General features: G+C 38.6%; 1 protein-coding gene across 1 annotated transcript; it reads right to left on the reverse strand.

Annotated features, from left to right (window-relative positions):
* Positions 1 to 157150: 157150 nt before the first annotated feature.
* On the reverse strand, positions 157151 to 159498 carry KIF2B (kinesin family member 2B). The gene has a single exon (XM_032871766.1). The coding sequence runs from the start codon at positions 159496 to 159498 to the stop codon at positions 157309 to 157311; it is 2190 nt and encodes a 729-aa protein (XP_032727657.1). The 3' UTR covers positions 157151 to 157308.
* Positions 159499 to 288358: the final 128860 nt, after the last annotated feature.

Here is a 288358-nt window from a genome sequence, read left to right on the forward strand (position 1 = left end):
TGGACGATACTAGAGGCCTTTTTCTTTCTTCCATGTCTTTGTCAATCTCTAGACATTGTGACTGGTCTCTAGGTCATGAGAAACTGTGGCAGATCCTCTGTGGAGTGCTCCAGAAAGCTGAGGAGGTTGGTCACTCACCCCATTCTCCTTTTCCCACTGAGAGGAATTTCCGTCTGGGCATTAACATGCCTGCCTGGGAGATGAGATGATGCAGGCAAAAGGAACTCTTCTTATGAATTTTTCTGCCATTATTTACAAGGTTTTTGCTCTACTATGTTGCAGAAGCTTCTTAAGTGGACTCCTGTGCTGTCCCAGAGCTACTTTTGTTTGTGGATAGCTAGTTGTTCTTTGCAGGGGAACAGTGGCTGGGATCTCCTTCACTGTCTTGAATCGCTCTTTATGTTGCATTTTAAGTAAAAGAGAGGCTAGGAGACAATGGAGATAAAGCTTTTAAAGTTATGTGAAAAATAATTGTACCTAGAATTATATGTTATACCCAAAGTTATATTATACCCCATTATACCCAACTGTGTTATATCCAACCAAACTAGATCTCAAGTGGACAAGAAAAAGAAAATCTTAGACATAAGGACACAGAAAGTTGACCTTTATAGACCAAATGGAAAGAATGACTGCAAAGAAGATTTGTTTAAAAAAAAAAAAAGTCTTTTTGGGGGTGCTTGGGTGGCTCAGTTGGCTGAGCATCCAACTTGATTTCTTTTTAAGTGTTTAAATATTCTTTATTACACTGTATAAAGAGAAAACATATATAGCTAAGATTATCAGATTCCTGAATGACCATCAGCTTGGTCATTATATAACTAAGTTTCTAAATGAACAGGAACGATTACTTCCTAATGCTAGTAGAAATTAGTTTCTCCTCAAAAGAATGTTGTAAAGGACACCACAAGAAATATCCTTCTCAGATCGGGTTCTTGTTAATTTTCCCCTCAAAACTGTACTTTCTTCAATACAGTTTAAAAGCTTTCATCTTTTTAAAAATGTTCTTTCTTAAATTGCGAGAATAATTTTCTTTTAGTAAACACGTTACTGCAACTAGTTTGTGCACTAAAACAAAGGTGTACCCTACAGGCATCAGTGACTGTAGAGTCAGCTAATATGCCATTAAGAGAGAGTGCTCTAGTTTACTCTCATCTTCGTTCTCTCTCTCATCCCATGGCTTCAGATCATTTGCTTTGTCTGTTCTAAGATTCACTCTAAGAGGCTATTAAATTGTATCCCCCTGCTTACCTTTCCTAGCAGTTTCTTTAACACTTTTCTTTATTAACATACAATGTATTACTTGCCCCAGGAGTACAGGTCGATGAATCCTCAAACACTCACCATAGCACTCACCATAGCACATATCCTACCCAATGTCCACAACCCAACACCCTCTCCATACCCTCCTCCCCCCTGGCAACCCTCAGTTTGTTTTGTGAACTTAAGAGTCTATTATGGTCTGTCTCCCTCCCGATCCGACCTTGTTTCATTTTTTCCTTCCCAACCCCCCAAACCCCCCACTTTGCCTCTCAAATTCTTCATATCAGGGAGATCATACGATTATTGTCTTTCTCTGATTGACTTATTTGGCTTAGCATAATACCCTCTAGTTCCATTCACGTTGTTGCAAATGGCAAGATTCATTCTTATGATGGCTTCATAGTATTCCATTGTATGTATGTATGTGTGTGTGTGTGTGTATATACATATATATATGTATATACACATACATATAGATAGATAGATAGATATACCACATCTGCTTTATCCATTTATCTATTGATGAACATCCAGGATATATCCATAGTTTGGTTATTGTGGACATTGCTGCTATAAACATTCGGGTGCATGTGCCCCTTTGGAGCACTACATTTGTATGTTTGTGGTAAGTGTCCAGTAGTGCGATTGCAGGGTCATAGGGTAGCTCTATTTTCAACTTTTTGAGGAACCTCCATGCTGTTTTCCAGAGATGCTACATCAGCTTGCATTCCCACCAATAGTGTAGGAGGGATCCCCTTTCTCTGCATCCTCACCAACACCTGTCCTTGCCTGACGTGTTAATTTTACCATTCTGACTGGTGTGAGGTGGTATCTCATTGTGGTTTTGATTTGTTATTTCCCTGATGCCAAGGGATGTGGAACACTTTTTCATGTGTCTGTTGGCCATCTGGATGTCTTCTTTGCAGAAATGTCTGTTCATGTCCTCTGCCCATTTCTTGATTGGATTATTTGTTCTTTGAGTGTTGAGTTTGATAAGTTCTTTATAGATTTTGGATACTAGCCCTTTATCTGATATGTCGTTTGCAAATATCTTCTCCCATTCTGTCAGTTGTCTTTTGGTTTTGTTGACTGTTTCCTTTGCTGTGCAAAAGCTTTTGATCTTGATGAAGTCCAAATAGTTTATTTTTGCCCTTTCTCCCCTTGCCTTTGGCAATGTTTCTAGGAAGAAGTTGCTGTGGCTGAGGTCGAAGGTGTTGCTGCCTGTGTCCTCCTCAAGGATTTTGTTGGATTCCTTTCTCACATTGAGGTCTTTCCTCCATTTTGAGTCTATTTTTGTGTGTGGTGTAAGGAAAATAGTCTAGTTTCATTTTTCTGACTCTAGCTGTCCAATTTTCCCAACACCATTTGTTGAAGAGACTGTCTTTTTTTTCATTGAACATTCTTTCCTGCTTTGTCGAAGATTAGTTGATCATAGAGTTGAGTGTCCATTTCTGGGCTCTCTATTCTGTTCTATTGATCTACGTGTCTGTTTTTGTGCCAGTACCATGCTGTCTTGATGATGACAGCTTTGTAATAGAGCTTGAAGTCTGTAATTGGGATGCCACCAACTTTGGCTTTCTTTTTCAACATTCCTCTGGCTATTTGGGGTCTTTTCTGGTTCCATATAAATTTTAGGATTATTTGTTCTATTTCTTAAAAAAAAAGTGATGGTATTTTGATAGGGATTGCATTAAATGTGTAGATTGCTTTAGTTAGCAAGACGTTTTCACAATATTGTTCTTCCAATCCATGAGCATGGAACATTTTTCCATTTCTTTGTGTCTTCCTCAGTTTCATTCATGAGTACTTTATAGTTTTTACAGTTTTCTGAGTACAGATTTTTTGTCTCTTTGGTTAGGTTTATTCCTAGGTATATTATGGTTTTGGGTGCAATTGTAAATGGGATCGACTCCTTAATTCCCCTTTTTTTTTTGTCTTGTTGTTGGTATATAGAAATGCAGCTGATTTCTGTGCATTGATTTTATATCCTGACACTTTACTGAATTCCTATACAAGTTCTAGCATATTTGGAGTGGAGTCTTTGTCTATGATACATAAGGTATTATATCATCTGCAAAGAGTGAGGGTTTGACTTCTTTGATGATTTGGATGCCCTTAATTTCGTTTTGTTGTCTGATTGCTGAGGCTAGGACTTCTAGTACTATGTTGAGTAGCAGTGGTGATAATGGACATCCCTGCCATGTTCCTGACCTTAGCGGAAAAGCTCTCAGTTTTTCCTCTATTGATAATGGTACTCTCTGTGGGTTTTTCATAGATGACTTTGATGATATGGAGGTATGTACCCTCTATCCCCACACTTTGAGGATTTTGGTCAATAAAGGATTTGTACTTTGTCAAATGCTTTTTCAGCATCTATTGAGAGTATCATATGGTTCTTGTTCTTTCTTTTATTAATGTATTGTATCACATTGATTGATTTGCAGATTTTGAACCAACCTTGCAGCCCAAGAATAAATCCCACTTGGTCATGGTGAATAATCCTTTTATTTGTACTGTTGGATCCTATTGGCTACTATTTTGGTGAGAATTTTCACATCTGTGTTCATCAAGGATATTGGTCTGTAATTCTCTTTTTTGATGGGGTCTTTGTCTGGTTTTGGGATCAAGGTGATGCTGGCCTCATAAATGAGTTTGGAAGTTTTCCTTCCATTTCTATTTTTTGGAACAGTTTCAGAACAATAGGTATTAATTCTTCTTTAAATGTTTGGCAGAATTCCCCTGGGAAGCTGTCTGGCCCTGGGTTCTTGTATGTTGGGAGATTTTTGATGACTGCTTCAATCTCATTACTGGCTATGGGTCTGTTCAGGTTTTCTATTTCTTCCTGGTTCAGTTTTGGTAATTTGTATATCTCTAGGAATGCATCCATTTCTTCCAGATTGTCCAATTTGCTGGTGTATAGTTGCTTATAATATGATCTTATAATTCTTTGTATTTCTTTGCTGTTAGTTGTGGTCTCTCCTCTTCCATTCATGATTTTATTTATTTGGGTCCTTTCTCTTTTCTTTTTGAGAAGTCTGGCCAGGGCTTTATCAATTTTGTTGATCCTTTCAAAGAACCAGCTCCTAGTTTCGTTGATTTGTTCTACTGTGTTTTTTTGTTTGTTTGTTTGTTTCTATTTCATTGAATTCTGCTTTGATCTTTATGATTTCTCTTCTCCTGCTGTGTTTAGGCTTTCTTTGCTGTTCTTTCTCCAGCTCCTTTAGGTGTAGGGTTAGGTTGTGTACTTGAGACCTTTCTTGTTTCTTGAGAAAGCCTTGTATCACTATGTACTTTGCTCTCAGGACTGCCTTTGCTGTGTCCCACAGATTTTGAACAGTTGTGTTTTCATTTTCATTTGTTTCCATGAATCTTTTCAATTCTTTTTTACTTTCCTGGTTGACCCATTCATTCTTTAGAGGATGCTCTTTAGCCTCCATGTATTTGTGTTCTTTCCAACTTTCCTCTTGTAACTGAGTTCTAGCTTCAGACTGTTGTAGTCTGAAAATATGCAGGGGATGATCCCAATCTTTTGGTACTGGTTGAGTCCTGATTTGTGATCCAGGATGTGATCTATTCTGGAGAATGTTCCATGTGCACTAGAGAAGAATGTGTATTCTGTTGCTTTGGGATGGAATGTTCTGAATATATCTGTGATGTCCATCTGGTCCAGTGTGTAATTTAAGGCCTTTATTTCCTTGTTGATCTTTTGCTTGGATGATCTGTCCATTTCAGTGATGTGGGGTGTTAAAGTCAGTCCCCTACTATTATTGTATTATTGTCGATGTGTTTCTTTGGTTTTGTTATTAACTGTTTTTTATAGTTAGCTGCCTCCATGTTAGGGACATGGGTTATAGATATTTAAAATTGTTAGATCTTCTTGTTGACAGACCCTTTGAGTATCATATAGTATTTTCCCTCATCTCTTATTTTAGTCTTTGGCTTAAAATCTAATTTATCTGATATAAGGAGTGCCACCCCAGCTTTCTTTTGATGTCCATTAGCATGGTAAATGGTTCTCAACCCCCTCACTCTAAATCTGGAGATGTCTTTGGGTCTAAAATGAGTTTCTTGCAGACAGCATATTGATGCCTTTTGTCTTTTTATCCATTCTGATACCCTGTGTCTTTTGATTGGGGCATTTAGCCCATTTACATTCAGATAACTATTGAAAGATATGAATTTAGTGTCATTGTATTGCCTGTAAGGTGACTGCTATTGTATATTGTCTCTGTTCCTTTCTGGTCTACTACTTTTAGGCTCTCTCTTTGCTTAGAGGACCCCTATCAATATTTCCTGAATGGCTGGTTTAGTGTTTGCAAATTCTTTTGATTTTTGTTTGTCCTGGAAGCTTTTTATCTCTCCTATCTTCTTTCTTTTTTCTTTTTCTTTTTCTTTCTTTTTTTTTTTTCAGTTTTTCTTTATTTGAGAGAGATAACAAGAGAGAGCATGAGCGGGAAGAAGGTGAGAGGGAGAGGCAGACTCCCCATGGAGGGGAGCCCGATGAGGGCCTCAATTCTGTGACTCTAGGATCATGACCTCAGCTGAGGGCAGTCACTTAACCAACTGAGCCACCCATGCGCCCTCTCCTTCTATTTTCAATGATAACCTAGCTGGATATAATATTCTTGACTGCATGTTTTTCTCATTTAGTGCTCTGAATATATCATGCCACTTTTTTCTGGCCTTCCAGGTCTCTGTGGATAAGTCTGCTGCCAGTCTAATATTTTTACCATTGTATGTTACAGACTTCTTATTCTGAGCTTTCAGGATTTTCTCTTTGTCATTAAGACTTGTGAGTTTTACTATTAGATGATGGGGTGTGGACCCATTTTTATTGATTTTGAGGGGGGTTCTCTGTGCCTCCTGCATTTTGATGCTTGTTCTTTTTGCCATATTAGGGAAATTCTCTACTATAATTAGCTCCAGTATACCTTCTGCCTCTCTTTCTCTTTCTTCTTTTTCTGGAATCCCAATTATTCTAATATTGTTTTTTCTTATGGTATCAATCATCTCTCGAATTCTTCCCTCGTGGTCCAGTAGTTGTTTGTCTCTCTTTTGTTCAGCTTCTTTATTCTGTGTCATTTGGTCTTGTATATCACTAATTTTCTCCTCTGCCTCATTTATCCTAGCAGTAAGAGCATCCATTTTTATTGCCCCTCATTAATAGCTTTTTTGAATTCAACTTGGTTAGATTTTAGTTCTTTTATTTCTCCCAAAAGGTTTTTTATTTCTCCAGATAGGGTTTCTCTGCTATCTAACATTCCTTTTTCAAGTCCAGCTAGTACTTTGAGAATTGTCTTTCTGAACTCTAGATCTGACATATTACCAATGTCTGTATTGATTAGGTCCCTAGCCTTTGGTATTTCCTCTTGTTCTTTTTTTTTGTGGTGAGTTTTTCCACTTTGTCATTTTATCCAGATAAAAATATATGAACGAAAGAATAAAATACTAAAATGTTGGCAAATACCCCAGGTAAAAGTACACTAACCAAATCAGAAGAGACCCCAAATCAGAACAACCCCAAATCTTTTTTTTTTAAAAGAAGAAGAAGAAACTACTCCCAAAATGTTAACGAAAGAAAAACTGAAATTTATACAAAAATAAGGGTAAACACGATGAAGAGATAGAATATGACTGCAAAGATGAAAATTAAAAGAAAAATTCTAAAAAAGGAATTGATAAGATAAGTTGGTGGGAAAAAGAAAGAAAAAAAAAAGTGGAGAGAATTTGCTCAGGCTGGAAACTAGAACAAAGCCCTGTGCTTTTAGGATATATATATATCTATATCTATATATATAGATATAGATATAGATATCGATATCTATATCTATATCTATATCTATATATAAAGATTTTATTAATTTATTTGACAGGCAGAGATCATAAATAGGCAGAGAGGCATGCAGAGAGAGAGAGGAGGAAGCAGGCTCCCTGCCAAGCTGAGAGCCTGATGTGCGACTCTATCCCAGGACCAGGACCCTGGGATCATGACCTGAGCTGAAGGCAGAGGCTTTAACCCACTGAGCCACCCAGGCATTCCTAGGGTATATTTTGATCTATTAGAAGAAATTGTATCCCAAAATTGTTTAGGGGAAAAAAAAACACCTATATGTATACAAAAAATAAATTTATATACAATGAAGGATAAAATATGAGTATAATAATTAAGGCTTAAAAAGATTTTTTTAGAAGGGTATTATTTAGATAAACTAGGTAAAAAACTTTAAAAGAGGAAAGAGGAAAAGTTAAAAAAATTAGAATAAGAAAAAAATAAAATTAAAAATTTTTTTATTTTTTTAATTTTTTTTTAAGATTTTATTTATTTATTTGACAGAGATCACAAGTAGGCAGAGAGGCAGGCAGAGAGAGAGAGAGGGAGAGGAGGAGGAAGCAGGCTCCCTGCTGAGCAGAGAGCCCGATGTGGGGCTCGATCCCAGGACTCTGGGATCATGACCTGAGCTGAAGGCAGAGGCTTTAACCCACTGAGCCACCCAGGCGCCCCTAAAATTAAAAAAATTTAATTAACATTGCAAGACTAAAGAATCATGGGAAGAAAGCCATGAATTCCATGCTTTGCTTTTCCCTAGCTATGCAATTCTTTCCTCCTTAATCAGTGAGCTTGGTCTTGGCTGGATGTTCTTGCTGATCTTCTGGGGGAGAGTTCTGTTGTAGTGATTCTCAAATGTTTTTGCCCCAAGCGGAATTGTGCCGCCCTTGCCAAGGCCAGGCTAAGTAATCTGCTCAGGTTCACTCTCTTGAGCTTTTGTTCCCTGACTGCTTTCTGTAGAGTTCTGGAGGATGGGAATGAAAATGGCGGCCTCCTGATCTCTGTCCTGGAGGAGCCGAGAGCTTGGGGCCCCAATCCTTAGTGTGTCTTCAGAGAAAAGTGGTCAATCACTCCTGTCTCCTGGTTTCTGGCCACATTCTGAGCTTACCCAGCCTGTGACTGAGCATTTCTGTCTCTGGTACACAGCTCCGTTCAGAGTGTCCAGACCCAGCAGATTCCTGCCATGCTGCTCTTCCAGCGGAGGAAGTTGAGTCTCCCCAGATCTGCCAACTGTAATCCCTGCACAAAACTGTGCCAAGGATTACAGTTTAAGGTAACCCCAAACTGAGAGCTCATTCCTTGGCTCTGTCTCTGTAGTTGGCTTCCCTGCTCTGATACCTGCAAGCTCTGCCACACTCAGACATCCCCAATCTTTCTGTGAGCCCGCAGGACCTGAGACGACACTGTCCCTGTAAGAGCTCCACCCCCACTTAGCCTCTGGAGTGACTTCTAAAAGTTCAGATTTTGTGCTCTGTTGCTCCACTGCTTGCTGGGAGCCAGACCCTCCCGCTGTGGTCTTTCTTCCTGTCGCTTCGGATTTACTTCTCCGCACATCCTACCTTTCAGAAAGTGGTCAATTTTCTGTTTCTAGAGTTGTTGCTCTTCTTCTCTTCAATCTCCTGTTGGGTTTGTAGGTATTTGGAATGGTTTGATAACTATCTAGCTGAACTCCTGTGACCTGATGTCATCTCAGTCTGCTACTTCTCCGCCATCTTGACTCTTCTCCCAACTTGATTTTTGACTCATGTCATGATCTCAGGGTCCTGAGATGAAGCCCCACATAGGACTCCCCACTGTGGGGAGTCTACTTGTGATTCTTTCCCTCCCTACTCCCCCTACTCACAGTCTCTCTCTCTGAACATAAAATAAATAAACCTTTTTAAGTGTTTTTATTTGCAAAATTATGACACTGAAACTTCTTATTTTTTCTTTGTCCCTATCTTGTGCTTTTCTTCTGGAAACCATTAGGTTTTGTTTTGTTTTGTTTGTTTGTTTTTATTCTTTGAATTCAGGAATTTTACCAAAATATGTGTACAGGTAGGTTTTGTCCCTTCATCAAAACTTCCTAGAATTTAGTATATCCCTTAAAACTGTAGATGCATATCATTCTTCAACCTGGAGAAATTTCTTTCTTATATTTGTTAAATAATGCTCTTTGTCCATCTTTTCCTTTTTCTTCTTCTGTAATACTTTTTTTTTTTTTTAAAGATTTTTTATTTACTTATTTGACAGAGAGAAAGATCACAAGTAGGCAGAAAGGCAGGCAGAGGGAGAGGGGGAAGCAGGCTCCCTGCTGAGCAGAGAGCCCGATGCGGGGCTCGATCCCAGGACCCTGAGATGGTGACCTGAGCTGAAGGCAGAGGCTTAACGCACTGAGTCACCCAGGCGCCCAGTAACACTTTTTTTGTTCTGTTTTTGGCCAATGATTCTTCCTTCAAATGCAACCAAATATCTTACTCTTTTTCCTTATTACTTCCACGATCTTGTATTTATGCTATCTTCCTTGAGGTATTTCTTCTACTTTGCCTGCTAGGCCACCAACTCAGCTTTTAATAGTGAGCATTCTCTTCTTTGTATCATCAACTGTATTTTAAATTATAAACATATAATTATATGTTTCCAGAAATCTATTTTATGCTCTGCCCTAGTCTCTGTAAGTGGTTTCATATTTTCTTTTGTTTCTTTGTTTGTGTGTATGTGTATATATATATATATATATATATATATATATATATATATGCATATATATATATGCTTGTGTTTATTTGTTCTAGTTGCTGTCTGGTTTTTTTCTAGGAGATCTATCTTTCTAGATATTGATTCTATTTGTATTTGCTCTCTCTGGCTGGACCCATTCCTAAGTGCTGGCTCACTGGGGTCTACTCCAAAGAAAACCTGCAATTCATGAACAATATAGAACTCCCTTTTTCCTTGTTTTGGTAGTGAAATAATGTTCAGTAAGACTCCCTGCTCCTTTGGCCTTCCTACATTCTCTGTGGCAGGTTACATTCCTGTTGCCAGTTCCTTCTCTTTTCCTGTATTAGAATTATACATTGCTATCCTTTGTTTTCTGCCTTTGCATTATCTGCCAAATATTTAATAGTGGAGAACATTAAAAAGAAAAGGAAATTTTAATATGATCTCTCAATTATAAAAGAGGGAATGGGGAAATAACTTGGGATGGCCTCCCTCCCCAGCCCTGAAATACGTATCCTAGTCCACTGGATTGGGATAGTGTTGTAAATGTTGGGGCTAGAAGATCTTAAATGATAGCAGGATGCTGACAACTTTTCCTGTCTCTGCCCTGCATTGTTTGGTGAGTCAATATGGCTATTCCGGATTCTGCCTCCTGGGCTGGGAAATTTGCATGCTGTTTCCCAGTGTCTTCACGCATCAGGATAGTTGGCCCCTTATTTCCTACGGCAGTCCTGTCCAACAGATAAGAATGTTGGAATGGTTTCTTTGGCACTAACCAAAGTGTTAGCCACTTGCCACATGGACACTTGAAATGAGACTGGTGTGACTGAGAAGCAAAATCTTTACTATTTTTCACTTTAATAAATTTAAATGTAATAGCTGCAGTGTTTAGCAGCTGCCATATTCTACTACAGCTCCAGAGCGTGCTTTCTGGATTCATCAGCCCAGTTCCTTTGATGAGCATGGAAAAGTCTGGGGATTGCCTTGGGCTAGTGGAGATGAGTTTTATGCACATTTTGGCGTGGTTGGGGTTTTCTGGCAATCCAACCTTCTCAAACCCAACTTAAATATGAGCTGCTTTCATTGTGTGAGTTTTAGCTGGCAGATGACAAATTATAAAATATTGCTTAGCTATACCTTTTATCGTGATTCTCTTTACTTCACTCACTCTTTGAAATAACAGGCTCTGGGAACTTGCTGTGTCCCTATGGGCTTGGCTTAAGAGACTTTCTCTTTGCCTCAGCCTCTGCTTCTGCCTTGATGGGGATACTGACACAGAACTAATCTGCTCTCTGCCCCTAGGCTGTGGCCAATTCTATCAGTGCAGTTTGCAGGGAAGCCTTATTACCTCTGCCCGACAGCAGATGCTTGGTAGATGTCTGCTGAAATCAGCTTTGCCAATTCCTCTGGCTCTCTTGGTATCTACATTTCTGAGCAGCACATCCATTCCGAATGTAGAAGAGAATATGGCTCATGCAATTTAACAGTCACATGATTCTCTGACATTAGTTGGTCTGGGATCATGGGCTGTAGTCTGAAAAGTGAACAAAAAGGTTCTCCTGCTCTTCTCTGTCTGCATTTATAGTGCTAACTTGTCTCCCCCATCATGAAGGACATGAAGAAGGGTCCAACAGACTCCAACATCTGACTTTTTTTTTTTTTACCAAATCCTCTAATGCTTCAGCCACAATGCACCCATTATCTGAGTCCTTGAAGTGATAGGTAATAGTCTTAAGAATGATTTTATTATTGCATATCATAGATTCCTCAGGATGGATATATCACTTGCAATATGTCTTTTTTGCAGGTAGCCATTTTTAATACTAGCCAATACTTTTTGATGTTGAAATGAAGAGACAATTTCTGTAGTTGGTCACTTCATCTTTTTGGAAACATTTCTTTTCATTTGACTCCTGGGACACCAAGTTTATCTGGTGTTTCTCTTACCCCACTGTCTACTTATTTTAAGTCTCTTTCACCATTTCTAACTCTACTTTGTCTTCAAGAATTTAGAGTATGGAGGACTCACTTTTCGTCTTGGTTTTTATTCTCTTCCTTAGGTGATCTCATTTATTCCCCTGGTTTAAATGAATGAGCAAAAACATATCTACATATTGACGACTTCAAAATGTATATTTTCTGTATCCAGATATTTTATATCCCCTCCAAAAGGCATACCAGGTTAACATACCCAAAACCAAATGTCCTCACATGCTTTTCTCTAATCTTCCCTGTTTCACTAAATAGTATCACCATATACTCAATTGTTCATACCAAAAATCTAGGAAACATTTAATGCCATTTGTCTCTTCATGCCCACATCTAATCCATCAGGACATTGTTAGATCATTTCCCTAATCTGACAAGTTTTTACCCATTTTCTAACTAGCATACTGAATTAAGCTTTTTCATCTTTTACCTGGCTAATATACTAGCCACCTAACCATCTCTTTGCTTGTATTTCCAACCCTCTAAACAGTCTTATCCCCAAAATCATGCTGATATTTTAAAACTTTAAATAAGATCCTATTATTCCCTTGCTTAAAACACTGTAATGGTTTTATATGATATATAAATGAACTTCAGATATCTTACTATCATGTCTAAGATCTGAGTGATCTGACTCCTGACCACCTCTCTGATTTCACCTTCTAACCTCTGTCAAACTTGCCATTGCTCACACCTCTCCAGCCCCATAGTCCTTACTTTTTCTCTGACTTGCCCAAGTTATTCCTTCTTAGGAATGATTTCCTTTTTGATTGCTCTTTCTTTCTTTAGAACAGTCACCACTCCCTCCCCCCAAATATTTCAGGACTTGCTTAGTTCATCTAGGTCTTTATTTAAATGTTATATTCCCAGATGTTTCACCTGAGTACTAACTTCCATTTTTTTGCCCTTTCCTTAGGATTTTCCAGTCTGGATTCCATGCATTGTGATAGTTTCCAAATATTGAGCCCATTACCTTTTGGGATGGGTAGGCAATGCCTTTATCTTCCTGTCCCCAAGCTACCACAAGTTCCCTTGGACTAGAAACAGCCCTAAACCACTTAACCCAATGTGCTGCTTAAATACTAAGTTTTACTATTTATTATTTGTCATTACATGAGTGAATTTGTGAAGCCTACTGTTTTAGCCTGCCCTATTTTTCTTATTGCATTCATTAGTATAAATGACTCAGCCAAATGGAATTGTATCAATCAGCCAAATGAAATCATGTTATGTATTTATGTGTTTACTTTCTATTGTCTGCCTTCTCCAGTACTATTTGTACTCTAAAATAGCAGGGATCTTGTTCTGCTTTGTAGATCTCTCTAGCTCAAATGAGAAATTTCTTTATGTTTTTACTTGGCATTATTGAAATATAATTTATATACTGTAGAATTCACCTTCCTTGGTGTATACTCCTATGAGTTTTGATAAATGTGTAGAATTGGGTAACAAACACCACAATAAACCTAAAGAAGAGGCCACATCTACTTTTCACCTCAAGATTCTGGCAACAACTAATCTCTTCCTCGATTCTGCCTTTTTCAAAATGTCATATAAATGGAATGAACATCAGATATGTGACTTGCAAATATTTCCTTCCCATTTGGTGACCTGTCTTTTCATTCTTCTAATCACTTTTGAAGAGACCATTTCAATTTTGTTGAAGTTCAGTTGCTAATTTATTTATTTTGTGAATTATGCTTTTGGTTTCATATCTAAGGAATCTAACCCAAGGTCATAAGGATTTTCACCTAGCAGTCTTATAAGCTTAATTTACCCAAGTTATTCATTTCATTTTGAGTGAACTTCGGCAAATTGTATCTTTCAAGGAATTTGCCCATTTTATCTATATTGTTGGACTTCTTTGACATGAAGATGTTCATAACATTCCCGAACTTTTCTTGTAATATCTATAGTATCTATCATGGTGTTTCCTCTTTCTTATGTGGTGTTGTAATATTTGTCTGGTTTTTGTTTTTGTTTTTGTTTTTCCTTAATCACACTGATTCAAAGGTTTTTTTTGTTTTTGATTTATTTTTAAATTTTACTGATTTTTTTTAAAGGATAGATTTTGATTTAATTAATTTTCTCTGTTTTCTGCAAATCTGAGTTTTGTCCCTTGCATCAGGTGTCTTACTTTTATTGGCTACCTTTAACTGGGTTCTGTTTGGGGAATTTTGGGGGATTGAGTCAGTCTAGTCAGGAGTTGAGCTGGGTTTGGGTTTTATTGTTGTTATTGGTTATATCCAGTGTACATTTCAGATTCCTCTATCCTTAGCCAGTGAGTAAGGTGTTGGAATGGTTGGCCAGAAGACTTTTTTTAATGTTTTTGCTCTACCCTCAGCTTTCAGCCTTCCCTGTATTCCTATGCCTCTGAAATATCTCTCTCTGCTTTCCTCTCTCCCATAGCATTACAGTTCTGTTACTAGTTTCTTGATAACCAGTTACTTGGTAACTAGTATCAGAGCTGTATTGGAGGGCAGTGTTGGAGATGTGTTATAGTTGCACTGGCCAAGCCTTACCTTAGATGGCCCATACATCCCTGTTTCTCAGTGATCCTTCCCCTTCATCTACTGGTAAGAGACTTTTTATTTTTTTAAGTTTTTATTTAAATTAAATTTTAAGTGTTTATTAAAATTCCTACAGTATAATATTAGTTTCAGGTGTACAACAGAGTGATTCAACACTTTTGTACATCACTGGAGCTCATTTTACAACAAATGCAGCCCTTAATCCCCCTCACCTATTTCATCCATTCCCCCCACTCTCTGCCCCTTTGGTAACCATCAGTTTCTTCTCTGTAGTTAAGAGTCTGTTTCTTTGGCTGCCTGAGTGGCTCAGTTGGTTAAGTGTCTGACTTTGGCTCAGGTCATGACCTTAGGGTCTTGGGATCAAGCCCCAAGTTGGTCTCCAGAGTATGCTTCTCCCTTTCCTTCTGTGCTTGCTGTCTCCCTCTGTGCTCTCTCTCTTGGTCTCACACTCTCTCTCAAGTAAATAAATCAAATCTGAAAAAAAAAAAAAAAGGAAAGTCTGTTTCTTAGTTTGCTTCTTTCTCCCTTTTTTCCCTTTGCTTATTTGTTTCGTTTCTTGAATTCCACATATGAATGAAATTATATGGTATTTGTCTTTCTCTGTATGACTTATTTCACATAGCATAATACTGGCTCCATGGAATATTACTCAGCCATAAAAAAGAATGAAATCTTGCCATTTGCAGTGATGTGAATGGAGGTAAGAGACTCCTAATGGTCTGTAATTAGGGATTACAGGAATAATTACCTGTTCTTCCTCAAAAGGGAAAGGTGATTTCTTCCTATCTCCGTTTCTGCCTCTCCCTCTTCTCTCCCCTCTTTTTTTCTCTCTTTTTCTCTCTTTTCTTGACTTTTCCATAGCTGCAATGGCCTGTGCCTTCAGTATGGCAGAGTCTGATATCTTTCCCCATTCACTCAAGATTTTTTGTTTGTTTTTCCTTAGAGGAGAAAAGTTCATTTGGGGTTTTCATGCCTTTTCTGCAATGTGTGTCTCTCACATACTCCAGACTTGAACCATAAAATGTGTATTTCTCTGGTTTTCTGCCTGTCCCTGATCTTTTTCATGACTATGATATGAAAATCCATGGAGGAGAATCTGCTAGTAGGTGAGGACTCCCCTTATGTCTGAATCTCCCAGGCATTATATTACCATGCCAGTCTCTACTTGACTTTTATAGCACTTCATTTATAATTTTAACTGAATTGTTCTTACCAGCTGTATGTCAGCATCATCTTCCTCCCGTGCTCTTCCAGAGGTGAGCCAGTAGTTCTGTCCTTGTCTCCTTGGAGGTGCTTTTATTTCCATAAGTTGCAGCCAAGTTTTTTGTCCTGCAAACTTATCTCTTGCATGGATTCAAGAAGTTACTATTTTATAGATTATCTTGACTTTTTAATTTGTTGACAGCGAACAACTTTTCAGCTTTCTACATTCTGGTTAGAATCCTTCAATCAGGATTTTTGTTTAACAAATGAAGTAAGTGTCATTTAGTTCTTGTCCTTTTTTTTTTTTTTTTTCCTGATCAAATGCCAATAGCTCAGACCCCTTCCTCCTATTTGAGATACTGTTATGGTTATATCATACCAGGTTCTCAGGATTTGGGGTTGGGGAGAAGAACACTTTAAAAAATCTGTAGGGAGGGTCGCCTGGGTGGCTCGGTGGTTAAAGCCTCTGCCTTCGGCTCAGGTCATGGTCTCGGGGTCCTGGGATCAAGCCCCACGTCGGGCTCTCTGCTTGGCGGGGAGCCTGCTTCCTCCTCTCTGTCTCTCTGCCTACTTGTGATCTCGCTATCTCTGTCAAATAAATAAATAAAATCTTAAAAAAAAAATCTGTAGGGAGAGGGGTGCCTGGGTGGCTCAGTTGTTAAGTGTCTGCCTTTGGCTCAGGTCATGATCCCAGGGTCCTGGGATCGAGCCTCACATCAGACTCCCTGCTCAGCGGGAAGCCTGCTTCTCCCTCTCCACTACCCCTGCTTGTGTTCCCTCTCTGGCTCTCTCTCTCTCTGACAAATAAATAAATAAATAAATAAATAATCTTTTTAAAAAAATCTGTAGGCAGGGATTTCTATATCCTGTAGTAATGGAGATTATTATTAGACCACCCCCCGCTATTAGTTTTCTGTTGCTTCTGTAAAAAAAAAAAAAAAAATGCCACGCTTAGTAATTTAAAACAACACAAATGTATTATTTTACATTTCAGAAATCTCAAATGGCTTAACAAGTCTGCATTTCTTCTGGAGGCTCTAAAAGAGAGTCTGTTCTCTTGACTTTTTCAACTTCTAGCACCAGCCCACATTCCTTGGGTCATGGTCCTGTATCATTCTGACTGCTTCTTCTGTTGTCACATCTCTGTCTATCTGACTCTGGCCTTCTTTCATCTCTCATAAAGACCCCAAGATTACATTGAGCCTGTCAGATATCTCAGGATAATCTCCTCGTTCCATGATCCTTAATTTATCCACATCTGCTAATTCTCTTTTGCCACATAAGATAACATATTCAAAGTTTCCAGGGATTAGGACACAGATATCTTTGGGGAGCCATTATTTAACCTACTATGCCTTTTGGTAGAAATAGCTATAAAATTTATGTGAAGCATATGATGCATCTCTACATAGGTCTTAGGCACGAGGTAATACAGGACTGAGACCTCTGAGAAGGAAATTATATATGGCCAACGCTATTATTGCCCTAGGTTTCTGCCTAGATGTACTTCCTGGCCAGTGGCATGGGGAAAGAGAATCCAAGCAAAGCTGAAGTGAGAATAAAGAGAATGGAATTTAGGGAGGTTGAGGTCTGTCTTTTCCTTATGTTACTTGTCCATCTTCTTTCTTTATCTGTTAAGATCCCTTTGTGTAATTATATGTGTTTCCATCTCAATCCATGTCCAGTTCCTTAACATTCTTTCTTATTACAGGCTTTATATTAAACCAAAATATATATTTTGGGACTTGTTGCATTTATAGTGTAAAAGATTGTGTTGCATGTTCTAAATGTTCAAAGTGAGCACATGAGCACTTTTTATTTCTGTAAGTTTAAAAATCAGCCTTAATGAATCTACTTTTTAAACTTGTGGTAGCCCGCAGTTGATATTCTTCTCCTTAGGTCCACGGTCATTGATAGGAGGGAAAAAAATGAAATCTACCTGATTATAAAAAAAGTTTCAAATATACACATGAGACCAATCTGGTTTCAACAAGTGGTTAATTTTTGCCAGATTTAATAAAATCAATTTCATCAGGTCAGGCTGTTTAATGTGCTGTATGCAGAATCACGTATAAATACAGACTAGGATTAATATCAAATGTAAATTTAAGAATATAAAACCCATTAACTAAATTTATTCTGCCAGCAATTAAAATATAAAAACAATTCTTTCAGAATTTCCCGATTACTTAAATTATACTGCTTCTTTGTAATGTGCCTGTAGAGATTTTGACTTTTGTAGCACTATTTCTGGGTTCCCATAAAAAGGAGTGACTTTGAATTATCCTTCCCTTAGCAAATTTTCCTACCTAAGCAAAAATTGCCAGTTAGAAATCATTCACAGATCCAATGGCTGTCATTTGCTTTTTGCCAGTGGAGGGTTCATTAACATAGTAAATTTCCTGTGGGTCTTCCTCTCCCTACCCCCATCGCCATAAAAATAGTTACCATTTCCTTAACACCTACAATCATGGTTAGCTTACAGCCTCTGGAGCCAGACTCCCTGGGTTTTAATCCTCACTTCAAACCTGTCTATCTTTGTGATCTTGAGCAAGTGATTTAAACTCATTCTGTCTCAATTTCCTTACAAAGTCTATGTGTTTGTGAGGTGGCTGTGAGGGTCACATGAACAATGACCAAAACTTATAAAGCATTTGGAATCTATCTCATGTGTAACGAGCAGTCCATCCATGTAGGATTTCACTACTGGTACCTGTACAGCTACTCCCCTGACCACCACAACTCTTCCTGGCATTGTCAGTTCTAATCCGCACTATACTCTGGCCAAGTATTGTTTATCTCTACTTGAAGAGGAGGCAACTAAGGATGACATATATTCAATAACTTTATTGAACTGTAGATATAAATTGTTGAGTTGTGATTTGAATACATTTCTATCCACTTTTTTCTACCAAGACTTTTGTCTCCTCAATGTTAATGAAAGGATAGGTGTCATACTTGAATGATTAAATATCTCCTGCATTCCCAGAAAGTTGAAAGAAAGATTGGAATGGGGTCTTATAGGATTCTAAGTGCATATGGGGTGGTTTCTAAACCAGGAACCACCTGACGGCAGGTTCTTCTCTAAGCTTGGACACTCTTGGCAGAGCTTTGCAACCGCAGGTGGGGAAAGTGCACAGCAGCTGTTTTGACAGCCTGGTGAGAGAATTTGGTGCCATATGCCAAGACTTGGGGTACAAGCACAGCCTCTTTGGTTGCCTGTATTCATATCCATCTGTTGTAAGTGGCATTTCGCCGAATTGTAATGAAGGAACCAACTAAAGAGGATTTTCTGAAAAAGAAGCTTTTCTTTTTCTTTCGCTTTCTTCCTCTTTCTTTTTTTTTCTTTCACCCAGAATGTGACCATCTGCTTGGGGTCCAGTGATACTCTGGCTCTATACAGACTATATACAAAGTCACACTGAATTCTTATTCACAGAAATGTCTGATTGATTGAATAATTCTGGAACATACATAGCTTCAATTAATTTTCAGATCTTTCAAAATATTTGCCTAAAAAGTAGAAATGCAAGGGATTAACATATTTAAAGTCTGGTATATAGTAAGCTATTTGCATATATTATCTTATTTAATCTCCACAATGATTTTGCATCAAGAATGGATATCTTCTTTTATAATTAGGGAATCTCAGACTCAGAGAGGTTTGTAAACTGGGCCAATGTCATCACCCAGCTAGCATATAGTAAAATTGGTACTGGAATGTAGGTTTTTAAGGTTCTTAGGAGTGCACTGATTCCCGTAGCCTTGACTTCTTTCCTCAGCTAACATCCATGATAAACATAATATATATATATATATTTTTAAAAACTTGTTTCTTTTTTTTTTCCTGTAGCTTTCCACACCAGCTCAATTTCTCATATGATTTGCTAATATTTATAGCTATTTTGGAAGATAAGGTTACTGAATAAAAGTTGCTCCTGGCTATAACAGTTTTGATCAAAATAAATAGGAGTGAATGCCCTAGCTGCTAGATACCATAAGGCATCCTCCGAAGTTTATGGATTGTTTTTCAGGGTTGAACACTGTGTTTTGTTCTTGTTGTTTGTTTGTGTTAAGCTTATTTATTTAAGCAAACCCTACAGCCAACATGGGGCTTGAACTTACAACCCTGAGATCAAGAGCCACATGCTCTGCTGACTGAGCCAACCAGGTACCCTGAGACTGTTTTTACATAAGCAAGTTGGGAAGTATATGGAAGGGTGTGTGTGTGTGTGTGTGTGTGTATGTGAGTGTGTGTGTGTGTGTGAGAGAGAGAGAGAGCACATGTATAAGGTAGGTAATCTCAAGTGAAAATCAAAAGTGAAATAAATCCATATGATATGATATCCTGGTTGGGTCCGTAAACTTGCACAGTGACAAAGAACTTGCCTGAATGGGCCGGAGATATACTTTGTCCATCGTGAATAATTCAGAAGTCTCTGGAAAGAGGTAAGGCAGACGATGCTAAAACTATAGCAGTGTCCCAATCCAATATGCCCAATACAAGTGGATATTTAAATTTAAATTAAGTGAAATTAAACACAATTTAAAACTCATTTCCTCAGCTGCCCTAGCCATATTTCAAGAGCTTAATAGCCATATATTGGAGAATTCACATGTAGACTACTTCCCACATTGCAGAAAGTTCTATTGGATAATGTTGCTGTAGATAGGTTATTTAGACTTTATGCAGTAGGAACATCAGCGTCTTGGTTGTTGAGGGGGGTCACTAAAGCAGTGAATTTGTCTCAGTACAAAAGTGGAGATGTCACTTAAAAATCATCTGTCTTAGCAGTTTTCAAGGACAATGCTGTTTCATCCTTACTGTTCCAAGTTTAAAAAAAAAAAGGCTAAAGGGATATTAAAAATTGCTTTTCTCTTCCCCATCAGCTTGATACAGGTCTTCTTAACTTACGGTGGGGTGGCATCCAAACAGACCCATCACAAACTGAAAATATCGCAACTCAAAAATGCTTTGAATACACAGAACCCACTGAACATCATAACTCAGCCCAGCCTACCTCAGCATGCTCAGAACACTTCCATTAGCCTATGGTTAGGTGAGATCATCTAACACAAAACTTATTTTATAGAGTGTTGAATAGCTCGAGTAATGAATTGAATAGTGTACTGAAAGTGAAAAACAGAATGGCTGTGTGGGCAGTTGTAAGTGGATCAGTTGTTTGTCCTGGTGTTTCCATGGCTAACTGGGACCTGCCGCTTGCTGCCCCTGCTCTGCATCATAAGAGAATAATGGGCTGCATAGAGCTAGCCCTGTAAAAGGCCAAAATTAAAAATTTGACGTATGTTTTCTACGGAATGCATACCTCTCTGCAACACTGGGAAGGTGAAAATCCTAAGCTGAACCATTATAAGTCAGGGAGCATCTATAAAATAACAATGAGTAAAATACAGGACAACATAGACGAATCTGTTTCCTAAAGATGTATGTATGTATGTTTGTGTGTATATGTGTGTGTGTGTGTGTGTGTGTGTGTGTGTGTGTGTGTGTGTGTGTTTAAATCATGTCCTTTAAGTGAGACCAACAAACCGATGGAATCCCATGGCATCTTAGTTTGGGCTGCTCTAACAAATTATAATCAACAGGATGGCTTAAAGAGCAGTCATTTATTTCTCCCAGTTCTAAAAGCTGGGAAGTCTAAGATCAGGGTACTGTGGCCAGCAGATCCAGTGTCTGGCAAGCAGCTGCATCCTGTCTGCAGATGGCTGTTTTCTCCTTGTATCTTCACATGGTGAAGAACAGAAAGAGGAAACATACTCTGTTGTGTCTCTTCATATAAGGGGAAAAATACCGTAATGAGAGCTTTACCCTCATGATCGAATTACCTCCCCAAGGGCCCATTTCTTTTAAAATCTATCACACTAAGAATTAGGGTTCTAAAATAAGAAGAGGGGTACAGACACTAAGTCCATGGCAAATGGGTTACTGCATGAAAGACCTTTGGAAATGTCTGGCATACTGTGGAATTGTTTCAGATGACTTTCCATTTGCCCTCTCTGTACCCCCCTCGCCCCTAAGCTTTCCTAACTTCTGGATCCCATACATCAGTTTCTATAATCTGCCCAGGTCCTTTGCCCTGGCAGGGGAATCTATGTTTTACAAGTTGAATTCTGATGATTTTAATGCAACTTGGCCCTCAACTGACACTTCCTAATGAAGAGGAGATGTACTCCCTCAAACCTACTGGACCCACTGTGTGATGTGCTTCAGCCTTGTCCACTTTTCTTTTTTTTTTTTCCTTTTTTTAAGATTTTATTTATTTGACAGAGACAGAGATCACAACTAGGCAGAGAGGCGGGCAGAGAGAGGAAGGAAGCAGGCTCCCCACTGATCAGAGAGCCCGATGCTGGGCTTGATCCCAGGACCCTGAGATCATGACCTGGGCCGAAGGCAGAGGCTTAACTCACTGAGCCACCCAGGTGCCCCTTGTCCACCTTTTCTAAAGACCCCACTTGGCATGGAAGATGAATGGGACACATAATTCAATCTCTGTTACTATGTGGTGGGGGGAATGGAATGTCAGCAATGGAAGAAAACTTAGAGAATTATGGATTTGACCTATAATAGTTGATGAATCTGACTGCAGTGATTCTGAGTGAAAAGACATGATGTCAGCAGAGTCATCAAATGGAGCTAAATATTTCTTTGTAGTCCCTTGCCTGTGGTTTACAAAGATAGCTCTTTTTTCTTTCACCTGTCTAGTGATGCCACTTTTAAATGAGACAATTAGCCACCAAGCCTCTTTAGACATTAAGTGAAGGAAGGAGATGCTAAAGACATTTCATTTGACTAGAAATGATGCATTCGCATCTTGGCTGCATGAAACCAAGCAGGAAAGGGTGTTCGTTCCAATGTGCAGTCAGTTTTAAGGTTGATATTTCCAAGGATGATTTCCCTCAACTTTATTTCAGAGACGGGTTGAGCACTTGAAATATAAATTTTCTTGAGAGCACTGAATCTAATAAAGAAGCTAGAGTTCAAAATAGACTTGGTCTAGAAATGAGAGCAATGAGGGCTTCAAATTGAAATGACTTCTTTATCTATTACCATCGGGTAAATTTTCCCACATCTGAATAAGCATCATGGAAGCTCAAGGAAGTCTTGGGGTCCTGCTAGACTGTTGAAATCCACTGTTCAGTAGACCTTTTGAATCTCTCCCATGAGCTCTACACTTTTCTTGGGGAATGTGCACTCACAAAGCTTTTGGTGTGTTCTGAAAGCCCTGAAAGACTTTCAGTAACTAAAAACAACAAAGCAGTGGTTGAGACATTATAAATTAAAAATGAATTTTTTCTAAAAATATTGTCTTCTGGGGAATAGGCAATAAAAGAACCAAGGGAAATTAGTCTTCCTGATAAATCTCCTGATGATATTAACTTAGTGACTATCATTTGTTTTGACGTAGGAAAATACCATTGTGAAACACAGTCAATATGGTAGCAGAGACTTACAAACAAATAATTGAATGGCTTTGTTACCAGAAAGAACTGCACAGATGAGACTTGATATATGATGGCTCTGAATACAAACCCTTCTTAAGAGAGATGGTAGTCAGTGTCCATCACCCTAAGGAAAATCTGGGACAAGGAGTTGCTTGACATTTTGTACGTCTTGCAGACTTTATACTTCTTTGAATAAAAGCTCGGTATGGCCTTGAGCCTACTCTAACTTCAGCAGGAATAACTAGCAATCAATGAAACAATATCTGTTTATGAAGGCAATGTTGAAGAGCTACGTGAATTAACTCACAGGCTAGGCAGCTCTAGAGGAGCAATCAGTTGCAAGGGTGATTTACTATTTCTGCAAAATGCTCTAACTGCATTAATCTTTGCTTGGAACTGAGTCACTGCAGAAAGTGACACAAGAGATAAGTAGCTTCAGTCAGACACCGGAATAGAGTCAGACAACTTCCAGGGGCTACGATGACTCATCCTGCTACTTATTTTGAGCAGCCCCACAAATACAACAGGAAGGTAAGAAGCAATTCAGTGCCGTGGTGGCAGGTCTTGGACTCATTTAGAGTTTTTGTTCTGTTTTGCTTGTGCCAATACAACTGTCATCCCTAAAATAGGAAAGGTCAAGGGAGAGATGGAGATATGAGTGACTAGTGTCATTTAAGGACTCCGCTGGGGCTACTGCATTGAGCAGCTCCAAAGGGGAACAGCCCTACGGGCTTGGGCAACATGGAGTTTTAGAACAGCGTGTCCCTACTTTTGCATCAACATGATGGGACTGGAGGAGGTAATGCTGAGTGAAATAAGTCAAGCAGAGAAAGTCAGTCATATGGTTTCACTTACTTGTAGAACATAAGGAATAGCATGGGTGACATTAGGAGAAGGAAGGGAAAAATGAACAGGGACATTAGAGGGGGAGACGAACCATGAGAGACTCTGGACTCTGAGAAACAAACTGAGGGTTTTAGGCGGGGTGGGGGAATGGGTGAGCCTGGTGGTGGGTATTAAGGAGGGCACATATTGCATGGAGCACTGGGTGTTATAAGCAAACAATAATCATGGAACACTACATCAAAAACTAATGATGTTCTGTATGGTGACTAACATAACATAATAAACAGTAATAACAACAGGGTGGCCCTGTATATGTGACATTCTGACACATGTCCTTGAACTTACCTTTTTACCTCATCCTGCAGATCCCTTTGTATTTTCCTAACCTGTTCTATCTCTTCATCTCCTCTTCCACTGATGTCTTTCTGTCTCTGATATGGGTGCGTGCAAACGCATAGCAGGTGGTGAAGGGATACTTAACTCTCTCCTCACATTTTCCCTCTCATGGGGGAAAATAGAGAAGAAACACTTCTGACATAACTTCTGTCTCTCACTCCTCTCTCTCTTGCGGAGGGTGAGGGGGTATCATACAAGTGGTTGGAATGGATTCCATAACCTGAATTAAGGGATAGATTGCTAGGGGGAAGGATTTCTCTTAAGCCAGAGATAACAAGATAGAGATGCATGGGATTCTCAGTCTCTCCATTATCCCTAGGAGACGCATGCCAGTTTAGGCATCTGCAGAACCCAGAATGGGAACTGCTCCAGTGGAGGGACCCCCCTCCCCACCAACCCCAGCCTCACCCGTGGGTGCCACTTTTTATAATAGAAGCATGAGAAAATTACCTTGTCTATGGGAAGCTCAGGTTACTTGGTACTGCACAGTTTGGATTTGTAGAGCTTCTTATTTACAATATTTTCTGGAAACACCAGTTACTCTGCACCTGAAACTTGGGGTCTGTGAGATGATGCAGTCCCACAGATCATAAAAACAAAGTGGTTCCAGTCCCAAGGGAATTGAGACTTGAAGGTTTCCACTTTTGCTAGAGGAAGTGAGCCCTCAGATTCTAACTAGCTTGTTATCTAAGCAACATAGGTTCACGTTTGGACAAATTCTGCTCTTTGAATAACACTTCCTGGGGGAAGAGGGAATGGTTATCTAATTGGTGAATTTGGAAAATAGAGGCAGGGATGTGTAGCTTAATATGTTTTTGTTTTTGTTTTTATTTTTGTTTTTTGTCTTCTTAAAGGCTTCTTCCTTCCTTGGTAATAAGGATTCTTTCCTCATGCATGGACTTTATTTGCCCATTGAGACGGTGTTCTCTGGAAGTTTGTTAGTTACCTATTCCTGACTAACAGATTACCTCAAAACTTGGTGACTCTCACAATTATTATCTCATAGTTCATGGATCAGCAATCTGGGTTTGGCTTATCCTCCACTTTATAGTCTCTTATGAGTTAAAATTAAGGTATTGGCCAAGCTACAGTCTTCTCAACACTGATAGGGAAAGGATTCACTTCACTTCCTAGTTGACTCATTGTTAGTCATTAGCCAGAAACCACTCTTGGGTCCTTTCTTTTTCTTTCTTTCTCTTTCTCTGCCCCCCTCCCTTTTAAAAAAATATTCTTTATTTGAGAGAGAGCAAGAGAGAGCACACACAAGCAGGGGAGAAGGGCAGATGAGGAGGGAGAGAAAGAATCTCCAGCAGACTCTGTGCTGACCACAGAGCCTTATGTCTGGCTTGATCTCATGACCCTGAGATCATGGCCCAAATGGAAATCAAGAGTCTGACACTCAACTGATTGAGCCCCCAAGGTACCCCCACTCTCAGGTCCTTTTTATGTGCTCTTCTCCATAAGACAGCTCTCAACAAGGCCATTTGTTTCACTAAAACAAGGAAGCTGAGAAGAGCCAGAAGGAGAAGGAAAGAATCAACACAAGATGGAAGTCAGAGCTTCTTTATAACTCAGCCTCAGAAGTGACATCCTATACTTGCATTCTCTTTATTAGAGGCAAGTCTGTAGGTGAGCCCACACTTGGGAAGAAGGGATTACACAGAGGTATGTATATCAGGGGTAACCAGATGCATAGATGCATACTGGCATCACTGGGAGCTGTCCCAGAACTTTCCTACCACACAAGAGTCTCAGAAAATACTTCATGGCCTCACCTCTACATCACTTCAGCCGGGTAGAGCCTTTAGCAGGAGTAAAGCTGGTATTTTTATCTCCATCAGTCTATCTCCAAGTCTGTCTCTGAATTTGAATTCAGAGTGAGTGACAGCATCCTTGTTCATACTTTTTTCTCTTCCTAGATTTGTTTCTTCCTCATCCACATTGATAAAACTTACTGGCTTTTCAAGATTCAGATTTAATATCTTTGTCTTTAAGAATTTTTTATGAAGGCGGGGGCACCTGGGTGGCTCAGTGGGTTAAGCCTCTGCCTTTGGCTCGGATCATGATCCCAGGGTCCTGGGATCAAGCCCCGAATCGGGCTCTCTGCTCAGCGGGGAGCCTGCTTCCTCCTCTCTCTCTCTGCCTGCCTCTCTGCCTACTGTGATCTCTCTCTGTCTGTCAAATAAATAAATAAAATCTTTAAAAAAAAAAAAGAATTTTTTATGAAGGGGCACCTGGGTGGCTCAGTGGGTTAAAGCCTCTGCCTTCAGCTCAGGTCGTGGTCTCAGGGTCCTGGGATCGAGCCCTGCATTGGGCTCTCTGTGCAGCGGGGAGCTTGTTTCCTCCTCTCTCTCTGCCTACTTGTGATGTCTCTCTCTGTCAAATAAATAAATAAAATCTTATAAAAAAATAGAAAGAATTTTTTATGAAGCCCCAAGGAGCCAATACAAACACACATCAGTTTCTGGAGGTATTATCTAAGTGTGAAAGAAAAGACAGCTGGAGTTATTTCCCTTGAACTCAGTAGAGAAGCACTTAGAGACAGGGGATGGGTATCCTTTCAGTCAATGCTACTCCTAACGCAGCCTCTGAAGGTGAAACCCAAGGCACTCTCTTGTTTACATCTATTTTTTTTAGCTTGTCTTTTTTTTTTTTTTTACAGCTTTATTGAAATATAATGGCATGTATCCTTGTACCAGTTTAAGGTGTACAACATGATGATTTGATGCATACACAGATAGTGAAATGATTATCACAGTAAAGTTAATAGATCCATTGCCATACATTTTGACTCTGGGTGTGTATTGAGAACTTTTAAGATCTTACTTTCAAAGCAATATTCAAGTGTACAATATAGTACTGTTAACTATGGTTACCATGCTATACAGTGAATTCCCAGACCTTATTTATCTTGTAAACTGAAGTTTATGCCCTTTGACCAACATCTCCCATTTCCTCTACTCTCCCCCCAGCCACTAGCAGTCACCATTCTACTTTCTGTTTATACGACCTCAGGTTTTTGTTTGTTTGTTTTTTGGATTTTTGGTGTTTTGTTTTGTTTTTGTTTTTTAGATTCCACATATAAGTGAGACCATATAGTTTTGTCTTTCTCATCTGACTCATTTCATAACCAAATTACAGGTTCCTCCAGTGGTATAACCTTTCTCCTTTAAGATGAAGTGACTGTTTACAATGGCCCTCTTCCTTACCTCCACATGGTGGGGTCTTAAGGTGCTCCACCTTTTGTGGGGTGAGCAGTGATACTCGTCACCCCTACTGCATCCATTCTGTAGGTGGATGGAGATAAGGATAGGCTCTAATTAATGCCTGGTATTGCTTTTTAGGTAACATATATTTTATACCCATACTGAGGGAATAATATCTTGTTTATTACACGAAACCTACTCAGCTCTTAAAAGTCAGCAGCTTATTATTGAGGTGTCTTTGATTTCTTATTTGCTCAAATTGGACCCTTTTGGAATAATAAAGCACCTCATTAGCTTTTTAATATCTGTTCTTGCTATTTCCATGAATATGTGTCAGTCCTGATTTAGCGTTTAACTTCAGCAGTCCCATTCGGATGGATGAAATGTGTATGTGTGTGTGTGTGTGTGTGTGTGTATGAAAAGGATTGCCAATTTTTCCTACCATATTAGCAAGCAAACAAAAATTAAACTGTATTCAATGAAGTAAAATAAGGAGAGAACATGAAAGAGAATAGAAGGAAGAGTTTCACAAAGGGGAATAACATACTGCAGGCAAGAAAATGGAAATAAACTTGAGTGATCAAGTGCTTGTCTGACAGTGAGACTATAAGGTAATACTTATATCAATTACACTAATAAATTTAGGCTCCTAGATTAAATGGTCAATTTAAGGAAACCATAATTGAACAAAATTTCTTAAGGCATTTGATTAAAACTATAATCAGGAGACAAAATTGAAAAGTTATAATTCTAGATTTCACCCTACACACAATTTTATTTGTGCATTTCCATCAAGTCTACAAGGAACTGTTAATTTTTATGCTGAAACAATTCCAGAGCCTAGGAAAAGTTCCCAAGGTTATTGACTATAGGTTATATTGCATGCAGACCAAAAGCAGACACAGATACAATACTAGGGAAGAAGATCAGAGGGCAAGGTTTCTAAATTGGCATAAGCACAGGTTATGAAAAGCAGCTCATTACAATGATGCAGATGCCTAACAGCTGGTGGCTAGGAGGGAATGAGAAGACTTTGCACTTTGGCTAAGGAGATGAGCTTTATTCAAATTTTGATTGTGATACTGAAAAAGGAAGCACTATGTAATTATATGGACAAATACATTCCTTTGGTCATTAATTTATTTTATAAAAGGAACTATGTACACTTGATTCAATCCCATTAATTCCCCCACATGAAAAAGAAAGCTGTTACTAACCAGCAGTGCATCTTACAACACAGGGCATTTTAGAGTCTGAGAAAATGGCAGCAAAAGTGGTGAAGTCAGAGAGAAAGTTCAAAAGCATCAGCCTTGGAGAACTAATTAAAATCTTACAAATGTAAGTGAAGTAAAACTTCCAAGTAGGAAGGTTTGCTTGAAGGAAGGCTTGAAGGATTAATTAAAATCTTACAAACTGGGTTAAGCATAACTTCAGTTAGGGACGAATGGCATAGATTACTAGGGTGTAGAAGGATAGGGCTTTAGCCTAAGGGGCATCAAGAGAAAAGAACCAGGAGGGGCATTCACAGAAGAAACAAAGACCAATTTGAGGAAGGGTAATTATTTTACATAAAAGGATTGGGTTTTAGCCTTTCCTATTAGTTAAATGAAGAAAGGCTTGGCCGGATTTGTTCTTAGCACAGAATATGCATGGAAAGATGGAAGACTGAGGGGGTGGGTCATGGTGACTATGATTAAGTGTAGAGTAATGATTAGATAAGAGGTCATGACTGTATTCCAAAAGAAATGTCAAAAGAAATATGTTTTGGCCATGACACCTTTCTCCTAAACACAGGAAGGGTATTGTTCAGACTTAACATGAAACTAAGTAAACAGATTCAGAGAAGTATAATGGTCAATTTACATGTTCAAGGTGGCTTGGACAAAACATTATTGAGGGTATTTTAGATAAGATTAGCATTTAAATGTGATAGACTTTGAATAAAGCAGTTAGCCTGCAGTATGTGGGTGGGCCTCATCCAATCAGTAGAAAGCCTGCATAGAACCAAAAGATTGGCCTCCCCTGAGGAAGAGAGAATTCTCCAGCAGACGGTCTTCACAGATTTTCTGGGTCTTCAGCCTGCTGGACCACCTTGTAGCTTTTGGGTTTGCCAGTCTCCATAATCACATGAGCCAGTTCTTTATAATAAGCCAATCCCCCTCTCTCTGTCTCACTTTCAGCATAGATATATACAGATAAATATTAGTTACAGATACACACTCACATTCTATTAGCTCTGTTTTTCTAGAGAACCCTAATACATGAAATAAGTAAATGATTATTTCTGATGTCAGATGCTTAGATATAACCAGTAACCAGTAAAATTATAGCAGTGAGATCTTTCTTTCTTTCTTTCTTTCTTTCTTTCTTTCTTTCTCTCTCTCTTCTTTCCTTTCTTTCTTTTCTTCCCTCCCCTCCTCTCCCTCCCCTCCCCTCCACTCTCTTTTCCTCTTCTTTCCTCTCCTTTCCTTTTCCACACATGCTAAAAATGCAAATCTAAAAATGGTTGGTGAGGGTAAAAATTATATTTTTCTATTCAATGTAGCTTATGAGATTTTTTTTTTAAACACCCAACACAGCAGTATATATTGTTTATAGATTCCTATGTTTACTTTAAAAGTCAAAAAGCTTGTGTAGGATTAATACACACAAACTTCAGGGCATTAGTTAGCCCTGGAAAGGGAGGAGAGGGGAATAAAGGAGTGAGGGAGAATGAGGTTTTGTTGTTTTTTATAATATTTCATTTATTTTAAAATCGGGGGCTATGAAAAGCAAATAGTATAAACTATTAATATCTCTTTAATCTCAGATGTAGATGCATGAATGATTGCAGCATTGTTTTCTGTACTTCGGTGGGTGATTAAAATATTTTGTAATTCAAATGAAAATAGTATATGAAAAAGAATGCAACCAGCATGGAAAGTAGATGTGAATCTTTTTTTATTCTTATTCTGAGGAACAGCTACCAAGGGAGGCATTCACTGACCAGCTCTGGTGTACTATTAGTTGTGCCAAGAGTTAGAGATACAATCAGCAGGAAAGACCAGACTTCCACATCTCAGAAGCTCACTCCAGAGAGGTAGACAGAGATACATAGTCAAAGAAAACTTTGTAAACCATAGGCATCAGACCATTGAGGAGATGCTTTTACCTGAGACTGAGAACAGGGAAGGCTTTATAGGAGAAGTGAGTTTTATTTTTTTTAAGTTTTTATTTATTTATTTGAGAGATAGCTAGAGAGAAAGATGCAGACAGAGCACAAGCAGAGAGGGGGGTGGAGGGAGAAGAAGACTCCCCACTGAGTAGAGAGCCTGATGTGGGACTGGATCTCAGGACCTTGGGATCATGACCTGATACAACTGCAGACACTTCATGGACTGAGCCACCCAGGCGCCCTGAGCATGAGTTTAAAAAAAAATAAATAATAATTTTCTGTAGTCAAGTCTTAGAAGGGCTTTCTTGAACACCAGTGAGGTAAGGGCAAGAAATTACATTTTCACCAGCAGCATAAAATAGATGTTACACTATGGTAACAATCAAAATTAATCTCTCAAAAACTCAAAATTGGGCAGAGGTAAAACTAGTGCAAATTGTTATTAATACAGGGTGGGGAGGGGAACCAAGTGGCTGTCTCATAGGAAAGAAGGGTGAGTTTTCTGCTAGATGCCTCATGAGGCTGTCAACATATGACATGAAGAGAAGCTTAAGTATATAGAGTAAAGCCAAAGACTAAAACTGAATAATAGTTGCAAAAATGATAAACAACAGTCATTAAAGGAGGAACAAAAATTATAAAAGAAAATAAAACAGAAGTAGAAAAAAAATCAAAAGGGAGGAAAAAATAATGTTCAAGGCAAAATCAAATTAATGAAGAGAAAATGAGAGGGTCAAACAAATGCATTTGCTACCCAATACAGTGTTGAGTATAGTGGGGATTATGACACAGACTGTGGTACATCTACTCCCTATATTATTATGAAGCAGTTATAAAAATGTGTGAAATCACTGCATCCTGGGCATGGTGCATGGTATAGCAGGAGATGCGGTTATTGGTGCACTGGCATTATACTTTGTGACTAATATAAACAAGGGTGACCTTGTGCAGATCCTTGGCAAATATTTCTGGTGGCTCTTTGTCTGTATAAACAATTTTATTAAAAAATGTAATGCTAAATTTATTGGCCCGTGTGATGTACAGTGACTCACTGATGATGATTTAGAATGCTGGGTAGAGAAAATGTTGTTAAATATTAGAAATTTTTTCATCACTGCATGTGAAGATTCTTCATAGCATCCAGGCGCTTCATCTTGTCCTGCTTAGGTCCAGAAACTCTTGTTCCCTTCATTCCCTTCATGTGCCCTTCAGGATACTTTTCTGTTTCCTATCATGAGGAAAAGATAGCTATGCCATGATCGCCGGCAATGTTCAGTGGTGGTGGTGGACCTTCAGTGGCCTGAGCCCTGATCTCATTCTGTGGTAGCATATGAAAGTATAAAGCTCATTATTAAAGGCAAACATATAGACAAATACAGAATGCTGTGTTAATGGAATGGCTGTGGGTAAATAACTTCTATTTCTAACATAAATGTTAAAAGACAAAGGTATTACAAATAACTATAATTACTTTAATGGATACACAAAATAATTAGAAGTAAATTTGACATCAATAACAATGTTGGGAGAAAAGTAAAGATGTCCATTTTTTTGTGCAAATGAAATTAAATTATCAGCTTAAAATAGACTGTTGTAACTATAAGATATTTTATGTAAGCCCTGTGGTAATCATTGCCCTTTACAGTATTCTTTAATTTCTCTTTTTGTGAGGCTTTGACATTTTATGCCATACAGTACTGACACACGTGACTATTGGAAGTTTTTTTCAAAACCTACAAACGAAGAGCATTTTTTTTTGGATTGCTCTTACAATTAGGCTTACCAAATGATTAATAATAAAATTACATGGATCCTATATGCTGTATAGGGGGAAAGATTCATTCATTTGGTTTATAGTCATTGTTTTAGAAATGATGGTTACATCAAGGAGAAATATTAGAAAAAATTCCTGAGCTTATGGAACATATAGTCTATGGGAAGAAATGGGCCATAAACCTAAACTATTTCAGCACACAGACTGTGCTCTGAGGGGCATGCTGGCAAACACATGTATTTTTTAATTAATTATTTTTATTAACACATAGTGTGTTATTTGTCCCAGGGGTACAGGTCTGTGAATCATCAGGCTTGCACGTTTCACAGCACTCACCGTATCACATACCCTCCCCGATGTCCATAACCCAATCACCCTCTCCATAACCTCCTATCCCCCAGCAACCCTCAGTTTGTTTTGTGAGATTAAAGTCTCTTGGGATGCCTGGGTGGCTCAGTGGGTTCAGTCTCTGCCTTCGGCTCAGGTCATGATCCCAGGGTCCTAGGATCGAGCCCCACATTGGGCTCTCTGCTCAGCGGGGAGCCTGCTTCCCCCTCTATCTCTGCCTGCCTTTCTGCCTACTTGTGATCTCTCTCTCTGTCAAATAAATAAATTAAAAAAAAAAAGAAAAGATGCCATACGTTGTCAAGTGCTTTTTTGGTATCTATTGAGAAGATCATATAGTTCTTGTTCTTTCTTTTATTAATGCATTGTATCACATTGATTGATTTGCAGTTGTTTAACCAAACTTGCAGCCCAGAAATAAATCCCACTTGGTCATGGTGGATAATCCTCTTAATATACTGTTGGATCCTATTGGCTAGTATTCTGGTTAGAATTTTCACATCTGTGTTCATCAAGGATATTGGTCTGTAATTCTCCTTTTTGCTGGGGTCTTTGTCTGGTTTTGGGATCATGTCTGGTTTGCTGGCCTCATAAAATGAGTTTGGAAGTTTTCCTTCCATTTGTATTTTTTGGAACAGTTTCAGGAGAATAGGTATTAATTCTTCTTTGAATGTTTGGTAGAATTCCTCTTGGAAGGTATCTGGCCCTGGACTCTTGTTTATTGGAAGATTTTTGATGACTGCTTCAATCTCCTTACTGGTTATGGGTCTGTTCAGCTTTTCTATTTCTTCCTGGTTCAGTTTTGGTAGTTTATATTTCTCTAGGAATTCATCCATTTCTTCCAGATTGTCAAATTATCTGGCATATAGTGGCTCATAATATGTTCTTATAATTGTTTGTATTCCTTTGATGTTGGCTGTGATTTGTCCTCTTTCATTCATGATTTACTAATTTGAGTCTTTTCTTTTTTTAAAAGATTTTATTTATTTATTTATTTGACAGAGATCACAAGTAGGCAGAGAGGCAGGCAGAGATAGAGGAGGAAGCAGGCTCCCCGCTGAGCAGAGAGCCCAATGCGGGGCTCGATCCCAGGACCCCAGGATCATGACCTGAGCCAAAGGCAGAGGCTTTAACTCACTGAGCCACCCAGGCACCCCTAATTTGAATCCTTTCACTTTTCTTCTTGATAAGTCTGGCCAGGGGTTTAACAATCATTAATTCTTTCAGTGAACCAGCTCCCAGTTTTGTTGATCTGTTCTACTGTTGTTTTGGTTCCTATTGCATTGATTTCTGCTCCAATCTTTATGATTTCTCTTCTCCTTTGGGGTTTGGCTTTCTTTGTTGTTCTTTCTCCAGCTCCTCTAGGTGTAGGTTAGGTTGTGTACTTGAGACCTTTCCTGTTTCTTGAGAAAGGCCTGGATCACTATATATTTTCCTCTCAGGACTGCCTTTGCTGTGTCCCACAGATTTTGGACAGTTGTGTTTTCATTTTCATTTGTTTCCATGAATTTTTTCAGTTCTTTTTTACTTTCTTGGCTGACCCATTCATTCTTTAGTAGGATGTTTTTTAGCCTCCATGTATTTGAGTTCTTTCCAAGTTTCCTCTTGTGATTTAGTTCTAGCTTCAGAGCATTGTGGTCTGAAAATATGCAGGGAATGATCACAGTCTTTTGGTACCGGTTGAGTCCTGATTTGTGACCGAGGATGTGATCTATTCTGGAGAATGTTCCATGTGCACTAGAGAAGAATGTATATTCTGTTGCTTTGGGATGGAACATTCTGAATATATCTGTGATGTCCATCTGGACCAGTATGTCAGTTAAAGCCTTTATTTTCTTGTTGATCTTTTGCTTGGATGATCTGTCCATTTCAGTGAAGGGGGAGTTAAAATCCCTGACTATTATTGTATAACTGTCAGTGTGTTTCTTTGATTTTGTTATTAATTGGTTTATATAGTTGACTGCTCCCATGTTAGGGGCATAGATATTTAAAATTGTTAGATCTTTCTTTTTGAACAGACTAAGTATATATAGTGTCCTTCCTCATCTCTTATTGTAGTCTTTGGCTTAAAATCTAATTTATCTGATATAAGGATTGTCACCTCAGCTTTCTTTTGATGTCCATTAGCATGGTAAATTGTTCTCCACCCCCTCATTTAAATCTGGAGGTGTCTTTGGGTCTAAAATAAGTGTCTTGTAGACAGTATATTGATGGTTTTTTGTTTGTTTGTTTGTTTATCCATTCTGATACTCTGTGTCCTTTGTTTGGGGCATTTAGCCCATTTACATTCAGGTAACTACTGAAAGATATGAATTTAGTGCCATTGTATTGCCTCTAAGGTGACTGTTATTGTATATATTGTATATATTGTATTGCCTCTAAGGTGACTGTTATTGTTCCTTTCTGGTCTACTACTTTTAGGCTCTCTTTGCTTAGAGGACCGCTTTCAATATTTCTTGTAGGGCTGGTTTGGTGTTTGCAAATTCTTTTAATTTTTGTTTGTCCCAGAAGCTTTTTATCTTTCCTTCTATTTTGAATGACAGCTTAGCTGGATATAGTATTCTTGGCTGCATATCTTTCTCAGTTAGTGCTCTGAATATATCATGTTAATTCTTTCTGGCCTGCCAGGTCTCTGTGGATAGGTCTGTTGCCAGTCTAATATTTCTAGTATTGTATGTTACAGACTTCTTGTCCTGAGCTGCTTTCAGGATTTTCTCTTTGCCACTAAGACTTGTAAGTTTTAGTATTTGATGACAGGGTGTGGACCTATTTTTGTTGATTTTGAGGGGGGGGGTTCTCTGTGCCTCCTGAATTTTGATGTTTGTTCCCTTTGCCATATTAGGGAAATTCTCTACTATAATTTGCCCCAATATACGTACTGCCCCCCTCTCTCTTTCTTCTTCTTCTCAAATCCCAGTTATTCTAATATTGTTTCATTTTATGGTATCACTTACCTCTCAAATTCTCCCCTCATGGTCCAGTAGTTGTTTATCTCTCTTTTTTCCTGCTTTTTTATTCTCTGTCATTTGGTCTTGTATATCACTAATTCTCTCTTCTGCCTCATTTATCCTAGCAGTAAGAGCCTCCATTTTTATTGCACCTCATTAATCGCTTTCTTGGATTCAACTTGGTTAGATTTTAGTTATTTTATTTCTCCAGAAAGGGATTCTTTCATATCTTCCATGCCTTTTCTGAGTCCAGCTAGGAACTTGATAATTGTCATTCTGAACTCGAATTCTGACATATTACCAATGTCCATATTAGGTCCCTAGCTGTTGGTACTGCCTCTTGTTATTTTTTTGTGTGGAGGTTTCTTCTGCTTTGTCATTTTATCCAGATAAGAATATATGAATGAAAGAATAAAATACTAAATGATGACTGTGACCCCAGCTAAATGTATGCTAACCGAACCTGAAGAGACCTCAGAACTGTGGGGAGAAGAAAATGGGTGGGGAATGTGTGTGTGTGTGTATATGATATTTATATAAAATATTATATATAAAACATATATAATATATTTTATATAATATAATATATATTTATATTATTATTTATATATAAAAATAATATGACTATATAATATTTATATATAAATAAACAATATATTTTATATTTTATATTCATGTACTTATATAAATATATATTTATATTTATATTATATATATATTAATTAGACTGTTGAATACAACAGAGTCACCCACTTTATTTTATTTATTATTCTGGTCTCTTAGAAGAAACTACATCCCAAAATTTGAAAGAAAGTAAAACATATATATACAAAAATAAGGGTAAACATGATGAAGGGATGAAATATGACTGTAAAGGTGAAAATGTAAAAAAGATTCTGAAAAAGGAGTTGATAAGGTAAGCTGGTTGGAAAAAGGAAAAAGAAAAAAGAGGAGAATGTGATCAGGCTGGAGACTAGAACAAAGCTATATGCTTGATTTAGGGTATATTTTCATCTATTAGAAGAAATTGTATACCAAAATTTTAAAGAAAAAAAAAAAGCCTCTATGTATTCAAAAAAGAAGGTTAAATACAATGAAGGGATAAAATATACTATAACAATGAAAATTGAAAAAGATTTTTTAAAAAGATTTTGTTAAGATAAACTAGTTTAAAAATGTTAAAAGAGGAAAGAGGGAAAGTTAAAAAAATATACAATAAGAAAACAATAAAATTAAAAAAATTTAACTTTGCAAGACTAAAGGATCATGGGGAAAAAGCCATGAATTCTATGCATTGCTTTCTCCTAGCTCTGGAGTTCTGTAGTTCTCATGCATCTGTGAAGTTGGTCTTGGCTGGTTGTTCTTGCTGATCTTCTGGGGAGAGGGGTCTGTTGTAGTGATTCTCATATGTCTTTGCCTGAGGTGGAACTGCACCTCCTTTGCTGGGGCCAGGCTAAGTAATCTGCTCGGGTTTGCTCTCGGTAGCTTTTGTTCCCTGAACACTTTCTGTACAGCTCTGGAGTATGGGAATGAAAATGGCAGCCTCCCAATCTCCGGTCCAGAGGAGTCAAGTGCTTGGGGCCCCACTCCTCACTGTGCTCTCAGAGAAAAACAGTCAGTCCCTCCCATCTCCCTGGTCTCCAGCCGCACTTAGAGCTCACTCAGCTTGTGACCAATTATTTCTGTCTCTGGCCCACAGCTCCATTTGGAGTCTCCAAACCCAGTGTATTCCCACCACATGCTCCCTCGCCACTTCTCCCAGAGGAGAAAGGAGGGGGTCTTCCTGGATTTGCCACTTGTGTGGTCCCTGGTCAAAGAGCAATGGCCCGACTCTGTCTTGGATCATGGTCTAAGGTAACCGAAGCTGAGAGCTCACTCCTTGGCTCCTTCTCTGTAGCTGGCTTCTGTGCTCTGATACCTGGCAGCTCTGCCACACTCAGACACCCCTAATCTTTCTGTGACCCTGCAGGACCTGAGACCACATTGTCTCCATGAGGGCTCCCCCCCCCCCCCCCCACTGCCTGCTTAGGCTCTGGAGTGACATCCCTCAGTGGAGCAGACTTCTAAAAGTTCAGATTTTGTGCTCCACTGCTCCACTGCTTGCCGGGAGCCGGCCCCTCCCCACCGTGGTCTAGCTTCCTGTCACTTCAGATTCACTTCTCCATACTTCCTACCTTCCAGAAAGTGGTCAATTTTCTGTTCCTAGAATTGCTATTCTTCTTCTCTTCTATCTCCTGTTGAGTTTGTAGGTGTTCGAAATGGTTTGATAACTTTATAGCTGAACTCTTGGGACCTGATGTCCTTTCATTCTGCTACTCCTCCACCATCTTCTTCCTCCTCTCTCATGTCTGGTTTTGGCTGGAGGTTCAGAATGAGGGAAGGTTGAACTAACACAAGAGAAGGGTAGAGGTGGTAGATGACATCTCCTCTAACTCCAGGTAACTGGGTCTTTAGGCCATCAAAAAGAACTTAAGGAGTTTGTATAGCTCCATAAAAAGGAACACTGGTCTGCTCAGGAAGTCACCAGGCCAAGAAAGGGGATCCCCTATCTGAAGGACTGTGACTGGGTGAGAGACATGTTGGTGATCCATCACCAATGGGCCAAAGATAGAAGGAGCTCTTTTCAAATCATATTAACAGAAACTTTCTGAAACCTGTCTCAGTGTTTGCAATAGTACCATAAGGCATAGAGACATAAATTCTTGCCCTGATTTTAAGTAAGTCGATGGTAAAAGTATAAAAATATTTCATTTCCCAAGCTTACCCTTATATAGCAAAAGAAACTGGTGTTGGCCTTCTTTGCAAGTTCTGAACCCTGGACACAAAGGGAAATTTAAAAGCAAGCAAAAAGCAAAAACAATAGCAGCAACAAAAGTTTCCACTCCCTCCCACCTTTGAAAAACTTATCAGAAAGGAAACAAAGCATTATCTAAATTTAAGTTTTATTTATTACTAGCTGTTCATGGTATTATTTGGATATGATTTGGATATATGTATGATGCCTTATGTTCTATAATACATGAGTGAAGGAATGGAGCTCATATCAATATATATATATATATATATGTATATACGTATATATATATATAAAATGAAACTTACGTGATTTACTGAGTGTTTTCCCAACCAAAGAGTGTTTAGCAAGTGTTGTTTGTGAAACATAGGGTAATTTAGAAATTGCATTTTGGAAGTCCCTCCAGAGTCCGAAGTAAATGTTTTGAGAAATAAATTCATGGCAAATTTTTTTAACCTTGGAGGATAAACTTGACTTTGAGAAGCAGTTGAAAGTGATTTTTGAGTCATATGGTTAATGATGAAGATGAATACACCATCTTTGAATGTTGCTTCCTTGGGAAGCATAACAATGGTAAAATGATGACAACAACCTTAGCAACTGCTCTTCACTTCTGTTAAATGCTTCCCTGAAGCAGGCTCTGGGCTACACTCTATATGTTTTATCTCATTTAATACTTGTGATAAAACCTAAGTTAGATACTATTATCCTCCCTAGGAGGCCAGTGTGGCTGGAGTGAGTGAATGAGCAACAAACTAGTGGAGGACAAATGCATAAAGATAACTGAAGCAGCTTTTATAAGGCATCAGAGCTCATAGTAAGAATTTTGGGTGTTGGTCTCTTCCTCTGAGTAGAAACACAGCTATGAGTAGAAACACTATGATTTTTAAGGAGATAAACCTGGTAGTTGTTTTGAGAATTTTGAGAATTGTCTTCAAGGACAGCAATGACAGAAGCAGAGAGATCGGTAAGACCCTATTGCAGTAGTCATAGTCATAGATGATAGTGGCTTAGAGCAGAGCCAATAGGGAAGATGAGAAGTGGTCAAATTATAAATTATAAATATTTTGAAAGTAGAGAGGATGAAATTTGCTGATGAGCCAGTTTTAAAGTCTGGGATAGAATGAAGAATTAAAGGGAACATCATATATTTGGCATAAGCAGTTGGAAGAATGGAGTTGACATTAATGAATGAGTGAGGAACAGTCCATAAAAGCTTTTAAAAAAACATTTATTTATTTACTTACTTACTTATTTGATAGAAAGAGAGAGAGAGAGTGGGGGGAGGGGCAGAGGGAAAGAATCTCCAGCAGACTCCACGCTGAGCCCTGAGCCAGATGCTAGTCGTGATCCTGCAACCCATGAGATCACAACCTGAGCCGAAACCAAGAGTCAGATGCTTAACTGACTGAGCTTCCCAGGCATCCCACAAAAGACTGTCTTAAGCTGTGGGATAGAACTCATCTAGAACTTAGTTTTAGACATGTTGGGTCTGCCCAGTCTACTAGATGTCCAAATGGAGATGTCAGGCAGGCCATTGGACATGAGAATGGTAGTTGAGAGAAGTACTTTGGGCTAAAAGTATAAAAGTGGGAGTCATCAGCCTGTAGATGAAAAAATTTTTCAATTTAGATGTTAAATATCTTCTTGGAGGCCCAAATGGTAGAGTTCTCTGATTCTGAAGCTGTGATCTTTCCATGAAACAATGCTGCTGCTGTAATATTAATTTTTTTTCTTTGTAAATATACCTATACTATTCAGTCATTCATTCAACAAATATTTAGTCACCCTGCTGTATGTTGGATACTCTGCAAGTTGCTGAGGATAGAGGATTAAAGCAAGGGATGGGTGAGGTCTCATCTCAAAAACTGTACAGTCCATTTGAGGGAGCAGTCTCAGACAATCTGAGAGCTTTGATTACCTGGCTCTAGGTAGTATTTGTTACCTCTCTTCACTGTAAAGTTGCTCTTTTTTCTTTTCCCTTCTATACAGTGTTCTTTGGAAGAAAGCCTCTATGCTCAGCTCACATTTAGGAATTGGCCGTTATGTTCCTTAAAAGCAAAGTATCTATAACTATTATTGGGATCTTTTGCATGAGAAATTTGTCTATTCTCCCCACTTATTTACTATTTTTTTTGTTAAGTCATATACTTGCATCAGTATGAACTGATAAATATTTATTTTATTCTTTGGGTTATAATCAAATACCATTTTATTTTATTGCTCAGTTTATTCCAGTGTTGGCTATTAGGAGCTCTTGCAGGTGGTCCCAATATTTCTCTGACTTATCCCCATCATAGGGATTTTTTTTTTTTAGCAATTTCTTTTTTTCTGGCATCATAGGATGCTTCAGACTCACATTATGTATTTTCTGCTCCAGTCCTAGAACCAGCCATTTCTCCAAGGAGTTCTGGATCCTTTTATTGGAGAATGAGAATAAAAATCAAGATCTGGATACGAGGTGTCTTAATTGCTAGTGGGGTGTTTTTGCTTTTCGGCCCTTGCTGCTGATTGGGCCAGAAGATATTTGTGTGCATACTAGCCAATGTATATAGACATATCTCCAAATATTTCTGTATGTAGCCAACTGTATCTATATTAAGTTAAACATGAGTTTATAGTGCTGTCTCCAGTGATCCAGCTTGTTCTCACTTTATCCCAGCTCTCCCTCACTTTATATTCATCTTTCTTTCCCAACTGCCTGTCCTGTGCATTTCAAGATCCAGCATCAGGTGAGCAGATAATAGCATTACAGAGATGGTTAAACTGGTTTCCACAATTGTGCAAGATCAAATCCCTATAGCAGAAACAATTCCATACATATATATATATAGAGAGAGAGAGAGTGTCATAACGCCATATACATATACATATGTGTGTGTGTGTGTGTGTGTGTGTATGTATATATACATATTTGTTTATTCATTCATTCTCTCATTCATTCTTGTAGGTCTGAAAGCCTTGGTTTTGAGATACCTCCTGTATATATATACACACACAAATAAATGGGGTCTGTGCAGTTCGAGCAAAGACCATAGGTATATCTGCAGTAGAAGAAGCTTTACTTTTATTCATTATAGTGAGCAAGAATATACACACTGGAGAAATGTGGGGTGTCTCAGTAAAAGGGTGTAAGAAAGATCTATTAAAGAATTTGGACTTCAATTGAATAATTTAGGGGAGGGTATAAGGAAGCAAAGGTTTGATCTAAATTGGGAGTTACTGGAAAGCAGAAACAATTCTGTGATTGGATATTTCAAATCTTATCTATAGGGAGGGCACACAACAGCAGGGATAAAGCTGTCACTAGTAAGGAAGTAGCAGTCACTCATTTAGTGAGAGGGGGATGTTTGATATTTTGTGTTGCGCAATGTCCTTTTTTGAGGTAGATGTTCTGTGAGATTGTTTGTGTCCAACTAAAGAACAATATGATTTAATTGTATCAGTTTGCCTCATATCAGTTTGTAAGAACATTAAGAATACTGAGGCTTAGTTAGGAAAGTCAGATCAGTTCCAAGATAGCCAGTTGCTAAAAAACAAAACAAAACAAAACACCCCACAAAACTACTGTCTGTCTGTCTGTCTGTCTATCTATCTGTATTCCAATAGTTCTGCTTCTTTAATTGACTCTTGACTGATAGAATATGAAAAGTAAATTCCCTGAACCTCCAGGCATTATCCTCTTCAGGTTTGCTGACCTCCTTGTGCTCACTGATGAAGGGCAAAACCAATCACAGAATTCCAAGGAGGAGAATCTCAAGGGGGCAACAACTTACAACAGGGAGTTTCATGCAACTGAGCTCCAAAGTGTATCAGCCAGTGGCCAGGGCTGGAAAGGGGACCCAGAAATCTCTCCTTGGAAGGCACAGTGCAATAGTGCATTAACATGGTATGTTGTGCAACAGAGCATATATTGAAAACATTTGTTCTGTTGTTTATTAGGGTGGAGGGACAACTGAAAGCATTCACTCTTGCCACTCTGAAAGCTTTGGTCTTGAGATACCTGCTGGGTACCATCTGAAAGGTTTTGCCTATGCAGAGGAAATGTGGATGTTTTTAATTAGTATAGGACTATGCAGAAAAATCAAGTTTTCTTGGGGACATAATGTCATTTAGCAGAAAGTGGGCTGGGAAGGGAATTTAGAGAGGTACAGATTAGCCTTTACTCTCCCCAGCAAACTCTGTGAGCCTGGACAAATTACTTAACCTCTCTGCCCTCTTATTTTCCTCATCTCCAAAATGAAGAGCCTTGACTTATTTATCTCTCTTGGCCTTTCTGACTCTAATTTTCTTTGTGCTTTTTATATTGCAGCAACTTATCAACTATAAAAAGCAAGTAAATAACTGTGTAGGTAGATTTCATTGTATCTGTGGAGGTAGAGGCAGAATTTTAAGGTTAAAAACAAAAACATTAAAATCAAGGTCCAAATGAGTTTTTTGGTTGGAAACTCCAAAATTCCCATATTCCTAAAACACAAACACACACACAAAAATGAAAACAAAATCCATTTGGGATTTCTAGGTACATCTCTAGCTCATAAAATATTTTCAAGATGCTTTTTGTTCTTATAGGGAAGAAAAGGAAGAAAATGGGGTAGGAAGCAGGAGAAGATTGTTTATCCTTGTTTTGGGTTACAACTAATGCATGTGTTTGCTGAAAAAGTAAAATATACTCATAAATTAAAAATACATTTTTATCTGTCTGTAGCACTACTACCTGTTTATATTCTTATACATAAACACACACAAATACACACAGATATATTTACATATGTAACTTTTTTAAAATAAATATATGCTATGTAAGAGAATATTATTGCTTGGTTTCAAAATTTATTATGGCTCTCTCTCTCCACATCAGTAATATAGAATTGCATCATATTTTTAATATTTGTGCAGCATTCAATCACACAGATGTGTGTGGGGACCTAATTCACAACCAATCTTCATTTGTTGCCATTTGTGGTATCTTGGACACATATATTAATCCTTCTGACTTTCAGTTACTTCATCTGCTAAAATAGGGATAACTTTTTTTAATAAAGAACCACTGTGAAAATTAAACGAGTTCTTGTCAAATATGTGTAGTTCCCAAACTGGTGTTTTGGGAAAACGGCAGCAGAAACTGTTCAAGATATAGTAAGTATTGGTGCATTTAATAAGGCGAAATAAACACAGAAGTCTCTCTATGTGTAAATAAGTGTAACTGTAATTGCCTATATTTCACTTTGGGATTGATCGGAACATTTGTTATGCCAATGTATTTTAGTAATGAGTGCTCCCAAGCTTACTTACCAGAAAAATCTGTTTTTTTTTTTTTTCTTTCAAACACCATTGTTGAGATATAATTCACACACCGTGGAGTTAACCAATTTAAATTCACTGCCTTTTAGTATATTCATAAATGTGCAGCCATACCACAATTGATACTGGAACATTTTTATCATCCCAAAAAGAAACCTCACAACTCTCAGCCATCACCCCCTCCCCAGTATTCTGATCTCACCTGGGAGTCACTCATTTACTTTCTGTCTCCATCAATTTGCTTCTTCTGGACATCATTATAAATAGAACTGTACAATATGTGGACCGTGGAATCTTTTGGACACTGAGCACAAGTTGAAGACTATCAAAATAGTGATGGGTAGAACACAAACACTGATGTAGGATACCTACTATCTTTGATATCATCAACATTCAATAAATACTTTCCAGTACGTGCTAGAGGCTCAGATTGTTAGGTAATGGCCAGGTGGAGATTCCAAATTATTTCTGCCTCTCCAAAATATAAAATGAGGACTATTTGTTGATGGGGAGAAGTGAGAGGAGGGAACGATCCAAATTAAACTTTGCTAAGGACTTACCAAGCACACAGCAGGAAGATGGAGCTAGAAGCTCAGTAATGGTGGCTTACATGCCACTTTTTAAGATTTTACTTATTTGAGATAGAGCAAGAGAGAGCATGAGAGGGTAGGAGGAGCAGAGGGAGAGGGAGAAGCAGGCTGCCTGCTGATGAGCAGGGAGCTTGATATGGGACTCGATCCCAGGACCCTGGGATCATGACCTGAGCTGAAGGCAGGTCAAGACACTTAGCCAATGGAGCCACACAGCTGCCCTGGAAGGACTCTTTCAAAAGAGAAGCGTTAATGTTCCTTATTACTTGGCCATGCTGGCATATTTAAAGTTTGGTTATGCATAAGGATGTACAATATAGGAATGGATGAATCGTTATGTATAGTACATAAATTTGGACTAGCAAGCCCATTACCCAGAAATGGACAAACAGTATACAATCATTCTATTGACTGTTCAGAGCTGTCTTCCCAAGTGACAGCACCACTGTAAGAATTAATGGCAGTTTGTGTGATCCTTTATTTGTCTCTGCTTCCCTGGTGTTTGGATACATCACTAGACTGAGAATGCAAAAGGGAGAGACTGGATAATTTGCTAATAAAGATAGATGTATAATCAATCAGTTAGAAGAATAAAAGATTAATTTTGATTGTGACATAATTTGGTCACTGTGCTAAGTTCTATGTGCACATGATCTCATTTTGGAATTAATTTACTCAACAAAATATTACCAAATACCAATGACATAATGGCAGGCACTCTTGTAATATATCTGTGCACGAAAGAGACACAGATCTCCACCTTCAAGGTTACATCCCAGGAAAGTCATCTTGGATTTCCTCTTTCCTCATTCCACAAACTTTAACATACATCATGTAAACATTATCAAGTGGTTCAAGACAAATCAAGGCTTCTTCACCCTGGTTATGCTTGATAATCATCTCTGAGGCTTCAATACATGCACATGTCAGGTGCTCTCTGGTGATTCTGACTGAGTAGGTGTGGCCTGGGTAGATTTAAACATCTTCATGGTTTTAAAGTTCTTTCAGGAATTCCCTAGTAGTGCGACCACTGTAATAAATATTTACCCATGACTCACCAATGAAATCAGAAAGGAACAAGGCTGTTATATTCTGGTTCTGTTCTTCCTCAATAACATTGACATGGTCTTTCAAGCCCAGCTGAGCTCTTCTGTGTCCCCATGTAAAAACAAAAGTTGATCAAGTACATACGAAGTGTTATATATTCTGTTGGTGATTACATGCTGCTTTAAGTATTGTGTGAGAATATTTTTTTTTGCTTTTTCTTATTAAGTATTTCTGTTAACATATAATGTATTATTTGCCCCAGAGGTGCAGGTCTGTGAATCATCAGGCTTACACACTTCACAGCACTCACCATAGCACATACCCTCCCCAATGTCCATAACCCAACCACTGCTGTCTTACACCCCTCCCCCTGGCAACACTCAGTTTGTTTTGTGAGATTAAGAGTCTCTCATGGTTTGTCTCCCTCCCAATCCCATCTTGTTTCATATTTTCCTTCCCTACCACCCAACCCCCCACCCTGCCTCTCAAATTCCTCATATCAGGGAGATCATATGATAATTGTCCTCCCCTGATTGACTTTTTTGCTTAGCATAATACCCTCTAGTTCCGTCCACGGCATCGCAAATGGCAAGATTTCATTTTTTGATGCCTGCGTAGTATTCCATTGTGTATATATACCACATCTTCTTTATTCATTCATCTGTTGATGGACATCCAGGTTCTATCCATAGTTTGGCTATTGTGGACATTACTGCTATAAACATCCGTGTGCATGTGCCCCTTTGGATAACTACATTTGTATCTTTAGGGTAAATACCCAGTAGTGTGATTGCTGGGTCGAAGGGTAGCTCTATTTTCAACTTTTTGAGGAACCTCCATGCTGTTTTCCAGAGTGGCTGCACCAGCTTGCATTCCCACCAACAGGTGTAGGAGGGTTCGCCTTTCTCTGCATCCTCGCCAGCATCTGTCATTTCCTGACTTGCCAATTTTAGCCATTCTGACATCTCATTGTGGTTTTGATTTGTTATTTCCCTGATGCTGAGTGATGTGGAGCACTTTTTCATGTGTCTGTTGGCCATCTGGATGTCTTCTTTGCAGAAATGTCTGTTCATGTCCTCTGCCCATTTCTTGATTGGATTATTTGTTCTTTGGGTGTTGAGTTTGATAAGTTCTTTTTAGATTTTGGATACTAGCCCTTTATCTGATATGTCGTTTGCAAATATCTTCTCCCATTCTGTCAGTTGTCCTTTGGTTTTGTTGACTGTTTCCTTTGCTGTGCAAAAGCTTTTGATCTTGATGAAGTCCTAGTAGTTCATATTGCCCTGGCTTCCCTTGCCTTTGCTGATGTTTCTAGGAAGAAGTTGCTGTGGCTTAGGTCGAAGAGGTTGCTGCGTGTGTTCTTCTCAAGGATTTTTATGGCTTCCTGCCTCACACTGAGGTCTTTCATCCATTTGGAATCTATATTTGTGTGTGGTGTAAGGAAATGGCCCAGTTTCATTTTTATGCATGTGGCTGTCCAATTTTCCCAATACCATTTGTTGAAGAGACTGTCTTTTTTTCTATTGGGCATCCTTTCCTGCTTTGTCGAAGATTAGTTGACCATAGAGTTGAGGGTCTATTTCTGGACTCTCTATTCTGTTCCATTGATCTATGTGTCTGTTTTTGTGCCAGGACCATACTGTCTTGATGATGACAGCTTTGTAATAGAGCTTAAAGTATGGAATTGTGATACCACCAACTTTGGTTTTCTTTTTCAACATTCCTCTGGCTATTTGAGGTCTTTTCTGGTTCCATATAAATTTTAGGACTATGTGTTCCATTTCTTTGAAGAAAAAAAAATGATGGTATTTTGATAGGGATTGCATTAATTGTGTAGATTGCTTTATGTAGCATAGACATTTCCACAATATTTGTTCTTCCAATCTATAAGGATGGGACATTTTTCCATTTCTTTGTGTCTTCCTCAATTTCTTTCATGAGTACTTAATTGTTTTCTGAGCCCAGATTCTTTGTCTCTTTGGTTAGGTTTATTCCTAGGTATCTTATGGTTTTGGGTGCAATTGTAAATGGGGTCAACTCCTTAATTTTTCTTTCTTCTGTCTTGCTGTTGGTGTATGGAAATGCAACTGATTCCTGTGCATTGATTTTACATCCTGACACTTTACTGAATTCCTGTATGAGTTCTAGCAGTTTTGGAGTGTAGTCTTTTGGGTTTTCCATATAAAGTATCATATCATCTGCAAAGAGTGAGAGTTTGACTTCTTTGCTGATTCAGATGCCTTTTATTTATTTTCGTTGTCTGATTGCTGAGGCTAGGACTTCTATTACTCTATTGAATAGCAGTGGTAATAGTGGACATCCCTTCTGTGTTCCTGACCTTAGTGAAAAAGCTCTCAGTTTTTCCCAATTGAGAATGATATTCACTGTGGGTTTTTCATAGATGGCTTTGATGCTATTGAGGAATGTACCATCTATCCCTACACTTGCAAGAGTTTTGATCAATAAAGGATGCTTTACTTTCTCAAATGCTTTTTCAGCATCTATTGAGAGTGTCATATGGTTCTTGTTCTTACTTTTATTAATGTATTGTATCACATTGATTGATTGGCAGATGTTGAACCAACCTTGTAGCCCAGGAATAAATCCCATTTGGTCATGGTGAATAATCCTTTTAATGTACTGTTGGATCCACTGGCTAGTATTTTGGTGAGAATTTTTGCATCAGTTATTCATCAAGGATATTGGTCTGTAATTCTCCTTTCTCCTGGGGTCTTTGTCTGGTTTCAGGATCAAGGTAATGGTGGCCTCATTAAATGAGTTTGGAACTTTTCCTTCCATTTCTATTTTTTAGAAGAGTTTCAGGAGAATAGGCATTAATTCTACTTTAAATGTTTGGTAGAATTCTCCTGTGAAGCCATCAAGCCCTGGGCTCTTGTTTGTTGGGAGATTTTTGGTGACTGCTTCAATCTCCTTTCTGGTTATGGGTCTGTTCAGCTTTTCTATTTCTTCCTGGTTCAGTTTTGGTAATTTGTATGTCTCTAGGAGTGCATCCATTTCTTCCAGATTGTCCAATTTGCTGGCATATAGTTGCTCATAATATGTTCTTATACTTGTTTGTATTTCTTTGGTATTGGTTGTCATCTCTCCTTTTTCATTCATGATTTTACTTATTTGGGTCCTTTCTCTTTTTGATAAGTATGGCCAGGGGTTTATCAATCTTATGAATTTTTTTAAAGAACCATCTCCTAGTTTCATTGATTTGTTCTGCTGTTGTTTTGGTTTCTATTTCATTGACTTCTGCTCTGATCTTTATGATTTCTCTTCTCCTTCTGGGTTTAGGCTTTCTTTGCTGTTCTTTCTCCAGTTCCCTTAGGTGTAGGGTCAGGTTGTGTACTTGACACCACTCTTGTTTCTTGAGAAAGGCCTGGATCACTATATATTTTCCTCTCAGGACTGCCTTCGTTGTGTCCCACAGATTTTGAACAGTTGTGTTTTCATTATCATTTGTTTCCATGAATTTTTTCAATTCTTCTTTAATTTCCTGGTTGGCCCATTCATTCTTTAGTAGGATGTTCTTTAGCCTCCATGTATTCGAGTTCTTTCCAAGTTTCCTCTCGTGATTGAGTTCCAACTTCAGAGCATTGTGGTCTGAAAATATGCAGGGAATGATCACAGTCTTTTGGTATTGGTTGAGTCCTAATTTGTGACCCAGGATGTGATCTATTCTGGAAAATGTTCCATGGGCACTAGAGAAGAATGTCGATTCTGGTGCTTTGGGATGGAATGTTCTGAATAAATCTGTGATGTCCATCTAAACCAGTGTGTCATTTAAAGCCTTTATTTCCTTGTTAATCTTTTGCTTGGATGATCTGTCATTTTCAGTGAGGGGGTGTTAAAGTCCCCGACTATTATTGTATCATTGTCAGTGTGTTTCTTTGATTTTGTTATTAATTGGTTTATATAATTGGCTGCTCCCATGTTAGGGGCATAGATATTTAAAATTGTTAGATCTATTTTTTTGGATAGACTAAGTATATATAGTGTCCTTCCTCATCTCTTATTGTAGTCTTTGGCTTAAAATCTAATTTATCTGATATAAGGATTGCCACCTCAGCTTTCTTTTGATGTCCATTAGCATGGTAAATTATTCTCCACCCCCTCACTTTAAATCTGGAGGTGTCTTTGGGTCTAAAATGAGTGTCTTGTAGACAGCATATTGATAGGTTTTGTTTTTTTATCCATTCTGATACCCCGTGTCTTTTGATTGGGGGCATTTAGCCCATTTACATTCAGGGTAACTATTCAAAGATATTAATTTAGTGCCATTGTACTGCCTGTAAGATGACTGTTACTGTATATTGTCTCTGTCCCTTTCTGGTCTACTACTTTTAGGCTCTCTCTTTGCTTGGAGGACCCCTTTCAGTATTTCTTGTAGGGCTGGTTTGGTGTTTGCAAATTCTTTTAATTTTTGTTTGTTCTGGAAGCTTTTTATCTCTCCTATTTTCAGTGACCTCCTAGGTGGATAGAGTATTCATGGATGCATGTTTTTCTCATTTTGTGGTCTGAATATATTATGCCAGATCTTTCTGGCTTGCCAGGTCTCTGCTGATAGGTCTGCTGCCAATGTAATATTTCTAGTATTGTATGTTGCAGACTTCTTGTCCTGAGAAGCTCTCTGTATTTTCTCTTTGTCACTAAGACTTCTACATTTTACTATTAGATGACACAGTGTGGACCTATTTTTATTGATTTTGGGGGGGGGGTTCTCTGCTCTGTGCCTCCTGGGTTTTGATGGTCTTCCCTTTGCCATATTAGGGAAATTCTCTACTATACTTTGCTCCAGTATACCTTCTGCCCCTCTCTCTCTTTCTTCTTCCTCTGGGATCCCAATTTTTCTAATATTGTTTCATTTTATGGTATCACTTATCTCTCGAATTCTCCCCTTGTGGTCCAGTAGTTGTTTCTCTCTCTTTTGCTCAGGTTCCTTGTTCTGCATCATTTGGTCTTCTATATCACATAATTCTCTCTTTTGCCTCTTTTATCCTAGCAGTAAGAGCCTCCATTTTTTATTGCACCTCATTAATAGCTTTTTTGAATTCAACTTGGTTAGATTTTAGTTCTTTTATTTCTCCAGTAAGGGATTTTATTTCTCCAGACAGGGTTTCTCTAATATCTGCCATGCCTTTTTTGAGCTAGCACCTTGAGTATCATTGTTTTGAACTCGCTTTCTGACATATTGCCAATGTTTGTATTGATTCGGTCCCTAGGCATCGGTACTGACTCTTTTTTTTTTTTTTTTGTGGTGAGTTCTTCCTCCTTGTCATTTTATCCAGAGTAGAATATATGAACAAGAGTAAAAAAATACTAAAAGGGTGGCAAAGTCCGCAGAAAAATGTACACTAACCAAATCAGAAGTGATCCCAATCTGGGGGGGGAGGGGAAAAAGGAAATAAAAACTAAAATATTAAAAATAATATATAGTAGACTGGCGAATAAAACAGAGCCACCCACTTGATTTTTGGTGTATTTTGTTCTTTTGGAAGAAACTACCTCCCACAATTTTAAAGAAGAAAAAATTTGTATATGTATACAAAAATAAAGGTAAGCATGATGAAGGGATGGAATATGACTGTAACGATGAAAATTTTAAAAATTCTAAAAGAAAAATTGGGAAGATAAGTTGGTTGGAAAAAGCAAATGAAGAAAAAGAGGAGAGAATATGCTCAGTCTGGAGACTAGAACAAAGCCATTTGCTAGATTAGGTTGTATTTTGATTATTATAAGAAGTTGTATCCCAAAATTTTTTAGAAAAAACAAACCTATATGTATACAAATGTATACAATAAATAAGGTTAAATACAATAAAGGGATAAAATATGACTATAACAATGGAGGTTTAAAAAGATTATTTTTAGAAAGGTATTGTTTAGATAAACTTGTTAAAAAAAAGCTAAAAGAGGAAAGATGAAAACTTAAAAAGATAGAATAAGAAAAAAATGAAATAAAAAAAAACACATTAACTTTGCAAGACTAAAGGGTCATTGGGAAAAAGCCATGAATTCTGTGTATTGCTTTCCACAGCTCTGAAGTTCCACTGTTCTCCTTGATCAGTGAGCTTGGTCTTGGCTGGGTGTTCTTGCTGATCTTCTGCGGGAGGGGCCTGTTGCAGTGATTCTCAAATGTCTTTGTCCGAGGCAGAATTGCACTACCCTTGCCAGGGGCCGGGCTGAGTAATCTGCCTGTGTTTGCTCTAGGAGCTTTTGTTCCCTGAATGCTTTCTGTGCCATTTTGGAGGACAGGAATGAAAATGTTGGCTTCCTAATCTCCTGCTTGGAGGAGCTGAGAGCTCAGGGCCCCACTCCTCAGTGCGCCCTCAGAGAAAAGCTGTCAATCACTCCTATCTCCCTGGTCTCTGGCCGTACTCCGTGCTCACCGTGCCTGTGACCAAGCATTTCTGTCTCTGGCACATGTCCCTATTTGGAGTCTCCAAACCCAGAAGATTTCTGCCATACTGCTTCTCCTAGAGGAGGAAGGTAGGTCTCCCCAGATCTGCCACTTGTGGGGTCCCTGCTCGAAGAGCAGTGGTCCAACTGTGCCTTAGATCAAGTTTAAGGTAACCCCAATCTGAAAGCTCACTTCTCTGCTTTGTCTCTGTAGTTTGCTTCCCCCTCTCTGTTACCTGTGAGCTCTGCTACACTCAGACACCCCTGATCTTTCTGTGACCCCACGTGACACTATCCCCACGAGGGCTCCATCCCGGCTTAGCCTCTGGAGCGATGTCCCTCAGTGGAGCAGACTTCTAAATTTCCGATTTTGTGCTCCATTGCTCTGCTACTCACTGGGCGCCAGCCCCTACCCCCATGGTCTATCTTCTCATCACTTTGGATTCACTTCTCTGCATGTCCTACCTTTCATAAAATGGTCGATTTTCTGTTCCTAGAATTGCTGTTCTTCTTCTCTTCTATCTCCTGTTGAGTTCGTAGGTGTTTGGAATGGTTTGATACCTATCTAGCTGTACTCCTCAGATCTGATGTCATTTCAGTCCACTTCTTCTCCCCCATCCTGCCTCTACTGAGAAAATGTTCTTAAACTGTTGCAGATTTTGATTTAGTGGCTATAACAAATTCTTTAAAACTTTATATCTGCATTACCAATGTAATAAGTAATGCCATCTTTTTTAATGAAAGATCAATACCATTTTTTATTCTTCGTCAGGTTCCTAAATTTCTGATAAGAATAGGGTCATTATGTCAAAATAATATTCCCTATCTTCCCTACGTATAGATAGACAATTGTGTCATGTATCATCTTTGTCTTGTCCAAATCCAGCATTTCTTTCCTGCTCTGAGCTCTGAGAGCCTGACTTCTGTGGACTCTTATCAATGGGTGACCTTGGTTTCTGGCATCTGATTGGATTTCAGCAGCTGAGAACTAAGGAAATAAAGGAATAGCATTTGAGATAGCTCCAGCTACTCTCTGTGGACTCAATTACATTAGCCATGTCCCTTAAATACAGGGGCTCCTATCAAGCTATTCTGAATCTGGGTTCCTATAACTGCTCATTACCTTTGCTCTTTGGGCTTAGGGTTAGTGACACTTCCTTTGGATTTTATGAACTCATGGAACGTCATTAACTTTTTGTAAATAGTCATTTTATTAACCTTTTTTAAAATTACCGATTTAAGTATGCCATCTATTTTATGGCAGTGCTGTGACTGATATGGCAATTTATATGGCTCTAGACTCCACTAACTTTCATGGAGCACACAGAAGCAGACCAGAGAAAAGACTCTGGAATAGACAGAACTGTCTTTGAACTGTGGGTCTGGCATTTACTAAGTGTGACCTCTGCCATCGTATTTAATTATTTTTGAGGCATCCATTGCTTTGTGAGAGTGAGATAATGATGGACTCTAATACATGAGTTTGATGTGGCTATTTAAAGAGATAGCAGGGTGGAGGGAGTTAGAGAGAAACAAGGTCATCTCTATGCTGTTTGTTGTTTATGCTGGGTTATAGGTACGTAAGGGTTCGTTATTACTATTCTCTCTACTAATGTATATTTTTTAAATCATTCATATATTAAGAAGGAGGCAATATCTTCTTCTTTTTATAAGGCATAGTACTGAGTATACACTCTAAGAGCTGAGATTGACCAGGTATAGAAAAGTAGTCATTACAGAGCCATGTCTTGGTCTTTGTGTAACCAGAAGATGTCCATCAAAAGAGAGATGAATTTCTGCTGGAACATATATACTAGAGAGCATGATACCCTACTAGGCTTCTGGATACTATTTGGCATCAATAAGATGACTGACTCCATGGTGAGTTTTGTTCCCTGTATTGTGTGGCTCCTTTTAAATAGCATGAATAGTGCTATTCACACAGTTGACAGAGACTCTCTGGAAGTTATGTGGTACTTAGGGAACTATTTTTCCTTCACTATGCACAAATGTCAGGAACTCTGTTAATGTTACAGCTCTTACAAGTTTTGCTCATATAAATCATCATCCTTGAGCAACTCCGAGACTTTGGCAAGATTGAGTCTGAGTCTGGTCAGCTGAGTACATGACTTTGGAAAAGATGAGCTCATTGGTTCATGTGGCCAGTCAGTCTTCCCTCACTAATTTCTTTTGGTCTTAAACTCAGCTATTCTTTTTCCATTAGGAACTTCCCATGTTACAGATCATTCAAGGAAGCTTCAGAGAACTTAAGTGCCACTTCAAAAGCCCTTCAGCTGGTAAGTGGGGAAGCAAAGAATGCAGCTTCTACCTTAGATTTTAGTGGAGAATATCCTTAGAAATAAAACTAGTCACTTGACTTGTTTGACTGAGAAGTACAAGATCAGGGGCTTCACAGTTTAGATTCTCTTCAATTTTGGAGTCACTACATCTGTTGCCATCAAGGGATCTCGTTAATAGTAAAAATGATAATGATGATGATAGTAAAATAGTTGGAGATGGCAATATTAAAAGACAACACTAATTTATTTAAAGTATGTCCAAGTGTAGAATACTTTCTACACTTCTCACTGTATTATCAAAATGCTGGGAGAATGAGAAATTCAGATTGCCTGGAATGGATACTTTCAGTGATGGATAATAAAGAAAGTGCTAGCTTTCTTCTTCTCAAGTAAAGTATGGGTCTCCATGTTGTCATTTTTACTGCAAATTACAGCATGAAAAATTAAGCAGAGAATTGCTCATGAGCTACAAATGATGGCTTTTTATTTACACTCAACTTGTTCAACCATGTAGTGATATTTTAGAATGAAGTCCCTTGTATTGTCATTAATGTCACTATAATTATGCCATTATTGATAATATTACCATAACATAATTTTATTAGGTGTTTTTCCTTCAGATTCAGTGATGGCCTAGTGTAACAGAGAATAATAGCTTAGTGTAATGACTTCGGAACATAATTTTTGTTAATACGCTTCATTAAGACGTCAAGAATGTGCTGAATACAATGACCTCATTTATTTCATAAGATTTAAAAATCCAAAAAGAAAAAAAAAGATGTAAAAATCCACACCTGTATGTTAACTTAGGTTTGTGTGCTTTTGAAATGAGTTGATATTACTTTTAAAAATGGAAAGTCTAAATTCTATCAAGCTCAGGGACGGACCATACATGTCACTGTATCTGCTGCAACCCCCACCACTCTCCATTGACAGCATAATCCTCAGAAAGGGTACTGCTGTACTACTGTAATGGAAAGAGTGCTGAATGATGAGGATGGAGACTCTACTATATATGGTGTTACAGTATTGCTTGGTTGTATGATGGCAGGTAGTTCCCTTTGCCTTATCGAAGGCAACTGGCCTTCAGGAGTCCCCATCTGGTGGCCTGAAGGCTGAATTCAGGAGGCATATGCACATTACTCATTTTCTAAATTTGATTCTGAGTGCCTGCATGTTATGTGGACTCTCTTCACTTAATTACATTTCCTACCACTGCCTTTTTTTTTTCTCTGACCCTTGAAAGCATTTAAGATTTGTGAGCTCTGGATAGCTCTGGCTCTGAGTCTTTTGCAGCCATGGGAATGCAAGAATTTCAGTTTCTGCTGGAGCAACTTACATTTCCCACCATTTCTGTGTCTCAACGTTAAAGATCTGAGACCTCTATGTTTTCCTCTGTCGGCTTTATTGTGGATTTTTTTTTTTTTTAAGATTTTACTTATTTGACAGAGACAGAGACAGCGAGAGAGGGAACATAAGCAGGGGGAGTGGGAGAGGGAGAAGCAGGCTTCCTGCTGAGCAGGGAGCTTGACGCCTGGCTCGATCCCAGGACTCAGAGATCATGACCTGAGCCAAAGGCAGATGCTTAATGACTGAGCCACCCAGGTGTCCCTTTATTGTGGATTTTTGCTCAAAGAAGGCCCATACTCTCTGTGTCTTGATACTTTTCTAATTTAGTCTCATGATGCTGCCTACCCACCTTTGCTTTCATGTGACAAATACCAGCATAACATGTTTTTAAATCATTAATACATTTTGTGGCTCGTGGTCTTCAGAAGGGCTCATGTCCATCACATCTTACACTGCTGTCTCTATTATGTAGGTATTATGTCATCACAGACACATTTTTAGATACTCCTACAACGGGCAGATATTTTTACAAAAACATTGGATTTTGTTGATTTTAGTCTTCGGCTTCCGCTGACCCACAGTTATCTCCAGGAACTGTTCTTCACAACAGCTCCTGTTCATGCATGTGCTTCCTCTCCGCTGAGCCCCCCAGGACACTCATGTAATTATTTAGGGGCTTCATTTTCACAACGATTATGATTACTCATCCCATATAGCATCACGATCACACGCTAGGTAAGCAGTAGTAGGTCGTGCTGCACCTTTGTCTCTGATACCCTTTCTGCCCTTCTCCATAATCCCAAAGCCCTCCTTCCTTGTGATCACATAAAGAACATTTCCATCACAGCCTTTCGTAGTCCAGTCTTGAAAACTGTGTTTTTTAAAATGCTTTGCGTATAAAATGATACTTGTAACATGCAGAGTGTTTAAAAGGTCATTGTAAAGTGTGAAGACTGACTGGAGCCCACTCATGGTGTCCACCGCCTGTGTTAAGAGATAAGATGTCATTCACTACATGTAAACTCTCTTCGCATATCATCCTGCCTCTGGAATAGAGACCATCAACAGCCTGACCCCTTCTCGGGAAACATTCTCCTGCTATTATTTATAGTTTCACCATGTATGCATACATCCTGAAAAATAACTTCATTTTGCCTCTTTTAAAATTTTTTGTAGCTGGAATCATTCTGTATATATTATTTTGTGGTCTGCTTGTTTGGTTCTGAATTTTTTTTTTTTTTTTTTTTTTTTTTTTTTGTGAGATGCCCTGATGTTAAAGCATATGGTTACAGTACATTCGTTTTAATTACTATATGGTACCCTATAGGTGGGATACATCCCTTTTTTTGTTTTGTTTTGTATTTATCAGGTCATGATGGACATTTAGGTTGTCCAGTTTTAGTTTATTACAAACAATTCTGTGAACATACTTGCATGTCTCTCCTGGTGTAGTTTTGCAAGAGTACTTCTTAGCGATACCCTGAGAGAGGTACCGTGGCATTCTAGGATGTTTGTGCGCCTTACATTTTCCCAGATTATGAACAATTGATTCTATAAAACTCTTTTTGCTCTACATCTTCAACACGTTAGTGCAGACATTAACATTTTTGCTGATCTAAGATTGCCAGGATATTTAATTGTCCTTTCAGTTTGCGTTTTTCTAAATATTAATGAGGCTGTACATCTAAGAGCCCTTCCCAGTCATCCAGCTGGGGCATTGCCTCGACCTTGGAAATTCAGCAACACGTATTTCACATGTCGCCGTTACAGTGTTTCCTTCTATTTCGTATTGTACTTATCTGTATTCAAAAATGTGTGATTCTTGAGGACTGAATGCAGTTTGGATTCCTGTTGGTATCCTGTGTGGTTTGTAACACGGGGTCTGCCGATGGCAGCCATTTTTACCTCTTGACGAACCGATGAATGTCTGAAGGTGTGGATTGCAGAGCAGACATAGAATGGGTTTCACAAAACACGTTTAAAAGTCAGAGATTCTGGGGATGAATACTGATTCTTTCACTTACTAGCGGTCTGATCTGGGGAAATATATTCACTCTGAATAAATACAGTTTTTTTCTCTGTACATTGGAGATAGTGTTAATGACAGCTTCATAATAGTCCTGCAAAATTAATTGAGGTAGTTTATGTAAGTCACATGTAAGTCATAACTTGCCTGCTCAATCTCTGGTAGCTCTTGTTGCTTCTGATGATGATTATGATATTAATATTCAGATCTTGTTCTGAAGACATTGCCTAGAAGAGGGATGAGTTTGTGTGTTGCCATTCTTTTACTGTAGGTGATCGATTAAAAGATCCTCCTTCTCTGATGCTCTGATGAGACAGTCTTCAGTGGAAATGGGAACAAATAATAGAATGTGTGTAGAAATGGAATGGAGGGAAAATTTGGATCATTCTTCTTTTAAGTATTCAAAAGTATGGGGGAAAGAGGCTGGCAGGGATGAGTAAGAAGAGGAAAAGGGGCTGGAGGAGGAAGCAGTAGTCTAGATTTTCGTCATGCTCTTCTCAGCAGCACGGTTGAGAGGATACTGAGGACACCACCAACCAATGCAGCCTATAAATGCCCAGGATCAAAATCCCCAAATGGGATTAAGGAGCCTACTTGTCCTGACAAACACTGGGTGATGTGTGGAATTGCTGACTCATTATATCCTACTCCTGAAAACTAACATAACACTGTATGTTAACCACACTGGAATTAAAATTTAAAGAATTTCTTTTTTTTTTAACTGCTAGACCATCTCCTAAAAGGTAGCTAGTTGCCACATTTTAGAATCCAGTGGGGGAGAAATATCACAAATGTGTGAGGGGACCCAAAAACACTTTGAAGTCAGAGAACATGTGGAAGAAAATGAATCAAAACACTCAAATGAATATGCAAAAAATAATTAGGTAGAGCAACGGCAGCATCAGAAACAGCTCTGCATAATTCTAACAACATTTTAGGGAGAAATGTAAACTAAAGCCTCCAGTGCCTTGTTAAGCCAGTGTCAGTAAAATGTAAGCCTCTGTAAATGAGCTATGTGCTTGCCAGTGATAAAATAATTTCCAACACTCAGAAAGAGGTTAACATTTAAGGAATCTGGATTTCAGTGCAAACGTACACGCTTTAAAATATTCCACCGCAGTATTTGCAAAATGTTTTCAGAGTCGTTGCATTTATATCCCTGCTCTCATATAATTTACATGTACTTTTCCATAAAAAAAAAAAAACCTCTTGATGTGCAAATGTAAATAGCATATTAGAAGCAGTGGTTTACCCAAACAAACCATTTCAAGACATATATGTAAAAATAAGAATTTGTAGAGGTAGATCACTTTTTGGCTTAAATTGCTTGAGGGTTCTCTCATGACTTGCAGAATGAAGTCCAAATGCATTAACATTAGCATAAACTCCTTCTAAGACAGTCTCATTCTTCAGCTAAGTTTCTAGTCATTCTGGATAGAATTCACGCATCATGCTTTTGCAGTAACACTGACTGTACTTTTGTCTGATTTGTGGTTGATGCTGTTCCCTCAATGGGGAACATCTATTCCAAATTTCTTTTTTTTTTTTTGAAAGATTTTATTTATTTATTTGACAGTGAGATCACCAGTAGGCAGAGGCAGGCAGAGAGAGAGAGAGAGAGAGAGAGAGAGAGAGAGAAGCAGGCTCCCTGCTGAGCAAAGAGCCCGATGTGGGGCTCGATCCCAGGACCCTGAGATCATGACCTGAGCCGAAGGCAGAGGCTTGACCCACTGAGCCACCCAGGCGCCCCTCCAAATTTCTTTGTTTGGATAAATACATGTGTTTTCATGAGTAAATACATGTGTTTCCCTGAAACCTACCTCAAGCATCCAAAGTTAGCTAAGGATGCCCTGAGTCTTCACAAATCATTCCTAATTCATACTTGTGGAATTTTTTTTTTTTCACCATTACCAGTTCAGAATGGCTAGATTCAAAATTGCGCATTTTCACAGTGAGCACCTTTGGGGTGAGGCATTATGGGTATGTTATTGGGGCTCAGGAAAGGGGTGAGTTCAGCAGGACCTGAAGAGTGCCCATTGCTAAGACGAAACTGCTCATTTGGCTGTATTGTTCAAGGAGGTGCTGACTTTTGCGCAGAGGTTAGGATGTCTAATGTGGGTACTCAGAAATCTTCCCTGAGCATCGTATTCCCAGCACAGGCTTGTGGTTATTTTCTCATCCCTGCCAGTCGGAATACAGGAGGAGGCAGGATTACTATAACTATATATTCTACCTCTCCTGAAATTGGTTGAGACCAACATATGATTGGGATCAAAGAGTCTGGTGAAAGGGTGTGTTCAGGAAACTGGGTTCTTTTATGAGCCATATAAGGGTACAAGGGCAAGAGAAATCAAGCTGAGACAGACCAAAAAAAAAAAAAAAAAAAAAAAAAAGGAGGTTAGTCCACTTTGCAAGCTGAGAAAATTTAAGTCCATGCTATAATACTTCCAGAGCCACTCAGGTTGATAGCTTTGCATTTTACAAAACGCACTAACAACCATTATCTAATTTGAGCCCAACAATTCTGTGAATTAGATTTAGAGACTTTTGAACTAGCTCTGACCTCCAAGTTCACCTGGTTCAGTGCTTTCAAATATATTTGGCTGTGAAAGAATCTCACACAAAAATCTAGTATGCAGACATAAGATGCTGTGGCCAAAGCAGGGAAAGAGGGAGGGAACACTTGTTGACTGCACTCTTCCCCACCACATCCCCTGAGCCAGTGGAGGGCTGTGATGCTGCCCAGAGACTGAGAACCATGGGTCCAGTAGCAAATCCTCTGAAGATACTGAGGACCCAGAAGTGAAGTGATCCATTCACTGTCCCCACAGATAATATACAGCTGAGCCAGCAGTCCTTTAGGTTGAAATGACTCTGAGAAATAGCACTATATTAGTAATCACATTTTATTAGTGAAAAACCTAAACCTTGGTGCAGCTATAGTTCTAGGATCAGAACTGCAACCCAAGTCATCCAAAGTTACTTGTCATAGACCTACATCAACATCAATATTTGTGAAGCTATAATGGCGGTCATACAGCAGTGTCATTCCTAACTGATTCATCAGAATCAGCTGGGGATTTTGTTTTCAACAGGTTTATGTGAAGGTCCAATCATAATTATAAAAAATAGAACTTTCTGGTGTTGGAACTTGAGTATATATATGTTGGAAACCTCCCTGAGCTATTCAGATGCACCCTCATGATAAGATCTATATAGGGTTAGTGTCCACTTCATTAAGAAACCCTAATGGTCAGAGAAGACTTTTAGGGTAGAATGGGCCAATGCTTACAGATTAGCAGTGGTCTTCTGGAACACTGTTTTGAGAAGGATTATGACAATATGTGCAATCTCAGTGATGTCTACCTTGGGCATAGAAATGAAGAGCTGAGGATTACATACCATATTCTCTCTCTCCCTTTTTTGTTTTTAAGATTTTTTTAAGCAATCTCTTCACCCAACGTGAGGCTCAAACTCATGACCCAGAGATCCAGAGCTGCATGCTCTACCAACTGAGCCAGCCCAGTGCCCCCACATACCATTTCTTATCCTCCTTCTACTCTCAATTAATTAATAAAATTATAAAATCTGTCACTTAAAATCTAGTCATTTGGGTATGTAGGCAACAAAATAAATATATCCCTGACTGGAATCAATTGTAATAAACTGGGATCTATTACTATCTCAAAAAGAGGGTCTCTCGGGGTGCCTGGGTGGCTCAGTTGTTAAGCATCTGCCTTCAGCTCAGGTCATGATCCCAGGCTCCTGGGATCGAGCCCCGTATCAGGCTCCCTGCTCAGCGGGAAGCCTGCTTCTCTTTCTCCCACTCCCCCTGCTTGGATTCCATCTCTCGCTGTGTCTCCTCTGTCAAATAAATAAATAAAATCTTTAAAAAAGAAAAAAAGGATCTCTCCTTTGCAATAGTAAGATCTCCAGCATCCGTCTTTATTTTACAGTATATTCCATTAAGCCTTTTATTCTATTAAATGTTATGTATACAGTAAATTTATATTGCTAATTGATATGAAATTATTACACACTTAAAGCTATTAACTAATTACACAAAATTTAAATATCCTAGAACAAGTGAAAGTTACTTTGACCATCACCCTCAAGCCCTCTGTTTCCTAGAGATAACCACTGTTAATCAGTTAGATACATTGTCCTTCCAGATTTTCCTGTACATTTACCCACATATAGAAATTCAGTGCTGATGACCAATCTAGAATAAAGATGACTGCCTGTTGGGAATGGTTGTCCATGGAGAATGCTCATTTTTCACAAGCTCTTCACTCACTGATTTATGCTAAAATGCTATCTCTGAGTTTGGAAAACACTCAGAAGTATGTAAGATCAAGGTGGCAAGGCTAGAACTCAGGGTTCTAGCCTGAGGGTTGGAGGAATCAGAGGCCACCCCGAGGGACCCAAATGCATTGTGTCCTCTTCCAGAGGCAGGCAGCTGGTCTGCCTGAGGCTGACAATGGAGAGTAAAGAGAGGGGAGGCAACAGGCTGGTGTTTCCCATTTAAGAAATAGAGGAAAAGCTTGACCTGCTGGGTTTCAGCCCAGACATAAGAACTTTGAAGGATAGCCAGAGTAGAAATTCAAAAACATTTCTCTTTCAAATGTTGAGATTCTTCTACATCCCCACTTTGCTGAATTTTCCTAAAATGAAGAGTATCAATAACTAGCTCCTTTGCTAGTTAGCGGAGTGTCTAAGATGAGGGAACAAGAAATAGAACCTTTTTTCATAAGGCAGGAAAAATTTTGGAGACAATTGTCCCTGCTCTCTGAACCATCAGTATAAAAGAAAAGAATTGAAGGAATGCCTGGGTGACTTAGTTGATTAAGCATCTGCCTGTGGCTCAGGTCATGATCCCAGGATTCTGAGATCAAGTCCCACATTGGGCTCCTTGCTCAGTGGGGAGCCTGCTTCTCCCTCTGCCTGTCACTCCCTGTGCTTGTGCTCTCTCTTTCTCTCTCTGACAAATTAAAAAAAGAAAGAAAGAAAAGAAAGGAAAGAAAGAGAACTTAAAAAAAAAAAAAAAAGAAAGAAAAAGAAAAGGTAACTTAAAAAAATTGGTGCACTCCATAACCTTTTGGATTATTTTTTTGGTCATGCATGCTTCACGTAGTTCAGCTCATATTTAATCTTCTATCCTACTCAAACCTATTTTTTCAGGGATTGACTGAATGTCAATGGTGATTTTGCACATTTTACAGTCACTTTCATAAAGTGGTAAGTGGAAAAAAAATTCTATTTTCCACTTCCTGGCAGGTTTTATTTTTTACCCTTCACTTGCAAAAATGCCCATATCCCCAACTCACACTTTAGAAGTGCAGTTTTTGGTTGTAGATTTATTTTTAAAAATTTACAGATGGAGTTAGTTGCTCATTCTATCCCTTTATTTTCTCTAAAGCAATATAATTTCTGGAGTGTGAATGAGAAAGATTGAAGAGGCTTGCTGCAGGAAATAAATTCAGTTAAAATTTCTCCTCTTGAGTGTGAATTAAATATTGCAAATCTGATACTCTACCAATATTAACACAATCAATGCACAATTATAAAGGTGTGTGCTCTTTTGCTCTTTCATTATAAAACCTTCTGAAAGAAGAAAGTGCTATTTTTTTTTGAAGATTTTATTTATTTGACAGAGATCACAAGTAGGCAGAGAGGCAGACAGACAGAAGCGGGAAGCAGGCTCCCTGCTGTGCAGAGAACCCGATGTGGGGCTCGATCCCAAGACCCTGCGATCATGACCTGAGCTGAAGGCAGAGGCCTAACCCACTGAGCCACCCAGGTGCCCAAGAAAGTGCTATTTGATGGTCTATAGACCAATGGGTCTTTGCTCTGGTGCTCATCAATGACCAATAGGGCTTTTGAAACATACTGATGCCGAGCCCCATCTCCAAATTTCTGTGACTTGGGTGTCTCATGTGGACAACCTCCTCCAGGAATTGTAATACACAAATGATCATTGGTTTGTATCATAAGAGATATTAAAGATGTTAACTACGGTGAGCTGTTCATAAAAAAAAAAAAAAAGTCATTTGGGTTTTTTTGCATGGTTTTTGGGATTTGGGAATGGTTGGATGTTAAACCACGTGATCCTTAACTGAGGTACTTTGTGCTTCTTTCCAGGCATTGTAAGCAAGAATATATATAACTCAGGGTCCTCTCAAATATAACATTTATCATTTTCCTCTGTCAGATATCAGCATTTGTGCCAATTAGCTGCTATATTAAGAGAAATCCAAGAACCTAGATGTGTGGCTTAAGAATGCTCTTTAATGGAAATGCTCTCAAGGTTTTTGGGTTATCTGAGAGACATTCAATGAATCACGGAGAATATTCAAAATGGAAAATAAATCTATTTTTTTCTACCCCTTAGAATAATGCCCCTGGATATATAAATGCATCAGGTTGCATAAACATGACAAAGTTATTATAATTATTTTCTTACTTATTTCCTGACTCTTTCTTTATGAATATATTACACTACAATAATTCTATTTAATAGTAACCTAGCAACAACATGCCTGAAGGAGGTTGCTCTTTCACTGATGATGGGAAAGCTTTGCAATGGACTTTGTAAGACTCACATTCTCCTTAGGCTAGGAGATCTCATGGGAAAATCTCATTACTCCCCTACCTTAAAAAAAAAAAAACTTCGGCTAATTATGGAAAATAGCTCAATTTTCTCCCTTTTGCCACTTTGTCAATAATTTTGAGACATTTGTGATAAGGTCCCTATTTTTAAAGTTTAAGAAACCAACAATGAACAGTTGTTATAGATTTTATTTTTGTTCATTAAAAACCAGAGGCATGCTTCAAATGCAAAAACCTAGAATGTGAATTTTGGCTGCTTTCTTGGGTCAGTCTCTTCTTGATTCCTGAAAGTCTGTAATTGTTGACATTTTTTACTTTCTATCCTAGATCACTGAACGGTGTGGCCAGGCAGGTATAAATATAGTTATCATCTTCCATTCCTGAGACAAACTGTGAAGACAGGAAGTTGAGTAATTCCTGTATTTATTATTAGTTGGAACATTTTATTGATCTTTATGATGAAATGTGTAGTAAGAAGGTAAAGTGTTATTGAAATAATGCATCTTTTTTTTTTTGGTGACTTTATTTTTGAGCTTTCATGTTATTCTTCTGGATAAAGCAGTGTTGCTTTATTTTCTCACAAGATAAACATGACTTGATATCACCTTTAATGTATAGTGCCCCAGGCAGGAAATCATCTGCAGAGAAACTTTATTAGCATACATATGGGGTATGCAAACTCAAAAAAAGTATTTACACAAAACTTCCTCTAAGGACTTAAAAAAGCTTTATACCTATTATCTACTGAATCTTTAACATAATCCTGGGATGTGGATGGAGAGTCAATATTATTATATTCTTTGTTCCTTCAAAAGGCCCTTTTTATTCTTGAGCTCTGAGAGACTTATTAGTGTTAATTACTATTAATTGCTTCTACGTTTTAAAAGGAATTTATACAATTATGTGTATATAATTTATTATTTGATATATGCCTACCATACATTTCATGTAAATCCAAGTATGTAGCATAGCATGCAAATATGAAGATGTATCTCCTGTGTTCTGTGCATGTGCATTGATATTTGTTGAAGAATTCCTTTTTGTGCTTATTTATTAACATTTGCATTATCTCTAGACCTGTGGGTGGTCTAAAAGAATTAAATAATGCTTAATGCAAGGCATTTGAAAAGCAAAGAAACTGCTCATTTTAGTTTAGTTTAAGAAAGGGAACATGAATCCAAATCATAGGTTAAAACAAATACTGACCCTAGGTTCAAAGGTCTTTTGAATGTGGACATGCTTGCCAACGAGATAGATGTGATTTGTAGCAGTCAACAACTAGTTTTGGATTTTTGGTCACTTGAAAGGATTCTCCTTTCTCCTACCCCAAAGAGGGTGAGAGTGGAAGGTTTGGGTCTCAGGGTGTTTATCTGAAAAGGATAAAAATTACATCAACTATAATAGCCATATTTGGTAGACACAGTCAAAGACCTCTTACCTGTGAAAAATGAGACAGCGGTTACTGGTTTCTCTTATACAGCCTGTAATATCAAAAGTGGAGGCTTGGGGTGCCTTAGTGGGTCAGTCGTTTAAGCATCTGCCTTTGGCTCAGGTCAGGATCCCAGGGTCCTGAGATCCAGCCAGGCACTGGGCTCCCTGCTCAGCAAGGAGTCTGCTCTCCCTCTCTCTCTGTCCCGCCCCCCCACTTGTGCTCTCTCTCTCTCTCTCTCTATCAGATAAATGAATAAAATCTTAAAAAAAAAAGCAGTAGGCTTATCCAAAGCATCTGAATGTTTTCCCTTTACTGTTGAGAAGAATGCAAGCATATTTGCATTTATGACTCCTCTTCAATAGTACTGGAGGTCTTAGACAGTGCAGTGAGGCAAAGAAAAGAAATTAAAAATCATCCAAATTAGAAAGGAGGAAATAGAAGTATTTATACTTAGAGTAAATATGTCTATGTATGTGGAAAATCCCATTTTTAAAAATCTCCCAGCAGCAATAAGTGAGTTTTGTATGTTCACAAGATACAAAATTACACAAAAGTTAATTGTATTACTATGTACTAGAAATGTACAATTAGAAACATAAATTTAAAAGAAAAATTACAATAACCTCCCCAAATGAAATCCTGAGGTATGTATCTTACAAAATATATGCAGAATTTATATGCTAAAAACTTAAAAATTCTGATGAAAGAAATGAAAAAAGACCTAAATAGAAATACATATAATGTTCGTGAATTTGAATAGTCAGTATAGTAAAAAATATCAGTTCTCTTCAAACTGATCCCTTAATTTAACACAGTACTAATAAAAATCCTGGGAGATGATTTTGTATTCACCAGGTGATTATAAAATTTATATCAGAAGGCAAAATCTCTAATAGTTTAGAAAGGGAAGAATAAAGTAGGAGAAATCATACTACTAATTCTAAGACTTATTATAAAGGGCTGAAATAATGAAAGAAGTGTGGTGTTGGCAAAGGCATGAAGACAGAGATTAATGGAAGAGAATAGATGGTCCAGAAACAGATCCAAAAAATTTGGACACCTGATTTTTGACAAAGGTGCTAAAACAAATCAGGAGGTTATGCTTTTTAACAAAGAGTGTTGGAACAATCGATCATACATATGTAAAAGAATAAACCTCAAACCAAACCTCATACCTTTACAAAAATAAACTCAAAATGGATTGTAAATATAAAACATAAAAACATAAAACTCTTAGAAAAGAAGAAAGGAGAAAAGGAGAAAAGTCTTTGTGACCTAGGGTGAAGCAAAAGATGTTTAGAAAACTAAAAGTATAATCCCTTAAGTGTTAAAAATGGATTTCATCAAAATTAAGGGGGTTTTTTTGCAGAAAATACTTTTAAAGAATGAAAAGACAAGCTTCCCAATCATAGAAAAGACTTGCAAATTACATATCCCCCAAAAGACTTGGTTGAAACATACACAAAGGAAAATAAAGCTCAACAATAAGAAAATAGCCAACCGAATGGAAACTAAGCAAAAGATTTGAGTAAACACTTAAGCAAATATTATGTGTGTGTATATATATTTATACACACACACACACACACACTTTTGGTATCAAATACACATATGAAAGGATGCTCAGCATTGTTCACCTTCAGGAAAATACAAATTAAAGCCGTATGAGGGGCACCTGGCTGGCTTAGCTGGTAAGTATGTGACTCTTGATCTCAGGGTCATGAGTTTGAGCCCCACACTGGGTGTAGAGATAACTTAAAAAATCAAATCTTTAATAATAATAATAAAAAAAGGCAGGATGAGAAACCATTGTACTTCCTATAAGAGTGGCTAAAATGAAAAACAAACAATAAATTCTAGTAAGATGTTGAACAACTGGATCTCTCAGACTTTATAGTCAGAATCAACATTTACAGCCACTCTGGAAAATAATGAAATGGTTTCTTTTTTTTTTTTTTAATTTTATTTATTTATTTGACACACACACAGAGAGATCACAAGTAGGCAGAGAGGCAGGCAGTGGGAGAGGGGGAAGGAGGCTCCCTGCTGAGCAGAGAGCCCGGTGAGGGGCTCGATCCCAGGACCCTGAGATCATGACCTGAGCCGAAGGCAGAGGCTTAACCCACTGAGCCACCCAGGCGCCCCAATGAAATGGTTTCTTATCAGTTTAAACATACACTTAGCATATGATCCAGCTACCACACTTCTAGGCATTTATCTTAGAGAAATGAAGATTTACACTCACTCAAAACACTGCATTTTAATGTTTATTGAAGCTCTATTTATATTGCCAGCACTAGGAACAGCTTGATGTCCTTCAGTGAGACAATGAGTAAATATATAGGAGGATTCTATAAAATGGAACACTATTCAGCCAGAAAAAGGGATGAACTATTGATAACATACAGCAAGTTGGATGATTCTGAAAGGTGTTACACTGAGTGAAAGAATCCTGTCTCGAAAGGCTAAATAGAATGTGCTTCTGTTTCCGTGACTTTCTCAAATCCACAAAACTATAGCGAGGGAGATCATCACCGGGTTCTAGGTGTTGGGTTTAAGGGCAGAGCATAACTATAGAGAGATAGAGGTTTTGGGATGATGAAACTGTTTTCAGTCCTATTACAGACATAGTTACATGCATCTATACGTGTATTTACAGTTCACTGAACTGTACCTGAAAAGAAAAAGTAAATTATAAGATACTTAAAAAATAAAATTAAAAACCTCTGAAATCATCAAAATTCACAGTAGTATTTCTAAATATTTCTTTTCTGGTGTTTCACAGTATGTGCAAACACTGCCAGTATGGAAACAACACAAAACAAAACAGAATCAACATAACAATGAAAAACAAAACAGCAACAACAAACCATCTCCCAGTCAACTGCATGGATACAAATAATGTATTGTTGGAATTCTGCAATATCAATCTTGCGTTAAAGTATCCGTCTTTGGGGTTTATTGTCAGAAGACTTGGCTTCATGTAACCACTTGACCTTCTTTTCTTTCCTGTTGATATTTTGATTAATAAGTTTTTACTCCAGGAATATATTCAGTGGTTAATTCTGAAACCTTTCTTTGAGTTTTACAGACTACCCAAATGCAGAGTAACACTTGAATTTTAATGTACTCTCTAAAGATTATCCAAAAGCACTTAATGAATACTCTGGTTCATGTAATAAGATATTGCTATTCACACCTCAGGATTCCAGAGTACATACATATTGAATAGGAATTAATATTTATGGTTATTCCCATAATAATTCTAAAACACAGAGAAAGCTATAAAGGTATTATTTGATTATTGACCTAACAAGATCCATCTCCAAATGCATCTACTTCACAAATTTAAGAGCAATGACTTAATTTATAAGAAAGATGCAATTTACAAACTCTTCACATGTCTGATGCAACTAAGGCTAAACACTATTTAAAAACATTGGAGTCTTTGAAACTGAGCGTAGATTTTAGCCTCAAGAGTTATCTCTTCTGCTGCTCTGGCTGAAAAGTTTATTGGATTATCTTTTTTTTGAGGTGTTAATTTAAAAGAAACTTACCTGAATCTTTCAGAGAAAACTTGGCTGTTTAATATTTAAAGGCCAAATCACTTTTTTTTTTTTTTTACTAGAAGTACAGTTTTGCAAAGGTGTTTTAGAGGATTTCATGCAAAATGGTTTATTTATTTTTCCTTTTAACTGAACAAAGAAATACTGCACTAAATTATTCATTTCCTTTACAAATATCTTTTTTTGTTGTTTTTATTGTTTTGTTTTGTAAAAGCACCTATTGTATACCAAGTCTGAGAAGGGTTCTGGGAATACAGTGGTTCTATGGGCTGAATTATGTCTCTCCCCACATGGAGTCCTAACCCTTAGGACCTCAGAGTATGACTTTGTGACTGTATTTTGGAGATAGGGTCTCAAAAGGTAGTCTTTATTACGTTAAAATGAAACCTTTAGGGTGGGCCTTATTCCAATATAACTGATACTCTTATAGAAAGAGGAGATTGGGACACAAAGATGTACAGGGACAGGACCATGTGAAGATGTGGGAAGAAGGTGGCCATCCTACAAACCAAGCAGAAAGGCCTTAAAAGAATCCAATCTTGTGGACACCTTGGCCCCCCTCCCCCGAACTAATACAAGTAGTGAAAAAAATAAATGCAAATATATATCTTACAAATACATCAAATATGGGAGTAGACATAAAGAACTACACAGGCAAATATTAACATACATTTTATCTGAGAAATTAGGGATGCTACAACAGAATAAAATAGGGGTCCTAGATTTGTTTTTTAGATATAAGGATATAATATTTTAAGGTAAGATTTACAGGGCATGAGAGTCCCTGGACTAAATAAAAGAAAAATCATTCCAGGCAGAGAACACCATATGATCAAACTTCTTGAGACAGAAAGAGCTTGTCCCTCTGAAATGAAAAATTATTTTTAAATTATATTAATTAAAATGTATTTATTTATAGCTTATATTTATATTTTAATCAAACATAACTCATTTAATTATTTAAAAATATTTATTTAAAACTGTAGATGGAATTCAGAGTGGAGAAACAACAGGTTGTAGGCAGGGCTAGATCTAGCAGAGGATTTTAAGACTCACTTTTGAATTTTCAGCTTTTTTTTTCTTTTCTTTTTTCTTTTTAATTTTTTAAATTTTTTTAATTTTTTAGGACTACTGCTCTTGTGGGTTTGCTTTTCTTACACTCTGAAAATTGTCTAAGTCTACCTTCTCCTAAGGTCTAGGAAAGAGTGGAAAATTAAAATGAGACATTTCAAATTTCTTTTGGCTTTAACATTCTGTGACTCTATCAGCTTTTTGTGTCTATAAATCATTATATATTGCTTTGAATTTTGGATATACAGTTAGCAGCAGGATGTGTTATAAAATATTCGCTGTAAGATTTAAGCCACAGCTTTTAAAGTATCCTCTCATTGGTAGGGTTTGTATGTCTGCACGTCAGTCTGTATAGTTGATCATTCACTTACCAAATGTTGATTGACCATAAACTATATGCTCACTTTCTGCTAGATGCTTAGTGGTTTGTTACCACTATTTCTCCTTTTGTGGTCCTTAGCATCTAGAATGGGAGACAAATGTTAAGAAGCCCAGTAAATACATATGTGATTGCAAATTGTGGTGCATGCTTAGAAAGAAACAAAGTGGGTACAGAGATAGAGAAGTTTAAGTAATGAAAGGACAGTCTCTTCAAGTGCAGTGTTTTCATCCTTAAAGACAAGGAGAAGTTGGCTGACAAAGTAGGGACAAACCAATTGTGGAGAGAGGGAACTGCAAATTCAAAGGTCTTCAAGTGGGAGAATGACTTGTGTACTCCAGGAGCTAGAAGGCAGCCAGAATGGTAGGGGTGGGATGTGACAGGAAGTCACAAAGGTAAGCTTGAAGTACATCATGGCTCAGTAGGATATGGCCAGGAGTTTGGATTTTATTTAGTGTGCAGAGGGAAGCCAGTGAATGTTAGCGGTGTGGTTAGTGAATTAAATACAAAATTAGAGCAGAAAGGTTATGAAATTATTCAGTGGTCTAAAATTCAAATTTCTTCTTGTCCTTAATAAGATTGAGTCTTTTAAGATTGTATTTGCTTTCATTTTTCTGAACTTTGACTATAAGTGCGTGATTAATAGAATTTTCTGTCCAGGCTGATTTTGACTAAAGCTACTATATTTCATTCAGTTTAATTTACAGGATTTTAGAGAAGTATTGTATATGGCATGGGAAGAGGGAACATATCCCTTTTCATAGAAATACCTTTAGTAAAAGAATAAAAGTTGGGAGAATGATGGCATGTGTGCATTGTTATTAGAAAAAACATTGCATGACTGACCTCCGTCATTCCAAACCTGGTTTTCAAAAAGCCTGAACTGAAACCTGACCATAACTCAACTCTATTTGGGTTTCTTTCCATGATAGGGTAAAGAAAACTTATTTTAACAGGTAAAATTAAATCAAAAAAGAATAAATCCATTGTGCTGAGGCTTTCTTTTGAAGTTTCAGCAGTGGTATAATTAAAGTAGGATTTCTGTAGAGCGAGAAAGAGGAGCAAATCAGTTATCAGAAGGGGAGTACCTTAAAAAACAGCAAAAAGTATTAGGATTAAAGTTACTTAAGAAACATGAACCTTTACTGCATATAAAGAGGTTGACTTCTTTGAGCTTTTTGAAATTCCCTTTCAAAGGCCAGGGGAAGACATTAATAAAAGAAAAGTGTAGAATGAAGAATAGGAAAAATTTCAAGATATTATGATGTTAAAACAAAACAAAACCTAGAAAGTCTTGCAGATAAAACAATGAAAGTTCTATATCTGAGAATTGAAAACAGACTGAAACAGAACCGCACTACATAAGATATTCTATAGGTTGAGAACAGTCTTTTCCCCTGCAAAATACTCAGTTCTGTAAACAATTTTTCCATTACAAATGTACTAGATACTCGTTTTGGTAATTTTGGAATTTGTAAAAAGCTAGAAAGAATATAAATGGGCTCAATATTTCTACCACTCAAAGACAATAATGATGGTGGGTTGGTATTCTTCAGGTCCCTTTCCAATGTTGAATTGCTCTGTTGGGATTGCGTTCCATCCTCATTGTAGGGTGCTGTTTCTACCTTCGGTTCCCAATAACCCTCCCTATGATCAGAATACTCTGGTGACTTCCTGCCCAAGTTCCACGGTAGTCCATGTGGTAGATGCAAGGCCATCTGTAGAAAAGCATCTCTGCAGCAGTCAAGTAAAATAGTTACATTCATTTTACCTCATACTCTTACAGCCTTTGTAACATGATAACTTTTTACCATCAACCTATTGATATAAAGCACTGTTTTCAGATTTTACACTACCCCTATATACTTGGAATTAGTCCCACTTTGTGACACTTTTTTATCGTTCTGGGTCTATTTTGCTGGATTTTGATATTTTGAGGTCTAGATGAAAACATTTTGCACTGATACTTAGTTTGCACTGATAGATGGTTTTATAATTTTCTTTATTTTGCATTGCCTTTATAATTTTCTCTTAATGTTAAGGCTGTATGAGCTCAGGAAAAATGAATTTGAAAGATTTTTATTTTTAAATATTCTTGAACAGGGCGCCTGGATGGCTCAGTCATTAAGAGTCTGCCTTCGGCTTTGGTTATGATCCCAAGGTCCTGGGATCGAGCCCCTCACTGGGCTCCCTGCTCGGTGGGAGCCTGCTTCTCCCTCTCCCATTCCCCCTGCTTATGTTCCCTCTCTCACTGTATCTCTCTCTGTCAAATAAATAAGTAAAATCTTAAAAAAAAAATACTCTTGAACAGTGTAAGTAGCTTGGAGGTTTTCTGTCACTTGAAAACTTAAAAATAAGCATGTATAGAATAGCTTCTGCTTAGTGCCTTTATTGAAGGCTTTTGGTTGTTGTTTTGTTTTTCTTTTTGTCTTTCATTTGCTTTAATGATAACTGGTTATTTTTCATTTCCTAGGTTTTGGGATATTTTGGTATTCAGAACAAATTTTTATTCAGTTAAAGTATACATCTTTTCCTCTATGTACTGTTTATTTGCGAGTGTGTTTTATATTTAGCTATGACATACAAATACATTTATTTTTGTCTTTTTAAAGGAAATTAGATTAAGTGTTAACTTATTACTAGTACCACATTTCAACAGAATGAGCTAATTTTTCTTATTCTGTTTTCTCAAGATAGATCTGCATCCTTTTTTTTTTTTTAAGATTTATTTATTTGTCAGAGAGATAGAGGGAGCGCAAGCAGGGAGAGCAGCAGGCAGAGAGAGAACAGACTCCACTAAGCGAGAAGCCTAATGTGGAACTCGATCCCAGGACTCTGGGATCATGACCTGAGCCGAAGGCAGACGCTTGACCGACTGAACCAATCAGGCATCCCCCTATCTAACTTCTGGTAAAAGCTTTTTATTTTCTGAAAATACCAGCATTTAATAGATTTTTACAGTACACATTTTTACTTTTTCTCTCTCTTCTCTTTCTTATCTTCTGTCTTTGGTTAACTTATCAAGATTGGTCTTCCATTCTACTTTTGTCTTTCTTGTTCTTCCTGTGCTCTCATTCATAAAACTCAAATAAGAGTTTGCAGTAAAATATTTGAAATATATCCATCCTAAAAAAGCAGCCAGCTAGTCTTGAAGTTGTGCTTTACAGCTTAATATTAAGAACCTTATCATTTTTAGTTCATGGCTGAAGTAAACATACAATGTATCAGATAGTGAAGGGGGCAGATTTCTAACCAAATTACCCTGTCAGAGGGTGGCTGGACACACTGTCTTCATTGACTTGATCTACTGCTACATAAGGTAAGATAGTTATACACTGATAAAATGATGGAGTAACAGATGGAAAATCTATTAGTGAGAACATCAGAGACCAAAATACTTGTGCCAGTGGTATGGTGGCTGCCAATCCTGTAGTCAGATCAGTGCTAGGGAAAATCAAATTTCAGATTTTTGCCTCAGCCAGAGTGCTGGGGTTAAGACAAGTAGGATATTAATATTCAACAGTGGGGAAAAGTCAAAACATATTTCAATAGCTTAACAGGAGCTGAAGCTTCGTTGGGGCCATTATGAAAATGAAATAACTCAGTATGAAGTGCTGACCACCCATAAGGAAATGAGGCAGACTAGGGCAGGATCACTAGAGAGTAGAGCCAAGACGTTTAGAGAGAAACTTTTCAGTGTGACAGCTGGGTGGTAATCTAACCCCTACCCTTTGCTAGCTGGGTGACTCCGGAGCATTTCCAAACCATTTAAATTTGGAATCTAGGAGGCTAGAATTTTGACCTACATCCCTGAATTTCCTTTAATGTAGGGACGCCTGGGTGGCTCGGTCAGTGAAGTGTTGGATTCTTGATTTCAGCTCAGATCACGATCTCAGCGTCATGAGATCTGGCTCTGCTTTGGGTTCCATGCTTAGTGCAGAGTCTGCTTGAGATTCTCTTTCTCCCTTTCCCTATGCCCCTCCACTGCCTCAAAAAGAAATATGATTCAGTAAAGAATTTTTATTGATGAAGCTAAATGCATTCTTTTTTTTTAAGATTTATTTATTTATTTGACAGAGAGAGATCACAAGTAGGTGGAGATGCAGGCAGAGAGAGAGAGAGGAGGAAGCAGGCTCCCCACTGAGCAGAGAGCCCCATGTGGGGCTCGATCCCAGAACCCTGAGATCATGACCCAAGCCAAAGGCAGAGGCTTAGCCCCCTGAGCCACCCAGGCACCCCGCTAAATGCATTCTAAAGAGGATTCTGGATTCTTAATACAGAGTTTGGGGAGTAGACTAATTGATTTCCCAACATAAAGAACATTTACTATTTACGCTATTGAAATAGGGAACGGTGAATAAATGTTCTGTTTGTTTGAATAAGTGAATAAAGCAATGGCTTGTTAAGGTGTACAGCTTGTGTGGCCCCAAAAAAGCTGTGAGAGCTGACAGATTTGAATACATTTCCATGATTTGTGTTTCAAAGAGAAGCCAAACCTCAGATGCCCTGATGCTCCTGAGTTTAGGGACCATTCAAAGACAGATGTTTTGCAGTTTTGCTCATAGACCTCTTTTCTGGCAGACCTACTCTCGGCATAATGTGCGGGCTCCAGTGAAACAAAGTTTGCAACTATCTAGAATTCTCACAACAATAAAAAAAAACTTTGCAAATCCAGGATGCGGAATTTGGTAGCAGAAATGCGAAACCCACCCCCCCCACCCCCCCAGGTCTGTGCCTTCTTATAAACCTCACTACCATCTTATTTGCCATGTAAACATTTCCCCATAGCCCCAGAGACTTCCACCGACAAATTTATTAAACTTGTCTTATCCAGAATGTTAATGTTTCTGTAAATCTTCACCATCTGTTGTACCATCTAATTGCAAATGTAGAGTGAACATAATTCATGATTTTATCATAATAAATTTAGATAAGTGATTTAAATGCACTTGAATATTCTTTATTCAAAGCAACATGGATTTCCAGCCTTCCTGTCCTTGCAGGAACTGTCGTGAAGTGTGAAGCTATCCTTTCTCAGTACTCAGGGCCACAAAGGAATTTTCTTGAAAAACAAAACAAAACAAAAATCCTCTCTTCTCTAGGCCTGCTAGACCACCTCCAAGTGTAACAGACAGTAAATGAGATGCCATTAGGTTAAACTCAAGCTGCCTCCTAAGAAACATGAATAATTGAAATCCTTCACATACATATTTATCTCTTCCTCTCTGCTTGTCAGTCACTCATCAGTGGCCACTTCTGCAAAGATACCTGCCTACTGCTCAGATGCATTCTGTTTGACCTCCACCTCAGCCCCTTTATTTCAGTCTGTAAGATGATTTTACACTGCTCATTTTAAAAATATATCTATAAAATTTCTTATCCCTATAAGAAAATCACATTTAAGGTAATTGTCAAAATATTTCCATGGTGCTGTTATTAAATCATAAGCATATATTTTGTACATTTCTGAAGTTTCTTGTCTACCTGATTTGATGATCATGTCCTTTAACCGGTAGGGTACATGCTTAAAATGAAGAAAAAAAAAAAGTTGTTTCCATGAAGTGAACAGTTCATAGAGAAATAAGTGGACAGATGGTCTAAACCTTTAAATGAAAATCTAGCCATAGCAGCGTAGAGCTACTAAGCTCTTTTGGAATCCAACACAACATTTCTGAGCCAGAGTCAGCTTTCAGCAGAGTGGGCTTAAGAGGCCGCAGAGTAGGCCATCAGATGTCACAGCTGAATGTATATCGTGAGCCATTTCATCTGGATGATACTACGATCCATCATCAGGCCTCTGGCTCTCTGGGTTCTACTCAGACCCTTATACCAGTATCACGCAGAAGTAACGATACCCGAGCAGATTACTAGTCTGCTTATCCTGTAGACTACGAGCAACGGGAGCTGGGATTCTGCCTTCCTTTTCTGTATTCTCAGAGGCTAGCTCAAGGATGGCAGGCAGGAGGGTGCCCAAAAAACGCTTGTTGGATCAGTGAATTGCATGAGCAGAGCCCAGTGAATGTATGTCGAATAAATGCGTTAAGTAGGAAATACCTCTGGTGAGAAAAGAAAGCCTGTGTTTTCCAAGTGAGGGTTTTTTTTTTTTTTCTTTTTTGGTTTTACTGCTAAAAACAAAGGTAGTGTTAGCTCGTATAGTCAGTGTATAAAAACCTGTTAAAAAAAAAAAAACAACTGCTGAAGGAATGGTAGGAAAAAGCACATTCAAGGGTTGCCTTAGAAAAATGGTGGATTTCTTGCCAGTAGCTTCACTTAGGAGAGCACCCCGATGATGGCCTGGGGTACGCTATGCTTCTCTGTAAGGCACTTCACTGAGGTAAAGTAAAGGCCACTTGAGGCGTTTGTGATTTTGCTGCACATTGTTTCGACGCTTGATACCCCAGCTGAATAAATCTCTCAGACTTAATTGGATTTTCCTTCAACTTTGAAACCTTTCCACTTGAAAAGACTCCAGGTCAGTTGATTCATCTAGGTATTTTCAGATAAATGTATATGCAGAACCCACAGTATCTTTCAATAAATCAATTAAAAACAATCTTGTACATGTAGCAGAGAGAAGCAAGGACAAAACCTTGAAACAAATAGCAAATAGCTCAGATTCGAACATATGTGTAGCTGGTTACAGTTCTGATGTATGAGTATGAAATATAGTTATACCTAGGTAATTATTTTTCTAATTCTTCCACTAAGTTATTATATTGCATTTAAATATATAGGCTCATAACACTTAATATTCCTATTTTTGTAGAGAGTTATTAGGAAAAGCAGAAGAAAGGGAAGAACATGGCTCACGCTCCTCGATGAGTGTGTATTGGAGAATCAGCACTTATGTCTCCTCTAACCCTGAGCCTTTAACTATGGATGACTCAATCATGGACCAAATGGCTGGTTCTTAATAAAACTGAGTGCTCCTGGGGTGTGTGGGTGGCTCAGTCAAGTGGCCAGGTGAAGTGTCTGGCCCTTGGTGTCCACTCAGGTCATGATCTCAGGGTTCTGGAATCAAGTCCCACCTTGGGCTCTGTGCTTAGCAAGGAGTTGGGTTGGGATTCTCTCCCTCTACCTCTGACCGTCCCCACCACTCACACACACTGTCTTTCAAATAAATTAAAAAGTGTTAAAAAACAAATAAAAACAAAACAACAACAACAACAACAACAACAGTGCTCCTTAACCCACTCTCTTCACATCTAAAGACTTGGTCCTTCTTTGTATGTTCCTGCATTGCTTTGCATTGTCCCCCACTATCCTGCATTTACTCTGCTGTAGAAGTTATGAACTATGGAGCTAAAAAGTGACAGAGGTTGTTTCTCTTGCTTTTGACTTTGGGTGTAGTGACTGTAATCAGAGTCATCTTTCTAAAATACAGTTCTAATGTGATTCAAGTACTTCTCCATTGACCCATGAAGAGGTTACACACAAACCCAGGCATTCTCTCTCAACTCCTATAGGCTGCTAGGGAATTAGGTTCTGGTTTTAGGATTTGACCTATTCCCTGATCTTTAAAAGAGGTGACTTTGATCTTCTTCTTTGTGGATGTGCCATAAACATAAGTAATAATTATAACATAAAATTTTAGAAAAAGCTATTTTATTACATTTAAATAAAAAGTTATTTACTGCAAGAACAGGATAGGATGCATGGATTCAGTCATGACTAGGTAGACTTTCTAATCCTGCTCTTCATAAACAGGGAGCCTCCTTTCTGTTTTTGCTGCACATTTATTATTGATGGCATCCACTATTTTCCAATAATAGGTGAAACTGTAAGCCAAAACCAGTACTTTCCTGTGTTAGCTGCAACCACCGTGGGGGGAAAAATGTAAAGAAGGCAGAAAGAAGACAGCCATCTGTAGCTTATTGTGAATTGATCACAAATATCATTTAAACCTCTAAGAATTTAGCAAAATTTCCCATTATTATTTAGGCATAAAGCATTATGCCATGAAAACAAGAATCTCAGTGCCTGATCTCAGCTGATGGCATCTCCTTCAGATATCCATAAAGCTGGAACTCAAAACGAGCAATGCAGGGTGAAGATTAAATAGGAACTAGCATTTATTGAGACTCTTCCATGTCAGAAGACTATTTTTTAATCATACCTGACTAAAGGTTTTTACCAGTTTATTATTTTTTTAAAGATTTTATTTATTTGTTTGACAGAGAGCGATCACAAGTAAGCAGAGAGGCAGGCAGAGAGAGAGAGGGGGAAGCAGGCTCCCTGCTGAACAGAGAGCCCAATACGGGGCTCGATCCCAGGACCCTGTGATCACGATCCGAGCTGAAGGCAGAGGCTCAACCCTCCGAGCCACCCAGATGCCCCACCAGTTTATTATTAAAGAAGAATTGAAAGACTATCTTATATATAAATAGCTGAACATAATCACGTGCATATCAGTATCAGAGTAAACTATACCATATTTTCATTTCCTTGTGAGCTCATCCAATCGTATCTAATTATCTTATTGTTTGCATAAAGTTCTGATTTAAATCAAGACCAACAAAAACATTGTTTTGAATGGCCAAATCTAACATACATTATCTCACTACTACAGTTAAAATTTTAGAAACAGGAGTGAACCAATTTCATAATACTATATGTAGATAATATATATATTATGTATGTATCATTATATATATCAGTTATATAAATTATAACATACATATCTGTCTACCTATAGTACATATATACTGTATCATTCTATATGTATTACATGTATACATTATATGTCTCCTTTGCTTTAATAAAATAAGTTTTTAATCTATGTTGGCTAATCAGTGCTTTAAAAAACTATAGTCTGTTACCTGGTGCTAAGTCATTAAATTAATGAAATAGCACCAGCACTTTTTTTTTTAATTTTTAATTTTTAATTTTTTATAAACATGTATTTTTATCCCCAGGGGTACAGGTCTGTGAATTGCCAGGTTTACGCACTTCACAGCACTCATCATAGCACATACCCTCCCCAATGTCCATAACCCCACCCCCCCTACCAGCCCCCCTCCCCCCCAGCAACCCTCAGTTTGTTTTGTGAGATTAAGAGTCACTTATGGTTTGTCTCCCTCCAATCCCATCTTGTTTCATTAAATCTTCTCCTACCCCCTTAACCCCCCATGTTGCATCTCCACTCCCTCATATTAGGGAGATCATATGGTAGTTGTCTTTCTCCGATTGACTTATTTCGCTAAGCATGATACCCTCTAGTTCCATCCACGTCGTCGCAAATGGCAAGATTTCATTTCTTTTGATGGCTGCATAGTATTCCATTGTGTATATATACCACCTCTTCTTTATCCATTCGTCTGTTGATGGACATCTAGGTTCTTTCCATAGTTTGGCTATTGTAGACATTGCTGCTATAAACATTCGGGTGCACGTGCCCCTTCAGATCACTATGTTTGTATTTTTAGGGTAAATACGAGGTAGTGCAATTGCTGGGTCATAGGGTAGCTCTATTTTCAACATTTTGAGGAACCTCCATGCTGTTTTCCAGAGTGGTTGCACCAGCTTGCATTCCCACCAACAGTGTAGGAGGGTTCCCCTTTCTCCGCATCCTCGCCAGCATCTGTCATTTCCTGACTTGCTAATTTTAGCCATTCTGACTGGTGTGAGGTGATATCTCATTGTGGTTTTGATTTGTATTTCCCTGATGCCGAGTGATATGGAGCACTTTTTCATGTGTCTGTTGGCCAGCACCAGCACTTTTTTCACTGAAAAAGAATAGAGTGGAAATATAAGAGTGCAATACACATGGAAAGGTAAATATTGCTTCTTGAAAACTTTGCTTCATAAAGAAGCACACACATATATATATATACAGATATGAATGTTATATAAAATGTATTCCCTACAATGAGTGGTAGTTAAAAATTTGGGAAAGCCCTAGCTATCTCATACAAAAATGCATAAGCTGATTAAAAATCCCAAATATCTATTTTGCTAAATAACAAGGAAGAAAGAAAAGAGATTACAAGTGACACTGAGTCTTTCCCTCAGCTTAAGGCTTGAAGGCTTGAAGACCTGGAGGATGAGGATTCTTACCCTCACAATCATCGTTTTGTATAAAACATATCTAAAGATCATCATGGGTATTAATTAAAACCCAAATTCAGACTTTAATATCCAAGGTTTGTTTCACTAGTGAAAATGCAGTGCTACTTTCACCAGATTTGTTTTTACCCACAAAGTCCCAGGCAGCCGCCTCTTAAGTGTGTTTCCTCAAGAAGAATCAGGTGATAATGTTAAAATAATCAGAGTAGTCCTTCCTCTAGTACTGAGGAAAAGACAGCCACTGAGAAGAGCAGAGGGAGACAGAGCAAGGTCATGTAAAGATAAAAGTGATGAACAAGAGTAAAACACTTTTCAGTGATTGAATCCATTCGCCCCAGACCTTTCCAAGTCAGAGAAGCAGCCTGAGGCTCTAATTTACCTTATCAGCTGTGTTGGGATTCCTCACAGGAAGAATTGCTCTGCCCAGATGACATCCTCTTCCAGACTCATCGAAGGAAGAATATCCTGAGGGACAGTGTCCCTCCAAAGGAGCCCAGCCTTTCACTTCCGTCCTTCCAGCTACATTTCCAATCACAATCACAATGGCTAAGAAGTATCTTCGTCCTGTAAACCTGGTGCTAATTCACCTCAAAGAAAATTAACTAGAAGGATATTCAACCATATCTTTCTGTATGTGTTCTTTGACCCCTAAGTAGATTCACACTTAACTAGTAGTAAATAAACCACGGTGATTTAATGTACAGTGTAATGAACCTAGACAGTAGTTTACTATAATTACATAAGGTGATAGATATCACTACAACACCGTTCCTATTACAATATAGATATGTATTGAAGGAACATTTTACACCTTAAACGCACAATGTCATAGGTCAAATAAACTCAATATAAAAGCTTAATTAAGAGAAGCCCCAACTATGATCGTACCTGAATTTGGAGGTGTTCCTATACTACAACATTTTCTTTGTTTGAGTTTTGTGAATTGATTTCTTCCCTGTGGTTAGTTTATTTACTCCAAGTTTTCCACTTTTGCTGCTTTTCAGCTGAAAAATTTCAAGAGCAATTATCTTTCATGTATGGGAAGTGAAATACAGCTGTGATTTTTGGAACTCAAAAATATTTATTGAGCAACTCCCAAGTACTTGCAGAGATGGAATATGTATTTGGGGGAGAACTTTTCTTTTCTTTCTTTCTTTCTTTTTTTTTTTTAAGTCTCTTTCCTTTGTACTTCTTACAGATGCTATTCTGGCGCCTGAATGTCAGTGGTTATTATCAAGGGCTGTTCTGGAGGACTTTGAGCATCACTTAAAGACCAATATCTGCTAGAGGAGAATGAGGGAGGAATTATGGGGAAGCAATTCACAGAGAGTTTGGTGGTCTTTCTTTTGAAATTAAAAAAAAAAAAAAAAAGAGGGAGAGAGATTCCATACCTTAAGAAAAGAATAAAAAAATAAAATAGTAGACAACTATGAACTGCCAAGAAATAAAAAAAAGATTATAACATTTTTCTATATTAATTTTAGCTCTCTCATCCTCTTTGTGGTTTTTGTTTGCTTATTTGTAATAAAACATAAATCTCTCTCTACAATGTTTGTTCTCACAAACATCACCTTCTCCATGAGTAAACTATACCTTAAGATTGGTGTACTTTCTTTCAGACATGCTTCCCCCCGCCCCTTTCGTTGAATAGTTATACAATTTCCCTAGCCTCAGTGTCCTCCTCTATAAAGATAAGTTTAGTGATGTAGGGGCGCCTGGGTGGTTCAGTTGGCTAAGCTTCCCACCCTTGATTTCAGCTTAGGTCATGATCCCAGGGTCAGGGGATTGAGCCCCGACTAGAGCTCTGTACTCAGTGGGGAGTCTCCTTCTCTCCCTCTCCTGCCCCTGCTTCACACATGCCTGCATGCTCTCACACACTCTCTCTCTCTCTCTCAAATAAGTAAATCTTAAGGAAAAAAAATAAGTGTAATAATGTATCTACCTCATAGGGTTATCATGAGGATTAACTAAATTAATACATATAAACGCTCATATGTATGCGTTTATATGTGTGCTTGACACATACTATAAAGTCAAGAAATTTGGTTGTCTGGGAAGTTGTTATTTAGTTACCAATAACAGTATCCACAGACAATATATACTGTTCTTTAATAGCATTTTAAAATGTGTTTTAACGTAGATTAGGTTGAATGCCATTGGAAGTGATGATAGTTGGCCTTATTTGGTCTATTAAAAGAGCAACTTTATATAATTCAGTTATTATCTAATGGTTTCAGATGTATATATATTACTTGCCACCCTCAACCCATATCTACGGTTTCACTTGCTGCATTTTCAGGTTCCGGTGATTAACCGTGGTCAGCATATACTCAGAAAGTCAGCAGTAGCCTAATGCTACGTCAGGATGCTGACCTCATTCACCTCACCTCATCTTGTTGGCATTTTATCATTTCTTCATCAGAAGAAGAAGGGTGAGTACAGTACAATAAGATATTTTGAGAAAGAGACAATATCCCCATAACTTTTGTTACAATATAGTGTTACTCTATTTTACTATTAGTTATTGTTGTTTCTATCTCTTACTGCATCTAGTTTGTAAATTAAACTTTACCATAGCTATCCATGTATAGAAAAACAACATGGTATATATAGGGTTCAGTACTATCCTTGGTTTCAGGCATTCACTGGGGGACTTCGAGCCTATCCCTTGCAGATAAAGGGGGACTTTTGTATGTATATTACATCGCATATAACCTTTCAAATACAGAATTATTTTTAAATAGTATTAATGATTAGATCCATGTTATTAATATCTACTGCTTGACAGAATTCTATTTTATCATCATATAGCAATTTATTTAAGCTTTTTCCGCTCAGATTCTGTAACATTTCTTCCACATTTTCACCATTGTAAATGGCGTAGCGATGGACATGATTTGTATATGCTTCCTTATGTGTGAATTAGTTCATATAAAGTAACCAAATAGGATTCTTACGTTGAATGGTATGAACGTCTTTCAGTTTGCTAGGGATGGTGGGATTACTTGCCAATATGGTTGAATTGATGTACCTCTTCTTTAGGAAACTCCACCCTATCCAAGATCATAAATATATTTTTCTGTATTTTATGCTAAAAGTTTTAAGTGTTTATGTATTTATTTTGACTTTCAAACAAGAAGACCATCATAAAGCTTCTTGATTAAGCAAAGCTAATTTTATTATCCCTATATAATTTTTTAAAAAAGCCATTTTTGTCAGAGTCCTAAACGTGTCTTCGAAAGAGGTCACCAGGAGAGGATGTTTCCAGATGAGAGGTGTAACCTCTATGAAAAAATTAAATGAAAATACTAGAAAGAAAAAACACAATACAGAACACCTGAGATGTTTTTCCAGGATCTGGAAAATGGTGGATTTTTCGAGAGATAGAATTGATTTATACTGGCCAGGTTTTGGAAGGCAATGACATACATTTTGAGCGTTCTTCATTACTTAATGTAAATACAGATTTCTGCCTGGTTTCATATTCCTTCTGCTTGAAGAACCACCCTTAATATTCTAAGAGAGTAGGTGAGTTGGCAATGAACTCCCTCATTATTTGTTTGTCTGAAAAAGACATTATTTCCCCTTCATTTAAAAAAAAAATGTCATCGGATATTAAATTATGGGCTGAGATTTTGGGGGGGGCATTTTAAATGTGTCACTGCTTTGTTTTTAGTTTGCATGGTTTCTGAAGAGAAGTCTTCTGTAATTCTTACATATTCATCTGTAATGTCTTTTTTTTTAATCTGACTTCCTTCAAGAGTTGTCTTGAGCAGTTTGAATATGACAATATGACTCATTTATGTGTGTTGAATTTCTTTTCTTTCTTCTTCTTCTTTTTTTTTTTTTTTTAATGGAATTTGATGATGGTTTTCCCTGTTGGTGTTTCTTGAGCATCTTGGATTTGGTTGCTGTCATTAATTTTGGAAAACAAACTGTTATTTCTTCAAATTTACTCCATCTTCTGTCCATCTTCTTCAGGGATTGCAATTATGAGTGGTAGAGTGTTTGATATTGTCACACACTCTCAGGTTCCCTGTACTTGTCTTCTCTTCCTCTACTCTTTTTTTCTCTTTGTTTTTAAGTTTGAATAATTTCTCTTTACTTATCTTTAAGTTCCCTAATTCTTTCTTTGGCTGTATTAAGTGTACTACTGGTAAGCCTCTCAAAAGGTTTCTATATTGTGTTATTTAATTCTGGTGTTTTATTTTATTTTATATATTATTGTTTCATTTTATCTGCCGAAATTATCAATTTCATCTAGCATGTTTCCCAGCTTTCTATTAGGTCTTTTAATACTTTAATCATAATAATTTTAAATCAGTAGTTGCAACATCTGTCATATGTAGTTATGATTTTAATAATTTATCTCTGGGTTTTATCTTTTATCTTGCCTTTTGCATAGGACAGTAGATATGAAGGTAAATATATTTATAGCTGAAAATAGGCACACCTTTCTTTTTTCTTTTCCTTCTTTCTTTATCCCTTTTTTTTTGGAGAGAGAGTGTGCATGCCCACAGGGGTGGGGGTAGGGGGTGTGGGGGAGGGAGAGAGAGACCTGCAAGCAGGCTCCATGCCCAGGGTCGAGCCCAATCTCATGACTCTGAGATCATGACCTGAGCCAAAATCAAGAGTTGAATGCTTAATGAGGGAGCCACCCAGGGCCCTGACCTTTCTTGATGGTTTCTTTGCTGTAGGATTTGAGTTAATCTAATCAGAAGTTGGGTTGAGTTTGAAGTCTGTGGTTTCTATGGTTATTTTCAGTTTACCACTGGTTTCAAAATCCTTTAGGGCTCCTTTGTGTTTAGAGTGGGAGCTGATTTGCTGTAGGGATTTTTCTCAATTGCTGCTCCATCCTTAGATTGAGGTCTTCTCTTTAGAGAAGGTATGTCTCTTGCAGCAAACTTGTTACTCAACGCTTGTTAGTCTTGCAGTTGGGAGTAGGAGATGTTCTCATACATCAGATTAAGCTTCAGACAATTATTTTATCCTAAATTTCAGGGATGTAGTCTTTTCCATACTCTGCCCCTCTCCTGGTATATCTCTGACACCAATATATATCCCTGCCCTTCTATAGGGTAGAGGACACTTTCTCTCCCCGTTCTTTCCTCCTGGCTACAATAGGTCTTCACCAATGCCCTCATTATGACCATGTTTGTTGCCTTTCCTCTCTCTTCATGAGGGAGCTTTGTTTCATAGGGGCTTTAGAGAACAAGGATCTCAGTAGAAGAATTTCATGCCTTTCTGCAGTGGTTGTTGTTCCCCTTTTCTGAGGTATACAGCATTAAAAAGACTTTCTTGGGACTTGTCTAATCATTTTAAGCAAGTTGGGTTCATGGAGAAAAGCCTACAAGTGTGTGTGTGGACCTCTGTGTTTGCCATCCCTAGAAGTATCTCCTTCCCCTGCTGCCAACTCTCAGACTCTATTAACATACCAATCACCCTCACTAAACCATTTAATCTCTGAACCCCACTCATTTGTGCCAGAACTTATGGGTCACCTTTCCTTCAGGCGCCCATCTTTTCTATCTTTTTTTTTTAAGGATTATTTATCAGAGAGAGAGAGCACAGGGAGGGATAGAGGGAGAAACAGCCTCCCCGCTGAGCAAGGACCCTGATGTGGGACTCCATCCCAGGACCCTGGGAACATGACCTGAACTGAAGGCAGCCACTTAACTGACTGAGCCTCTCAGGCATCCCCAACTTTTCTATTTTTACTCGAGTCCTTGCCTTACTAGCTCATTCTCTGATGAGTTTAAGAAAAAGCATGAAGTTGTTGTTTGCTTAGTTTTTTGGTTGTTTTTGTAAGTTTGGTAACAACATTCTTTCCAGCTCCCTACAACCCTGAATAAGAACTACATAAAGCTAATTTTAAATCATAAACTGGTCAGGTTTACATTTCCAAAGAAGAAGTTTGGTGACTGAAGACTTACTTAAGTCCTAAAGAGGTGCATCTATTTCAGACAGGTTGGCAAATCATCTCCTACCAAAACTAACAATACTTGGATTCTTTGAATTTTCTCCTAATTCTTCTGAAAAACTTCTGGAAGTTTTTTATGGCTTTTAGACTGTCAAGAATAAGTAATTTACCTCCTATGACAGTCCATGCCTTAGTTAATGCACATTTATTGATTAAGTTGTAATTTATTTTAGGAAATATTTATGTCCTTTTTGAGCTAAAATGGCATGTAACTAGATAGGGCCTGTGCCTGGCTCAGTCAGTGGAGCATGCAACTCTTGATCTCAGGGTCATGAGATCGAGCCCCACATTGGGTATAGAGATTACTTAAGTAAATAAAACTTAAAAAAAATTAAAAGAATTAAATGGTATGTAAATAGAAGGAATTGATCTTTGAGTTCAAGTCCTATTTACTGTATGGCCAAATGTCATCCACAAGTTGAGTAACAATAGGATCAAATGGATTCATCCTGTTGTTAAGGCCCTGGTAAAGAATGTGGGAAAACTAAGAAGATGCCTTTGTAAATCCTGAAACATAAACATCCAGGTCTATTGTTGACCTTGCCAGGAGAAGGCAGGGAGGTATGGATTATCTTGATCTAAAGGGACAATAAAGAAAGCAGAATACCAGTCTATGATTATAAATTATATAGCCCTGTGTGACACCAAATATAAAACTGTATTTGTTTTTGGTACCACAGAGAATTTGGAAATAACTCTTTTATTTATGGCCCTATGATCTTGACAAAAATCTATATCCTTGCCTGTTTCTTAACTTGGATCATAAAAGTATTACAATAACTGGTACAGATAGAATGTATCTTTATTAGGTTTTCATTTATTGATTTAGTCTCTCTTGGTTCTAGTTTTAGAGAGTGTTGTGAAAGAATGTTGTGGGACAGGAGATTTGAATGGGCCTCTCTGAATGAACCTTCAGGGGTCCAGCCTCCACAGTTCTGCCCATATCAGTGGACATCATTGTGCAAAGGATTCCAGTTCTTTGTGAAGAGCTCTAATTTGGATTGGATTTAGACATAAGAATACCACTAAGCCACTGTCCAAATTATCTCTGACCTTATTATGAACAGGAGAATCCTGAAGGATTTCAAGAAGAGGCTATCAGGAGAATGTTGAATCTGGCAATTTGTACAGTATACCCCTGTCTATGAAGTTAGCAGCAGTGCTGTCACAATGGAGGAAAGAATATTATCAGTTAAATGTATGACAGTGAGTGTCCAAGGGGCATTAGAGATACCTACCACCTGAACGGATTGTTGACTTTGAAGCTAAGGTTGTATGAGAACACAACACTTAATACTTAGTATTGTAACATCTGTGTAAACAAACAAACAAACAAAAACTTGTAAGTTTATCCTCTAATATTTAGATAAATTTCTTCTTGTAGGCTTAAAGATAAAACAGAAAACTGAGCATTTGATTCCTCCTTAGGTCATCTTTAGTGATTGCCTACTTTTATTTTTTTCCTTTTATTTTCTGAGTTAACACTGAACAATGACATTCTCCCCCACCCCCCAATGTCAGTTTTATTTATGGTATATCCTTTGGTATCCTAAGAAGAGATTTCCTGTTACAATCCTTAATGACTGGGATGAGAACATTGAGTCGTTTTATTTGTAAGGACATCAGTGTATTCTAGGTCTTTTTCTACTTTTGTTCTACAGCCTCATAAAAATATTTGGTGAGCAGATTTGACAAAAGGACTATTTTCCATTTAACTTTTGCTTGCATATTAAAACCTCTATTTTTTGTTAAAGCTTTAAAAAAAAAAAGAGGAAAGAGCTGTGTTCACATTTCCTTCAGGATCTACTCCTGAGTATTATCTAAAGTTGTTAAAGAGCTTATCCTTAATATCTCCAATAGTCTTATCCTTTCCTTGCTTGCAGAATTTGACTGGAATCAATTTTCATCAGTAAGATTTTGGAGATGGTCATCAAAAACCTTGTTCACCTTCTGAAGCTTTTATAAATCCCTCTGATTTGGGCTAAATGCAATTTAGAGCCCCTTCAGTGACCCTCAAAGTTTTTCTATCTCTGCCCTTCCCATCCCATTTATGCATATGAGATTATTTCTATCACAAACTAATTAATATAGCTCTGGGAACCCTGTTATAATTGAGTGAGTGAAAAGTGTTAATCTTAATTTGTAGAGCAAATTTAAAAAAAATACAATTCAGCTTATAGGAGACAGAAAAAGGAATAAGGGAACCTAAAATACATGGAACAGATAGAAAACTAATAACAAGACAAGAGACTTAAATACATCAGAGCTTATAGTAAATATAAATAGAGCACTCTAAAAAGAAGTGAGTATGGCCAGTCTTGATAAAAGGGCAAGACCCGGTTCTATGATGTTTATAAGAGATCTACACTTTGAATATAGAGAGCCAGAAAATTGAAAGTAAATGGAAAAAGATATTGCATGCAAGCACGAGGCATATAGAAGCTGGTGTACAAGTAGATTTTAGTACAAGGCATATTGTTCAAGATAAAGAATATTTCATAATGAAAAAAGAGTCAGTTCATAACGAAAACATAATTTCTAGAATTATATTTGTTTTGTCCTTCAATTCAGCCCATTTTTATTTCAATTCCCTCTATCGTTTCCATAATCCTTTAATCAATATACACACTTGAGCAGAGTCTCTTTCAGAGTTCCATTCTTTATACACTTGGGACCCTGATTCTTTATTCTAGGTTTCCATTTATTATTTTTTTATTTGCTTTCTGCATGCTGATTTCTCACTTCTGATGATCACGATTCTTTATTTCTCAGGGATATTTTTGTCACTCTGCCTTGCGTAAACATGTTTGTGCTTGTACTGGCTGAATTAGGACTCTCATTTCAACTTTAGCATCTGACATCTCCAGGATCCATAGGGATGTTCATTTTCCTCTTGCCCTGGGGGCACTGATGGCCAAGCCCATAGCTGACCCAGTTTGATAACCACTTTGTCCCAGTTGCCTCTGGAGTTTCCTTCCTAGCATGTTACTATGAATAAGATCAACTAAATGGAAAAAAAAATATATGTGTGTGTGTGTATATATATATATATATATAGAGAGAGAGAGAGAGAGAGAGACATATATGCATATGCACATATATATAAATAATATACACACATATTAGGACTAAATATGTTTGCATGCATGTATGTATGTGTGTATGTATGTATGTGTGTGTATGTGTATATATATATATATATAGAGAGAGAGAGAGAGAGAGAGATGTATTTAATCACACTTGCAAAGTCCCTTTTGCCATGAAAGATAACATGCTCAGAGATTTCTTAGGGATTAGTATGTGGACATCTTTTGGGGGATGGGGCATATTTTTCTGCTTACTGTATCTTTCTTCACAGGTTGTATCACAGTTTAGGATTATAAGTTGTGGTTATTAAACATTAGCTTCCTCCTCTAAGTTCTAAATGACAGAGGCCACAGCTTTTACAACTATATCTCCAGCATTTATCAGCACAGGGTCTGGCTCTTAATAGGTGTTCAGTAGGCTGAATGAATAAATGAATTGTGCCTTAAAAGTAAGATTCGTTTATCCTGAGAGCAACGGGTACTTCCGTTCATATATTTTTAGAAATCCCTCCAGAGTGTCATTTAATCCCATCAGGATATTTATAATTGACTTTACTTGTTTTAGTCTTGTGTTTACCTACAGTCTAAATCCAACTGATTACATGGGGCAGTATTGATTATCTCTTTTGAGGCTTTGTGCTTCTTGCTTTATGCCATGAGCAATATAACTAATTACCTAATTATAACTATTCATGCAATATTCAGTATTATAAAGTGGCATCCACTGAAACTAGCTCCAAAGCTAAACCAAATATTCCGTGGTTTGTAAATTACGTAGTTCAGTTGTAGGCACTGAAGAAATTGCTAGCTTGCCAACTACTAACACAAAGTACATTTTTTTTTAATGCCAAATACCTGATTCAGAATCATAGCATTAAATAGAATGTTTGTTGATTTGGTTTAAAACATGCCATCCTGAACATTTCTGGAATACAACCCGTATTTCCAACCTTTGTGAAAGTCTCTACTGTGCATGCCATCAACCAAAGAAGAAACATGAAAGTCATTTCTGTTTTCCTTCTCTTCTCGCCCACGTATCTGATCAATTACCCAGTCCTCTTGAACCTCTCACACAACGTTTCATCCTCTCTATCCTTCTGTTTGCTTTATACTCTGATTATCTCTTAGCAGAGTATTGCAATCATTTATGTGCTGGCTTCCTGAATCCTGGACATGCATTACTATATGCCCTTTCTTTACATAATGTGGCTTGATTTTTTCCCCTGTTATGAAAGTGTCATTTAAACAAGAGGAGATTTACTATTTGCAATTAAAAGACACTTTTAAAATACAGGAAAACCTTTCAGGTCAGATAGAAGTGGATGCCAGTTTGCAGTGACCTCAGCTGATTCCTATGCCCTTGAAGAGCATATCTCTGTCTTTTTAGTTTATAGTAGGAAAGACCAAGCTTTGATGTATAAGTGAGAGAATGTGTGTGCCTGTACATACGAACTAAGTATTTGAAACAGGATCTTAAAATTACCACGTTTCCTTGACTCTGTTTTCCCCCTTTTTCTCTATAGCACTTCCCAAGTGGGATTTATAAAGTCCAAATTTGATTTTATACAGCCCTTTAATAAAACTCTCCAATGGATTTGGTAAATAATTGAAATTAACACTTTCTCTCCTTCTCTCTCTTGTCTGGCATTTCGTATCCTCATGATTTGGTTCATGTTTACCTTTCAAAATCAATCTCCCATTGTTCTTTCCCCCATACATGACATTCTGAGAAAATGTTAACTATTTAAAGCTCCCCAGTCTTTTCTTTTTGCCCCTTCTTATCTCATCACATAAAATTTCCTGAGCTTAGGATTCCATTTCTTTTCTTGGTTTATAATGAATGTGTATTTCTCCTTGACATTCTAGCTCAGTTTTTCCTCCTCCTCCAAAAGTCTTCCCAAACAGATACTTTGTACACATGTCCAAACAATACTGATCATGCTTTCCTTTCTACCAGACTATATCATATAACATGGATTACAATGTATTACATTTATTTGTTGGTTTTCCTAATAGACTCTGAAGAACTTTGTTATTAATGCCATGCATATATAATTTTGTATCCTTGCATCAAGCCCAGTTTTTAGCCCACAAACGGTGCCCAGAAAAGATCTCTTGAGCAGGGATGCCTGGGTGGTTCAGTTGGTTAAGCATCTGCCTTTACCTCAGGTCATGATCCCAGAGTCCTGGGATCAAGTCCCACAGTGTGTTCTCTGCTCGTCAGGGAGCCTGCTTCTCCATCTCCCTCGGCCTGCCCCTTCCCTGCTTGTGTTCTTTCCCTCTCTCTCTCTGTCAAATAAATAAATAAATCTTAAAAAAAAAAAAAAGATCTCTTGAACAGATGAATTCTTGTCTTAGGATTAGGCTGAGTGCCTTCCCATTTTGAAAAACACCTTCAGGCAGAGCACCGAGGTATTAGAAGTTATGTGACATGATATTATGAGGACCAGGATGTTTCCTAATGGGTTTTAAAATTAAAAACATAGGGATAATTACTTCAATAAATAGACTTTATTTTAATACTAATCAAAAAGATTTCTTTAAAGCCTTATATTTTACCAGTTGAGGTAAGGTCAGCCTATAGGAATGTTTCACTGAGATGTAGATACTTTTCTCACCAAAGAGGGAACAGAGTTTGGATAAGTGAACAGGACCATGGATGAATATGAAAATTCGATTGTCAGGTGAATGCTTGATGCTGACAACAGGCTGTCCTCAACAGAGTATGAACATCTCTACACTGAAGCCCTTGTCTAACGGTCAAATATCGCACAAAAGCCTTAGTGTGTTAGTTTTCTCTAGAGGGATTAGTTACTTTCTTGTTTTGGTGTCAGTGGAATCTTTAGAGCCTTTTCACCCTCTGTGTGTAAATTATGTATTTCTGTGGAATTGGTGTTGGGGCCCTAGTTGGCACAGATGACAGCACGAATGTTCTTGTTTTTATTCACATAAAACTTCTGGTACAAAAAGTCTTGCTTGTTCAAACCCAAGCAAAATGATTGCCAATCAGGTTTAAAAATCTTTTGGCAGGAACATCTCAAATTTTGAAAAGGATTAGAGAAACTTAGCAGTTTTTTGGCTATTGAAATTTGCTTTTTTATTGGTATTCAGGCCAACTACAAGAAAAAATTGTTTATGTATATTGCCTTAATCACGCATTGCAAATGTGTTACAAGAGAAATGAGCCTAAACTTAGAACCAAAAGTCTCAATTTGGACCCCAAACCTTCTTGGAACTGGTCATGTGATACTATATTGTCCATCTACTGATTCTTAGTTCTCTTGTCCGTAAAGTGGTTGATAATAATGGAATTATTATAAAATTAACTATATGTTAAAACGCTTTTTATTGTTATTTTTATTTTTTTAAAGATTTTATTTATTTGACAGAGAGAGAGATTACAAGTAGGCAGAGAGGCAGGCGTGGGGGGGGGGGAAGCAGGCTCTGTGCTGAGCAGAGAGCACGATGTGGGGCTCGATCCCAGAACCCTGGGATCATGACCTGAGCTGAAGGCAGAGGCTTAACCCACTGAGCCACCCAGGCGCTCCTTAAAACGCTTTTTAAAAGCTGATGTTCTTCAATAATATTAGTTACTGTTGGATTGTTGGGGTATTCATAAAATGTCAAAAAATTCAAACCGTTAGAGATCAAGGCTGACATACAGTATGCACTGTAGTTTGCTGGAGTCCATTTGAAGTGCTGAGTATATGGGCCACTCCAATTATTAAATACGATTATAAGCCTTCTTACAGAGGGTTCTCCTTCCTGTTTTACTTGCAAATGTGCATTTAGAGGTGATTGAATGTTGCTCCTCCTTCATATAAAGATGTCAAAGTTCTCATAAGTTAGGTAACTGTAAATTAACTGAGTTCCATTCAAAGATTCTAAAAAACTGTGCTGTTGGTAATGGTGAAACCTCCACTGGATTCATGGTAAACCACAAGAGTAAATGTGGTATGTTAGACCTCTTTAATCTGCAAAGAGCTACACAAAAAATTAGATGTGTTTGTGTATATAGCATATATAATTATAAGCAAATATATGCAAACATGCCTATATTTGGTGAATGTGTACAATAATGTTTATATTAACTTATATAATAAACTTATATAATATTAGCTATAAAATATGTTATTTTAGATTGATTTTCAACTGGCAGTGATTCTGTTTTCAGCCATTTATATTCAAAGAAGTATCTCTAAGTAGCTGTTCCACTTGGTTAACCCTGTCAATACAAAACATACCATGAGTTAAGATTTCATGAAGATCTCTCTACAGTGCTTTTGGGGCATGTGACTGAAATGCTAAATGAATGTCATGCTGAGAAAGATTGACCTCCACGACTTCATGAGAGAAGGATTTCAAGCCTCTTGTTTGAAATGCCAGGTATAGACATAGCTTGAGCCTGTGGAGAATGTGAAGACTTAACTTTATAACTGTCTGTCCAGTTGCTCAAGTAATATAGCTCAACAACTTAAAATTGTTTTTTTTTAATATTTCATAAGATATTCATAAATGGTTTTATGTATGCTGGAATAATCTAGAATTTTTCTTTGGTGTAATTTGTGAACTTTTCTTGGTCTTGAATAGTTAGTTGTGTTTTTCATCACGTTGTAGATTTAGTGAAAACTTTTTTTCTATTCTGGTCTGTAAAGTTTGACCAAAAAATAATTTTCAGTTCTGGACCATGAGCCTAAAAAAGACCAATACTTGACAGAGTAGTCAGTGGAAGTAGGGGCTGAAGAAAACTTATTCTCACTGAAATCACCTCTATATAAAGAAACTAAAGAAATTATCTTAAGTTTAATGGTGGAAAGTAGTTATTTACCATGTGCTAGGCACTAAAATATATGGTCATATGTATGCTTTTTATATAGTTATCACCACAGCTCTGTGAGGTAGTATAATTATCATCATTTCATAGATGAGATAAAAAGGAAAGTATAAATTATTTATCTAAACTGTCATAGATATTAAGTGGCAGTACCACTTTTTGCTATTATCCTTTTCTTTCCTAATATTTTTATCCTTGGCTTAGATAATGTGACCCATTGTCATAAATAACATCTTTTAATTTTTTTCATGCTGCTCTAACTAAATAAGCCCAACAACTGAATTTATTCACTCCTGAATTTAAAAAACTGAACTTCTGAACAAAACAGGGAAGATTTAAATCACCGTCAGCAATATTTCCTTGAACCCATGGTGTTATCAATTCTGAGATACTCCCTTGTTTTGTGTACTACTAAGAAAGAAAAAAAAAAAAGGTCAGGGCGCCTGGGTGGCTCAGTGGGTTAAATACTCTGCCTTCAGCTCAGGTCATGATCTCAGGGTCCTGGGATGGAGCCCCATATCGGGCTTTCTGCTCAGCAGGGAGCCTGCTTCCCCCTCTCTCTCTGCCTGCCTCTCTCTGCCTATTTGTGATCTCTGTCTGTCAAATAAATAAAATATTTTTTAAAAATTTTTAAAAAAGGTCAGTTAAACACTGACACATTGTTTTATTGCTGTATAATAAAGTATCACACATGGAGGGACTTAAAAATTACTATTGTCGTTGTTGTTATTGTTAAAGTTACTATTCCACAGATCAGTGGGTCAGAAGTCTAAGCACAGGCTGGGGCAGTCCTCTGCTCAGGGTCTCATCAGATTTAATTCAAGGCAACCAGGTGCTGCTTCTGGTATCTGCCACCTCTTTCACAACCTGGATATTGTTTCTGCTTCCCTTTTCTCCAAAACAGAGGTGCTCCCCTGTCCCTTTTGTTCTTTGTGTTACTAGTTCCTGATTCAGTGAACAAAACAGATGCCTCTGGTTGCTGGCCCCAACTTGTATGTCTATGCCTTTGCTGCAAGGGAGGCTGGAAAAGCTAACAGATGGACTGAGCTCTTTGTTATACACAGCAAAACCCCTACTGTTTGTTAAAGCAAAAAGGAATTTATTATGTGATACTCAGTAACTCTTAGAATCTTTAGGAGCTCCAGAAGTAGGATGTGTAAGTGTTGCATGGCCAGAAAATTAATTACATTGTCACATTGCATTGTGAGATATTTCTAGTAAAATACAGTCGCTCCTACTCTACTACTGCTACTGCTACTGCTACTGCATCTCTCTTTAGTTCCTTTGGGGAACAACGCTGCTACTGCTACTCTGCTATGTACTACTCTCCCTGAGGACTGGAAACCAGATGCTCTACCTCAGCTTCCCCCAAAGTCTACACATATGGCTCTGCTACAAGCTTATGAAAATATCTGATAGCTATACAACTAGCTTTAAGTTCATAGGTACATGAAGCTATAAGACTTGTTCAGCCTAAGCTTTGTGAGTGATCAATAGTTGCATGGAAGTTTGGGGGGATATTTTAGTTCCCTGGCTTCTAAAATTGAAGACGTAAACCCATTAGAATGGATGAGGAGTGAACCTGTCTACCATAGCCACAGTAGACATGGTTTTAAGGTTCATAATGAAAGATGAGCTCCGCTTCCCATCAAGACGTATGAGGTACAGTATTTCCTGAACAGTCTTCTGAACATAGGAACTGGGTCCAAATGCTAGCCAGACCCAAAATGATCAATATTCAGGTGTGAGGTGAGTGAGGTACTCAGGATGCAAGATTTTAGGGAGTACCAAACAACTCACTGATCAAGATAAAAAATATTTTAATGTCAGTTAAAAAAAAAAAAAGCAAACAAAGTTAATGCAAAAAAAAAAAAAAAAACCCTAATGAATGAATGTTCACAATTTTAAATGAAGGATCATGGCATGTGAGCCCTACTGGAGGCTGAGGCAAAAGGAAAAGTCGGTAATACTGATCCTGCCTTGAATCTCCTGCCTGAGGCAAGTGCCTTGCTCACCTCACATCTCAGCGCTGAACTGGGATGGTCCTACACAAATTCACTATATTTTTTAAAATGGCTGCCAGCAGTCCTATGCTTATATATCACCACCTTAGCCACTACAGTGAAATAATTTCTCTTTTCTGGCATATATATGTGAATCCAGAGAAGTACCGATCGATGCTGGTTGAGTCTGTGAGCCAAGCACTTTGACTAGAGGGATGGGGATACTCTGAGTAACCACCAAGACTAGTAGTCTCGGGCACCTGGATGGCTCAGCTGGTTGGGCAACTGCCTTCGGCTTAGGTCATGTTCCCAGAGTCCCGCTATGGAGTCCCACATCAGGCTCCCTGCTCAGCAAGGAGTCTGCTTCTCCCTCTGACCTTCTCCCCTCTCATGCTCTCTCTCTGTCTCTCTGTCAAATAAATAAATAAAATCTTTACAAAAAAAAAAAAAAAAAAGATTAGTAGTCTCATATAGGACCTGTGGAGAAGGCAGGGGAAGAAGTTCCCCAAAGGAACTAAAGAGAGATGCAAAAGCAGATTGGGTAGAAAAACAAACAAACAAACAAACAAAAAAACAAAACTGTACCGTGACCACCCAGTGTGTCCAGTTGGGCATAAGAATTTCTGTCCTGACCCTTTTACTTCTGTGCTTGCCTTCTACTCTCTGCTCTGGGTGCCAGGTACAGGGCAGTCTTCAGTATGCAAACCCGATCATATGTTTCAGCTCAACGCCCCTCAATGGCATAGAACAGAACACGGAATCCATGCACGCTGCAGCACACTCTGCATGACCTTGCCCCAGCCTGACTTCAGTTTCAGCTCACCCTACATGCCGCCTTCCTTCCTCACTAGGCTCCCGCCCTCCTGCCTTCACAGGGTTCTCGTTCCCTGCCTTCTTGCACATTTCAGGAAAGTCGCACGTGCTTCTCACCTGGATAACTGCACGGTCTTCACATCTAAGTTTATTTATTTATTTTTAAGATTTTATTTATTTATTTGACAGACAGAAATCACAAGTAGGCAGAGAGGCAGGCACAGAGAGAGAGGGGGAGGCAGGCTCCCTGCCGAGTAGAGAGCCTGATGTGGGGCTCTATCCCAGGACCCTGGGATCATGACCTGAGCCGAAGGCAGAGGCTTAACCCACTGAGCCACCCAGGCACCCCCACATCTAAATTTAAATGTCAGCTCTTCAGCTAAGTCTTTGCTGACATGCTGATTTAAACTGCTGATACGTTTTGCTCTTGCTTGCAGGATACTTCCTAATTGCCTGGATACCATGGGGAATTATTTCAGGTACACTCCTTCCACCCCACCGGCTAGATGTGAAGAGCAGTGAAAGCTAGAGGATAGCTATTTTACTTAATTCTCTTTCTCGAGTCCCCATCCCTGTACAGTGTCTGACACAGAGCAGGTGATTCGTAGTGCTTTTGTTGAATTAAAATAGAGAGCCCTGACTACATGTAAAACTGACTTCTTTCCTGATTCCTTCCAAGGTTCATTTTCCATCCTTCCTATAGGTCACCAACATCCTCCCAGTAAATTCTCTTTTTGTTTAAGTTAGTTAGCAGTGTTGTTCTCTGTTGCTTGTTACCAGAGAAGTGAGCTCTGTACAATCCGTAGCAGGAAATGGAGCTGGAGGACAGTCAACAGGGAGGCAGTTTTCCTCCTTGGCATTCATTTTGGTCCCTCAGTGTCTGGTCCACTAGCTTTGCCAGTCCTTTCCTGGCGGATCTCTGCCTGCTGCTTTCCACAAGATGCCAAACTAATCCCAATGGGGAAACGAAGAGTTTCCTGTCTTCAGCCCTCTGCTACCTTCTCTCCAACCCAAATGATCCCAGACCTCTTGGCATCAACACATTCTGCTCCTTCTGTCTGGGAAGACCTTTCCTCACTGCAGAATTCACTCTCTTTTCTCTTTCCACTGATTCACTGTCACTTCTCCCTTGAGTCTCAGATAAGACATCACCTCCTCCAGGAAGACATCCTCCCCTGCATTAGAGATTGCTTTGGATGTCCTTTTGTGTGTTCCTATCATCCCTTGTACTTACCCCAATTATAATGCTTCCAAAGCATGTAATAGCCTATATGTTTGTCTTTTTCCACCGTCTGCTGTGGACACTGCATTGTACACCTTATATTTCCAATGCCTCAGAGCCTAATACATCATAAGCATCCAATAAATATCTATAGAATACACAAATGTAAACAACAAAAAAAGAAAACTTCCAAAAGTCTTTAACTATTTGGACTCTAATATTCTGCAACATACACACAGCCTGGACAGTTTGACTTGTCAATATTGGCCAGGCCCATGCTTTTCTTCTCCTTGACCCTGCTTCTGCATGGTCAGCCGCTGATGAAGGAATATTTTCTCATATACTTTACCAGCAGAATAGCTTGGTATTCCCAGAGATTCTGACCCCTGCCTAGTCCATGCACCCTATCCGTTATTGTGATGTCGTAAAGACTATGCAAGGGGCTGGTCGTGGGGATGTGATGAAAAGATTGTGGTGACAAAGTTTCAGAGGCTTCAGAAAGAAAAAGCACGAAATGTAGAAAGGCTAGTGAAAGGTGCATCTGCAGAGCACAGTGATGTTGTGTGCACCAACCCAATAAAAAAGATAATAAATGCACGTATTTCAACCTTTCACCCAGAATATCTCTATGTTCTTGCAAAATCTTCTTTAAGAGATTTCTCTGCATTATAAAACCGCTTCCCAATGCGTCCACTTAAGTTCAGGATCTCGCCGAAAGTAATTGAAGATTTGTTAAGATGCCATTCAGCAGGTGCCCCTTATCTGGTTATTTCCTAGTCTTGCACTTATAATAACTTTCTCATAAAATGTATTTATCAAACTTCAGTATTAATTCAAGATCATTTCATTTATTTTTTATTGAAAAAATGTAATTAAAGGACCTATTGGAAATGCCATTTGTATTAATGAAACTATTAAATATTAATTTTTAGAAAAATGTCTTTGATGATATATAGATGCCAAAGTGGGCTTCACTCTAACACATCTAATAATTCAGGAAATCTGGCTTTTTTTTTTTTTCCAAGAAATGGAAAGTAAGAATATTAGATGAGAGGACTAATTCTTTTTTAAAGTTTTTTTTTTTTTTTTTTTTTGAGAGAGAGAGCAGGGTTGGGGAGGGGAGAGGGGTAAGAGAGAGAAAGTATCTTAAGCAGGCTCCAAACCAGGCATGAAACCTGGCACAGGGCTCTATCTCATCACCCTGAGATCATGACCTGAGCCGAAATCAAGAGTCTGATGCTAATTGACTGAGCCACCCAGGCACCCTGACAGCATATTTTTTAATAGGTATCACAAGAATTATTTGAAATCTGTTTGATTTTAATTTTATTAATTTAAAACATTATATTATTACTTTTGAAAATTTTATTCTCCTAATTTGCCTAAGCCAAATGAAGGTGTGTTTTAAGTGCAACAAAATGACTGTGGGATCCATGGTCCTTATCTCAGACCAAGAAGAGCATTTCTAACTTCTGTCTTGGTCAAAAGAGACTACAGTAAAATACTCCATGTTCCTTCTGCTTGTAAACCCCGTATTTTATCTCTGGGACCATTTATACATTTTGCGGTATTGAAACCTTCACATAGTAAAATGTGTCAGGACCATGCTAATGTTGTCAAAATACCTTGAAAAAATGTATATTCTCAGTAAAATACACAATGGGAATTGTGTGTTTTCAAAGCCATTTCCATTCCGACTATCTCATGCTGGTAAACAGTAAGGATATAAAATATCCTATCTTGTACCATTAATCTTACAAATCGACTCTGAGTGAATAGCACGCTATTAGCCTTATTTGCTTAGAGATGCCAGAGCTGGCCAGCTACTTAAATTGCTTCCAGCTAGTTATCTATTCTAGGGCATTTCTCTTTGCTCTCCCAGAGCATTTCAGAATATATAGCTTTTCTACCAAAAGTGTAATAAATAAGATAAGAACAATGGGAATGACCAGAATATCCCTTTCGAGTATAATAAGTTCTAAAGAGTTGATATCGGTTTCCAGATCACTGCCATATTTCTCCCTTCACCCCGCTCTTGAGCAACGAGGGTCAACCTGAAATACAGGGAGATCCGATATGTCAAAAAAGGCTGAATGTTTTCAGTGTTTTCCATGTCTTCAGCCTGATTTTTAGCTCACTGTTTTTCAACTCAGTCAACCACTGTACCACAGCATCATGGCTACAACCACCACTAAGTTTGGGGTGGAATGGCAATTCTGTAGATTCCCTAGTCTTTCCTCACAGTGAGTTCTGTGAGATGCTACGTCAGGGACTACATCCCTAATAAAGTGATCCTGCCGTTATGACAGCAGAGGCTTCCTTGAGATGTATTCTGGAAGGAATAACACATCCAAATTTATCACAGCACAACATTTGGCAGAATGATATTTGATGTGCTTGCCTTGGAAGCTAGTGATGCTCTCTTGCCCACCTAAAATGGAACTTGGCAATTTTTACTTTATTTTATAAAGTTTTTATTTCAATTCCTGGTAGCTAACACCCAATGCAGTATTAGTTTTGGGTGTCCAATGTAGTGATTCAACACTTCTGTGCATCACCTGGTGCTCATCACGAGAGCCCTCCTTCATCCCCATCACCTGTCTCCCCACCCACCCACCTCCCCTCTGGTAACTAATAGTTTGCTCTTTATAGTTAAGAGTCTGTTTATAAGCAGGATAGTGAAAGATTTTGTGAAGAAGTCAGTTGAGATAATTGTGTGTGTGTGTGTGTGTGTGTGTGTGTGTGTGTGACAGATTAAACAAAAACATTGGAGATGGTTTTCAGACAATGGTTTTGAGATGGTTTTGAGTATCTTGGGCTCTATTTTTAGCATGTTATGTACAGACAGCTCCATGGGGTAGATGGCATGGTTATACTAATTTCACAGGGGAAGGAGCAAACACAGTGCCTGGAGCCATCTGATTACTTGCAGAGCTGGAGCGGAATTGCTGCTGTCTGATTTCAGTGCTGCTGCTTCTGAAGATCTGTATTAGAATACCAAGCTGTACATTGTGCTTGTTTCTGAGGGGCTATATTTTACAGTGGAAAATTGCAGCCTGGCAGTTCCATTCAAAGAGTTTGAATGCAAACCACAGCAACAGTGTTTATAGAAGAATTCCCAGATCAGGACACCACTACTGGAACGACAGGTCACTCTCCATCTTTTCCTCTGCTGCTTCATTTGCTCATGATTCTGTGTCCAAGCAGAGACCAGCACTTAACCAGTGTTGATGTCTGCACCTGGTAGGTGCCAGACAGTGAGAAGGATCTTCCATTGACAGAGTCCAATACCTTAGTGATCGCCCACCATCAACACTAGTATATAGTGTTTGGTGAGATACTTTTCAAAAGGAAACCAGGGTATCATTCAAAAAGGAGACATGGATGCTAGGTAGTTAAAAACCAAGTGTTCACTTCACTTTTCATCTTTCTGCTGCCTATAGGCTTTCCCATAAGCTGTCAAAATATCTAACATGAAAATGTCCTATCCACCAAGACAAATTCAGATCAAAGTTCATTAGGCTTTTGAAACATTGACGGACTAGGCGGAATGTGGTTCCCTGAGTACCTAATATGCCTTGAGGTTAATGAGCAAAGAAGCAAGAGGACCTATAAATAGTCCCCATCAGTAGGTGTTTGTTCTCCAAGGCTTCCACATTACTCAGCAATGTTAAGGCTTTTTTCTGGGGTCTTTTAGTTCTGGTTAAATTCTCAATTAGGTTCTAATATGCCATGACCACTTCAGCTCAACACTGTTTAACAAGTACTGATCTTCTAATGAGGAGGGCCAGCCTGCAGGTGGCTTCTAGGCAGTAGAAACAGGGACAGAGACGTTCCGGGTGAAGCAGCACCACGGAGAGAACCACACTGATTATGCCCAGGGCACTACGGAAATCAAATTCCTACATCATGGGGCGCCTGGGTGGGTCAGTTGGTTAAGTGTCTGCTTTCCAGCTCAGGTCATGATCTTAGGGTCCTGGGATCTGAGCCCTGCCATCAGGCTCCCTACTCTGCAGGGGTCTGCTTCTCCCTCTCCCGCTGCCTGCTGCTTTCCCTGCTTAGGCTCTCTCTCAATAAATAAATAAAATCTTAAAAAAAAATACTAAATCAGGTAATGGATGGCATATCCAAAAATATCGATTTACACATGACACGTGCACTATCTATAGTTCTAACATGTGCACACATAAATCACTATTAATTAATTATCTACTCATTTATTTTCTGAGAGCACGTCCATCCCCTCCGATTGTAAACTCCTACAAAGGCTGTATAAATTGCTATCGTTAGAGAGAGGTGCATATTTTACTTCCATAAAGTCTGCGATGTCAAAATGAAGCACTTGGGGAAGAAGAGGGAGATGGCGATCAGGAGATATGACCAGCACGATTTCTGATGGCGCCTCTCGTCTTTCAAAAGAATGTGGCAGTTCTAAGGCTTGGCTCAGACTGAACAATAGAAGTATAAAGAGAACAATAAAAATATGTCATATTGGAAAGATAAAGAAATAGCTGAAAGATGACAAGGGTGAAAAAAAAGAGAGAGATATGGATACACAGTTGATATCTAGAACAGTACTGCAGAAATGAAAATGACTCCTTGGCAGAATAAATTCAAACATGACAGCCATATAAAATGAGCCACAGAAACCTGAGAATCCCTGATAGGATTGCAAGGAGTAACACTGTATCTAGCAGCTCTGCTTGAATTCCCATTATATCATTTAAACACCCTGGGCCCGAAAAGTTCAGGCATCTTGCTTTGGCGATGATTCTTTTTTGAGAACTCCCTCTAAATGCATGGGCAAGAATATACTCACTTTCCAGGTAATTGTTTTGTTATAGGTTTTCTTTTGGGTGGTTTGCTTTATATGGAGGAGCTTCAATGGGAAGTAGACACATTCATTCAGTGACAGTAATGCTTTCTTCTCCGTGCACCAAAACAAAATATTCACCTTTTTGTGAGCCAGTATCTCACCAGTTCAGAGGGAGAAGCCAGGATAGAGAGTCAAGTTTTAAAGGAGAGTGAGGGTGAACGTCACTCCCATAGAAAGCAGGGAGTCTAGGTCAGTCATAAGTCAAGTTCAAGTTCACAGTATTTTTGTGGATAGGTGGGAAAGGGCTAGGTTGATGAACAGAAACCAAAATCCCCATTGTCAGTATAAGTTAAGGAAAGGCAATAATACAGTTTCAAGAAAGCAAAGAGTCAAAAGCCTAGGATATCCAGAATGTTAGGGACATGGAAATTTTATGCTTTGTGTGCAAATAAGTGAATTGAGTCCACACTTGAGGTATTTGTAAAATCAGAAAGAGGGGCCAGGAAATAGGACTTTGTTCTCTGATCCAAGGGTAGATGTTGTCCTTCTGTTTCTGTGCTTCTCTGTTGTGCAAAAGTAGGAAAGGATTTATAAATGTGTGTTTATAGGTGAGAATAGACAAGGACAGATAAGAAGACCAATCACTATGAAGATATTCTGATTATGCAGTAGTAATGCCTAAACTGAGTGTGTAAGCAGAATTTGAAGACAACAATGATTACAGAGCTTGTATAGGTAACAAATGCATGAAGCCAGATTGAGAGCAGATGCCCCATCTTAAAGGGGGGTAGCTCTGAACAAATTTCTGCTCATTATGACCAAAAGGAAGGTGGGCCCAGGTTCTTGAGCCTTCTGATTTTTCAAGCAAAGGCAATTGTTATAAAATTGTCCACATCTATTTTGGAGAATATAATTTATCTGCATTTTAGAGTTGCTCAAATATTACTTATGGTGAGGACGAAAATATCCATTGCCTAGGTAATATATAGTCCAGATGAATAATAAAAAATCAATAACATGTCCAGTGGTTGGTCTTAGCAACACAGAACTTTGTCAGAGTTATCACTAGATCCCAAAAGACCACAGCCAGAGTCTAAGAGGTCTTGGTATTAATTAAAATGTGAATCAGAGGAACTAAAAATAAAATAATGCTTAAAATGATTGAGACAGGGGCCCCTGAGTGGTTCAGTCAGTTAGGGAACAGCCTTTGGCTCAGATCATGATCCCAGAGTCCTGGGATCGAGCCCTACATTGGGCTCTCTGCTCCGTGGGGAACCTGCTTCTCCCTCTCCACCCCTGTGCCATCTCTAGCTCTCTCTGTTTCAAATAAAAATAAATAAAATCTGTAAAAAATGATTAAGAGACAGAAGCAAAAATGTTTGCTAAAAAATGACATTTGATGAAGTCAACTGCATTTCAAATAATCCAAGTATAATTAGGTATCTAATGGTAAAGCATCAACGTATATATTGGTTCCCTGTCAAAATTGTGACAGAAACACAATTATTACAGGAGTGTTTAACATACCACTCTTGTTCCATGACAAGTAAAGCGGATAAAAATTTTTAAAGGCTATATGGGATTTGAATTATATAATTAATAAAGATGAAATATAAATGAGGTAATAAATATTGTCTCCCCCAAATAGAAAAATAGACCTTTCTATTAAATACTAACTATAATATTTGTTCTGTGCCACTCTAAAAAGAAAGGAACAAACAAAAAACTTAGCTCCTGAAAAGGAAGATATTATCCAATCCACATTCTCTAATCAGAATAGCATTAAAAAAAAAAAAGTGAGAAAAGAAATTGAAGATAACAAGTAAACAGATTAAAACTGAACTATCAGTTGAATAGAGGGAAAATACTCTTCTAAGTAACCACGAAACCCAAACAGAAATTATTAAATAAGAGAATTGTGCTTTCTGAAACATAGATTCCCTAAAGCTCCTCTCAGATGTCAATCCATATTCTTAATACTTTCATTATAACATAAATTACTGTTCAGACCTCCAAGTACAGAAGAGCAACTCTAGTGAAACCAAAGGAAAATATTAGGAGAAAACATTATTCAAATAAAATATATCTTAAAAATGTAGAATAAAAACCAAATTCTGATCATTTAAAAATAAAATAGGACATTAGCAAATCTAATTTGAAATGGGGTAAAAATAAAGAGAAAAAACTATTGAAAATAAAAAAGTAAATGTATATACACATCATATTTTCTATATTAGTGTAGTTGTTGGATTTTATGGTCAGAAAAGTGAATAACTTTCCTAAAGATTTTATTTATTTGACACAGAGAGAGCACAAGTGTCGGTGGGGGTGGGGGGGTGGTGGCAGAGCAGCAAAGGGAGAGAGAGAAGCAGACTCACTGCTGAGTGTGGAGCCCAATGTAGGAGTGGATCCCAGGACCTCAAGATCATGACCTGAGCTAAAGTCAGACACCCAACTGACAGAGTCACCCAGGCACCCCAATAATTATTTTAAAAAAGGAAAATGTATCCACTCAAAAAATCACCTTGTGTTCTTTCATGATTTTGTGGTTGTGTGTGTGTGTGTGTTGTGTAGTGAGAACACTTAACATGACTTATCCTCAACACATTTTAAAGTGCATAATAGTATATCATTAACTATAGATACGATGCTAAACAGCAGATCTCTAGAACTTACTCACCTTGCTTAACTGGAACTTTAAGCACATGGGGCAAGAATTCCCTGGGTATGTTTAGTACTTTGATTATGTGATAATAGGATGTGTGTACATACATGTGCACACTCACCAATGCGTATGCTACTTTGTGTATCAATTATACCTTGGTAATGCTTTAAAAATATGAAACCATGGGGACACCTGGGTGGCTCAGTCGGTTAAGCATCCAGCTCTTGGTTTGGGCTCAGGTCATGATCTCAGGGTCATGACATTGAGCACTGCAGGGGGCTCTGCACTCAGTGGGGAGTCTGCTTGAGATTCTCTTTCTCCCTCTCCCTCTGTCCCTTCCCCTAATTGTACTCTCTCTCTCAAATGTATACACACACACACACACGCACACATGTTTCATATATTTCATATGTATGCTTCATATACTAAATATATATATATATATATATACATATATATATATATATATGTATATATATATATAAATCATAATCATGAAAGACCCTAAGAATAAGTTTAGAGGACCAGGATGGGGAGCTAAGAGGTTGGAAGCCACCCCTAGGTTGAAGTATGAATGGTTGATGAGATCATGAAGATAGTACATAGAGACTTAGTACCTTGGCTGCAGAGTTAGTGCTATTACTAAACAGAGACATATATGATTGAAGAGATACAGGTTTCCCTCACTATTTGAAAATAGTACATTCTCATGAAAGGTTTCGTAAACTCAAATGACCTAAAGGGAAGAACAAATTACAGGTATCCTAGGTGGCTCTGTTGGTTAAGCATCTGCCTTTGGCTCAGATCATGATCCCTGGGTCCTGGGATTGAGTCCTTCATTGGGGAGACTGCTTCTCCCTCTGCCTCTGCCTGCCACTCCCCCTGCTTCTGCTCTTTCTCTCTGTCAAGCAAACAAATAAAATCTTTAGAAAAAAAAATTACCATTAATTTATATGGAAAAATTCTTAGTGTTCCAGTCCCCAAAAATAGCCTCTGTTAGTCTTTCCCTGCTATCTTAGGACATACCTTGCTGATGGTTACACAAGATAAATTGGAGGGTAAGCACAGATGCTCACAGATGCAGTTCAAAGCATATTCCCTGGGAAGGAGCAGGGTGGGTCCCCCGTAGCTCCTGGGTGCATGCTGCTTCCATAACGGTTTGCTGCAAAACAGATGCTGAATGCTGTTTTTGCTTTTCACCATTTTCCATGAAAGTGAGAAATTCTTCTTGGATTTCTTTTGGTGTGTGAAAGCAGGGACCCCTGTAGGTCTTTCATAAAAGCCCACTGGCATAATGCAAGCTTGAGAAGTTGTGGATACCTATACATTGATTTAAATGGAAGAGGCCTATGTCTTCTTGGTTCAAATATATAGAGGAAGGAAAGTGGTTGAAGTTAAGGAAAAGGTAAAACTGATAGAAGAGTTTTGGGAGGAGGGTAGACAGGATGATGTTCATAGTATGGATGAGAGATAGTTTTAGTTGCCTATGAGGTAGAGTCAGAATGGAAGGAGAGGTGGAAATACCATTAGTTAAGTAGAGAGAGGGGAGGTGAAGTAAATTGTAGGCCTTTGACTAAAAATCCCACTCTTTTTTCTTAGTAATGCAGCAATGAAAAGAAAAGGCTGATGTAGTGCGGTGGCAGGGGTGGTGGTGATACAGGGTAAGGAACTGGAAGAGAGCCAAGATGACATAAATGATAGAAGGGTCAAATGTCTTGTGGCCTAGATTAGATATACAAATATAGATATACAAACACACACACACACACATAGTGAAGAAAACATTCTCTCCCAGAGAAAGTCTCCTACTTCTTCAATTTGACATGAAGCCAGCAAGCCCTCTGATTTGGCATGAACTAATCACAAACTTCTTGATGTTCTTTCAACAAGGCCGTGGTGGACCGGAATGCCAAGAAGCAAAATACTGCCTTTCGATTCCAGGCACTAAGGTTCCAAACTGTCCTTTCCTAGCTTTAGGAAAAACAAGCATCTGATTTCAAGAGACCTTGCTATAAAGAAAATTTAAACTTACAAATTAGAAGACTTACAAATGACAAATTACAAATTTCTAAACTTACAAATTACAAATTAGAAGACTATTAACTATGTGTACCTTAGAAAAACAAATTTAAAAAAAAAAGAAAAAAAGAAAAACAAATAAATAAATAAAACCACAGAACAACAACAATGCAATATTTTCTTAGCAAACTTAATCCTCCTGATAGAATGATACACTACTGAGTATCTTTACGCATTCTTTTTTCAGAAACATATCTGTGATGGACGAACAAAAAAATATGGCAAAATCTGCAATCCTTAAAGATCTAAAATGGTTCTAGAATGATAAAATTTCAAGGTGGCTTAATAAATTTCAATATTCAGTTAGCTTTTTTTCCCCCCTCTCTCTGAATGCATCAGGGTCTCAATTGCCAGCTATTGGAAAAAACTATGTGATTTATTGATTTTCATTAGTTAGCAACTGTAAAATGATGTGAACCACAGGAATTTACAAATGGCAAGCCATGTAGCAACAAGCAGTAGTTAAAAAGTTCCATCAATTTCATAGTAACCCTAGATGAAACTAAATTAAACCTCAGTTTTCTTATCTGTAAACTGGAGACAATATTCCTTTCCTTAGGTGCTATGAATGGTTAAGAGAAATGAAATACATAAAATTACTTTTGCAAATTCTAAATCCTTAGACAAATACAGTGTTACTGTATTGTGTAGTTATAATCCATGGGGAAGAGGGCTTGCAAAATCACAAATTAACAATTATAAAATCAGAAAGCACTTGTTGGCAGGTAAGGTTAAATAATACATTCACCTGGAAAAATAATGGATTCTTTAAAAAAAAAAATTAGCCTTGGCACCCACTGGACAAAAGGGTCACCTCCCTACTTAGTTAATTGAATATTCTGGCACAAGCTGGCACCCGTGTCAGCTTCTTTCTTTGGGGGCTGCGGTGACAGAGAATTCTGTCACAGGCAGGGTTTAACAATAAAAAAATGGAGTCATTTAGGTTTTTATTTACATTAAGCCTTTAGGCCAAACCAAAAATCTCACTACCTGTCAGCAATGTCCGTTAGACAGAGGAAAATATTCTAACTACAATTGCGATTGTTCATACTATTTCGTTATCCTAAAGAGTCATTCTGGCAGGGATTCAGCCAAAAGAGAGGAGAAATGCGTCCAAAACAATAACCATAAATAAAACATGAAATCTACAGAATAGAGTGTTTGATGCATATCTGACCTGAATACTGCATCAACCTTGAGCAAAACAGCTGGATCACAAACCATCTAGTCATCACATGAAATAGAGGAAGGTAAATTGAGGACAGATTACTATTGTTCCTACTTGCAAATTTTTCATTTATACAATTTCTACAGTGTGAAATTTTTCACAGTGTAATTCTGCCAGGTCCCAACTAAGTAAATTTTAGAACTTTTCTTCAGGAGAGCTGGTAGCATGTGGGCTGTTAGAGTTGTACCTTTAATGAAAGAATTCCATTTTTTGTTTCGTGAATTGCAGTTTAGATTTTGTTAAATATGTTAAAGATCAAAATACAAAATATCATAAATGCAGTTATATGTAAAGAGACACCTCTGCTAAGAGTAGGTAGATGATAATCAACATTTTTGTATGTGTATTTATTTTTGGATCTGTTTTCCTACTTCTTTCATTATGTATGTTATCACTCTGTCTCTCTCTCTCTCTCTCTCTCTCTATATATATATATATAACCTATATTACTATGGCTTAAAAATGATTTTTAAGGACTGCTTAATATTTTATTATATAGATTCACTGTACTTTAGCTAATTATTTTCTTCTGATCCCTTCTGTATTATTTTAAAAGTGTTGTAAAATATATTTTCTATATGGGAACAGAGATTTATTTCCTTGCATTAAACTTCCTAGAAACATATGTCTTGGGATGAACTCTTTTAGGACTCTTGGTATACAAGACTTCTGCTTTCTATATAAAATGATTATATGATACAAAGAAAGAGTATTTAGAGCAAATGGAGCCAGGTCACAAGGAAGCAATTTACTTTGGATGTGACAAAGTGGGATCAGCTAGATCAGTAAGTCTGGAAGGACGTTATCGATATTGGGAGTAGCATTTGGTCCCATAAGGAAGAAACAAAAAGGATTTTTTTTTTAAAGATTTTATTTCCTTATTAGACAGAGAGAGAGCATGCACAAGAAGAGGGAGCAGCAGGCAGAGGGAGAGCGAAAGGCAGGCTCCCTGCTGAGCAAGGAGCCCGACGTGGGGCTCTATCCCAGGACCCCAGGATCATGACCTGAGCTGAAGGCAGACGCTTAACAATCAAGCTGCCCAAGTGCCCCCAGAAAGTATTTTTAAATGCTTTCTTCCCATTTGAGATAACTGGAATCTTAGACATGCTACTGTCCAGAAGGTCTGCTTTCTAAAAAAGGTTTATGTTCATGTTTCTAACTAATGCTTCAAGGCAGTTTTATGTTTCAGAAATTTTATGTTTTTAGAGTTTGCTCAACAAAACAAATAGAAAGGTCACTGATTTTTTTTCAGAGCAAAGTTTAGAGTTCCAAGTTATCAATTCTGAATATGTAATGCCATGATCATGGCAGTTCATATGACATACTCAGAGGAAATTACTGCAGAAGACTTCCATGCAGAAACTGTTTCCAGAGGTTGGGCAGAGGTAAAGAAACTATCCAGGGCTGACCAGGCTGAGCCAGGTCAGGCACTAGCGAGAATGGGACTCACTAAAAGTGGGCCATCGATGGGAAGGTTCAGGGGCTGGTTCAGCCGTGTTCCCTGAGCCCAAGTCAGAGCTTCTGCTGCCGGAGAGAAGCTGCTGTCTGATGATGTAGCTACTGTCAAAACCACAGCTCAAAGAGTGGGATTGGGAAGAAGATAATGGGAGACCTTGATGTCTCTCTCTTGCCTTCTTATTTCTTTCTTGTCTTTTCTGTTGTTGGAGTCCAACCAGAACCTGGAGTGTAGGGGATATTTATCTATAGAGTTGAGCTGTCTTGAGCATAGATGGGAGCAGAGAAGAGTCAGGAAAGGATGGGGTAGGGGTGTGTATATATCAGGAAAGTGAAAAAAAAAAATAACAACACATGTAGAAAAGTAAAAAGGTAATTTATATCAATGCTTTGTAAACCTTAATGTACATACATGTCATTTGAGGATTTTGTTCACGTGCAGATTCTGATGCAGTACATCTGCAGTAGGCTAAGCTTAGACATGTTGATGATCCCCCAGGGCGTCCTGAGTTTGCTCTTGCTCAGATTACACGTTGAGAGGTAAAGACTTGTATCATTACCAACATCACTTCCTCTTAGACATTTTGAATGTAGATTTCAGTAATTTCCAAGCAATTACCAGAAATCAGCAATCGTGTGCCGTGCATTTCAAAAAGCATCACATTTGATCTGTGTAAGAATCCCCTAACATGTGGGGATCCTGTCACAGATGCAGGGTTTCTTTTGTTCGGTGGTGGGACCATACAGATAATACACAGTATAGTCCGTGTCCAGATTCTCAAGAAACTTGTGGATGGGAGAGATGTTCACCACACCTTGGGAGCAAAGGCTTTAAGGGTCATATCCCCAGATCAAAGGAGAACATCTAAAATAAGATTTGTAAGAGCCACACAAGTATACCTGACTTTTTCTCTTCATCATTAATAATCCACATTTAAGGATAATCAGCAGACATTTCACTCTTTGAGATGGGAGGACCCAAGTTCCATAAGCAATCTCCATTTACCATTTGATAAAAATTTCCAGATAGAGTTGCATAAGTTCACAGTCGTGTGTCAATGGAATTCCTTTGTTCTCCTCTGTCAACAGATAAAATAATATAAAAAATTATGTATATAATTACGATGTGGTTTAGAGTGGTGGGGGTCTTGAGATGTCTTTGGCACGAAAAGCTGGTCGTTTGAAAGCATGAGGACAGGATCAGCGGGGAGAAAGAGCTGCTGCATTGGGTTGTAAGGAGTAGTAGATTATAAACTCCAGAGGTGGAGGGAGGTAAGAACAAGGCAGGCTTCCAAAAGGACTTTCATATGCTAAAGATGACCCACAGAATAGTAGAGGCCTGGCTATTGTCAAGCTAAGGTTGTTTTCCTGCTTTAGCAAAGCAGTAAACTTAAGATAGTTCAGAAGTTTCCTAGAAAAGATTCTACTAAGTATTTGTCCATGGGCCCTTGGTTATAAGGAAATATAATTTTTATTTATTTTTCCCTTCTGCCTTTGTTTCCCGCATCACTTATGGAAGGGAGGGTGATGTTAGGGCTCCAGGAAATTGAGTCTATGAGTATCTGGTAGGTAGGTTATTATTAATAAGATTGCTTTTTTCTTGTAAACCACTAAGACGTTTGTAAAATGATGGAGACTTCTGTCCTGTAGGACTGTGATCTCTATCATTTAACTATTGTTTCTTTTTCCTTCCCTTGATTTTAGGGCAGTGAGGATTTCCCCAGGGAAAGTCACACAGATCCCACGGTGGGAGGTGGGGGGGCGGTGGTGTTTGCCCTCAGCTTGCCTTCTGCTTCCCTCCTCTATTAACATTGTTGTGGCGCTCTTAATTTACTGGCCTTGACACGTCATGGTTATATTGGATGTTAATATTCAGGGAACTGTTGAATGGAATACGGGGATACTAGATTATCTTTGTACCTTTCTGTAAACCTGAAATTATTTCGAGATGAAAATTGGAAGATTGTATAAATACTATATGTCAACCCAGAAGAAAGGGAAAGTGAAGTAGTCTGTGACAAAAAAAAAAAAGGTAATTTATTCTCCTGTCTCTTTATAAAGAAATGCAGCTTGAAAGAGGGCTATGGAAGGTTTGGCAAGCAAAAATTCTGTGCCAAAAATCAGGTAGGGGAACGTGTATTTCCTAATGTCAGCCTGCTTGGGTTCAGATCTCAGCTTTCCACTGACATATAGACCTGAGGAAAGTTACTTTATCACTCTTTATCTCAGTTTCCTTATCCATGAAATGGCACAACATTAGTGATCTTCTTAAACACTGGGGTAATACTGTGATTTATGATAAGAAATGTATATTTGATCTTTGTCCCCATTTCCTGACACAGCTCCTAATACCATTAGAATCTCTGAAGTGATAAATTTCCTTTTGTACATTGATGGATGACTGACGGAGGGCCTGGGGCTCCTGGATAGCCTGCTGATTAAAGCTGGTTGCCAGGGAAACCAGTCCTGGGTTAGAGGATTGCAGCTTTGTTCCGACCTCTGGCCCTGACCCTCACCCTGACTGCAGGGGAGGTGAGGGAAGAGGAGCAGATGTGGATGTTGAGTTAATCACTAATGGCCAATGACTTCATCTATCATATGCTTATGTAATGAAACCTCTGTGCAAATCCCAAAAGTATGGGTTCCGCTCTTCCAGGTCGCTGAATACATGAAAGTGCTGGGAGGAGGTGATGACTGGAGAAGTCAGGGGAGCTCCACACTCCTCCTTCCCTCAAGCTTTGCCCTATGCGCTCTTCCATGGGGGTGTTCCTGAGTTCTAGCCGTTGTAACAAACTGGTAATCTTATAAGGGAACCATTTTCCTGAGTTTTGCGAGCCTTTCTAGCAACAGATCAAACTTGGGGGCATATTAGGAACCTCCAGTTTAGAGGTGGTCAGCCACAAGCCCAAGCGGACAATCTGGATTTGTGGTCAGTGTCTGAAGGAGGGCAGTCTTGTGGGATGGAGAGTTTAACCACATCATCCGACAGCAACTTCAGGTGGATTCAGACTGGTTTACCTTGGAGTATACTCAGCTGGTGTCAGAGAATCCCTTGGTGTAGGAAAAAAACCCACCCATTTGGTGAATAGAAGTGAAGTGTGACTGTCACATGTAGAGAAGGAAAACAGGTGTTTTCACTTAACAGCTGTTATAAGGACTAAATAAAATCACATATTTAGAGCATATCATAGGGTGCCCAGGTGGCTCAGTTGGTTAAGCATCTGCTCTCGGCTCAGGTCATGATCCTGAAGTCACAGGATCTAGCCCACATGAGGCTCGCTGCTCAACAGGGGAGCCTGCTGCTCTCTCCATTTTCTCCCTCTGCTTCAACCCCCACTCCTGCTCTTTGTCTCTCTCTCTCTCTCAGATAAATAAATAAAATCTTTAAAAGAGATAAAGCATATCATAGCGCCAATAGTAATAAGTGCAATAAATCTACTATTTTTAGTACTATTAATGTCATTTTAGTCAACTGTCTTTTTTACTAAGTCTGTACATCTTAAGTGGAGGATCCAATATATGTCACCTAATCTGCCTAAAAACCCTTAAAATTTAGCATTTTCATCAGAGCTTGACAAATGAGGAAACTGGGAATGAGGGAGTTTACATTGGTTGCTCAAGATCATCCCCTCAATCAGAGCATAGTGGGACAAGACCCCAATCTGACTGTTCAGACTTTAAGGTTTAGGGCACTTGCTCTGTCATGCTGTCTCTTTTATGGTGAATTCTTGCCTTTTTTTTTTTTTTTTTAAATGCAGGAAAAAAAAAAAAACTAATTCCAAATAAAAATATTACCCAATATCTGCTTGGACCTCCCCATCACTTCCAGTGACCTATTTCCCAGAACTCGCCAATTCTCTGGCTGTTTGCTCAAAAGGACAGAAACAGCTTTGCATACTCTCTGCAGAGCCTTAGGCAGAGAAAACAGATTACTTCTGAGCTGAAGAGTTTTCTGAGTATCAGAAGAGGGCGATAGACCTCCTCTCCACTATTCTATGAATGACAGGCACAGAGTATAGCACCTAGACCAATTAGCCATGCTACGACACCTACACCCCACTTTGCCTAATTATCAGACTATAGTCCCCAGGGGAAATGCATAGAGGGCCTTGCTGCTAAGCAATCTTGTCATCCAATACCAATCACATATTCAAGGCTAACAGGAAAATTCCCCACAGCTGTACAGATGGCAGCAGCCCTTGCCACCAAGTGAAGAGCTGAGCTCAAGGGTGTTTGACAAAATACTGTGTTCAGCTCTTGAGTTAGAGCGAGGGAAGATTCCCAACCATTCCTTCCACTTGTCTGTCAGTTGGTCTATTTATTATTCTTCATCTGGGCCCCCGCACCCATTCCTGTCGCCAGACTTTTATCACTGTCACTTGTGAGTCTTTGTTCGTCCTTGGAGAGCACTGTATTGACTCTTCCTCACTTTATGACGTATGATATAATACTTGTTGGTTATGAAAAATGGGCGGTTGCCTGTCAGCTTCCTGGAAAAGGAAAGTTTATTAAGTAAGGTACCCATTTTTACAGCATGACAAACAAAGCGGCTACTTTTTTCCTAAATGGTTCAGGTAGTGGAGTTCCTTGGAACTAGACCCAGATCTTCTGATAAGAACAAAACAATGAAATGAAAAACAGGAAATAAGAATACAGTTCACTTTCCAGTGGATATAGTTAGCTCACTGATGCTATTATGGTGAGAAACAGGAAAAGACGACATCTCAGGTACACAAGTTCCTGCGTCTGAATTCATCACTCTGATTGATATAGTCAGAGTCCCTCAAAACCTGTGACCTCAGCCCCATGGCTGAAATTGATAATAGTGATCTTACACAGTTTTAAAAACTGGACATTTGCTTTGTTTCCTGTAGCCAAGAACCTCTTTGTACAAAGTTGCAATAATTGTCTCTGGTTTGCAACTTCCATTTTGTGTCTACCTTGATTTAACCACTTAGTGCACTAAATGCATGCCAGAAACAGCAGGGGTACTAACCTAAAAGGTATAAGAAATTCACTGTAGATATGTGTGAGTGTGTGCATGGGGAGGTATATAAATATATATGTATATTCATGCAATTTTATATGTATACATCTATTAGTTAATTCAGCATATTTATTGACTGCATACTCTATATAAGTATACCTATACTCTATATAAGTAAGTATAAAAAGTATAAAAAGGGTGAGGATAAGCAAAACAGAAGGAGGCCTGGCCCACACAGAACTTAAACAGCTGGAGAATGGCAAGAAAAGTAAAGAGACAATTATTACATACTATAATAAATACTGATAAGGAAAAGTGAGCCTGCTATGAAAACACATGACTCAGACTTGAGACCTGAGTGGGCAGGAAATGCTTCTCAAATGAGGGCTATCTGAGGATTGGGCCATTTAACCTGAGACCAAAAGACGAGGAGAGGAGTAATGAGGAGAGGAGAAGAGAGGAGTGATGGGTAAGATGTCCAGGAAGGGCTGTAGCGAGAGAGACAGAAAGAGAGGAACATTACAAAACGTTTCTGGGCAGCATTGAGAAATCTCTTCACAGTCCTAAATTTACTGTGTGATTTTCTGCTGAAAATTGTACAGTCTGCATGTATAAATTGGGAAGAACTTTGGTCTTGTTCTACACTTTGCTGAGATGCTTTCCTGTATTCTCTGTCTGATCTTTTTATTTTCTTCCAAGTACTTTGTCCTATAGGGAGCTTTCCCTGATACTCCAGGCTGGTCCTTATTCTTCTTGGGGCTCCAGTGGAATCTGTGTTGCACTGAAGTATTAATGTCTTATCAGTCTCCCTATGAATCTGTGAGGCCAGAATATAGTAACTCTAGAGCATAGTTTTTGAAAATCAACATTGATCTGAATGGTAGCTCCTTGGGCCATCAGGACTCCCAGGTCCTGAAGATCCCTCAGGTCCTCATTTAGATTTTCCCAGCGAGGCTATGGGACCCTGAAACATACTTCTTCCTGTCAGGGGATCCACCTAATGGGAGCTCTGCCCTTGGATGCACATTCTTCCTGGGCTGAGGCCAATGATTAGTCAATCTTTCTTACCAGACAAGCTTCGACTAATGATGAGCTACTTACTTCTTTCCTGATGAGTGACTTTACTAAATAGTTGTGAGGATAGAGTTCATTCCGGGGCTCAAGCAAACCTTTTAACAAATACCAACAAAGATAGAAAAAGAAACTGAAAAGTCTTGAAGGAGGTTTGACTCATAATAGCTCTGAGTAGGAGCAGTTTTAAATGGATGTCTGTAAGTTGGTGAAACGGAGGTTCAGAGATACAAAACAAGTTACAGCTAATTCAGTATTTAGGCTGGTTACAGATGATGAGCTATCTGACTCCAAAGCTTGATCTTCCCCTACTCTGACAGACCACACTTCCTCCCAAATCAATTAGTTTAGCCACCTGCTGTCTAATGAACAGCTTTATCATTAGAGCCTATAATGTGTTGAGCTTGGGTTCTTGGCAGGCGACAGAACAGGAAATCTCCAGAAATCCTTACCTGACAAAGTCGTGTGTGCACACATGTACGTGTATGCATCTGTGTGTGAGTATAAGGGCTCCTGTGAGAACTTTGGGTGTTTCGCTCTTTTTGCTTCTTCTGCATATTTTATAAATACATTTTAGAGAATAAGTTGTGACATTTCTTCCTTTGTGAGGCTCTCAAGTATGTAAGGGTCACTGCCTGGCTCAAACATATTTGATCTGTATTTGCAGAATAATTAGCTTATCGTATGCTCCCTCCTTACTAAATTTGTTTTTTTTTTAATCTCTCTAGAAAAAAAGAGAATAAGAAAGAGTCAGCCATACTGTCATTTATAATGTTCTCTTAGAGACAATTGGAAGAAACCTCTAGGAAAATAAATCCAGTAGTTTGAGTAAAACCGATAACTGGCATTCATAAATTAATAGGTAAAGTTTATCCAATTGTATTATTTACTGCCCTCCTGAAGACAAATGACATTACATAAACTCATTTGAATATTTCTATTTTACATGCTCCTCGTAGGTTACCAGGGAAAAGCCAATGCCAATATTTAAGGCTTGAAGTTAAGAACTATCATCTATAAGCTACCAGTTGCTATCCAAGATGCCAGTAATTCAGTCTTAGACAATTCCTCATGTATCTTCCTCATCATTATTCTAGGCTGTCAGAAGACATTATAACTCATTAATTAAATGTGAGCACATTAATGGTGAATTAATACAGGGATCAAACAGAATGGTGAATATGTGTTTTGTAGGACTTGAACCAGTGAATCTGTACTGAGATAAATATAGTTATTAAATAAGTAACCCTATCTTATATGTTTGGGTCATATATGTGTGTCTGTTATAATTTTTGTAGAGAGAGAAGGATATTAAATTAGGTTCTCTACATTTCACTTAAGAAGTCACAGAAGTACTTAAGCCATTTGAGCATGGCTTCTGACAAAACGGTTAAACTTGAAAATGATGCTCAAAGGGAGATAAATCATGTATGTGAAAATTCGTAGTTTACATGATATTACTTCTTCTGTACTTTGATATAATCATGTCTTCAGGGCCTGTTGAGCAATTAAGTATTATTTTTGCCTTTTAACCAAAATATCCTAGGGTACCATGATTTTATGGTATTTCTTTAACCATCAATTACTTTGTGGCTGTTGGTTTATCTGCCTACATCCATTCTGCTACCTAATTTTCTCATTTGCTTAAATGAAGACCTGAGTGTGTTTTCACAGAAGTTCTGCAGAGCAAAGTTTGTGGATTTTATTAATATTTGCTCCTCTGAAACCTTTCCAATCCACCTCCTTGTACGTTTGGAGCTATGCTATTACATATTTGTGATCGTTGAGTTCAGACGTATACGTGAACTATTAATGTGACTATAAATATGTCTTTAATCCATAACTTTAAATGTTTTGGGAAAATATGGATTGCTCAGTGGTGAGAGAAGATCAGTGCGGCACAGGGTTTTCTAGCCTTGGCACCATGGATATTCGGAGGTTTTTCCTTTGTGGTAGGGTCCTCCCTGAGTGTTGTAAGATGTTAAGCAGCATCCCTAGCTCCTAACTACTAGATTCCAATAGCAATCCTTGCCTAGTTGCGGCAAATAAAAATGTCTTTAGACATTGCCACATAGACCTTGATGGAGGTGGGGGACAACAAAATCACCCCAAAATAAGAACGACTGAAAATCCTGGAGTAAACATTTTAGGATTAGCTATTTGCCTGAGCCTCGTCCTTATAAAAGTGAACTGCTTTCACTGTGAACCAAACATAAGCACATGGTCATGTAAACTGTTATTAATTATCCAGAAGTCTATTTTTATGTTTAAAGTTACTGTTTCCATTCCAGTCAAGAGCTGGACATTTCTGTTTTCTATCTTCGGTCCTTCTAACTGAAAGTTTGTCAAGCTTATTCAACCATATACATATATTGAATTGATGGTGTGAATTGATGGCTTCCCTCCATCCAGTCTTTGCAATGTGACCATACAGCTCCCCCCGCAAGAAGTAGAGTCTGTTTTCTCTCCTTTTGAATCTGGATTGGGTTTGTGACTTGTCTGGCCTACAGACTGTGGCAGAATTGATAGTGCACCAGTCCTGAAGTTAGGTCTCAAGATGTCTTGCCTGCCCTGCTTTCTCTTGAACCCCTGAACCTGCCGTGTGAACATATCTGGACTTACATGCTGGAGAATGGGAGGGATCCCAAGACAAGTCATCCAAGCAGAGGCCATCAGGGATGATCCTGCCTTGAGCCAGCCAGCCAGCTGACTGCAAAATCATGAGCGAGTTCAGCTGAGATCTTACAAATCCACATCAGAGGAATCCTCCTACCCAACCCAGAGACCCAGGAGCTAGATAAATGCTAATCATTTGAAGCCACCAAGTTTCAGAGCTGGTTATTTATGCAGAATTATTGCTCAATTGATATACTTGCTTGACTTGATTTCTCAGATTATCTCTAAAAATTTGAACCAGACTTCCTCCTTTCACTCATTCTGCTTCAGCCACTCCAAATAGGATTAACTATTTGGTTATTTGATCCCACTTTTGTCCTCAACTGGAGCCCAGCCCCACTTCTAAGGATCCCATAAGTCCTTTCCCAATCCCTGAAAGGGGCAGAGTGGTTCAGTCATGGACTTTACTTTTCATATTCTTCAAAATTACCTGTCTTAATTTAGAAAAACTATAGTTTTGATTAATGCTACAATCTGAAAAGGCCCTTATAATACCTAGTAATGATACTTACATAGACATGTCAGATTTCAAATAAACAGTTAAATTCATAGATGTGACTTGGCCAGACTTCCCATGAGGATTTTAAACTTGGAATCTTTTCAGTACAATGTATGGAAACCATCTGGGTGTTATTCATGCATTCCCACTCATTTTGGCATTGAATCTGGTCTTGTACTGTAAATCCATTGTTGGATTTATTGGGCTTACTGGAGTTTTAATAATTTATTCCATCTGATTAAATTTCCTGAGTACCTTGGTATTATCCACCCCTTAAATATAGGTTAGTTTATGTAACTTGGCTGATGGATAGCCTACAAGGTGCAGGATACAAGCAAGTATGAAGTAGCCTATGGGACTAGCTTCAGCAAATGATCTCTTTGGGGATTTATGAGTCTGTTAAATGTCCATTTTATTCATTATTTATATCATTTTATGCTATTTAAAGACTTCTTAATATCCGGTTAACTATTATTGGAAAAAAATTACTCTTCTTTCTTTTTAAAATTTTATTCATTTTTTATTTTTTATTATTTTTTAAAATGTTTTAAAAAAATTTATAAACATATAATGTATTATTAGCCCCAGGGGTACAGGTCTGTGAATATACTCACTTTTTAAAAAAATATTTATTTATTTTTATTTAATTTATTTATTTGACAGAGAGAGATCACAAGTAGGCAGAGAGGCAGGCAGAGAGAGAGGAAGGGAAGCAGGCTCCCTGCTGAGCAGAGAGCCCGATGCGGGGCTCGATCCCAGGACCCTGGAATCATGACCTGAGCTGAAGGCAGAGGCTTTAACCCACTGAGCCACCCAGGTGCCCCTATACTCACTTTTTAAAAAAAATTTGGACACTTGCCTAATTGAAACATTAATACAGATTTTTCCCAATACCAGAAAGTGTAGTACTCCTATGAAACATTTAATAAGTCAAAATGGCATGAAGCAAGGAAGCAATTACCATTAACTTATAAGGAAAAATTTTGGATGTTCTCACACCCAAAAAATAACCTCTTTTAGGCTTTTCTGACACTTGAGGACACATCGTGATAAAGGATGCACAAAATAAGACAAAACACAGACACAGACAGCATTCAAAGTTAAGGTAGCTTGATGCGGAGATACTAAGTGTAGTTCCCAATGAAGGCGCTTGGGGGCGTCACTGTCGCTGCTCAGAGCGCACGCTGCCTCCCTCCAGAAGGGCTCGCTGCAAAACAAATGCTGAATGCTATTTTCACTTTTTCCCATACAAGTGAAAAACTCCTCTTCGGATTTCTTTTGGGCTGTGGAAGCGGGGACCGACGTCGGCCTTTCATAAAAGTGAAGTGGCGTAAGGCAAACTTTTGAGAAGCAGAGATATACAGAGTATATCTGTATATCTAGGAAGATGAGAAATGGAAAACAGTTGGAAACTCAGGATTAAGATAAATGCATGTCCTATTAAATAATTATCAGAGGCTATTATCAGAGCTCCATAAAGAAACCCTTGTTTGGTGGAAAACATGAATGATGCCCGTTAGAGAAGATGCCAATCATATAATCAGAGAATCTACCAGTTATGTAACTATGAATGTCAACAGTGAGTAGGATGATATTTCTCTTATAGAACCATCTGCTTGAAGACAGGAGATATGTTTTCTTTTTCTGTTTCTGACATGCAGTGTGTAAACTAGGACTGTATACCGAAGGTCTCTGAGTCCCACGTACCCTCTGTGGCTTCTCTAGATTCTAAATTCTACCATCTGTGTCCTCAACAATCTGTTCTGTGTAATGATAGAGGACTCATGCCGCCCTAAAAATGCAATTCTGAGATTATCTTAGAAAATAAGTGCACATTGTTGGTGTGCCTGGGTGGTACAGTTGGTTAAGGTCAGGATGGTGAGAGATCACCAGCGTCTCTTTCAGATTCTCTCTCTCCCTCTCCTTCTGCCCCTCCTGCTCAGCCTCTCTCTCTCAAATAAATAAATAAATCTAAAAAAAAAAAAAAGAAGAAGAGAAAAAATGCACATTGCAATATATCTGATCAGAGTAATAATCACAAACCGGCAAACTGGGGCCAACAGTTCGAATATTCTGCTGCTAATACACTGCAAGGTGGTGTGATACAATTATTCTATTTAGTGGAAACATTAAGTCAATAAATACAAGTTTGGAAATATAAACACTTTAAAATAAAGTCAATGTCTGGCAAATGGTATGATATCACAGTACTTTAATGTTTACTGAGAGACCCTATTTCTTGTTCTGCGAAACTGTGAAAGGGAGTACTGTAACATACTTAATACCTCATCTGGAAAATTCAACACTCCCAAGAGAGGTTTGAAATTTACTTGGGCATAGTCTCCCTTGGACTTTCGTCTGCCCGCTACTTCTGTTCTGCAGTTCTTCCTGCCCTCCTTACGACAGCATTTCTTCTTAGGTGACATACTATGTCAACTCCTTCCATTTCTTTTGCAAGGGAATAGGCACCTATAACTGCAATGTAGTACAACAGAAATAACACACTTTGCTCCTAAGTAATGGTTTAATACACACAGAGATCACATATATCATGAGCAACCATAACATGAGGACTCAGAAATCCATTCTCTAGACCATTTGTTTCCTGCCACGTTTCCAGACTTTTATAGTCACCTACTGGGCTTTCCACTTGGAAATCTGATGGACACATCCAGTTCAACACATTCACATTTAAATTAATCCACACATCCCTCCTCTCCATTATTCTTGGTATAATATATATATATATATATATATATATATATATATATATATATATATATCAAAGGCAGAAACCAAAGACAGAAACCCTGGAACTAATGGATGCATTTATCCTTACTGCCCACCTGCCGTTCTCCTTTATCTGACCTTTTCCCAATTCTTATTAATCCTACTTTTTTTTTAAAGTCTAGCCCATTTATCTCCACCCCATTGCCATTGCCCCCTTAAAGGCTTTAGGTGTCAGTTCTTTGATAGTATCACCATCCGAACTTCTATCCCATTCTACACCATTTACTATGTGTATTTCAGTGATTTTTTAGGACATACATGGAATTACCTTGCTTAAATAGTTCCCATTCAGTAAAACAGGGTGGCAAATGTCTACAGAGTTCAACCAGGTTAAAAAATGATAATAATAATGAAAAAAGCAGCAAGCAGATTTTAGCCACCTGAAAAGCATAGGTTCCACCTACAGAGGGAAGGAGTTACTCAGCTGCAGCCAACTGTCGTATAGAAATGTGGGCCCAGTAGAGCCAGATGGTCTGATATTTCAAGAGAAGCCAGAAATTTGTGCAAAGCCTCCCCATTTTTAAATGATTGCAGTGAATTAATTTTTTAATGTGTCTGGCCTAAAGGGTAAAGTTAGAAATCTCCAGCATGTTAAGAAGAACCTCTATGATCTGGTATCACTCTTAAATTCCCTCGTTCGGTGCCATCCTCACAATTTACTCTTTGGGTAACCAGTGCTGTTTGTTGATGCCAGATAGTTCCAGGCAATTTTGTGTTTCTTTGAGTATCCTCACTCCTTCCAGCTGTCTGCTAAACAACTGTGTATTCTTTATACTCAGATGGGGACCACTTCTCCTCAGCCCCTCGAATATATACCGCTCCCTAATGTGTGTGATCTCTGTATCTTTTATCATAACACATGCAGTCCTATAATTGAAATTATATGTTTGCCTTGCTATCTTCCTATGGCAGTGTGAGCTCTTTGGAAAGAGAAACTGGGTCTTCCTCTTCTTTGTGTCTCCAGCTTTTAACACAATTCCTGATACTCTATGGATATTGAGCAAATAAAACTCAAAAGGAATAATGTAGATATTTTCTAGGCACTGTTTAGAAAATTGGGATTTTAGAGAAGAATCCAAAAAGTAAATTGGATCTCAGATATTTTTTGTATTAATTGGAATTCTATTGGGAGACAAAAATCACAATGATAGTTTGAGCATGTATAAAGTTGGTAACCAGGTATCAACTGGTTACAAAATAAAAAGAAAGCCATAAAGTGTCACAATGGCAGCATTATCAGGAAGTAGCCACTGCTACCAAGGCTGCAGAAACAAAGGAAAGAGGTTGGAATTATCAAAACTCAGCAGGCTGGAGGAGGAGGGTCCCAAGGAGGGAAACCTAGATTTTTGAGAGTGGGGTTCGGCAGAGCTGGTAACGGAACCTCTGAGTTGGGGGACGGTCCCTCAGACCTGTGACCTCCGTGTTGGGAGGGGGAAGGTCCCAGACTGGAGCTGGTGCATGTGGATGGGCTATGGTGAGGCTTGTTCTGTGAGGCTTAGAAAAATTGTGATCTGGATTCAGCTGTTGGCATCTGCCAAAAACTGTTACTGCAGAGTGGAAAAGAGAGGATGAGGTGCGCTGCCAGGGGAAATGAAGGAAAAGAGGCAAGAGTGGCCCCCTTTGCTTCCTCTAGCTTTCAAGTCTCCATTTTGTGCCTCTTTTTGGCAGAGCCAAACATGAGATCAGCTGGCAAAGGAGAAATATAGTTTGCAGAGTCCCAGTCCCAGCAGCAAAATGCTGAGTGTACCAGTATGAGTTTGAAGCTGAGAAAAGGTAACTGACTGGCATAAAGTCTTAAGAAAAAATGATGGGAAAGTCTGAAAAGAAGAAAACAAGAATTTATATTGAGCAACAGCTAAGCAAATACATGGCCAAAGTAAAGGTTGACTTTCTGCTTTACTCATACAGTCTCTTCTTCTAGACTTAACTAACCTACAGCTCTTTATGTCAAATTGAAACTTATTTTCAAGCTCATTTCTTTTTTTTTTTAAGATTTTATTTATTTATTTGACAGACAGAGAGAAATCACAAGTAGGCAGAGAGGCAGGCAGAGAGAGAGGGGGAAGTAGGCTCCCCGCTGAGCAGAGAGCCCGACGTGGGACTCGATCCCAGGACCCTGAGATCATGACCTGAGGCAAAGGCAGAGGCCTTAACCCACTGAGACACCCAGGCACCCTTCAAGCTCATTTCAAGATCTATCTCTTCCATGAAACTTTCTCCAGGACTCTAAGAAAAAAATGTAATATTGTCATGCTTTAGATTCCATTGAGTTTTCTAATTGTGTTAAATTATTAAAAATTAATTGGTACTGTTACTTCCTTTGGGATCCTGGATCTCTAAAAAGAAGCAGAATACAGTAGGATCCAGTTATGTGCAGCACTTCATTAGACCGAAAAATCAATCAATGTGACCCACCCATTAACAGGCTAGAGAGGAAAAATCAGAGGTCCCTGGGTGGCTCAGTGGGGTGAGGCCTCTGTCTTCGGCTCAGGTTGTGATCTCAGGGTCCTGGGATCGAGCCCCACATCGGGCTCTCTGCTTGACCGGGAGCCTGCTTCCTCCTCTCTCTCTACCTGTTTCTCTGCCTACTTGTGATCTCTATCTGTCAAGTAAATAAAATCTTAAAAAAAAAAAAAGAATAGAAAAGAAAAAGAAAAATCACATCATGGTATCAACTCATTCAGAAAAATTATTTGACAAGATTCAAAACCCTTTCATGTTAAAAAAGAATTTCCTCAACTTGCTAAAAACAATCTACTAAAAAGCTACAGTTAGCCTTATTTTTTTTACCGTCTTTTTTTTTTTTATTCTTTATAAACATGTATTTTTATCCCCAGAGGTAAAGGTCTGTGAATCGCCAGGTTTACACACTTCACAGCACTCACCATAGCACATACCCTCCCAATGTCCATAACCCCACCCCCCTCTCCCAACCCCCCTCCCATCAACCCTCAGTTTGTTTTGTGAGATTAAGAGTCACTTAGGGTTTGTCTCCCTCCCAATCCCATCTTGTTTCATTTACTCTTCTCCTACCCCCTTAACCCCCCATGTTGCATCTCCTCTCCCTCATATCAGGGAGATCATATGATAGTTGTCTTTCTCCGATTGACTTATTTCGCTAAGCATGATACCCTCTAGTTCCATCCACGTCATCACAAATGGCAAGATTTCATTTCTTTTGATGGCTGCATAGTATTCCATTGTGTATATATACCACCTCTTCTTTATCCATTCGTCTGTTGATGGACATCTAGGTTCTTTCCATAGTTTGGCTATTGTGGACATTGCTGCTATAAACATTCAGGTGCACGTGCCCCTTTGGACCACTACGTTTGTATCTTTAGGGTAAATACCCAATAGTGCAATTGCTGGGTCATAGGGTAGTTCTATTTTCAACATTTTGAGGAACCTCCATGCTGTTTTCCAGAGTGGTTGCACCAGCTTGCTTTCCCACAAACAGTGTAGGAGGGTTCCCCTTTCTCTGCATCCTCGCCAGCATCTGTCATTTCCTGACTTGTTAATTTTAGCCATTCTGACTGGTGTGAGGTGGTATCTCATTGTGGTTTTGATTTGTATTTCCCTGATGTCGAGTGATATGGAGCACTTTTTCATGTGTCTGTTGGCCATCTGGATGTCTTCTTTGCAGAAATGTCTGTTCATGTCTTTTGCCCATTTCTTGATTGGATTATTTGTTCTTTGGGTGTTGAGTTTGCTAAGTTCTTTATAGATTTTGGACACTAGCCCTTTCTCTGATATGTCGTTTGCAAATATCTTCTCCCATTCTGTCAGTTGTCTTTTGGTTTTGTTAACTGTTTCCTTTGCTGTGTAAAAGCTTTTGATCTTGATGAAATCCCAATAGTTCATTTTTGCCCTTGCTTCCCTTGCCTTTGGCGATGTTCCTAGGAAGATGTTGCTGCAGTTGAGGTCGAAGAGGTTCCTGCCTGTGTTCTCCTCAAGGATTTTGGTGGATTCTTTTCTCACATTGAGGTCCTTCATCCATTTTGAGTCTATTTTTGTGTGTGGTGTAAGGAAATGGTCCAATTTCATTTTTCTGCATGTGGCTGTCCAATTTTCCCAACACCATTTATTGAAGAGGCTGTCTTTTTTCCATTGGACATTCTTTCCTGCTTTGTTGAAGATTAGTTGACCATAGAGTTGAGGGTCTATTTCTGGGCTCTCCATTCTGTTCCATTGATCTATGTGTCTGTTTTTGTGCCAGTACCATGCTGTCTTGATGACGACAGCTTTGTAATAGAGCTTGAAGTCCGGAATTGTGATGCCACCAACTTTGGCTTTCTTTTTTTTCAGTTAGCCTTATTTTTAAGGGTGAATGATTGAATGCTCTCTCCCCTCCCCAAGAATGGAGAAAGGAATGGAAGTATACTGTCATGATTGCTAAAGTTCTAGCCAGTGCAATAAGTCAAGAGAATAAGAGACATACAGATTGGAAAGGAGGAAATAAAACCGTCACTATTGACAGTTGACATGATTGTCTACATTAAAAAAAAAAAAAATTCCAAATACTCTACCAGAAAAAAAAAAGAAATCTGGAACTAATCACTGAGATAAGCAAGGTCACAGAATACATGGTAAACTTGCAAAAAATAAATGATGTTTCTGTATACTAACAATGAGCACATAGGCCCAGAAATTAAAAATACAACTTCGTTTATAATGGCTCAGAAAATGAAATACTTCGATGTAAATCTAACAAAACATACTTAAAATCACTATTTCACAAAAATGTGAAAAGTGATTTTAAAAAAATCAAAGAATACCTAAATAAATGGAGAAATATTCTATGTTCATGGATAAGAAAGTTTAATGTAATAATGATGCCATTTCCCCCTAAGTTGATACAAAGGGCTAACCCAATTTCTAGAAAATCTCAGCAAAAATATTTTGTTTAGATATAGACAAAATTATTTTACATATATATGGCAAGTCAGAGGAATTGACTATAACGGTAGATAAAACAGTTTTAGAAAGGAGGAGTAATGGGAGAGAATCACTGTATCCAATTTAAAGACTTCCATAGCTATACCTATAGTAATTAAGACTTGTAGTAGTGGAGGGATAGACACACAGATAATGAAACAGAATACAGAACCTAGAAAGAAAAATCTCAAAACACGATGTATGCTCAGTCTACTTCTTACCACGTTGCAAAAGCAATTAAATGGAAGAAAGATAGCTTTTTTCGACAAATCCATAGGCAAAAACAAAATAAAACAAAGACAGAAAACTTTGATCTAATCTTACATTCTATATAAAAATGAACTCAGAATTTAAAGTGTAAAACTATTAATCTTCTAGGAAAAAAAGAAAATCTTTAGGATCTAGGATTGAAAAAGAGTAGACATAACACCCAAGGGATGATCCATAAAAATGGTTAGTTGGACATCACCAAAACAAAAAGCTTTTACTCTGTGAATAATCCCATTAAGAGGACAAACAAGACAAGCTATGCAGTGGAGAAAATATTTGCAAATTATATATGTGACCAAGGACCAGTATCTGGAATATATCTGAAAAACAAACAAATGGACAAACAAACAACAATAAAACTCTCAAAACTCAACAGCCCAAAAGCAAACAACCAGATTGGAAAATGAAAGGAAGAATGGAAAGACGTTTCGCCAAAGAGGATTTGTGGATGGCAGATAACCGCATGAAAATGTGCTAAACATTATTAACTGTTAGGAATTGCAAGTTAATGCCTCAACGCAATATCACTATTCCAAGGGCTAAAATAAGCACAAATAATGAGACCACCACAAATGCTTGCAAGGATGTGAAGAAGCTGGATCCCTCACGGAATGCTGATGGGAATATAAAGTGGTACAGTCCTTCTGAAAAGTACTGGTGTCATCTTTAAAAGCTACACTAGCAACTACTGTATGACCCAGCAATTGGTCTCACAGGCGTTTATATCAGAGAAATGAAAACCATAGAAGATAACCTGTGCACAAATGCTTACAACACCTCTACTTACAACGGCTGCAAACTGGAAACAAGTCAGCTGTGTTTCAGCTGGTGAATGATTACATAAACTGTGGCCCATCCAAATCATGGAGTAGTCTGAGCATTAAAAATGAAAGAACCACTGATATACAGAACAACCAGCAACCTGGCTGGATCTCCAGAGAATTGAGCAGAGTGAGAATATCCGATCCCAAAAGGTATATATGATTCCTTGCATGTATCATTTTTGAAAGGACAAAGCTTACAGAAATGGAGAAGAGATGAGTTGCCAGGAATTAAGGAGAGGTAATCTTGGAAATATGAGGATTCTTGCAGTATAACCTGCTTGTGTCAGTGTCAATATTGTGATACTGTACTATAATTTTGCAAGATGTTACCATTTGGGGAACAGGTAAAAAATAAATACATAGAAACTCTCTGTAATCTTCTTTACAAGTGCATGTATCTCAAAAAGTTTAATTAAGAAAAAAAATCTTCCCTCCTCTGTGATTCCAATATGAAGACAAGGTTAAAAACCTTGCAAATTTAACATAGTCCTTACCAGTTCCAGTTGTTTCCTCGACTTTGAAGTAGGGGGAGCTACCAGCAGCCCTTCATGGTCAAGTTTGAGCTGTTGTTTACCTTAGAGTAAAATTATCAGCCAGTAAAATGATCACCTGTCCCCTTTCTCTGAAATGCATTTTCGATCTGATCTTTGAAAGCGTTAAATTTTGTAGACTTTCAACAAGCCATGTGGGGCGTGCGTCTGTGTGTCTGTGTGTGAGTGTGTGTGTGTCTGTGTGTGTGTGTGTGTAAAGTGCTGGTAAATTGATCATTAAAATCTTTCCATGTTCTTTTGGCGTAAATGGGAAAAAGGGCTTGAAGGATAACAAGATAACAGCATAGACCAAAAAAAAAAAAAAAAAAAGAAAAGAAAAAGAAAAAGAAAAGAAAAACGATAAGGAAAGGATTTGAAAACACATCATTTGAAAATTGTCTGGGCTTAGTCAATCAATGAATTTATTTATGTGTTATAGGGGCATATTTATGTTTGGAAAGAGTACAATGGATAATAATACTCTTAATCAGAATAAAGGGATGGTTAAACGGAGAGAGATAATATAGGTACATAGGTAAGTATGTAGATTTGTAGTTATATAGATGGGTGGATACCTAATGAGCTTACTGTTCCATATTAATTGTATAAAGTCCTTTTATGATGGATGGATAACTGAGCTCACCAGTAGTTTGGGCTATGACTTCTAAAAAGTAGCTATCTAGAAAAGTCCATGATGTGTAGAGTCAAGCTGTTTCGCCTGTTTAAGCTTAAATTCTTCATTGTTAAAATTGGAATAATAATCAGGACTACTAGTCATTTGTAATGATTGAATGAGATAACGAATATACCATTCAGAATAGTGACTGGAGTCTGATATACACGCGATAGGCAGAGCTGCTACCGCTAATATTCATGCCATTGTGATAATTATCTTAAATGCTTTGTTCTGCTTATGTAGGGAAGTTATATTTTAGATCTCAATAATTCATTTTATTTTTCCTAGATATAGAGCAAAGACCAGAAAACACAAGGCATGGGTGAAGATGCCATCTGTTCAGGCCCTGGCTCTCCAGATCATGGCAGTCAGTAGTATATAGGAACAGGGTCTAGAATGGGATCAGAACCAAGGTACAGCTTGCTTATGCATTAGCAGTGAGGAGACAGAACTAGCAGGTACTAAATATGTACAAAATACTAGTGATGTACCTGATGGTTTTATTTCACTTGATTTTATTCTCACAAATTTCTCTTTAATAATAATAATGATTTACGTTAATTAATTTTATTAATTTTATTTTACTTATTTAATTATTATTTTATTAATTGTTATTATTATTATTACCTTATGGGTGAAGAAACAGAAGATATGAGAGATGTTTCCCCAGCATCATTACATTAATAGGTGATGGGAGTCTGCATTTGAATTCAGAACACTCTCATTCCAAAATCCACACTCTTTTTTTTTTTTAAGATTTTATTTATTTATTTGACAGACAGAGATCACAAGTAGGCAGAGAGGCAGGCAGAGAGAGAGAGGGGGAAGCAGGCTCCCCGCTGAGTGGAGAGCCCGATGCAGGGCTCCATCACAGGACCCTGAGATCATGACATGAGCCGAAGGCAGAGGCTTTAACCCACTTAGCCACCCAGGCACCCCCCAAATCCACACTCTTGATGCTAAGCTTGGATCTTCAGGAGCTGTGTGCATGCTTCCTGCCAAATGTAGATCTGAGTTTGTTTTATCCCTACAGGTGTTAGGGAAGTCAGAGAGGGTGGGCACAGGCTGCTTCCACAAGCTTCCAATCTGACAAAACTACCGCAGCACCAGATACACAATTGAGATTATAAATCAGCACCTTGTACCTTGGGAGAAGTGGAACTTGAAGTTTGATATATTTTCTCTGGACAGTTCTAATAAACTCTGTGATCTGTTTATTGAAGACCCAAGTGGTACTGTAGCACAAAACAAGGACAAGATAATTAGCACCTACACTCTGTTGTGTTAGCCCCCTATGTATAATATAACACTCCTCTCAGTGTGTAGGAACTACCCATTTACAGGCTTGTTTCTTTAGTTTTGACTATGAGTTCTCCTACTAGGACAGGAATTGTGTCTTATTCCTCTCCTATTCTCAGTACGTAACTCAATTCCTTAAACATAGGAGATCAATTACTGTTTGTTGAACAAGTGGGCAAAAGCTCTATAATGTCATCATATGGATGTAATAAAATTATGCTTATGAAAATGCTTTGTGGACTTCAGATAGCTATAAAATCAGAGGTCAGCAAATTACAGACAAATCAGTCCAGTGCCTGTTTTTTTTTTTTTTTAATATTTTATTTATTTACTTGAGAGAGAAAGAGAAGAAGAAAGAGAACATGATAGGGCAAGGGACAGAAGGAGAAGGAGACTCCCCGCTGAGCAGGGAGCCCGATGCGGGGCTCGATCCCAGGACTCTGAGATCATGACCTGAGCCAAAGGCAGATGCTTAGCCAACTGAGCCACCCAGGTAACCCCCTGCCAGTGCCTGTTTTTGTGAATGGTTTATTAGAATGCGGGCCAGCTTGCTAATTCATGTATATATTTGCTGTAGCTGATTATCATAACATAGTTGAGTAGCATAGTTGAGTAGTAGCTAAAGAGAGAATATAGATCACGAAACTGAAAAAAATTCACTATGTGATTCTAAAAAGGAAAAGGCTGTTCATCCTTGTATTAGATGCTAGTTGTTTAGAGGCGGTGCACTTGGTAGTTTTATTGTTGCCAGAAAAGGGAGAATGGGAGATGAAGGAATTTCTACAATAGTGCAAGCAAAAAAGCCAGGATAACTTATTCCCATCAGAGATGAATGAAAAGGAATGCATGTTTATTCATTTAAAATGTAGTGAATCAGTACCTACAGTGTTCTCATGACTATTTCAGACATCCGGCAAGTTTATCTAATAAACATCTAGTGAGTAGCTCCTATGTCCAAGCACCATTTCTGCCTTCTTAGAGTTTATATTCATTCCATTTTGACATTTAAAGGAAGAATAACCAAAACTAGGTAACAGATAAGATACAGGAATTAAAGGACTGGAAGAGTCTTATATATTTCTCTCAGCATGTAACATAGTAAGCTGCATCATATTCACATGTATTTGTATGTCTGTCTCCCTCTATTTCGTTGTAGGATCCCTGAGGACAGTTCACCTCATATTTGTCATTATAGTTCCAAACTTGGTACAATAACTGGCAATATAGATAAATGAAATAAATGGTTGAGAAACCAGAGATAAAAATCAGCTAAGGAAGAAGATTATTGGAGAAAGGGGAACACTCTTACACTGTTGGTGGGAATGCAAGTTGGTGCAGCCACTTTGGAAAACAGTGTGGAGATTCCTCAAGAAATTAAAAATAGAGATTCCCTATGACCCTGCAATTGCACTACTGGGTATTTACCCCAAAGATACAGATGTAGTGAAAAGAAGGGCTAATATGTACCCCAGTGTTCAAAGCAGCAATGGCCACGATCGCCAAACTGTGGAAAGAGCCAAGATGCCCTTCAACAGACGAATGGGTAAAGACAATATGGTCCATATATACAACAGAATATTATGCCTCCATCAGAAAGGATGAATACCTAACTTTTGTATCAACATGGACGAGACTGGAGGAGATTATGCAGAGTAAAATAAATCAAGCAGAGACAGTTATCATATGGTTTCACTTACTTGTGGAGCATAAGGAATAACATGGAGGGCATTAGGAAAAGGAAAGGAAAAGTGAATTGGGGGATATTGGAGGGGGAGATGAACCATGAGAGACTGTGGACTCTGAGAAATAAACTGAGGGTTTTGGAGGGGTGGGGGGTGGGGGGTAAGGTGATCCAGGTGGTGGGTATTATGGAGGGTACGTATTGTGTGGAGCACTGGGTGTGGTGCATAAACAATCTTGGAACACTAAAAAAATAAAATAAAAAGAAGATTATGAGGTTCATTTAGGATATGTTGTTTAAGACAGTAATGTGGGGAGCCTAGGTGGCTCAGTTGGGTAAGTGTCTGCCTTAGGCTCAGGTCATGATCAGGTCCCATGATCCCTGCTGAGTAGGGAGTCTGCTTCTCCCTCTCTCTTTGCCCCTCTTCCTGCTTGTGCTCTCTCTGTGTCTCTCAAATAAATAAAATCTTTTTAAAAAGGCAATAATGTAATACACCCAAGTCAAAAATACCCTCTATACAAGTGTAGACAGAGAAGAGAAAGTAAAGACTCAAATCAAGAGATAGAGCTCCTGCTTTCCGATGCCCAGATCAGCATTCAGTCTTTACCACGCATTAACTCAATGATCAGCAGTCAGCACGAATGCTTACTTCTAAGTGGATGGCAAGCTGTTCTAAATTCTCATTAGCATAAAAGGTATAATCATTGCAGTTGCATTATTTAGAGAACAGGGGAGTTAAGAGGTATTGGCTACAACTTCCCTAATTTAGCCTCTGTCCTTAAAACCCAGTCCACCGGCCTTAATGGTTCACTGCCAGCATCTTGAGCGGCTTTCCTTTTCCTTTGATAATGAAGGGAAACACAACTATCAGGGAAAGACACTCTAGAGAAATTTTATTATTTACAAATTGTATGCACTTCAACACTAAAATCAACATTATTACAACACACAACTTGTTAAGTCGAAGACATTCTTTTTTTCAGTCCAATAGAGTTTCGCTATCAATAGGGTAATGGCTATAGCAGTTTTTTGCCAATTAACATACATTTCTTTCGCTGAAATTTGCACCATTTTTCTTAATTAAGCCTGACCTTTCATCTCACATTTTATAAGCTTCTTAAGAAGTTGGAAATAAATAATTCAGTCCACATATTTTCAGAAAAGAGACAAGCTGTTTTACTCTATCCTCGGAGAATAAATTAGATAGCTGTTCAGATTAAGCTCATGGAAAATTGGATAAACAAATACAGAAGTCATATATCTTCTGCAGACGCACATAGATGGAGGCTTGCTGCTGCTGAAGGAGGCAAGAAAATTTCTAGAGATTCTGGAGAAAGACAGTGTTAGGGATGTATTCTCCTGTTTTATATGTTGAGGAGGGCATCTAGCTTTTAGGATTTGTAAGCTTTAAAGTTCATAGTCAGTGTTTGAAATTTAAATCACACCCTTGTGTTCTCTCACATTTCCCTGATGTTGCCCTGGGTAAAGGAAATGTGGAAAGTATGTGTCACTCACTAAATCCTTTGCAAATTTTTTTTTTTTTACCATATTACAAAAATGTCTATCTTCTTCCCCATCATGATACTGTCTAAATTTTCAAAGTAGTGTTAAGAACCTACAGCTCTCTTCATTTTACTCTCACATGCTTAAATATTCAGAGGTTTCCTATTGCCACTAAATTATTTGATCATACCTCACCTTTTCAGTCTTATACCATATTATCTCCATCTATATATTCTGTCTTCAAGGAAATATGTAAATTCTTACTATTTACCAAGATATTACCTTTTCTAAGGCGATTCTCTCTGACAGAAAGCTCTTCTATCATGTATTAATTTCTCTCCATTCCCCTCCCTGGGCAAACATCTCTCTGTCTAGTGAAATATTATCCATTCTTCAAGGTCTAAGTCTTAAAGAAAGCCTTATATAATCCCTTTAGTGCGATGTGTTCCCTTCAACCCCTGTACATAGATTTCTCATGGCATTTAACCTATACTACCCTGCTTTATAAATTTTAGGTATATACAACTTATGTAGTATTTACCTGATAACTTAAAAGCTCTTTCAAGGACTTGGGTATGTTTCTCCAGTGGTAAGCGAAGTATCTGCCATGTTATATGAGTTTGGTAGATGTTCAGTGATTAAGAGAATCTCTACCTATATGAGGAGAAAGTTTTCTAGAAAAGAAATAAGAATTTTATATATCTGAATGTTAATTCTTTAACATTTTTTATATAAATCTTAGTCAAGAAAATCCTTTTAAATAATGTTTTTGAATGAAGATAATACTCTTCTGGTGAATTAAAGGGGATAGGGTTACAAATACTTCACTTATGTAACTTTTTAGTACATATAAAGTATTATGGACTAAAAATGGTTAAAAAATAATTAAATCCATTCTGGAGACTAGAATTACTAAATGATTTGCCCACAACTGCCATGTATCAGAGATTGAGTATGGATTAGAACCTTGACCTTTCCATTTCTCATTTAATTTCTAAGAACCATCAGCCGACCATCTTGTCAAAGACATAGATTTTGATCCCTGAATCTGAGGAGGGATGAGAAATAAAATGGGAAACCTATACACTGGAGATATGGGAAAACACTTGCTCATATACTTAAATTTATGTTCTGACATCAAACTCTACTTCCTGTGTTTCCTCAGTAAACTCGTAATCTGAAGTTTCCAAGCCTTGCTTCAAGTGCCAGTGCAATTCATTTGGTCAAATTCATGTCTTTGATGCTCCACGACTACCTTTTTTTCCCTCCCTGAACTGCTAATACTTTTCTCCTGATTCTGTGTTGTTCAGTAATGTTTGTTTTTGCTGGCAATATGATTTGAGAATACATCTGTGTCTTTCCTTTTGGCATTTAGTAAGATGTAAGAAGTTAGGTTTTTGTTTTGTTTTTCAGTGTTTTCAGGTGTTTTTTGACTTTTGATGAGAATTTTATTGACTTTTGATGAGAATACTTATATTAGTATTTTAAAACTAGAGTCCTGCTTTAAAATTTCCACACCCTGTCATGATATTATTATATTTCAGAAATATAGTTTTTTGCTATTAGCTCAAAATTTTTTGATAGAAATATGACTCAAATAGGTATTTATTGAACACTTACCTTTTTTTTTTTAAAGATTTTATTTATTTATTTGACAGAGATCACAGGTAGGCAGAGAGGTAGGCAGAGAGAGAGGAAGGGAAGCAGTCTCCCCACTGAGCAGAGAGCCCGATGCGGGGCTCCATCCCAGGACCCTGGAATCATGACCTGAGCTGAAGGCAGAGGCTTTAACCCACTGAGCCACCCAGGCACCCCTTGAACACTTACCTTAAAAAATTATATATCTGGGGTGCTTGGGTGCCTTGGTGGGTTAAAGCCTATGCCTTCAGCTCAGGTCATGATTCCAGGGTCCTGGGATCGAGCGAGCCCTGCATCAGGCTCTCTGCTCAGCAGGGAGCCTACTTCCTACCACCCACCTCTGCCTGCCTCTCTGCCTACTTGTGATCTCTGTCTGTCAAATAAATAAATAAAATCTTAAAAAAAAAAACAAAACGTATCCAAGCCTGTGATCTGGAAAGTGTCTTAAAATCTGAGCTCTTTGATGATTTGATTATTAGTCCTGTGTTCACACATACATTGATGATGTCATTATCACCGGATAATCTCTTCAAGATTAAAATCAGAGACTGTTCTATAAAATGCACCTATACCACTAAATCATCACAGCCTCAGCTAAAGTGGGTATTTGGTGATCCCTGGGTCAAAGAAAGCAGCACATGCCAGAGCTATGCATGAAGGTGTTTGAAGAGGAGAAAGGAGTTGACCTAATTCATCTTGACCTTTTACTGCAACTCACACGCATCACAAAAATTGTTTTAGTTTACTGCTTTGTCAGCCTCAGGTGATTAACAGAGTTCTTCATGGATAATAAATTATTATTTTACCCTTTGCTTAGGGCCGGTGAACCTTGGCTAATGCTGATTTCAAGACTTTCCCTGGTAACCATGTTAGCTGTCATTCAGGGGGAATAGAAAGTGAGGTCTATTTCATTTGACTCACTCATTTTTGGTCAGTTTAGTCATCTGACTTTTGTCTTCATGATGACTTCTAAAACATTGGTTGTGACGAAGAAGGTCTAGCCACTGCCTGATATTGACACTTTATAGATGTCCTATGACCATTCTTATGTCTCTATTTACTGAGGGAATAATTTGGTTTCTCTGGAAGACTCAGGGTTGTCACAATAATTGGAAAGCTCCACTACCATTTAGTAGGTAAGAACAAAGGATGCTAGAAACCCTTTAATGCAGGACAGAGTGAGCATCATGAAGAATTCTCTCATGTTATGTATGACTTTCAACTGTCTTAATTTTTATCCAAGTAGGTGAAAAATGTTCTAGTAACTATATGAATCCAGAGCTGAACTCACTTTTACACATAAATCCAGATATTTTTTGCTGATTTTTTATGCACAAGGCATTTCCTAGACCCTCAACAATGTGAAAATCAAGGGAAGAATATGCTTTATTTATATTTTTGGAAACTTATACCAAAAAGTCATTTTACAATTCAGATCACAGACACTCAGAACTTTACTGGTCTTCATTTGTAGTTGACACATGAATGGTCATTTCAAGCATCAACTATTTAATTAAATCTTCTAGTGTAGTCATGACCAAGCCTTTAGCCATAGAAATACATGGTATTTAATTGTAGCTTGGTTTTCTCTTCTTTCTCCTTTATGTTTTGGTTAGGGCTTTATATTGATTTTATTAAAACTTACTCGTATTAGGCACCTGGGTGGCTTAGTTGTCAATCAGCTGCCCTCTGCTCAGGTCATAATCCCAGGGTCCTGGGATCGAGCCCTGCATCAGACTCCCTGCTCAGCGGGAAGCCTGCTTCTCTCTCTCCCACTACCCCTCCTTGTGATCCCTCTCTCGCTGTGTCTTTCTCTGTCCAATAAATAAATAAAATCTTAAAAAGAAAAAAACAAAAAACTTATGTGTATTAGTGTTCAATAGTATCTTATGAATTTTATTCTGAAATAAGAGAGGTGGTATTACAGGAAAATGTTATCAAAGGAGACACTGGGTAGCATGAGGTTGAGAGTCACTGCCTTCGTCAGAAGAAACTCACTTTCACAGAATTCACAACAACCTTGAAGGAGTTTGAGGTCTCCTATCGCTTTTCTTTGTGATTCACACCAAGACTAAAAAGCCAAAAATAACCCATGTAAAAAGCTGTTTTTGTGTGTGTGTGTGATTGAACTACATAAGATTTACAGTTCATGGAAGCATTAGCTTAATTTAGGGATCCTGAACTCAAGCACACAAATTAAACCCTTTTCTCTGTATATTTTGGTTTGGCCAGCATTATAGCTCAAAAACCTTTCCTGTGAATTGACTTTAGATGAGGCATATGATTTAAGCTGCACCAAATCTGCTGGTATATACAAGAGGAACAAAATGGCAGCTCACCTGCACAGGGGTATGTTAGTTTGTCACCAAAAGAAAAAAGTTGCCATTATTTAGAAATTAGTAGACTATATGGGAAATATGTTGATTTCTGGCCAAGCTTAGAAATATGGATGATCTAGCAACACTGGATTTTTATTCCCCTAAGGCAACAATAATCTGGGACTGAGAAGAGGCTGTTTCATTTAGACAGGCAGCAACTCTCGGCGAGGGGGGTTGGACAGGCAGAGTACTTTATTGTCTCTCTCATCTGTCCTGATTCACTGATTTATATTATCTGCCACAACCTTATGTTTGTGACCTCTGGCTTAATTGGATGTAAAACTACACACACGAAGAAAAATAAAATATTCCAAGTAATCTGAAATGTGTAGAGTGCTATAAAATACCAGGTCATATTTTATTATAAGGTTATATGTTAATTATAAAACTAAATAACATTATCGTATAATATGATATAATGGGGGGGGGAATCCAGCCCAAGCCAAACAGGATTTATAGCCGGTGTCTTATATCATCTGTTCATACCTTTACCCATAGATGGTGATATATAAATCATATTTCCTTTCTAAACATTAGTTTTTTCATCGTTTACCTTGAGCTACTGTGGTGTGCAGTGTTTGTGTTCCACTCGTATGTCTTTGGATCACTTTTTAAAAATACTGTTTGATGTATCCCTCCCTTACTCCTAACTTCTGTGTGTTTTTGCTTCCAATAGCAAACAAAGGAGGGCCGTTGGGCTTTTGAAACCTACTTTGCCTACAAATGGGATGAGACAGTATTACCTAGAAAATCATGTCTGCCTTGGAAAGGCATAGCCAATGTCTGAAGGCAGTGGGCATATGGAAGCTTGAATCCCTATCTCAGATCAGTAGAATTCTGAGACATAATTTGTACTTTGAAATTTCCATGCAGATGATATTAAGTTACCCTCTATTCTTTCTGATAAAAGGGCATCCTTAACTCCAGATTCCTTCAATTCCTTGGGATCTTTTCCTTACTCTATCTTTTGCATATAAAACCTCCTCAGGGTCTGATTCTGGAGGAATTACAACTAAAACACTTAGTAGCCAACTTCATAGTACTGGTGTGAGATATAATGTGTTGTATGACAGGGGCGCCCTGGTGGCTCAGTGGGTTAAACCTCTGACTTCGGCTCAGGTCATGATCTCAGGGTCCTGGGTTTGAGCCCCGCATCCGGCTCTCTACTCAGCAGGGAGCCGGCGTCCCCCTCTCTCTCTGCCTGCCTCTCTGCCTACTTGTGATCTGTCTGTCAAATAAATAAATAAGGTCTTAAAAAAAATAATGTGTTGTATGACAATGGAATATAAAAATCTAAAATGATTTTCTTAAAAATTCTGGTAGAATTTTCAAGGCAAAATCTGTCTTTTCCCATGCCCAGGACTTAATGAAAAATTAACCTAGAGAACATATGTGAATAATCTATCCAATCTAGGCCATATCTTTTACATAATGAAACTCAGTAGGGGTGAAGAAGTAATGTTTTAATGATGGATACATCACTTCTGTAACCAGTTCTATTTGACTTATAGCAACAATGAGGAATAACAGACATGGTTTTCTTTTTCATATACATATATGATATATATATATATATATATATATATATATATAATTTTAACTCAAGTTTTATATTATTTTTTGGAGTAAAAGAGGCTCTTCACTGTATCACTATTTAGAACGTTATTTCTGAGTTGCAAAAATTATCTCTCCATATTTTTCTCTGTATTAAGCATGATTTTTACTGCATTCTCCCATTCAGTCTTGGTTGCCACAACCAGGCAGACAGAAAGCATGAAGACACTTTTTTCTTGCATTGGTAGTAGAAGTTGTAGCAACAGACAGTAACTGTACCAAATAGGTTTGCCAAATAGATGCATTCTATAATTTTGATAATATATTCTATATACCCAATATTGTCTTCTTATGATACTCTTACTATTATCCCATGATAATTACTTTGTTTCATGGCAATATCCAACTATCCTTAAAGTTAGAATCCACTTTCATTGACAAAATCTGAGAACTAAACTTTCAGTTCTCCAGTAGGGGCCAAATGTAAGTGGGCCAAAAAGAGACACATTAAGCCTAAACTAACATTTGCAGCTGTTCTGTTCATTTGATTGTGATGATGGTCAATCAGCATGTGTTAAATCACTCAAAAACAAACAATTAAAATATAAAGCATTCAGTTGAAAAACGATTTGTTTTCACACTAAATGAGTTTTTTTTTTTTTTTAGTCCATTAAATGAGTTACTTGGTTTAGAAACATAATTTCAGTATAAAAGACTGGTTTGATACATTTCCTTTCCTCTATTTTATACACAAAAGGGAACAACCTGGAAAGAAATACTATAGCCATCATGTTTAACATGTTTTTGTATTAGTTCCAGAAGGTGATTGACTTAAACCAAAAATTTTATTTTTTTAATTATTTTAGTCTAAGACTTGATGTGCTTGTGAATAAAAACCACTCCCAGTTTTTCATCCTTTTGGAAGGCAAGCATACATATCTTCCCAGTTATTTATGGGAAGGTTAATTTATACAATGCTTTGGGAGTTATCTAGGTGATTACATGGACACAGATATCAGAATATGAAAATTTACGGCAGAAACTCTAACAGTTATGCTCAATCGAAACATCTACCATAACCTGAAGTACCATAAACTATTATAAAAATTCAGTATCTTTTCTTGCCAGTAGCTATGGAAATGTTAAATACTTGTATCTTTCTAGCTTCAAATTGAAGACTATATGTAGAAACCCTAATCATGTAAGATGAATGTGTAAGTATTTATGCCTTCAGAAAAAAGGAAATGTGCAATCAAAATTTGCAAATATTTGAAGACATGACTGCTATACTTTGATGTAGGGTCTTGCTCGGTAGTGAGGCTATAAACACAAAAGAAAATTACAGAGTAGTAAGTGTCTTGATGTGCATGATGTTGTAAGAAGGTATATGAGGGTAACTAAGTCAGACTTGGGAACTCAGAGAATGCTTTATAGAGAATGTGCAGAAGTCATAAATGGGGACATTTTACCTGAGAATTTTCCAGGAGAACAGATGTGGGAAAGTCCAGGTGAGGTGTGTGTATGCACCTGTGAGAGAGAGGGAGACAGTGAGAGTGAGGAAGGGAGAGAGGAAGGGTGGGAGAAGGAAGGGTGGGAGAAGGAAGGGGAGGTAAAGAGAAGGAGAGTGAGGAAAAGGGAAGAGAGGGAGAGGAATGGAGGGAAAGAGAGAGAATCAAAGTATTTTGGAAGTGAAAAGAAAGTCAGTAGAACATGAAATTGTGTGAAGGAGGGAAGGAAGAAGTATAAGGTGGTTATGAGATAAATTAGATGGAAAAGGAAAGCAGAGGCCAACTAGGCAGGTCTATTAGGATCAAGAGTTTGTCCTTGGTCTCAGAAGAGATGAGGGAAATGAGGAGCCTTCCAAAGGCTTCAAGCAAGAGACTTTCAGGCTGAGATAAACATTTTAAAGACTTCACTCTGGTTGTCGTAAGGGAAAATGAGTGGTAGGTGTGGGGCAGGCAAGACAGGAGGCAGGAGAAGCAGCCAGAAGGCGATTTCAGTCAGACATGACAATCATGATTTTTATGGGAACCAAAGGAGTGGCAGTGGGAATAGATGAGTCTGAGAGATGGGTACGAGGAAGAGACAGGAGGAGCTAGTGGTGTCTTCACCGTGAATGGTGGCAGTGTAAATGGGAGAGAATAGCAAAAAGACAATGAGTTTTCCCACAGGGCAATTGTGACACTGCACCCTAGTGTCTTTTACTGAGAGCATGTTTCTAGGAGAAGCAGACATTAAGATGCCAGGTTTCAATTAACGGTCAGATTTTCAAATAAATTATTTACACTAAAAAGGTGTGATTTTCAACTTTGCATGTTAGCAATATGTCTTCCTCTAAGAACTCTTAATTCTAGAGTGATCTGTTCCTTAATAGCAGAATGTAGACAGTGTTCAGTTCCTGGAATGGATGCTTCTAAACTATGTGACATAGGGTAAATTACTAACCTTCTCTGAGATCTTTTTTTTTTTTTTTTTATCTGCTTTCTTTGGATATTATCATCTAACTTGCTGAGCTGTTTTGAAAATTCTGCAAGATAATGTATGTAAAGGTCCAGACAAGTAAGCAAGTAAGGGTTACTTCTCAACTCTTGTGTTCACTTTATGTTCTTCCTGTTTTTAAATCCGCCCCAAAAGATGTGTACAACTTGATCGCTCAAACATGTAGATTAGGCCACTGCTTATGGAGAGACTTTGCAGATGTGATTCAGGGTGAGGACTCTGAAATGGAAATATGATCCTGGGTTATCTGGGTTGGTCCAATGTAACTGCTGGAATCCCTAAAAGCTGTAATTAGAGAGAGAGGTGATGATGGAGGAAAGATCAGAGAGAGGCAACCTTGCTGGCTTTTAGGACGGAGGAAAGGAGCCAGGAGCCAAGGAATGCAGCTAGACTCCAAGAGCTGGGAAAGGCAATGGAGTGGATTTTCTTTTAGAACCTTCAGAAAGAAACACAGCCCTACCAACATTTTTATTTTAGTGCAGTGATAGTGGACTACTTCCAACCTACAGGACTGAGAGATAATAAATGTCTGCATCCTTTTAGGCCACTAAGTTGACAGTAATTCTTTATGGCAGCAAGAGAAACTATATATATACACACACATATATACATATATTTTATTAATATTAATCTAGTTAACATGTTTTATATGAATAAAAGTGAATAGTAACTTTTTAAAAATAGGGGACAAGGAGATATTTAGTGATAACAGGATAAGTGACCCCCAACTACATACATCCTTTGCTTCACATGATCCAACTTCTGACCTCAAGGATGTCGATGGGGACTTGACCATTGACGGTTGAGTCTCCCTCTCTTCTGTCTGTCGATTCCATGACACACTGCTTCACTGGAGGGTGAGGAGATGACATGAGATTGTGACATGCTTCCTCCATGTGATCCCAGACCAGTAAATAGTACCCATGGCATATGCTTTCAAATCTGTACATGAGTGGAAAGTAACAACCAGCCTTCTTACTTGAGGGCAAGGCTGGAGAGAGCAAAGTGACACTGAAGGGACTTGACATGAAGGGTCCATGGGAGCTGGGAGGAGAACTCCGGAAGCTACATATGTGCCCCTTGTCCTGTCCTGTTGGGACATTGGTTGGATTGTATGTCCTCTCTTGATCCTTCCAACTCCACGCCCCACATAAATAAACCTTAAAGACTTCTATGACATCTGTTTAAGAAGGCTATGAGAGGCCAATGAACACTCAGCTATGTGTTGTCAAGTGATATAAGCTCAAAAATATTCATTGAAAACAATGAATATAGAGGTTGCATCTATTTTGATAAAGGAAACAGCTTTAAGACTCCTTAGAGTTTAAACGAAAGCTTGCTTTAATGTCATTCTCTAGAATTACTCTATTAAGTCTTAGATTTTCAAAGGCTGATTAAAAAAATGATTATTGGTTTGATCATTTTTATTATTTTAGAAGTGTACTTAGATGTAAAATCATCAAATAAATAAATAAAAGTAAAATATTCTGATAGTAGAAGGAAATACTGTTTTCAAGGGCAAAGATTCCAGGTAACAGTGGGCAGCTCCCAATTTCTTCCTCCCCATTAGCAGTCTGTAGAGCTTCTGGCAAATGGCACATCCCACAAATCTAGAGTGAACCACTGCTCAGAAGCTCTTTGAAGTCCCATTAAGGTTTTGGTTTCCAGTGTTTTGAAACATTATCCACCCTATCATACACTGAAAAATGCTTATAATATGATGTTCAGGTTTCTTTAAAGGGCCATATGTTGGGATTCTTATTTCTTTTGTTCCTGGTTGATGATAAATTAGCTTAGCATCAATGTTATATCCATACATGACCACAGATACAATCATTTTCATTGAATTGTCTGATCTTTTTTTTTCTTTTAAATCATATCATGTTTATTACATGTTTTCTCATAGAAATAAACTAATTTCCCCCCCGTATCATCTCAATTATATATTTCGGCTCTCTTCAGAAAGAGACTCATTTAGCTAGTGACTCACTTTTCTATAAGATTTAACCTAATATTTTAATGTCCTTTGTGACAAAATCATGAAATGTTTCAAACATGCTGAAAAATACAATTTTTTTAAATAAGAACCAATGTACCCACCATTCATTTATAACAACTCCTAATTTTGCCATATTTTGTTTCAAATTTGCTTCCTATTCTTCAGTACGGAAAACATTTCAGATGCAGTTCAAATTCTATATAATTAAGAGCCCATATTTGATTACATTTACTCCTTTTAATTTCCAGAGGTAAACATTCTCCTCAAAGTGATATTTATTATCTTCATGATTGTTGTATACTTTTTTATACTGAGGGGTCTGTATGAATGAACAGCGTTGTTAGGCAGGTTTTATTACATGGTACATAAGAAATCACTTGGCACATATCATTCTGGAAATTGTTTCTCTTATTAATGTTGCTTGATTCAGATTTACCCATGTTGATAAATTCTACTCTGATTCCATCTTATGTTTTAAAGTGTATCACTAGATATATATGCAAGATTTTATCTGTTCTCCTGCAATAGATAATTTATTATAACATTTTCAATGTTACAGTGATAAAGTTCTTAAAATCTTTTTTAAAAAAATATTTGCTGGGGCGCCTAGGTGGCTCAGTGGGTTGAAACCTCTGCCTTTGGCTCAGGTTGTGGTCCCAGGGTCCTGGGATCGAGCCCCACATTGGACTCTCTGCTCAGTGGCGAGCCTGCTTCCCTTCCTCTCTCTCTGCCTGCCTCTCTGCCTACTTGTGATCTCTCTCTGTCAAATAAATAAATAAAATCTTTTAAAGATTTTGTTTATTTATTTTAGAGAAAGAGAGCGGGAGGGACAAAGGGAGAGGTAGAGAGATTCTCAAGCAGACTCCCTGTTGAGCGTGGAATCCACGAGGGGCTCGATCTCATGACCTGAGACCACAACCTGAGCTGAAACCAGGATTGGACACTTAACCGACTGCGTCACACAGGCATCCCTAGAGTGATGTAGTTCTTGAAAATGTATCCTTGCATACATGTTTGAGAATTATCTCTAGAGGATTTACCATGTGGAAATGCTAGATGATGGGAAATGTCCATCTTAAAATTTACCTTGTTGTCAAATTACTTTGAGAAGGGAGTGTAGTGATTTATACTCCTACAAGTAGTGTTGGAGAATTCCAATTCCTCATGGACACTTGCTATTGTCAACTTTTAAATTTTTTGCTTAATTGAATGGTGGGGAATGACATTTTAGAGAAAAGCAAGAGTTAGAAAGAAATTGATCACCTTCTGGTCAAGCCCCATACTTTCAGAAACAACAACAACAAAAAAACTGTAGCCAAGACAGTAAACAACTTTTCTAGTTCATATATTAAGTTAACAACAGGGGCAAGATGAGAACAGAATCTGGCCTTGAACTCAGAATTCAGGTTGTGCTTTCACAGATTTCATTCATATATATTTGAGTGACTTGTGAGGAGAAAGGTACATCTTTTATAACATGGAGCTAACTTTCAGAATTACATCCCGTATTTTTACATCCTTATTTCTCCCTCCCTATTTTCAACAACTAGACAGATCCTGGGCCTTTTGCATCATGAGTAAATGTTCATACTCCTAAAATATGCAGCTAGATTTGATTTTATATTAAAAATGAATTTTTAGATACCACCTGTTAGTTTTTTTGAAACAATCCATTTGAGAGACTTATTCCAAAATGAATCCCGTAAAAAGTTGCATTGCTTTTAGTTTTTAAATTCTATTTTATATACCATCGAACAATAGATGTCACTGTTTTGCCGATATAAATAAATACGAAATTACTTCATTTGATTACTCTTCTTCATAAACAATTCTTGAGCTAAACAGATATGTTACAGGGTTCTGATAGAAAAATCTCAAACAGTGGCAGCATCTTTTAAATATTAATATCTGCTAGTGTTGTCTCTAAAAAAATTAATATACTCAATGAATTACTTTCTGAATCATTTATATATAACTAATCTAAAACTGCTCATTTTTTGCCTTATATTAACATTTTGACAATTAGGTGTCATTACAAGGAGAATAAGAAGAAGGTTGTTTGAGGAGCACGGGCTCGGGTCAAAGAAAGAAACCTCCCAGAGTAATGATTAATAATAGTTTAAGTCCACGTCCTGTGTCACAAGCTGGCTTGATTGAGAGGGGATCTATACAAAATGGAAATCAGGGAGAGAGAAGTCAAGAAAGAAGAGGTATTGAAAGTAATGCAGTCGGGTGCAGTTCTAAGGGATGGCCACATGGCGGACTGTGTTCCAAATCTCATGGCTAGAGTCAAGGCCATATTTAAATTTATATGAATTTTGCCTGAGCAAATCAGAAGTTTTCAAGCTGCTAAACTGTTGGCAAAAGAGAGATGACCAGGGAGAAACAGTGGGGAATACTTGGAGATTGTTTAATGATCGTGTATTTTTTTTTCACACCTGGGACATCTATGGAAGTTTAGGTTAAGGTACAAGAAGGCTGTTAAAGCTTAAGGCCACCTGCTTCCCTAAGTTCTCCATTGACTGCAACACCGTCTGCTAAAGCCCTAGGAAGTGTGTACCAGATGACAAAAAAATAAATAAAAATAATTAAAAAAAAAAAGCTGAATTCAGAAAGTTTGGTGAATGAGCAACAGCCAGATCCGTATCTAACAGGCTGTGCATCTAATTATATTTGTAAAGTGGTTTAGAATTCATGAAGCACTTTCACATTTATTATCTAGGCTGTTCTCTGTCTTCAGCCCATTGCAGAATGACTTCTGGACCCACCATTTCACTTGGGCTGATCTCTCAGATGTTATTAATGAACTACTAATTGTCAGGATCTATCCACCTAACCTTAAGTCTTTATTCAATCACTGTTTTTTTGTTTGTTGTTGTGTTTCATTTTGTTTTATGTTTAACCTCATAAACTATCCTCTGTTGTTTAAGTTCTCTCCTCTCATGTTTCTTGTGACACTCCCCCCCCCACCCCGCCCGGGGGTTTTCTTCTACTTTTCTGACCTCTCCTTCTCATCCTCCGTCACTGACAATTTTCCACCGCCCTTTTAAATATTCTTTTAAATATCCATGTTCTCAGATTTCTTGCTCTTGCCCTTTTATCCCTGAATATTTTTCTGAATGACTGTGTTGGTGGGAAATTGTTGAGCTACCTATGTACAATTCATCACTTAAAAGTATTTATTTTCGTTTATGTGACAGGTACTGTTTTACGTGCTGAGGACACAGGGGTCACTAAGAATAACACCTTCTCTTCCCTTGGTGCTTTGGATCTTCTAAGGAAAAGGGCATGTGTGTGAATATGATGAATTATTGACTGATGTATCAATCTATACCTTTTCCTTCATTACCCTCATCTTTTTATTTTTTTTATTAACATATAATGTATTATTAGCCCCAGGGATACAGGTCTGAGAATCATCAGGCTTACACACTTCATAGCACTCACCATAGCACATACCCTCCCCAGTGGCCATAACGCAACCACCCTCTCCATACCCCCTTCCCCCCAGCCACCCTCAGTATGTTTTGTGAAATTAAGAGTCTCTTATGGTTTGTCTCCCTCCTGATCCCATCTTGTTTCATTTTTTTCCTCCTCTACCCCCCCAAACTCCCCACGTTGCCTCTCAAATTCTTCATATCAGGAGATCATATGATAATTGTCTTTCTCTGATTGACTTATTTCGCTCAGCATAATACCCTCTAGTTCCATCCATGTCATTGCAAATTTGCCCTCATCTTTGAACACACTTTCTTAAACTCTAAGCCCTGACCCTAGCAGCTAGGAATTTATGGGATTATACCTTTTAGAAGAGGGTTGTTAACATAGAAATTCAGGGAAATGGGTCAGTATTCCATTTTGGGATATTAAAACGGACTTTTAGAATGGACATTAGAGACTATATTAAAGTAGACTGTTAGGGTGGACATTAGAGACTATGAAAAGACTTTCAGAAGTGTAAGGGGGAGAATTTTTGCTTTTCTAAAGTATGGACCTATAGAACTTATGCTATAAGGTTCATTCTTTAAACAACGGAATTTTTCCTGCCTGCTTGCCCAAATAAGATACCAAGGGAGTACTGAATGGTAGAGAACATGAGAGGGATAATAGAGGGACAAGTATGATGTGTATCATCTTCTCTTTGAAAAATATCCTCAAGGGTGGTGGCCAAACCTTACCATGATTGATTTAAGGACCCCAGGAGTCACATGGTCAGATTCCTGGTTGGGTTTCAAGATGTTTGAGTCCTTTGCAAGTGTAGAGAGAGGTGCATGTAGCCAAGCAATGACTGAACCCAAGCCTACAATGCCCTAGGGCATGTCTCTGGTAGGTGGCAGCTAAGAACCCAATGTTTTCCTTGTAGGGCTGACTGTGGCAGAGATGTGACAGTCGATGCCAAAAGACCGGGAGGAGCCCTGTGGCTAAGACAGATGAATGGCATTAGCAGGTGTGCAAAGGAGTTCTTTGCTAGATGTCGGTTCAGAGAGCTGAGGCCAAGCAGGGGCCAGTGTGAAGATAGGACTTCTTCTTTGGACAGTTTGTCAGCCTAGGCAAATGCTAAATACTAGACATCCAATTGTGGCAACTGCCCTTGTGAAAATTTTATTACTTTCTGCCACTGGGCAGAATGATTTCTCAAAATATATTGATTTTTTTTTTTAAACCAAGAGCTATTCATTTTCACCAACTCTAGCTAGGTGAAACTGATAAAAATTAGAAATATCCCCAAAGGGTTGAATTCCTATAGTGTCAGGGATCATGTGAGATGCTAATGATCTAAACCAAAGAAGACATTGTCCTTGCTCTCAAAGAGCTTACATTTTATTGACAAAGACAGTGCTGAACTTCTGGCTGGTTTTCCTTTCTTTCCACCAAAGAATTCAGCCTACTTACCACTTGGAATGTCCATTCTGTCCTTATCTCTACCGGTTTCCTTCTTCATCATTTCAGACTTCAGGGTGGATCATTTTGGAAGTTTTCCCCAGACTCTTTGGCTAAATTAACCACCAACTTCTCTATTTCCATACCACTTTCATATGAAGATAGCATATTTTTTAATGTATTTCTCATCTGTGTGAGGCTTTGCCTCCTCATTTAAATGATAAGCTCCTTAAAGGCAGAGACAATTATATGCCCAAGTTTCTGTCTTTAGCATCTAGGACGTAGAAGATTATCAATAAAATCTTATTTTATGGAACATTTTTATGTTGATTTTCCAAAATCATTCTGTGAAATTAGTGTTGCATTTTTTAAATAAAGATTTTATTTATTTATTTGATAGAGATAGCGGGAGAGGGAACACAGAGAGAGAGAGGGAGAAGCAGGCTTCCCCTTGAGCAGTGAGCCCAACGCGGGGCTTGATGCCAGGACCCTGGGATCATGACCTGAGATGAAGGCAGGTGCTTAATGACTGAGCCACCCAGCCACCCAATTGTTGCATTTTTAGACTTTTTTAAAAAACAGATTAACAAATAAGGATGTGGAGGGCCAAATAACTTTGAAACCACACAGCTACTTAGGTGGCAAAGCTTGAAACCAAATGCAAATTCTCTGACTCTAAATCTGGCTTTACTCCTCATTTAGCTCATTTGGTTTCAGTCTCAGCATTTAGAATTGTGCCATGGGAGTCAATTTAAGACTGACGGCTGGGATTCACTGTGGTCCATTATTGCCTTCTCTTTCTTGTCCTCACAGACCTCATGACAAACATAAGCCTGAAAATAGTATATTAACTGGTACCACATCGTTAACTTTTATTCTCAATTATTTCAGGGTGAAACCCTTTGTACTTGTTGCTTTGATGATTTCTCCCATTTTTCTTCCTCCTGATTATTCCACGTGTTTCCCCTGTTCCCATGCAAGCTGTGTCTTCTAGATCTGACTGGTAGACAGCTTCCTTCAGGTTGAGAATCACCACATTACACAAATATGGGAGGCTGTCTGATTTTTATCCTCAGTCATGGATTTGGTTCAATATCTTCTTTAAGGGGCGCCTGGGTGGCTCAGTGGGTTAAGCCTCTGCCTTCAGCTCAGGTCATGGTCTCAGGGTCCTGGGATCGAGCCCCACATCAGGCTCTCTGCTCAGCTGGGAGCCTGCTTCCTCCTCTCTCTCTCTCTCTCTCTGCCTGCCTCTCTGCCTACTTGTGATCTCTCTCTCTCTGTCAAATAAATAAATAAAATCTTTTAAAAAAAATCTTCTTTAGGCCATTAAAATTCTCTGTTTTTTTTTTCTTCTTAATTACTGAGATTACTTTTATTAAAGATTAGAAAGGAAGTGCCTCAAATAGGAAAAACAATCACATTTCAGAAAGATGATACCTTAAGGTTTTGTATCAGCAGTTGCTCCTTTGGAGAATAAAAGGAATTGCACAAATACTTCATCAATGACAGGTTTGCTTTGAAGATAATATTCTACACTTCAACTAACAGACAGTTTTGACATTTTTTAAAGCAACACATACTAGAAACTGTGTTTCTGCTATTAGAATGATATTTTAAATCAGTAATTGAACTTCAAAGAAAGAATAATGCACTCATTCATTGAACCAACACATAAATATTTATCTGGGACTCTCATACTGTTTTATTATGTCGATCGCTGAAAATAATGTCACTGAGAAAAACTCATAGGATGACTGTGTAAAAACCTACCGTCACCGATTAACTGTGGGAAAGAGGACCTGAAATTATGAAGTCTTAAGTTCAGTGTTTTAAAAGCAGCTTTATTAGTTGCAAGCTCATGTAGCAATCCAAAATAAGTTTGTCCACTAAAGGAGTGAAGAAAAGCTATTTTAATTAACAGATCCACACTCGTAATTAGCGTGTCAACTTTTTGTGCACAAATGGATGTTTCCAAAGTACTGAAAGTATTTTCCTTTTCTCACATTAGTCGCTCTGCCATCTTTCAAACAATCTTGTTAAAGCATTAATTTACTTTACAACCCTCCTCTTTAACTTCAGGACATCTTCATGAACTGCCGACAGCTCTCTTTGAGTGGACCCCAATTACTTCTCTGGGTTTTTTCATTTACATAATATCTTATTTTTTTTTAAAGTATTCATTTTAGAAAAAGAGAGAAAGGAGAGAGAGCACACGTGGGAGCAGCACAGGGAAAAGGATAATCTTAAGTGCGTTCTGTGCTGAGAATGGAGCCTAATGGAGGGTTTGAGGTAGGACTTGATCTCAGGACTCTCACATCACCACCTGAGCTGAAGCAAAGAATCTGCCATTTAACCGACTCAGCCACCCAGCTGCCCCAATAATATCTAACTTCGCGGTGTTCATGATAAATTCCATGCTGCGTGTTGTGAGATCATGTAAAGGACCACGTGTATTCTCAGGCAAACTTTAACATTGGTGCAAACATTAACGAGCCCTGGTTCAGTATGAATGATGACTCAACAGAAACAACTGCATGAAGACTAGTTAGTGAGAGCAATTTTTTACTGATAGAAAGCTTTTAAGTAGTGTTCTACAGATGTGACTGTAACAATCTGTGGGAAAGATATGTAACAATATATGTAAAGCTCTCTGCGTATACACACACATACATCAATAGGTTTGTGTACACAGCTCTTCCGAAGGATGGTTAAGATCTGTAGGTGAATGGCACTCTCAGGACCTTCTTCCATTTTTCCCCTCCATTTCCAAACTTAAATAAGCAAAAAACTAGATAAAAACCCAGTAATAATTAACATATATCTCTCTAGGTGACAAATGACGCATTCACCATTGTCCTGTTTCCATTTTCCAACAATGGGTACTGTTAGTTACCTATGTTGATACGCTGCTCTCTCTTACTTGCTAGGTTTCAACATAGAACGAAAATCTTCATTATGTTGAGATTGATTAGAACTTATTACAAGAAATACTGTTGATGTGTAGTTTGTCTACAAAGTCGGGTATAAAATGCATAAGATTTATGTCAGTAAATATAGAGTCAGCAAGATAGATCCAAGCTATCTTACCAAGGGCACAATAAAGTTAAATAAAATATCAAAATAGAACGGTTTAGGCAGGCATCAAAGAACAAGGCAGTCAGGGACTTGAGTCAGACTGCAGAGAATTGTAGGACTACAAAGTAGATGCGTGATCGACTAGGGCTAGGGGTAGGGGAGTTAAGGGAGGAGGCATGAGGGGTGTGGGGTTTCCTTTGGGGGTGATGAAACATTTTTCATTTGATTGTGGTGATGGATACACAGCTCTGCGAATATACTAAAAGTCAAAGCTATTTAAAAAAATCACAGAGAAAAGAGAGCCACATTAAAATGGTCATTATATTCTCTGCCATTGCCTTTTCCCCTTGAGGCATTTGCTGATCTCGAATGTAAACAGGAAGCTCAAATGAGCAGTAGCCAAGTAAATATTGCTGTAGCTTCACAGGGACCTGGTCTCATAGGAGTCCAAGATTGAAGTCCAGGCCTCTAAGCCAACAGGGATGATTCTGGAGAAAAGAGGACCATAGAGGAATGAGACATACCTTCCATACGCAAATTTTTCTCAGCTATTTGCTGAACCTACAGCTCTAAGTGCATAGAACAATATTCAAAAGGGAAAAAATACAGAAAGCAGTTGAAAAGTGACTTAAAAATTTAGCAAATAACTTAGTGAGCTCACAGTTTTGGGAAGGCAAGTTTCCACGAAGGAGGGAATTTCAGTGAAGATGTCATACATGCTATACTCTAAATTTAAGGGTAAATCAGAACTATGACTCAATGTGATAAGCCTTGACTCTATGTAGATAAGTCAGTGTATACGAGAAAATTTATAATATTGAAAGCCTTAAAAAGCTGACAAATTCATGATCTAAGTATTGAGCTCAAAAAGTTGAAAAAAAGTGGAAATTATACAAAGGAGGAAAAATGGAATTAATGAAATGGCAAGAAATACACCATGGAGAAAATAAATGGCCAGGCGTTGTTTCTTTGACAAGACTAGTATAATTTATAAACATATTACAAGTCTGATTAACGGGGGAAAAAGGTACAATATCAGGAATGAAAAGTTAGAAACCAGTAATATGACCATTACAGATAATGGGCATACTCTAGTTCTATGACAAATTAAGACAACTTATTAAAATTGTATAAGAAAAAAATACTAACTCTAAATCATCTTATATCCACTACATACACGGAATCAGTAAAATCTTCCCAGGAAGAGAACTCGGGGTGAGCTAAGACCCGTAGGGTGAGCAAGATGGTAGAACAGGAAGTCCCCAGCTCCTGTCCTTGTCAATAAACAATGATGCGGCCATCCACAGACAAAAATTCCTTTTTGGGAGCTTGGGGATCCAGTGGGAAGCTGTGAAATTTCAGTGAAGCCTAAGACTGAGGAGAGCTGCTTGGAGGAGGTGGGACCACATCTTCATGGCAGGTTTGCCCACATGGTCCCACTTGCAGACTCAAAGAAGTTGCAAACCCTGTGGACTGAGTCTCACTTGGCTCTGCATCCTCCAGCTCCTTCTGCTGCTGACCTGGAGGCACACAGATGAACAGGTGCTGGCTCCAGTCAGAGCCCAAACAGTCGTTATTAGAAGATGGCAAAAGAAAATGCCTTCATGATTCGGGGTAGATAGAGACTTACGAAATGGGACATAACCAATATTTCTTTAAAAATTGGTAAATTGAGGGGCGCCTGGGTGGCTCAGTGGGTTAAAGCCTCTGCCTTCGGCTCAGGTCATGATCCCAGGGTCCTGGGATCGAGCCCCGCATTGAGCTCTCTGCTCAGCAGGGAGCCTGCTTCCTCCTCTCTCTCTCTGCCTGCTTCTCTGACTACTTGTGGTCTCTGTCTGTCAAATAAATAAAATCTTTAAAAAAAATGGTAAATTGAACTTCATTAAATCTATAAGCTTCTCATCATTTAAAGATGCCATTAAGAGAGTGAGTAGACATTCTGCAGACTGGTAGGAGATATTTGCAATACATGTATCTAAAGAAGAACTTGCATCCAGAATGCATTTAGTGCACAAGAGAGTGTGGCTTAATGGCCAGTACGCTTGTATAATGACCTTGAATTTTATCATGGGGAAAAAGCATAATGAGATAGGTTTCCCGTACACATGAGAAAGTGTAAAATTAGAATTTTACAAAATAACAATTTGAAGTGTAGGCAGACATAGGGAGGACCCCTAATTCTTTTAAAATGATGATGGTTGTGTAAAATTGGTCCAGATTCTTCACAAAACTCCCTGGTCTGACCTATGATGCTGAATAGAAGCATACTGTGGCTCCAGGAATTCCATTCTGGACATACACATGTGCACCAAATGACATGCACGAGAATGTTCACAGCATCGTTAGTAATTGTTTAAAACAGAAACAACTCAGTTTTCCATCAAGAGTAAAATTTACAAATATGAACTACTTGTGCAGCGAAACACTATAGAACCATGTAAAAAGGACAGGCCATAGATGATTTTGATTGAAAGAAAGAGGAGATTAAAGTGTATCTAGTGTATGATCCCATAAATCTGAAAGAGAGGCAAACGTATCTTGGATGATTTTTGTCAGAATAGTCCTTACCTTTGATGCAGGGTGTCGTGAGTGAAATGATGTAGGAATGAGGTTTCTGGGACATTATGTTCTATATGTTGCTATAGGTGGTGTGATATAGGGGTACTGACTTTGTTAACACTCACGGAGCTATGTAGGGAAGATCTGTGTAGGTTGCAGGTCATAAAAAATAAAATTAAAAAAAAAGGATGTTACTGGTATCAAAATATTGAAACTCCTAGTAGGCCACCCTAAAATTGTGTGGCAGAGAGATAGAGGGGAGATAAGTGTGGTGTAGAACAACAAGGACAATGACACTAATGAGAACAATAACAGGCACTAGTCATTGGCATAAAAGATGGGGAGAGGGCAGCAGACAGTAAAACCACCCTCCAATCTTTTGAAGCAGGTATTCTACTTACCCTGCTTCATATAGAAAAAAAGCAGTTCAGAGGGACAAAGTTACTTGCCAAAAATTACAGATATTTACTATACTAGAGCTAGAATTGGAACCCAGGCTAGATTCTTAACCCCATACTTTTTCTTTGCATACAAAAATAATTTAGATTAAAAACATCTCATTTTGAAGGAGAGATGACCTAGTCCTAAGAGAAGACAGATCTCCAAAGTTTTATTTGGTTTAAAAATGGGGGCCCCTGGGTGGCTCAGTGGGTCAAGTCTTCGCCTTCCGCTCAGGTCATGATCTCAGGGTCCTGGGATCGAGCCCCAAATCGGGCTCTCTGCTCAGCAGGGAGCCTGCTTCCCTTCCTCTCTCTCTGCCTGCCTCTCTGCCTGCCTCTCTGCCTATTTGTGATCTCTGTCTGATCCTAATTGTTTTATACTGATAGCTGTTTGCTAGGACATTACTATTCTATTCTCTAGTAGTTACGTGTCAGTTTTCCTTAGTGCCAGTGAGGTCTTTGCACCTTAGAGGAAATTTTTTGAAAACAATAGGTCATGTCTGCCAAAGGTAGTTTCTATGTCCCCCACATTTCCCAGTCTGCAAAGTACTTTCTTTGCAAATCATTCCATTTTATTCCTTAAAAAAGGAGTTTGGAACTGGTGGAGTTGAAAGCAAAAGATCTTTAATTGTTTCATTATAGCATTTTATCAATATGTTTGCATAAGGTAAATGTGTATTAATTTTATTTATATTTGCAAAATATATTAGCTTCTAACTCCTTTTTTTTTTCCCCAAAAAAATGATGGACTTTGTGATCTATGAATCAGGATTTTTTTTTTTCTCCTTACTCAAGGGATTTAAGGCACTGATATCCCCCACATTCCTGTGAGGCCTTTATGGGATGTGCCCCATTTCAGGCCAGAACATTTCTACTACTTTGCTGACTGGCTCCCTACCTTAATTTGATGGAGGAAAGCTTTTTATGTGAATTATGTAAGCACAAAATTTGGCAAGAAAGTGAGAGGGAAAAAAAGCTTAAAGACACCATAGTCAACAAAGCCAGTGCTTACTCAACACACACACACACACACACACACACACACACACACACACTATCCTTCTCAGGAAGCACAATACTTTGCCAATTTTAACTCAAAGATTAAAAATAAAAATCTCTCTCAATTTTAGGTTCTCAAACAGAGCCCCTGAAATAAAATTCCTCCCTTCCCCATCCCCCATTATGACTAGAGCTTAGAAACCATTTGAATCTACACATCCACACCACAGAAAGAGATTGGTGAGTGTGGGTATCATTAGATTTATGCCATTGTGTACCCTGTGGTGTATTCTAATTCCGGTCCCTTTGATCTGCAATGTGATGCCTTCTTAGTCACAGATTTGAGGTGTCTGATTTCATCACAGCGAGGTTCTTTCTACAGCAGGATTTCTCAGCCTCAGTGCAATTGATATTTTCAACCAGATAGTTATTTGTTGTGGGAGTCTGTCTGGTACATCATAGGGTTGTTTTCATAGCATCTCTGGCCTTCTATCCGATAGATGCCAGTATAACTGCCCCCCACTGCCAAACTCAGTTTTGACAATGGAAAATGTCTCCAGACATTGTCAAATGTCCCTGGGAGGTAAATGGTTCCCAGTTGAGCACGTATGTCCTAGAAAATGAAAACAAACTACAGAAAAATACAGAGGAAGAAGCAAGAGGACATTTCTGACAAGCATATTTTAAGATGTTCTAAGTTTTCCAGGAGGATCTTTATATCTAGATAATTTGGACATTTTCTTTTATAATAAGAGAGGTAGGGGCCACAGCAGTGTATCCATCATTTCAGATCTGACCTCTTGCCACTAGCTCCACCATACTTGGTCTTCTTTTGGAGGTCAGCTCGTAATAATTTCAGCTTCTTTTGAATCTCAGTCAGAATACCTATTTTCTGATCCAAAATGGACAATAATTGGGCAATGCAAAAATCAACATCACAGTTTACCCCACCAGCTGTCTCCTGTATGTTTTTCCCTGGCCGTTGGCTTGATTCCTTCCATGAAGACCTTCTATCCTCTGCTAATGGAGTGGGTGACGTTTCAATATCTTTAACCTGTTCTTCCTTCTCACTCTGTATATCACCAGAAACTTTAATAAATCCATCCCCCTGAAGGGATGTTTTTGAATCCGTAATGTTATTTTCCAACATCCTTGGCACCTCAGGTCCAACCGGATAGAGACAGCGATGGTGGGGCCTGAAATCCAGAGTCAATTCTTTCACTCTATTTGCGTATCTTAAAGTGTTGAGGGTGTTTTCACAAGAGGCCATCCCTGGAGAAATCGTAGCAATCATACATGTGGAGGAATTCTGGCCTATAAAGGAGTCTCGGAGCACCTGCGTCAGTTTGCTGGCTCTGAATGGGGTGTGAGACTTGTTCTGACCCAAAGCCCGGATGCATTCTTTGAGCGCCAGCAGACTTTTATTAATCTCCGCCCCTTCCAGCTGCCTTTTCCTGTTGGCTTTGGCAGTATCTGCTCCCCTTTCGTTCCCAGCTAAGTCAACGAGGGAGAACTTGCCATGCAGTTTCCCTCCTGACTTTAGGATGATCTGGAACACAGCGTGACTCCTGGAAGAGTGGGCGTTGACTGATGTCTGTCCAGAAGTCCGACAGCTGTTTCCTAGTTCCACGAGGTTCAGCACATCCTCCACACTACACACCTCCTGCTCCTGCAGTCCGACCACCTGGATCTGCTGATTGCCATCCTCAAGGACTTGCAGCTTCTTCTTCCAGTTCAACAAGTCATATACCTTGCCCCCGTAAATCTCAAAAAACGTCCCATAGACTTTGAGGTCCAGCTTCTCGTAAGCTGTGGTTCTGAGCAGGAGGAAGACATCCTGCGCCACGAGGGCGTAAATGCCTTTAGAACAATCTTGGTCCCTTCCCGAAAAGGCTCCGCCCATGGTGTGCGTTTTCCCACTGCCCGTCTGCCCGTAGGCAAAGCAGGTGGCCATGCCCTTGCGGAAGATGGACTCCACCAGCGGCTGGGCAGTGAACCGGTACACCAACTCATTGGAGGCCGTGTCATCGAAGGCATGGTCGAAGCAGAAGGTCTGGTTCTCCAGGTAGCGAGTGAGGTCTACCTTTTGCTTGGACTCATGCACCAGGACCACGTTGTCTGAGGGGATGGTGATGATGTCCAGGTCCTTCATGGTGGTCTCTCGCTGGTTGAGAGGACGCTTCCTCACGCAGACGCAGATCCGATGGTCTTCCTGGGGCTCCAGGCTGGACACCTTGCTGCAGTCCAAGTGCCTGCGGTACTCTTCGATCATGCGCATGATCTCGTAGTTGGGGTTTCCAGTGTTGACATTGAGGGCGCGCTGGGCTCGGATCTCCAGTTGCAGCCGCCTGCGCTTCTCCCGCTGCTTTTGTAATTTCTCAATTTCCCGTAGGCAGGGAGACTTTTTGCGCTTCATCAGGCAAGGATTGCTGGGGACTCTCAGAGCCAGGCTGTCCCCCGAGGGCGTTTCGTTTTTCTGCGGGATTGCGGCAATCCACCGCGCGCCGGTGTACTGGTCCCCGATGGCTGAAGAGGGCCCCAGAGACAAGGGCAGCAGGGAGGACGCCGTGGGGTGTTCAGCCGAGGCCAGCGCGGGATTCAGCAGGAATATGGTCTCTAGATCAACCTTCTTACCCTTTTTGACTCCTTTCTCGACCCACTCCACCGTGACCCAAGAGTTTTCTCTTTTGATCTCTGTGACCACAGCAAGATGGATCCGCCCGTCGCTGCGTTGGATCGCCACGCAGATGCCCACTTGGACATCTCCCAAGGGCGGCTTCAAGGGTTTCAAGGATGCAAGGCGAGGGGTGGCGGGGAGGCATAACTGGCTGGCCATGGTGAAGGATGGAGGTGTCAGGGCTCGCTTTCGGGGGCCCTTGGGGTTGGAGCAGCAGGACCGGAGCCCAAGCCAGCCTGAAGCGCCCAGGGCACTGAGGCGCTTGTAGTTTGCACCTGCCTTTGTGAGTCCCATACAGGGCTCCGCCTGAGCCACTGGCGTCACAATGGGATGGAGACAAGAGGCAGCGGAGCCTGGGGGTCGCTAGGTGAAAGGGGGGCGGGGAAGGGGGGTCGGCACGTTCTTGATTCTAGGTACAGAGACCGCAGGGCTGGAGAATTGTTCTCTGCCACCGAATACAGAGGGGTCGGAATTAGGAGTAGGGTGTAAGTTCCGCGAACACGTGTGCTCCAGCTTTGGGACTAGCCATTCGCCCCTGCAGTCTTGACCTGCCCCATCAAAGCTAAGCGCTTCAATTTGAGAAACACGCCGAACCAGTTCAGCCCTCCAGTGACCAGCAGGAGCAAGTGAAGGCAGAGCTGTCCGCAAATCACGGGCTTCTAAGGACAGGATCCCACAGAAAGTCCTTCAAACCAGGCATCCTTCTTCGGGCCCGCACTCCGTCGAAACTCTGTTGAACAGTCACAACTTAAAATTATTCCTGCTTAATGGGATTTCTCATTACAAAATCAAAATGAGGGGAATGTAGTGGGTTCTTGTGGTAATTTGCTAGTAGGGCACGTCCTTTGGTGTAGCCTCTGGGGTTGCAAACTCAAAGTGTTTATCACATTCCAGGTGGTTCTGGTAGCTAGAAAGTGAGTTTTGTTGCATTGCAGACACCGCCATTTTTGAGACTCTTTCAGTAATGACTTTTCTAAATTCCTTCAGTAATTACACGACTGGCCTCATTATCTGTAATTTGGAGAGAAAGGAGGGACTGTTGGTGAAAACAGAGAGTTCATCTTATACCACCTTCTCCCAAAATATGTGTGTGTGTGTGTGTGTGTGTGTGTGTGTGTTTCCTTTAGAAGCTGTTAAGATGGGGCCGGTGGGATGGTCAGGGTAAATGGAAAGGCACCTAAGATGACCAGAGGCAACCATATATTTTGGAAAGATTGCAGATTTTTTTTTTCCACCTCTGGGATGATTTACTTGCAAAACAAAAAATTGACATCAGCTGCTAGATAGGCCAACATGAAGATTAAGGTGACATTTTCTTTTCTTCCCACATATCACACTGGCTTTTGGTAAGTCTGACGGTAATTTCCGTGACAGCCCCAAAGTAGCATGAAGTGGCCTGGTGTCCTTACAACCCTCCTTAGGACCAAGGGGATAATGTGGAAACAAATTCTTGTTATAAACTGACTTATTTTTAATGGAGAGGATCTCCATTAAATATACATCAGTAAATGTAGTAAAGCTTAAGTTTTGAAAAGAAGGTATGTGGGGGGATATTGGATAAACTGGCTGAGTATGTGATGCTCATTTTAGGCTCATGCCAATGGAGGGAGGGGAGAAAGGACTATAGCCAACTGTCTTTTTATGATTATTAATTTCTTTATTTGCCAACTTCTGAATATTTAAAGTGTGCTTGAAATCAGTTTTTGTTTTCCTTTTGTCAAGGACATTATGGGGATGTCCTTAATTCCTCTATTTTTCATTAAGTTAAATTAACTTTAAAAAAATTGCTGCTTTTGAGTTTTTAATATAGATTTTATATATATATATATATACTTACCTATATATCTGTAGATATTTTATATATATATAGATATATATATCTACACACACAAATATATATACCTATGTATATTAGCCTTTATCTTTGAAAAAGTGTAATCTCTCTCAAAATTACTCAAACTCTATCTCTTCCAGGTTAGGCACGTTTTTATACCTAAGCCAGTGATTTTTTTTTTTTTTCTTTATAAATAGACAACAGAGGGGCATCTGGGTGGCTCAGTGGGTTAAGCCTCTGCCTTTGGCCCAGGTCATGATCCCAGGGTCCTGGAATCGAGACCCGCATCGGGCTCTCTGCTCAGCGGGGAGCCTGCTTCCTCCTCTCTCTCTGCCTGCCTCTCTGCCTACTTGTGATCTCTGTCTGTCAAATAAATAAATAAAATCTTTAAAAAAAATAAATAAATAGATAATAGATGGCAAAGTCCCAGGTGGTCATGCAAAAAGAGACTAAAGTTTATTTTGCTGTCCAGCATACCCATAAATGCCTTTTCAGCTATTTCAGGGCCTTTCTTCCCCACGCTTTAGTTCTCTTCTTTATATATATTTTCCCTTGAATATCTCATGTATTTCCATGATTTATTATCACATATGTATATATGATTTTATATATATATATATATATATATATATATATATATATATATTTGGAGAAAGGGAGAGTGAGAGAGTGCACTCAGGTATTTTTAAGTATTCTTAGTAGTTCCAACCTCTACCCACTGACTTCTCTCTCCTCCTCAGCCCATCCTAATTTGGAGTGAAAGTCCTTTCCCCACCCCTAGAAGTCTTCTGTAACGGTGACATCCTTTCATCTCCCAACCAATTACAACCCTGCTTCCTTGGCCATCCTCATCCAGACAGAGATTCCGTCTATGTCTCCTGCTGCTTCTAGAGTTACTCTGACAGCTAATTCTGTAGTCCATGGCTGCTTACAAACATTTCCATAGCTCGCCATCATCCTAATTGATACAGTAAAAATTCCATTCCAGAGCACATGGTACATACCGCCATCTTGCCTGCCTTCTCATCCTCAAGCTTTACCACTACCCACACTTAGTCTAAAATTGAACCAGACTGAAGAATTTGAGTTCCTTCCATCAATTTTTTTTTCAAATTACTAATTTCTAGCCCGGTGATTCTCTGTATAAGGGTACATGAAATTCACCTACAGAGCTTGTTAAAACAGATTGCGGGTCTTCACCCTAATGACTCTGATGCAGGAAATGTGGGGCTGAGAATTTGCATGTCTAACAAGTTCCCAAGTGATGCTGATGCAGTTGGTTCTAGGCACACAGGCCTTGGGAATCCCTGTTTTAGCTCTTGGAACAGAAAAGCTTCTCTGTATCCCTTCCTTCCCTTGACCTCTTTAATATCTGTCTTAAATATCACTACCTCTGGAAATGCTTCTCTGACCTTGTTGAGAATACTCAGGCAAAATAGCATGAAATGGGCATATCCCTTCCTAAGAAATAGCATTGAGTATTGATTGGGTTTGTTTGATCGGGGGGACTCCAAAGCTTCATTTTTAGGAGCAACTAAAAAAAGAAAAATTCCCATGAGTAAATATAATAATCTGTAGAGAGTCACTTGAGTGCTTTCACAATTTTGATAATCTGGGACTACACTTGCAGCAATGATTTTTTTTTTATTTAATAATACAAAATTCATAATTCAGTTACCATTAACATAACCACCTCCTTTTGTGGAAACAGTCCATCTCAGAAAACACTGTGAATCTTTATTAATGAGATCAATGTAGCATTTGTCAAAGTGTGAAGGCCTAGATAGAAGTTATGGTATCTTTCTGGTCCAAGATGTAAATGACCATTTGGTGGATGAGCAGTTTCTCCAGGTTAGACCCTGAAGATTGGAGACATGCATTCTTTAACTCAATATAATCAAGCAATCTATGTCTGTGACATTCTTAACCACATGCTGCTTCCTAGGCCAAAGGCATACTACCCTCAAGGAGCTTCCCATTTATGCTATTAGTATTATTCCCTATTATACTATTATTTATATTATTCTATGTACCTGTTCAAAACCAACTGCTATGTCCTCTTTATTTCAAATCCCCCTTTTTTTAGAAGCTGAGCAAGTATCAGGTGTAGACTCCTCAAGAGAGGATAGTGTGGGAAGAAGTAAGCGCAGGAAATGAGCTTAGTAATTTTCATTTATTAATTACGTACCTCCTCCCAGGTTGGACCCGTCAGAGTTACTTTACAGGACAGAATGTGATTTCTAGTTTCATTTTAGATGCAAACCTCCCGGGAGAAACGCATCAAATAATCACCTTTCTAGGCCTGTTTGAATGGACATCTAGCAGCTGTTCAATGTGTTTGATCCCCTTGGGGGTCTGTACTTTTCCAGTATATGGATGCAACCTGAGGTTGATTTAGTTCTTCAGAGGAGCTCAATAAATTTTCCCAAATCTCTTTGAAGAAATGGAATTCATCATTTCCAGCTTTAAAGTTATGTTTTGTTTTGTTTTGAGAGTAGACAGGTAACTTACTAGGTGTATGCCTTTAGATAACAAGGGGGAAATTAACTTTTAGAAGAAGAATAGTATTTTACTATTACAGCAGGTATCTCTGTCTTTTGACATTTCAACATTTTCCACATGCACCGTACTTAACCAGAACTGAAAAGTCCACATTTCTCTATCCTTCTTACTGATTTAATAGGCAATTGTTTCTATGACAACAACATCAGCTCAGAGCCATCTTTCCCCAGCTTATTAAACAGCACTGCTTACCTGGGGATATTTACGTGATTCCTACATATCTGTTGATTGTGGAAGTTAGTCTTGTGATGTTCGCCAAGGTGGTAAGACTAACCATGGTCGGAGGCTCACTTTAAACCCACTTGTTGATCAGCTTTCATGTTTCAGTTTTACTCAGCACACTGAGAGGAGAGGCTTGGGTTTTGCTCCTAGTGTATGTATGTATCAGAATTATTTGCTTGTAACTCCCACTGCAAGTACAGAAATCATGCTACCCATGAACAAAGTAGATGTCTTTGTAGCTCAGCTATGGTCCTTTCACTTGAAAGCCACGAGCTGTGTTCCTTGCCCATAGAGACTTCTTTAGATCATGCAATTCAGGGTATTTAGGTTAATTTTTTTGCTATGGAACAAACATAAAGCTGTAAGGGAGACATAATACTTTTGTGAGAAATAATTATAGGAACTTGGATATTTGTCCTACAGGAAGTTTGAGAATAGACCTATCTATATCTAATTAAAAAGAAGAGGTGCATAATGTGTGCTTTTTAAAAAGATATTATTTATTTATTTGGCAGACAGACATCATAAGTAGGCAGAGAGGCAGGCAGAGAGAGAGAGTGGGGAGGAAGCAGGCTCCCTGCTGAGCAGAGAGCCCAATGTGGGGCTCCATCCCAGGACCCCAGGATCATGACCTGAGCCAAAAGCAGAGGCTTTAACCCACTGAGCCACCCAGGTGGCCTATGCTCCACATTTTAAAAAGGGGGTTGGAATGAAACAGATAACACAGCGAAGACTGGCAAAGGGCAAAGTACACGGGGTCTTAAATGTCAGGAAAAAAAGGCTGAGTTTTTAAGCAGTGAAATGGAAAGCCATTGATGAGTTTTTTAAAACAGTGTTGTAACATGATCTGAGTTACATCTGTTCACTCTGGCTGAAAAATCCATGTTTGTTGAGTTTTGACAATCGTCTTCACTTGCGTATCTATCCGTTCATTTACTTAACAACTAGTTGCTAAGTGCTGATTTTAGTGCACAGCCTTAACCAACATTTGCTATGCAAGCAATATCACTTATTTACCAAATTAAATATATATTCACTAAGAGTAAATGCTTCTAGCCAGAGGTTTCCCAATAATTGCTGAATCTTAGCAGCTTGTATAATACGAGATACATGTACTCAACATACAAACCAATCCATTGGTTATCTCTGTTAAACAGTTGCCTAAGGGAAGTATTTTTTTTTTCCTGAATCAACTGGTTATTTTGACATCATGTCCTATTCCTTAGAATCTTAATGTTCTTTTTTATTTCCAGATATGAATACAAGAAAGTATTGCAAAATGGCAAACATATGTTACTCTGACAGGCAGATACCAGGCTCCCACAATGATAAGTAGAGCTTATAATACTACCCACAGAAATCATACTGAGACATAGTATGAAGCTAAGGGTTTTCAATCTTGGTGTAACTTTCACCTGACATACTTGGTGAAAAGGCAAAAGCAATCGAAAAGCATGGGTAAATCATATATTTACCTCATGCTATGCAATGGTTCCATTTAACATTCATTAAATATCTACTATGTACTAGGTGCTATTCTAAAGCACTGTGGGAGATACAAAAATAAATGGTATGCCTTCATGCTTATAAATCTTCTTTGATGACATGAGGTCTTGTTACAAGGCAATTTTATTCATGTTGTTAGACAATAATACCAAAGATTCGACTTTGCAATAAGCCTTTTGCAGAAACCTAAAAGTCGCTTTCCCACTAAAACTTCATTGTGTCCCATTTGTTGAAGCAGGGGTATCTTCAAACATTAAAAATACTAAAAAAAAAAAAAAATTCAGTAGCCACTACCACAGGTATATCAAAGCATCATTCTCCACCCCTCCCCCACCCACAGAATCATGAGATCATAAAATCTCTGAACAGAAAGAGACCTAAGAAGGCATGCAGTCCAATGCTTTCTGGGTTCACAGTATTTTAAGAATCACCTGTGGGGCTTTTTAGTGAAATGGATTCCTAGGCTTTGGCTGCTAGAGTTTGATTCAGCAGGCCTGGGGGGAGCCAGGCAGTCTGTACTTTGTCAGACATTCCCAGATGATTCTGATATATATAGACCGATTTGAAAACACAAATCTAGCCCAACTCCTGGGTCTCTTATTTAAATCTGGTCTGCACTAGGGTGCCTGAGTGGCTCAGTGGGTTAAAGCCTCTGCCTTCGGCTCAGGTCATGATCCCAGCCTGGGATCGAGCCCCGCATCGGACTCTCTGCTCAGCGGGGAGCCTGCTTCCCTTCCTCTCTCTCCTCCTGCCTCTCTGCCTACTTGTGATCTCTGTCTGTCAAATAAATAAATAAAATATTTTTAAAAAAATCTGGTCTGCACTATCTTTCCAAACAAATTGTCATTTATCATTTACTTTCTGATTGGATATATACTAGCATGGGACCTTGACCCTTACACAGCTCTAATTATTAGAATCTTATCCATATATCTGCAATATGTATACATTACACACACACACACACACACACATATGTACACGCACCTGGTTATCTGTTAATATATGTCTCCCAAATTGGGACTGTAAGCCCCATGAGGACAGTGTCTAGTTTTCTTCACTACCTCATATCTAGCACTTAGCTCAGACCTTGACATTTAAAAGATAGCCATATCTTTCGTTTGTTGAATGCATACCCACTGAATGAGGTAATTCATTAGTTTGACCTGAAGTCTCCCCTCTGAAAACATCTACTTACTGAGCTGCTTTTTACAGTTTTAGGAAATTGGACAAGTCCCTATTCCAGATACCAGGTATATAAACACGAGTAAAGTATTCTCCTCCCTTCTCTCAAGGGTCTTAATTATTTACCTAGAGAGAAAGAGGCAGATACCTTTAATCAAAAATGGCAAGTGCAGGGATGCCTGGGTGGCTCACTTGGTTAAGCTTATGCCTTTGGCTCAGATCACGATCCCAGGATCCTGGGATTGAGTCCCACATCGGGCTCCTTGCTCAGCGGGGAGCTTGCTTCTCTCTTTGCCTCTGCCTGTCACTCTGCCTCCTTGTGCTCTCTCTCTCTCTGACAAATAAATAAAATCTTTAAAAAAATGATAAGTACAATGTCAGAAATAAGTATGGAATAAAGGTGGGAATAGACAGGAAGGCAAATCATCTAGTTGTGATGGAGGAAGAGGAGAGGAAGCAGTGGATGTCAAGAAATGCTTTTCAAGAAAGGTGATGCTAGGTCTTGACGGTTTAGCACTTCCATAAGTGAATGTCCACATACCTTATCTCAAAAAGCACACACTAGGGGCGCCTGGGTGGCTCAGTGGGTTAAAGCCTCTGCCTTCCGCTCAGGTCATGATCCCAGGGTCCTGGGATGGAGCCCTGCATCGGGCTCTCTGCTCAGCGGGGAGCCTGCTTCCTCCCCGCTCTCTCTCTCTGCCTGCCTCTCTGCCTACTTATGATGTCTGTCTGCCAAATAAATAAATAATATCTTTTTAAAAAGCACACATTATGCACCTCTTCTTTTTAATTAGATATAGATAGGTCTATTCTCAAACTTCCTGTAGGACAAATATCCAAGTTCCTATAATTATTTCTCACAAAAGTATTATGTCTCCCTTACAGCTTTATGTTTGTTCCATAGCAAAAAAATTAACCTAAATAAATTAAATAAATAAATAAATAAATAAATAAAATCTTTAAATATAAATAAATAAATTAATTAATTAAATAAAATGTGGATCATAAGGAATAACACGGAAGACATTGGGAGATGGAGAGGAGAAGCGACTGGGGGAAATCGGAGTGGGAGACAAACCATGAGAGACGGCGAACTGTGAGAAACAAACTGAGGGTTTTGGAGTGAGTTTATTCTCATAGTCTTCTTTCATTTAAGTATAAGTAGCATGGTATATGGTCACAACGATTAGAGAAACCTAGTACATGATTCATTAAATGTTTCTAGAGAATTCCGATGCCATTTTTTTGAAGATTTACCTTCTGGGAAAGAGAATATTGGAAAGTGAAACATGCATAGGCTGGTAGAAAGTTGTCATAGAATATTTCTACATTATGAATAGGACCTTTGAGATGGGCCTTGTTTCCTACTTCATTAAAACATAATAGTATATAAAAGAGCTATCTCAAATAGAATGGGAGAAAACATTATCAATCTTGTCAGGTTTTATTTTGAGTTATAATTACTGGTTTCATTAATTAAGTAGATAAATTTTATCAGAACAATAAAAATTAGCCATTATAATGATTTACCAAAAAAACTGAAAGTACTATATTGTCTATTTGATGCTTTAATGGGGCACAATCAATTTTTATTAATTTTATACGTATGAAAATTGTTAAAATATTACTAAGAGAAAGCTTGTATTTAATATTACTTCTACTAATTCTTAATCATGCAGAGATTCTATTAATTCAGATTATAGTTTAGTGTTAACTTCAGTCTGTGAGCTAATAACACTATCACAGCTCCATCCGTATGTAAGTATTTATTATCAACCAAGTACTGATAGATACCCAATTATTTTTGATCCCCTAGCAGACTTCTGAAGTAAACAGGGTAGATATGATCTGTCGCACCTTACAAACAAGAAAACTGGAACTCAGAGAAAATATTTACAAATTGACATTTATAAAAAAGTGATTTGAATTGGAACAAGGGCACAGATACTTTTTTAATAGATATCAGAGCCTATTAAAAAAAATACTTGGTGTGGTGCATCAACAATGAATCTTGGAACACTGAAAAAAAATTAAATTAGAAGAAATACAAGAACCATAGTTCTCAGATAACACTGGGAAATTTATTATCTGTCTGACTCTCAGATATTTGGTTTTATTTTGTTGGTATGTCAAATACGGGTAGTAGCTGATGTCAGTCATGCTATGGTGAAGACAGTGTGCATGTGAGTGTCTTAGTAGAGGACCCATCTAACAGTAAGAATTCAATAAGCCATATCTTAATGAAAGATGTTGAGGACTGATAAAAAGGTGAATTTGTTGAGGAGGATTTTGAGTCTTTCTGCTTTATAGAACCCACGACTTGTGATTTATCTGTAAGATGTCTTTAGGCTTTATCTACAGAGTGTCTTTATAGTTTCCTTCTTTCCAGGTTCACTAATGAAAAAATGAATTTGCGGTGTTATATGTCCAGAGAGACACATGATTCTTGATACTCCTCGTAGTGGAATTACAGAATGTTAGGTTTGAGAGAACGTAATGGTTCATACTGTCTTTTACTTTGTCCTGTTTTTAAATACTCTACAGACATGTAGCCAATCAATTAGACTTTTCTGGTTGGAAGCAGATGGATTTTGAGATCCTCCCTGGTCAGTAGTACTCAGAGCTATTATTCATTCAGTGTGCATTTACTGAGTAGATTTTGTATGCCAGGCACAGACTAGGCGTACCATTAATGTTATATGCACTTTGCCTGGAAAAAGTACTTGTATGAAATGCACTAAAATTAATTTGTATATATATTAATTTAAATTCCAATTACTTAACATACAGTGTAGTATTAGTTTCAGGTGTACAATATAGTGATTCAACACTTCCATACATCACCCAGTACTCATCACAACAAGGGTACTTTTTTTTTTTTTTAAGATTTTATTTATTTATTTGACAGAGAGAGAGAGAGCACACAAGCAGGGGGAGCAGCAGGCAGAGACAGAGGGAGAAGTAGGCTCCTGGCTGAGCAAGGAGCCCGATGTGGGACTCGATCCCAGAACCCTGGGATCATGACCTGAGCCAAAGGCAGCCGCCTAACAAACTGAGCCACCCAGGTGCCCCATTACAAAGGCACTTCTTAATCACCATTCCTTATTTCACCCATCCCTCTATCCACCTCCCTTCTGATAACCATCACTTTATTCTCTAGAGTTAAGTTTCTTGGTTTGCCTCTCTCTCTTTTTTCCTTTTGTTTGTTTGTTTTGTTTCTTAAGTTCCACATATGAGTGAAATCAAATGGTATTTGTTTTTTGCAAATGGCAAGATTTTGTTGTTTCTTATGGCTGAGTAATATTCAGTTTCTATATATACCACATCTTTATCCATTAATCAATTGATGGACACTTGGGCTGTTTCCATAATTTGCCTACAGTGGATCATGCTGGTGTAAATATCAGGGCCCGTGTTCCTACATACATATATTTTTGCATTATATATGTGCACATATATACATAAATATGTGTATAATGCATAAAATATTTTATATAAAATTTTGTATATATCATAGATTATGTGTATCTCTATATATTTAGTTCTGTTTCATTCTTTCAACAACTTTATAACTCTCTGAGGCATTCCTATTTTCATTTAATGATGAGAAACTTGAGGCAATAAGTGTTCACTGCAGAATGGCTGGAATTTGGGCTTATATATGTATATATCTCCAAAATCCACACGATTCAGCCAGACCATACCGACTCCAGTTCACAGCCTAAGTGTTGTCATGAAAGAGATTTCTGCCATGAAAAGGAATGGGAGAAAAGAGAACGAGGTCTACCCTGACACGTTGGGAAGGTCACCGCAGAATGATGTTTCACGGGGATCTCAACCGTTTTTCTCCCTGTCACTGTGTGGTATTTTTAATTCATAGAAATGAAAAGCAGGTATGCCTTGTGTGTTGTTTTACTTTAGGTTTTGCAGTTCTGAGACAGGATCTCATGGGGCAAACTTGGCTGTTCAGTCTTCATCCTTACGTACTCTTCACGATCCCTCCCTCCCAGTTCCCAGTCTTTTCTTGCTTGCAGCTAATGTGTTTTCATGTATCCTCTCATGGGGATTTCACAGAGGTCTCCGAGGAAATGGGGCTGACGAACCCAGGCGCTGGTGCTGGAAGTGTGTTCTCCAGCTGTGGGGTATTTCACTCATCTGAAAGGTATATATACACAATGGAATACTATGCAGTCATCAAAAGAAATGAAATCTTGCCATTTGCGACGATGTGGATGGAACCAAAATTAACCTTTTTGTGGCGAGTGCAGCCAACTCTCGTTCTGAAGCTGGACGCGTGACTCCGTGTGGAACGAAGGTTGCAAGGCGGCCTCTGTTCTTGCCTAGATTTTGATCATTCCCCCTTCTGAATTGGTAAACAAAACCTCCTCTCTAGGCCTGATTTTTTTTTTTTTTTAACAGCGAGTCTCCGGCCAAAACAAAACGTTTCTTCCAAAGTGTGGAGAAAAATTGGCCAGATTTGAGAATGTTTTGGATTCAAAGTGGCAACTACATGCCAAAATCATAAAGAACATACACATCCCCTCTGCTTCTACTCATGTGTGCATAAATTGGTGATCCTGTGTCTGTGAATCAGTTGTATAGAAGGAAGTAAGGCTCAGCCTCTCTCACACTTTGTATGAGACTCGTTGCTCGTTTCCTGGTAGCTGGGTTTTATACATAAGAAATTCCCTTCCTGTTTTGCAATTTATCTACAGCATTTTGCATGTCAGAACATGCCGCCGTTTTGAAGCCATTCCATATCATCACAAATAATAGTTCTTTTTCTCTTACACTGGGTGTTTAAGCTCCCGTAATAAGATTCCATGAACTGATTGATCCTTTATTGAGGTAAAAAGTCAGAACGGTTTCAGTTGTAACACAATATTTTCACTAATAAGAAAAGTCTCCCTTTTCATTAGTAGGGAAAAAAATATAAGTCTTTGCAAAAACCACTATCAAAATATGTGAAAACAGATTTTACAAAACAGAATAATCCTATTGTTCTTTTCTGTTATATCTATGTGTGTGTTTATGTATATATTATATTTATTTATTTTAGAAACAGACGGTGGGGTGGGTAGTAAGGAGGAACAGAAGAACAGAGAGTTTTAGCAAACTGTGCTGAGTGCAGAGCCCAGTGGGGTCCTGGATCTCAGAACCCTGAGACTACCCCCTAGGCTAAAGCCAAGAATCTGACACTTAATCCATTGAGCCACCCAGGTACCCCTCTTTTGTGTGGTACTTATATAGTGCCATCTGATTTACAAAATTCAGTTAGTTATTAGCTCTTGCTTAACAATTTGGATTAGGTAAAAATTTTTGAGTATCTATTTTTTAGTAGTCATCGAACTAGGCTCACACAGTCTTTAATTATGTGAGGCAGGCTGTATTATATCTTGTCCTGAGAAGAGGAAACTGAGACCCAGGGAAGTTAAGTTATATGACAAAGGCGCACACAGCTCATCACTGTTAGAAACAGGGCTTGAAGATCTTTATTCCAAATCTGATACGTTTCGTGACCTTTTGCCTCTATTCTACTACTAGACATAACTCCCTTAGAAATTAATGCAAATTTTAGCTACAGCCAAATTATTTAGTAACACTGCTGAAAATAATCACTCCTGAGTCAATCTAAGAATTTCCCAAAATGAGCTATTTGAAAAATTTCCAAATTATTTCTAACTGCTGTATATTGAGCAATAAAAGAAATTGCTTTCTTGTATTTTTCCCTTTTGTGTTTGTGTACCTGCTCACAAAAATCATCTCATACGTAATGCAAGTAATAAACTACAGCTTGTAATGGCTGCAAAGCCTTGCCCATGTGGAAATAGAACTGGCAATCCATAACTAGTGATGTCCCTTTCAAATGCAATTCAAGTTTGACAAACATTAAGCAATTTGGGCAGGCACTTGCCACCAGTGTTTCCTCTGAGTGCTTTTTAGGTGTCTCATCATCAGGCTATTATTTCAAAATGCTAGGAAGAATTAATGATTTCCTGCAGGTAAATCACAGTGGATTGAAATGCCACACCAAAGTAACCATTGCCCATTTTCTTGGGGGAGAAGATAATGGGAGCTCCCTGTTAACATGCTGTTCTTCTAAAATGCTGGTTCTCTTGAAATTCCATTTTCTTTGTGGCTTCTAAAACTGTTGTCAATTGATTATAATTTCAAATGAAATCGGTATTTCCTCAACAAAGTGAGTACCTTCCCTTATGCAAACATGAATAGAACTGATCTACCAGGGGGCGCCTGGGTGGCTCAGTGTGTTAAGCCTCTGCCTTCGGCTCAGGTCATGATCCCAGGGTCCTGGGATTGAGCCCCGCATCAGGCTCTCTGCTCAGCAGGGAGCCTGCTTCCTCCTCTCTCTCTGCCTGCCTCTCTGCCTACCTGTGATCTTTCTCTATCAAATAAATAAATAAAATCTTAAAAAAAAAAAAAGATCTACCAGTGGCTTCCTTTCCTTGAGTATCTGAAATGAAATAGTTTGTAGTTACCACAGGATTAGAGATTTCCTTTACCAAGGAACATCCCACCTAACTAACTAAAGTGACTTGCTCACATTGGCTAGTTTTATGCTTATTAAGAGGCATTCTTTAGAAGAATATAAATACATCTGGTTTTGGAGTCTTCTTTTGCTATTTTGGAGGGGAAGAGGTTCTTAGAATTTATTGTTTATTTTTTAGGAAAAAGAAAGTTTTATAATTTACACATTTTAATCTGTGAATTGCACACTAAAAGACATTAGTTTTTGCCACAGGGTTATCACAGTGAGATAAAAAAAATTTTGACCTGCGCACAGGACATAAGTTAGGAGATTCAAGCGAAGGACCACGTGTTCTTAACCACATATACCTCTGTTGAGTAGGAAAAAGTCTCTCTCCTCTCCTCATCTCTGCCCCTCTCCTTTCCTCTCCTCTACTCTCCTCTGTCTCTTACTTTGCTTTTTGTTTGCTTCTTTGTTGTTATGGAAAAAGTAAAATAACTCCAAGAGTAGAGAGAATAGAATAATGTACTATATGCTCTTCATCCCTAAGAATTTATTTCATCTGTATTCCTCCCTACTCCCCTACCTTCAGCTTGGGTCATGATCCCAGGGTCCTGGAATTGAGTCCTGCATAGGACTCCCTGCTTGGAGGCGGGGACTGCTTCTCCCTCTCCTTCTGCCTCCTGCTCTCCCTGCTTTTGCTCTTTCTCTCATGCTCTCTCTCTGGCAAATAAATAAATAAAACGTTTAAAAAAAAAAAAAAGAATATTGAACTGGTTCTCTAGTATCCTCCAAAGGATGGATTTTGTTCTATTGTTTAAGTATGATGTACAAATGTATCTCATCATTATAAAAAATAAACACTGTGTGATATATTTTCACCAATTGCTGATATTAATTTCTTTGATGCTCCTCTTGTCTACTTTTAACATGTCATTTTTTTTTAAAGATTTTATTTATTGATTTGACAGAGAGATATCACAAGTAGGCAGAGAGGCAGGCAGAGAGGGGGGGATGAAGGCTTCCTGCCAAGCAGCGAGCCCAATGTGGGGCTCAATCCCAGGACCCTGGGATCATGACCTGAACTGAAGGCAGAGGCTCCAACCCACTGAGCCACCCAGGTACCCCTAACATGTTATTTCTAATTAAAGCCAATATTAATAAGTTTCTTAAACTATAGAGTTTGAGGCTTTCACTTTGATTTTTTGAATGGAGCTACTTTTCCTTTCTCTAAAACCTAAAAATCACTCCTAAGATTTATGGAAGAAGGAAAATTGCTGTTGGTAAGATTCCTTAATGGACTGAGTCAAAGGCAGGAGTTTGGCTGTTAGAAAATCCCCAGGGTAGATGTAGTATACTAGCAAAGAGTTGGAAGAGAGAACAGTCTAGGACTTAGGGACCTCACAATTCATGAAGTATCATTGGTAGGGGATCCCTGACATAAAGATGGCGTCCCAGTTAAGTGATCTTCAGTAAATGACAAATAAAGGATTAACTGCCTGGAGCATTAGTCCCACTAATTCAGTATTTATAGCTATTCAAGTTATTAGCTTTTTAATTAACACTGAAAGATCTGAAAGTACCTAATTGTATTCCATTCTAATTATATTAAATTATACACATGAAAATTAAAATTCTGGCTTTCTAATATTCTCTTTAAGAATGTGCAAATAGAGTTGATGTTTTCTTAATAAATGTCTCTCAACTGTTACGATGTTTCTAAACAGAATAGAAAAAAATACAAGTTAATAGTGCTCATTTAAGTATGTTACATCCAATTGGGATTATAGAATTAAAACAGGATTTGCACTAGGGTATTAGAGATGTACCATGACCATTTATTTAATTCACTGTAATAATAATATGCTCATTAAATTATTTAACACATCTTTTTATAAAGTACTTCATGCATTCAGGTTTGAATGTAAGTAGATTAGATTGTTACATTTATTTCCTTTAAGACAAAATCAACTGGAAGAGCTATTTCAGAGCCTATAGACTAGAAATGAAACAAAGGAGAGCAAATACAAATTTGAGGAAGATAAGAATTCTACTTCTGACTCCCTGATTGTTTATTTGGACTCAACTTTAATTATCTTGGTTTAGGAATCTTAAGGAGTAAAGACTCTACTAATGAAAATTTTCAGTTACTTTATTTTAATATCAAGAAAAAATCTTGTTTTAAAGTTTTTTATACTTTATTTTATACCTTAAGGATACATGCTATCTGTGCTTGATAATATAATCTCATAGATATTTGATAGAATGATCCAAATATTGGGTCAACTGTAGGGTGTAAGAACGGGAGGCAGCGTTCTGTGTTGGAAGAGTTTGTCAGGCTAAGAGGATTTGGTTTGACGTGTCTGATCTAAAGAGATGTGGGATGATATATAAAGCGTTATGATGTTGCCTGCCACACCCAGACTTTAAAATTTTTACTGTCTTTCTTCCCCATCTGAGATATGACATAGGAAGCCTGCATTTCTCTATCACCAGCAAAAATAACAATCACAAAATCTGAGAAAAAAAAATTATGTTTTACAATTCAGAACCTTCATGGTGATGAAAGAACAACTCAGAAAGAATTACTGTTGAGGTAGCCATCCCAACCCTCTCTTCAGCTGCTTCCACCCCTTATAAGTTGAAAAGCAAGAATGGAGATAGAGACTGAAGTCTTACAAACCTGTATGTTCTTTAAGGAGGGCCCTATACCTCACCGTCCTCACCCAGTTAAGTATGTGAGGTACAAGTAGCTGTAGCTTAATTACACCTCAAATCAGCAGCCTAACACAGCGGACGCATCTGATGTTCCATAGGATTATAATAGGACTACAGTTATTTAGGGGTTCAACTGGGCTGAAATCTCCAAGATGGCTCATTCACATGATACAGGTGCTGATGACAGCCTGAAGACGGGGTTGAGCGTGGCAAAGGCATGGGATTGCTAGGTGTCTCTCTCTGTCTCTCCAGGTAGTTTCTGGTCCTCTTCCTCTTCATGCTCCCAGAATATGTTTTCTCCAGCATGTTAGTTGGGCGTCTAACATTGCAACTCAAGGTTCACAGGAGGACAAAGGTAGAGGCTTCCAGTGCTGCTTAAGGCTTAGCCCCAAACGTTCACAGTGAAACTTTTGTTACATTCCCTGCACAGATTCAGCTTTGATGGGGACTTCCATAGGGACACAGATTCTAGAAGATAATAGGGATCAAGTCCAAAGGGTCACTACCATGAGAGTGGAAAACCACTTTACGTTTATAGATCTGAAACCAGAAAGGCTATTGCCTGCTTTTACCTGGTAGCCTTTGAAGGTGGCATTTCCTACCCTTTCCCCAGAAATCTCACAGTGAGGGAATGTACAATGTAGCTCTATTGATTTACAAGGTAAATGGACCCGAGAGAAAACCTGAGTTTGCCCTCAAAGGCAGTCAATGAACTGGGAGAGGTTTACAGTCTCCTCTCTCTCTTTTTTTTTTTTTTAAGATTTTATTTATTTGATACATGGAGAGAGAGAGAGAGAGAACACACACAAGCAGGGGGAACTGGAGAGGGAGAAGCAGACTCCTGTCTGAGCCGGGAGCCCCATGCAGGGCTTGATCCCAGGATTCTGGGATCATGTCCTGAGTCAAAGGCAGATGCTTAGCCAACTAAGCCATCCAGGTGCCCCTTGGCTTGCAGTCTTGGTGAAGGGATGCTGGACGCTTTGCCTAACAACTAGGGATTTATACAGAGAAGTAACTTACTCCTTTGTAGAAAACTCATGGTTATAAATGCCTATGAAAAGCCATGTGTTCTGTCTCTCTCTCGAAGCAGAGTTGTTCTTATTACTGACAGTTGAGAACCTCATGTTCCAGAACTTGAGCTATCAGGTTGATCATAATTTCTGGATACTATATTTTTTCTATTTCAGCATGCTGAAAAAATGTAATCATTAAGACTGTTTCCATCAGGGGTGCCTGGGTGGCTCAGTGGGTTAAAGCCTCTGCCTTCGGCTCAGGTCATGATCCCAGGGTCCTGGGTTCAAGCCCTGCGTCGGGCTCTCTGCTCCGCAGAGAGTCTGCTTCCTCCCCTCTCTCTCTCTGCCTGCCTCTCTGCCTACTTGTGATCTCTGTCAAATAAATAGAATCTTAAAAAAAAAATAATAACCTAAGGTCAGAGTATGTCAAACTTGTCTGTAGAATCTCAAGATAGCTGTTAAGGCTGGACTAGAATGAAGGAGGAAAAAAAAAAAAACAATAGGTTAAGTTAGGAGAGGTAGAAGAGAGCATGGTTGGAGAGTAAATAGTCTGGAACTTTCTCAACTGTACATGAGAATTAACTCCCATCAAAAAGAAGATGTGGTATATATACACAATGGAATACTATGCAGCCATCAAAAGAAATGAAATCTTGCCATTTGCGACGACGTGGATGGAACTAGAGGGTATCATGCTTAGCGAAATAAGTCAATCAGAGAAAGACAACTATCATATGATCTCCCTGATATGAGGGAGAGGAGATGCAACATGGGGGGTTAAGGGGGTAGGAGAAGAGTAAATGAAACAAGATGGGATTGGGAGGGAGATAAACCCTAAGTGACTCTTAATCTCACAAAACAAACTGAGGGCTGCTGGGGCGAGGGGGGTTGGGAGAGGGGGGGTGGGGTTATGGACATTGGGGAGGGTATGTGCTATGGTGAGTGCTGTGAAGTGTGTAAACCTGGCGATTCACAGACCTGTACCCCTGGGGAAAAAAATATATGTTTATAAAAAATAAAATTAAAAAAAATGATTTGAGTGACTTTTTCTTGTCAGCTCTTTCTACCGTTTTACAGATCTGGTACCGTTAGAACGATGCATGCAAAATGACTAAATTCATGCTGCGCAGTGCATGCCTTAGAACATCAGGGCTCAGTTCATTCTGACAATGCTTCAGTTCATTTCAGAGAAAGATTGGCTTTCTAGGCCATTATAGGGTCTTGCATTTTGCGGTGAGTTCTAAGGACAGAAGAGTCAATGAGGTTATTTAATGTACATTTTTGGAAGGATCAGTGTGGGTGTTTGGTCGAGTAGAAAAATGTCCCAAACTTCTAGCCATGTATTTTAATACATTCGATGAAGTAGAAGGACATTAGATTTGCACCATCTAGGTATTGACTCTATCTCAAAATTTGAAAGAAAATGTCACTGAATACGGTTCTGTACATCGGAATGGTTCTAAAGAAACAAAAATATCGTTATAACTCATTATCTAAATAATTTTGGTGTATGTATAGAAGCCATAATGGGTTTTATCTAGTTTATTTTATCACCAATTGCTGTGGGAATAAGTGAGAGTAAAGTTCTGCATTTATTTATTTATTTACTTATTTATTTTTTAAAGATTTTATTTATTTGACAGAGAGAGATCACAAGTAGGCAGAGAGGCAGGCAGAGAGAGGGAGAAGCAGGCTCCCCGCTGAGCAGAGAGCCAGATGTGGGGCTTGATCCCAGGACCCTGAGATCATGACTTGAGCCGAAGGCAGAGGCTTAACCCACTGAGCCACCGAGATGCCCCTATTTATTTATTTTAAAGATTTTATTTATTTGACAGAGAGAGAGATCACAAGTAGGCAGAGAGGCAGGCAGAGAGAAAGGAGGAAGCAGGCTCCCCACTGAGCTGAGAGCCTGATGTGGGGCTCGATCCCAGGACTCCAAGATCATAGCCTGAGCCAAAGGCAGAGGATTAACCCACTGAGCCACCCAGGTAGCCCAAAGTTTTGTATTTTAGATGTGTTTTAGAATATCCTAGATTTCATTCATTTATTCAGTCATTTGACCGTGAATATTCACCATGTTAATTTACAGTATTGCCTTGCATAAAACAAAAGTGACTCCTATAGGAAAGAGAAAAAGGAGAGAGAAAGCAGGGTCAGGCTAAGAGAAAGAGAAGGAAGATAGGGGGTCAGAGGGGGAGAGAGAGGGGGGTAGAAATGGAGAGAGGGAAGGAGGGAGTGAGGAAGAGAGAGAAAAGGGAGAAAGAGGGAGCGTGGGACAGGGAGTGAGAGAGCAAGCCAGTGCGTGCATACCTTGGTTAGAGTCCCTAGTTCCCATTTCCCCTAAATTGTGACTGTTTGCCAGTATATATTTTCTTAATCCCTTGAGTATACCACTATATTTAGATAGATTTCCAGTTTGCATAAGCTAGTTTATAATGGGTTATTTTTCCTATCCCAGAAGCATCTTAGTGAAGATCGCTCCTAGCTACAAATTTCATTCTCGCAGAGCCACGACATTACATGACTTCTATGTGCCATACTGGACAGATAGAAAGGAGTTAACTGAGTGTGTTATTATCTCCGGCCCATTCATTCTAAAAGCAGGCTGATCCAATAACAAGCTAATTGATTTTGTTGTGTCATAAATTGCCATCAATTGCCTTCTTTGCTTTTCTGCTGTTCAGAGAGAAATTTTCCTTAAATGGATTTCAAATGGTGTTTGTTGGATTTTTCCTCCATCTTACGTGCCTTCTAAATATTTCAGCAGCGGATCACCTACCAGGCCATGATAATTTGTCATCATGAAGAACGAGGGAATAAATATTTTTGTAGGAAATATAGGTAAATGATTCTGCAGAATACAAAGCCATCCATGACCGAATGCTTGCCCGTTGTTCACGTTTGGTATGATTATTGCCTGGCTTATGATAAGCAGCAGGAATATTCTATTTCTGAGCTGCTTAAAAAATGCATCTCTATCTTTACATTTTAGACTCACTTTATTTCCCTAAAGGCTATGTTATCAGGTGTGCATTTTTTGTTTTGTTTTTAATACATTTTATCGGAATATAATCTGCCTGCGGAAAACTGCACAAATCGTTACATGCATAGTTTGAGAAATATTCACAAAGTGAACACAGTGATGCAGCCAAACCCCCAGATAGAGCAGAACTTTCCCAGGACCATAAACCTGCTCATACCCACTCCTAATCATGACTTCCTCCTGCAAGTGTAGTTACTATCCTGTGTTCTCCCCCTTTAGTTTTTTCCTGGTTTTTTTTTTTTGACTTTTTTAAAAAATATTTTATTTTTTTATTCGACAGAGAGAGAGAGGAAGAGAGGGAACACAAGTAGGGGGAGTGTGACAGGGAGAAGCAGGCCTCCTGCTGAGCAGGAGTTCCTTCCTAGGACCCTGGTATCATGACCTGAGCCAAGGCAGATGCTTAATGACTGAGTCAAGGACTGAGCATCCTTCTTGTTATTATTTTTTTTTCAACTTTGTATAAAGATGCAGTTTTTACTCTGTGTCATATAAATGTACTCTTTTGTATCTGGCTTCTGTGCCTTAGTAATAGGTTCATGGGATGCATGCAGGTTGTTGTAATGTAGCAATCATTTGTGTGTTCTGATTGCTGTGCAGTATTGCACTGTATGAAGATGTCATCACTTGATTCTGAGTCATGAAATTGACACCAGACTGGGAATCTGAGCAGGACAGTGATGTCCGGGAATGGAATGAAGAAGATACAACACTTTATTGAGGGTCAGTGTCTCAGGAAAACAGCCTCTGAAATGGTGACTAGTGCTGGAGTTTACTGAAGTGGGTTCTCTCAAGCTGTGCCTGCAGGAGAAAGGAAGGAAGCAGGTTAAGGCAGAGGAGAAGTTGAACGGTCACAGCATGGCCTCAGCCCACACCATGTAGGACAGTCCTTCAGACTTGTCTTAATTTCTTCCATGAGGGGAGCTAATCCTTTGTCCTCACATTTTTTTTAAAAAGATTTTATTTATTTATTTGACAGAAAGAGAGAGAAAGAGACAGCGAGAGAGGGAACACAGGCAGAGGGAGTGGGAGAGGAGAAGCAGTCTTCCTATCAAGCAAGGAGCCCAGTGTGGGGCTCGATCCCAGGACCCTGGGATCCTGACCTGAGCTGAAAGCAGACAGTTAACTACTGAGCCACCCAGGAGCCCCCCCTTTGTCCCCACATTGACTACTCATTAGATTTATGTGCCTACAGTGTCAGAACTTGATCTTAGAACAGGTGGTCAGTGAGTAACAGCTATGCTCCTTGTTGAAGGAATATTTTAAAAAATCAAACCTAACCATTCCACCAGGCATTTGTGATGCTAATAATTGGGCACATATAAGCATTCAGTCAATGTTAGAGCCCTTGTGACTCGGAAATGAAACAAACAGACTTTAAATTGAGGTGGGGAAAAACCTGTTGGAAGAAATACTTAAAATGAAACAATTGTTTTGTGGGGAATGTCTCCTGGGTGCTTCATCATCTGCACATTGGGCTTATAAGGAGGGAGAAGAAAGAAGGCTAAATCGCATTGCCCCACCTTCAGTGTTGACTATGTCTGTCCTTCATGGTAGCAAAGAACAGAAGAAAAAGAAGTTAAGAGGAAGGAAAACCAGAAGCAGGATTTACTGACCACATACTATGTCCAAGTCACTCTATATATTTTACATATTTTGTCTCACTAAATCTGCATTACTTTGTGGAAGTATTTATTCTTATCTGCACATAAAGGAAGAGGAAAACAGACCGCCGTGGATTGACAGTTCCTAAGTGGTATAAATAAAATTCACACTTACATTCATCTAATTCCAGTTTGCTTTGCTTCCAAGCACAACACATTTCCTCACCATGAGTTGAGAGGAAATGATCATAAAATAATAATAGGAGTAGAGCGGGTGAGTATTTTGCCCTGACTTGCCGCTGGGTATGAGTAATTTAACTTAAAAGAACTAGAAGTTACTTATTACACTATGCCTCATTTCCCCAACTTCAACATTGACTTTGAGTGTTATAAAACCCATTTAGGGCACCTGCCCATTAGAAAACAAGCCCCAAGATGACAGAGACCTCCCACTTCCCTACCACCAGCGTCTAAAATACAGCTACAAGGAGCTCGATGAATGTTTACTGATTTAATACATGTAGCCATCAGCTCTCACCGTTCTGTGTGGTTTAAACACCAAATGATACGCACCCAACTAAGCTAGTCACTTAGCAATAGATGTGAAATATGGATAGATAATAATTCAGGCACTCTTCCATTTTCAGAAATCTAACAGAGCTAGAACATCATCTGGGAGCACACATTTAGGACTTAGCTTGGAGACTTTCAGTTTCTTTCTCTCTCCCCCTGTTTTCTCACTCATCCTTTCCCTTTCCCCTTCCTCATGTGTGTTTAAAACAAACAAACAAACTAACTAACATGGTGGGAATAATTTCTGAGAGAATTAAACATGAAGGAGTCAGAAACCGAGACTCTGAAACTGAAGGGGACAGTGAAGAAGGGTTGTGCAGGGGAGGTAGCTGAGGACCTGCAGCCCACAGAAGAGGTTATGTGTAGTTAAATGGAGCGAACAAAGGGCTGCTTGTGAGGGTGTTGGCTGTGAGGTTGTGTTTTGAGTGTGCGGAATAAATAACACCCATACCCCAAACAGAAAACATTGAACTTGGAAAATCTCTTTGATGACAGAGAAGAAGAATCCATGAAATGTGTATAGTGAGGGTCCTTTTTTTTTTTTTAAAGATTTTTTATTTATTTATTTGACAGAGCACAAGTAGGCAGAGAGGCAGGCAGAGAGAGAGAGGAGGAAGCAGGTTCCCTGCTGAGCAGAGAGCCCGATGCGGGGCTCGATCCCAAGTCCCCGGGATCACGACCTGAGCCGAAGGCAGAGGCTTTAACCCACTGAGCCACCCAGGCGTCCCCTAGTGAGGGTCCTTTGCAGTGGAAGAATGATTGCATTCCAAGCTCCTCTGCTTTGGGACATCTACAAGGACCTCATAAATACCAAATTCATTTGCCTATAGGCATTGCCATAGAATAAAGAAAACTGATGTCACTGATTTTCCACTACTGGATCATCTGGAAAGGACAAAACACCGGCCATTATTAAGAAGAGTTTGATTTACTCTCCTTCTTTAGAGTTTAAGGCCAGGTTCAATAACTAGCTAGTCACTATACTTGCTGCATTTTTTTCATGCCTGGACACTAGGCTAGCATGACCTAGCTTACCACACTGCTCCTGCCAGGTGTTTCTCCAGCCTGTGTTCAAACATGTCCAGAACTGGAAACTCACTCCATTTTTGGATAGTCCACAATGTTTTTGGACAGCTCTCATGGTTGGGGAGATATACCTCATAGAGAGCTGAACTCTGATTTTGTGGAAGTAATTAACCTACTGGTTTTAGCTCTGTCTCCTAGAAAATGTGGAAGCAGGCAATTCCATGTCCCCCCAAATAGTTTTAAAAATAATCAAGGTCAGTTCTTCTTTAGGCTCAACAGCTGAATAATCCTCATTTGCTCAGTTTACATAGGGCCGCTCTGTTCTGAAAAGTCATTTGTTAATATCTTTATGTTTAAAGAATTCATTTATTTATTTGAGAGAGAGGGAGAGAGAGCAGCAGGGAGGAGCAGAGGGTGAGGGACAAGGAGACCCCATGCAAAGCCTGACTCAGGGCTGGATCCCATGACCCTGAGATCGTGACCTGAGCCAGAACCAAGAGTCAGATGCTCAACTGACTGAGCCACCCACACTCCTCCCTCTTTTTTCTTTTTTTTCTTTTTTTTTAAATTTAGGTGTATTTGACTCATAGCATTGCATTAGTTCCACAGGTGCAACATAATTCACTCTCTGTATAAATTATGAAATGATCACCACAATAGGTCTAGCTAGCATCCATCAACCTACAGAGTTATACTTTTTTGTGGTTGTTGTGATGAGAACTTTTAAGATCTACTTTTCCAGAAGCTTTCAAATATGCACTCCAGCATATTTAATTACAGTCACCACATTGTGGATTATATCCCCATGACTTATTTATTTTGTAACTGGAAGGTAGTGCCTTTTATACAAGTTTGGATCACCTTCACCTGTTTCTCCCAGAAGGCACAAGCCTCATTTTTAAGCTGTGCCACTCCACTCTCAAGGCAGGTTTGGCGGAGGTCTAAGCAAGTTGCCTACACATTTTTTTTTTTTTTGCTTGTAGATTTCATGAAATTGCACTTTAAATAAACATTTGCCCTTTTATACACTTAAATTGACTTCTAATTTTATGTTTGCTGTTGTTATTTTATTAAATTAATATTTCTTACTTAGAGCCCTTGGATGTTGGATGATGAGCAAGGTTTCAGTGCAAGACCATAGGAACTGAAACAGAGGAGTTTATTACTCATAGGTCCTAGAGGAATTACAGAGTGTGCGCTTCAAGGGAGCACAGGGAGAGGTCAAGGCAGGGCGCAAGCAGAAGGAGGGACTGGGGCACATGCCTTTATTAGGGTCTGTGGGTAGAGTGCTTTGGGGTTCATGGGCTAAGGGCAGATTGGTCAATTCAAATAAAAAACATTCGGGTTTAGGTAGCTCCACAAAGGGTCCTACCTAAGGGTTGCAGTAGGAGGTAGGAAGACTGTTTATCACAAGGGTATTGGGGAAGTGGTAATAGGAACTTATATTTACTTATAACTCTGTGGGCTGTTTTCCAAGGAATGCACTTCTTGTGGGGCTGATGCTATTTGAAGAACCCCAAAGCCTGCTCTGCCAAGGCAACAAATAAGATGAGGTAGCTTAGGGACGCCTGGGTGGCTCAGTTGGTTGGACGACTGCCTTCGGCTCAGGTCATGATCCCGGGGTCCCGGGATCGAGTCCCACATCGGGCTCCCAGCTCCATGGGGAGTCTGATTCTCCCTCTGACCTTCTCCTCGCTCATGCTCTCTCTCACTGTCTCTCTCTCAAATAAATAAATAAAATCTTTAAAAAAAAAAAAAGATGAGGTAGCTTAGTTAAACCTTCAGTAACTGCAAATTATAATTCCCAACATCCTGTTTACATGTGTTACATACATTTTCCTCAAAACTTTGAGCTGTTGATTTCCCTCTTTCAGTTTATGGAAAATATTCACTGTATAATCCAAGGAGTGGGGGGAAGCCAGACTTCATTGGCCAACCATTCCGCCAAATCAGAGTTATTTTCTGACTGACTGTATCCGAGTTCATTTTTCAAAGTAGATAAATGTGTTAATAGGGATCTCCTTGACAACCACCTCGCTCCTCTATTCTAATTATAAGAAGGGTGGGTAGATAAGACCTAGAGTCTTACAATGTGTGTATCATCTGGATGAAATAAGGTACGACCGTTGAAGTATTTCTTACTTGGGCTCATTTTGCTTTGGTGTGATGGAATGGTCTTTCAGGAGACTTATATTCCTGGACCTTTCCTTCGTTTGGTGTCCAAAGGTTTTGCATCCCAGGGCAGTGGCCACAGTAAAATTCAGGGTGGATGAGAGGAATAATTCCCTTCTGTTGAGTGTGTGTGTGTGTGTGTGTGTGTGTGTGTGTGTATGCATGTGCGCACGCAGCTATCTAGAAAGAGATGCCTTTTCAGCAGATTTCAGGGTATAACAATACTCAGAGCAATTTGCCATATGTGTTTTTACTAGCTTAGATGAAAAAAAAATGAGGAAAAAAGAAGGAATGCACCCTTGTATTCCTGCAACCTGTATAGTAGGGAAGTGTCTAATTGGCTCTGTCTACAGGAAACCATTTATCGCTTGCATGCGTGGAGGCTTCATGTAGCAAGCCTTCAATGTTTAAGTAACATGGATATATATGCCAGGCTCTAACAAGCCAAGTATGACGGTGACACATTCATTCTCCCGAGGAAGCTCCGAGTCTAGGAGAAAAGGAAGCATTCTAAGAAGCAGTTTGCTCGAGTCAGGCCAATGAGGAGTGTCGGAAGATCACAGATTCTGCAATGAGATGCAGTCGAGTTTCCCTCTTGCCCGTTCTGCCTTTCACCAGCTACATGGCCTTCAGTGTGTTTCTTTATACTGATGGGCCTCTCTTTCCTCATATACAAAATAAGGATGGTAAGTATTTTGTAAGTTGCCATGAGGGCTAAATGAGTGAATATATGTTAAGTTCCTGGAATATTGTCAATCAGTATGCTTGATTGACAAAATTGCCTAGCAACATGAAAGAGGTATGGATCGTATGCTACAGGGACTGTGCTTTCCAACGTAATTCACACCACTGGACTCATAGAAAATGATCATTGTTCTATGGCCTGCTGGGGTAAACATCATCCAGCTGCCTCATGGGCTGGGGGGATTTGTATCTGGGCCCATTTGTGATCTATATGGGTAATGCCAGAATGCCAGGGCACGCTGGGTGGGAGGGAAGGGCACAGAAGTACTATATGCTGGCTTTACTTGCCTCTCTGGCACTCAAAAACTTCCAGTCCCCCCTCATTTCCAGACCCTTTCTTAGCCTCTGGCTTCTTTTTCTTGAGAACTCTGGCAACTAGCATAGCCTCGTAGGAGAACTCACCTGCTTCCACACCCATTAAACTGAGAGAGAGCCCAGAGAAAGGCTATCGCAGTTCTTCCCTACCCAGCTCTTGTTCAGCTCAGAACCTGCCCAAGACACAACTCAGGGTAGAACCAGGAGTAAGGATGCCAGGAAACTCTCTGCTTTAGGGCCTACTGTTTGTGTACCTCCCTCCCCAGGGGCAGGCATCTTTCTATTACTGATTAACTGTGTTTGGCAGGGAGGACTACAGTGAGAGGCTCTCCTGTTTTTCCTTCTCATGAGTTTGCCTGCCTCCATACTCGCTCATAGGTATTTTAACCTGCTGTACCCTTTTGAACTTCACGTAGCCATTCACAAAAGTATTGGTTCCAGGGACTGCTTTAAAAATGAAATGCCTGCAGATTATGGGAAGATAATAGTTTAGTTGGTTGGGCGGTTGGGATCATAAGTAGTTTTTGAGGAGTAGGAGGAGATAAGAAAAAAAGAATTCTATTGATGCTGTTGGCTGCAAGAGGTAGGGGAAAAACCCTAAAAATCCTAAAGGCGGAAACCTACTTAATATAGAAGCTTCCACTGCTTTCTCACCTAACCTTTTAAATCCCAAATTCCTAACTTTTCAGATTCCTAGAGATTCAGTTGATTATGAATGATAAGCCAGGTTATTGTTATTTTAATTTTATCTCTGGATCAGAAATGCACTGTGATTAAAGACCTTAATTCCATAAGTTCTTCTGCCTTCCTAAAGATTCAAATGTAGATAGATCTCTCCCCTCCCCCCACCCCACTCTTTGTCCTCTCTTTCTATATCTCAGCATTTAAGATTCAGGAACTTTTTTATCTAAGGAATATTCAAAACCTGCATGTCTTAGATCAATTTTAAAAACTTGTCTTGACTCTTAGGGAAAACAAGAGTGCTAACCATCTCTCTAGATTTTAAATGCCCAACTCTGAGATTTAACTAAGAGTGTTTTAGACTATAGTACCTTTGATTTATATCCTAATAAGGCAAAAACAAGGTGCAAAGACTCATTTCCACCCACAAACTATATAACCTTTTCACTGTGCCCTAGAACTCTTCATATTAAAATTATAGAAATTGAAATATTCAGCCCTTTCTAGTGAGGTGAGTAGGGGTGAAAGTTCATTTGACAAAGAAAATGTATGGTAATTTATCTGTTCCTTGACTTTATGAAAGGTAGCAGTCAGAGCACACTGCCAATGCAAATTTATGACATTTACTTCAAGTAGAGAGTTTGCCTCTCTCTCTGATTTTAGCTTTGATCTAGGTTTATATTAACTAAAATTATTCCTATAAGATATATGTGTTCACCTTGGTGATCTAAGTGAATCATCCCAGACAAGTTTTGAATTGATTGTATGAAACCAACCAACAGTTGCCTATCATAGCAAATAAAAGGCTGGGTTCTGGAATCAGAGGTACCAGATCTGAGTACAAATATTAGCACAACAATACTGGTAATGAATTGAAGTAGTGGTAATAGGAGTAAAGTAGTGACTTTGAATACAAATCCCGCCAACATTGGGCAAGATCACTTCTATACATTCAGTTTCTTCCTCTGTAAAGCGGTCAGCATTATAGTATCTACTGCATGAGGTAATTAAAAGTATTAAATTAAATATGTCTGACCTAAAATAAAACCAGAAAATGTTAGCTAGCACTTTAGAAAGTGCCTAGTATATGAGAAACTCAACATAGACCAATAGTTTTTAAAAAATTCCTTAACACTCAGTGGATACTTACTATGAGCCAGATACAATTCTAAGCATTTTATGTATAATTACTTATTTACTTGATTGAATGAATTAATTAAGAATAATCTAAATTAATTAAGAATAATCTATATTAATAAGATATTCTTTTTATAAGTGAGCTATTCTTAAGGTCTCTATGATACTTCTGGAATCCATGGATGGTTTTCAAGGAAAACAACACTCCTTGAAATGTATGTAATTTTTGTATTTTATGTGCCCATATGCATTTTTCAGAAAGGTGGGTGGTAAATAAATCCGATTTTCAAAGAGTTTCTGTACACCTCCAAGTAGGTAAAGAATCACAGCCAAAGATTATTGCTTTGGTGCCTCTTGTAACTGTGTGGCGCAAGGTGTGTGAAGTTCAGAAAATGGCTAATTAATTCCTAACATTATCATTATCTTGGCTTCTGTGAGTAACACAGAACATGCTAATTCATCTCTGAAGATTTTTCTCTCATTATAAATATGTCATCAATGGGTTTACCTCCCCCATCTACTTCCGATGTCTATATAAACTGATGGCTGTTGAGGAGAAAAACAAAAGAAATCCTTCATTTCCCTTAACATTCACCTTAAAAACAGAAAATTTTATCAAAAACTGTGACAGGTTTATTCAATAGGTTTTCCAATCTAGTTTCCGATCCAGTCCTGTTATAAGGAACATTTTGGGGAAGAACCTAGTGGTTGCTCATATTGTTTTTTAATCTCTGTATCTCACAGAGTTCTTGTCACAGAATAGCTGCTCAAAAAATATTTACTGAAGAAATTAGTGACTAAATTAGTCCTTAAATTTTAGTAATCCCATATAAATATCTACATCAGCATCTTCCATTCCATATGGGGGCAGACCAAAGATTTAGACAACTTTCTGCTTAGTGTGATAAGAACCAGTGCCAGTAGAAGAGAACTGAAATGGAATTTTGACAGTTACTTGTCCAGGCTATGTATGGTATTGGTCAAATATGTATACCAGAATTTCTAAGGGACCTGGTTTGAACTAGCTTTTCCCTCTTTCTAATGAAACCCACTTTATCAGTTCTGATTTTGTTCATTGTAAAATAAGTAAATAATCCAGACAGAAATGCAAAAATTAAAAATAAGAATCACTTGAAATTCATTGACCCTAATATGACCTCCATTAATATTTCTTAAATTGAGACATAATTTACACACCATAAAATTCACCCTTCTGAGGTGTGCAATTCAGTGGTTTTTAGTATATTTATAAGGGTGTGCCACCATCACCACTATATAATTCCAAAACATTTCAGCACCCTTCACAAAACTCTGTACCTATTAGTCTGCTCTCCCCTACCCCTTTTCCTCCAGACTCTAGCAAACACTAATCTCCTTTTTGTGCGTATGTGTTTGCCTGTTTTGGACAGTTCATATAAGTGCCATCATACACTATGTGACCTTTATATTTGACTTCTTTTTCTTAGCATGATGTTTTCAAGGTTCATCCACATTGTACTTGTCCATTAACATTTAAGTGACATATATTAATGGCATCTCTCTGAGTCTAGCTATATTTCCTAGTATAAAAGATTGGCTGGCAGGCTGAGCTATATGTAATTCAACCCTTGTGTTAGACAAATTTTCCATTCTACGTGGCAGTTCAAGAGTGTACAAAGATGAATATTGTTAAGCATGCTGACTGATGTGTATTATCTACTTAGGTGAATTTACCAGGTCTGCCTCTCAGTCTTTTTGGCTCTGAAACTTCTGTAAGTCTTCTCATGAAAAATGGACCCATTTTTCAGGCAAAGTTTTATATCAGCTGAGCTCATGAAACTTACCTGTTGAAAAATAATGTTAATGTATTCATTCATAATGAGGAAAACTGTCAAAGGGTCAGAAACATTTTGGGCCACATGATTCACATATTCTCTCACTGTAGACACATCTATATGTAAAACTAAATTATGATCAGAGTACTGCTTGAAGCATATCAGATTAAAAAGAATTAAATAAATTGTTTAATAGCTTAACGTACTCATCTCATAAAAAAATAGTCTTACTTATAAAATTTGCTATCTAAGGTTTTTTCTTTTCCTGGATGGGTTTGATGAAGACACTGAGGTCTTTATTTTTCATTAGATCCTTTGAGGCAAGTTAGCCTCTTCTTCTGATTGACATATTTGAAAAAAAACAAATTAGAGTCTGTCGGATTATTGTTTTAAAGATTTTATTTATTTATTTGTCAGAGAGATAGAGTGCACAAGCAGGGAGAGCAGCAAGCAGAGGGAAAAGTGGACTCCCAGCTGAGCATGGAGCCCAATGTGGGGCTCGATCCCAGGACCCTGGGATCATGACCTGAGCGGAAAGCAGACACTTAACAACTGAGCCACCCAGGCACCCCCAGTCTATCAGATTATTGAGGACTCCCTGGACTGTGAGTCTTTTTGTCTTTTTAAGGTTTCTTTTTCCCCCATATCTTTACCTTTTTGACCGCCTGTTGCTTAACAGAGAGCAATCTTTGTTTTAAGTTCTTAAAATGGCATCTCCCTATACCTTCCAAGTACCCTATCTACAGCAGATACCTGTCACAGAGGTGAAGAACTTAAACCTGTAATTGCAGAATATTTTTCTTCCAATTATAACATCTCTGTGGCTGCCGAGGGGGAAAAAAAAGTGCATGTCTAGAAGTATTGTAAAAGATCTAAAGTAAACATCTGTGGTGGTGCAGGTACAATTGCTGTATTTACACATACTGACAGAACTTTATTTTGACTCTAAATTGTGTTAAATTACACTAAAGTTATCTGAAAAGTTAGTTGAATCAAAGCAGACTTTTTAAATTGAACTTTTCTTTTGTTTTAATAAGAAATGATATCATTTGCTAGGGCCATGTTTAACTCTCTTCGCTTCCATTAACAACTCTTGGATCTTGCTTGATTTGCTGGCTATCTGCTAGAGAGGATTAGCTATCCGTCAAATCTGTATCCAGCAGCAAGCCCAGTGCCTACAATATTGCATATGAATAAATGAATGTATCACTCAATCACTACCTGGGTGAGAGGTCATCAACTAAAGGAAGCTTCCATGATTCCTTTTTTTCTTTAAGTGAAGAAATGCTATGTAAGTGAAGAATGTTTAGCAATCTAGATTTTCATAAAGGAACTCTGTTATCCCATTGGTTCTGGGAAAGGTTAGTTCCCAAATATTCAGAAAAAAGAATGAGTCAACATTCTACAATAGGCATGCTAATTTTCAAAATTAAAACAAAAAAAATTGATATAAACATAAAAAGCAATCGTGCTTTGATTTCTAAGAGGACTTTTTTCGATTATGTAGTCACTAATCTCAGCATTTATGATTTTATGGAAATGCCTACTCGAAGATAGTTCTGAAAAATAGAACACTGATCAACAGAACATTAAAAGGATAACCAAGAAAATAAATAATTCCCAACTGTGGATTGCATCAGAATAACTTCTAGAAGCTTTATCTGCCCCAGTCTATTCTGAAATGGAATGTTCAGAATGGCAGGCATATTCATTTTCTTTTAAAATGGTGATCAAATGTACTTCAGAAGCCTATCAATCAACAAATATCACTCCCCTGCCAAAAGAGAGAGAGAGAGACCAGATAGACCCAAATTATAGCATTTAGATCTCTTTTATTTAAAGGAAAAATGGTAAGCCATTTGATTTCACAGACTAGTATGATCAGCAATACATATAGAATGTTTTAGTAACTGTAGGGAGTAGAAACAAGTGACAACAAGTAAGGTCTTAAGGAAAACAGAATAGGCTGCCATTTCTATGGAACTAGGAAAACCTAACCAAAGAAAAGAAAACAACCACAAAACAAACATTACTTCTCTCATCTGCCCACCGAGGCCTGAAATTCATTTTCTAGAGAACATTAAGTTTCACTCTATAATTAGAAATAACACTTAAATTCCTCCCCTAGCTATGATAGAGCAAGGAAACAAATTTACATTTCCTGCTCAAGCAATTAGAAAACTAGGCAAAATATATGAAATTGTTTTCAGACATTGGACAACAGGCATTGCAGGAAACGGAGACCCATGAGAGAAGGGACACAAAGAAGTTAAGCCCTGTGATTGCCAGAGTTACCCAGATTTTCCCAAACAAAGCACAGGGAGGGAGAAGCTGAACAAAGCCTGGTAGTCTGGCTAAGTTAAGAAAGCAGAATTTGGTGTTTGAGGAGATCAAGGCAGCTAAAATTTGTAGACAGTCACCAGAAAAGAAAGCTCTAGAGAGCTTCACAGAGAGAGGAATAGAAAATGCTAGAGATCTTCAGTGGGTTGCCCTTGAGTCTTTGAGAACCAATGTGCACATGTAGGTGGGACAACCCCCAAAGATCATACAGTGTTGGAAGTGTTCCTGTTCTCATTCAGTGTGGAAAGAACTCATGATACATTAGACAGAAGAGCATTTCTTCATAATGGACCAAATTAGTCATGTACTAAAATTTGCCCTGGACCTGTCATAACAAATCTGTAAAAAAATCTCAACATAATTCAGCTGGTTTGAAAGAATTTCAGATTTGTTTATCCTAGGGAAAAAAAGGCCAATAGTATTTTCAGAAGTTCAACACTCAAACATGTGAAATCCATAATGTGTGCATCCAATCAAAAATTACAAAGCATTCAAAGAAGCAGAAAATATGACCCATAGTCAGAAGAAAAATTAACCAATAGAAACAGACCAAGAAATGACACTGATGACATTAAAATAGCGCCAAATTGGGCATCTCTACCAGTCCTTGATGAAGTGCAGAGATACCAAATCATGGGTGACACCAACTGTAAACTTCAAGAAGTTGCCAGCATCAGCGGGGCAAGCAATACCAAGGTGGATGAGAGAGATTCTGTATAAAGCACAAGACAATGTCAAGCTTGAGGATTTTGACTCCACTTTACTATCATACATTCAAGTAAACACATCCTTCTCCTTTTATGGGAAGAGAGAGGCCACCTGAGAGATTTTTATCACAGAGACTGAACATTATCTGAAAGGGCCTCTTATAATCTTGGATCTGATGAAGGTTTTGTTTGTTTGTTTTTGTTTTTTAAATTTAGGTGTAATTGACATACAAATTCAATTAGTTTCAAGTGTACAACATAATAATTCAATATTTGTGTATATTGCAAAATGACCAGCACAGTAAGTCTAATTAAGATCAGTCACCATAAAACAAAACAAAACAAAACAAAAAAACCAAAACAAACAAACAAACAAATCAGTCACCATAGAGAATTACATTTTTTTTTTCTTACCGTGAGAACTTTTTAGATCTACTCTCTTAGATGAAGCTTTAAATTCTTCTTCCCCTGAGCTAATCATTGCATGAATAATTGTAAGAATCACCAGCTTAGAAACAAATTTTTAGAAAAAATAAAGAAAAAATTATTTTAGAAAAAATAAAGCTGTATTTTCTCTGTACATCCCAGTTATGTTTGAATATCTGAACCATTTTTCTTCAGTGTGGTCAGCTCTATCCAGAATAACTCTGCTTTGATGTTTTCTTGATGGATCCTCCTTGAAATTTTTTCTACTTCAACTCAGTTATTTATATTCTTCTCTGACCTACAACTATAAGGTTGAATACTGCTCTCTGTTCACTTTCCTATAACTGAAGTACACTATAGGTGGTGGTATTGTCAATGGAAAAAGAGAATTAAAGCCAAACACTGATATTTTGTGAAATATCATATACTACTATTTAGTCCCACCTTACTCCCCAGTTGGGGGTTTATCTTACTTCAGGAGGCAGAGATACATGGGTTTGTGATAATGCACCACTTCAAAGTGGTTTCTTGGAAATAGTAAGCACTTATTTTTCCTACTGCTTCCTGGATTCTATAGTTAGGACCTATTTCCCTTGAAATAAAGGGCCAGTAGTGGGAATCCTCATGATTTTTTCCAGGTTTTGTTTCCTGTATTTCTTTTGGACTGTAATATTAGTATTAAGAAAATTGGCAGAATCTTCTTTTTCTTTCCTTGGCTACTACTTTCAAATTTATGAAAGAGGCTGAATCACTTTTCTTGTTTCACAGCTAATAATAAAAAAAATTTGTTGCGTTTTACTATTTTTATTTACTTTATCACAGAATGATTAACTTCTATTCTTCTCTCTTTACCTAGAATCTTTATACTGCTATCTTTAATTAAATGGAAGGCAAACTAAGAGTCTTATAGTATAGTTTTTTAAAACAATTCAAAGTTCATTTCCATAAAAGCCATGGTAGATGTTTATTCAACATCTACTTTAACACATGAAACACCTACATACTTTTGCCTGGTAAGACAAAAGATTAGAAAATTCTTCTGTAGGAATTATGTTCCCTTGAACACTGGAATAACCAATAGTGAATCATCACTCCTATGTGAAATACAGGGTTAGATTCCCATGAACCTCTGAGCATATTTCTGTCAACCAATCAAACTTGCTTATGTGTATTTCTGTTTAAAGATACTTTATTTAATATGCATTCTTGATTCATTAACATTGAAATTATGGCCAGACACACTGTTACTCATGCCTGAACAAAACCCATCTGGTATGTATGAGTCTAGGTAGCCAAATCATGACCTCCTTGGACTTACAAACATGGGGACAGCACTTCAGAACTATGGTTGGGGGGGGCCCCTTTAAACGGCAAAATCACCATAGACAGCAAAAAGGATGCCAGCTTGGAACCTGCATCTCAGGTAGTTCAAATAGTCACTATTTGGTGGTATATGTACGTTTGCCTAGGGCTGACTGAAATAGCAGAAATACTGATTTTGAGGTCATGAATAAATTTTCACCAAGTAGCCTGCAAATATGGAATCTGCGAACAGTGAGGATCGACTGTATTTATGTTTGTAACTAGATGAACATCGAGGGCTAGAATTGTAAATAGTTTTAGTTTCCTAAAATATTTATAGTTGATTATTTTTTTAAAAGGTAAACAATAGATTCAACCTAATTTACATAACTTAATATATTCATTGTTTGTATTATAATATAATTAACATGTGGCTATATCGCTAATTATATAATTTATATTTTGCCTTTTAAATGTAAACGTTGACTATTTAGATAAAATAGCTTTTTAAAAGATATATATGAAAAATAGTTTTTAATTTTTAAAATTTTTACATTTACTTAATGTACATTTTAATAACATATATTAAATTTTGTACCTTTTTCATATAATTTGATTTCACTTTTTTCATTTCTTATCTAACATAGAGAATGAGTATAAATTAAGATCATGCTTAAAACCTAAAAAGGGGGGCTTATAAAAATTTTCTAAAGAACTGAAAAAAATAAATATACTTTTATAGTTATCAGTGTAGGCCTACAGAGCATATTTGATTTAACTGTTTTGTTAGCTTGATTTCTAACTTCTAAGTAGATATAAGATATGTAACCTCCATTTGTACTCTTGCTCCGGGCCCCACAAAAGTTAGGTGTTGATCTGCTAGGAGGGAGGTGATAGTAATACAAAGTAGCAACATTTGGAATATCCACTGGTGACTGTCACTCCCATCTATGGGAAATGTTACAACTGACCATTGGGTGGGGGGCATACGCATAGAGAGAATGCAAATAAGCAAAGTCAACATCTATGGAGGAAGGCTTCAAAAAAAAGGTGAGATTTGGAAGAAAGGGAGGCAAGAGACCTGAGAAAAACTCATGTAACTATGGAAATGAGTTGTTAATTTAAATGCCTCATTACTGGTATTAAAAAGGAAACACCTTTAGGAGTTCTACTCCAATTGTAAGGGTTTGTTATTTATGATCACTGTTTAGATTAGGAGTGCAGGGGCACAGAGCTTGTTTTCATCAAATGCTAATGAGTAATAATTGCTATCATAAGTAATACTACTCTTCATAACGATACAGTAGAATGCCTCATATAACCATTTTCGGGATCCGTGGACAGAATATAATAGGGAACAATTTTATGGAGAAACAAGAGAACATAAACCTTTCAAATGAGCTGTCACAGTAGTGATCGAAATAAAATAAAGTGAATAACCACGAATATCTTGCAGCTGATGTACCTTAGACGAGCTCCTGAGAGCGCCATTTATGAGCGGAGAAACATTCCACCTTTGTGAGACTCAGTTTGTTCATCTATAAAAATGGGGACATTGGGGTGCCTGGGTGGCCCAGTGGGTTAAAGCCTCTGCCTTCAGCTCAGGTCCTGAGTCCTGGGATCGAGCCCCGCATCCAGCTCTCTGCGCAGTGGGGAACCTGTTTCTCTCTCTCTGCCTGCCTCTCCACATACTTGTGATCTCTGTCTGTCAAATAAATAAAATCTTAAAAAAAAAAAAAATGGGGACATTATGAGCTATTTTGCAGAGCCATGAGAACTACATGAAGTTATGTACATAAAGCTCCCATTAGAGTGCCAGGAACAGAGGACAGTAGTTCAGGACAGTAGTCCCTCCTTATCCGTGGTTTTGCCTTCCACAGATTCAGTTACCCACGGCCAACCACCGTCTGGGAGCAGATGATCCTCCTGAATATTGTTGGAAAGTCTCCACGGTAGCCCAACACTGTGCCGTGGTGTCTCTGTCACTCACCTCACTTCATCTCCTCACAGAGGTATGTTGTCATCTCACTTCATCATGAGAAGAAGGGTGTATATGGTACAATAAGGTATTTTGAGGAAGAGAGAGACCATATTCACATAACTTTTATTACAGTTATAATTGTTCTATCTTAGTATTCGCTGTTGTTCATCTCTTACTATGCCTAATTTATAAATTAAACTTTATCAAAAGTATGTGATGTATAGGGAAAAACAGTGTACATGGCGTTCGGTACTGTCCTTGGTTTCGGGCACGCACTGCGGGTCTTGGAACGTATCCCTCGCAAGTAAGGAGGAAACTACCGTACTCAATAAGCTGAAGCTCCATTAATATTAGTATTATTAATCTGCTAAAGTGAACATCAGATCATGCCACTTCTTGCTTGAAAACCTCCTCCATAGAGAGAGCGCCAAAGTCCTGACAAGGTCTGGGAGGCCGTTTCCACTCTGGCCATCTCCATCCCATCCCCCTTCCTTTTTGCTCTGAAGTCATCTCTTCTCAGGCTGGCATCACTCCCTGCTCTGGTCACTTCGGCTTCCTGGCTGTCCCTCAAGGTCAGACACACTCCTGGGCCAGGATGTCTTTGTTTGCTGTTTCTGTGCTCCCTTACTTCCGGTAGGTATTTACTTACCGGCCCTCAGTGAGGCTTTCCCAGACCCCTTGATTTAAAGTTGCAGGCTTCCTCCTGGTAAGGTCCTATATCTTTATCGGCTTTGTTTTTCCCAGGGCTATTTACTGTCCTGTTAACCAGGACACATTTCTTACTACTTCTGCTGTTTTGTGTCTCCTCATTGGGAGGTGGTAAGTTCCCTATAGTCAAGGGTCTAGGTCTTTTTTTGATCATTGTTTATATCTGTACACCCTAGAACACAGTGTAACCCCTACTAGGCACTCACTGCATATATGTTGGATGATGATGATGATGACGACATTTGTGATTGCAAACAGGAAGACAAATGCATTTATCCCATTTATTCATTTAGTCCTTCACCGGATACCTTATCTGGGGGTGAGAGAGAGAAACTAGCCTTCCTGAATATTTTGTTAAGGCAAAGTGGGAAGCAGAAAGAGGCAGACAGCTTGACCTTTAACCCCAGCCATGCCACGAGGTCACTATGTGCCTTGTGTGGTGATCACCATCTCTGAATTTCAGGTGCCACGGGGGTGAATGAGATTAGAGACCATGAGCCTTAGAAGCCTTTTCTCCTCTAGCCCAAAGGGATCCTGTTGTTTCATTGTCTTTCATTTTGTATTGGCAAAAATATGGAATCAGTATTCAGATTTTTAAATAACAATTTTTTTGGTACTCATCCCATTTCTTTTTTTTTTTTTTAAAGATTTTATTTATTTATTTGACAGACAGAGATCACAAGTAGGCAAAGAGGCAGGCAGAGAGAGAGGTGGACGCAGGCTCCCTGCTGAGCAGAGAGCCCGATGCGGGGCTCGATCCCAGGACCCTGGGATCATGACCTGAGCTGAAGGCAGAGGCTTAACCCACTGAGCCACCCAGGTGCCCCAACTCATCCCGTTTCTTAAACTCCCCACTTTAATCTTTTTTTCTTCCCCTCTCGTATTCCAGTGAGGAAATTATTTTACCTTGAAGCCTTAGAATTCAGAAGGTGCATAGAAAACTATTGTCTGTCCCCTTAATTTTTCATTCTCCTTTGTGTTTTCCTTAATGATAAACCTTTAGTTTGGCACATGGCTGCTCCCGAAAGGAATATATTTCTCACAGTTCTTTGCTGGTGGCCATAGCCATCCAACAAGGTCTCAATTGTGGTCTGTGGATTGATAATGAAAGTGATACATGTAACTTCTCAGTCATGGCCTTAAACGGGAAGTGTTCCTATGGGTGGGATTATAGGTGTGGTAGCAAGTCCTTTTTAACTTTGCAGACAAGAGCAATACCTAAACATTCCTGATGGAATAATCCTGCCTCCTCAACATGCTAACACTCTCCCAAACACCCTGGAATGCCTTACAAGATGATTAGATTTAAGAGAGAAATTGACTTCTGTCTTGTTATTGCAGGACAGCTTCTGTATCAACAAATACAATGGATTACAATTTTAATAACCTGTTTGTTCTGAATTATGTTGTCAAGACTAGAGTCATCATAAAAAAATAATATACTACATTTTTTGAGCCATGCCTTATGCCAGAATGGTGAAACAGGTACTGTTTTTTTTTTTTTTATGAGCAATGATTATTTTTAACTCTCAAAGCATCAGTTTTCTCATCTATAAAGTTGGGATAATATTTACTTTACTGGATTGCTTTGAGAGTCATGATGCTGTCCCAAGTTTATTTTAGTAACCGTTCAAATCATGAATTAGTCTATCATTTCCAAAGTGTTTTTAGTTACAGAGGCCCTCATCCCAGCACACCACTAACAGAGCCCAAATGAGGTAATGGTGAAGATGATCCCTGAAGGATGAGAGTGGTTTATTTTGTGAACAGGGAGGGGAACAGCATTCTAGGCAGGAACAGCAAGTACAAAGGAAACATAGTAAGAATGAATGGTTAAAAGTTTACTGTAGCTAGTATGAGCAAGAGTGTGGTGGGAGATGAGACTGGAGAAGTAAAGACCTGTGTCTACAGAGTCCTAAACGAGATAGTAAAGAAGCATATGTGTAAGTATTTGAAAAGTTTTAAGGAAGGAGACAATGTGATCAGATTTGCATACTAAAATGATCACTCTGGTAGAAGGGTGAATATGGGATATTAGGGGGAAAAATACATATATATATGTCTCTGGCCCTCATTCCTGGCACAGAAGTCTAAACCACTTATATAGGTATAAGTGTTGAACACTTGCATTACACCACTTCACTTTTGCAAAAGATGTTAGTACCTGTTTCACCAACCTAAAGAAATTTGAAGATTTTTGCTTTTATGAAAAAAGGGCAGAAAGTGAAAATAGCTCTCAGTGTTATGTTGCAGGTATGTGTACCCAAGCAGGAACAGTGGCTCTGTCGAGCTCCTTCCCCTGAACCTACGCTCAGCATCTCAGCATCAAGCCTCCATGGTTTTGGAATGTCTGTGAACATCTGTTTTATCTTGATATATTTTGTGATCTGTTAGCAAGCTTTGTCCTCAACTATCAAAAAAGCCTAAAAGAGGGCTTGGGAGCATTTAAAAATGTTTTCACATAAATTAATGCTAACTGCTTTTTACCTTACACCATTTTGGCTTAGGAAAGGTTGCTTAAGGACGTTTTACTTTAGGATAGTAGAAGAAACCTGTAGTTTTGTAAGAGATAAGAATGCTAGGGACATCTCTCATCTAATATTTGATATTTGAATCCATCACAATACAGGGCCCCTAAAGCCCTGATTAATTCCTAAGTTATGAGAGCACTAGGAGCATCTTTTGTTCTATTTATTTATTTATTTTTATTAAAATATAATGTATTATTAGCCCCAAGGATACAGGTCTGTGAATCATCAGGCTTACGCACTTCACAGCACTCACCATAGCACATACCCTCCCCAATGTCCATAACCCAACCACCCTCTCCATAACCCCATCCTCCCTCCACCCTGCAACACTGTTTGTTTTGTGAGATAAAGAGTCTTATGTTTTGTCTCCCTCCCAATCCCATCTTGTTTCATTTTTTCCTTCCTTACCCCACAAACCCCCCACCCTGCCTCTCAGATTCCTCCTATCAGTGAGATCATATGATAATTATCTTTCTCTGATTAACTTATTTCGCTAAGCATAATACCCTCTAGTTCCCTCCATGTTGTTGCAAGTGGCAAGATTTCATTTCATTTGATAGCTGCATAGTATTCCATTGTATGTATATACCACACCTTTTTTATCCATTCATCTGTTGATGGACATCAAGGTTCTATCCATAGTTTGGTTATTGTGGACATTGCTGCTATAAACATTCAGGTGCGCATGCCCCTTCGAATCACTACATTTGTATCTTTAGGGTAAATACCCTGTAGTGTGATTGCTGGGTCATAAGGTAGCTCTATTTTCAACTTTTTGAGGAACCTCCATAATGTTCTCCAGAATGGCTACACCAGCTTGCATTCTCACCAACAGTGTAGGAGTGTTCCCCTTTCTCCGCATCCTTGCCAGCATCTGTTGTTTCCTGACTTGTTAATTTTAGCCATGCTGACTGTTGTAAAGTGGTATCTCACTGTGGTTTTGATTTGTATTTCCCTGATGCCAAGTGATGTGGAGCACTTTTTCATGTGTCTGTTGGCCATCTGGATGTCTTCTTTGCAGAAATGTCTGTTCATGTCCTCTGCCCATTTTTTGATTGGATTATTTGTTCTTTGGGTATTGAGTTTGAGAAGTTCTTTGTAGATTTTGGATAATAGCCCTTCATCTGATATGTCATTTACAAATATCTTCTCCTATTCTGTCAGTTGTCTTTTGGTTTTGTTGACTGTTTCCTTTGCTGTGCAAAAGCTTTTGATCTTGATGAAGTCCCAATAGTTCATTTTTGCCCTTACTTCCCTGGGCTTTGGCAATGTTTCTAGGAAGAAGTTACTGTGACTGAGGTCGAAGAGATTGCTGCCTGTGTTCTCTTCAAGGATTTTGGTGATTCCTTTCTCACATTGAGGTCTTTAATCCATTTGGAGTCTATATTTGTGTGTGGTGTAGAGAAATGGTCCAGGTTCATTTTTCTGCCTATGGCTGTCCAATTTTCCCAACACCATTTGTTGAAGAGACTGTCTTTTTCTATTGGACATTCTTTCCTGCTTTGCGAAGATTAGTTGACCATAGAGTTGAGAGTCTATGTCTGGGTTCTTTATTCTGTTCCATTGATCTATGTGTCTGTTTTTGTGCCAGGACCATACTGTCTTGATGATGACAGCTTTTTGAAGTCTGAAATTGGGGTGCCCCCAACTTTGACTTTCTTTTTCAACACTCTTCTGGCTATTCAAGGTCTTTTCTAGTTCCATATAAATTTTAGGATTATTTGTTCAATTTCTTTGAAAAAAATTGATGGTATTTTGATACAGATTGCATTAAACATGTAGATTGCTTAAGGTAGCATAGACATTTTCACAATATCTGTTCTTCCAATCCATGTGCATGGAACATTTCTCCATTTCTTTGTGTCTTCCTCAATTTCTTTCATGAGTACTTTATAGTTTTCTGAGTACAGATTCTTTGCCTCTTTGGTTAGGTTTATTCCTAGGTATCTTATGGTTTTGGGTGCAATTGTAAATGGAATCAACTCCTTAATTTCTCTTTCTTCTGTCTGGTTGTTGGTGTATAGAAATGCATTTGATTTCTGTGCATTGATTTTATATCCTGACACTTTACTGAATTCCTGTACAAGTTCTAGCAGATATGGAGTGGAGTCTTTCGAGTTTTCTACATAAAGTATCATATCATCTGCAAAGAGTGATAGTTTGAGTTCTTCATTGCTGATTTGGATGCCTTTAATTTCTTTTTGATGTCTGATTGCTGAGGCTAGGACATCTAGTACTATGTTGAATAGCTGAGGTGATAATGGACATCCCTGCCATGTTCCTGACCTTAGCGGAAAAGTTCTCAGTTTTTCTTCATCGAGGATGATATTTGCTGTGGGTTTTTCGTAGATGGCTTTGATGATATTGAGGTATGTACCCTCTATCCCTACACTTCGAAGAGTTTTGATCAAGAAAGGATGCTGTACTTTGTCAAATGCTTTTTTAGCATCTACTGAGAGTATCATATGGTTCTTGTTCTTTCTTTTATTAATGTATTGTATCATAATGATTGATTTGTGGGTGTTGAACCAACCTTGCTGCCCCGGAATAAATTCCACTTGGTCATGGTGAATAATCCTTTTAATGTACTGTTGGATCCTATTGGATAGTATTTTGGTGAGAATTTTCATATCCGTGTTCATCAAGTATATTGGTCTGTAATTCTCCTTTCTGTGTGGGTCTTTGTCTGATTTTGGGATCAAGGTAATGCTGGCCACATAAAATGAGTTTGAAGTTTTCCTTCCATTTCTATTTTTTTAAACAGTTTCAGGAGAATAGGTATTAATCCTTTTTAAAATGTTTGGTAGAATTCCCCTGGGAAGCCATCTGGCCCTGGGCTCTTGTTTTTTGGGAGATTTTTGATGTCTGCTTCAATCTCCTTACTGGTTATGGGTCTGTTCAGGTTTTCTATTTCCTCCTGGTTCAGTTTTGGTAGTTTATATGTTTCTAGGAATTCATCCATTTCTTCCAGATTGTCAAATTATCTGGCATATAGTGGCTCATAAAGTTCTTATAATTGTTTTTATTTCTTTGGTGTTGGTTGTGATTTGTCCCCTTTCATTCATGATTTTATTAACTTGGGTCCTTTCTCTTTTCTTTTTGATGAGTCTGGCCAGGAGTTTTTCAATATTACTAATTATTTCAAAGAACCAGCTCCTAGTTTTGTTGATTTGTTCTGTTGGTTTCTATTTCATTGATTTCTGCTCTGCTCTTTATGATTTCTCTTCTGCTGGGTTTAGGCTTTCTTTGCTGTTCTTTCTCTAGCTCCTTTAGCTGTAGTGTTAGGTTGTGTACTTGAGACATTTCTTGTTTCTTGAGAAAAGCTTGTATCGCTATATACTTTCCTTTCAGGACCACCTTTGTTGTGTCCCACAGATTTTGAACAGTTGTGTTTTCATTTTCATTTGTTTCCATGATTTTTTTTCAGTTCTTCTTTAATTTCCTGGTTGACCCATTCATTCTTTAGTAGGATCTTCTTTAGCCTCCATGTATTTGAGTTCTTTCCAAGTTTTCTCCTGTGATTGAGTTCTACCTTCAGAGCATTGTGGTCTGAAAATATGCAGGGAATGTTCCCAAACTTTTGGTACCAGTTGAGACCTGATTTGTGACCCAGGATGTGATCTATTCTGGAGAATGTTCCATGTGCACTAGAGAAGAATGTGGATTCTTTTGCTTTGGGATGGAATGTTCTGAATATATCTGTGATGTCCATCTGGTCCAGTGTGTCATTCCAAGCCTTTATTTCCTTGTTGAACTTTTGCTTAGATGATCTGTCCATTTCAGTGAGGGGGGTGTTAAAGTCCCCTACTATTATTGTATTATTGTCAATGTGTTTCTTTGATTTTGTTATTAATTGGTTCATATAGTTGGCTGCTCCCTTGGTACGGGCATAGATACTTAAAATTTTTAGCTTTTCTTGTTGGACAGACCCTTTGAGTATGATATAGTGTCCTTTTGCATCTCTTATTGTATTGTCGCTGCCTTAAAATCTAATTTATCTGATATAAGGATTGCCACTGCCGCTTTCTTTTGATGTCCCTTAGCATGGTAAATTGTTTTCCACCCCCTCACTTTAAATCTGGAGGTGTTTTTGGGTCTAAAATGCATTTCTTATAGACAACACATTGATTTTTTGTTTTAATCTATTCTAATACCCTATGTCTTTTGATTGATACATTTAGCCCTTTTACATTCAGGCTAACCCTTAAAAGATATGACTTAGTGCCATTGTATTGCCTGTAAGATGACTGTTACTGTATATTATCTCTGTTCCTTTCTGATCTACTACTTTTAGGCTGTCTCTTTGCTTAGAGGACCCCTTTCAATATTTCCTCTTGGGCTTGTTTGGTGTTTACAAATTCTTCTAGCCTTTTTTTTTTTTTTTTTTTTTTTTGGTCCTGGGAGATTTTTATCTCTCCTTCTATTTTCAATGATAGCCTAGCTGGATATAGCATTCTTGGCTGCATGTTTTTCTCGTTTAGTGCTCTGAATATATCATGTCAGTTCCTTCTGCCTGCCAGGTCTTTGTGGATAACTCTGCTGCCAATCTAATACTTTTACCATTGTATGTTGCAGACTTCTTGTCCCGAGCTGCTCTCAGGATTTTCTCTTTGTCACTAAGACTTGTAAGTTTCACTATTAAATGATGGGGTGTGGACCTATTTTTATTGATTTTTGAGGGGAGTTCTCTGTGCCTCCTGGGTTTTTATACTTGTTCACTTTGTCATACTAGGGAAATTCTCTACTATAATTTGCTCCAATATACCTTCTGCCTCTCTCTCTCTTTCTTCTTCTTGTGGAATCCCAATTCTAATATTGTTTTTTCTTATGGTTTCACTTATCTCTCAAATTCTCCCCTCATGGCCCAGTAGTTGTTTGTCTCTCTTTTGTTCCGCTTGTTTATTCTAGGTCATTTGGTCTTCTATATCACGAATTCTCTCTTCTGCCTCATTGATCCTAGCAGTAAGAGCCTCTATTTTTTTTATTGCATCTCATTAATACCTTTTTGATTTCAACTTGGTTAGATTTTAGTTCTTTTATTTCTCCAGAAAAGACTTTTATTTCTCCAGACAGGGTTTCTTTAATATCTTCCATGCCTTTTTCGAGCCCAGCTAGCACCTTGAGAATCACATTCTGAACTCTAGATCTGACATATTACCAATGTCCATATTGATTATGTCCCTAGCCTCCAGTACTGCTTCTTGTTCTTTTTTTTTTTTTTGTGGTGAGTTTTTCTGCTTATCATTTTTTCCAGATAAGAATATATGAATGGGAGATTAAAATACTAAAAGGGTGGCAAAGACCCCAGAGAAATGTATGCTAACCAAATCAGAAGAGACTCCAAATCAGGGGAAGAAAAAGGGGGATAAAAATAAATTTTAAAAAATTAAAAATATATATGTATATATATTAGACTGATGGATAGAACAGAGCCACCCACTTGATTTTGGGTTGATTTTGGTCTCTTAGAAGAAACTCCAAAATTTTAAGGAAAGAAAAATTTACATATATATACCAAAATAAGAGTAAACACAATGGAGGGATGGAATATGACTGTGAAGATGAAAATATAAAAATTCTTTTTTTTTTTTTTTTTTTTTTTTGGAATTGATAAGATAAGTTGGTTGGGAAAAGAAAGAAGAAGAAAGTGGAGAGAATTTGCTCAGTCTGGAGACTAGAACAAAGCCCTGTGCTAGATTTAGGATATATTTTGATCTATTGGGAGAAATTTTATCCCAAATTTTTTTATAAGAAAAAACCCTGTATGTATACAAAAAATAAAGCAAGATACAATGAAGGATAAAATATGACTATAATAATGAAGGTTTAAAAAGATTTTGTTTTTTAGAAAGTATTGTTAAGATAAACTTGTTAAAAAACATTAAAAGAGGAAAGAGGAAAAATTAAAAAGAAATAGAATAAGAATTAAATAAAATTATATAAATTAATTAACTTTGCAGGACTAAAGAATCATGCAGAGGGAGCCATAAATTCCATGCTTTGCTTTCTTCTCCCCTGGAATTCCACTGTTCTCCTTGATCAGTGAACTTGATCTTGGCTGGATGTTCTTGCTGATCTTCTAGAGGAGGGGCCTACTGTAGTGATTCTTAAATGTCTTTGCCCGAGGCAGAATTGCTCCGCCCTTGCCAGGGGCTGGGATAAGTAATCTGCTCGGGTTCACTCTGGAAGCTTTTGTTCCCTGAACACTTTCTATAGAGCTCTGGAGGACAGGAATGAAAATGGCAGCCTCCCAGTCTCCAGCCCAGAGGAACTGAGAGCTTGGGGGCCCTACTGCTCAGTGCACCCTTGAGAAAGGCAGTCAGTCTCTCCCATCTCCCTGATCTCCAGCTGCACTCTGAGCTCACCCAGTCTGTGACCTGAGTGTTTCTGTCTCTGGAGCACAGCCCTGTTTAGAGTCTCCAAACCCACAAATTCCTGCCTACAGAGAAGGAGGGTGAATTTCCCTGGATCTGCCACTTTTGGGGTCCCTGCTTGAAGAACAGTGGTCCGATTGTGCCACAGATCACAGTTTAAGATAACCCCAAGTTGAGGGCTCACTTCTTGGCTCCGTCTCTGTAGTCGGCTTCCTTGCTCTGATACCTGTGAGCTCTGCCATACTCAGACACCACTGAGCCTTCTGTGACCCCACGGGACCTGGGACCACCTGAGGGCTCCACCCCCTCTTAGTTTGGAGTGATGTCCCTCAGTGGAGCAGACTTCTAAATGTTCGGATTTAGAAGTTCAGACTTCTGCTGCTCTGCTGCTTGTGGGGTGCTGACCCTTCCTCCTGCAGTCTATCTTCCTGTCGCTTCGGATTTACTTCTCTGCACATTTTACCTTTTAGAAAGTGGTTGATTTTCTGTTTCTAGAATTGCTGCTCTTCTTCTCTTCGATCTCCTATTGGGTTTGTAGGTGTTCAGAATGGTTTGATAATTAGCTGAATTCCTGCGACCTGATATCATCTCAGTCTGCTACTCCTCCACCATCTTGACTCCTCTCCACATCTTTGGTTGTTATGAGACAACTTTGTGTGGGTTCCAGGTTGGGGGCTGATCAATGCAAAGACCAAGTCAAAATTAAGAAGCTTGAAATTAGAAAAAAAAGAAAAACAAAAATATTCTTACAAAATAAACAGTTAAAAAAAAATAAGAAGAAGCTTGAAATTTTTAGCCCCAGGTTAACCTGCAGCACCTGACACTTTCTTCTGGTAAGAAGTCAGAATTAAGTTAAATTATAGGATACCTAGCTGGTGTCACAGAGAACTGCTTAGTGTGAGGGGAAATAAAACCCCACATATTTAGGGAACAGAAGTGAAGTATGTGTTCTGTTAAGTAAGGAACGAAATGCACAGTAGTGAAGAACTGGGTTTTTCTCTACATAAGAAGGAGAAAACAAAGTTTTTCCTTTATAGGTGAGGTAATGAATTTCAGAAGTAAATAACATGTTAGAAAATTTATTGCAAGGAGCGCCAGGGTGGCTCATTTTGTTAAGTGTGTGACTCTTGATTTTGGCTCAGTTCATGATCAGGGTTTTGGGATCAAGACTTGTTTCAGGCCCCATGCTCAGTGTGGAGTCTGCTTAAGATTCTCTGTCTCTCTCAGCCCCTCCCATGCTCACACTCTCTCTCCCTAAATAAATAAAATCTTAAAAAAAAGAAAACTTGTTGCAATAAGGTATGATGGTATCTTGAATGAACATATTCACAATGGATATGAAGAGAAGAGGCCAGATAAAAGCTATTCAGGAAAGAGATTCAGACAATCTAATGAAGGTTTGGGAGAAACTTCTAAGTCTCTACAGATCTTTGTTTTGGGGCATCTTTCCACAATGTATTTTATACATAAATAATAAACCATAATAATCAACACTGAAGTTGGAGATAACTAGAAGCAATTAAAAAATATATAAATGGATTTTAGCATCAGCATCATTATAAAGCTTCAGAAATAATTTGCAAATATGAAAAATAATGGAATTTGATTTTTTTCCTAAGGATCCCATGGATACTTAGGATCAATAGCTTGAGTGATGATAGAAGGAATCTATACCCTCTAATCTGTTCCGTACCTTGATGTTATATATGTCAATGAGGCCATCTAGCTTTTTCAAATGTAAATTCAAATGTCTTATTAACTATTTGAAAGAGATCAACTTTAAAAAATATATTTATTTATTTCTTGGTAAGACAGAGAGCACAAGCTGGGGGAGTGGCAGACAGAGCAGGCAGAGCAGGAAGAGGGAGAAGCAGATGCCCCTCTGAGTAAGGAGCCTGACACGGGACTCGATCCTAGGACCCTGGGACTATGACCTGAGCTGAAGGCAGACTTTTAACTGACTGAGCCACCCAGTTGTCCCTAAAGAGATCAACTTTTAAAAATAAATCTTTGTTCACCTATAATTAATCCTCTCTGATGTACAATGTTTCCTTCAAAATTAGGGCTAGATCCTTAGAATTTTACTAGAAGTCACAAATATGCATTTACAAATATGAGAAAAAAATTGAAAATTAATGACAAATTTCTTATCACCAGTAAAAATCAAAAGTTATTTTCTATATTAGATTTCTTGATTGACCAATATTTTCACCAAGTTATAGTGAAGTAATAATAGAAATTCCAGTGATATTTGAGCCCTACACAATAGGGAGGCTTATTGTGAATGTGCACAGACCAAATCTCAGAATATTGTCATCATTTCATACGAAATCTATGTCAAGTTAAGATATTAGAACTTGGGTTTAGCTAAGTCCTTTATTTGTCACTCAGTTTTGCCATCAGTAGATCATTATTTTAGGTTTATATTATATCTATCTCTGTTTTCTTCCATTTATAGAAAAAGATGTAAAGAATTTTCCTTACTACCAAGTATTTTTGTTAAGATTTTTTTTGAAAGTTTCTAATAGATTAGAACTTGCCTCACATTACACGCACACACACAAACACACGAAGTTGCTTTCTACACACTATTCACATTTGCTCCTAAGCTTTTTCTAAATGTTTCTCTGTTAAATTTATTCATATATATGCCTTAAAAGTTCAGATAACACAAGACATAAAAAGATGGCACTTTCCTTTCCCACCTTTCCAAACCCCAATGTCTGCCCACTCCCTAACAACATTCTTTTTTTAACTGCTGTTTTTGCTATTTATGTCTATATTTTCTAAATCATACATTCATATTATTAGTCCTTGATTTTTTTTTTCAATCATAGACAGTATCTCTTGGCAGTCTTTTGCAGGAGGAAGGATTTAGCAGACACATACAAACATTTACCCACTCTTGCCCATACACTGGCACCTTCCTTTTTCCATTTACCCAATATAATCCTAGGACAGTTTTGTGGTTTAATCAATACTCATTGTACTAAGAAGATGTCATACATATTTGTGTCATATAGCATACTACCTTAAATAGTTCTTCCTGTAAATCTTTTTGTTTTTCCTAGAGTTAATATTTGCTTTTTTTTTTTCCCTTAGTTTACTATGGAGCTATCATTAATTCTTCTAAATTCTTTTTTTTTTTTTAAAGATTTTATTTATTTGACAAAGAGAGACATCTAGAGAGGGAACACAAACAGGGGGAGTGGGAGAGGGAGAAACAGGCTTCCCATTGAGCAAGGAGCCCAATGCAGGGCTTTGTTGACTGGAGCCAAAGACAGACACTTAATGACTGAGCCACCCAGGTGCCCCAATTCTTCTAAATTCTTTATCAAAAACATAAAACTTATGACAACATAGTCAAATACATCAGGTGTTCTATTACTTTGGTTATTTTGCTATTGGAAATATCACTCCTGGAACTCTGCATACTTTTACTCCAAACTGGATAGATTACCTTTCCTGCAACCGTTATCCTGGTATCTGATTTCACTTTTATTATGGGAATTGTCTTTACTAAGTCTTTTATGGAAAATATAAACTCTGATCCTAGCCCACACCATATATAAAAATTAACTTGAAATGGATCACATGCAAGTATTTGAGATAGGGAAATTTTCCATTTTAGGAAGCCTTCATTTCTGCTGTTTCTATGCTAGGACCCTTTTACTTACGTTCTGTATTTCACCTTGCATCTGAATAAACCAAAGAAGATATGTTCCTGCTCCAAGGGGGGAAGCAAGGACATTAATCATTCTCTTAGTTTCATCCTAGGCCCCAAAACACCTGATAGCATCTAGGAAAAGCTGAATCCCAAACACGTTCCAGGACATTAGCTTTGAACAAACCTTGCTGACCTCAATACTCTCTATCTTTAGTGATTTATGAAATAGTACCTATTATTCACCTGTCACTCATCTTTGTTTGAACCCTGAATTCCTGAAGGAACACATACCCGGGACCCCTTTTCCAATATAAACCTCTAACCCCAAGGGATTAAGAGACTTACTCTCTTTTCCTTTTTGAGTCTCCAAGACACTCCATCTGCTATACTCTTATCACCTATGCTTTTCAATAAACTCTGCTTTCACTTCTTCCTGGCTCACATTTGATTCTGTCCCGCACAAAGCCAAAGACCCTCTTGCCTGGTCAAGTTTCTGGAAGACAACGTTTAAAAGGTAATAATGACTTTGGTTTGGAAGAGTTCTTTAATAGAACAGTAGAGACACAGATGACAAATAAGAAAATAGATAAATTCACCACAATTTTAAAATATGTTCTTCTAAAGATACAGTTAGGAGAAATAAAAGGCAAACCATAGCCCATGACAATGAATTTGAAAAATATATATTTAATAAAGGAATATATAAAGAATATATAGAAATAAAATATAAGAAACTCATACTGCTAAATAATAAGATAAATTAATGAAAACTGGAGGGCCAAAGATTTGAACACACACTTTGCCAAAGGAGATGTATGAGTGACAAAAGAAAAGTTGTTCACCATTAATATTAGAGAAATGCAAATTAAAACAGCAGTTAGATACCACTGCTGTGCCAGTTATTAATAGATTATCTTTCAGGTCCAGCTTTGCTCTTCCATACCCACTCTGTAATATCCATCCAGATCGGTATCAATATTCCTTAAGCATTCCTCCCCTATAGTGAGCAGAATGTTAAACATACTCTTTGGCGTGCTCTAGAATTACACTGTCTTGCTGGTTCCAGCTGTTGCACTTTCGTTCAGTTGTGAGGATGTGTACACATCCTATGGTGCTCTTCCCCAGCCCTGTGCCCAGAACTTACGGTCCCTTAACATACCTGGAAATGTGTTTCAAAGTCAGTAATAAACACAAGGGAGGTCGAGATAAATATTGGGGTCTGGGGAGCATGACCAAGAGGAGTAAGAGCTAGGATAAAAATTTGTATCATCATTTTTTTAAAGATTTATTTATATTCATTTATTTGAGAGAGAGAGAGAGAGCGAGCCAGCAGCATGAGGGGCAGAGGGAGAGAGAGGGAGAGAATAGCCAGCAGACTCCCCACTGAGTACAGAGTCAGACATGAAGCTTGATCCTAGGACACTGAAATCATGACCTGAGCCACCCAGCTGCCCCAAAACTAGTATCTTCCATAGACACGAGTGGATACAAAATCTTAGAAATTACCAAATATAAAAGACTTTGTCCTTAATAGATTTTTCTGTGTTTCTGACTGTATCTTAGGGGGGCCAAAATCATAAAAAAAAAAAAAATATTTGGTCCAATAAGAAAGCTCGAATAACTCACTCAGATTCTTGCAGCTAGAATGTGGCAGAAATTGGATTTGAACCGAGGTCTACTAGTCTATGAAATCCGCCAACATCACACAAGCATTTGTCAAACTCAATTTTACCGAACGTTACTTTTCTTGATGACAAGAGTTATCCCATGGTGGGGAAGGAGATCTCCGGAGCAGTTAAGTTTGGGAAATGCAGATAAAATAGCTCTCTCTGCTGTGGGACTTTTAAAGGAATATACTAGCTGTTAAAGAGGGCATGCATGCAACGTATGACAGATCCATTTCACCCCCTCCCTGTTTTCCTTAAAGGAACTGCTCTTGGGACTGGTGCGCTACAGAATATAATTTGGAAGTTGCTGCATTACAGATTGCAGCCTGTGATGATGTCATAATAATTGAATTCTCCTTTCATGCTCTAGAGGCACAGCACTGTGTTCTCAAAACAGTGGCAGTAGGAAAGCCATCATTTATTCATTCTCAGCGTGGGGGAGAGGCATTTTTTTTTTTTTTTACTTCTTTGTGATTTTATGATACTCTAGCCTCCTACAAACAAGCAGAAGTATTAGGCTAATAGTCACTTGAAAAAGAAAATCGACATGGCTGATGGTTACATCAGCATGTGCTAATTACTGCCCCTTGCACTTGCTTTCCTGGATGTGTCAAAGGACACACACCGAATGCAGTAGAGCCTTATTATATCAAATGACTACTTTACGGTTAACAGTTTGACACTCCCGAGCATTGGCCAGTCCCCTCCAGTTCCAGTATTTTTTTTTCTTTTTTTCTTTTTTTTAAAATCGAGCTCCTTCTCCGGACTCTTGGGAAGGTTCTCCCCAGTATTCCTTGAGCTGGCTCTTCTATTTTCCTCTAGTTGTTTCCAAGTACTTAGGGATACAGTCTTTAACTTAAAAAAAAAAAAAATCTTTTCAAAGAGGAATCGGTTTCAAGAGGCCCCGTTGAGGAGCATTAAGAAATAGCTCCAGGGAATACAAACCCTAACCAATATAGAAGGTGGTGATAGTATTTTAGCAATTTTTAAACTGTTCTTTTTTTTTTTTTTTTAATTTTCTAAAAATAATAGGAGTACTTTGGAAGCAATTCAGGAAGTAGAGGGAAAAACAATTTCATTACTTTGACTCAATCATGATTAGTGTCTTGGGGTAATTGCTCTTTCCCTGTGCATTCTTGCCCTCGTTTTTGTCAGAGTTCCCTTCCAATATTGCATTCTGCGGTTTCACTTCTGAGCACAGAAACATTTTTCCATGATGCTTCACGCTCTTCATAACCAGAACTTTAATGACTCAAAAATATCTCAGTGATTTATTGAATTACTCCCTTTTTGAAGCATGTTCAGATTATTTTCTATTTTTTCTCTATAAATTATCCTATAAGAAAACGTATGGTGCATTTAGCTTTTCCCCATATTTTGAACTTTTTATGGTAGTCTCTCTTAAGTGGAATTACTAGGTCAATGGACATGAACCTTTTTTATAGCTCTTATGGTTATTATCAAATTGCTTCCTAAGAGATTCTACCAATTCACAGTGCTACTAACTAGGCATAAAGCTCTGTTATTTAAGGATAATCTTACTATTAAGGCAACTGTTAAGGATGTTAGCTTATGCTTTTTTTGTTTCTGATTTTATTGACATTATGTGTCACAGGGGATAATTAAGCTATCAGTAAATAGACCCCATAATCTGCTTTTGTTTTCCTCCAAGTCTGTAAAGTAAATGCATTTAGGTCAAAGTATTTAATTGCCACCTGCTGCACATGCTTCTTTGTGTTGGGAAATTACATGTAACAGTACATAGAAATGCCTTTGGGGCTATGGTAGCAGCCCAGCCCTCACGGACTCTCTGAGGGGTGAGATCCTCGGTTCATGCTTTGCTAGCTCTCTGTTCTCCAGCTGTAGCTCATGGAAACAGAGCTTGTGCCCTGACCCAGGCTCCCTCCTTCAAGAACTTGAACTAAGAGACCCAGAGGCTTTAAGTCATCAGCATTTTCTCAGAAGTGGAAGTTACTGAAGACCTTGGAAGCAGGCTAGTCTTGTGGAGGTCCAGATAACTAATGAGCAGCAGAAAGAGGGTTTTCCCAGAAAGAAACAGAGACACTGGGGCAAGAGACAGAAGACAAAGGGTGGCTTTGGTTCCTTTTGGCTTTTTGGTTTCCATAGTCAGTCTCTAGTATGACCAGGCTGTTAAGCTTGTCTCGTGAGGTATGACAGTCACGTATTAGTTTAGTACATTTCCTTTTGCTTAAACAAGCTTGAGGTACTATCTCTGACTTGTGACCAAATGATCCTTGACTCAGGAAAGCAGACAAAGAACTGTGAAGGAGAGAGGGCACATCTGCAGAGCCTCCTTCAGCGCCCAAGGCTCACACTCACACCCCAGCATGGCCACCAGGGCACAAGTCCAGAGACGTAACGTGCACTCCGTAGCTTCCTGTGGGATCAGGATGAGGCCGAAATGTCCCCTGATACAGCAGCCTTTCTTGGTTAATTCCCAACTTGTGTCCTGCTTCTCCCCGACTTTTACTTGTCTTCTAGGAACATTTACCCTATAAATCACTAACAGTCAGACCCTTGGCTTAAGGTCCGCATTCTGGGATCATTCATCCTAAAACAATTTGTCTTACAAATATATTTACTTATATGTTAACTTACACCTTGAGGAATCTCACATCTTTTTTGGGGTGATAACTTTTTCTCAAGAAATGACAATCAGCAGTGGGAAGACCTAGAAGACATATCCCAGGCTTGATACATACTTTTCAGCATTAGCATTTGATTTTTCTGGTTTCTAGTTTCCTCCCGGGTAAATAAAGCACAGTTCTTGTCAAGGTTTTTATATTGTCTTAATCTCGTAACTCTTCTAATACTCCCTCCAGCCAAGAGAGACTAAACCTCACTTGAGTAAGTACTTCACCAAGTCTTAAGGATCTACTCCCCCCAAACAGAGATAAACCTCCAGAAAAGTTTGAATTTCAATACGTTTTCAAAACTTTCCAGCTGAGTCTTTACTTTCCAAGCTTTAAGACCTGTGAATAAATACAGAGTTTCGTGAAAATACAACTCTGGCGAAAAGTGCCACCCCTCACCCCGTATTAAGAGAAGATGGTACTTTAAGCCAAGAGCCTATTTCCTCTTCAAATCTCTGTCTGCTTTATTCTTTTAATCACACTTGCTGCCTCCCTCTCAATGCATCTTCCTCTCCTTAATCTCCATTCCACCTCTGGGCCATCACTTTGAAATATGCAGCACCTGGAAAAAACGACCTGAGGAGAAGATATGATTCCTCAACATATTTTATGGGTGAAACTACAGGAGGAAGAAATAAAATTTTTTAAAAGCCCAAGATTTAATGAAAATGGGAACAAATCATAGTGGAATGCAGTTCCAGTTATGAGCTACAAGCACATTAAGGAACATTGAAGTGGAGTGAGCTTTATATTTCTAATATCTTGAGCACACTGTGATTTAGAGTGGCCATTAAAAATTATGCAAAATAGGCCAAATTAATGTGCATTGATTTTCCTTTTGGTGAATTTCCTTTTTTAATTTTACTGAGCTCTGCCTGCTTGCCTTAATTTACCTGCCCTGTCAGTTAGCTTGAGTTCAGAAATAGCAAAGCCAACTTATTCGATCTTAGGATGGTTGAGTTTGACTTGTTAACAGAAGCCACGAGGCAGAGTGAGAGGAGATAGGGAGCCAGGGATCATAAAGAAAGGGGTTAAATTCTAGCTCTGTTGCATCTGTTTTCCTCCTCCAATTTGTCCAACTCTTTTATTCCTTGGTTTTTTGTAGACAAGTAGAATTCACGCTCACTTATTTGTTAGCAGTTATTGTGAGGTGTGAGGTAATTCAGGTAAGACATGTAAAGTGCCTCGCCCAGTTCTTGGAATATGAAGTATGACCGTACTTGAACATAATTTTTGATAGTCCTTATAATTCAATTACTGATAATTCCAGGTAAAACATCTGTTGGCAAACATATGCCTTAGAAAATGTACATTGCCAGCAAATTAAGGGAGTGGGCTAAATTTTCCTTTGCAACCATCTCTTCGCATGCCTCAGAATTGTTGCATTTTAGGTGCCTAAGAAATAAGTGTGGAATGGATTTCTGAATCATGAAAAACTAATCATAAGTCAACTACGGATATTGGATTTTTTTTTTACATTTTACATTTTAACATTTTTATGCTTTGGGAGAAAACGATGCACAAGATTAACAATTTGATTTATTGCAAAAATGTAAGAAAAATTGTAAGTAAATGTAAATTACTGCAAAAATGTAAGTAAAAATGTAAGTAAAAGTTATTGCAAAAAAAAAGTAAAAATGAGGTCTCATAGGAAAGGTACATTAATAGGAGAAAAAAAACAGTGAAATCTTAGTAAAGTGTAGAGTTTAGTTAATAGGAAGGTACCAATGTGAGTTTCTTAGTGGTAACAAATGTACCATGGTGATAGAAGATGTTAGTTGGGGCTTGTGAAAAACAAACAAATAAACGAAAATAGGAAATAATGAGTGTTGGCAAAGGCCGTAGAGAAATTGGAGTTTTTAGTGGAAATTGCTAATGGGAATATGAAACTGTGCAGCCAATATGGAAAAGAATACAGAAGTTCCTCAAATAATTAAAAATAGAATTACCATATGATCTGGCAGTTCCACTTTTGATACATAGCCCCAAGGAACTGAAAGCAGGAACTCTAAGCGACATGTGCAATCCCATGTTCGTAGCAGCATTATGCACAATAGCCAAAACATGGAAGCAACCCAAGTGTCCATCAAAGGATGAAAGAATGAGCAAAATGTGACATGTGCATAATGGAATATTATTCAGCTTTAGAAAGAAAGAAAATCCTGACACAGGCTACAATATGAATGAATCTTGAGGATATTATGCTAAGTGAAACAAGCCAGTCACAAAAGACGAATAGTGTATCATTCCACTTGTATGATGCATTTGCCATAGTCAACATTATGCAGAGAAAAAGTAGAATGGAGCTGGGGAAGTTTTGTTTAATTGGTATGGGTTTTCAGTTTTACAAGATGAAAAGAATCGTGGAGATGGAAGCTGGTCATAGTTGTACAGTATTGTAAATGAATTTAATAGCACCTGAGCTCTGCACTTAGAAATGGCTAAAATGGTAAATTTTATGTTATGTGTATTTTAACACAATAAAAATATTGGAAAAAATAAGGGAAGCTAGATGAGGGATATCTATCTTTGCAGCTTTTCTATAAATCTGACATTACTGCAAAATAAAAAGTTACTTTTAAGGAAGCAGTCACCTTTTCCTATCAAAACCCTTCTTCCCAGGACATCTGGGTGGCTCAGTTGGTTAAGCATCTGCCTTCGGCTCAGGTCATGATCCTAGGGTCCTGGGATCAAGCCCCACATCAGGCTCCCTGCTCAGCCTTCTCACTCTGCCTGCTGCTATTCCTGCTTGTTGGCTCTCTCTAACAAATAAATAAGTAAAATCTTAAAAGGAAACAAAACAAAACAAAACAAAACAACCCTTATTCACCAGGGCCCCTCCTCAGGGACAACTTCTAGAAATATTTCCTTAGACACACACGTGCACACACACACACACACACACACACACACACACAGTGAGAATTCTCAAGAAAATTCCCAAATGGAACCCAAGAAACCTCCTCTCCCTTAATGCCAAACAGCCACTTAATGATGTTTCCTTCTTGTGGATGAACATGACAGGGAGATAGATGATGATCACTTCTCTAAAACAAGATATGCCAAACAAGCTTGCTGGATGCTTTCCTCTAAGTCATCTGCATAACTGCACTGAAGGAAATTGATTGAAGTGCCTTTCACATCTCCAAATGTTTTTAAAGAGAACCATGAGGCTCTTGGAAAAACCCACTGACTAGCTCGTGATAGGTGAAAGACTGAATGGGGTTGTTTTCAGAATGCCTCAATTCAGTCAGATTACTGGAAACCAAAACTTCTGAACAACAACAAAAAAGGTCAATTACTTGAGTTGTGGTTCGCAGTTCTAATGTAACTTTACAGTTTTAGCCATTATTACTATAATACCTCTTTTACTAGTATGATCTGGTCCTATTCTATTTCTTTAAAAAAATAAATAAGTATTTTTAAAAATTTTTTTAAGGATTTTGTTTATTCATCTGAGAGAGAGAGAGAGAGAGCAAGGGGGAGGAGCAAAAAGAGAGAATCTCAAGCAGACTCCGCATGGAGCCCAACACAGGGCTCTCTCTTATGACCCTTAGATCATGATCTGAGTTGAAATCAAGAGTCAGATGCTTAAGCACTGAGCTACCCAGGCACCCCTGCTTTTGTTCTGTTCCAAATCCTAGTTTCAGAACACAGAAATGGACGAGGTGGCCGTAACTTAAAAACCAGTGTAAAATAAGTGAGAATTGCATGTTTAATTTGATGGGTTATGAGGAGAAATATTAGAAGTTTTTTTTTTTGTTGTTGTTGTTTTTAACCTTTGCTAGTTCTTTTTTTTTTTTTAAAGATTTTATTTATTTATTTGACAGACAGAGATCACAAGTAGGCAGAGAGGCAGGCAGAGAGAGAGGAGGAAGCAGGCTCCCCGCTGAGCAGAGAGCCCGATGTGGGGCTCGGTCCCAGGACCCTGGGATCATGATCTGAGCTGAAGGCAGAGGCTTTAACCCACTGAGCCACCCAGGTGCCCCAACCTTTGCTAGTTCTTTATGCTAATATTTGGTTTTGGGATTACCCAGGTCCAGGGAGTTAATGTGCCGGTTTTGAGCCATTGTGAAGAAAGGCTAGATCAGCTTCATGCTGCACTGGTCAAGGTACCTATCACTTTAACAATGACATCCCAAGACCTGGAACTCTAGAAACTTCCCTGCAGCACAACAGAAATGCTTTACAAGTTGATTGCCTTCTGACTGCCTCTCTGATGGATTGCTGTTCTCTGCTTCTTTATCACATACCTAACTCTGGATTCAAGCTTTCCTTTTTTTCCCCATCTTTTCAAGGTTCTGTGGTCAAACTTTCAATGTCCTCACTGCTTCAAAACTCTTTTCGTTGTGGCATCAGCTTTGACCATCATCCGTGATGTATTCCCCTATCAGCCGTGACACTGAGTTCCCGAGTCTCGATAAGGGACTCTTACATATTGATTTCCGGCAACCAGAGGGAAGGACACTTCTGTTTTGGCAGTGTAGGTCTCACCTTGGGGCTGTTTATCAGTCTTTGGTTACTGTGACTAGCCTTTTGGGCTAATCTTTCAGACCCAAATTGGATATTAAGAGTTAATAGAATAAGGAAGCATCATCCTAACCACTGATACAATATAAGACACAGTATTGCATTGATTAATGCTGATTTTAGAACAACTTTGGCTAATAAATGAGGAGGTAAACTTGGAGTGATTTGCCTGCAGAGGTCACTACAGGTAAAACACTCTGTCCACTGCCTATGTGGTCCTTGTCATCCATCCTCAGGGACAGTCTTTCTTCCAGTCAGAACCTGCTCTTAGTTAAGGGGCTTTGAATATCTGTGTTATCCCCCTAAGAGACACTTGCATTTTAATCTATTCATTTATTCAGTCAACAAGCAACATTTGTTCATTATGAGCAAGTCATCGCGAGAGATGGAGAATGCTGCAGTAAACAAAACAGGCACGTTTTCCCCATGTGAGACGTTGAAATCCACAAGAGCAATTGAGGAAAAGATCACAAAGGGGGAAGAATGAAGATGGTGTGAAGGGATACAACAGGGGATTCTAGTTTTGACTCGGTGGCCGGAGATTGCCGTTTTGAGGAATAATTTTTAGGTTGTTACTTAAAGTAGATCCAAATGTCCATTAAGCAAAGGAGTTTGTGAGTGTTAGAATATCCCTTTAAGACATAGGAATGCTGGCAGGAGAGCCCCTTTAGATAATGTCTCGTGTACTGGTTTGCTTTCACTTTTCATGGGTGTGTGTCTGAGGCACACACACACTGGGGTGCCCGGGTGGCTCAGTGGGTTAAAGCCTCTGCCTTTGGCTCAGGTCATGATCCCAGGGTTCTGGGATCGAGCCCCGCATCGGGCTCTCTGCTCCGTGGGGAGCCCTGCTTCCTCCTCTCTCTCTGCCTGCCTCTCTGCCTACTTATGATCTCTGTCTGTCAAATAAATAAATAAAATCTTAAAAAAAAAAATACCCTCCCACTGGAGAGAGGCCCTTTTCACTCAGAATTGCATGCTTTTCGCTTTCCAGAACTTTGAGAGGAGATAAAAGGGGACACTTTCTATGCAATCTGTACCCAAAATTGGAAATACACTTCACTGCCTTCTCAGGAACTGGAGTCCATATATAAGGAAAGGATATGTCAAATAGTGGGAAGACCGAAGCATGGGTAAGGCACGTCGGTAACTCAAACTGGAATATTAGGACTTGAACTTGAGGCCAATGGCTTCTAGTATTACAACAGGCAACCCCAAGGTGAACATTGTAACTGAATGAATCAGGTCTATGACCTATCATAAGGTTGCTTGACTCATTTTTATGTACTAGCAACAGCGACGTCATGCACAGACTATAGAAGGGGGCTTATTTGGACTTCCCAAATCTCCCAAAGAAGATAGCTGCCCAGCTTTGGAAACTTTCTATCAGAAGTTGCACATGCTAAAGCAAGAAGATGCGGCTACTTCAGGAAGAGGAGATTGGAGCAGAGAGAGAACGTAATGAGTGAATTAAGAAGCTTACATTGTTCAAAGAATCTAATAAGTAGTCAGTAGGTAAGGGATCATTGAGGTACTGGTTATCTTCTCCGAAAGGCTTTGGCGTTTCGTTACATAAGCTGTAGGAGGACCATTTGTAGGTTCTGTGATTTTAACTGGAGAACATGTGTCATCAAGTCACTTTTGGCCTCAAACAGATTTGAGCCTTCTGGGGTTTCAGATTTCTTCTCTCTAATCAATTTTGTTCTGTGCCTTAATCCCTTCTTACCCGTTTTGTGTTTTCTCCTTAAGTGCCATTGAAATCACACCCCAATCTCTGCAAAGAAGGGTTTTGTTTTCTTTTCACTCCCACACTTCCCTTACCTCTTAACTGAAATATTGCACATTGTTGCCACCAAAGGATTAATTTTTCATGCCTGACAATTCAACAGATAATATTATTTCTTTGTAACAAGTGAAAGGTAGTTTGTTATGGGATCAGACCTCCAGCATCTGCTGGCCACTGGCACGTGAAATGGGGTATTGTCAGCAGGGAGGGTCAGGAAACCCTCCCCCCCCCAAGCCACTGCCTCTGTTGGTCCAACAAGAGGACCCATCTACTCATTGCCGTAGGGCCATTTAACAGAGTGACACATCTCTGAGAAGGGCCAAAATGCAGTGACCTTCTTCTCTGATGCCATCAATCATGTGCAGTAGAGTTATGTGGCAGTCCCATTGCACAGGCACGGTGAGCAGCCTCTGCTAATGGATTCTGGCACTGTGCTGTAGCCACCAGCGTCCGTGAACATGACAAAGCATTTGAGCTGTGTGAGTTAACGGGAAAAATCTACCCATGTGAATAACCCATGTTTTTCTCCCCTCAACTGCAAAGAGTTTGCTAATTTCCTAAGCACAGAGCAAGTTTAATTAAAGCCAGCGGAGCAGGGGAATGCCACAGTCGAATGCATTTTTATGTAGCTCACATCGTGGGAGCCAGGCAAAATATGAAATGTGATGATACAAGCTTTGTTTGGTAAACAGTCTCACTCACTCCAGGCACTTCCCTCGATCCCTGGGGCACTGTAAAGTCTTTACTGAATACTGCTCCAACTCTTCCTCCTCCTCTTTAGGGCCCCCAGTCTTTCTGATGTATTAACAATCACACTCCGCTTCCAAGAAACATAAGGTAGAAGTAAAACTCAACAGGGAAAGTGCCTTTGCGCTTGCCTTTGGCGTGACTCTGGCCTGTGTCTGTTCCAGCAGCTCCCTTCTCGCCTGCTCCAGTAGAGGGGTGATTTCACAGACGTGATTCAGGGTTCCCACACCTGTTTTGATGCCTGTGCATCCATGCTTGTCCATTTGCAGAGAGGTCTCCCCGCCTCCCCCAGCTGCCGCCCCAGCGCTACCTGTCCATCTGGAGAGAAATGTCTTTTTTAAGGTTAGAAAACAATAAAATGAATTTCTGCTTATTCTAATAGGACTCTAGTGAATAGCCTGGCTTGAAAAGAGAACATATAATGGAAGTTTCCATTTCTTATCCTCTTATTTTATATTCTATACTATTTATTTCTATCATTAATTTTATTTTCTATTATTAATACCATTGCATCGCATACGAACTCGGACTTTTTATTAATCACGCATTTTTCACTGGATGTGGAAGTGAGCAGATTTTTACACGTCCAGGCCATATTCAGACACCAGCTAACTCAGACATCGATGAGTTCAGTTTTCAGCAAATATTTACCTAAGGCCGATCAGGTGCCAGGCACATTCTAGACTCTTGGGATTTGGCAGTTACTATAGATGTTCATGGAGCTGATGTTCTAGTTAGGAGAGACAGATGGTAAACGAAGAAGAAGTCCTATGGAGGGAAATGAAATGAACGAATGTGACAGAAGCCCTGAGTTCGAAGGTTGTAAGAAGTTTGGGCAGACACAGCCTCTCGGCAAAGATGGTATATTCGTAAAGACTTACTGAGGTGTGGGATAGAGCCACAGATGTATCTGGAGGAAGCCACTGTCCAAGTAGAAACATCAATTCTGGGCCCAAGGCAGGAACACTCCAGCCAGGCTCCAGTTCTGGGACCTGCATGAAGGCTAGTAGGCCTGCTCAGAGTGACTATAATGGTGAAGGTTCCTATGTTAAAGTCCTAAACCCCCATGCCTCAGAATGTGGCTGTATCTAGAGATACAGTTTTTAAGTTTTTTATTTACTTTTTTATTTAGAGAGAGAGCACAGGGGGTGGGGAGGGAGAGGAAGAGAGAATCTCAAATAGACTCCTCGCTGAGCAAAGAGCCAGGTGCAGGGTCTCCGTCCCATGACCCTGAGATCTTGCTGAAATCATGAGTCAGACGTTTAACCAGCAGAGCCACACAGAAGCCCCTGGAGATACGGCTTTTAAAATGGCAATTAAGGGCACCTAGGTGGCTCAGTGGGTTAAGCCTCTGCCTTCAGCTCAGGTCATTATCTTAGGGTCCTGGGATCGAGTCCCACATCAGGCTCTCTCTTCAGCGGGGAGCCTGCTTCCCTCCTCTCTCTGCCTGCCTCTCTGCCTACTTGTGATCTCTCTATCAAATAAATAAATTAAATCTTTTAAAAAATGAAATAAAAAAAGGAATTAGGTTAAAATGAGGTCATTAGGATGAGTTCTGATCCAATATGACTAGTATCCTTATAAGAAGAGGAGATAAGGACAGAGATGAAAACACAGGGAAGACAATGTGTAGAAGAAGAGAGCCGATGGGCCAAGAAGGGAGGCCTCAGAAAAAAAAGCAACCTTTTTGATATCTGGATCTCAGACTTCTAGTCTTGGTAACTGCAAGAAAATAAATTTCTGTTGTGGAAGCCACCCAGCCTGGGGTGCTTTGTTGTGGTTGCATTAGCAGATGAACAGGACGGGGAAAGGGTTATGCAGTAGGAAATGAGATCTGAGAGCGAGAGGAGCATGGGTCAATCAGACCCTGTGAGCCATCATCGACCCGGACTTGCATTCTTCCGCTAAGTGAGATGGAGCGCCCTTGGAGGGTTTTGATGGAGGGGGCGTCCTGCTTTCACTTTCATTCCAGAAGGGCCTCTGGGCTGCTACATTGTGAACAGTGTAAAGGGGGCTGGGGTGGAAGCAGAAAAACCATTTAGGAGCCTAAATCATACGGTTGAGAAATGTTGGTGTCTTTGACCAGATGCTAGTTGGGGCCGTGATGAGAAGTCCCATTCTGAATATACATTGAAAGCAGGGCTAATAAGAGGGGCTGATGGGTTGGTTGAGGCATGTGAGAAAGAGGAAAAGGTCTGTCATTCAAGGATGTCACCCACACAGATCATGAGAGGCACACAGTGCAGATATAGCACGGAGCTTATGGGAGATGGTCTTACAAGCAGAGAATTAGCAGAACAACCCAGAGTTCCCCTGGACCCTCATTCCACAACATGGGGCAAGCCTCTATGTTTTGTAAGCACCAGGGCTCCAGCAGAAAAATTCCACCTCAGCCAGTAGGTTGGATGTGAACTCAGGGCTCTGAAAGAGAAAGGGGCTTGACCCCACAGCTCCTATCCTCTTTGTAGGCAAAAGAGGCGAGGGAATGCACAGTGACTTAGAATGCTAAATAACAGGGACTGTGTGAAAGAATTTCCTGGCTAGGAACAATGCTAGAGGTTGTATATGCAGAAAGCCAAGGCGTGCAGTTAAGGGCCTGGAGGCAGCCTTGCATGCTGGCAAAGGTAACAGCAGGTAAAGAGGTATCTTTTCACAGCCTGGTTCAATCCCAGTGAGCTGGCTGTCTGCTTAACTACCAATAGTTGGAAGGAAATGAGTCGTTAGGTCCAACTGAATTTGTATTTTAGCAGAGTCAAGCATGAGCCAAGGGTTTTGTTCTTAGGAATATAAATATAAATTTATATTTGGAAATGAAACAAGATGGGATCTGGAGGGAGACAAACCATAAGAGACTCTTAATGTCACAAAACAAACTGAGGGTTGCCGGGGGGAGGGGGCTAGTAGACGGTGGTGGGGTTATGGACATTGGGGAGGGTATGTGAGTGCTGTGAAGTGTGTACACCTGGCAATTCACAGACCTGTACCCCTGGGGCTAATAATACATTATATGTTAATAAAAAAAATTTTTAAAGGGGAAAAAAAGAAAAAAGTAAATTTATATTTGGTATTGGATCAAGATTTAATATAAATTTGGTATGGACCAAGGTTTGTTTTGGATTGGTAGATGTGAAATAGCAGGCCTGGCATCCAAGTAGGAATGGCAAGAAGGGAGTTCAATATAAGAGTTTATAGACTTAGGGGAAAGGTTTGAGTTGGGGATGAAATTTGGGGCCACTGGCATAGAGATGGTATTCAAGTCATAAGATGGTGGAAGAATCATCACAGAAATGTGTGTGGATAAAGGAAACAAGAAGAAACAGTGATCAATGGTGTGTAGGATGGAGGGTCTGGTATTGACCCTTGACTTTCCATTGTGTGTCATAGGTGACCTTGACAAGAGCAGGTTCAGAAGAGCAGTGGGGGAGGGAACTTAGTAGAGAGAGTTTATGAAACAGGAGGAAAATACCTCATGACACGAAGTACAGAGAACTCCTTCTAGGAGTTTTGCTAGAGAGAAGCAGAGCAATGGAGTGGTAGCCAGTGAGGAAATGAGCCAAGAGATGCTCCATATGAGTGTGCACCATGGTCACCACAATCCAGCAGAGAAAGGGGAAAGAAATGATGATGGAGAAGAAGGAGTGGCCATTGCTGAATCGGTAATCTGTGCAGAAATGGAGAAACATGGATACATCACCCATGTCCAGAGACGTGCATCTCTGGAAGCTGATCTAATGATCAGTCTTACTTAGTGTGGGTGGAAAGAAAAACAACTTCTAGCAACTTTGATATCATTTATCAAATAAACAATATTGGCCTTTTTAAAAAGATCAGGGGGCGCCTACGTGGCTCAGTGGGTTAAAGCCTATGCCTTTGGCTTGGGTCATGATCCCAGGGTCTTGGGATCAAGTCCTGCATCGGGCTCTCTGCTCAGCAGGGAGACTGCTTCTCCTCTCTCTCTCTGCCTGCTTGTGATCTCTCTGTCAAATAAATAAATAAAATCTTTAAAAAAATAAAAATAAAAAGATCAAAATGATTGCTTTTTTTTTTTAAACAAGTGATTGTTTAATAATCGGAATGGATACAGTGTAATAGAAGCACAGCTCAGGGACTAACAGCTTAGTCTGTACTTCTTTGTAACTGTGCACTGAGAAAGTTATGTACTCCCTGCCTCAGTTTACTTTCCTCTCAAAGGACATCACAAAAACTACCTCATATGATAATATATGAAAAACATTTAAAATAGAGAATGAGCCATAGCAAGCTGTCATTACATTTAATTACTAATATTTGGCATTTGAGGCACAGAGTGGGGTTTGGGATAGGTCGTGTGCAAGGACGAATAAAACAACAAAGCAGATTGAGAAATGGAAGAATCAAAGAGAAGCCAACTCAAAGGTTTAAATTGTGATCGCTCACAATAATTCTGTATCTTTTGGCCATGAGATATTAATCCCAAGGTGGAGAGATTCACCTGATCCAGACTTTGCCAATGAGACTCTCTCTCTGAAGTTAAAAATCTAGAATGGAAATTAGGGATGTCAGGCTGTTGGAGCAGACTTTGCATGACACAGGACCCCGGAAAGATGGTTTCTCAGCTTCCACTGCTGAGTTTCTCAAAGCTGCTCTAGTTCTTCTGCTTCAGGAAACTTAGTTCAGCTTTCCTTTGACTCTGTGCATCATCCCAGCAAGGAAGCTTTTGTTTGCAGAAGCCAAAGCCAAAGTTTTTCTTTTCTGATGTTTACAAAGCTCGTTAACTTACACATTCACTGTTGTACACTTTAATTTGGACACTGTAGTCTGGGTCACAGGTAATTTCTAATGGCAATTATATCTCATTTTAACTCTGACTAAACTCTAAACATAAGAAAGAAGCTGACTCACTTGAAGGTTCTCAAGAAACCAATTACTTAATTCATCAGGTTCTCTTTGGTATCATTTTCTGTGTGAGAACCTTTCAGTAGTCTGTTAAAACTGTGACCATGAATTGGATCAGCATTTTACCAGGTCCTCCTATGCAGATAGTGTTAAGCATAGTTTTCTAGAATATGGAAATTCCTTAAGAATTTTATCATTTATTTTATTTTATTTTATTTGTTAAAGATTTTACTTATTTGACAGACAGAGATCACAAGTAGGCAGAGAGGCAGATAGAGAGAGAGAGGAAGGGAAGCAGGCTCCCTGCTGAGCAGAGAGCCTGATATGGGGCTCGATCGCAGGATCCTGAGATCATGACCTGAGCCGAAGACAGAGGCTTTAACCCACTGAGCCACCCAGGCACCCCTTATCGTTGATTTTAAAATGCATTAAAACTCCATCGGAGTAACACTGATCTGCCCTTGCTGACCATGTGCTGATGAAGTTCAAGGTCTGCTTTCCAATAACAGGCAGCCTGAAACACCTCTAATCTGGTGATCTACCTACATCTGCCCTTTCTGTCAGGTCTTCCTCCTGTTCCATGAATTAAGTGTACCTTCTGCTGTCATAAGGCAACCTCGCCTCTGACTTCTAATTCCTCTCTCTTTCTCAAGGATTTCTCACATATAATCATACTTTTTTTTTCCCTCTTAAATCATTAATGTTTCCCTTTCTCTTAAATTACTCCCCTGAGTATTAAAACATGCCTAGAAACTTCCATTTAAGAAATAATAATAGCTTTCCTTGGTCTCATATTGTCCCTCTGGCTATGATAGGACTCTTTAACTTGGCTTCACAGCAGCTTTTCCTAGAAAACTGTTGACAGTCACTTTCTCCATTTTCTCATGCTAACCTCCACTTTTTCCCCCAGTGCACTCAGTCTGGGTTTCTGTTTGTATAATTCTTGGATAGTTGCTCTTGTTAATGTCACTAATGAATTCCATGATGCCAAACCTAATCATCCCCTTCCTTCCCATATGACCCATCGGTAGCCGTATGATATAATTAATCTACAGTTTTTCTTGGCTTTCAAAATATGCATTCACCTGGCTTCCCTCCATCCTTATTGTTGCTCCTGATTAGTTTCTAAATACAGCAGCTCATAGAGCTCAGTGCAAGATTGTTTCTTCTTTCTCTCTAGACATTCTCACTCAAGACACTCTTGTTCTCTAGATAGCATCAGTTAGCTCCATGGTTTAAAGTATATTTTTATGGTCTCCTCATTTGTTTCTTCTATCATAAGTTATCCCTTAATTTCAGACTGTCATGTGTAATTGCAACTTGTCATCTTTTCTCACATGTTGAGTTGGTATTGCAAATTTAACACGATTAAAACAAAACTCTATCATCACCCTGTCTCCACCAGTTCCTCAGTCAAAATTCTCACCTTCCTCCCTCATCTTCATATCATGTGATGAATAAAGATTAATTTACTCTGTTGCTTGAAGCAGCAACCCAAGAATCGTCCTGGAGACTTCCTCCAAGCACAGCTTACCATTCACTATGAAGTCCTGTTGATTTTACTTCCAAAATGGGTCATTTCTCTCCATCTCCATCCCTACTACTCTATCTCAGGGATGACTCCAAAAACTCCTTTAACTGGCCTCCAGATTTCCATTCTTAACCTTTTTTTTTGTTTGCTCTGTGGAGTTATTAGTAAGTTAAAAATAAAATTATTTCAAATCATGTGACCTCTGTCTCTTAAAATCTCTCAAACATCTCTCACTGTACAGAGAATGAAATTCAAACTTTACTTTGTACTATAAAGTGATGAAGAGTGTGTTATCGGGATTCTCCTGAGAAACAGAACCACTAGTAGATAGATAGGTAGTTAAATAGGTAGATAGAGAGATAGATAATATAGATAGGGACCTATATATAGGTATGTTAGAGGAGATTTATTATGAGAATTGGTTCACACAATTATGGAGGCTGAGAAGTCCCACAGTCTGCCATCTGCAGAATGAAGACCCAAGGAGGCTGGTGGTACAATGCAGTTTGGGTCTGGAGGTCTGAGAAAAAGGACCTCTGATATATAAGGACAAGAGACCTGGATACCCCAGCTTGAAAAGAGAAAGGGAGAATTCACTCTTCCTCACTAATTTTTGGGTTCAATTTGGGCCCTTAAGGGATTGGTTGGTAACCATGCACATTTGTGCTTCTATTTATTTATTTATTTATTTATTTATTTATTTATTTATTTATTTGACAGAGATCACAAGTAGGCAGAGAGGCAGGCAGAGAGAGAGGAGGAAGGAGGCTCCCCACTGAGCAGAGAGCCCGATGTGGGGCTCGATCCCAGGACCCTGAGATCATGACCTGAGCAGAAGGCAGAGGCTTAACCCACTGAGCCACCCAGGCGCCCCATCACATTTGTGCTTCTTTACTCAGTCTCCTGATTTGACTGTTGATCTTTTCGGGAAACATCTTCACAGCCACACCCAGAAACAATGTTTTATCAGGTATATGGGCATCCCTTAGCCCAATCACGTTGATAGATAAGATTAATCACTACAAAGTGCCTTCTGCCTTATGTTCTGCTACTCTTTCCCTGGCTCACCTTGCCAGAGCTATACCTGTCTGCTTTCTGTTCCTTGACTATGCCGTGCTCCTTCTTGTTTGGGGCTTTTGTAGTTATGATTCTCTCTGCCTGAAAACAAACTTTCCCAGATCTTTGCAAATGTGCCCCCTTCTTGCCAGTAAGATCTCCACATGAAGAGGACCTCATTGGAAAAACCTACCTGACTACCCTACTTGACGAAGCCCCTGGACCCTAGACATTCCGTATCCCATCTTCCTGTTTTAATTTCTTATAGCACCCATCACTACTTGATGTTTTCTTTTTAATTTATTATAGTCTGTCCCACACCCAGCTAGAGGGTATGCCTTAAAAAGAACATAGACTATGCCTGTCTTGTTCTCAGATAAATTCTCAGAAACTTCAATGTTGTCTGAGATATCATAACCACCCAATGTATTTTTATTGAATGAATATTTGAATGAAGGAATTCTCAGTGCCAACAGAAGGAGACACTAATAGCTTCAATTGCTAATTGCTAATTGCAGGAGTATATTATTCCTCCACTACTGAGGTGAAAAACAACTTTTTAAAAGCATATTAATGATCTTCTTATGTATTGTACTTTTTGCATGTTTTTTATTTGTTTCCAGGCTTTGGAGCAAAACAAACAAAAAAAAAAGGTTTCCTTTTCTCTGTAAGTCAGAGATCTGAGCCTACCCACCTAAAACCCATTTCCTTCTGCAGTTGAAAAATTACATTGAAATTTCCCTGGTGGAACTGAGTAAAAGTAACTTAGTTGTATGTCACACATGCACACACAGACAACGCAAAATTTTGTACTTGCACATTTCATATGAATGAAACCAAATGAGTAAAATGTTACAATGGCAACACTTAGATCAAACAAAAACTCTATCATACGGAGTTTATCTTTGTATCTTTTTTTGGTCTTAGAGAATGTTTGTTTCATTAAATTCTTAAGAATAGTTGTACTCTAAGTAATTTTCCAATCTGTTCCTTATTTGGCAAACAAGTTGAAATGGAGTTAGATATGCTCCTCTGTAAAGCAACAAGGGATTTCTAAATTTTCATGTATTGGCTTCAAGAAAGCAAAATTCTTCCCTATTCTCTCCCTTCCTTCCCAGCCCCTCTTTCCTAGCATCTCATTCCTACCTTCAAGCAACACTTGACTCTAGATACCCATGTGTCCATTGGCCCCAGTTTAGTGCCTGTGGCATGTTCAGCTATGCTAAAGAAAGTGTGTTTAACATTTTAAAGCTTAACATAAGACAACGTGCTTCTTTCTCATACAGAGTTCACTACAAAGCAGGGTGACTGTCCAGAAAGCTTTCCTCCATGTATCTACTTCAGCCTATGCTTCTACCACCTTGGTAACAGTTCTTTTAGGTCACTGAGACAGGAGAGAGATCACCACAGAGGCATATCCTGGCTATTCTATGATTTGGCTTGGAAGTGACACACACCATGTTTTCCTCCAGGGACTTGACCCTAACCAAGCACCTGCTCCACCTAGCCACTAAAATATCTTGCCCTGTGCCCAGGAAAAAAAAAGAAAAATAAATGGACTAGCGTTGACCACTAGATCTTCCTGCTGAGTCCTTCCAGTTTTCTCTTCTCTTCTTGCTGCTGGCCTCTTACACTTGCCTGTTCTGGTTCAGCTCTTGGTGGGCCATTGAATTTTCACTCTGCTTCCCCTCTTCCATGCTCCTAAGACCTTTAACGGTGATCTCCCCTTATCCTCAGTGTCACTTTCTTCTGTGTCAGTGACCTGCAGTCAGTTGTGGTCCAGAAGCAGATGACCTCTCCCTGACTTGTCATCAGAAGGTCAATAGTAGCCTCTCTACTGTCACAATGCCTATGCCATTCCCCTCACTTCATCTCACCAAATCAGCCATTTATTGTCTCACATCCTCGAGAGAAGGATATGTACAGCACAGGAAGGTGTTTTGAGGGAAAGAGAGAGACCATATTCCCTTAACTTTTATTACAGCATATTGTTATAGTTGTTCTATTAGTACTGAATCTCTTACTGTGCCTGATTTATAAATTATACTTTATCACAGGTATGCTTGTAGAGAAAAAAAAAATGGTTTATCTAGGATTTGGTACTATCCGTGGTTTCAAGCATCCAGTGGGAATCTTGGAATGTTTTGTCCTGCAGATAACTGGGAACTGCTGTGTCCAACATGGCCACTAGGCTGTAAGTCTTACATGGGGGAGAACATTTGTCTGTTTTATTGATTAGTCTGTTCCCCGCACCTCGCACCATGTCTGTAGTAGAAGAACCTCTCAGCAGAAGTTGCTTAAATTACTGAAGAAATGTGTCTTCTTTATTTGACGTTGCCTATAATATAATAATACAGACTCATTTGTTTGTTAAATTATTAAACACCTCGAACTTCTGCTGAAGCACTCATCTGATGCTCCAATGTAAGTGAAAGGCACACAGATTGTAAGAAAAAAAGCTGTGACCTGGCGTTTTGTCCTTACGTGATTTTTCTTTGAGTGGAGGTTGGTATGTAGAATGGCATGTGTCTCTGGTGCTACCTGTCTCAGCTGTGCAGGCTCTACTTTTGTTATCCTCAAGGGGCCTGAAATAGTATCTGCTTGATGTGCAGAAGCCCCGGTTTTGTCTACCCCAGGAAGGACTTGGGATGCTTGAGAAAGCAGTCCTGAGTCTAATATTGTGCATTCCATCCCCTGATGGAACTCACCTCCCTGCCTGTTCTCCGCCTTCAGCCTCTGGCCTGTCAAGTGTCTCCAGTTACCTCCAGGTGTTTTGAATCCATAATTTTCAACATAAAGTTAAAATGTCCTTCATTTTAAGTTGGGAAAAATGAATGAAGCACAACTGAATAGGACATCCCACCACTCAAAGGACAGCAGGCGTGGATTCTAGGTCTTAATGGCATTTCTCCAGTGGATTATATGGTCCCTGTGTTTGGAAGGCAGAATCCCAGTTAAGCACCTTGGTATTTCTGGGTCACAAGCTATAGACATTGAAAAGCAAGATCTTCCCAGGAAGGTCTAAAGAAGAAGGGAAACAGTTCAGAAATACAAAGGGAAAAATGAGAAATAATGATTTTTGTTGAGACTATCCCTCTACCGATAAAAGGTATTTTTCAACATTTTTTTACATGTCTGTGCATGGGTGCGTATAAAACACCAACAGATATCTATCTCCTTAGCTTCAGCGTACACCTAAAGCTGTTAAATTTTAAATTCATTTTTTAAAAGCTCCGTATTCTCCATTTTCTTAGCAAGTCTTCCTGACATAAGCTAATCAAAGCAAGCAGAAAGCAACTTAATACATCCTCTTAATGCAAATTTTATCTCCTATTTCCATTTTTCGCCTCTGCCCACTTCACCCTCCCCTGTGCCTTAATATAAATGAGGTAAGAATAGGATTTCAGAGTGAGCTTTCAGTAACCAGCCATTGTCTCTCCCAAGTTTAAGGCACTAAAGTGTTTCAGAAGCACCAGCTGAACTACAGTGGAAAAAATCAGTAAGACTCGGGCACTTGGTATGGCACATTCATATCCTTATGCTTCAAGTGAGAACTTCATTGAGTGGAGAAGGTACCCATCACCCCTCCTCTCTCAGGGCTAACCAAATTTGCCGTCCTCATATGGCCCCCGTATACTTTTGGGGGAAATGCACAAGATCCACTGATTCTCTGAGTTTCTATTCTACTCTGAACTCAAGAATCAATGTTTAGATAAAGATGTGGGCTTTTCCCCTCACTTTATGTTCCCATTTTCAACTGGAATATTAAAATTTTGAGATGCCAGTAACACCCTGATGGGTTAGGGACTTCAATCAGCTGAAAACTTCGAATTATAATTTAGCTTCAGATTCTCTATGGAAACCATGGCCCAAGATAGTGAATTTTGACACTATGGTGTGGGGAGGGATTTTGACCCAGAGAAGCTGGGGAAGTCTAAGGAATGAGACAAAGGACTCTAAAAGAGAATTAGGTGGGGCTGAGTGCTATCAGACTATCCTCTTTGGAAACTATGTTCTGAAAGGAGACACTCTCTTAGTTACTGGACAGAATACAAAACTACGCTCTGCTGCAGAGGGAGAAATGTCTTCATCTTCCAAGACTTTTTGCCACACAAGCATCCTTGGAAATACGATATTTGACTAAAAGGGAAATTAGTGCCTCTGCTCCCAACACTTGATGGAACATGAGAGAGCAGTGGAAAATTGTCTCCCAATAAGTATGTGCAGCCTCTGAAAGAGATCTCATTGGGCACGACTATATTTAAGTATTTTTCCTATATTTCCATTTTTTTTAAATCAGGACACCTGCACACACACACATACATACACCTACGCACATAAACACAGATTTCTTTCACTGTGATGTCCCTGCCTTTAGCCCACCATAGTTCAAAATCAGGGTTGTCTGAGAAAATGTATTCCCTCTTTCCCTGATTGTTAAATTTCAATATAGGCTTAGACCGTCTAGTTAAAGTACCTTCAGTTCTTTGCAGTATAGTGATTTTTAAAAGCCACGTGGAGAGGTACGATTGACATGTAAAAAATTGTATGTATTTAATGTATTTAATGACATATTTAATGTATACAACTCAGTGACTTTGGGGATAAGTCACCACCTTCAAGGCCATAAAACTCTCTCCATCATCTCCCAGAGTTTCCTCTGGCCCCTTTATGATGATGATGGTGATGATGATGATGACAATGATTACTAACATAAGACCTTCTCTTTTAATAAATTTTAAATATGCAATGCAGTATTATTAGCTATAGAGATGATGCTGTCTATCTAGTAGATCTCCAGAACTTTTTTATCCTGTATAATTGAAACTTTGTACCCTTTAATAATTACCTCTCCTGTTGTACCCTCCCCCAAGCCTCTGGCAACCACCATTCTAGTATCTGCTTTTATTTGACTAGAATTTGACTATTTTTGATTCCATATAAAAGTGAGATCATATATATTTGTCTTTCTGTGTCTGGCTTATTTAGCTTAGCATAGTGTCCTCTGGGTTCATCCATGTCGTGAATGACAGAGCGTCCTTTTTTCTTTAAGGCTGAATAATATTCCGTTTTTTGCATATACAACATTTTCTTTATCTATTACTCTGTTAGTAGACATTTCAGTTGTTTCTGTACCTTGGATATTGTGAATAATACTGCAATAAACATGGGAATGCAGGTATCTTTACAAGATCCTGATTAAAATTCCTTTACGTAAATACCCAGTAGTGGGATTGCTGGTCTTATGGTGGTTTTATTTTTAATTTTTTGAGGAACTTCTATACTGTTTTCCAGAGTAGCTTCACCTTACAGTCGTATCAGTAGTACACGAGGGCTACTTTTCTCTGCAGCCTTTCCAACACTTATTTGTTATTTTTTAAATAATAACTATCCTAAAATGTGTGAGGGGATATCTCATCTTGGTTTTTTGCATTACTCTGGTGATTAGTGATGTTAAGTAACTTTTCATATTAACTATTGGTGTCACCAACCTACTTAGGAATTTATGTAATGGTAAGGAGACTCTCTTAGACAAAGGCAAACACAAAGATGATATATGTATAATATTAGAGATTACAGACTCTAAGAATCCCATTCACAGGTGCATTCAGCTCAACATCATTGATTTTGTAAGAAGAAAAAATACATATAGGGAAATCTAGATTAATTGGCATTTGCTGAGAGTGTCTTGTTTGAATTTATGAATTTTATATTTAACAGGAGGACAGCAACATGTGTTTCACCCTTATATTTGGAATTATTTCTAAATAATAATAATACACTTTTATGCCTTTGATCAGATCATTTTATTGGAGTTTCAGATTCTTTCCCTGTTTTATATGCAGGAAATTGATTCTTCACATAGGAATATTGAATTACTTATGCATATTTTGGGACAGGGATCATGGAGAGATAAATATTTCAGGGGCTATAACGTTAATTGAACAACTAGTGAATGTCAGACATTGTGCTAGGTGTAACAAAACTGTAAGCTAATTAGCTAATTGTGTTCCTATTTAACACAAAAAGAAACTGCATGACAGATATTAAGGAATTCAACCAAAGTCATCATAGAATAAGAACAAAGCCTGTCTTGGAGCATAGTTCTCTCTGTATGTAGCATCTGTCCTCTAGCTGGAGAATTGAGCAAGCTAATAGTAGTGGTTGGTGGCAGAAACTCCAGAAGAGGGCATGTGTATAGGAGTGAGGTGTCTTACCACCTTCTCTGTCACTGTTGGGTTTTAGTGAATGAAACCATGAGCTTGACTAGAAATGTAAGCTATAATTTGATGATGGCCAAGTGGAGGGCTTTAGATCCCAATTCTGTGCACTATAAGCACATAAACAGAAGATGGCACTCTGAACCCAGGATTTACATTTGACCCTTCCTAGCCTTTTTATCTCTTCCCTCTGCAGCAGAAATGGTAATTATGCCCTTTCTGGCCACATCCACAGCTTAAGAGAGTCTCCATATGCCCAGGTCCAATAGAGCCTGATTCAGTCCCACCTTACTCTGATCTCTGACCAAGGCTGATTGGCCTGGAGGAAGGAATCTGACTAGGTTGGGCCAATGAGATTCTTTTTTGTTGAGAATTGGGAGACAAAAACAAGCAAACAGCAAAAAACAAACAAAACCAAAAAACCAAAACACTAACGAAGCATAATTTGGTTATGCTTGAGCTAACAGGTCATTGGACCCAGGGCCCAAGACCACTATTTAGATCAATCTCCATGCATCAATATACATAGGAGGGAAGAAGAGGGTTTGCTGAAAAAGAAAGTTGAAGAACATATTTCTATTACTCTCTATTTGCCAGGCATTGTTCAAATTATTTTTTCTGTGTTTACTCACGACAGCAATTCTATTTATGAAGAAGATAATGGAGAATCAGAGGCTACGTAGCTTTCCTGAGTTCACATAGCTAGTCAGTGGTAGATAAAGGATACATACCCGAACTAGACATATAAGACTGATGCTCTAGTCTTTGCCTAATTAGACAATCTAGCCTTTCTAAGTCTTTGTGCTTGGGGATCCCCATAGCATCCAATATAATGACCTCTTCTCCGCTGACTCCCATCATTCTTCGCTAACCTAGCTCTTCTCTTGATTTCCTCCTCCTAAATCTAAAGGCTGTGTATTCCTAAGGTCCTGACTTATTCTCCTCTCACCACTGTCTACATGATCTATATCTACTCTCTCCTGAAATGTTATCACTTTATGAGGCTATAAAGTTCTGGCATCCTATCTGCCCAACATTAGTTCTTGCCTCTGGATTTCAACATTTTGGGTCTATGGCTCCAACCATGTTTATATTATTCATTATTCTATCCCCCAATCATCTATCATCTGCTTATTTTCCCAGGGGTGTTTGTTTTGGTTTCATGGCTAATCCTATCACTAACCTCTAATCACTGTTCTTCAAAATCTCTGAAAAACTGGGCCCTGGACCCCCTCGTTTCCTTGTCTTTTTATCTATACTATCCCATCTGTCTTGAATTTTTATTCTCAGTTTCTTTCTTTCTGCAAAATCTGACCCATTCTTCAAAGCTCAATTCAAAATGCCATTTTTGTTTCTATGTAAATTTCTCTATGCAAGGAGGGCTTTTGCGTAAGCTCCCATAGTATTTCTTGGTATATGTTGCCGTCATTATTTTTGCTATATATATTTGTGTCCATATTTGCGTTGTGAACTGGAGCAAGTTCCTTGAAGATGAGGACTTTGTTAAAGCTGTAGCCATATCCCCCACTGTGCTTAGCATAATGCATTACACATAATTGGTATTTTTTACTATGTACTTGGCTTAAAGTAGACAGAACCTCATGGTAAGTGAAGTGAAAAAATTAAGGGGAAAAAAAGGAAAAAGAGAAGGAAGGAAGGAAGGAAGGAAGGAAGGAAGGAAGGAAGGAAGGAAAATAAGTCAAAAACCAGCAAAGATTAAATATTTGTTGACACTATCTTGTCTTGGTGAATGAGTTCCATGTTTTAAAAAGTGAATATGCAGGGTGCCTGGGTGGCTCAGTGGGTTAAAGCCTCTGCCTTCGGCTCAGGTCATGATCTCAGGGTCCTGGGATGGAGCCCCGCATCGGGCTCTCTGCTCAGCAGGGAGCCTGCTTCCTCCTCTCTCTGTCTGCCTTTCTGCCTACTTGTGATCTCTCTCTCTGTCAAATAAATAAATAAAATCTTTAAAAAAAAAGTGAACATACAAACACTGTGAACTTATGATTTTTCTGATCAGGACCCAGATGGGACCTCATGCAACAGTGCACCTGTAACAGCACTTCTTAACTGTGGCTATGGTACGCTTGCATTGCATGACCATTGTGGAGACACATAGCTTCTGTGAATACTGTTTGGGGACACCTACTGGGTATCACTATGCTTTCAGTATTTGCCAGAATGAAGGTACCCCATGAGCCCATCAAGACTCCCATGAAGACTCATGAGAGATGTTTAACTATATTTAGGAGTGGGCTGGGCAATGGTATGCTGAGTCCAAAGCCAACTGCCCATGCAGTCTTCCTGCCCATGAAGAGTCAAAGGAGTCTCACCCACTCCTGAGTCAGTTCCAGTGTCGTGGTCTGACTTGAGGGGTCTCTGGCAGATGTGAATGCACGCTGTAGCCACCCAGCAGTTTATAAAAGCCACCTGTAGCTGTTTCCTCCACCCTGCTACCAGGTGGTTTTGCCCCAGAAAATTCATCTATAAATAAACATTTCTCCTCTCACATCAGATCTGGAGGAGAAACTTAGCAAGCTTTAGCACAAAGGCTGTCTCTACAAATCAGATTGTCGAGTTTGGCCAGCGAACCCTCAGATGGCGAAACGAAAGCTTACTCCAGACACCTCAGTAGGAGTAAGGAGAGGGCTTGGGGACCAGACGCTCTAGTGCCCAAAGGCCCTGAGCCAAGCTTTGTCTCGGCTTTGATTGTGAGTTTTATCAGTACACCAAGCGCAAGCGCAAAGCAAGAAGGAATGTGTAGCTATAATGATCAGGACAATAACTTATGGGGCAACTGTGTGATGGGGCAAGCATTACCCGTGACATGCATGCAAAGCCAGGAGTTCGTGAAGTACGTGATCACCGTATGTGCCTGTTGTTCTTCAAAATTTCAACATTCACTCCCTAGATGGGAATCTTCAGCCGTGGTAAGAATCTGGCCGCTTTCAGCCAAGAAACTTCAAAGGAGGCTCAGGGTTCCCAGCGCTCCTCCTTTGCTTTTTAATTAGTCTCATCCAGGGAGAGGTATACAAGTCAGATTTTTACCTATCCAGGCACTATGAATCCCCACATCAGATAAGCCTTGGAGGGGCAAGAGAGCATTTAAATCTAGTGGCCCCCGCTACATGTCTGTGGGACATTGCATGGTGTCAGGAATGTGCCCGTGTAGGGGCGCCTGGGTGGCTCAGTGGGTTCAAGCCTCTGTCTTTGGCTCAGGTCATGATCCCAGAGTCCTGGGATTGAGCCCCACATCAGGCTTTCTGCTCGGGGAGGAGCCTGCTCCCCCCCCCACCCCACCCCCTGCCTGCCTCTCTGCCTACTTGTGATCTTTCTCTGTCAAATTAAAAAAAAAAAAAAAATCTAAAAAAAAAAAAAATGTGCCGCTGTGACTCAGTGACTGTAATTCCTTCATAAGGATGTGTGCCGGAGCAACATCCTCCATCACTTCATAGATAATCACACTCCACTCCCAGAGCACCGGGAAGAAAGTAGAAGCAAGACCCGTTTAGGAAATCCGGGAAAGCCCCTTGATGGACTGGTCATACCCGGCTCTTCTTAATGTTTAAGTTTCTGTTGTCTAAGAAGCTTAACCGTGAGAATTTACTGCTCCTTAGTTAAGAATTTTACAATAATCTTTAGTTATCTGGCCACAAGGAACTTCACTGATTAGGTTAGATTTTGGTCTCTGATCCTCTATCATTTTCCCTCTTTGGCTTAAGCAGCGAGAGTGAAAATTACATAAAGCTTCCTAGTCATTTTTTCCCCCCCTCTCATATCAAATGATCTGAAATCGGCTTGATTTGTTACCCTCTCTGAAGTGTGAGTTGTAATTGATACTCCGTAGAAGGTCTCTAAATTGAGAACATGACTGAATGCCATTAGCTTCAAATGATCTGCTTTCTCAAATGATTTCAGTCTTAAGCAGAGGCACCTTGGAAATTCTCAGGGTAAAAATGGTTCAGTGTTTTTTCTCTCCACGGTAGAGGGGCTGAATGAACGGCTGCTGGACTGGATTACAAAACCGATCTGCCACTGTGATTTTCTGAACATTCAAGGGGAAACTGAGAGAATTTCAAAGATGGGTAAGGTGAATTTCAAGAGCTGACTGTAAACTCTCAACTGAAATAGGAAAACCCGCATGGAACACATTTTATTTTTATTATTATTATTAATTTTTAAAATTTCTTTTCAGCATAACAGTATTCATTGTTTTTGCATCACACCCAGTGCTCCATGCAATACATGCCCTCCCCAATACCCACTATCTGGTTCCCCCAACCTCCCGCCCCTTCAAAACCCTCAGGTTGTTTTTCAGAGTCCATAGTCTCTCATGGCTCACCTCCCCTTCCAATTTCCCTCAGCTCCCTTCTCTCTCCATCTCCCCTTGTCCTCCATGCTATTTGTCATGCTCCACAAATAAGTGAAACCATATGATAATTGACTCTCTCTGCTTGACTTATTTCACTCAGCATAATCTCTTCCATGTTGCTACAAAAGTTGGGTATTCATCCTTTCTGATGGAGGCATCATACTCCATAGTGTATATGGACCACATCTTCCTTATCCATTCGTCCATTGAAGGGCATCTTGTTTCTTTCCACAGCTTGGCAACCGTGGCCATTGCTGCTATAAACATTGGGGTACAGGTGGCCCTTCTTTTCACTACATCTGTATCTTTGGGGTAAATACCCAGTAGTGCAATTGCAGGGTCATAGGGAAGCTCTATTTTTAATTTCCTGAGCAATCTCCACACTGTTCTCCAAAGTGACTGCACCAACTTGCATTCCCACCAACAGTGTAAGAGGGTTCCCCTTTCTCCACATTCTCTCCAACACACGTTGTTTCCTGTCTTACTAATTTTGGCCATTCTAATTGGTGTAAGGTAGTATCTCAATGTGGTTTTAATTTGAATCTCCCTGATGGCTAGTGATGATGAACATTTTTTCATGTGTCTGATAGCCATTTGTATGTCTTCATTGGAGAAATGTCTGCTCATATCTTCTGCCCACTTTTTGATATGATTATCTGTTTTGTGTGCGTTGAGTTTGAGGAGTTCTTTATAGATCCTGGATATCAACCTTTTGTCTGTACTGTCATTTGCAAATATCTTCTCCCATTCCATGGGTTGCCTCTTTGTTTTGTTGACTGTTTCCTTTGCTGTGCATTTTAAAAAGGAAGCCAATGCAGGCAGGAAGGGTGGGGAGGAGCTCCAAGGAGAGGGCAGGATGAAGGAAACAGGCATCTTTTATAATACCCCAGGCACTGTGCTTGGCCCTAGAAAACATCACGGCATGAATCTTCTTGACACTCAGGGAGGGTAGCTGTTGTCACACTCCTTTTCAGATGAGGAGCATCGGGTCCAGAAAGGTGAAATACCTTCCTGAAGATCACACAGGAATTCGGTGTAAGGCCGGGAAACCGAGTTCTGGTGTCTTAAACTTGAAATCCCAAACAATTCCACGTCATCTTCTTCCCTCCCTTTTAAAGACATTTTACCTTGAAGAAACTAGAATAATAGAATAATAATGCAGGAGGGTGTCTGGGTGGCTCAGTTGGTTAAGCAACTGCCTTCAGCTCAGGTCATGATCCTGGAGTCCCAAGATCAAGTCCCGCATCAGGCTGCCTGCTCAGCAGGGAGTCTGCTTCTCCCTCTGATCCTCCCCTCTCTCATGCTTGCTTTCTCTCTCAAATAAATAAATAAAATCTTTTTTTTAAAAGAATAACAATGCAGGTAGATTATTGACATGGCAAGTTACTGCCATAGGGCTCCTCATTACACCCCCTATTAGCTACATCCCACACTAGCCTCCTTGAATCCTGCTGAACCAGGAGACATTTACCTTGTCTCTCTCTTCTCCATCCTCTCTACCCGAAGACAGCTTTCTCTCACTTCCCTTTAACTTTATTATTTCTTTTTATTTTTTAAAGATTTTATTTATTTATTTGACTGAGAGAGAGCACAAGTAGGCAGAGCAGCAGGCAGAGGGAGAAGGAGAAGCAGGCTCTCCACTGAGCAGGGAGCCAGACACAGGGCTCCATCCCAGGACCCTGGGATCATGACCTGAGTGGAAGGCAGACACCAACAACTGAGGCACCCAGGCACCCCTCCCTTTAACTTTAAAATGCACTTGAACCTTATCATAAATAATACACTTCCATTCTCGCCCCCCAATATAAAAGTAATCTGGTATAAATTGAAAAAAAACAGGGCAGGTGGGTGCTTTTTTGTTGTTTCAATTCTGTTTTGTGTTTTACTTTATTATATAAAGTAAAATGAAACTGAGATTTTAACAGATTATTCAGGCAAAAAAAAGTAGGTTTAAAAAAAATTTTTTTCCCACCAGCATCCCTGGGCTCTCTTTGATTGCTAAACATATCTGGCCACTTCCTGGTTATTTTACACTTATTTTTCTCCTGAAAAGGGCAACTTTGTTCCCTCTCCCATAGTCTTCCAGATCTCCCCTGTCTCAGACAGAGATTGGCTTGAAAAGCACAGTTCTGAAATAGAGCGGGTCTATCCATAATGCCCATTAATGCAGTGTCCTCTAACCAGACAGCATCATTTATAACCTGAGAGTGAGGTCGGGACAGCTCCGTATCTGCAGCCTCAGCTCACCAATTTATGCAGCCGGATCCAATGACTCAGGCAGTTAGAAATCTCCCAAGGAGCAGTAAACACACACACACACACACACACACACACACACACACACACACACACACGGGACTAGAAGTAGATAGAGGTGTTCATATCATGAGAATCAGATCAATGAGGGTATCACCAACTCGAAAAATAAAAATCCAGGAAAACAATCAGGTCAGGGCATGCTTTCATGTCTGAAGGACAAAAGAGAAACAAAATAATCCATAAGGTTTTAGTGGTGGGCTTCTTTTTTTTTTTTAATTTTTTTATTAACATATAATGTATTACTAGCCCCAGGGGTACAGGTCTGTGAATCATCAGGCTTACACATGTCACAGCACTCTGTCCATGACCCCACCACCCTCTCCGTCCCCCCCACCCCCCGGCAACCCTCAGTTTGTTTTGTGAGATTAAGAGTCTCTTCTGGTTTGTCTCCCTCCCGATCCCATCCTGTTTCATTTATTCTTAGCGAAATAAGTCAATCGGAGAAAGACAACTATCATATGATCTCCCTGACATGAGGAAGTGGAGATGCAATATGGGGGGTTTGGGGGGTAGGAAAAGAATAAATGGCAGCAGGCTTCTTAAAGTAGGCTTTACTTCCTCTTACCATTCGGAGTCAGCATGTTCATTTACGTGGAATTCCTGCCCAACCGGGGGTTTGTACAAAACGAGTGCCTGATAAAATTTGTGAAATTAATAAAGGGGTGGTGATGTACCATTGAGGGTTCACTGGCTAGTTAGTCTCTGAGAGACGTTCAATACAGCAGTGAATGAGAGAAACCTTAAGTTACCCCCAAAGCAAAGTATTTGATGGAAATTAATAGCTGTAAATAACAATGCTCTGATTTGCTTCATAGGACAATATGCTTGAATGTGCTTGAAGCACAGTGACTAATTAAGAAGGATTTGTTAAGGCAGAAAAGTGGGACCCAGGCTGTGGATTTAATTACAGCTGACTAGACACCCACTACCATCTTTAGGGAAGATTCTTCTTTCCTTGACATACTCTATTGAGGCTCGGTGTTCTGGTTTCTTCATAAAGACTTAAATCTCTGAATAAAAGAGTATGCCAGGGGGACCTGGGTGGCTCAGTCGGTTAAGCAGCTGCTTAAAGCATTAAGCTCAGGTCGTCGTCCCGGAGTCCTGGGATCTAGTCCCATATCCAGCTCCCTGCTCAGCAGGGAGTCTGCTTCTCTCTCTCCTTCTGCCCCTCGTGTGTGTTCTCCCACTCACTTTTTCTCAAATAAATAAGATACTTAAAAGAGTCTGCCAAAGGCTGAGCAAAAATGAAAGACACATTTAAACTGATTCTGAGGAAATTTTTGAATCTCAGTTATGGTGGAAATAAAATCTTTAAGGTTTCCAAAAAGAAAAGATAAAACCTGAAACAAAAATGGTTTACCTACAATGAAATGATACTTAGACAATCTTAGATTTTGTAGCTGCAACACAGAATGGGACAGACGGGAAAGCAGTGTCTGCCACGATAGGAAGAGGAATGAGAGTGGGACCTAGCTATTATGGCATTCAATTGGAGGGGAAAATAAATACATTTTTCAGACACGTAATGACTCATAAAACATCCCTAAAAAAATGGACCATGCGCTCCAAAGGAGGAAAAATTTTCAAAAAGAGAAGGAAGTGACATATAGGGAATAGTAAAACTCAAATTTAAGAAACATGGAAGGAAAAGGTAGAGTTAGTAAGTGAAAATGGACTAAGGGTTTTGTTTTGTTTAAGAGTCAGGCATAGCTAGAAAACCATATTTGTTAATAAATGTTTATTAAATATTTAGGGGAAACTGATAGAATAATTATAAGGAATGTGTAATTTCCAAAGCACCAAGTAGTAAAAAGGAATGAACCAAAAGCTTTTTAATCCAGCAAACCTCTTAAATAGGGAAAAGGAAAGTAATAGTAAAAATATATGGTCATAGTTAGCACATCACTAAACCTCATAAATCTGCTCAAATTAAATTTCCCCATGAAACTCCCGCATGCTTTAAAAATAAAAAAATCTAACTATATGCTATTTCCTTGAGCCACACTACAAGGAAAATGATACCAAAAAAGTTAAAAATAAAGCGATGGGCAAAATCAGAAGAGGAAAAATAAAGCAATAGTGGAAATATTAATAAGAGATAATTTAGTATTCATCGAAGAAAATAATAAATAGGATAAGGTAGACTATTTTATATAGGTTAGAGCTAACGTTAGCCAAGCAATTTACTTGATAGTTTCATTTAGCCCTTATGAAAAATCCTATAAAGTTGCTACTGTTATTATCTTATTTTGCAGACTCATCTGTGATAATTGGAGGGTTGGAGAATTTAAGAAATTTGTCCAAGATCACAAAACTGGTAAATGACAGAGGCAAAGCTTTGTGACTCCAAAGTTTATTTAATTAATCATTGCATTATATTTTATTTAGAGAGAAAACTTGGAATTCTCTAAGAATATTTTATCCTGAGTTATTGCTTCTTCTGGAGCTGACTGGGTAGGGAAAAGTCTGTCACTCAATCTTGATCCAGGCACCAATAACTTACCAGCATAGAGGGTTTGCTCCCTCTTGGGGGCACTGGTCTGCCATGTGTTGAGAGTTAGGTGTAAGGGAAGGAGCTGTTGCCTTCCCCAGCCCTGCCAGGTCACATATGTCTGGCAGGTAGAAGGAGGGGAACTGAGAGGGTGGTAGGCCATGAAAATGCTGCACACAGAGGTGTGGGGCTGGCGCTGGTGCATGTGAATATCCCCACGCTGGAGGGACTGTGCTAACTGCCTGGCTCAGTTGGTAGAGCATATGACTCTTGATCTTGGGGTTGTGAGTTCAAGCCCCACGTTGGGCACGGAGCCTACTTAAAACAAAGCAAACAAAACAAAAACCACCATGAAGGAGGGAAAGAAAAGAAAGAGTGAGACAGAGAGACTGAAAAAATGAATATTTTATGCATTTAGTCCCTTTCACAGTACTTTTTGCCAGTCTTTGAACAAGGGTCCTCCCATTTTAATTTTGTACCGTGCCCCAAAGATTATGTAGCCAATCCTACTTTATATATATGATACTTAATACATATATAGCCACATGTTATATACATTCTTATATATGTTATATTTATTATATATTTTTATATATAATATATAATATATATGTTATATATATTATATATAATAATTATATATTATTAAATATATCATATATTTATTATGATATGTTATTATAACATATAATTTTTATAATCATGTACAGAGGTGCATGATAGACACATGTTATATGTGCATATAAGCTATAATATGTTATAATCTTAAAGATAACAAATGGAGGAGTCCCAAAGATCTTGCAATCATTCTTTCGAGAAAAATTCACGAGTGAGCAAGAAAAAGAAATGGGAAGTGTGAGGAACAGGAAGTGACAGATTAAAAAGATGTTGGAGCTGAGATCAGATGACTTGGTGACTCACTCACTGGCAGTGAGGAACAAGGAAGGAATCTAAGAGGATCCCCAGGTTTCCAACTTTGATACGCCAGGATAAAAAACACCGGGTATGATGGGCTGGAGGTGCCTGTGGATGGTGCATTGAAGAGAATGTTGGATTCCATCGATCAGTTGTTTATACCTAGAACTCAGCTGAGAGATTTGCATTAGAGATACAGATTTGGGTTTTATCTCCTTAGAGGAGGTACTTCGAATGGTAAAAGATGATCACTCGGCTCCAGTTTAAGAGAATAAAAATTGAATACAATAATATCTGTTACTATTTTTTTTAAAAGATTTTATTTATTTATTTCACAGAGGTCACAAGTAGGCAGAGAGGCAGGCAGAGAGAGAGAGAGAGTGAGGAGGAAGCAGGCTCCCTGCAGAGCAGAGAACCCGATGTGGGGCTCGATCCCAGGACCCTGGGATCATGACCTGAGCCGAAGGCAGAGGCTTTAACCCACTGAGCCACCCAGGTGCCCCTATCTGTTACTATTTTAACTAACCTTTACGGAGCCTTGAGTCAACCACTGTGCTAAGTGCATTTCCACGTTTGATGTATTTTGCCTTGTGTCTCCCTTTCATTGGCCACTGTTAATATTCTTACTGTCATAATAGAACTTGGGGATCCCTTACCTTATTTGCTTTGTTGGGAGCACCAAGTAAGTGACAACTATATTGTTTGGTATGTTGCTGAAAATAGAAACTGCCTGAATCTTCATGCAGAAAGGTGAAGGCTATTTGTAAGCCTTCCAGCTCAAGCTGGTACCTCCAAGTGATGCATTTGCTGTGTCTGCTTGGACCTGATGAAAAGGCTATGGCAGCTGAAGTCTAAGCTGGGAGAACAGCCAGGCCCATTTCACCCTGTGTTCTTACATGTAATCCATATACACATGAAGCCCAAAACAGTGATGAAAACATGACAGGGAAGTAATTAATATAGGGTTCTTTCCCCTTCCTTCCTTCCTTCCTTCCTTCCTTCCTTCCTTCCTTCCTTCTGTCTCCCTCCCGCTCTTTCTCCTTCCTTCCTTCCTTCTTTCCTCCCTACTTCCCTCCCTCCCTCCCTTCCTTTTTCCCCTCCTTCCCCATCCCCTCCCTCCCCCTCTTTCCCTTTCCTTCTTTCCTCCATCTCCCTCCCTCCTTTCCTCCGTCAGTCTCCCTTCTTTCTTTCTTCCTTCCTTCTTTCCTTCTTGCTTCCCTCCCTCCCTCCCTTCCTTTTTCCCTCCTTCCCCATCTCTTCCCTCCCTCTCTTTCTCCTTCCTTCCTTCTTCCTTCCTTCCTTCTTCCTTCCTTCTTTCTTTCCTTCCTCTTTCTTTCTTTCTTTCTTTCTAATTTCTTTCTTTCTTTCGTCTTTTTCATATGGCCACCTAATCTTCCTCCATTCCCCCGACTTGTCAGTTTCTCAAGGAAACATCCAGCAAACAAAGTTCGATTCTGAATCATAACAACAAAACAGATTGTGAATATAAGCTGTCGATCTCTGTGTGTAATAAAAAGGTCTCTTATCTGAGGACATTTTGGAAGGTATAATAGTAATCCAACGCCATGCCTCCCTGAACTTACAGGTATTGGATTAAGACTGCCAGGGAAAAGCAGCACTATCTTGTGTAGTATTATCCCAGCTGCTAGTGTAATGCTTAAACACACTGTGACTGCCCAGGGGACTTCCGTCCCTTGCAGTAAGCCATAAAGGTGGGCCTGTTCCGTGAGCTCTGTATAGTAAAAACCCTGCATAGCAAATGACTTCTCTGGTTCTCGTACAAAATGTTCCCAATTATGTATGGTTTGCTCCGTCGGGAGGAGAGGAGATGTAAGGTCGTCTCTTTATAACTGAAACAGAAGCCTTTAATCAGTACGTACTCTGCAGTTTTATACTATCTCAAACAACCTAATTACTTCTGTGGGAAAAAAAAAACCCATCCACATATTCAAATGGTCCACTGGAATCAAACAGCACATAAAAGGGACCGTGAGATTAAAGGGCAAACATATGTGAAGTGGGGGAAGTAACATTTTGTTGCTTTTTTAGATCGAGTTCCCATCTTTTGCTTTCAATTAGGAATTTACTGCTTAGGGACAAGGGATTGTCAGACAAGATTGACTCACGTATCGATCAGGTTATTAATAAATTGTGTTCATATATCTCGCCACTTATCACTATTCTCCTTCCTCTGGTCCCTTTCTGGGCTAGTTGCTCTATTGAGGAGAATAAATAAGATGTTCTTCCCGTAATTTCCATAGAGTTTGAGAAAGTGCTTTGTGACTGATGACTCACTCCTGGTCCAGTCTGCTACAACTGAACAATTGCGATGCTCTGGAGAATTTTATCTGAATGAATTTTATGGGGGTTCTGAAATAAGCAAAACCACGAGAGATAATTGGTGAGTGAGAGCAGGCATTAGGAAGCAAGGCTTAGAAGCAGGTACTGGGAAATAATCCCATTTATTTCTAAACCGAGGTCGCGTTTTATGCTTGGAAATTGATTGTAAAGGTGGTTGTTGGATATATGAGAGAAAGCCCTGAAGTTACATCCTTTCACTCTGTTGGCTTTCAGATGAATGCCTGATAGCCAGGGGGCAGGCACCAATCTTTTTGCACTGTTTTCACAGCGTGGGATTGTGCACTCCATATGGCAGCAATGACTAAGGATAGCAAAACGGTGACTATGTGTTAAGCACTTTATGCCCTTTGCTTTTCTCAACAACCCTCTAAGGCAGATACTATTATCATCCCTACAAAGGCTATATTTTCCTCAAGGTTCCATAGCTGGTTTCTTGTATGCTAGCAATTATAAATGAGAAAACTCTTTTTTTTCTTTTTTAAGATTTTATTTATTTATTTGACACAGAGAGAGAGAAATCACAAGTAGACAGAGAGACTGGCAGAGGGGGAGGGAGAAGCAGGTTCCCTGCCAAGCAGAGAGCCTGATGTGGGGCTCGATCCCAGGACCCTGAGATCATGACTTGAGCCGAAGGCAGAGGCTTTAACCCACTGAGCCACCCAGGTGCCCCCAAAATGAGAAAACTCTTGATAAACTGAATAAAAGGTTATACACTGGAAGGCTGATAACTGGGTTCAGGGAGTAGATGGAGTGTTTCTGAGGAATCAGGAAGTAGAAACCTGGCGATTCACAGACCTGTACCCCTGGGGATAAAAATACATTGTATGTTTATAAAAAATTTTAAAAATTAATTAAAAAAATGTTTGCATTAAATATGTGAATGAAAGCCAAAAATAAATAAATAAATAAATAAACTTACTATTTCACAAAAAAAAAAAAAAAAAGAAAGAAACCATGGCAGCAAGCATCTGGTTAGGGTCATGCTATAAAGGAGAAGTTTGCAGTTGTCATGCATCTGCCCCATAGTTTTACTTGGATGGGAAGAGAATAGGACTCCTGCCAAATGCTCTTGGAGTTGGAAACAGTTATCTAGATTTGTACCATATTGCCAAAGGAGGTAAATACACAAAGAAGGAAACATACTTGTTAAAAGGAGATCAGGGTATTCTTAGGAAAGAGGGAAGCGAACACCATGTGGCCACAATTGTCAATGCTTGATATCACACTGGGGCCGCGGTGGAGTCCCATGCACTTAAGCACTTCCAGAATATATATGAACAATCTGTTCCTAGCTCAGTAGTAAATGTTCTTATATATTACATGTAGGTATATGCATATACATATATTTATAAATATATATACACACACATGCACACACACACTTAGGAAATTAGTATTAAAAAATTAGGAAGGTTTAAATCTCAGGATAGAAATTTATTTTAAACTTTAGTTCTTTGAAGACATTTACCTCTTTGAAGAGTATAAATGAATTTATCCTCATTTTTTTTTCACCATTTTGTCATAGACCTGAAAGAGCCCGAGTGTCTGTACTGTCTTTTATCTTTCACACTTGCAAGATGAAAAAGTTTTAGAGATGTGTTTCTTAACCACGTGAATATAGTCAACACTACTGAACCGTACACTTACAAATGGTTAAGACGGCAAACTTTATGTTACTTTTTTTTTTTTACAACAATTGAAAAAAGTGAAATCAGTCCAGATTTTTCCTTTAGGAAAAAGTTGCTTTTTCATTATAAATGCATATGTCCTTCATAACTCAGTTGAGACACAGGTCCAATCTGCAGTATGCCTGCAGCTGAATGATGTACTATTAATATACAGGTAAAGGTGCTTTACAATTTCAGGTGAGTGCATTAGCCATGCCAAGGTGATACACAACAGTATGCCCTGTTATACTCCATTTTTCAGATTTTTCCTCAAAATCATATTAAGCATGATATACTAAACACGATATACTCTAGAGCATTATGTCTTCCCTTCTAATGCTATCAAAGTTAATTTCCTGAACATCTTGACTTTAATTACCTCTTCAATACCTGATGTAGAACTTTTTGCTAAAGTAGGAAATAGGGAAAATTAGATTGTTAGAAATCTTCTTTTTTCTTTTTAATTCTTTTTTTTTTTTTTCCTTACCTGAGCACAGAGGTGACTCAAGCATTCTGCAGGCTATAATTTGCAACACTGCCCAGAAGGATTATTCGTCTACCCCAGACGTATGCCTTTGAGAGTCTGGACTGCCTCTGCCTCTCTTAATCATAGCTTTGCTCTGTGATACGGTGCATACACGGTACTTGTAACACTCCTCTGCCAGCCATTCATTCCCAGTTTCCAAGCATATATGACGCTTAGTAGCCACATTACACTTTCCAATTGTAATTCAAATAGGAACAGGCTGGATATTTACTTGAGCATTCCAAATCAGTAGAGACTACCAAACAGTGATGGATTTTAAGAAGCATCTTCTGGAATATAGAGAATTTGAATTTTATTAAGATTGAAACATGGGGAAAAGTGAAACCAATATTTGTTATCCTGTCCAGTCAAAGCAGCAGTTCTTGTAAGAATATGAGACTTTTATATCCCAGCAAGAGACTGAAATAAGAGTAAGGCTATGAAATTGATCACAGTGATATATTAATAAATGCCAAATTGTCATGTGAAAAAAGATAAGCTTCCTTTAGGGGAAGGCATGGTGCTTATTGGAACAAATAAAACAATACCTTGAATTTAAATATATTTCTTCCTTATAAAAGAAAGTAGGCAGCGGGGCGTGTCCTAGGCCAGAGGGCAGCAAATTTACTAGGTTCTACTTATGAACCTTGCCGTCTTTCTCCGGGGCCTTTAACCTCAGTAAGAGTTATTAAAAGTTATGTTCAAACTACAAACTGTCTTGTCATTGCACACTTGAAGTGAGGGGGGATGGGGGAGAGCTTTGCTAACTCTTTGCTCATAGGTCCTTGCCAACTAGAAAAGAAAACAAAGTTAAGGGACACATCCTTGGATCCGGACATCTGTTTAATCAAGACAAAATGTAATTGGCCTGCCAGGCTGGTAGGCTTTTCTTTCTCCCCTGGAATATTGCCATTTTTACTTTGATTCCTACTATTTCTTGTCTCCATACTTCATCTTTTGTCATCATTTGACTTTCTTTTATTTTTATCTCTCTTTTATACCTTGTGAAAATATTCCATTCTTAATTGATCTTTTACAAATTTTTGCTAATTCTAGGGGCGCCTGGGTGGCTCAGTGGGTTAAAGCCTCTGCCTTCAGCTCAGGTCATGATCTCAGGGTACTGGGATCGAGCCCCACATTGGGCTCTCTGCTCTGTGGACAGCCTGCTTCCTCCTCTCTCTCTCTGCCTGCCTCTCTACCTACTTGTGATCTCTGTCTGTCAAATAAATAAATAAAATCTTAAAAAAAATTTTTTTTTTTGCTAATTCTAGATCTGCTTTCCCCCCTCTTTACTGTTTTTCCCATGCTACCCGTTTGTTCTTGTCTTCTAACTCATCTATAAAAGCATAAATGTAGCTCCCTATAAGGTGATAATTTCTTTAATTATGAGAATCACCTCAGAGTATTTTTCCAGCACTTAATTTTTTTCTCAGTTTTTCTTCATTTTAATCTACTCAGCTACCTATGCTTTCTCTACTAATCTTTTTCTTGCCATTCTGCTCTCTAATTTGTTTTATTTTCCTATGTGACTACATGATTGGTAGCCATGAGAATCTGTGTCATTAAGATTAAGGATTAAAATTAAAATAAGGATATTTTAAGAGCCCTCTTCTGCTCACATGTTCTTGTAACCACCATGCTTTCTTCCCCTGAAGGATATGCTACCTATTCCAAGATAATTTCTTTTTTTTAAGATTTTATTTATTTATTTGACAGACAGAGATCACAAGTAGGCAGAGAGGCAGGCAGAGAGAGAGAGAGGAGGAAGCAGGCTCGATGCAGGGATCGATCCCGATGCGCGGCTCGATCCCAGGGAGAGGAGAGAGCCCGATGCGGTGCTCGATCCCAGGACTCTGAGATCATGACCTGAGCTGAGGACAGAGGCTTTAACCCACTGAGCCACCCAGGCGCCCCCAAGATAATTTCTTAAAAAACCCTTGGGAGATTTAACTTTGGGCGATATTCTGGCTAACTCTGCTCAGGCTAAGACATTTTGTTCTTGCATATGTTAAGTCTCAAATTCAATGTCCTAGACTCTGAGCATTTTTTTTTATAGTTGACATATACTATTATACTAGCTTCCCATTGTACATGTAGTGATTTGACAATTACATACATTATGAAATGTTCACCCCAATAAGCATAATTATAACCTATCATCAGATAGCACTATTACAATGCTATTGACTGCATTTCCTGTGCTGTACTTTTCATCTCTGTGACTTATTTTTTTATCATGGGAAGTTTGTAACTCTTTGTCTCCTTCACCTATATCACCCACCCCGCTATTCCCATCCCCTCTAGCAACCACCCATTTGTTCTCTGCATTTATGAGTCTCTTTCTCTTGACTCTGCTAGTTCCTCCCAGTAGGGACTACCATAACCCTCTGGTATTCTTACTAGTTTGACCTTTGCCACACAGATACCATGTCAGGCTTGCTTGCTTTGCCTAGCACAATCTTCATTCACAACAGATGTTCTTGAACAAAGATACTTGACATACCTGATTCACTGGGATGGTGTTGCTTCTTTTTATAATAATCTTCAGTTTTTATTTAAGGAGCTCTGGATTTTTGACATTTGTCTCCCTTAGTTCCTTTGACAAATTAAATAAACTCTTAAGTCATGAGTCAGAAGATGGGGCACTTCTGGTGAGAAGATACTTCTTCCAAGGTGGTGAAAGATGCACTCTACCCAGGGTCCGAGGACACTGACACAACACTCATATTAAGTTGTTTCTATGGAGGGTGTTGCTTCAGCACTCCTGAAGTTATGTTAAGGTTGCATCCTCAACATAAATGAAGGCTTAGAGATTACACTTTGGAATGTCCTCTCAATTACCAAATACCACCATCCTGCCACAAAACTATAAATCAGTTTAGATTTCTCACAACAACCTCCCCTTTCAGTGTCTTTTCCTCTACCCATAGTGTCTTCAAGACAATCGAAATTTTTTTCTGTCATGCATCTTAAGACTCTCCCAGTTATCTTCCATTATCAATTCCAAAGACACTTGCATATTTTAAGATATTTGTTATAGCAGCACCCCACTTCCCAGAACCAAAACCTGTGTTGATTTCCTAAAGTACAACAAGCTAGTGGCTTACACAACAGAAATTCATTGTCTCATGGCTCTGCAACCCAGAAGTCTAAAATCAAGGTATTGGCAGGGCCATGCTCTCCCCGAGGGCAGTAAGATCTGTCCCAGGTCAACTTCCCTCTGTCATTATCTTGTAACCAGATATTGGAAGGGCCATGCTTTCTCTGAGGGCAATAGGAAAAGATCTGTTCCAGGTCAGCTTCCGTCTGTGGTTATTTTGTATCCAGATTTCCCCTTTTTATAAACCCACTGGCTACATTAGATTAGTTCCATCCTACTGACTTTAACTTGATGATCTTTGTAAGCACTTCATTTCCAAATAAAGTTTCATTCTTAGGTATCATAAGTTAGGACCCAAACATATCTATTTTGTTTGTTTTAAGTTTTTATTTTAATCACCTGGTGCTCATCACAAGTGCACTTTCTAATCCCCATCACCTATTTCACCCATCCCCCCCACCCACCCACCTCCGCTCTGGTAACCATCAGTTTGTTCTCTACAGTTAAGAGTCTGTTTCATGGTTTGCTTCTCTCCCTTTCCCCCACTTTGCTCATTTGTTTTGTTTCTTAAATTCCACATAATATACTTCTGCCCCTCTCTTTCTTCTTCTTCTGGGTTCCCAATTATTCTAATGTTGTTTCATCTTACAGTATCACTTATCTCTCAAATTCTCCCCTCACGGTCCCCTCTCTTTTTCTCAGCTTCTTTATTCACCATCATTTGGTCTTCCATATCACTAATTCTCTCTTCTGCCTCATTTGGCAGTAAGAGCCTCCATTTTTTATTGCAACTCATTAATAGCTTTTTTAAAATTTCAAACTGGTTATATTTTAGTTCTTTTATTTCTCCAGAAAGGGATTTTATGTCTCCAGAAAGGGAACCTCTAGTATCTTCCATGCCTTTTTTGAGCCCAGCTAGCACATTGATAATTGTCATTTTGAACTCTAGTTCTGACATCTTACTAATGTCCGTATTGATTTGGTGTCTAGCCATCAACACTGCCTCTTGTTTTTTTTGTTTTTGTTTTTTTTTTTTTTGTTTTTGAGGTGGGTTTTTCCACCTTGTCATTTTAACCAGATAATAGGTGAATGAGAGAACAAAATACTAAAAGTGTAGCAACAATCCCAGAAAAATATACACTAACCAAATGGGAAGAGACCCGAAACTGGGGGGAGAAGAAAGGAGGGGAACAAAAATTATATATATATATATATATATACACACATATATATATATATGTATATATATATATATATATATTAGGCTGGTGAATAGAACAGAGCCACACACTTGATTTTGGGTGTATTTTGGTCTGTTAGAAGAATCTTCCTCCCAAAATTTTAAAGAAAGAAATATATATATATATATATGTGTGTGTGTATGTGTGCAAAAATAAGGGTAAACACAATAAAGGGATAGAATATGACTGTAACAGTGAAAATTTTAAAAGATTCTAAAAAGGGGCACCTGAGTTCAGTGGCTTAAGCCTCTGCCTTCAACTCAGGTCATGATCTCAGAGTCCTGGGATTGAGCCCCTCATCGGGCTCTTTGCTCAGTAGGGAGCCTGCTTCCCCCCTCTCTTCTCTGCCTGCCTACTTGTGATCTCTCTTTCTGTCAAATAAGTAAACAAAATCATTTAAAAAATAGTCTAAAAAAGGAATTGATAAGATAATAATTTGGTTTAAAATAGAAAAAAAAGGGGGGAAAAGGATAGAATGTGACCAGCCTGGAGACTAGAACAAAGCCATGTGTTAGATTTAGGGTATATTTTGAAGAAATAAATTTTGGAGAATAAATTTTAAAGAAAGAAAAACCTATATGTATACAAAAAAATATGGTTAAATACAATGAAGGGATAGAATATGATTATAACAATGAAATTTTTTAAAGATTTTTTAAAAAGGTATCGGTAAGATAAAATAGTTTAAAAAGTTTAAAATACGAAAGAGGAGGAGCGCCTGTGTGGCTCAGCTGTTAAGCATCTGCCTTTGGCTCAGGTCATGATCTCAGGGTCCTGGGATTGAGCCCTGCATCGGGCTCCCTGCTCAGCGGGAAGCCTGCTTCTCCCTCTCCCACTCCCCTTGCTTGTGTTCCCGCTCTAGCTGTGTCTCTCTCTGCCAAATAAATGAAAATGTCTTACAAAAAAATAGGAAAGAAGAAAAATTTAAATAAATAGAATAAGAAAAAATAAATTAAAAAAATTAACTTTGAAAGACTAAAGAATCATGGGAAAAGAGCCATGAATTCTATGTGTTACATTCCCCTAGCTCTGGAGTTCCGCATTTGTCATTGATCCGTGAACTTGTTCTTGGTTGGATATTCTTGCTAATCTTGTGGGGGAGTGGCCTGTTGCAGTAATTATCAAATTTCTTTGCCCAAGGTAGAATTGCACCACCAGAGTACCAGACTAAGTCATCTGCTTGGGTTTGGCTCGGGTGCTTTTGTTCCCTGAATGCTTTCCATACAGCTTTGGAGGTGGAGAATAAAGATGGCAGCCTCCCAATATCTGGCCCAGAGGAGCCAAGAGCTTGGGGCCCCACTCCTCAGTGCACTCTCAGAGAAAAGCAGTCAATCCCTTCGACCTCCCTGGTCTCCGGTTGCACCTGGCCTGTGACCGAGCATTTCTGTCTCTGGTGCATAGCCCCGTTTGGAGTCTCTAAACCCAGCACATTCCTACAGTGCATTTCTGCACCACTTTCCCAATAGAGGAAGGTGAGTCTCCCTGGGTCTGACACTTGTGGGGTCACTGCTTGAAAAGCAGTGACCTGACTGTGCCTTGGATCACAGTTTAATGTAACCCCAAGTTGAGAGCCCCACCTTGGCTCTGTCTCTGTAGTCAGCTTCCCTGCCCTGATATCTGGGAGCTCTGTCACACTCAGACACTCATGGTGATTCTGTGATCCTGTGGGTCCTGAGACCACACTGTCCCTGTGAGGGCTCCACCCTCCACTTAGCCTCTGGAGCAAGGTCCCTCAGTGGAGCAAACTTCTAAAAGTTCTAGTTTTGTGCTGCACTGCTCTACCGCTTACTGGGAGCTGTCCCCCCGATGCCGCACCCTGCAATGTCTCTTCCATATATTGCCTCAGATTCACTTCTCCATATTCCTACCTTCCAGTTAGTGGTCGCTTTTCTCTTCCTAGAATTGCTGCTCTTCTTCTCTTCGATATCTTGTTGAGTTTGTCGGTGTTCAGAATGGTTTGATAACTATCTAGCTTAACTCTTGGATTCTAATGATATTTAAGTCTACTACTCTTCCACCATCTTGCCTCACTTAGCATTACGTTTTTTAGCTCCATTAATGTCATTGCAAACGCCAAGATTTCATTCTTTATTATGGCTAAAAAATATTCCATTATTGTGTGTATATAGATAGGTAGATAGATAAAAAAGATGTCACACACACACACACACACACACATATGGAATCTTCTTTATCCATTCATCAATTAATTGATGGACATTTGTGCTGCTTCCATATCTTGGCTAATGGAGTTAATGCTGCTATAACCATCAGGGTGCATGTATCCCTTTGAATTAGTGTTTTTGTATTCCTTGGATGAATACTTAGTAGCGCAATTGCTAGATTGTAGAGTAGTTCTATTTTAACAGGAACCTCCATACTATTTTCCAGAGTGGCTGCATGAGTTGCATTCCTACTAACAGTGCATGAGTTTCCTTTTTCGCCATATCCTTGCCAACACCTGTTGTTTCTTGTGGTTTTGATTTTAGCCATTCTGACAGGTGTCAGGTGATATCTTGTTGCAGTTTTGATTTGCATTTCCCTGATGATCAGTGATATTGAGCATCTTTTCATGTGTCTGTTGGCCATCTGGATATCTTTGGAGAAGTGTGTTACATTCATTTTTTAATTGGATTATTTGTGGGGTTTTTTTTTTTTTGGATATTGAGTTTTATAAGTCTTTTATATATATTGGATACTAACCCTTGATCGGATATGTCATTCGCAAGTATCTTTTCCCTCCAGTTCTGTAGGTTCCCTTTTTAGTTTGTTGATTGTTTCCTTCGCTGTGCATAAACTTTTTGTTTTGATGTAGTCCTAATAGTTTATTTTTGCTTTTGTTTCCTTTGCTACAGACAGTGTTAGAGAAATTACTGCCTGTGCTTTTTTTTCTAGGATTTTTACAGTTTAAACACAGTTTTTTTGAAGGACACAATGCAACCTAAAATATCAGCACTAGAGTTTATGAAAAATGCATAGTTCTTTTAGTGAAGTGAATTCTGTGTGGTCAATTCGTAAGTTTACAATTCATATACAATATCACATTATCATAATTCTTAATTTGCATCAAGTAAATCAGTAGTCTGGGCCAATTATGGCCTACAAGCCACACTGGATTGGTTTTTCTTTTTATAAATAAAGTTTTATTGGAACACAGATGTCCTCATTTATTCATATTTTTTCTATGACTGCTTTCACACTGCAATGGTAGAGTTTAGTAGTTGCTGTAGAAATTCACTGAACTGTAAAGCATAAAATCGTTGTCCATTTAAAGAAGAGGTTTGCAGACCTCTGATTCAAATAATAACTCTCTTATTGAGTGTTGGCCATGCACTAGCTCTGTGTTCTGTGTTTCACTTACTACACATCACTTAATTCTGCTTATTCCCTTTGTAATAAATGAAGGAACTTAGTACTAAACAGTTAACATTTTTGCCCAAGATCAAATAGCTAGTAAGGCGTGGGATTAGAATCGAATCCTTGTGGATTCCAAACACCCAGTTTCTTTCTACTAAACTGTATCCGCATGGTATAAAGCACCTTGTTATCTGTGGTGTAATAAGAAAGACATTTGGTTTTTATCCCCAGTTCCTGGCACCCTTGATGCTCTTACCTCTGAATTTCCTGAGTGATAAAGGTAATAGGAATATCTTCTGTTCTAATGAGATGACCAGTGGGTCCCTCCAGTAGCTTCAGGATGAGGGCTGGCCACCAGAAAGACAAAACTTTGATTAGAACTTTAGAACTTCCAGCCACAACCCCCAACCCCTGGGAGGGAGAGGAGCTAGAGATTGAGTTAATCAGGCCTATGCAGTGGCCAAAATCATGTCTGTGTAATGAAACCTCCAACAGAAAGTGCTCAAATGACAGGGTTTAGGGTGCTTCTGAACTGGAAAACATATCCACATTCCTGGAGGGTGGCACCCCCAGCTCCCTGGGGACAGATGCCCCTGTATTCAGGACCCTCTGGATAGCTTCCTCAGTACCTCTTAATCTGGCTGTTCACTTATATCTATTGTAATAAACTGTAAGCATAAATGCAGCATTTTTTCTGAGTTCTAGGGGTCATTCTAGCAAACTACTGAACCTGGGGTTGGTATCCCCAACTTTGTGGCCAAGGAGGACAGAACTGTGGGTAACTTGGGGATCTGATGCTTGCAGCTGGCATCTGAAGTGAGGACATTCTTACAGGACTGAATCTTTCAACCTCAGTCTGAAGATAATTCACTTTATCTCTCTCTGTCTTTAGATCTATCTAGATATTACTTACCCTCTCTTAGAAGTAACACTAGGGAGTATTTTTGACTAATGGGTTGGTGAATGAATGACTGTATCTAGTAGTTTTACTCATTTTTATCCAGTTTTATTGAGATATAAGTGATATATAACATTGTAGAAGTTTAAGGTATACAATATATCAAAGTTCATTTTTTTTTTTCAATAAAAAACACAACATGGGCTACTGGAGGGAATTAAGAACATTTTAGGAAAAGAACCAACAGAAATTCAAATAACTCAAATTTAAATATTATTAACCTTAGAAGATTTGTATTCAATTATTTTGATTTTTTAATGAATACTTGAGGAATTTATAATCTTAAACTGAATTTTGTGTAATTGGTAGTATTAATCATTTGAATAGCTATGTTAATTTATAATTAAAAACTAATAAAGAAAAACACATTTATACATTTTTAAATGAAATTAAGTATTACAAACCCTATATAGCCCACTTTTGGTGACCTATGATACTATGGATACACATACATATAATACAATATAAATCAGTCATCCTAACTCAAATATATGGTACATTGCTTTCATAAGTTACCTGTACAGGGTGAAAAATAAAAACCAGTTCTTAGATGCCTTAATCAGTCAATGCCTTAAAGCTCCCAAATCCCAATGAAGGAGAAAGATGGAACATGTCATCTTGGTTTACAAATGGAAACAAACCAAAAAATATATGCAGAAAGATAAAGCAATTGGTCCAAAGTCATAAGGAAAAGAATGACAGAAAAAGGATTCTCCTCAAGCTCCCTTGGCTCAAACTCACCTACTCAGGAGTTTAATCAACCAAAGTGTTTCAGAAAGAGAGACAATACATATAGATTGATTTTTTTTTCTTTAATCTTTGAACAGAAGTCTGATGATAAGTTCAGTGGTGCTGGTTTCTCTCATAGCACACTTTTTTTTTTTTTTTTTTACTGAAAGCTACATCTCAATAGGATAAAGAATATACCCTTAAAAGGAAGCCTTCTTAATCTATTTCCAGATACAGTTCTCATCAAAATTAAAATATAGTCTTAAGGGATTTTGATGAAGTTACCTTCTGCCATGCTGAAGACAACATAGTTCTAGAATGCCTGAGACCCTAACTTTATTTTTGTTTTTGTTTTTTTAGATTTATTTGTTTGAGAGAGAGAGAGAGAACACAAGAAGGGGGAGGGTCAGAGGGAGAAGCAGAGTCCACTCTGAGCAAGGAGCCCAATGCGGGGCTCGATCCTAGGACTCCAAGATCATGACCTGAGCCAAAAACAGATGCTTAACCTGACTGAGGCCACCCATGTGCCCCAGACCCTAGGTCTGAATTAAATCTTTCAGATATGCTCCTTCAGACATAACTGAATCAAGTTAATGGGTATGGCTTAATGTATATCATTTTTTACTTTCAAAGAAATGCAGAAAGCATGTCAACATTTGTTAATGACTATTATAAAGGGAATGTAGACATTTTGATAAATGCAAGTAATAATATGCACAATCCCCTTAACATATTGGGCATTGCTATGGAAGCCATGTTTCATGAATTTAAAAACTAGGGATGGAAATGTCTGGGTCAAAAGAAATCGTAGCAGCATACCCTTCATACTCCAGAATTTCATTTGCTCCTTTTATGGATGTTGTCTTTACCTTCAGCCCCTCTCTCTAACTATCTGTGCCTCAAACTTAGGTTTCTACTCTGTGTCCTCAGCCATCTATGTCAATTTGACCCTTCTGGGTAACGTATTTCCTTCCTTTATCAGCCTCACTCCTGACTGTGAATTCTGACTCCACTCAGCTTTGCTATATGATGTTAGTCTATAGCTTAAGCCCGTATTTATGTTCATTTGATCTTGCTCTGACCCACTTTTGTCTACTGCATTCTGAATGCAGATATATGCCATGAATAGGTAGCCTCTTGGCTTGCCACTAGCTTCTTCTTGACTCCCTAATGGCAGAATGCGGTTTGCCATCCTTACCTTCCTTCTCCCACTACTATAGTGCTGGTTTAGTAAAAAAAAAAAAAAAAATGTCAAGGCAAAACAATGGGGTGATAGCTCAGATAGGAAAAGTTACTAATGATTTTGTGTATATCATGTTTATAATTATCTTATTCTTCCTAAACACGTCAAGTTTTAAATCCACACATTTTATTTATTATCACCTGCCAGTAAATGAGATTCATTTTATTCTCCAAAATATATTTGAATTTCATAACTTTCAATTTTCATGGCATGAACCTAAGGAAGGTATGTTACTAGCTATTTCAATTAAAGTGTGATTTAAAGAGCAAAGTGCCTCCCGCCTAAAAATGAGGACACTTTTTAAAAATTATGATTTACATCTAGAGATTTAGGATTATATAACAAATTTACCTCATTTATTTATAAAATCTATTTCCATATATCCTATACATCACAACATCTCAATATAATTATCAGAGGAAGCTATCAATCTTACCACAGAAGTTTTCAGAAACCAAATAATAACCAAAGATAAGTGATTTATTGGTTACCTTTCCTTATGTTATTTGTAAATCTACTAAAAGTTTTCTATAAAATGTGGTACTTTGCTTTTGCATACTTTGTCAGAATTCTGTTGTACTATAGGATTTCCCCTTTTCGCATGCTTATCCTTTTTATAGGCAAAGGTTATTGGAATGTAGAGTTCAAGAAAGGTTTGTAATTTAAACACTCCACAAAGGTACTAAATGTCACTGACTTGGCATATTAGTGGGAATTTCTATGCTGGGATTTGAGCATATAGTCAGTACATTTTTCAGTTATTAGTATCTCTTTATAAGGGTAAAATAAGGATGGGTGATCCAGCAGTGACTGATTACAGTTTTCAAACATTGTCTTTATCCTTTATCCCCTCATCTCTTGCAATCTAGTGTTCTAAAGCAACATATTTTCCCTGAAGAATGCTGTTCCTCTCCAAGTGTGTGTATGTGTGTATAGAGACAACTCGTAAATCCAGCTGAGATATAAGTGGATAAATAAAACATGATTTCATTGGGCAGATTTAGAGAGGGCAACCACAGCAAATAATTACTGTGATACACTTTGTAATATAGGATGAAGAATATGAGGAACAGAAGAATTTGAGTCAGTATGCCCAAAGAGGTCAGAGATTTCATAGAGGATGTGACATTTGTTTAAAAGAAACAACAAGTCCAAATGGAGTTAAATGAGCTAAGTCCATCAGGATTTTATACCTAACTTAATCATAGTTTTAACCTTCCCCAGGCATGCATTCTTAACTGGTCAGTCTGGAATTTTCTGGCCAATGAGGTAATCCCCCAACCAGACCCTTTGCCCCCAAAAGGTGCCTCACCTGAAACAGTCTTTTTTTTCCCCCCTTATTTATGACTTCCTTGTTCTGCCTTTAAAAACCTTTCTCTCTCTGAACTCAACTTGGGCCCAGACAGAGAAGTAAAGTGCAGACCTTCAGGTGACTTGGTTTCCACTGAAAAATAAAAACACCATATTGTGGCTTTTGCTAAAATGGAGTTATAACGTTATCAGTGGACTGTACTTATTTTTAACTTAGTGAAATCCTACCGTATCCTTCCCCTACCCTTGACGAGATAGAGTTAGATGGTACAAATAAAGAGCCATATAATGCATGTGGGACATTGGAGATATCCCAGCAACATTAATCTCTGAGCTTTCTGCCAACCAGAAAGCCTGAGGACACATAAGTAGCCATGAGGGAAACAGATTTATGAGACAGCTGAAGTAGAATTCCTTAAAGTTAAATCCAGATTAAAGTTACAATCATCTTCTTGAGAAAAAAAGGGTAGCGGGCTTTCCAAATTGCCCCTGCACCTTCTTCCAGTATTTTCCATTGGGCCATGAGCTGTTTCAGCATCAGGCTAGATAAATCCTTGGGATAGAAAAGCTCAAGGCTTGGAGTCCTAAGACCTGCACTCAAGCCAGTCTCTGGCTAAATAGCTATACGACTGTGGATAAATCAGCTCATATGTGTGAGCCTCGATTTTCTCACAGATAAAATGTTAATAGTATCTACTAGGGTAATTGTGTTAGTCAAAAGACATGATATATGTGGAAGTGTCATGAAAATACTCAATTCTTGTTTAAAAAATATAATAAATTAATGGGAATACCTTGCTGCAAGGGATACTAAAATCTTTGCTGCAGTAAAGTTAGGGAGAAATGAATAGAGATTTGCCCTCAACTACTCTCTATGACATAGAGTAGAAATATTTTTTCATCTGAGCTGGTCTCCCAGCTGTAGGGCTGTTCTTACCTGTTATCTGCATTGTCTGTGATCTGGCCCAAATCCCTCCTCTGTCCAACTTGTCTGATCACTGAAGGTCTCTTTCCACTTATTAATTTCTTAAATTTTTATGTTAATTTGTTGCCTTGTATTATTGGTGTATTTGTATGTACTTTAACTGAATAGTACAAGGGGAACACCAATAGTATTTGACTTGGAATCAGAAGAGAAGGGTTTTTGTCCCAGTTCATTCTCTACATTTTAGTCTTTATTACAAAATAGGGAATGTAAACATAAGGAGTTTTTAAGATCCCTTTCTACTAGGAAAAAAAATGCTGATGTATTACTGTACTGCTTAGAGCTTCCTCCAAGGCAAAACCTTAAAGAGTGTGTGTGTGTGTGTGTGTGTGTGTGTGTGTGTGTCCCAAAATGCTTATTTTCAGTCTTATGTGCTGCTATTTTAACCCCTGCAATCATGCTAGAAAGTAAAAATGAAATCTTTTTATGTCAAAGGATTAACTTCTGTGACTCCCCTTTAAAGACTCAGGCCATTTAATCATGCCTTATATGAGCCAATTCAACCTTCTGTATCTAATAGTGTATTAAGATCCATTCTTGAAATTATTCAAATATATTGATTGTAAAAAAATGTCAAGGCATTTCATTTTTATGACTCACAGTATGTGAACATAATGATCAAAATTGTGAGTCAAAAATGAATCGATTACATAATTATTTTAACGAGATCCGAGGCATTATAATTTTAAATTTTTTCTCTACGTCAAAATAATTAAATTTGGGTTGCTAATTTTAAGGTGCCTTAGGATTCATCAGGCAAATTAAACGCATGCGCTCCACCTCAGCAGTGTTCACGAGAATGTCTTATGTCTTTGAGCTTTACTGGACGTCTCGGGACAATCCCCAACCTTAGGGAAATCCTGCCGCATGGATTCTGTCTCATTCCACACTTAGGAGTCTTCCTTCGGAGTTGTTCTGTATGTATGGAAACAAGAGTAAGAAAATCACATATCAGTGTTTTCCAATCACTCTGCTCTAACTTCTTTCTTACAACTTTGGTAGGGAGCCATCTGAGAGCCTAATATCTATTCTGAATAGAATAGATATTCTGAATATCTATTCTGAATATCTATTCAGAATATCTATTCTGCATCCCCTGTGCTTCCTACCCTTTATGTCCATGAAATGCTATGTCGGTATTGTCTCCAGTATGTGTGCAGACATTAATAAGACTTGCTTACGTTTATGAAATACCACTTTCTTTTTATCTTCTGTAATCAGTGATTATGTACATATATATGTATATTTCTTCCCATAGCTATAAACATAAGTCTAAAAGTTGGCCAACTACTTACTAGCATTTGATGGATACCTAAATTTATATTCCTTAAATTAGACCATTCTATTTTATCATAATTGAACAATTATTTACCTATCCATTAAGCACTCTTCCTTTCTTTCTTTCCCTTCTTTATTCGTCTTCCCTTTTCCCCTTTTTATTTTTGTTTCTCTCTTTCCATCTACACAACTTTATTACTACATTTTAGAGACAAAGAAGCATATAGTTTCTTGGCATTCAATCTAAGCTTAGAGCATTTTGACCTTGAATACTGCCAAGACTTTCCCATGTGCCTTGAATCCAGGTGTGGTTGCTAAGATATGTTATTAATCTTCCAATAAAAAGAATAAAGAGGTCAGGGTGTGAAGGTTATGTTTACTAAGGAGGCTTGTTGATGGATTTTTTTTGAAATTTGTCATACTTCCTGTGATTAGAAACTATGTTAAATTTTTCAGTTGTTTTTCTTCCCTTTTTATATAATTAAATATCTCAATTCAAAGAGGGAAAGTTGTATATGTTTAGAAATTGCCGGATACCATTTAAGATTTTACTTATTTATTTGAGAGAGAGTGAGCAAGAGAAGAGGGAGTGGAAGAGGGAAAGCAGACTCCCCACTGAGCAGGGAGCCTAATACTGGGCTTGATCCCAGAAGCCCGAGATTATGACCCGAGCCAAGGGCAGACGCTTAACCAACGGAGCCATCCAGGCACCCCAGGATACCATTTTTTGAATTATAGTTTTTATCTTATAGCCATTTATGTCCTATAGTATATTTCTTTCCACAAGTTGATATTACTTTTAATAAAAGATTAGTTTCCATAAAGAATAAATCTTTAAAATACACAAGAGTAAGGGCATCTGGGTGGCTCAGTCAGTTAAGTATCTGCCTTTGGCTCAGGTCATGATCTCAATCCTGGGATCAAGCCCCATGTCCAGCCCCCTGCTCAGCGGGGAGTCTGCTTCTCCCTCTGCCGCTCCCCCTGCTCCTGCTGTCTTTCTCTCTCTTTCTCTCTCTCCATGCCCCCTCAAATAAATAAAGTCCTTTAAAAAAATACACAACAGTAGTACAAATAAGAACAGAGAAATGTTAGGCTGATACAAGTAATATGACTCATCATTAATTTGCACCTTTAGCATTCTGAAACCTGAAACATAAAGCTAAACTTGTTAAATTATATCATTCCAGTGGTCTCAGAACAGGAATCTTAGTGTTTATCAAGAAATGCAGACATTTTCATGAAAATAAGTCTCTTAAGTTTTGTTTGAGGGAGCTACTGAATGTCACAATGGACAACATATCCAATAATCATGCTTCCGGAATAAGCACTGGTACCCGCCCACATAGGAGTCTCCTGAAATATTTGCTGAGCTGACTTTGACTCTTAATCTCAGAGCCTACTCCCTTGCTCAGCACAATAGATGGAGTCTCAGTAGCTCTTCTCAGTATGTTTACAGCTGATTATTAAAGTCTCCAGCCTTACACTCTACCCCACCCCACTACTGTAATTAGAGAGCATACTCCTAAGTCCAACAGACCTGGATGTGAGTCCTCGCATTCCTTTATTAGTTCTCTACCTTGGCCACGTTAGTTATCTTCTTTACTCTTTGTTCATCTGTGTACTGAGCTAGAAATAGTCCCTGTCTCACGGAACAAGAGCATTACATTTAATGTTATTACGCATATGAAATACACAGCACAGTGCCTGACTCACAGTAAGCCTTAGATAAATGCTAACTCCCAATATTTTTATGTTTCTAAAATTCTCATATGAACATGTCACTCCATTATTTAAATTCCAAAACATTACCCGTTGCCTACAGAATGAAATCTCAACTCTGAAGCATGGCGTGAAGAGTTGTCCATGAGCGAGTTCTCTGTTGACTGCTCAGAGTACTTGGCCCCTGTATTCTCTTCATATCAATTATATAACCCTTGTTGTCCATAACCCCATGCCATTTTGATGTGGCTGGATAGTATCTCGGTCTTAAGTATCTGTGGGCCTCATTCATCTCTTCCCCTTTTTCACCCTGTAGGTGGACAGGTACCCATTCATTTGTCATGAGTCACAAATATCACCAAGATGCAGCTTTCCCTAAACTACCAGGTTCTGGAGATTTGTCTTCTTCCCTAGATTTTCCTCCTTTATGGACTTCGAAAATCATTCTTTTCATAATTTATTAATTTGTTTATACTCTGATCTTTAAACAAGCTACATCATGTGCCTACTTAAGTGTATTTAAAACAAATTCTTACACATGAATATTTTTATTTCTGAAACATATTTATATACAGCTTCATAAATGTATTTATACCATATAAAATAAGCACAAAATACACATGAGAAAGGATGAGATAGAAATATACCCAGAAATGTGAATATCTTGTCCATTTGTCCATGGCCCTCAGTGTCAAACCTTGTTCTAGAGACCACTGGTTAGTTTTACTGTAAACTCGTGGAGAAGAGAGGCTTTGTTTTTAGCTCCAGTACTAGGTAAGGTGTTCAGCTTTACTTCCAGTATTTTTTTTTTAAAGATATGATTTTTTTTAAAGATTTTATTTATTTATTTGACAGAGAGAGATCACAAGTAGACAGAGAAGCAGGCAGAGACAGAGAGGGAAGCAGGCTCCCTGCTGAGCAGAGAGCCCGACGCGGGACTTGATCCCAGGACCCTGAGATCATGACCTAAGCCGAAGGCAGTGGCTTAACCCACTGAGCCACCCAGGCGCCCTACTTCCAGTATTTAATAAATATTTTTTTGTAGAGTGAATGAATTAATAATCTTTATTTATATTGATCATGATAAAGGACAGAGTATTTCAGTGAAGATAAATAAAGTGACCATCAGTTTATAACTTTATGGATCTCTAAGTTGTTCTATGGTTAGAGTTTAGATTATCTAGGTAGGTGGATAAGAATAATAGGTGATATTTATTGAGCAAGTCTTACAGACAATGGACTAGACAGGCAGTGTGTCTTTTAATTTATCTTCTTTGAATAACATGTCTTTGTCTACTGTGAATTTTTTCATAGAGGCCAAAGAAATGAATTTGTTTGAGTAGTAGAGTTGAGATCTTTAAAAAACAAAAGCAAAATCTCTAGAATACAGCTATTCTGATTTCCTCATTGACAGATGATCCAAATACTATATGTGCAATTTACAGATAATGACAGACAGTACTATTACTCCTACAACTAAAAATAATAATAGTAATAATAATAATAAAATACTATCACCAAAAGTTTTCCGATTACTTCCTCTTCACCAAGAACGGTTATGAATCATTTTACATCTATTAATTATCTTAATCCTCATACAACTCTATGGGTTAATTATTGTTATCTCTCTCTTACAGATAAGAAAGTCAAGGAACAGAGAGTTTTAACAGATAGTTCAAGATTACAGTGCCAGCAAGTGATGTAGCTAGGATTTGAATGAAGATGTTCTGGCTACAGACCCTACAAGTTTAATAATTATTTCATACCGCCTTGCACACATCTTATTCAGAAACTTCTAGAGTTAAATTATGATATGGAAAAGCAAAATAAGAGGATTGTGTGTCCATTGTAATGTGGTCAGTAATAGAGATCAGAATTTTAAGTGACTCAGTGTATATACTAGACTCTGTAGCATTTCAGCAGAGCCCTTTATAATCGAACCATACTTGTAGACTAATTGTAAAGACTTAGGTGAGTCCATAAAGTGAGTAAAAACATGTATGCCTGTTCAAAGCACCTTTCTTTTCTTTATCTACATTTGATAGCTGATAGAATAGTTGGCCTTGCTGCTTAAGTCTCTGTATAATGACTTAATCAAATGAAATACCCCTTTGGTATGCTAATTATAATTATGACACTTTGGAACCTCATTAATTGGATTTTTTTTTTTTTTTTGCTATTTCATTGGCAGTCAGATAAAGTTCTCTATTACTATGAATGGTCACATAGTATGACATTACATTATAACTGGAAAGTAATTATCTTTATTGGGCAATATCAAATATATCAAGGTAAAGGTCGATGGTATGTAAGCTTTGTTATTGGATTTAAAATGTTCCCTTTTTATTGTACTATGTATGTAAACACCTTAGCTGAGCTTCGCACTTTAGCTGGAATATGAATAAATAGTAATTCGCTATTTAAAAGCATGAGAAATATAATTATAAGGGCCTTACATTTCTACCTCAGTTGAAATATATGTGAAAATTTTTCTGTTAATTGTCTTGAAATACTCTATTCCCTTAACAGTGCTGCAGGTTTACCCATAAGTACTTCCCGTGTCCATCAGCTCTTCTAATTTACAACACTTGAGCTCAAAAATCCTATTGGCCTGATCGTGCAGAAGACCATGGATCCACTGGCCTGGTAAAGTGTACTCTCTCTAATCCAAGCAAAACAGAAGTGAGGCTTCTCAATTTTCATAACTGGTGTGCTGACCTAAGTGAAAACAGATACAAAAAAGCAAATGAGAGTCAAGGTACAGTATAATCTCCCCTTTTCTAAATAGCAGAATACAGTTCAATTGCTCGGGACTGCATTGATAAGAAATCACAACATCTTCCAACCTCCAATGGAAGTAAAACCAGAACTCCAGAACTGCAGCATCCAATAAACACCCACTTAGCATGTGTCCCATGAGTCCTTGAAATGTGGCTTGTCCACGGTGAGATATAGTCTAGGTATGAAAGATGTGCTGGATTTCAAAGATTTAACACACACACACACACACACACACAGAGAGAGAAAACCAAAGATAAGACATATAACTGATGACCATTTTTATATTGGTTATATGTTGAAATAATGATAGCATTAAAAAGATTTTAGAGGTTTAAAAAAAGATAAATCACAAGGAAACTCAGAGAATGTCTTTGTCTCATCTCAGTTCGTTAATTGCTTTGTGTTGGTTGTTTGGAGCTCCTCCCTAGGGAGGAGTGAATTTCCAGTTTTCCAGCATGAGTATATTGGATGACATAAAATATATTATTAAACTTAATGTCACCTGATCTTCTTATTTTTTAATGTGGCTATTAGGAAATTCAAAATGACACAGGCAGCTCACCTTCTAATCTATTGGAAAGCTCACTCTAGATCTGAAGGGGAAGGGCGGCAGGGGTGTCTGTGTCTACAGACTGAATTCTGAGCACTTGCACTAGCCAACTGCCTAGGGGTCCTAGCTTGTTTCGCTGCTTGTCAATAGAAGAGAAAGTCCGAGAAAGTGTCATGAGAAACAGTGAGACAAATAACAGGCTTCTCTTAGGAAGGAATGTTTAACAGAGCAAGGAGGAAAGCAGTGGGTAAACTGCAGCCCTTCCTCCCCTTGCTTCCTGGTGATATGCCTCTCTGTCTTTTTACCACATGAGAGAGAAGCAAAGAAGGGTCAGCCAGCTGGCTCTCATTATGCCAGGAAGCGAAGAGCGAGATGCTGTACCAAAACAAGGGAAGGGTGGTGCATGAGGCCAAGTTTTCCAGTTTTCCAGTAACATTCCCCAGTGGATGGAACTGAGATCCTCATTTCATAGTAAAAACACAGTAAGCATATAAATAAGTCTTCTCTCTCCCTACACTACTCCCACCAATGTTTTTCAGTTTTAGTTTTCTTAACCCATTGAGATTGGAGATCAGTTACTAAGCCAGGAGCCACCAGAGCTCAGCTAACTCCACTAGGTTAGGAGATCATACTGACCTAAGTAATTTTCCCATTTTCAGTGAAGTGCTCCCCCAATAGTAAACGTGACATTTGGTTTATCTCCCTGGGACCAAAGCTTGGTGTCCCACCTACGGCACTGGTATGCCTCACAACAGATCATTTACTTCTGATTAACATTGAAGAGCATCTCTCCCATTCTTAAATTCCCAGAGGAAAAAAATAAAATGCAAAATGAAAGTCATTATTTAAAAAAAAATGCTTTTATTCCCAGTTCTTGGTCTGTGTACTCTTATTCCAAGGCCTTCACTCAGATGTCTGATCAGAGTTTGGATTTTTCCTGGAGCAAATGCTATTTGGCCAGTGTTAACAGGCCTTCCTTGTACGAGGATTGTTTTTCCCTTCCTTGTACGAGGATTATGCCTCTCTGTGCAATCTGGTGACTTGTGTGGTGTCCTGTAGGCAGGGTATATATGCCGGCTTCATTCATTTTGGGTTTTGCCATAGGACATGTGATCAGTCAGATATGAGGAGATAGGATCCTTTCCATGATCAAGCAGAGGCTTTAGGGAGATGGGTGTGGTTTGGTTACGTTCTTTTCCATTCTTGACCACTGATCATGGCAATGGTGTGTCACGGATCACTGCTGCTCAACCTGGCCTCAGATTAAAGTTACATGTATCTCGGAACCAATCAGTAGAATCACAGCTTATGTAACAGGAGAGGGAAACGCTTTTTGCTGTCAACCATTGATTACTTATGTTGTTGCCACAACAATTTTGCCTGAAGCAACAACTGTAAGCTGGTGTGTTGCTTATGCTTTATAATTATGGATTTGATGATAATTAGGCAAAATTATGATTCTGAAACCCAGGGCACAGTGCAATGCAAACCCACATCCTCTCACCAGCCCAAGATCATCGTTGTAAAGACAGAGGCATGTGAGGGGGAGGAGGTTTAAAAAAAGATAAATCACAAGGAAACTCAGAGAATGTCTTTGTCTCATCTCAGTTCGTTAATTGCTTTGTGTTGGTTGTTTGGAGCTCCTCCCTAGGGAGAGCAGAGGAGTGGAATGTAGAGAATAATTTCTAATATTCCCCCTCCCTGGAGACTGGAACACTAGTATCGTTCCCTCCAAGGAAATACGTGGGGTAGGATAATAAGTATGCCCTACCAATGACCAGAAGAGTGAATTCGAGAACATTCTGAAAATCAAAGACAAGACATACACAACTCTTAATTAGGTGATTAGCATGTATTGAAATAGAACACATCTCCTCCGTTATAGTTGACTGTCAAGTTTTTCATCACATTTTCTGTATTTTGTTTTATGAGCGTATTTTGTGCCAGGACATTAAAAGAAGACATAAAGTTATAAGTAACATTTGTAGTCTGTGATATCTACCTAGCACTTCCTAATTACCAGATCACTTCCACATGCATGATTTCCTGATTGTGTTTCTCACAATATCCCTGAAAAGGTACACATGCCAGTTATTATCATACCAGTTTTAAAGAGAGAAAAGGGGACACAAGAGGCCTTGAGAATTTAGGCAGGATTATGCAAGCAGAAAGCTTCTGAGTTATACCTGGAGTCCGTAGCCTCTGTATTGTGTCCGGGGCTCTCCATGCCATGCGTTTCATAGGAAGACTGTGCTGATGCCTCCCCACTGACACACACCTTCCCCATTCCCCCACCACTTATATCCAAACATGAAACTTGACTCAAATGTTCACTGTTCTGGACATACCTGTATCCTAGCAATTTTCACAATACTTCATGGTTTTTCCCCTAGTTTCAAAAGTGGGCTGTAAAGTCCATAGTCCATAAGGCTAGGAACTATACTTTCTTCTCCTTCCTCCTCCCCCTCCCCCCTTTTTTCCTCCCCTCCTCCTCCTTTTTTTGTTGAAAGATTTATTGAAATATTTATTTATTTATTTGAGAGAGAGAGAGAGAGAGAGAGAGAGAGAGAATGGGGGGAGGGGCAGAGGGAGAGAGAATCTTAAGCAGACTCTGCACCGAGCATGGAACTGTACGTGGGACTCAATCTCATGACCCTGAGATCATGGCCTGAGTACCCAGGCACCCTACTACTACTACGATGATGATGACGATGATGACTACTACTTCTATTTCTACTACTTCTTCTTCTTCCTCCTCCTCATCCTCCTCCCTCTTTCCTTCCTTTCTTCCTCTGTTTGCTCTAGCTCCACTTATTTATTAAGTCCCATAAATGCTACCTTTTAAGAGAGTCACTAGAAAATTAACATATGTTAATAATCAGAGGACATTTTTCCTCTTGGAAGGTAAAGATAACTTTAAGATTAATAACAACATATTTTGCTGGAGTCTTTTGGGTTTTCTATATTAGTATCATGTCTTCTGCAAAGAGTGAAAGTTTGACTTTTTCTTTGCCAGTTTGGATGTCTTTTATTTCTCTTTGTTGTCTGATTGCCCTGGCTAAGATTTCCAGTACTATTTTGAACAACAGTGGTGAGAGTGGACATCCCTGTCATGCTCCTGACCTTAGAAGAGCTCTCAGTTTTTCCCCATTGAGGATGATATTCACTGTAAGTTTTTCATCAAGAAAGGATGCTGTATTTGTCAAATGTTTTTTCTACATCTATTGAGAGGATCATATGGCTCTTGCCCTTTCTTTTATTAATGTGGTATATCACATTGATTGATTTATGGATGTTGAACCACTCTTGCAACCTAGAAATAAATCCCATTTGGTCATAAGAAGTAATCCTTTTAATGTACTGTTGGATGCTATTAGCTAGTATCTTGGTGACAATTTTTACATCCAAGTTCATCAGGGATATTGGTCTATAATTCTCCTTGTTAGTGAGGTCTTTGTTTGGTTTTGGGATCAGGTAATGTTGGCCTCATAAAATTGAGCTTGTAAGTTTTCCTTCCATTTCAATTTTTGGAGACAGCTTCAGAAGAATAGGTATTAATTCTTCTTTATTTTAAAATTTTTAAGGATTTTATTTACTTATTTAACACACACACACAGAGAGAGAGAGAGAGAGAGAGAGGGAGAGAGAGAATGAACAAGCAGGGGGAACAGCAGGCAGAGTGGGCAGAGGGAGAAGCAGGTTCCCTGCCAAGGGAGCGCCAAATGTGGACCTCTATCCCAGGACCCTATGATCATGACCTGAGCCAAAGGCAGCCACTTAAACGACTGAGGCACCCAGGCATCCTGGTATTAATTCTTCTTTAAATGTTTCATAGGGGGACCTGCATGGCTCAGTTGGTTGTGTCTGCCTTTGGCCCAGGTCATGATCCCAGGGTCCTGGAATCGAGTCCCGCACTGAGCTCCTTGTTCAGCAGGGAGCCTGCTTCTCTCTCTATCTGCTGTTCCTCCTGCTTATGTCTCTTTCTGACATATAAATAAATAAAAATCTTTAAAAAAATGGTAGAATTCCACTAGGAAGCCATCTGGCCTTGACTCTTATTTGTTGGGAGATTTTTTGATTATTGACTCAATTTCTTTGCTGGTTATGGGTCTGTTAAGGTTTTCTATTTCTTCCTGTTTCAGTTTTGGTAGTTATGTTCTAGAAATGCATCCATTTCTTCCAGATTACCTAATTTGTTGGCATATAATTGCTTATAATAATTCTCCTGTAATTGTTTGTATTTCTTTGGTGTTGGTTGTGACCTCTCCTCTTTCATTCATGATTTTATTTGTGTCCTCTCTCTTTTCTTTTTGATAAGTCTGGCTAGGGGTTTATTCTTTCAAAGACCCAGGTCCTAGTTTTATTGATCTGTTCAATTCTGTGTGTGTGTGTGTGTGTGTGTGTGTGTGTGTGTGTGTGTGTTTTAAGATTTATTTATTATATAGAGAGAGACAGAGAGCACAGCAAGGGAGCAGGAGAGAGAGAAGCAGGTTCCCCAATGAGCAAGTACCATGACCTGAGCTGAAAGCGGCCGCTTAACCAACTAAGCCACCCAGGTACCTCTGTCCTACTCTTTTTAAAATTTCTATATTGTTGATATCTGCTCTAATCTTTATTATTTCTTTTCTCCTGTTGGATATAATCTTTATTGCTTTTTAAGTGTAATGTTAGGTTGTGTATTTGAGACTTTTCTTGTTTCTTGAGAAAGGCTTATATTGCTATATACGTCCCTTGAATATAAAGAGAGGGAGGCAAACCATAAGAGATGCTGAACTCTGGGGAACAACTGAGGGTTGCTGGAGAGGAGTTGGGTGAGTGGATGGAGTAACTGGGTGATGGGCATTAAGGAGGGCATGTGATGTAATAAGCACTGGGTGTTACAGGCAACCGATGAGTCACTAAATTCTACTCCTGAAACGAATAGTACAGTATATGTTAATTAAATTGAATTTAAATAATTTTTTAAATTTTTTAAAAAGAAAAAATATTAATAACAATACATTATATTCACTGAATAAAGATATATGATCATTAACTTATATTCAGGCCAATATATATCTCTTAAGAATGGTAACTGGCCTTCCATACCCCAACTTCCCAATTTCTGTATTCTCAACTTCTCACACAGAGACGCCCCTGTTTATTAGAGCAACCTGTTTATTCCCCTTATGGTGGCACTCTTACTTCTCCTTTCTACAGAAAACCCATATTATACAGCTTCGTCACACAGCTTGTCAAGGGAAAAGAAATGATACAAACACAGACTCTATAACAAGTGATTCTTCATGTTGACTCCACATCAGAATCGCCCAGGGGAAATTTTCCAAATAACAATCCCATAGACATTCAATTTTTCATTAGTCTGGGGTGGGACCTGGACTTCAGTATTAAAAAACAAAAGTAAACAAAAACTCTGAAATCAAATGTGTAGCCAGGATTTAGAATCTAGGCTTTTTGAAACGATGTTGTACTGGTATCTAAGAAGACCTAAATTTACAAATTTCAGGAAATTCACTGGACGGCCACATACAGAAATCTGGCTGCAGCCTTCACTTTCATTCAGGAATCACCTGAGTCAGCAGAACAAAGAGGAAGGCATTGCTTTGAGGGACAGTCTGCCAGCTGGAAAGGGGAATAGGGCTGTTCTTCAATTTGACTGCCACACCAAACTTTGTGATACAGCCATTTTCCCTATCCCTGACTCTTCCTCTATTAGCTCCTTCTTCTCTACATGTTATTAGAATTCCATTCAATTGGAAGAGAGGCAAAATGGCAGAGAAGTAGGAGACCCTGTTTCGATGGGTCCCCTAAAGTGAGCTAATTATCTACCAGAACACTCTGAACACCCAAGAAACCAGACTGAGATGTAGGATTATACACTTCTGGATCTCTACGGGGGCAGAAGATGCCAGTGGAGAGGTAAAGTGTATTGGGAATGATCAGACTGATAAACAGAAGGGGGGAAGGAGTCACCAGAAGTGACCCATTGGAAAGTACAACCCCAATACAAAAGTGCTCTGTGACTGGGGACTGGCATTGATTTGGAGTTTAGTTAAAAGCACTCAAAAAGAGCAAAAGATCTTAAATGGCAACTGATGGAATCAGGAGGTCATGGGCATGGGCCTAAGCCCACGGACTGAAGCCACCACTCATGCCAGAGAGAGTGGTGGTGGAGCCTCCAGTTCCCGGTCCCAAAGCCCCAAGGGTTGCATGGCTTGCACCACCACTCAGGCCCGGAGTGCACTCCTGCCCCAACATGAGGGAGTCTGGTGTGCGCTCTCTAGAACCACAGCCTTTTGCACTCTGCGCTCACTGCATGACAGGAGTCTCAACCCCACTCCCCACCCACACCTGAGAGTGCTCTATGCGGGCGCTAATCGGAGGTCTCTGGGACTGGCCTAGAGTCTGAACACTCCCAGCCTGGACTTGAAGGAACTACCCCAGACAGCAGTCCTGGCAAAGGCAGCCACCATACGCGGGCTCCCTGGACCAATATCACTCATGATTTTGGCACAGGGGTGCAGGACAGGCCGGCGCTTTGGGCAACCCCTGAGACAATGGCTGGGGAGCACGCACTGCTTGTGGCAGGATGCACGACTCAGCAAGAGTTTGCAGAGGGGGAGTCTTTGTGCCCTGGACCACCAAGAGGGGAGCAGACTGAGGCTTCTCTCTGAGATGAAGGTCTGGGTGAGTTTGCTTTCAACTAAAACTCTGAAACAAAACCCTCCAGAGAACAAAAGCCTGAAAAAACGGTTTCCACAGAGCCCAGCCGCTTCGTAGGGGGCAGGAGGACTCAACCCAAGCAAGACTGGTTGAAAAACAACTCAGCAGCCCCCTCCCCCAGAAAGCCAGATAAAAGAACGAGAGGACAACCACCACAGGGTCCCCATAAACTGTAAAACCCCAATATCAGTGGAAAACAATATATTAAGCTCCTGGTATTGCCCTAAAACCTGTATATTTATTTTTAATATGTTCTCACTATTCTTGTTTTTTTTTTAACCTACTTACCATTGCAACTAGAGGTTTAATACAACATATTCCATAATAATCTTTTAACTTGAACTTTTTTTCATACATATACCTGTATTTTTCTTTTTCTTTTCTATTTTTTTAATATACATATAGATATAAGCTTCAAGGTAATCCTCTTTCCCTAATCAATACTATCCCTGTATATAAACCAGCTTTAATCTCCCTTTATCTCTGGAAAGATGAGTCCTTTAACAAAGATCTCAAGATATACCCAGGAAGAATCAAAATAACCTTCCTCACCCACATCGAAGATTTATAACTACTGTACCATCTTTTTCTTCTGTCAGTGTTTCTGTGTATTTGTTTTTGTTCTGGTATTATATAACTCTTATCCTTGGGGTTCATTTCGGCTGGGTTCTTTTTTTTTTTTTCTTGTCATTTACTTTTGTCAGTCTTTTTGTCCATTTTTGTCTATATAACTTATAAATCTTACCTTTGGGGCCCATTCTAGCTGGGTCTTCCGTTTTTTTCTGTCTCTCTTTCTTTTTTCTTTTTTTTCCTTTTTCTTTCTTTTTGGTGGTGACTTCCAATTGCTCAGAAGCATTCCAGGGTGCACCTTGCTTGGATCGCAGCTGATATATTCAGCTACACATCCCCTCAATCACCTCTCAGCAAAATGACTAGGAGGAAGAAGACCCAACAGAGGAAAAATTTAGAGGCTATGCCCTGTCCATCAGAACTATTGGATATGGACATAAACAGTATGTCGGAAAGGGAATTCAGGGTAACAATTATCCAGGCAATGGCTAGTTTGGAGAAAACCATTAGTGACAACATGGAATCGATTAAGGCAGAAGTGAAAGCTGTCCAGGAAGAAGTTTAAAATGCTATCAATGAGATCCAATCTAATATAAATACTATAACAGCTAGGGTAACTGAGGCATAAGATATAATTAGTGATCTAGAGGACAAACTGATAAAGCAAAAGGATCAGGAGGAGGCCTGGAACAAATAGCTTAGAAGCCATGAAAAGAGAATTAGGGAAATAAATGATGCTGTGAAACATTCCAATGTCAGAATTATTGGGATCCCTTAGGGGGAGGAGAAAGAAAGAAGACCAGAAGATATAGTTGAACAAATTCTCCATGAAAATTTTCCCAATCTGGGGAATAGAACCAGCGTTTGTGTCCTAGAGGTAGAAAGATCACCCCCAAGATGAACGAATCTAGAAAGACCTCGGGGCACTTGATTGAAAGACTGATGAATCAAAATTTTAGACAAGGGCTTTTGAGAGCAGCTCAGAGGAAGAGATTCCTTACATAGAGAGGAAGGTCCATGAGAATAACATCAGACCTGTCCACAGAAAGGGCTAGCAAGACATATTTAGGGCACTAAATGAGAAGAACATGCAGCCAAGAATACTTTATCCAGCAAGACTGACATTCAAAATGGATGGAGAGATAAAGAGCTTCCAAGACCAGCAAGGTTTAAAAGAGTATGTGACCACCAAGCCAGCACTACAAGAAATATTAAGGGAGGTTCTATAAAAGAAGGAAGAACCCAAGAGTGTCATAGAACAGAAATTTACAGAGACAATCTATAGAAACAAGGACTTCACAGACAACATGATGTCAATAAAAACATATCTTTCAATAATCACTCTCAATGCAAATGGCCTAAACACTCCCATAAAATGGCACAGGGTTACAGACTGGATAAAATGACAAGAGACCCATTTGGAACCCAAGGGTACGTCCAGACCAAAAGTAAAGGGATGGAGAAGTATCTTTCATGCCAACAGGCATCAAAAGAAAGCTGGGGTAGTGATTCTCATATCAGATAAATTAGATTTTAAACTAAAGACTATAGTCAGAGATAAAGAAGGACACTACATCATTCTTAAAGGGTCTATCCACCAAGAAGATCTAAAAATTATAAATATTTATGCCTCCAATATGGGAGCAGCCAGCTCCATAAGACTTAACTGTTAATCAAGATAGTCATATTGATATGAATACATTAATAGTAGGGGATCTTAACACGCCACTCTCAGTAACAGACAGATCATCCAAGCAGAAAATCAGTAAAGAAACAAGAGCATTGAATGACACATTGGACCAGATGGACCTCATAGATATATACAGAACATTCCACCCTAAAACAACAGAATACTCATTCTCCTCCAGTGCACATGGAACTTTCTCCAGAATAGACCACATACTGGGTCACAAATCAGGGCTCAACTGATACCAAAAGACTGAGATTATTCCCTGCATATTCTCAGACCACAATGCTTTGAAACTGGAACTCAACAACAAGAAAAAGTTTGGAAGGAATTCAAACACTTGGAAGATAAGACCACCCTGCTTAAGAATGTTTGGATTAACCAGGAAATCAAAATCGAACTTAAACAATTCATGGAAACCGATGAGAATGAAGACACTTCAGTCCAAAACCTATGGGATATGGCAAAGGCAGTCCTAATGGGGAAATATATAGCCATCCAAGCCTCCCTCAAAAAAAATTGAAAAATCCAAAATACACCCGCTCTCTTTATACCTTAAATAACTGGAGAATCAACAAATTAAGCCAACCCCATACACAAGAAGGGAAATAATCAAGATTGGAGCAGAGATCAATGAGATAGAAATAGGGATATAGTAGAATGCATCAATGAAAATAGAATTTTTTTTTTAAGGGTAAGATCAATAAACCATTGGTCAAACTAATCCAAAAGAAAAGAGAGAGGACCCAAATTAATAAAATTATGAATGAGAAGGGAGAGATCATGACTAACACAAAGGAAATAGAAACAATCATCAGAAATTATCATCAACAATTATATGCCAGTAAGTTAAGCAACCTAAATGAAATGGATGCATTCCTGGAAAACTATAAACTTCCAAAACTGAATCAGGAAGAAATTGACAACCTGACTAGACCAATACCTAGTAACAAGATTGACAGTGATCAAAAACCTCCCAAAAAACAAGACTCCAGGACCTGACAGAGTCTCTGGAGAATTCTACCAAACATTCAAAGAAGAAATAATACCTATTTTCCTGAAGCTGTTTCAAAAGTTAGAAACAGAAGGAAAACTTCCAGACTCTTTTTATAAATCCAGCATTACCCTGATCCCCAAACCAGGCAAAGACCCCACCAAAAAGGAGAATTTCAGTCCAGTATCCCTGATGAATATGGATGCCAAGATTCTCAAAAAGATCCTAGCTAATAGGATCCAACAGTATATTAAAAAGATTATCCACCATGACCAGGTGGGATTTATCCATGGGATGCAAGGGTGGTTCAACATTCACAAATCAATCAATGTGATAGAACAAATCAATAAGAGAAGAGAGAAGAACCACATAGTCCTCTCAATTGATGCAGAAAAAGCATTTGACAAAATACAGCATCTGTTCCTGATCAAAATGATTCAAAGTATAGGGATAAAGGGAACATTCCTCAACTTCATAAAATCTATCTATGAAAAACCCACAGTGAGTATCACCCTCAATGTGGAAAAGCTGACAACCTTCCCTTTGAGATCAGGAGCACGACTAGGATGTCCACCTTCAACACTGTTGTTCGACATAATACTAGCAGTCCTAGCAATAGCAATCAGACAACAAAAATAAAAGGTATTCAAATTGGCAAAGAAGAAGTCAAATTCTCTCTCTTCATAGATGACATGATGTTTTATATGGAAAACCCAAAGACTCCACCCCCAAACTACTAGAACTCATATGGCAATTCAATAATGTGGCAGAATACAAAATCAATATACAGAAATCAGTTGCTTTCTTATACACTAACAATGAAAAAATAGAAAGGGGAATTAGAGAATTGATTCTACTTACTATAGCACCAAGAACCGTAAGATACCTGGGAATAAACCTAACCAAAGAGGTAAAGGATCTGTACTCAAAGAACTACAGAACACTCATGAAAGAAATTGAAGAAGACACAAAAAGATGGAAGCCCATTCCATGCTCATGGATCAGAAGAATAAACATTGTTAAAATGTCGATACTGCCTAGAGCAATCTATACTTTCAATGCCATCCTGATCAAAATTCCACTGGCATTTTTCAAAGAGCTGGAACAAACAATCCTAAAATTTGTATGGAACCAGAAGAGCCCCCTAATTGCTAAGGAAATGTTGAAAAAGAGAAACAAAACTGTAGGCCTGATTTCAAGCTTTACTACAAAGCTGTGATCATCAAGACAGCATGGTACTGGCACAAAAACAGACACATAGACCAGTGGAACAGAGTAGAGAGCCAAGATATGGACCCTCAAATTTATGGTCAAATAATCTTCAACAAAGCAGAAAAAAATATACATTGGAAAAAAGACAGTCTCTTCAATAAATGGTCTGGGAAAATTGGACAGCTATGTGTAGAAGAATGAAACTCGACCATTCTCTTACACCATACACAAAGATAAACTCAAAATGGATAAAAGACTTCAATGTGAGGCAGGAATCTATCAAAATCCTAGAGGAGAACATAGGCAGAAACCTCTTTGACATTGGCCACAGCTACATCTTTCAAGATATGTCTCCAAAGACAAAGGAAACAACAGGAAAAATGAACTTTTGGGGCTTCATCGAGATCAAAAGCTACTGCACAGCAAAGGAAACAGTCAACAAAACAAAGAGGCAACCCACAGAATGGGAGAGGATATTTGCAAATGACAGTACAAAGAGCTGATATCCAAGATCTATAAAGCACTCCTCAAAGGCAACACACATGAAACAGATGATCACGTCAAAAAATGGGCAGAAGACATGAACAGACACTTCTCCAAAGAAGACATACAAATGGCTAACAGACACATGAAGAAATGCTTGTCATCATCAGCCATCAGGGAGATTTAAATCAAAACCAAATTGAGATACAGCCTTACACCAGTTAGAATGGCCAAAATTAACAAGACAGTAAACAAGTGTTGGAGGGGATGTGGAGAAAGGGGAACCCTGTTACACTGTTGGTGGGTATGCAAGTTGGTGCAGCCACTTTGGAAAACTGTGGAGATTCCTTAAGAAATTAAAAATAGAGCTTCCCTATGACCCTGCAATTGCACTACTGGGTATTTACCCCAGAGCTACAGTTGTAGTGAATAGAAGGGCTACCTGTACCCCAATGTTCATAGCAGCAATGGCCATGGTTGCCACTGTGGAAAGAACCAAAAATGCCCTTCAATGGATGAATGGATAAAGAAGATGCGGTCCATGTATACAATGGAGTATTATGCCTCCATCAGAAAGGATGAATAGCCAACTTTTGTATCAACATGGACGGGACTGGAGGAGATTATGCTGAGTGAAATGAGGAGAGAGAGTCAATTATTAAATGATTTCACTTACTTGTGGAGCATAAGGAATAACACGGAACACATTGGGAGATGGAGAAGAGAAGTGAGTTGGGGGAAACTGGATGGGGAGACAAACCATAAGAAACTGTGGACTCTGAGAAACAAACTGAGGGTTTTGGAGGGGGGTGGGATGGGTGGGGTGAGCCTGGTGGTAGGTATGGAGGGCACGTATTGCATGGAGCACTGGGTGTGGTGCATAAACAATGAATTTTGGAACACTTAAAAAATTAAATTTAATTAAAAAAAAAAAAAAAAGAAAACAGAATTCCACTCAGTTACACAACCTGGCTTGTTCCTGTCCAGCTCAGGCCACCACGTACTTTCATCCGTAACACGGATTGTTAGTTGGGAAATTGTGAGGCAATTGCTGAAACGAAACTTGATCCTATGTGGGACTCCAGGAGATTTATCAGCTGCTGTGGTCATGCACAGTTTACTGCAGGCTTGGAGAGGTTTATTTAAAGTAAAGAAGAGTTCCAGAAGCCTCCACAGGAGAGTAGTGATGGCAAGTGGGAAAGGTGGGAACAGAACAAACATCAGAATAGGGAAGAAAAGTGCTTTCCCTTGACAGGAAAATTTTTTAGCTTGTAACCTCATCAGGTTGTAGCTCACTGTGTCCTTTAAAGTATGTGAAATTTCAACACTGGCAAAAATTAAGAGAGTGCCTTATTTTATTTTGCACAGAATTTAATCATTTGAACATGTCATTTTAAAAGTATTTAACCCATCTGAATTCCAAATATACCCACCCTTTGAAAATAAATCATCAGGTTAAGGACAACAGGAATTTGTTAACTTCAGCAATTAAAGAGAAGGAAGACAATATTTAGGGCAAATGGTCCCTTTTGAAATACATAAATATAGTAAGAATGGGGAAAATTAAAAATATAAAAAGAAAGCAAGTCACACATGCAGTAAGATCCAGAAAATACCAATCTATGAACAATCTTGCACAAGAAAGATTATTAATGAATAAAAAACACAATGGTGAAGAAAGATAACACATTGATTTGTACAAAAGAACAGTGAATTATAGGAATGGATCAAGAAATTTTTCTCACTTTCAGATGAAAGGGACAGTAAGGGAAGAGATGAGACAAGAAGACAAAGCCAGGTGATTCAAAAATACATATATATCATGAATTCCAGAACTGAGAAGATAGCAGACTAAGAGAGCCCATAAAAGAAAAGTAATCAATGAACACAAACTTTGCTTTATGCACAATGACCAAAGAAAGATAAGCTAAGACATCCTAATGATTTACATTTTTTTGGTCATTCTTACAGAAGGTGATTATGTGAATATATATATTGACATATATTCTTTCAAGGATTGTCCTGCTCCTCTGTTCTGTCCCAATATATTTTTCTTGGGCATATATAATTTAATTTTACCTGAGGAGAGTAGGAGGAAAACAATCCTCAAATGAATAGCAAGCTCTATGAATTTAAAGACTAAGGATACTTCGTCATGTGGTGGTGAGATATTTTACTTTAATGCCAAAATAAAAATTCAGTATTTTTCAGGCACAAACGAAAAGATAAACAGGCTTAAAGTAAAGGGAGAAAAAAAATTGGCATCAAATTTCACATCTATAATTGAAAACTAGACTACATGGGTATAATATCTAAAGAATGGAAAGACCATGAATAATACAAAAATAAATATGCAGGGATATTTTGTAAAAGTGGTGGTGATGGTAGGATCCTTTCAGAATATTCACAATTTTCCCCATAAAAAAAGACAGACTACCCAGACATATAGATCACATCTTTAAAAAAAAAAAAAAAAGTGACATCCCCCCGAAGCTCTCATAACTAACCAGAAATATCTCTCTTCCATTGGAGAGACATTGATGGGAGTAGTATAAATTAGGAAGGATAGAGAAAAGGATAGAAAAGTAAAAAGAAGGTACAGAACATATAGAATACACAGAAAAGAGAAGGGAGACAGAACCAGGACATCAGAGAAACAACAAGGTAATATTTCTGAACTGGTCACAGACAAAGAGAAAGAATACTAGGCGAGAGCTATACAATCTTTCTTGTATCTCTCAAAAATCTTAAAAAAGAATATAATGTATGAATGAGCAACTTAGGAGAATCATGATTGAATTTCACAGAAAGCGATTGTAACAGAAGGATAGTGAGCAGAATATGGTCCTTATAGGCAATGAGATCACATGACAAATATATACATATAAACAAGATACTTCTCTAACCTAATATTTCAAAGCAAGCTAAAAGTGATCCAAAATATAAAATAATAACATAAATCAGGATAAAGAAAATTCATAGATAAGGTAATAGAACTCATGAAAGAAAAGAAAAGTTAATTCCAGAAGTAAACACTAAATTGAAAGAAACAGGGAAGTGGATGTCTTAGGATAAACAGAAGGTGAGAAGGAGGATAATTTTAAACACCAAGAAAAAAATAAATAGAGAAAAATAGTGAAATAAGGTGATAAATAAGAAAGCAGAATCAACAAAACAGAACTAATGCTACAATATACATTCAGGAAACACTACTGAAATTTAAAAAAAGGAAAAAGTAATGCTTGAATTACATGCTGAAAAAATATTATGTATTAAGGGAAAAGGATGCCAGAAGGCTGCATTTTAAATGAAGCCCTGAAAGAAAAAGAAAAAAAAAATTGGCAAAATAGCAAAATGACTAAGTCACTTAAAGGAAAAAGAAAAAGAATGGTGATCTAATTTTTACTGACAATAATGCAATGCCAGAACATAGTGGATTTTTTTTTATATTCAAGGAGACAAAATGTGAGTCAAATATCATATGCGAGAACTTTAGAAAGTACGTCTGAGATCACAGAGTAAGGACCTCCAAAATCCATAAATGCACATGAACATGGGCAAAACTGTCAAAATCAACTTTTTCAGAAATCTGGAAATTAACCAAAGGCTTGCAACAATCTGAGGAGTGTTTATTCAAGAACACTGGCTGACTGTCAGTAAGAACAGTGAGTTTTACGGAGTTTAAATGAGTTCTTCCTCCATCATCCTCTCCCAAGGTGGGAAGTAGCTAAAACAAATGACAGTCTCACAATGCCATCTGTGAAAACTGGAAGGCTGGGAGCCACTGAAAAGGATCACACAAGACAGAACAAAAGCCGCATCCTCAGATAGCCGTCACTTACTGACCAGACAGGAAACTCCCTGTAAAGCTTCATCTCTATAGCTAAGACATCTTTAACGTGATGAATGAGTTTTTCTTTAACGTGACTCAGAGTTTGTTCTATACAAACAGCTCTATCCTTAGGACATTTGTCCAAAACATAGGAATTGTTCATCACCCAGTTACTTTAGTTGATCCGTGAGGAAAAAGTGCAGGTTAGGAAATCGGTAGAAGTATTTTCAGAAAATAAATCTTAAAGTTTTCCTTGAAGTTTGAGTTATAATTACCTAACAATGAATTCCTGGGAATAGTCCCAAGAGATATTTTAGAGCTGATGTGGCTTTCTACTGAAGCAAATAAATAAGTCAAAAACAAATTTCTGGGAAAATATTTATCTACAAATAACATAAAAATTAGCAAAACTAGGTTTTGTGTTTTTTGTTTTATCCTTCCCAGACTTAGCTCCAGCTTCCCTAAGCATACAGGCAATGAGATAGAGAGAGGAAACAATGTTATACAAAAGAGCGTTTGAACAAAATAACTGGTCCCATGACAGGTAACTTTCAGCCCCCAAAATACCGTTTTTCCACTTGAATTTGGATTTTTCTTCTTAAAAAAGATCTCTGTTATAGAAAACATTCCCAGTAGAAGGAACCAAATTGAGAATCAAAAATTTGATATTTGGATATTCATAATGTATTTTAGAATGTTAAACACATTAAAGACTCTCAGAAATCTTGCAGTGTTAAAAAAAAATCTTGCAGCATTTCTAAAACTTAGCAAGCAAACATAATTTTCATTTTGCAGATGCTTTCTACCATCAAACAGTTTTAAAGTGTTGGTATAGAGTTAGTTACCAAAACAAAAATCAAACTAACAACATTTATTTTTACTGTTTTATGGTCATACAAAGTATTGGTGGTGGTATAACAAATGATACAGTCTCATGATTGCTGATGGGTAGCGCAATCGCATGCAATCTTACAGAAAACCATTTGACAGTATAGATGAGAAGTTTCAAATCTTTTAAGCTATTGGACCCAGGTACTAGCTCTCATGAATTTATCCTAAGGGAATTAGATGAACTGCGTAACCTAGAGAAATGATAAAAAGTTATGAGCTAAATGATAACTATGGTTATTTCTGGCCAGGATAATTATGTATCATTTTGTTTTCCTGTTCTGCTTTTCTGTATATTCCACATTGCTATAATAACTATATATTATTTTTCATAATAGAATGGTATTTACAAAATAGCACATGATTATGTTTTCTCTCATTTTACCTCCAATAAAAACCTTGAGAAAAACTGAGACTTTGTAGTGGGTACTTTGATCTTTTGGAAGCTTTTCATTTGAAGGATTGGAAATGTTGAATCAAATTACTTAACTGTATTGTAAGCTATTAATTATACCCCATCAAAGTTTGTAGTTTGAGTTATATCATTTTGTAACTCCTACCTTATTAAAGTATATTTTTTCTTTTAAATATTTTGTGTGGGTTTTTAAAAGATGACGTATGTTTCAAATATATTTTCAACAGACAAAATACAAAAGAAGTATTAGGATGAATTAGAGAGGCTCTACAGCATCTACTCAGAGGGCAGAGTATGTGTTCTTTGCAACATAAATGACAGACTAAAATGATGTCTGTTTCACCCTACAAGTCTAGAGGGCTGGAAATGAGCTGTCTAGCTATTTTGATGGCTGAGCAATGAAGAAGTGGTTGTAGTGGTTAGCTTCCAAGAATGTATGAGTGCTTCCTGTGATACAGATGTCAAACATACACAATCTGTCTTGGATTCCATCCAAAAGATTACCTGGAGGGGCAAAGCAAAATCAGCGGAGACAAACTGAAGGAAGCATTGTATTCTTACAAGCCAAGGAAGGAGTAACTTCCAGCCAGAAGTAAGATGCATGCACTTATATCAAAGACGCTATACAGGAGATATCCCCAGAGATGGCAAGAGGACCTCTGAAGAGACAACAGATGAAATATCTGGACATATTCCAACAGGGTCTGTATGCTAATAACCATAACGCTATCAACAAATACAGAACTTTCTTCACTCCTTAGTTGTCCTTCCCCTCCCAAGCTGCATCCCTGGAGGAGTTAGAAACTCTAGTGGTATGGAGGAACACCTGCTGGGAAAACAGCAGATTTAAATGGGCAGTGAGAGGGGCACCTGGGTGTCTCAGTCTTTTTTTTTTTTAAATAAATGGGCAGTGAGAGACAAAAATGAAACTGTTTATTATTGCATCCCCTGGCTTGTGCTTGCTCAGGTACGCCTTATTTAGTGGGGAAAGAGTAGAAAAATACATGAGTTTCCATTAAACTTAGATTCCATATAAATGATAAATGCTTTTTAAGTAGTGCTGCAAATGTTGCATGGAATTTCAGTATATTAAAATATTCACTATTCATCAAAATTCAAATTTAACTGAAATTTTGGCATTTTTCGTTTGCCAAATCTGTCAATCCTACATTCTTTATGTTACTTAATGCTTTTTGGAAGGAAAGTCTTGCTTGATATCAGAAGCATCACCTGGGCTTTCTTTTTATTATATTTTTAAGGTATATTTTCCCATCCATTCATTTTAACCATTCTGGATCACTTTACTTTTAGATGTGTCTCAGGCACACAGCAAAGAATTGGGTTTTGATTTGTGTACTCCATTCAAACAAATCTTTTCTTACTGAGTTAAGTCCATTTATTATTATGGTTAGTATATTTGGTTTCAGTTCTCCCATATCATGTTATCATATATTACATGTCAATGGAAAGTCATTCATTTCACACTGTTGGCTTTTTTTCTTTCTTTCTTTCTTTTCTTTTCTTTTTTTCCTTTTTTTTTTTTTTTGGTATTCTCTTGGTAAATAGAGAGGATTATATTTTTATTCAAAAACATTTTTCTATGAAATCATTCTTTGGCTCTCCCTATAGGATTGCTATAGACTTTCTTCTGGTCTTACCCATTAGCTATTAGCAGGTGGCCTGCTTCACATGGCCGTCTCTAGTTGTAGGTTTTGGTAACTGCAGTTCCACTTCAGGCATTGGAGGGTTGGGTTGGTGGAATAGGGTACAGACAGTGCATTGCTATTATTAGTGCCAGAGTAATCAATGCTATCTTGTGGTTTCCTTATAGCCAGGCCAAACATGTATAATTAACCCCCTTTTATTATTTTTTTATAAAGATTTATTTATTTGAGAGGGAGAAAGAGAGCACACAGAGGGGGGTGGGGCAGAAAAAGAGGGAGAGAGAGTCTTAATTAGACTCCCTGCTAAGTCTGGAGCCTGATGTAGGGCCAGTCCTCTACCCTGAGATCACAACCTGAGCTGAAATGAAGAGTCAGCTTCTTAACTCACTGAGCGACCCAGGTACGCCAATTAGCACCCTTTAAAAACCTTTCTTAAACACACCAAACTTGAGAATTTCATGCATTTCCTGTGAACCCTGACTGATAAACAAAGCAATCATTTCATTAATGAAAAACAAGTTATCGTAAGTAGGTGGCTACAATGAGAAAGCAGAGAAAAAGATCATTGAATATCGAAGATAATTCTGAAATATTTCCCAAAAAATATAAGGAGATGGAGATAAAAATAAGAAAAAGTGCACTACAATGTACGCAGATCATAGGTATCTATAATGTATAAAATCTGTATTCCCAAAGAAAGAATATAGATGGTAAAGAATCAATAATGAAGGAAATAATAAAAAGGTGCCTAGAAGAAAAAGAGCCTGCAAATTGAAATGGATCACCAATATTCAGGAAAAATACTGAGGAGTTCTTTCCTTAACTTGAACTTGAAAATACTCAGCAGCCATGAGACCTATCACAATGACGGATTTTCGGAAGTCTTTTCCTAGTGAATTCAATCTCACAATCCTTCAACACGCCCCTAGAGGTCGCTATTAACAATCCATCAGATCTGTAAATTGGGTGAACTTTTGTTTTCCATCCCAGAATTTAACATAAAATTTAATTAAGATTAAGAGACAAGGAAATACTGTTTGTCCAAATATGTAG

Source organism: Lontra canadensis, unplaced genomic scaffold (assembly GCF_010015895.1).
Source record: "Lontra canadensis isolate GAN:19392208 unplaced genomic scaffold, GSC_riverotter_1.0 scaffold43, whole genome shotgun sequence".
Lineage (NCBI taxonomy): Eukaryota > Metazoa > Chordata > Mammalia > Carnivora > Mustelidae > Lontra > Lontra canadensis.

Excerpts from the sequence above, each read along its gene's own strand:
- KIF2B (XM_032871766.1), bottom strand. The coding sequence starts at position 159,498 with ATGGGACTCACAAAGGCAGGTGCAAACTACAAGCGCCTCAGTGCCCTG.